General features: G+C 31.8%; 17 protein-coding genes across 33 annotated transcripts; 8 read left to right on the top strand and 9 right to left on the bottom strand.

The window, feature by feature from the left end:
• Positions 1-364: 364 nt before the first annotated feature.
• Dcx-emap (Doublecortin-domain-containing echinoderm-microtubule-associated protein) lies at positions 365-24,666 on the top strand. Of its 2 annotated transcripts, XM_026645802.2 has the most exons (20): positions 365-710; positions 1,757-2,209; positions 14,531-14,716; positions 15,426-15,542; positions 15,812-15,942; positions 16,612-16,736; positions 16,816-16,954; positions 17,639-17,788; positions 18,069-18,240; positions 18,922-19,017; positions 20,196-20,333; positions 20,462-20,593; positions 20,669-20,797; positions 20,950-21,078; positions 21,158-21,286; positions 21,637-21,799; positions 21,882-22,064; positions 22,802-22,897; positions 22,978-23,092; positions 23,583-24,666. In XM_026645802.2, the coding sequence occupies exons 1-20, from the start codon at positions 675-677 to the stop codon at positions 23,734-23,736; spliced, it is 2,973 nt and encodes a 990-aa protein (XP_026501587.2). In that variant the 5' UTR covers positions 365-674; the 3' UTR covers positions 23,737-24,666. The 2 variants fall into 2 exon arrangements, with proteins under 2 accessions (XP_026501587.2, XP_026501586.2); XM_026645801.2 differs by lacking the exon at positions 365-710 and having other exon boundaries at positions 1,702-2,209.
• Positions 24,667-25,201: 535 nt separating this feature from the next.
• LOC113404709 (alpha-ketoglutarate-dependent dioxygenase alkB homolog 4) lies at positions 25,202-26,649 on the top strand. Its single transcript, XM_026645678.2, has 2 exons — positions 25,202-26,118; positions 26,298-26,649. Exons 1-2 carry the CDS (start codon positions 25,367-25,369, stop codon positions 26,539-26,541), a joined length of 996 nt encoding a protein of 331 aa, XP_026501463.1. The 5' UTR covers positions 25,202-25,366; the 3' UTR covers positions 26,542-26,649.
• A 155-nt stretch (positions 26,650-26,804) lies between these two features.
• On the bottom strand, positions 26,805-31,067 carry LOC113404683 (23 kDa integral membrane protein-like). Its single transcript, XM_026645643.2, has 5 exons — positions 30,769-31,067; positions 28,869-29,069; positions 28,460-28,621; positions 27,601-27,858; positions 26,805-27,061 (listed from the first exon to the last, which is right to left on the bottom strand). The coding sequence occupies exons 1-5, from the start codon at positions 30,871-30,873 to the stop codon at positions 26,867-26,869; spliced, it is 921 nt and encodes a 306-aa protein (XP_026501428.1). The 5' UTR covers positions 30,874-31,067; the 3' UTR covers positions 26,805-26,866.
• A 4,282-nt stretch (positions 31,068-35,349) lies between these two features.
• LOC113404684 (CD63 antigen-like) lies at positions 35,350-42,827 on the bottom strand. Its single transcript, XM_026645644.2, has 5 exons — positions 42,517-42,827; positions 38,497-38,685; positions 36,779-36,949; positions 36,345-36,596; positions 35,350-36,245 (listed from the first exon to the last, which is right to left on the bottom strand). The coding sequence occupies exons 1-5, from the start codon at positions 42,589-42,591 to the stop codon at positions 36,063-36,065; spliced, it is 870 nt and encodes a 289-aa protein (XP_026501429.1). The 5' UTR covers positions 42,592-42,827; the 3' UTR covers positions 35,350-36,062.
• A 2,982-nt stretch (positions 42,828-45,809) lies between these two features.
• On the bottom strand, positions 45,810-49,291 carry LOC113404714 (tetraspanin-4-like). The gene is made up of 5 exons (XM_026645687.2): positions 48,997-49,291; positions 48,737-48,925; positions 47,146-47,322; positions 46,393-46,623; positions 45,810-45,939 (listed from the first exon to the last, which is right to left on the bottom strand). Exons 1-5 carry the CDS (start codon positions 49,057-49,059, stop codon positions 45,874-45,876), a joined length of 726 nt encoding a protein of 241 aa, XP_026501472.2. The 5' UTR covers positions 49,060-49,291; the 3' UTR covers positions 45,810-45,873.
• Positions 49,292-50,900: 1,609 nt separating this feature from the next.
• On the bottom strand, positions 50,901-54,047 carry LOC113404682 (leukocyte surface antigen CD53-like). The gene is made up of 5 exons (XM_026645642.2): positions 53,897-54,047; positions 53,623-53,811; positions 52,517-52,687; positions 51,556-51,765; positions 50,901-51,019 (listed from the first exon to the last, which is right to left on the bottom strand). Exons 1-5 carry the CDS (start codon positions 53,960-53,962, stop codon positions 50,948-50,950), a joined length of 708 nt encoding a protein of 235 aa, XP_026501427.1. The 5' UTR covers positions 53,963-54,047; the 3' UTR covers positions 50,901-50,947.
• Positions 54,048-54,402: 355 nt separating this feature from the next.
• On the top strand, positions 54,403-71,379 carry LOC113404700 (CD63 antigen-like). 2 transcript variants are annotated; one of them, XM_026645661.2, is made up of 6 exons: positions 54,403-54,509; positions 54,705-54,812; positions 55,350-55,541; positions 66,013-66,183; positions 69,896-70,120; positions 70,785-71,379. In XM_026645661.2, exons 2-6 carry the CDS (start codon positions 54,747-54,749, stop codon positions 70,848-70,850), a joined length of 720 nt encoding a protein of 239 aa, XP_026501446.1. In that variant the 5' UTR covers positions 54,403-54,509; positions 54,705-54,746; the 3' UTR covers positions 70,851-71,379. The 2 variants fall into 2 exon arrangements, with proteins under 2 accessions (XP_026501446.1, XP_064071634.1); XM_064215564.1 differs by lacking the exon at positions 54,403-54,509 and having other exon boundaries at positions 54,687-54,812.
• Positions 71,380-72,285: 906 nt separating this feature from the next.
• On the bottom strand, positions 72,286-79,742 carry LOC113404678 (ubiquitin-conjugating enzyme E2-24 kDa). Of its 5 annotated transcripts, none has more exons than XM_026645638.2 (6): positions 79,615-79,742; positions 79,413-79,519; positions 79,124-79,316; positions 78,082-78,392; positions 77,455-77,602; positions 72,286-74,734 (listed from the first exon to the last, which is right to left on the bottom strand). In XM_026645638.2, the coding sequence occupies exons 4-6, from the start codon at positions 78,295-78,297 to the stop codon at positions 74,637-74,639; spliced, it is 462 nt and encodes a 153-aa protein (XP_026501423.1). In that variant the 5' UTR covers positions 78,298-78,392; positions 79,124-79,316; positions 79,413-79,519; positions 79,615-79,742; the 3' UTR covers positions 72,286-74,636. The 5 variants fall into 5 exon arrangements, with proteins under 5 accessions (XP_026501423.1, XP_026501420.1, XP_064071561.1 ...); XM_026645635.2 differs by having other exon boundaries at positions 78,082-78,420; XM_064215491.1 differs by having other exon boundaries at positions 78,082-78,420; positions 79,124-79,338.
• A 493-nt stretch (positions 79,743-80,235) lies between these two features.
• On the top strand, positions 80,236-84,702 carry LOC113404792 (RING-type E3 ubiquitin-protein ligase PPIL2). The gene is made up of 9 exons (XM_026645823.2): positions 80,236-80,407; positions 80,486-80,705; positions 81,038-81,347; positions 81,844-81,971; positions 82,413-82,557; positions 83,009-83,157; positions 83,398-83,549; positions 83,809-83,998; positions 84,419-84,702. Exons 1-9 carry the CDS (start codon positions 80,376-80,378, stop codon positions 84,650-84,652), a joined length of 1,560 nt encoding a protein of 519 aa, XP_026501608.2. The 5' UTR covers positions 80,236-80,375; the 3' UTR covers positions 84,653-84,702.
• Positions 84,671-86,206, bottom strand: LOC113404793 (protein lin-7 homolog C). The gene has a single exon (XM_026645824.2). The coding sequence runs from the start codon at positions 86,050-86,052 to the stop codon at positions 85,456-85,458; it is 597 nt and encodes a 198-aa protein (XP_026501609.1). The 5' UTR covers positions 86,053-86,206; the 3' UTR covers positions 84,671-85,455.
• Positions 86,207-86,424: 218 nt separating this feature from the next.
• Positions 86,425-153,187, top strand: LOC113404791 (paxillin). 5 transcript variants are annotated; one of them, XM_026645820.2, is made up of 9 exons: positions 86,425-86,628; positions 127,245-127,489; positions 131,909-132,167; positions 139,186-139,282; positions 145,855-146,080; positions 147,617-147,835; positions 147,924-148,097; positions 148,175-148,405; positions 150,834-153,187. In XM_026645820.2, the coding sequence occupies exons 1-9, from the start codon at positions 86,616-86,618 to the stop codon at positions 151,098-151,100; spliced, it is 1,731 nt and encodes a 576-aa protein (XP_026501605.1). In that variant the 5' UTR covers positions 86,425-86,615; the 3' UTR covers positions 151,101-153,187. The 5 variants fall into 5 exon arrangements, with proteins under 5 accessions (XP_026501605.1, XP_026501604.1, XP_026501601.1 ...); XM_026645819.2 differs by lacking the exon at positions 86,425-86,628 and adding an exon at positions 98,814-99,272; XM_026645816.2 differs by lacking the exon at positions 86,425-86,628 and adding an exon at positions 120,902-121,120.
• A 3,423-nt stretch (positions 153,188-156,610) lies between these two features.
• LOC113404676 (X-box-binding protein 1) lies at positions 156,611-159,444 on the bottom strand. The gene is made up of 4 exons (XM_026645631.2): positions 159,088-159,444; positions 158,444-158,684; positions 158,011-158,180; positions 156,611-157,381 (listed from the first exon to the last, which is right to left on the bottom strand). The coding sequence occupies exons 1-4, from the start codon at positions 159,234-159,236 to the stop codon at positions 157,288-157,290; spliced, it is 654 nt and encodes a 217-aa protein (XP_026501416.2). The 5' UTR covers positions 159,237-159,444; the 3' UTR covers positions 156,611-157,287.
• A 2,143-nt stretch (positions 159,445-161,587) lies between these two features.
• Positions 161,588-163,942, top strand: LOC113404675 (COP9 signalosome complex subunit 5). The gene is made up of 6 exons (XM_026645630.2): positions 161,588-161,834; positions 161,909-162,012; positions 162,096-162,226; positions 162,852-163,046; positions 163,116-163,383; positions 163,602-163,942. Exons 1-6 carry the CDS (start codon positions 161,680-161,682, stop codon positions 163,793-163,795), a joined length of 1,047 nt encoding a protein of 348 aa, XP_026501415.1. The 5' UTR covers positions 161,588-161,679; the 3' UTR covers positions 163,796-163,942.
• A 2,659-nt stretch (positions 163,943-166,601) lies between these two features.
• LOC113404803 (AP-1 complex subunit gamma-1) lies at positions 166,602-194,350 on the bottom strand. 7 transcript variants are annotated; one of them, XM_064215528.1, is made up of 20 exons: positions 194,145-194,350; positions 190,924-190,985; positions 190,246-190,387; positions 189,752-189,940; positions 181,343-181,581; positions 178,634-178,710; positions 176,110-176,127; positions 174,210-174,305; positions 173,459-173,785; positions 172,547-172,765; positions 172,172-172,330; positions 171,419-171,506; positions 170,782-170,929; positions 170,197-170,283; positions 169,784-169,892; positions 169,421-169,519; positions 169,041-169,194; positions 168,537-168,685; positions 167,968-168,060; positions 166,602-167,561 (listed from the first exon to the last, which is right to left on the bottom strand). In XM_064215528.1, exons 1-20 carry the CDS (start codon positions 194,201-194,203, stop codon positions 167,460-167,462), a joined length of 2,616 nt encoding a protein of 871 aa, XP_064071598.1. In that variant the 5' UTR covers positions 194,204-194,350; the 3' UTR covers positions 166,602-167,459. The 7 variants fall into 7 exon arrangements, with proteins under 7 accessions (XP_064071598.1, XP_064071597.1, XP_064071602.1 ...); XM_064215527.1 differs by having other exon boundaries at positions 190,246-190,402; XM_064215532.1 differs by lacking the exon at positions 194,145-194,350 and adding an exon at positions 193,234-193,722.
• Positions 194,351-194,401: 51 nt separating this feature from the next.
• LOC113404805 (ADP-ribosylation factor-related protein 1) lies at positions 194,402-197,458 on the bottom strand. The gene is made up of 5 exons (XM_026645860.2): positions 197,184-197,458; positions 196,931-197,101; positions 196,784-196,865; positions 194,865-195,036; positions 194,402-194,649 (listed from the first exon to the last, which is right to left on the bottom strand). The coding sequence occupies exons 1-5, from the start codon at positions 197,274-197,276 to the stop codon at positions 194,556-194,558; spliced, it is 612 nt and encodes a 203-aa protein (XP_026501645.1). The 5' UTR covers positions 197,277-197,458; the 3' UTR covers positions 194,402-194,555.
• A 328-nt stretch (positions 197,459-197,786) lies between these two features.
• Positions 197,787-200,567, top strand: LOC113404807 (uncharacterized). The gene has a single exon (XM_026645862.2). It carries the CDS (start codon positions 197,795-197,797, stop codon positions 200,546-200,548), a length of 2,754 nt encoding a protein of 917 aa, XP_026501647.2. The 5' UTR covers positions 197,787-197,794; the 3' UTR covers positions 200,549-200,567.
• Positions 200,568-201,369: 802 nt separating this feature from the next.
• On the top strand, positions 201,370-227,046 carry LOC113404715 (23 kDa integral membrane protein-like). Its single transcript, XM_026645688.2, has 5 exons — positions 201,370-201,698; positions 202,120-202,308; positions 202,511-202,690; positions 203,760-203,978; positions 226,478-227,046. Exons 1-5 carry the CDS (start codon positions 201,639-201,641, stop codon positions 226,637-226,639), a joined length of 810 nt encoding a protein of 269 aa, XP_026501473.1. The 5' UTR covers positions 201,370-201,638; the 3' UTR covers positions 226,640-227,046.
• Positions 227,047-229,013: the final 1,967 nt, after the last annotated feature.

Genomic DNA, 229,013 nt, shown 5'->3' on the forward strand with positions numbered 1-229,013 from the left:
ATACATACTCACGACCAATTGACCGAGAATGTTTACAAAAACGGCAAGACCGTATCCTATCGATATTATAAATTAAAGTATTATATATAATAAATAATTATATATTTAAAAAAATGTGTAAACTTCTTTAGACATAATGGTTAAAAAAAAGTATTAATCCATCAACATTGCAGTATTTCATACCTTCTTATTATATTTTTTTATATGTACTTCCATGTTATTAAAGTTAATACATTAATAATAATTAACTAAAATGTGTATGAAATCGTTATATAAAAAGGAGCACAAAACAATTAAATCCATTATTGTAAAGCACACGCGCCGCTAGAACGTACACGGGGGCGGTGGCCGCCACCCCGCCTCGCTACCACCACAGAACAGTCACTCGATCCCTTTCTCAAAACATAACCGGACGACTATGCCGTTCAAACTCCTTTCACACACATTTTATTAAAATAATAATGCCCGTATCATAGTGGGCCAACGATTTACGCCAATAAGTGTTAAATCAGTAATAATTTCAAAGTAGGGCGATCGTGAATAGGGAACGCTTTGTTTTGGCGGCAAATCTCGACTATACGTTCTGATGATTATTTTGATACGTTCGATGTAATATTAAGCTTTGTGATTAACTGTGATTATCAGTACGTTCTCAGTGTTCCAAAAGGTAGTTCATGACTTCTGAAGAACCAATGGCGTCTGCGGCTGTGGTAAGTTAGCATTTAGTTGCCAAAAGCATTAAGTAACTTACTAGGTTACTTTTAAATTCTAATTCTAACTAGTTTTATTTTTTAAAATAAATTAAATACTTGCTTTGTTATGCTGCTAAAATTGTATTTTTTTTAAACTTGAATAATCTATAAATACGCATTTGTTTATGCTATTCAAAGAGTAGGATTTCATTATTTAATTCTTTAACAATTTACGAAATTATAAAAGTTAATGTAACACTAATTTGTAATAATTTTCTTGATAAATATTTTTTTTGTAAATGCGAATGAATCATATTATTTTTATGGTTCATAAATTACTCACAAACTACTTAAGTGTCGAAATTAAATAATTCTAAAGAAAATCGTGACTACGGTTACTTAGTCATGCGGCTAGGGCTGAACTCGTTATGTTTATCTAGTCGATCTTAAATGAATAAACGCCAGCCGAATATATTTTAACTCAAAATAAAATCAATATTAACATGAATAAGTTTTAAAACGACTTTAATTTTTTAATGTTGTGTCGGGTTCCTTTTTTTATCCAATTCATTGTTAATGTTTTATTTTCTTTACGTTTTTTTATTAAAATAATTTAATGTTTCTATAAATCGTTGAATGTAGTTTTGAAAATGATATATTAATATTGTCAAATGTAGAAATTAGTAAAAACATTTATTAGGTATTTAACGATTAAAAAGCTAATTATAACATTAAATGTTTCACATTTAATTCTAAATTGTAACATGACGATTCAGTACTTGTATTCAAGTATTTTTATGACTACTACTTGAATAAAGAATATTTTGATTTTGATATACATACATATATACATTTAAAGCTCCTACACTATGCGTTATAGAGCAAAGTAGCAACGTAGGTATAATTATTATAAATTTTCATGAATGAAATGTATCCATCACATGCGTAGTATCTATCAGTTGATAAACGAAGTAGGCGCAACGCGAGGCGTCCAGTCGACGGCCGAGAGGTCCCGCGTGATGTCGCGTCGAGTAACTAGACCGCGTCAAAACCTCCGTCCTCAGGTTGCCGCAGAACCGGCTCCGGCGCCAGAACCAGTACCTACGACCGAACAGGACCAGCAACCACCTTCCGATGATGAAAAGTCATCTGAATGGCGTCCTTCCCGTCCAGCATCACCACCTCAGAGACAAGATGACATCTCCGAAGGTTCGGAAGCCACGGTTCGTCCGGTGAGACCGGAACCGACGAGCCGCTATGCTAACCTAAACTACTGGAAGGCGAGAAGGGTCACTTTTTACAGAAATGGAGATCCATTCCATCCTGGTGTCGAGTTTCGATTTAAATTGGGAAGGGATTTGGTATCTATGGACGCGTTACTCGATAGATTGTCGGAGAGGTTGGAACTCCCTAGAGGAGCGAGATTCATCTTCGGAATGGATGGCGATAGGAAGTATAGACTTGAAGAACTGGAGGACGGAGCATCATATGTCGTTTCTTCGTATAAGACTTTTAAGGTAACTTTTTAATATATTTTATAATATAATATTAACGCTTAAATATTTCCCGATGCCACAGCTTCTTATATCGCAAACAACAAATTGTTTTAATAACAGACGCATTAAATACATTTTGCTACATAATTAGCTTTATGTGCGTGACCCTTAATATGGGTTACGTTTAATTGTTTAATTCATGCTAAATTATTTACATACATATGTTTAAGTATGTATATACGACACATGAAGTAGAGCTTAAAGTTTCGGTTAAAATAAGTGTGCACGGTTAATTAATAAAAGTGTACAATGTTAACAATTTTGACAGATGGTATTTAGGTAAACGATGGCTATAGCCTGGCGAGGCCGCGTCCTTGTGATGTGGGTCACAGGATAAGAACCACGCACCGTCTCCGACATTTGCATTTTGATTGCGCACCAAACTTTACTCGAGTCGCTAATTGTTAACGAATACCGCCCAACAATAAGTCTATTATTTCCATGGAACAGGAAATTATACAAACAATTATGCCGACTGTTTGGTTATTTAAAGTAGCTTAAGTGAAACTAGTTTCGATGTTGCCGACTTAGAAAATTCTTTGATCGTATTATAGATTATTTTAATAACTAAAAGTCAAGAATTATACTGTTAAGGCAATAAGAATTAAACGTGGGTTTATGAACGCAATATTCTTTACAATTGAACGGTTTACGTGGTACATAGAGCAAACTTGGCAACGACATCGAGCCGAGGGCAATGCACCACCTTGCACTTAATATGCACCAAGGCAGTTCAACGCATAACTTTATACGTAATTTATAAAAAAAACCACTGAAGAAATATTTTCTTGAAGATTTTTTATCAACAAGAAATCCTACTATACTAAGTCTTATTAGTAATGCTTTTGATAACAACGTCCATAATATGAAATTAATATTCATAGTTCGGGTAATAAAATACTATATATAAATATATATTAATAAATGAAACGTTTACCGTTACCGTTTAACGTATTACCTAAGTGAAAAAAATTATCAATATACATAAAACTGATACCGGAAGATGCAGTGCGTTTCGAAGAAGGTTTTGTTTTGTGCACGGCATACAACGTCTGCCGACGGTTTTGACCTAAAATAATTAATTAATTAAATTGGTTATGAACTTGTAAGAACGGTAGATTTATTTTTCCCTCTAGGTAGAAAAAGATTAATGAAAAACTGAGCTTAGTGTTTATATATGACTTTTAAAATTAATGACTAACACAGTACATTTTCCTTCATAACACTAACATCTTCGACGCAACTAATGGCGTTTGCTCAATTATACCTCTGCAGAATTATAATCTGTCATAAGCGTTATCGAAGAAAGCTTGAATATATGAATAAGTAAACAGAGAGGGCGGTCACCGCAGGTCGTTTGTTTTCTAGGTTTTTGTAGTTTTTACATTGAGTGAGTGAAGGCGTATTCACGCAATCGCGAAATCTTTCAAGTCTTACATCATACAATAATTACCAAAATTACTTATATTCTTTCTAAGTTTTTATATATTTACTTGCTTATGCCCATTATATATTTCATTGGCCCTACTACCAAATTAATAGTAACGATGAGCAATATTTATATACTTATAATCTGTTTCATCATAATAAACTTTAAATAAACCTAATCTGATTCTGGTAAAGCGTATTCATAAATAGTTTTCTTTACGTGTAACCCTTTATACGTATTTATCTCACAAATTTTGATAATTATATTATTTAATAGAATGAAAAACTAGGTATTCGTCACTTGTTTTTGTTTCAATGTACCAACGCTTTTTGTAGGATCTATCAATATTAAAAACTATAATAATGATATAACACCAAACATTTCAAATATTTTTTCAGATATTGCAATTAAGTTTCGTTCAAAACTCATTCATCTTTGTTGTAAACAACTCTACATATAATCTGTTATCGTATAAATAAGCATTTTTTTTTTAATATAAAATTATTTACATAAATAAGACATACATATGCACAAATAAATTATCTGTCTATCAACTTTTTTATATCAGAATTATAAAATAAATGAGCATGAGATGACACCTTTAAAAATAATAATACAAAATTAAATTAGCTATATTTTGCTAGCACGTCGTAGCAACGGACGTCGTAGACGTAGAAGTGACGCACTGTGTAGCACCGTAGCACTTTGTAGCACATGATGCTTTGCATCTTGTAACTTGAAGTAATTCCGAGTAGATTTTTAGGTAATTTGTTTATTTTACGTAACGAAGAAGAAAAAATGTGTTGTTTATTTTGTTTTGTTTGTTTAAGAAATAGCAATTTAAACTTTTTTTTGTACTCATCAACGGTCTTTCGATCGTATATCATTCATTGACTTTTATAATAAAAATCCACTAAAAATTCAAACATTTTCGATATTCACGTTTCAATATTAAACTCTTAGTGAAATTACTTTTATCAGTATTCGATGTGAATTTATTAGACCTAATAAGCTATTAAATATCGCTAACACAAAAATGCGGCGTCTTAACGATCACATGAAGTTTTGTAAAGTCATTTCGAAAACATATTGAATTTTTGCCTGCCACGTTAAACATGATTTTTCATACAGTTTACCATATTTTTTATCATTTAAGTTACGAATCCACTTGTTATTAGTATCGTAATGTTATTTTGCGAAGGCATATAATAACTTATAGCCTTCCTCCTAAAATCATCTTTTTTATAAATTAGGAATCGAATCAAAAATCTTTTGCCATCCATCGTCCGTCATAAGCATGTTTCATAACAATAAAAAAAAAATATTTGAAATAGCCTGGAAGTAGTCATTTCCTTCTCAAGGTGTGAAATCGTCTGAACATTTATTAGTTTTGTAATCCTTTGACACACAAACGTTCCTTAAGGATTCTCAGAAGTTTGCAATTCAATATATTAGAATGTTTATAGGTATCCTGTTGTAATAGCGTATTGTCCCACAAAACGATTATTAACTCTGTTTAACAGGGTAATATTAGCTACAAGCATATGACTGTTTCGAGAGTTAACAGTATGAACGTCAGAATAACTGGAAAAAGATTTTATGTTTTTGAGTACATACATACATAAACATTGTCGAATAAAAATATTGAGAAGCGACTTTATATTTATTTCTTTAAATTAATATCATAATACTCTTACACAAAATCTTTTATTTGAAACATTATTTTAAATTCTAACACAACATGTATAGAATTGGAAATACTTATGCAAAGTTCACATTGAAAACTCAGAGACGACTTTACGTGTTTCTAGATTGATTTTGATATTTAATTGGTATAAAACTTAAAAAGTAAACACATAGACTATTAAAGTTTAATTACATGTCGATTAAAGCATATATTGCTAACTAGATCATATCAGACAAACACCATATAGAAAGAAAATGATCCACAAACGCGGTCTTATCGCCTCAAACGATCTCACACACAACCTTGGATAAAATAATTTTGATTACTTAACAGATAATATCATCTTAATCGGATTCTTGTTCATTATTAGACTTTTAATTTTCTAATATCGTATTACGCCTGTAATACGATATTAGAAAATTATGATTGAATGATTGAATGATCATTTTTACAAAATGAGCTATTACATTTGTTGTCTATAATCGAAAAGTTTTGGCTGTCAATTGATATTGTTGGCTGTTGACAATACAATCAATGTCATCCAAACGAATAAAAAAAATGCATCATTCAATATTTCAAATAAACTACAAATACACTATGCTACAACGTTAATAAATAATATTAAATACCTACGATTAGTTATAATAGAAATATATCCAAGTTCAAAAACAAAACAATACTTACGTGTTAGGATCGCATGAAAATGCATAAGTTGCACTTTTCTATAGACCATTCTATCGACGGGTGTCGAAATTAGGGATATAGGTCAAGCATCGGATAGTGTTTAAAGGCTAGTGCATGATATTGCGAAATTACAAGGAAGTTTGTGAACGTTTAAACTATCGACTTTATCGTTTGTATGATCTACGTAAATACATAAGTATATTCGTTGTTTTGACAAAATATTAAAATTACACTTTTGGTAATTTGCTAATCGATTTGAAGTAACAATTATAAATGTTGAAATTTTTAATATATTATCGTTCGATAAATTATCGTTTCGGATCGTTACGGAATAAACGAAACCATTTTTAGTTTTTTTTAATTATTAATGTTACGTTATTTAATCATTTAAATACGAATACAGTAATTTACGTTTTGTTAAATCTAGAAGAGAATAAATGTTCATTTAATTTATAACAATAATTTATTATGCGCTCTGTGTGTCAGGTAAGATAGCATGTAGGGCTCCATCAACCTTAACCAAGTAATGACCCTATTTCAACGACAGGGAGTAGTTCTTCCGATATGTCAATGTCGTTAATGTTGTAAGCGTTGGGTAAGTATCGTGTTAAGCAAGGCGCATCCATCAATACCATATGCATAAACAACAATTATTTAACAATGATGGTATGGTGGCGGAAAGCTAACCTTCAGTAAATGCATTCTCGAGAAGAATTTGACGTTTGATAGAAGGTTTTGAACGTCTACCAAATCATTTTGCTTGCAGTGTTATAAATCACTGCAGTGACACACAATAATAAACTGGATTTGGTCAGGCGAATAATGGTATGGTAAACCAATTACATTCTATACTATAATCAATTAATAAATAGTAATTCAAGAAATGAGATCAAGGTTCTTCGTTCCAACCTTCGCCTAATTTCACTTATAATTTTAAATGCGTAATCCTGAATTAGCTTATCGAGTCGCGTGTCGCTCGAAAGCTTTTCCTTAATATTTTGAACACGTGAGACCCCCATAAAAGTCTTAATTGTGTAGTAGGGTCTCGATATATATCGGCTTTGTACCATAATGTTCGGTTAAGGGTTGCGTGGATAAGCCGAGAGTGACCTTGGTCGCCGTCCAGCCCCTGCCGCGCCAAAGCGGTATTCAAATCTAAATAGTCGTTGAAATCCAACCGTGCTATGCGCATATCATTATCCATTTAATTTGTACTCTATTTCCATCAGCAAAGGCTGCTTCTAAGCTTATACTTGAAACTGTTAGGTCGTTTTGTAATGTGTAAGTAGAGCTTTGTTTTGTTGGTGCGGATTCATCAGCTGTTGTAGTTGGGTCTAGTACCCTATATGGCGGCTTGCAACAACGACGTATCTCTGAAATCGTTTTTACATATATTATACAATTAAACATATCCAGTGAAAGTGCCGATATAGTGACAGTGATACCCATAAAAACATATAAAATTCACGGATTGTGTAGGACTCTAAACAAACAAATATAAAATATTTTTTTACCTTAATCCTTTTATGGTTTCTCAGTGCTAAATTTTAACGTATTATAAATATTACTTTTACTCGTTATATTATCGAGCCCATAGTCAACGTAATTTCATTATATTAATATACAATTAATAAACAATTTACATAATTAAATACACCACGATACACTCACCAAAAAATAAAACTAAAAGTAACTATCGTATAAAATAAAAAACATATTTATTCACAGAGTGAATTATTTAATACCGATAATACTGTAATTTGTATTTTAAAATATATTACAATGTAATTCAATACAACATACCTACTTAGTTTAGAAATAAAATATCTTATATTTATTACACGTATATTTTAAAAATAGTTTTAATTATTCAAACAATATAATAATATATGAAAGCATATCATTCATGGTTATTATATTTTCTTAATATTATATCATAAAAAGTACACGTTGTTACGTGACTTGAGTGAAACATTCGTCGCGTGTGAAATACGATATTTACCGTCGACAGCCCTAGAAGCCCTTATAACGTTAAATATATCGCAAAAATATATTTTCTTTGTTACATATTACGTGTCGCGAGTTGAATGCGTATGAAATTGACGAAAGGCATTAATAAAAAGTTAATACTATTGTTGTCGAGGGTATTCGGTTTTTTTTAATTTCTTACGACTTACTTGGTGATAGGGCTTTGTGTAGGCCCGTCTGTATTGGTCACATCAGACATTATTGCCAAACAGCACACACTTTGTGCTCCGTTCCAGAGTTAAAGGTAAGTGAGCCAGTATAACTACAGGCACAAGGTACCTAACATCTTAGTTTCCATGTTTAGTGGCGCATTTGCGATGTAAGTATTGGTTAATATTTCTTCATGTGGTGACCATATTCTATCAGGCGGTCTTTTGCCCGTCCGCCAATTTAGCAAATATAAAAAAGACCTACCTCGTTGTAATTGGTTATAGACCTTGGTTCTGTAAGATATATGAACTATTATTTCAGGCTAAATATAGTTAGTTGGCTTAGGTCCCTTGTGTATGTACTTATACTGTCTCACTATGCAAACCGAAACATACCAATACAATCTATGTATATTTGGTAATAAAAACAAATGACGACTAGATGAGTACAAAGTCGTACTATCAGTCTAATTTAATTTATTACGAGTACGTGTGTATTATCTATATCATACATATGTATAATCCTTCAAATCTAGTCAAAAAAAACATCAGTTTTCGGGTTCTGCAGCAATAAAAGATAGGGTTATCTAGGGCCTACTTTCGTTTACCAAAGAATCAATCAAAACTGTGTTTTTAATTTCATATAATCGTTAGCCTAACGAGAAAACGTGTCACCTGACGGTGATTGGTTACCACCGCCCCATAGCCATTGCCGCTGTAAGAAATATAGAATACATCGCCAATGCGCCACCAACCATGGAAACTAAGATGTTATATTACTTGTGCCCGTAGCTACACAACCTCACTCACCCTTCGAACTGGAAAACAACAACACAAATAATAATTTATTGGTGCAAAAGTAAATATTACAAAAAGAAGCTTATATATATATATGAGTTTACAAAATAAGTATGACTATTGTTAAATATTACTATTAGCTAAGTACTCTATTTACATGTGGTTTGGCATTTTAAAAAGAGTGAAACTTATTCTTTATGGGTTATTTACATAACCTGCGTTAAGGATACTTAGCCCATCCCCTAATGGTAAATTAAAAGTTATTATATACATTAAATACATGCACAGCAGAGTCATTTGAAGAGGTAAAAACAAATTTAAGAAATAAATAACAAAACAAAAACAGTCTATAATTTTTATACAAACTATTGCTGTTGGGCAAAAATATCTGACATGGTACTCACACAGACGGTCTTGGACACACGCACAAAGCCCTATCCACAAATAGCTTCTCGTAAGAAATTAAAAAAAACTTAGCCATAGTTGCTCTGGCTCCCAAGAATATCTGATGAGTGATACCTGCTCAGGTCTGCTCTACCGCCAAGTTATACAGTACAGTACAGACGGAAGAGCACGTATCCCACTGCTACGAATACTACTCGTAGCTTGGTCTACCTATATCTTTACTGCGGTATGAAAACTACAAAAATAAATATGTGTTTAAAAGACTTTCCTATAAGTTAATTTAATTGTATCGTGGCAGTCAATCTCAATCCAGTAAATTACCTTTTGAAGAAGTTGCATATCTAAGTACCGAAAATTTATACAATGTTTATATAAAAAATGTAGTCACCCGTTTGCATTTTAAAGGTTGGTAAACAGATATATAAAAAGTATCCATGGCAAATTTCATCAAATTCGGTTAAGTGGTAGGGTCATGAAGGCGTAACAGACAGACAGACACAGTTACTTTCGCATATATATTAGTAAAGACATATTTCAATTAATTTTTTTTTTTTTAAATATATGTATTAATACATACATTATGTATTTTATAGTTAAATTAAAGTAGATATATTTTTTACCATTTCACCAACCAAGACAAAAAAAAAGTATCTTATCAGTTGTTGTGTCTCAGTACTACTAATTTTATGTTTGAAATTTCTGTTAATTACTTATTAAGTCTCTCGCTCACGTATTATAAATAAAATATTTTTTATACGGAATAATTTTCTACTTTATATAGTTTACTCATAAAATAGCCATATATTCTATCAAACGAAATTAGAGATTCAACAACATACAAGTTGTTTAAAAAAAAATTGTGACCTATTTATCGGTAGGTCAAATATAATCACACATATGATTATATTTTAAATTTATTAGATAATATAAAATCTACACGGCCGCAGTTAATCTCTCAAGGCGACCCCAAGGTAGAACAAGCGGCGAGCACCCGTAATTTTCTGTTCAAATCAAGTATCGTAAGGTTTACACTTTGTATGCAAATGTCCGCGATGCACCGGATGGCTGGACCGACGTCACTACCGCATATGTATAAGCGTAAACAATCACAGTCGCCTTCATAGCTACTTTATGTTAAAGCAGCTGCTTAATTCTGAAAAACGATAAATGTTATTTATTAACCGGTCGCGATAAGTTTTTGGACACTTTTGTGTGGTTAAATACATTTAACCGGCCGTCTCGACTTTGTCCGGGAAAATATGAATTTTTATAACACTCCGATGTCCATCTACCGAGTCCAATCTACATCATCCTTGGACCCACTTAAGTACACACACAAAAAAATTGTGTGTGTACTTAAGTACGCACACAAAACAATCATCCAAATCGGTTCAGCCGTTTAGGACGAGTTCAGTTATATACACACGTACAGATTAATATATATAAAGATTAAAAAATATATATTAAATAGTTAACTTTATGCTTTTATAAAAAATATATAGGTTAGGTATTATTTATATAAATTATATTTATAATACTTATGTGAAGATCATCATCAGTCTCTTATCAAACCGTATGATGTAAAACTAAACGTAGTACATAGAGATTTGCAAACCATAATAGCAAGCGTAAAATATCACTATCAGTATCTTTAGTATTCTGTGATGTATAAAAAATGTTCAGACTAATTACAGCCACAGGCAGGAGACATTATTGTATTACATACGTGCGATGTATGTGTGCAAACTCAACTACGCTTATTATCTCATTCTCAAAATCCGATGGGACGTCAAATCCACATGACTGGTATGAGTTCGGACGCAGAACTTACGCCTTTTTATCCAATGAGAGATTATAACACTGTCAACTTCGAAAGTTCGAGTGCATTATCAAAATTTCCAGAAAAATCCAATAACACTGTTATTTACCCTTATGTTGGGATTTTATCCCAGACGTTCTTGGTCTGCAGTCTTATACCTACGAGAGAGTCGAGACTAAAACATGAAGACTTTACATGTTAAGAAAAACTTTTCTAAGTAAATCCACTCGTGAACTAAACCTGCACTTGGGTTCTTGAACTTGAATAAAGGTGACGAACGCAACTGACATTTACAGACTAAACAAACGTGTTTATGCCTTCTCATTGATAAATAATATAATAGTATACATTTATTCAATGAACATAATCAAAGAACTTACCGCACTTTCTTAATTCACAGTTTTTTTTTCTAGAAAATATTCATATAATTGTACCGATAAATAAATAACTTAGTAATAAACAGAAATTAAACCTTAAAAAAATTAAAGTGCAATAAAACCTTAGCAGCTTTTGAACTTGCATCTCAAGAGTCTAATAAAAGTGTGAACTGGGCTTTATATTAAACATTTAAATAACACAAATAGAAAAGTAAGACACAAAAGTGTGGCGCCCGCGCCGAAGCCGCTGGTGCTCGCCAGCTAGCTCGATGCTGGACAGCGACGAGGAATTTCCTTTCACTGTCATATCACTGCCAGTTTACACACCAGAGCCTCCTGTGAGTATACTGACTAGTCGATTTTATTAACACAAAAAATAGATCAATCATATTTACGATAGAATTGTCATAATGATATTTTCTTCGCTGAATATAATTCAGCTTATAATATTTCCCTTTCTGCGCGATAGTTTTTTTCTGTTACGAGCAGATGTTATAAAGCCCTTGCGATATTGGATGTCGTAGAATTGCACATCAGAAATATTTAAATTAATGGTTTTATAATAACAGTTTACACGAGATCTTACAGTATTTTATTCATTTGTCAGTAAAACATCTAGTTAAAATCATACTAATTCCCTTTGTTCCGGTATACCGTAGAAAGAAATATTTCGCATGCGAACAGCAATATTTTCATCTAAATAGTGTAATTAAATACGAAACATTGGTTAAAATACGCAACAAAAACGACAACAGTAGGTATTTATTACATACCAACACCTACACACAAAAGCATAGTCGACTATTATGTATTTATCGTTGTTGTGTAAGTGTACGATCAAAGTATGTTTAGTTTACATCAGAATAAAAACTATTTTTTATCTTTTCATCGAATTTTCGAAGTTTGAAATTGGAATTTTAAACACGAGACTTTATACACTGGAGCGATAAACGTATTACAGTTAATATGCATGTCATTTAATTTTGAAATTTTAAAACCTCCTTCGTCAAAAGTTGGTACTGTACTTTTGACGAAGGAGGTTTTATAAATCTATTTCTCACAATGGTGGAAAGAAATACAATATTTAAAAAATATTACCCATAATATATAAAGCCTATATTACTAAAACAATAAATATAAATATTCCACGCTTAATTACCAAAGTAATTAACGAATATTTTACATGCTTGTTTTGTTTTATCATAATCTAATGTTTCTTTACGCATATTTAAATACTTGCGTGTGTTTTGTTGAATCTGAATTGTAATATTTATATGTTTTAATAACGAGGTGTTCTGAGAAATATAAATAAAAACAATTCATTTGATTAAAACGAATTTACCTACGTATAGAAATTTCAAATTAGCATTTTCGATAACGCTCGCTAATACAACTTTTGCCTACGTCACTATAATGCAATACAAAGAAATCATTACAGAAAGACAAATCAAAAACATTTTCATTCGACTTAAACCCACAAAACACCGCAGCGCGCGGTTCACTTGCTATGCAGCAATTTCTGACGTGACCTCGTCCGCGACAAATTTTCTCTTCGTTTACACGTGAATAAGTCGAAAATCAACATTTCACAAGAAATTTTCCTTAGTTACCTAAATCTTAGTAACGCTGAATGCGAAGGGCTCCGAAGGCCGCAGTGATTGTATGTTCTAATTACACGCATACGACGATAAGAGTTGTCCTTGGCGAACGGTCAGTACCATCGGCCAAGGACGTCAGCATAATTTGACCGTTATCGTGGCGGTATTGTTTACCATCGTCAGTGGTTACTCGTCAGTTGCTCAAGTCGGTTGAATTTTGCAAAATATCGCGAATAAGAATTCGGTACTACGCTAAAAGCGCAGTCAATTTGCATATCACAGATAATATGGTAAGTTACATTTGTTTAAAAACTCCATATATAAAAATAAATTGATAACATTTCTTTAAAAATATCAAAGCTCCTTCTTATCGATGTAAATGTGTAGAGAAACAATAAAAAGTTCTTAAGAAATAAATGCAAAACAACATTAATCATACAATGTTTTCTTTATAAATTCTTTCGTTAGCGACGCAGGTAACTTAGCATTTATTTCACGCTAGTAATGTAATACTTCGCATGAAATCGGCCATCATAAGTAAACTAGGTTAAAAGCCGTGGTATTTACAAGAAATAAAAAAAAAATATTCATCGTCTTCGACTAGGTTAGCGAAATTCTTGGTGTAATACCCATAAAATTGTTGAATAGACGGACGGCCCATAGACGGACTTTGAATGCCTAAAAAATTTAAATATTATGCTTATAAATTAAGAAGTTGAACTTAAATATTTGGCTTAAAATTTATTTAAGATAAATAATTAATTTTAATTAAAACTTTTATGATTTTTAAATAATAAAACCCAAAACTATTATAATGATTATCAATAAAGATAATGTCTTGTAACTTTTAAAATTCATAGAAAATGGACGTGAACATTTTTTGTCGTTTATAAATAACTTATATTTGATAGATAATATTTTACGCTTAGCAAATTTCACAATTAAGCCTCGTATTGCTTGCACGGTCAGCATAATATACGAAATTGTGTCAGGGACGCAACTTGGGTCTATTTGGTATGATTAATACAGTTAATTAAATCTCGAAAAGATAATCTGTCAAGTAATTTTGTAATATAAAATTAAAAAAGAATACAAAAATGAAACGTAAAACTTGTAATTTAAAGATTGGCATCTTATCTTATTTCATTTATAAATATTTAAAAAAGAGAAAATTCATTGTTATAAACAATATACTTATGAGTTATGACAACTCTATTTAAAACCTATTACAATTAATGTATTATTTTTATACCATTAATAACCTATATGATTTATATTATAGTTTATACATGCGTGTTATGTATGCAGGCTGCCAGTTACGGGAAAAAAAACGGTATGTGGTACGGCGGGACGGCGACTGGGACGAGCGGTTGGTCCCGCGCTGGTACACGAAAGCAATCCGTCGCTGAATCTGATGCCCCACCCCCTGGTGGTGGCAAGTCTACTAGTGGAAGAGTAATTCGGATCATAAATAACATGGATCATTCTATTCAGGTAAAATTAATTAATAAGTTTTAGAAATATTGTTAATTTTTTTTAATTTAATTATATCATAACTAAATTTTACAGTTAGATACTAATAGTAAAACATAAAGTTCACAACATACGTACAACCTCTATACGTTTACATGTATGAATGTACAACGATCTTTTACAATGAAAACTTGTCACACTAAACATATTTTTGTGGCCGTTTCAAACATGGTATCTACCTTTTATCGTATACTTTTGCTTATAAATTACACCGTGAATGATTTAAAAAGATAAAAATGTTGTATTTTTAAAAATACATGCAGATCATTTGTAAATTTTCATTGTTCGTTATTTAATAAACAGTTCATTTGAATAAACTAGTCGTTTGCTTCGTAAAATTTTATTAGCAATTCAAAGGATACTTTATCGCCTGACACGTTAAATCGTAATGTTGCACGAAACAATTAAATTTGAATTTCACTTTTATTCTTTTAATACACACCGTTATCAGTAGCCCACCGAGTGCCATAATAACTGTGGCTGCAGAATCGTTTTCTTAGAAATCTGTATGTGTTTTAATAAGACATTTTCAATAAACCAGTCCTTGAGTTTGTAAAAATATCGTGGCTTTAGGTCTTTTGGCTATTGAAAGCTATTATTATAACTTCGTTCCGCAATGAAACAATTCCGTACGGATTAATGGTGTGAATTAATTACATATTTTTTTTAGTGTCGTGTTTTGCTCAATCTTCGCACGACACAACCATTTGAAGAAGTTTTAGAAGATTTAGGGCAAGTTTTGAAAATGAGCGGAGCAAAACGAATGTACACAATTACTGGACAAGAGGTAATGAAATGCAGCGTTTGTGCAGTCGTGAAGCTCTTACCATAATAAATTTGAAATTGGCATGTAATTGATCTATTTTATAATAATTTGGATGAATTATTTTCAATTAGCGGTAGGACCTAGCCTAGATTTAGTATAGGGCGTCCCCTCTAGGCTGATAAGTCAACCACATCCGTGGTGCTTATATGGCGCTTGAAGACTGTGCAGAGTTTATTTCAAAAATATTGTTAAGTAAAGTTATTTTATCCGGCGTATTTTTTGTTAACCAGGTTAGGAGTTTTTCTCAGCTACGCAATGAATTCGCCGACGTAGAGACATTTTATTTAGGTACAGCAATAGTACCATCGGCTCTAAGTCCGGGAATAAGTGCTCCACTGCCAATAGAATCTCCGATACGAAGGTATTTATTAAATTATATTAAAATTAAATAGATGCTATTGTTTGTAATTGTGGAATTTCGTGAAATGAAAATTATTTTGATTATAATAACAATTTACAAATCATTTTCGTATGTACTTTTTTTTAAATAAATCTCTTTTATAATTTTTATTTTTTTTTGTAAAAAATTCGAACAATTTAATATATTAAAACCGATATTAAATACATAATTAAGTATTGGTATACGCAATGTATTAATATAATTACTGCACAAATAACGATAGAGTGCAATGACATTATTCGATACAAGATTATATTGATGATAAAAAAGCGTGGAGTTAATGCTTGTGGACTTCCAGGCAGGAGACATGACATACATATATATTTGTATTTAACTAACATGACTGTATTTTTAGATGTTGAAAAAGAGTAACTACTGAGTTTCTTGCCGGTTCTTCTCCGTAGAATCTACATTCCGAACCGGTGGTAGCTTTACTTTAAATAGTTTGTTAAATGACTTGTAAAACTTACCTACTTGAATAAAATATTTTTTGATTTTGATTTTGATTTTTTGAACGGAATAACAAACTAGTCGTTTTGCTACCAGTAAGTTTAACGAGACGATATAAAAATCTTAAAGAGATTACAATATTTAAAATGATTGCCTAAAACATATTTTGGTTTACCCTAGATCACGTTCAAGAGGAAATGTAGCTGCAGTGCCAGTATCTGACGACACAAGAGGACGGCGTGCGAGGAGCAAAAGCCGTCCAAGAGTCCTTTATGCCCCAGAGGGAGAAATTATCCGTAACTCAGGTATTTGTTTTCATATAACACTTAAATATATTGTTACATATATTATGTAAATATCTATGATGTAAAATTACGTCTTCAGATTACACCCTTTTAGAAGTACTGAAAGAGGAACCCATCAGGGTGACGATTCGCGGATTACGAAGGACATTCTATCCGCCTATCCATCATGCGCCGATCGACAATACGCCCCCAGAAAAGAAAATGCAACTCGAATGGGTGTAAGTATAATTAATATGATAATGGTGATTTTTTCCAACGCTGTCTCGCACAAACTCGTCTAGCAAATAACATGAAACAGACAGACATGACACAGAATAACGGTACTAAAATGACTATTAGTATATTCGAATAAAGTAATGTTACGTACATATTACATACATGTTTTCACCTTTAAAAACGTATCACTTTGAATGTTACCGATATCATTTGTTAATTTTAAGTGTTTAGTGATAAGTAACTACAGGCACAAGGGACATAACATCTCAGTTCCCGAGGTTGGTGGAGCATTGGTGATGTAAGGAATGGTTAATATTTCTTACAGCGCCTTTGTCTATGAGCGGTAAGGACCACTTACCATCAGGTGACCTATTTGCTCGTCCACCTACCGATATCATAAAAAAAAAAGTTGATGGTGTAACTATTTAGAAATTTGAGAAAACCCCTGCGCTACATTAAATACATAACAATCTATACCTTAAAAAAATATTAAGTCCGTCCTGAAACTATGACTTTCTTTCTAAATGAAAGAAATTGGTGGTACAATAACCACAAAATCTTAACTCTTCATAATATTAGTATAACTCAAAATAGTATGTCATAAGTTAAGCAACACTGTTATATTATTTTTTTTAATAAGCAATATGAACTAAGTCTATCTAAAAGGAATTAATTATTCATAATAGGTACGGCTACCGCGGGGCAGATTCTCGGCGCAATTTATGGGTTTTACCGACCGGAGAACTGTTGTACTACGTCGCCGCGGTTGCAGTTATGTACGACCGAGACGAAGAATCTCAGCGACACTACATTGGACATACGGAAGATATTCAATGGTAAGGACTTGGGTATAAATAGTTTAAACGGAATTTAAAATATTGTTTAAATATTTTATATAATCGTCATAATACTTAATGTAAATGTATTAACGGCAAACATTGGAATAATATATTATCTTAATTTTTATCTTCCATGTAATCACTATTTAAAATAATATTCATGATTATGATATTAGTTAGATGTATAGATGATATTAGTTTATAGTTTATGGACTGTCCGGATAAATTATTTAATAATATATTTTATGATTTTAAATATTTAAATTTCAATCTGTAGTATGGAACTTCATCCCTCGCGGGAGTTAGTAGCGAGCGGACAGCGTGCAGGTCGCGGTCGGCGTGCTCAAGCCCACGTGCGAATCTGGAGCACGGACACGCTGCAGACACTCCACGTGTTCGGTATGGCGGAGTTCGAGGCTGGCGTGTCAGCTGTGGCGTTCTCGCAATTGGTGAGTTACTATTGTAATCTAGCTGATAAACATCACGATTATTCTACAGTTTAGTTACTTAAATGTGAGTATTTATGAATACTATGAGTGTTTCCGCCAATTTTGATTCATTGATTGACATAAAAATCTATTGGTGCGCCAAAGCATAAAGCCGACTGTCATGACGCGAAACGACATGACACCTCTTTAGCCATCAATCAAGTGCGACGCACTCGCTCTCTACTTCCTCGTACTACTTACTTAGTTCGTTGGTATACTTATATTATTATAATAATAAGAAAATTTGTTTATTGTATAAACGAGATTCTAAGTTTTTATTTTACTCCATATTTTTTAATACTTTTAATTATAAATTCTTTCAATTTGGATGTTTCACGTCTTTCAGGCGTTTTGCGACGACTTTGTTATTTCAAATCTGCAGAGTGATGTTCACATTTTTTTATAAATATGTAAATTCCATAAACTAAAATGATGATAATTAAAAAAATAAAGTATTATGACTTTATTTTCTTATTTGTAGTGAAGTTTTTAATTTAATTGTTCTACTTAAATATTGTTTGTACTTGAATAAAACATAACAGAACGAAAAAAAAAAACCAAAATTGTGGGTTTCTAAAAATGCAACGGGTAATTATTGTTTTTCCTAATCTTTCCGCTAATAATAATACTATTTTTTTTCAGAATGGTGGTAGCTACGTGTTAGCTGTAGACGCTGGCCGTGAAAGTATTTTATCGGTTTGGCAGTGGCAATGGGGACACTTACTTGGCAAAGTTGCGGTAAGTTCGCTTACGTGAAATGCCTGAAATATAAATAATTTTATTGTACTCATAAAACATTTTGTTCAATTGATACTGAAATCTAATAAAACCTACTAGGTTATCCTATATTATGCAAGTGCGCTTCGGATAACATAGTTCTTTTTTTTTAAAATTCAACTTAAATCTTTATACAATATATCTTTATACTTTATATGTTTGATTTTTCCGCGGAATAATTTCGGTACATCAGTGAGGCGAGGCCAGGTGGTCTCTAAAAAATCATTCGGAAAGAGGGGAGATCGTCAAAATACTACTTACATTCGGGAGCTCGTAGTGCTTAAGGCTGATATTATACATATAATATGTATTGCGAAAATTTAAAGCGTCCAAAAGGCTCTTAGGTTATCGGTACATAAGGTTAGGGTAAGGTCAACATAAGGTTTAAAATTCAATAAATGTATTCGTTTTGGTACTGTGCGAAGTAGTTCATGAGATAAGAATATTAAACATAGTATTAGTTGTAGGAAAGTTATGTTAAAAGTCTATTCTTCCAAATTTTTAGAAAAATGCAAATATATGAAAGTTTTAAAATTGACTGCAAAACCCCACTATAATTTACTGCGAAAACAAAAGGACATTTTAGTTTTATAGCCTTTGTCATACATAAGTTCCGGAGCTCAGTATACCTATAAATGACACGCCCACTACGACGTTCGCTACGATGCCGCTACGTGAAGTAGGGGAACTACATGAGCGCTACGAAAACATTTCCTTACAAAATTCAATTTTAGTTTCTATGTTCATGCAAGTATAACTCAAATTCGTTTAACAAATAAAATATCTGAGTTTACATAGAATTATTGCTTAGCAACAAAAGAAAACGGTGGAAGTTGAGATTGACACAAACCTTTGATATGTATTTAAAACACAGTCTGAAGTTATATGTTTCTATTTTATAAATGCTATGATTATCGTCATATTATTTATCATATGAATAAATGATTTACAAAAAATAATAATAAGTCGACCTCTCTTTATACAACATTTATTCTAAATACGTTATTAAGATTTTTATTTCAAATAATATGTCTATGACTGTATGTTAAAATTGTTTTTATTAAGAGAGATATTAAGTATAAGTAAAATTATGATAAGTATCAATCTATGTCCCTTACTTAATTTAATTTATGTTTCAGACCCTACAAGAGGAACTGACTGGAGCCGCATTTCATCCTCTCGATGACAATTTGCTGATTACACATGGTAAAGGACATCTTGCGTTTTGGAACAGGCGAAAAGATGGATTTTTTGAACGAACAGACATTATAAAACCGGTACATATACCTACTCAAATTTAATCACTGCATTCACATTAACATATAAAGTTTAATGTCGTGCATTAATAATAAAGTAATGTGTATTTACTTTGTATCGGTTTTAATTTATCGATTCATTTTCTCAGCCTGCTCGCACACAAGTAACAGCTTTACAATTTGAACAAGACGGTGATGTAGTGACTGCTGACAGCGACGGATTTATAACTATTTATAGCGTTGATAGTGATGGAGCGTATTTCGTTCGGATGGAGTTCGAGGTATTAAACATCTAAAATTTATAAATTTATTATCAATTTTTAGAGAAATTCTTAATATAATACATTTCCTTTAAGGCACATATAAAAGGCATTAGTTCGCTAGTGATGCTATCAGAAGGCACTTTAATATCGGGCGGAGAAAAGGACAGAAAAATTGCAGCTTGGGATTCTTTGCAAAATTATAAAAGGATAACGGAAACAAAGGTAAATTATGTTACTAAAACCATTTTTTTTAATTCATCAGATTTTATACCAAAAATATTTCGAATATATTACAACTTTCTAGAAAAAGTTATTTAATTCTTATTTACTTAAAATTGTTAAGTCAATAACAAAAACTGTTTATATTATTTCAGTTACCTGAATCAGCAGGTGGAATTCGCAGTATTTATCCACAGAGACCTGGCAGAAACGACGGTAATTTATACATTGGTACAACTAAGAATAATATAATGGAAGGTTCCTTACAGCGACGATTCAATCAAGTATGTAATAAAATGTAAAAAGACACCCATTACTTTTGGGGTCAATAGCCAGTGAAAATAAATTATCATAATTTCATAGGTAATATTTGGGCATCATAAGCATCTAATGGGAGTAGCTGTTCATCCCGATGACGAAATGTTTGCCACTGCTGGTCATGATAAAAACATCGCTCTTTGGAAAGGTCATAAATTAATCTTTGCTACGCAGGTAAGTAACATAAAAAAGTACATTAAATTTAGGTACGTTTCTTCTCATATACTGGGTATAAAATAATAGCCCATACATTACTTTGAATAATAATTAGTTTTATCAACTGCATGCATATTTACTCACGGTTTTTTTCTTCTATTTATAATGATAATTTTTTTATTAATTATATTAAATTAATTATATATTATTAACAAAAATTAAGCACGGACAAGTCTTCGTTGTACTCATCCGGAATAGCTTAAAGCAACTACTGGGTTATTTTTTTAACCCAGTAAAGTAAGAGATTTTCATTGTACTACTAATATACTGCTTCTCAATCCTATTTATATTATATAAATTTTGTATAGGTTGGATATGAATGCGTATCCTTAGCGTGGCATCCTGGAGGTGGCGCTCTAGCTGCAGGTAGTACAGAGGGGCATTTAGTAATATTAAATGCCGAAGCTGGTGCTCACGTTGCTACTTTAAGAGTATGCGGCTCACCCTTAAATTGTTTGCAATATAATTCAGGTAAAATTCTAAATGAATTAATGAAATAATGAATTTATAGTAAACTTTTTCCAAAACTGCTATTTTTTTATTTATTTTCTAGCTGGCGATTTACTTGCTATTGGATCACAAAATGGAAGCATCTACTTATTTCGTGTATCACGTGATGGTTTTTCTTATAAGAAATCGAATAAGATTCGGGGTGCACAACCACTGGTCCAACTAGATTGGAGTCTCGATGGAAGCTATTTGCAAACTGTTACTGCTGATTATGATCTGTCATTCTGTGAGTATACAATATTTTTATATAATTATATATATTCCCGTAGTAGCAGTTTTCAAGGCTGCAAATTCGGGAGTCTTGTGTTCAAACCAGATCAAGCCAATAAAATTCTCAGTACCTAAGAGTTTGAAAACACCGCCAGTATTAACACTATCGTGCATTGAAAAAGACGGTAAAACCGTTGATCTTATACTTACTTATTTCCAGGCTGGATGTTTATACATCAACATATAATAATGCAAAGTCATGTTAGTCAAATACAATTATATACATATGTATATAACATGACTTTGTATTTTTATATTCTAAAAAAGAGTACTACTGAGTTTCTTGCCGGTTCTTCTCGGTGGAATCTGAATCTGAATTCCGAACCGATGGTAGCTTCACTTAACATAGCTTGTTAAATGACGATTCATAAGTGCTTGCAAGTAAAAGCTTAATTGAATGAAGTATATTTTGATTTTGATTTTCTTGCACCTCAACTCTCTTTGTCGTCGATCATGTCAGACCGCCTTTTCATCTAAATTGCTTGCCGGATTATAAGAGTAAGAAAATAAAAACCTCATCAGTATTTATACACTCACTTGAGCACTATAATACCTCCTGCACAGTTGGTCATTCCCGTTGTTAATGAAATCGATCATGAGGATGTCACATTATGTACAATAGCTATTCCTGACTGACTGTTCCAATGCCTAAACTATAATGTATTGGATATAACATTAACATTTCATTTTCAGGGGACATAAAAGCATTGTCACCAGAGAAAAGTCCTATAGCAATGAAAGACGTAAAGTGGTTTACTTATAATTCAACAGTTGGATTTTTAGTGTCGGGTAAGTGTTCCAAAAAGCTTTAACAATTTTTATTTTTAAAAAATGTATAAATGTTTTTAATGTGTACTTTATCAAAACAGGAATGTGGAATAACCGCTTTTATCCTATGACATCACTTATAACAACTGCTAGTCGTTCTTCTGCCCATGATCTTCTTATAAGTGGTGATTCTGATGGGTATTTACGCCTATTTAGGTGAGACAACATTTTTATCTATATTTTATAAAATCAAACTCCTTCGTCCATTATTTCTTGGTGGTAGTGCTTTGTGCAAGTTCGTCTAGGTAGGTACAACTCACTCATCATATATTCTACCGCCAAACAGCAGTACTCAGTATTGTTGTGTTCCAGTTTGAAGCGTAAGTGAGCCAGTGTAACTACAGGCACAAGGGACATAACATCTTAGTTACCAAGGTTGGTGGCGCATTGGCGCTGTAAGGAATAGTTAATATTTCTTACAGCACCATTGCTTATGGGGGATGGTGATCACTCATCATCAGGTGGCCCAATTGCACGTCCGCCAACCTATATCATAAAAACAAATAAAAAAAATCAACACTGGCACTAAAAGCCACCAGCTGTGGTATTTAACATATAATACCCATTGACCCTGTCATTACTTGTTTAACAAACTTACACGCTTCAAACAGTAACACGTGAATTGATATTATGTAAATATTTTTAGGTATCCATGTGCAAGTCCAAAGGCAGAGTACAATGAAGCAAAAGTTTACTCGGGATCAGTTTACTCTGCTCGATTTCTATTTAATGATCGTTGCATGGTAACTTCTGGTGGATCTGACGCCTCTCTCATGCTATGGGAATTGGTAGATGATTAGCAACTAGCGGCGCCGGGGCTGCGACCACCGGCCGTCGTTGTGGCGCCCCCTACTCCCTCCCCACCGTCCCCTGCGCTGACTATGTACCCTACGTTCCGAGTTCTGAATTTCGAAGAGCTAAATTAAACGGAATAGTGGATTTTGGAGGATATTTCTATTTGATGATACAATGAGGAGATACTGACGAGAATGTATGAACGACGTATTTTGTCATTTCATATTTAACGAATGAAGGAATAATTACTTTGATTAAATAGAAAAAAAAATACAGAAAAATATTAACTACGACTACAGAGTCGTTACAACTAAAAGAAAAAATATTATGAAATATATTTTGCGTCATATCACACACTGCCATTTTAAAATGCATGAATAAAAAATCAAATCATGCATCGAAATTAACACATAGAATTTATTCAAAATAATTGGCTTTTAGATATTTAAGACATTTTTGTCATGAACAAAACTTCGTAGCTATTAGAGGTTCGAGTATATATTTGAAATAAATAAATAATGTTTTGTCAAAATTTAAGTACCTATGACTTCTAATATTAATCAACGATTGGCTCTAAAATATAGGCTTATTAACAATTTAAAATTAAATAATGTTATATTAAATAATATAAATGAATTTCCAATAAAGTCGATTAGTATGTAATATGATAGAGGCACAATTTCGATTATAAACTTCTCATAAAAGGGATTTGATACTGTTTACACGTTTGCACAATTATTTTATACAGCAAATGTTTGTGGCGGGCCACTTTCATCTGTAAAAAGGTCAAGTTCAATTTGAACCGACTAATATACACATTATATTAAGTGTTTTCTACGGTCACAATAAATCACGAGTTACATTTTTTGTACGTAAAGTCCGAAAGAGATATAAAGGCATTATTTCTTTTCGAAAATATTTGTTAAAATATATTTATCACGTATTGTTTTTTATCTATTATGATGTTATCTATATGAAACTGTTCTTAATCATGAAATAAATTATGTATTTGACGTATTATTATTGTTTTTCATACTGTTGATTCTATTAAAGTAATTACTCTACACATGTTTGTGTTTTATTTATGCAAATCGCTCACAATTAAAGTCTGTAAAGTGAATAAAATATACATAACAATATAAGTTAATAAAATATTAAACAACAGCGAGTAAATCTCTGACTACTAGGCAAAGTATTTATTTATTATTAGGCCTATCAATAACAATGCAATTATCATATAAAGTTGTGACTTCTGTAATGTAAGAATGCTTGTAATCAAGTTTGATTTTTAACAAAATAGTTTAGTTTAGTTTTAGTTATGAATCGACGTAGTTTTTCCTAATATATTCGGAACTCTCTACCAAAATTACTATCTAGCTTACCAGAAAATATTTGAAATATTTCATGTAATATCGGTTTTCGGTTTTATTTTTATAGTCACTAATATATATATGACACATGTATACGAACTTAGCTGTCAATGTCACTTGCTATTTCGTGGTTAGAAATTTACTTTTAGTGTCAGTCGAAAAATAATCAATAATGTTTTTTTGTAGTCATCACTTAGAACGTAAAGACCACGTAGCTGATTAGTACAAGAAATATCAAAATATTGTGAAATAACAAAAGTTCAAAATGAAACTACGACCCTGTGGATGTAAGGGCTGCAGAACGTGCCTTGTTTGTGAAACGTATTACGGCGCAGATGGTCTTAAAAACACAAAACCTCTTGATAAAGGAAAGAGCTATGTATACTGTCCGCTGTGTGATAAAGCGTGGAGCGGCTGGGATATAGACCTGTACAAACAACATCCAAATCATGAAGGTAAATCGATAGAATATCCGGGCGTTTATATAAAGCTGGACTTTATATCAAAAGCCGAAGAAGATCAGCTTATAAAAAACATCGATGAAGTTCCTTGGGATATTTCGCAGAGCGGGCGGCGTAAGCAAAACTTCGGGCCAAAGACTAATTTTAAAAAGCAAAAGATTGTAGCTGGTAATTTTGATGGATTTCCTAAATTTTCCAAATATTTACAAGATAGATTTAATAATGTCGCCTTACTTAAAGGTTATGAAGTGATTGAGCAATGTGCCTTAGAATATGATCCTAATAAAGGTGCGTCCATCGATCCTCATATAGATGACTGTTGGATATGGGGTGAGAGAATTGTCACAGTAAATGTCTTATCTGATTCTGTCCTCACTATGACACCTTTTAAAGGAGATAAAAAGAAATATAATCTGCTTTGTGCGGAAAGCTATCCACCTGTAGTTCAAACCGATGGCAGTATTAATTTAGAATTTATAGATAAAGGAACAAGTATGTTAGAAGTTTGTAAGCCACTAAAAGACAATGATGTGATAATAAGAATACCCATGATACGGTAAGTTAAGTTTAGCAAATTTTTGATTTAGATAATAATTATCTCGTTTATAGGCCCTAGCTTTCATTGCTTAACCAGTTTAATTATACAATTAAGATTATATAAATAAGAAAATTGCTATTGCATAATGTTGATATACCAATTCAGAACTCTTTATAATTTAAATGATATATTTACAGGAGATCACTTCTAATCATTTATGGGGAATCAAGATATCACTGGGAACATGCTGTTTTAAGAGAAGACATTAAAACAAGGAGAGTGTGCTTAGCTTACCGAGAGTTCACTCCACCATACATGAACAATGGAACTCATAATGTTATTGGTCATGTAATCAGAAATAAAGCAAAAAATTTTTGGGATCACCAGGAAAGATATAAAAACTGTTTGCAAGATATAGCTATAAATAAGTTAAGTATTTAATATACATACAGTTTCTCTTAGTAAACTTGCCCCAGATGCAATTATTTAAATCAATTTACATGTATTATACAACTTATCTAAATTAAATTGTATTGTGTCTTGAAACAATCATCTTTTATTTCACATTATATAATCAACACTATAAAAATGTGTTACATACTATGAACACAGTGCAACCTTTGCTATAAAACAAAACTTATATAAAAAAAAAAAGAATAATATATTATTATTTATGTCAAAATGATGAAAAATACATATTTTATTATAAAATCTATGATAAAATACAGCTAAACAATATATTAAAACGAATAAAGTAAGTCTTCATTTAAGCTGTACTACACTCATGATGTGCGATATAAACACTATCTCCTATATTGTCCTCTGTGCGGTGTGTACTTTGTTCGTTCTCTTGCCGCGCCAAAATCATTTGCTCCTTAATTTTCCAAGTTTGTAGTGTCTTTTCACTTTTCATCTTCCGGATGCATCTTGCTAAAAGGATCGCAAATATAACACCCAATAACTGAAATTAAGAATAATATTAATTATTTCATGTAATTTGTTTAGAGTTATATATCAATTTTGTCAGTTTGAGTAAACTACATTTTTGATAAAATTCTATCGATCAGTTTTAAAGTACAAGTATAAAAAAAATTGTAAAATAATACATGTGGAAGAGTGCGAGGAATTGCTACATTTATGTGCTAGTGAATCCAATTCTAATGAAGCTAATACTACTACATAAGAAAGTATTCTCAAAAAGTAAGTTTTAAGTCATGAGATGCGACAACTTCAAAGTTTATCTTTGAAATTGTTTTCAACTTGTATTATTATCACTATAGTCATTGTGTTTTTAACTACTAACTAAACTATATACTGAGTATTACAGAGTCTTCTGGCATTGACCCTACTCTAACAGCCTTCTGGCATGTTGTCAAATATTATAGATACTCAAACTCGAACTAACCAAAGACAAGTAGATTTAGCCATAGACAATTTGAATAACTTTTGCTAATTTTTACATTCCTAATAAAATTAAGAATAATGTATTTATGATTTTACCTGTATAAACATAACAGATACACCCAAAACGCCAATCACACTAGAGTTCTGCACGAACAAATTGACCAGCGCGGCTTTGCAGCTGTTAGCCCTCATAGTTGTACAGAATTCATCTCCTCTTGTGATACAACAGGTCTCAGGTACCTTAACTACCACTTGGTCACCATTGACATGAGTAGACACGACCACTGTTGTTTGGTTAGATGAGAATTCCATTCCGACGTAATCCAAGTAGGAATTGCTTCCGCAGCAGTTGAGCTGATGAGAATTTGAATACATGTAATTGATGAATAGGAGCTTTCTTTGGATATAATTTAATATAGGAATAAGGCAATGTCAAACAATCTGACTAATGAGCTGTAGAATGAACAGAAACTATGAAATGACAATGACCTTTAAGAAGTCAGAAGTTAAATTGTTTTGTATCATCAGTAAGTTGTTTTGTATCTCTTATATCCACCATTTAGATCTGAACAACGTGTACTTAAATTATTGTTGGGATGGTAACCATTTACACCAGTTTGCATTTGACTCACCCTATCGCTCTTGACCCTCGATTAGAATGTAAGTACTTAATAGGTACATTTTTAAGGTTTATGAAATAGATAGGCGGTGAAATAAATTGACCGCCTGATCGTCTTTGCCAAAAGGCGTTGGCCCTCCAACAAACGCAAACCACTATTGAAACCACCAATACGCCACATGCTATGGTATTTAACAACAACAACATATAAACACTGGCTTACTCATCCTTTAAACTGGTACACTGCAATAATTTTGGTAGTTTTTTTTTATTTTGTTTTTGAATATACCAATTAGGTATACTTATAGGAAAACTTTTAGATAATATGTTACTTACGCAAACTTGTAAACGGTCAATCTCCATTGCAATTTCTGGATCGGCGGCATATTTTGTTACTGGTACATAAATGTAATTTCTCAGTGACTGTGTGTCTAACGTAAATGCAAGTATCACAACAACCAATTTTCCTATTAACATCAGTGCCAAAATGAATGCATACTGAAATACAAGAAATAATGAATTATTGATTTTGTTTTAGCCAACAAATGGATTCGTCTCAATCGGCAACCGACTGAATTATTGTTTTATGTTTGTGAAAAATTTCATTTGCAACTGTTATTCCTTCGACGTTTTTATAAGATAATTATTAAAAAACTGAGTAAATGAGCAGTATTTAATAAATCGTAAAATCGTCTAAGTAAGACTCAAAGTACAGTTCATATAAAAAAGTTATAATATAACATACCAGGTTGACCAAACACGTGCTTTGTTTTAAACTACCAAAGAATCCAAATAGAGTGACGATAAGAAGGAACATGCCCATAATAATGCTGAGAATAGAGGGCGTGAAGAACCGGCCCGTTTTGGCGCTCTCGTAGAAGAACGAGAATGTGTGATAGTGGGAATACACGGAGAATCCCAGGACGATCATTAAACCTGCTATTATCTGAAAGTTAAATTATAATTTATACATAATATTTATTCCATGGCCTATATATAACTAAATACTTAAATATTCTTTAGATTCTAAAAATATTCTTACAACATCATTCATAATTTTATGGTATTATTTAATGTATCATAATATTATGGAAATAAATCGAAACCTAACTAACGATTTTCATAACTTTCCATGGCATTATTTGAAATAAATTCGAAGAATCAAGACCTAACCTTATTGTCGTGAGAGAACTCGATTTTTTTACTTTTTTTATACTAAAAGCAGTATACAGAACAATATTGTTAAGAAATGTTTATTACGTTGCGTATGATTGACCAATGTATTGTTCTATATTTTTTTACAATAATAACAATAAAATAATTTTGTAACAATTGTGATATAAGAATAATAACATCACATATAGATATACATTATATAAATAAAGCGGTTTTTTTTTAAATATTGTAATGTTATATCAGACAAAGAAACGAATAAATTAATTTCTAAAACTTGTAACGTATTTACAAGTTACTTATACTTAGTTAGTTACTTCTTACTTATAATTTATGCTCTAAGGAAACTCGCATATATTTCCGAAAAGTCGAAGCCATATTTTGGTAACATAATTAAACTGTATCTAAATAAAATAAACAGTAATAAAAGTATAATGGTATATTTAAAATAAAACGTGACATACAAGTAAAATTAAGGTAAATGACAAGCGAATTATTCATATTCCAATGGCTGATAACATTTATTGATTCATCCTTTGATTATTAATTTGACAAATAAAAAAAATTGGATTCATCATTAAAATACTTACTTATCTATGAATGCTATTTACATTGTCATTTTTTAAAATACTTTATGAAATGGATTACTAGATAAAATCATATTCGATAAATAATAAGATGCTTTTCTATTATTATAAATAAACCAGCCAAAATATTGAATGTAATTTATACATCGTAGAATATTTTTTTATATAGTAATGTGGGAATTATGAGTTTGATGCAGGAAAGTCTGGGAGTAGATTGATTTAATTCTAGGTATATCATTTAATATTCACACTATGGTATTATTGATATATCTAAATTCTTTTCTATATAAAAAAATATGGTTAAACGTGTAATAGAACTCAGTACAAAATAGAAAATCATAAATAACCGGAACAGGTACGGGTAATTGCCCTCTATGTTCTTAGAATCATATGTTATTGATAGGTAAAGTAGGTAAAAACACTTCATAAATACGTATCTCTTGTTCCATAACATATAAATATAGTTTCTATGTTCAGAATAAGTTTAGTAATTAATATGAGTATCTATAAAAGGCATACAAAAGTCCAAAGAAAAAGGAAAAATTATTTATTATTAAAGATTATAAGGTTGTCAATGTAAATAACAATTTTTATTGACGCAACTTAGCACTATTTAAAAATTCGTAGTTTTGTATTTGTTTCCAATTTATTAAGTTTATGTTTATTAAGCTCTTTTTTTCGTTAATTTCATAACATTCTCTGAACGCCCTCGCTTTTTCTAGGATATATTAAATCAACTCGCTCAATATTATAATAGTATGCAGCCTGTAGGTAGTGTATCGTAATTCGTAACTTGCTACTTTACAATGAATACCTCTTATTTAAATATTACACAATGATATGATAACTTTATATAATTATATACCTTATTATTAAAATACTTACAATAAACATAGTAGTAATCGTCAACAACAGAAATCTTATAGACTTCATGTTGTACTCAGTTTCAGTCTTGGTAAACTTCATTTTCTGTGTATTTTGAATTTCCATTATTAACTTTAAATCAGCACACTCCGCCGTACTGTTTGCACTGAAACCACAAATAAGTTATCGAGCCTCGTATCTTGATAGATGCTGATAACGCTTTTATGGATATTCGGCCAAAGATTAAAAATTCAACGAAACGATTATCATACACTTTTATCAAAAATCGTTGACGGGAAATATAAATCAGTTATATATTTAATGATAATACGCTAATTGATATAATTTCACTGGATATTCGACTTATTTTTGTACGTTAAAGAAGTAATAACATTACGAGTACATTGGGACTGAATAGTAGAGTTTAATATTAGCTCGGCATTGTGCAATATGAAACAATGATAATGGAAGAATAATATCGTAGCGCGGAAAATTCTAGAGAAGCATAAACTGTGAAGATAATCATCATAATAAATTACTACAACAAGCATGTCAGTCGCCACTCAATCAAATTCACATATACTTACCAATGTATTTTGTTTTTAAATTTCGATGGGATTTCTTTAAACTCTTTGAAGGGTATTTTCCAGTATCAATGAATTTATGTTACACATTTTGTAACTATGGATACAATTTTTAACCGACTTCATCAAAAGAAGGAGGTTATCGATTCGTTTGTCTTTTTTAAGCGACTTCAAAAAACGAACGAGGTTATCAATTCGTTTATATTGTTTTTGTTTCCTCAGAGCTCTGTCATCTATGTACCAATTTGGTAATTTTTTTTTTTGTTTAGGGTATACGTCCCGTTTGGTGCAAGCGAAATTTGAAGAAAAATTTGAAGTCGATTATTTTTTTGTTTGTTTTGTTCCAGAATACATAGCTTATACATATTTTTATAGTTAAAATACATTTGAATTATTTCTATTGATGACTTAATTTTTTTACTGATAGATAATCGATATAGGCGCTGTTTATTAATTATAATATTTTAAAAAAGTTCTGTGAAAGAGCGAAAGGACAACACCTTTTCAGATATTACCACACCTATCGGGAAGAACAGCAAATTTAAAACAAAATCAAATTTATCTTCATAAATATTCCTGGACCGACTTTTTAAAGGGATTATGACGATAAAATATTTATCAGTTACCTAAACAAAATACTGTACAAAAATTTAGTGCCTTATTAATAGAATCTATTGAAAAAGTCCTAAATAAGCTATATTATTGATAATAATAATATTATTGATATTTGGCAAATTATTTATTGAAAATTCAAAAATTTCTACAATACAATGTGAATTGAACGCTGTTTTACATATAAAAATGAGTTGTAAGTTATTTCTACAACCACTAAATAAACCAGATTGCCTTCTTTAGGAATATCGATTAAAAATGTATTATCATATTATTATTAAGAAAAAATAAATGACTACCAAGCTACATGCACAATATTAAGGTTCAAACTACATCGTTAACCAAATAAGTACCTACATACGCAATTGTAAATAAGTCTTTATTTTGAAATTTTTTTTTTTTTTAATTTAAATTACGATTAATTATTATTAAACGCAACGCCCGCACACGGACGCATCACTCGACGTTGCGTGTCACACACACATATGCATACGCAGTTACACGCAAATAAGCCTAAAAATTACAGAATTTGAGAAGTGACAATTGGAATAAGCGCTGTTTTAACTTCCGGTATATGTGAAGCTTACTATTATAAATGGCACGTTATCTTGCTGAAACAAATCTTTAGAAGATAAGGTTATAAATTTGGCAATAAGTTTTTTAAGACCTCTTTGGTCGATGGCCCACTAATATGAAGGCATTATATTCTTCAAACAGCAGACAAGTTGAATCATAATATAATGGTTCTAACGTCCAAATGATATATAATCTAGTAATTTGTGCACGTAACAGCTTGATTTAAGAGTTAGACTTTGTATCATTGTTTTTCTAATTGCAGTAAGTTGTAAGTTTGTGTTTATTATATAAAACAGAACGAATAATTTGTGTTTCTTTTATCAAAAACACAAAAATTATTATACCGACTTGTTATTGACTTCTAGTAAGTCTAGTGGATAGATAAATATGTTACAAAAAGATTAATAGTTTTACACTATGTCATCGTATCCGTCACACGGATATTGCTTATATTGTTAACAAATTCTGTTCTAATAACCAGATCCATTTTTTATTTTTTTATTTTATAATATAGGTCGGCAGACGATCAATAGGGCCACCTGATAGTAAGTGGACAATGGTTCTGTAAGAAATATTAACCATTCCTTACATCACCAATGCGCCACCAACCTTGGGAACTAAGATGTTACGTCCCTTGTGCCTGTAGTTACACACTGGCTCACTCAACCTTCAAATCGGAACACAACAATACTGAGTACTCCTGTTTGGCGGTAGAATATCTGATGAGTGGGTGGTACCTACCCAGACGGGCTTGCACAAAGCCCTACCACCATGTAATGACTGGCTTGAAAATTACGTTACTTACATACAAACGTCGTAGATATTTTCGAGCTAGAATATTTTTGTTTTTTATTTAATTTGATACAATAATTAGATATGGTACTGAAATAAGACTTATAAACTGGAAATATCTTCGCATCGATCTATATTGTCGTCCGTCTGTGGTGTTCGTTCTGTACAAAGAGTACCTTGTTTTATAAAGAACATACGACCGGTAAAGTTATTTATATCGATAAAACACAAAACAAAAGCAGTGTAGGCATGATAATACTCTGATCCATATTGATATGGCTTGATAGCATTATCTGTTATTCATTTAACACACGAACGTAATACTTATGAATAATAAGACTATGTACTAAGTATGAAAAGTTCGAATAGACACAAAATTAATCAATGAAATCATAAACGTACAGCATTTTGTGATTTTTATTTTTATTATTATAGGTACTTATTTTAAGTACGAGATACGGCTTAGCAATTTCAGGAATAGGTATATTTTCTATAGGCGATTACTGTTTCTAAAATTTAGGTACATATTTGGTAGCATATCTAAATCAAGAAAATATATATTACGTATAAATATTCTCGTGTGGAACCCTTAGTTTTACATTTAGGTATATAGGCTTAGCACGAAAGTTGATGGACCGGTTGCGATAACAACTGTTTCAAAATATAATATTTTAGGTTCCTTTTTTCTTATGACATAACATCTCAGTTCCCAAAGTTGGCAGCACATTGACTATGTAAGAAATGGTAAAAATTCCATACGGTGCAAATGTCTATGGGCAGTGGTGACCACTTACCATCAGGTGGCCATTTGACCACATGCCTAAGGATATCATTAAAATAAATTATATTGATAAAATAAAACATACACGGATGAACCGTTAGATATAAGTTATTGATTTCACTTTCTCAATTATTACATTCAGATCTTTTGTTGAAACATATTAATAATATATATTAGGCTCAGTACAATATTAGGTATATAAATGACCAGCGACCCGACCCGGCTTCGCACGGGTGCAATGCTGATACTAAATATACTACAGAATGTCTTACAACGTTCACAGTTTTTCAGTCATTAGACAATACAAACCGCTATGTCTCTGCGTTTTAAATATGTATCTAATATCTTCGAAAATATTTATTTAAATTACATGCTGTAAAGAGCCATATTGATCTATATTAATCACAATGTATTCACAATGTATTTAAGGTACTTAACTGGATAAAAATTAATGCTGTATTGCTTTAAATCGCTTTAAAAATAAACCATTATTTCCCGTAAATAGTAAAGAATATTAAATAGGATAAAAAAGGTTATTGTGGGTTATTCCTAAGAGATGGACATTTATGGACATATATCACAGACTTTTTTGAAGATCTTTTTAAGGTGTACAATACTGTAGTACAATTTTTTTAATCTATCTCGTAGGGTTCAGTCAGCGTTTGCAATGTAAGCGCAAAAAATGTATTTATTTACGACATCGCTTCAGAAACCTCTAAAATTATCAGGGTTTATATGTATAATACATGCGCAATATCTACTATATTTACTATATTATATTCAATAGATTGATTCAAGAAGAAGGTTTACATGTAAACCTTCTTCTTGAATCAATAATTATATAATAATAATATAATTATAAAAAACCGCATCATAATCTGTTGTGTAATTTTAATGTGATGTGATCTAAGCATACATAGGGATAGACAGCGGTAAGCGACTTTGTTTTATACTATTTATATAATGATAAAAAAAGATCGACGATTCAAAATTTTGTTTTGTAAAAACTCTTGTTGTGTAAAAGCAGCAGTTTGTTTAAATTAAGAGAATTTTATTACAATATGCTCTGAATGAGAATAAAATGAAGAAGCGCATCAAAAAAATCGATTCCTTCAGTCCGTATTGATGTTTTAACATTTAAGCTGTTCATAAATTGAATAAAGTAGCGACTTATATAGCTCTATAGATATGCCTAAATGACACAACTGACAAACATAAAAGAATGCCGAATATAGGAAAATCATAAACAAACAAAACGTGTTTAAATTTTATTTAATAAAAATATTACATACAATTATAATCGCGATAAATAATAACATAGATCATATAGAATAAAATAGGTAGTTATTTCAATATTCATATCACTTTACAATTAAACTTAAAAATTTAAATCGTAATTTCAAATGACATTATACAAAAATCAGTGTTCTATTTTCAAAAATAAAAGTATTACTAGTATTCAAATGTGTTTGTTTAAAAATTTTTACTATTTTATTCATTCTACAATATTCTTAAATTAAAGTGATAATCGGGGCTGGATTATTCATTAGGCAATTAGGCAACTGCCTAGAGGCCCTGAGATGGTTAATCCGAACCTGGTGATAATAATTAACCTTTTTTTTTAAATGTTATTTTCGCTAAGCTATAAATATAAGCCTCGTTTTAAAAATAAAATATGGTCCACAATCACTTTCAATATTACTTAGTCCTGTTAAACGAAATTGATATCTACTTGGAATGTTAATAATCTCTTAAAATATTTACATAATAAGTTGATTTAATTAAACAATCATTTTAATTTAAAAATACATTTTGTACTTTATTTTTCTAACTACTTGTAAAGGTTAAAATGTTAGAGAAACAAAAAACAAATAAAATTGTGTTGATTTTGTGTACAATTCATATTTCCCGTTCAAAAGAAACAACGGACGAAGTATATTCGTTCGTTATTTGGAAAATGTTTGGCCGTATTAAGCATTAGTTTGTCCATGGAATGGGACATAAACAATAGGCGCGATTTTTTCCTTCTCGGGATTAAGAGAAGTGTACGCATTGACCATGCGCTCCTGAATCTCCCATCGTCTGCGCTCGCGCTCAGACTTCGCTTTACGAATGGAACTGGCCAGCGAGAATGAGAATAAAATGCCGATAACCTGAAATAATACAAATAAATATATTTCAGATAAAAAACCCTTAGAAACCAATTTCAATGGAAATGATAGGATTTTTTGTAGATAAAAATCGTTGCATACCTGAATAAATGCAATCGTCATAGCGCCTGCACCAAGCAAGCCTGCGCTCTGGTAGATCAAATAAGTGATCCTGGGAAGGCAGCCATTAGCATACAGTTTAACACACTCGTCAACTTCTATGTCCCCAACAACTTGGTAGTGTGTCTGAGCGCAACAAGAGTAGGGGACAGTGATGTTGGCCACGGAGATACCAGATTTATCAGTGGGTACTTCGCCCCAGTCGAGGTAACTGTCAACGCCACAGCAGTTCAGCTGAAAATGAAATACACAAATAAAATGTCATAAAGCGATTTAATGCTTAAAGCAAAAACGTCACTGAATACACTTACAACCTTTTTCATTTTTGTATCAGTATTACATAATGGATTATTTATACAATATAGTTAGTTCTCAAGTAACCTTTTAGTCAAATTAGCGTATATGTTTTTACATACCCTGCTTTGAATAAAGTCGAAGGCATCGGTCACTTCTGGTTTGTTGTAATACGAAGGTAGTGTCTCTCTCAAATTTTCGTCCAACATATCCGCGACCTGTGAACGCAACGTGTACGCAGCTATGGCAGCTGAGATTTCAAGCACCAACACCAAACTGAGGATAACTGCAAACTGAAATTTACAAGGCATGCTAGGGATTTACTTCTGTAATTAAAATTATAATAATAAATAAAACGTCGTCGTGTAGTGAGTAAAAAATAAGAATTTTTCAACTTAATTAAATACATTTATGTTCAATTTCCCTAAAGGGTTGTACGTAGTGTATTTATGACAACAATTTTTTCAGATTACCTTAAGCAAGTAGGTATATTTTCCCTGGGAACATTTATACCGTTACGAATTCGTTATTCGATGTTGAAATAAATGAACTTAGCAAGCTATATCGGTAACTCTGTATCTAATATATACTATTACCGATTTCATAAATATATGATGTTCATTTAAAGCCCAACAGTACGTTGATTTTATTACCTAATGTTTTTGAACATAGAAAATTAAAAATACTTGTACATGCAGTGGCGGACTAAGCCCGTTAGAGGCCCGGGACGACAAAGCTGAATGAGGCCCCCCATTCATTCATGGATTCCTAGGGAAGTACCCGCTACAAAAACGGGGATTCCCACAGCATATTGGACGCGTTCAGCGAAGTTAAAAGAATATTAGTACTGCGTAAAGTCTAGATGACTGTAGAGTGTGTTTTGATCTTGATGAAATTATGTAGGTACTAAGCACATTTCTAAAGTCTTGTTTAGGTATTGATCAGGGGAACACGGATGGATTTGGGGGCACCCAGGCCCGGGGCGTACCACCCCTTCCCCCCTGACTCCGATTACTAACCACACTTGTGATTCAATTTACTACTATTATAGGAATAATACAAGTATTTTCCTTTGAAAGAGCGAAGTTAAAAGATAAGGCCACTATAAAATTTGCAGTATATATCACAGCTGTTCTACTATCATATAAAAACAATCATCATCATCGTGAATCATTATTATCTATTTCGTTGGTATTTCGTGACAATAAAGTACCTACTTTAATAATATGACAATTTCCCTTTATAATTTATCACTGAGTTGCCTTTAATGTATTTGTTGTGGTCGATGCAGTACCTTTTAAAACACAACTTAAAAAATAATCAATAAATATAAAAGTAGGAACCATCCACTCATCAGATAATCTACCGCCAAACAATAACACTATTGTTGTGTTGTTAGTATTACAGCGCCAATGTCTGAGCAGTGGTGATCAATTACAATCAGGCATCCCATTTGCCTTACCCACCTACTCGTCTATCATAAAAAATAAACCTTCTCCTCGTATCGATTTCCCGTCATGTCTGTGGTTCGTGACCTCATTTCAGGGTTTTCTCCTTGACGATGTTGTGCCATTTGTATCCTTGTGTCTGTGCGGGGCATCTTAGATGGAGGGGTTGAATACGGTACGGATCAGATCCACAATTCTCCTTCTTATCATATCCTTTTTGACAATGCGTAAAGTAGTCCAATAACCCTCTCAATAATTGAATGTGTTAGAGTTATTACTTTGCGATTAAATTTCTATTGTTGCAGAGTAATATAAAATCGAACTGTTATTTGCAAATGTATATATATATTTTTTTATAGTTATAATATAATTTCCATATATCTTTAACTTACAATGTTAACCAAGCAGGTACTCTCCTTCAAGGCACCGATGCAACCAAACAGTGAAACGAAGAGCATGATGACTCCAATGACGATGATAAAGGTCGCTGGTGAGAATAGCTGCGTATCCAGGAAGAATGACACATCATAGTAGATTGCGTAGATCGTTGTACCCACTGAGATTATTAGAGCTGATGTGAGCTAAAATAGAAAATATATATGTAAACAACCATCGGAATATATACGCTCGTTATATATAACAACACTGTAAAAATATGTAACATTAAAAGACAAAAACTTAAAATCAAAAATAAAAGCTAATATACCGAATTTTAGCGGTACTTCTAAACACTCACATTACTATTTGAGTACGAAGGCAAAGTAAATACATGTCCAAGGGATGTAACATATTAAATCTAATAGTGGTCACCGAATATATGATGATAATAGTTTATTATTTATGTAACGGCATGTCTTCGTAGACACTCTTAGTTAACACCTTACCATAGTCTAGCTCATAGCGACATAGAGGTTGTTCCGGTTCTTAATTTATTCGGCCCTATATATGTTGATAATAAATATTCATCTGTTTAGGGATAATCACATCTTCACTTTTGCTATGGGCCCAAAGTTTTACAAAGTCACTCCGCCATATATCGTAATAGTAAATAAACTACCTTTCGTAAACTACTGCCAGGACAATTTAGGCTAAATAGGCAAGAAAAGATAATGTCTATGTGAAGACTGGGGAGAAGCCGTCAGCGCTATGCGCACCTTCTCCCCTTGTTATAAGCCCCGTTCTTAGGGTGATTCTCTGCACCCCGTGAACTTCTCTAGCTTAGAGGATAAGCATTCTGACTCACTAATCGTCGGCTAGTCCTACATACACATACCACCTCTTCACGCGGGGACACGTAAATGCATTTTTCCATCGAGATGAAAAAGCCTTCGGTATGAAATAAAATTATGCGTTCAAACTTAAGCAGTCACCCTAAATTTCATATGATGTCTTGGCTTTTATAATGTAATATCATATAGTTTTTATTTACATAAGAATTATTAACATCCAGGATTAAACTTAATTGTATATAGTTAAGGACTTATTTAAATACCTATTTTTAAATTCATGTTTCATTTAGCTGTGAAGTCAATGCTCTAAATACTTGCTGGGTGGGTGTTTAATGTAACAATTTCTTTAAATCGAATTATTTATATAAATTTTAATTAATTGACGTTAAAATATATAACAAATTAAAAAAAAAATTAACTCTAATAGCATACGAGTACATTTATCCAAATAAATATGAATACAAGACGTAAAAATTTGATTACATACAGCAAAGTATTAGAAGAAAAAAAAATTAGAGGTAATATCGACCTTGCGACACTTACAAGGGCGTTAGTGGTTATGCGGCTATAGTTTGTAGGTACATGGTTATTGATTTTTCACGACCGACATATCACATGCATTGTTTACAAAGCAACATGATAAAATGGAAACCACATGAGAATTATTACTTTGTAAAAATACTTTTCTTTTCCTATAAGAACTGAAATTAATCATCATTTATTTTCGAATTATTCAATATTGCTACTTGAGTATGACTGTTTTGGAGATTCCGTGAATGAAAAATATTTAAAAAATCTTCTTATTGAGATACTCAATGAAAGGCTGAAGAATTTCTTTTAAAACTATAAAATTGTGTTACTGTGACTAACGCTTGTAATGTTACTAACATTATTAAAACTTAGCTTAGAACATATTATGTAGGAAATAGTTCAGTATGGACGGAGTTTAGATTTACGTATTCCTTGCGATTTGAAAATGGCACAGATTTATTGTGCGCTACTAACAGTTCTCGATTAATATATCTTTATTTATAATACAAAACTATTCCGGTTAACTACCTACTTATATATATATATATATATATATCCACTTTAAGTTTATACCCAACGTTCAGATAACAGTTACGTCGACGGTCAAAACGCATTTTTTTTAAATAAAATTAAGTTCAAATTTTAAAACTCTAAAGTGCGGGTAATTATATATATATATATATATGTATAAACTGACACCTCTCTCTCTCTGTTACCTCTTCGCTCTTAAACCGCTGAACACATTTAGATGAAATTTGGTATACAGATAGTTTGAATTCAGGGAAAAGGCACGGGCTACTTTTTTAATTCACCCCTCAAAGAGGTGAAAGGGGTGACGTTTTGTACGCTATATTTAAAGTTTAATAAATTTCGCGCGGTTATAGCCACAGGTCCAGCTAGACGTTTATAAGAACACATTAATTACAATTTTAAAACCAATGGGTGTTATGAGGAATCTGGTATATGTATATATGGATGGTGATGCTGTAATTCTTCATTCGCATGATATTCGATAAACATGTCATAGTAACTTAATTCGAACTGGTTTAAAAGTTATAGGTTTTTAAATAGTAAGAAAATTAACACATCTTCAATGTTGTCGGCAACGTTACCCTTCCAAAACTTTGCAATTGTTTGCGAAATACGTAACCAATATTTTTCCTTGCAATGACGTCATGTGGATATAACGCATACTCACCCTAATAATATGAATTAATACGTCATAGTTATATCTAAAGGTCTCACCTGATTCAGTTTATTTTGTAAGCGCCTCTGTGCTCGCCAGAATCAGTAAGCGACTCGCAGGAAGCCCACGCAAATTTGAATAGATACTTTTTTTAATATCGATACCCATGAAAATTAGCACTGCAAGACATATAAACAACTTCTTCCACTGTTAACGCGCTACTAGATCTTTAAATAATTACCAAATTCATCACATACAACATATACTACTAAAATTTCTGTAGGTTGTATATAAACAATACCTAATATTAATATTCTTTTGACTGTCATAAAATACACTTCACTTCACAAGTGCTTATGTTAAAACAGTTGAATAATTTATGGCGTATCAGTATCATTGAAATGTAAATTGTATTGCGGTTTGTTTATGTTATCTTGCTCTTTATTTTCGTTACTGATACGAATGGTTATAGTCCTTGTATATCACGGTTTCATGTGTGTTATTAGCTTTGCTGTTTATTTAAAACAAAAAAAAATGTAACATTTAAATGAATACTAATTGTTCTTATATTAGCAGTCACTGCCAAACCATCACATATATGCAAAATATACTAAGTACATATTACATAAATCTTTTGGCACATGTTGGCTATTTTTGCCGACTAAAGTCATAACCATTATAAATATATACTACTCTAATACTAATTCTTATCCGAGATGTAACCAACAGTTTTGGCACATTCTTAATAAGAAGCTGGAGTTGCAAGCAGGTCTCCGTCTACGGCCTGTAGTCACGTCTTCCAGTAAATATTGATGTTATAAAAAGTGCATAACAAACTAATTGTAAAGAACTGTAAAACATTTATAAACAGCGGTTTGAGTACCACATATTATAGTAGTATGGTATTATATAGTCAGTAACGTAAAAGATCTTATCAAATCAGTCTGGTAGATTCTGATATAAGCGCGTTCAAAAACAAACATACTCTTCAGCTTTATAATATTACTAAAGATTTTCCTTGTGACCGATTAAATAAACCTTCAAATAGAAAAACACGGAGCATCTATTCAAACAAAAGTTGAAATAGAAATTCTGTGTTTTGTTTCTTTTATTAAACACAAAGTACTCTCTTATCGATGACGTCACGTTTCTAAACATAATAAAAATATTGATATCGCTATTAGTCATTTATTATTAATGTAACTTACACAACATTTGCTGACCGCAATGGGTTTAGCGGGATAAAGTAAAACCGATTAGAATATAGGCTGCTCGGACTATATATTAAAAGAAGACCCTCATATAAAAATATCATTGCAAGAACCTTCGATACCTACGTACTGGGTAATACAATCGAATTTATACTAAATTGCTATAATCTATGCTATACCTGAAACGATGCCACATCACACACTGATAAGCGGAACAAATAAAATTAAATAATGTACCTATGTCGACAAACTCACCACGAAAATAGCTGTAACACACAACAGCATGTACTTTATGCATCTCATGCCGACTTCTAGATTATTTTGCGCCATTTTAGCACAATTACGATAAACTTTAACACCTTCACTGGACGAAGGTTAACAATACATTGAACATTAAGGCGACACTTTTCAGGATCGCTATCAACTGATATGCTATCGCGTGCTCGACTCAATGACAACTAAGTTGTTTTAGTACGACTCAAATTTTCTTCGGCCAATTAGCGTATGTATTTTGTAAGCTATGGTAAATACTAATAATACTTCGCGTTAGTGTTTCCAATGTTGACGGCGGTGGCCTCGAGTTCATTGGTTAAAACAAGTGACGTCAGAGCTACCCACATTGTAACCACAGTAAATATGAAGTCGTTAAAGGAAATTACATTTAAAAAACGTGTAATTTGTTTACTTTGTAGAAAATATGATGCATAGTAGCTCAAAGTATGAGTAAATAAATTATAAGTTAAATGTCATTAAATACGTATGTTTTAATATTAAAATATAATGCGGAATACGATACAAAACATCGGATTTCAAGCGGTCAATAGTACCTCACATAAGACTGGACCACCGTTAGACACCAAACATGATAATTGACGGGATCGCGGCTTCAAATCCGGGCACACATCACTGATTAATTTATGCGATGTAATACTTTTTTAATAACATCTCTCATATCTACGGTGTAACAAAAATCTGCCAAATTTTTATCTACCAAAACATACTGAATCAGCGTAGTAGAATAAACTTCTAACTTTCACCTTAACTAGAGAAGGTTATACAGGCTATTGCTTACTAATAGTGTTACCCACTAAGAATTACAATAAGTGTATGTAATAAAACCGAATAAATGTGCGAATATGTATCTGTGCCAATAATCTTGAAGAGGTCATCGAAACAAAATATATCGCAAAAGTGGATAAGAATTATTTATTAAGTATTAATAGAAATTGATCACTCTTCGGGTTTGATTTCTGCAGACCTCTGTAGCCAGGTACCGCCACCTCTTCATATATTCTGACGCCAACATCAATACCTAATATAGTGATTCCAGCTTAAAGGGTGAGTGAGCCAGTATAAGTACAGGCACAAAAAACATAACATCTAAGATAAGATCTCAAAGTTCGTGGCGCATTGGTGATGTAAGGGATTATCTTCCAGTTTCAATGTCTATGGGCGATGTTGACCACTTGCTAGAAAAGAGTACTAGTACTGCTGAGTAACTCTACTGAGTTTCTGGCTGATTCTTCTCTTTAGAATCTACTTTCCGAACCGATGGCAACTTTAAATTTCATTCAAACTGTAACATGATGATTGAAAAGCTGTTCTTATGAGTCCCGCTCTATTTTCCAGTCCACCTATCTGTTTTCAGTACAAAATAAATTGTTATCAAATTAAATTTAAAAAGCAAAATAGAAAAATGTATCAATAGGTTAGCGACATCTTACAGTGAATTTGACTTATTTATGAAAACTAATCGGCGCGGCTTCTTTCGCCTTTTAAAGGTTGGTCGTCAGGTGTAAAGCGTAATAAAGTAGCTTATGTCTTTCCTTAGAGTCCAATCTTGCTCATGGCAAATTTTATCAAATTCGCTTCAGTTACTTTCGCACTTACAATATTAGTTTAGAAGCATAGATTGAATGTAAAATTGAATTGAATATAAAAAGTTTGTTATAAATAGGTTTTGTTATAAATTAACCATTCCTTATCGCCAATGTGACCCCAGCTTAGGAACTAAGATGTTATATTCCTTGTTTTTGTAGTTACATGGTCCATCCAAAATAAAGTATGACAGTAACGTAATATAATGGCGTTTTTTAATGATGACAATTTAAAAAAAAAGTTATTATAATATTTCACAATATTACAATATTTATTGCAATCAATGGTAATACAACGACAAGAACAAGAAATACCTCCGATGATAGTATTTAAACTCATATTCAGGTTATGGAAAAGCTTAAGGCTTAGCACAAATCTAGCTCGAGTAGTCCTCGCCCTCCCATCCGGTAAATGTCAAGGCTGATAGGACAAAAAGAAAACGAATTAAAAAAAATCCAATAAAATTGATAGAGCTATCTTTCAGCTACGATTATTTACGTTGGATATGACAAATCTTCCTGAAATAATAATTCTGGATTATATTTTATGAACACGTTTATAAATATATTGAACAAAAAAGGATCGAAATGAGATCCTTGAGGAACAACAGACGGAATAGGAATGCACTATGATGTTCTGAACGTTACCACATATTAACTGACTGCATGCTAGTTCATGGAAATATATTTTTAACCGTTATAGTAATTTTGTATTCCTTCTTACTATATTTCATTTTCATAATTATTACAAAGTTAATTAGTTTTAGAGTTAATCTGATCGAGATCATCTTTCTGATTTTATTAGATTCCTACTATACCCTGTACAAGATAGCTAAGATCTTTTTGACAGATGTAAATTTTTCAGATCGACATAACTTTGCAATGACGAATATATTATTTTCTTAATTTAATGATTTTAAAATTTATAAAAATATTTAAAAAAATACATAAGTATAATACAAAAATAAGTTTAAAAAGAATATTATTTCTAATTTGAATTACGCATTCCATCGTTCCATCGACTGTTATATATGTTATATTTTCTGTTTCTCATCACTAGCCCGTCTTTCAAAAGGATCAAGCTAACTTGAACAGGGTATAATCGTACTATAATTTTCCTTTCACCACTAATAACTATGACCACCACTTAAATAATAATCAAATACACACACAAGGCTGCATTAAGTAGTTGTAACCAAATAATGACATTAGGGACATTTAAAGAATATTTCTAATTGAGAACTAGTAATTGCTAGAATGTTCTGTTAATGTATTCATAATATTTCCGAAATTCACTCTTTAACAAAAATATATTTAACTATTATTTCAAATATAAAAATAAAATAATTTAAACGTAATACATAAAGCTGTCATATATGTATAAAATATTCCATATTTTACAGATTGTGTACTTTTTTTTTAAAAGTATGAGGATTTTTAATATAAAGCAATCGTTATTTTGAATATATATTTTCCATTCTTGAATTCATGTCTTGATATTTTTTTTATTCATAATAATTCTAAAAACATCCTACCTGAATAATTATTATTCAACAATTAAAAGACATATATTCCATAACTCTATCTTAATATTATTTTATTATCTCAACAGCACAATAAAAACTATTAAATAAGAAAACAAGATACATGTTACAATCTTATAATTTCTTCAATATTTTTATTTTATTTTAAAATACACCTAACAATTAAAATAATAAGTGTTAATTATATTACTTTATGGAAACTCTCTCTCTCGTCGCGTTATGTTAGCCAGCCATACAGCACCAGCAACAGCTAGAGCCTAAAAAATAAGTAACAGCATGAATCTTAGAATCTGGGCCATGAATAGATGTGACATTTAAAAATAGCATATCATTTGCTTCCCCATCCGGTCCCCTTATTATGGTAATGATTTTTAGTAGATCATTAGCTTAATAAAGGGTCAATGAAATCCAAAACCGGTGTTGTAGGTGAAATAAAATGCGACTTATTTATAATAAATTTTATGCCAAGAGCAAAACTAGTTCAGATGTTTGTAATAATGAATAATATACGACCACGACTTAATATGCTCTGCTAGAAGTTATCTACAATAACAATGACCAAAATAATGCAAAGGGTCATCAATCATTGAAGGAGTATTTGCCATTGCGGAAGGCTAATTTCTATGGATGCCTCTGAGACATGTTTAATCTTCAAATACTTAAGAAAAATATCTATTACATTGATTAATTAACAACTTTTTCGTACCGACCTGCATTAAAACCAGAAAGATTCCCGATATTCCAATAGCCGCAGCATGTGACTGAACCCAGTTACCGAAGGCTTCGGAACATCCAGTGACGTATGCAACGGTTGTGTTGCAAGTGAAAGTATTAATAGCACCATAGACGTGATTGCAACAGCTCACAGGGACACCTCGAGTCATGCTGGTATTCAATGGACTTAGCCAATCGCTTGAGTTGATCACGCCACAACAAGTAAACTGAAAATTCAATACAAATTTAATGTAGAAAGATTAAAAACGTATGTAACTCGCCCATCAACCTCTAATTGCTTGGGAACTTATTTTACCAGGCAGCCCCAATTGGATAAATATGTGATATGTTTGGATTCAACGCTGAGCTTGAGATTAATTTTGATAAAAACAAATTAAGCGAAATAACATTCAAATTCGTAGGATAAGTGCAAGTAAAATTAAAATCTCTTAAAAACTAAATGTCTTCGTATTCTATTCTCGAGGCAATTTTCACTCTTGCCCGAAACTAATTTTTAATTTGCAATTAGCCTTTGACTACATCCAAATCAGAAGAAAAAAAATTATGACGATAATTTGAAAAAAACCTAAAAGTTAGAAAGTATTGGGTATTAACACGTTTCATCCTTTTCCTTTTAAATACGGTGATTTCAAAACTCTCAAATTAAATTCCATATAAAAACCTTATTTCCTATTTTCTAATAAATTTCGTTGAAGAATTTTTATAAGGAAAAATACGAAGAGCCTTACATCGGACTGTATTTCATCCCACAGCTTGGTGACTTCAAAGTTTTTGTTAGGACCATAAAGATCCATGGTGCTGATGAGCTGCTTCTGCACGAGTGCCACTGTGTTACCGCGCAACACATATCCCGAGATACACGCTGACAGTTGAAATATGAACATCAACAACATAGATCCGGCAAACTGAAAAATGTGTAAAATTTTGTAAGTACTCAATAATCACATGATACAGTATACGAGCTGATAGCTATACGAAAATTTCAGATTGCCTTTAATCCTCCATCTACGTACTTTAATTTCATTATAAATAATAAAGATAGAGAGAAGACCTTCACAAAGATGAAGTATCTGTTCAATTACGTCATGCATTGATAATATATTTTACTATTATTTTAGTAATTAAATGAGAAGAAAGTTTAAAATAGTTGGATACATTTGTTTATAATTCACATGAATTTTGAACATGAGAGAGGTTTTCCTTTCATTTATGATATTTACGCTTAGCAATAAAAAAGTAATCTCCTTTCTAAGTAGTCTTCTTTATAAGGAGAAGGTTTGAGCAAACTCAATCTACCAATCAGCTCCTTTGCTTTACTTAGTATTGTTGTTATCCGACTTGAAGGATGAGTGAGCCAGCGTAACTACAGGCACAAGGAACATATCATCTCAGTTCCCAGGGGCGATGGCTTTCGCTATGTAACGAAAGGTTATATACATATATGTAGGTTCATACGGGGTAAAATTCTATGGGCTGTACCAACCACTACTATTAGGTGGACCATTTGCCTGTTCCGTGTTTTCGTTTTTTAACCTATGTTATAAAAAAATATACCTCAATAAAAATCATAACATTTACATATTTCGTATTGTAATCAGATGTCATATTGCAGCGTTTATAATACTTATCATAAAACAATGCGAATTGTTATAACTTAGGCACTTGAACGAAATTAGATAAATGCAATATCGATGTATTTCAAGAGTTTGCGCATAAAGATACTAATTTCAAGTATGTACATATTAAAATCTACTAAACCACGTATATAATTATTTATTTATTTTACATTCGCAAATAGTTAATTAGTTCTAAATATTAATTTCTTCGATCTTTCTGAGAGTAAAAAAAAATGGAACTTGTAAATTTTTTAAATATATAATTATATTCGTTAAAAAAAACTTTAAGCCCAAAAACAGACAGTACGAATGTACCCAATGTTTTTTATTTATTTCATATGAGTACATGTGTATGGAGCTTCCCTTTAAAATAGAACAAGAATAGATACAATTCTATTACGGAAATAGGCCGTTCGTCGCCCAGACAATAAAATGTAAATACCAACTAATTTTAGTCGTGACTTACATATGAGCTAAAATAATTGTATAAAAAAAGAAGTTTTAATTATTAATTTATTTAAAACATCGTAATAACGGCCTAATTAAATCTTAACTTACGGTATACCGTATTATGACGTGTAAAAAAAATGGCTTACGAATATTACCATATATTAATAAATGTTAGATATTTTCTTCTAATAAAGACTACTAAACTGAATTACATTATGTATTGTATAATTTGTTTTTATCCGTGGTTACTTACCGCTAGAATCATGTAATAGTTTTCCATAAATGCTCCGTAAAAACCAGCAAAAGAAATGAGGAAGATGATAATACCAGTCGCGATGCAAAACGCGGGAAGGGAGAAAAATCTTTCAGACAGAAATTCATGGTAACCATTGTACGCGGACTGCACAGAACTACCCACGGATAGTATTATAATTCCAGTCACCTGAAACATACACTGTTAATAGCACTAAACACTTTATATAGATACAACGTTTTTGTAATCACTTCACTTACCAGAAATAAAAAATTAACTGTTATTAAAGTATATTTGACGGTGGTGAATATTTTAGCTAACATTTTGGCGCAGTAAGAGCACAAACGTTGACTTCCACGTGACAAGTAACCGATGTATAGTTTTCTCTTGGATATTTTTATCACTATTATAATCTTGATAAGGAAAACAAGCTGATTTATCTCGCGCCACACTCCCGTTCAGCGGTTTGACTATTCGACATTATTGTGAAATAATAAAGCGACCTTCAATGTAAAGTTTTTTAATTATAATAAATTTACTTAAGTAGATATTGGAATTGTTTTACAATTTACAAAATTACAGATTTGAAACAATAGTTAAAAACGAAAAAGGATTAATTCGAAATTATGATTTTTTTATCTGTAAAAAAAACACTACAGTAAGTTGCACGAAGCAAATGTAAAACATAAAATAACTCAGAGCACTCCACAATTCACTATAAGATATCGTTTTGTTTTCATGCAAGCGTTCAGACGTTACGATAGAAACTGGTACTAATTAACTAAATGTACATACATTTCTGTACATGTATTGTCATTAACATTAACATTTTTATCAAAGTTAGTGTTCACTCGACTTCTTAACTACTAAGTTTATGTATTATGTATGTTTCTACGGTTCATTTAGCGTATAATGTCAACTTTAGACTTAAAATAATGAATATATTTAATGTTTGGCAAATATTTAAAAGCTATATCTGAACTACTATATAAAGCTGAAATGTTTGTTTGTATGAACGTGCTAATCTTAAGACCTATTTAAAAAAAAATGTAAGATAGCCCACTTATTGATAGCTCAGTTATAGACCGACCGACGATACATGGATGTGGAAGAAATAGTTTATTATAAGTCTGTCAATTAAATAATCATAGAAATGTTGAATTTGATATTCTCAAACACATGTTCGCAACATTACGTAAGCGTTTAGATCACGCAAAAACAGAAAATACTTCAAATGTTTACTATTTATTACGTCACACAGCTGGAGCTCTACAAAATCAATAAATAAAAATATGTAGGGTGCAGTGACCAGATTACTTCAACTTAAACAAAGGTTCTTGAATATTTAATAAGCTTTTAAATACTTGTTTTTTGGCGCAAAATTACTGAATTTTATAAAACATAAATAAAAACCGAATTCTTGTACTTCAAATACTCTTTACATTTCATTGAATATTTACTAAAACTATAAATGATTTACCTAATGAAAAACAGTATATAATGAGTAACCATGTTTAAAGAAAATGCACATAGGTATTGAGTACCTACCTGTGTATAGTAAGAAGCTTATGTCAAAAATAAATAATACCAAACAAATATATTTAATTTATCTTTGTAAATTCAAATAGAAAGCGTTACTATCTAGGCAATAGGAATTATTGAATTGTGTTTCATAAACATTCAATAAAAACTATAATATATTTCATCTGTAGTTATTTTCATTCTTTTAACGAATTAGGGGAATTCAAGAGTATCGAGTTAATCTATAGATCATAACGTTATAGTAAACTGTACTGTTATTATAAATGCGAAAGTAACTCGGTCTATTTTTCTTAAACGCGAATAAAATAATCCATAGAAAATATCGATTGGTTTGCGATAGCCTGTGTATTTTTCGATCTTTGCATAAGGAATCGTAATTTAAAAAAAACTGTAGTTTACCTAATGATGTAATGGATTCGTCTGTTCTGTTGTAAGTTATTAGTATATAGTCTCTAACTTCATAAAAACGTAACGTCACGACGCAGAGCGATCCAGCTCTAAATGCTTGTAATCATTAAATAACCTGCACTTTCATTATAATTATAATTTCATAGCAATTAATGCAAAAAATCAATTAACAAGTTTTAAGTCAACTAATTTCGTATATAAATTAATGTTGTTTGTTAATATCTATTTATTTAATTTTGAACTGTTTATATAGTTGAGTATTTAGGATTCAAGTTCGACTTCTTCAAATCTTGACCTGTAAGCCAACCATGCTGCCCCAGCTGTTATTAGTACCTGTAACAGATTGAGATTAGTATTGATTTCTGAAAATTAATTATATTATGTATAGAAGTATTACAGATATGAATTTCATGGGTACACCGTACAGTATTACGTCATAATTTATATAAATTTGGCATTTTAACTTGCATAAATTGACAGATAAGATAGCTATCAATTTCTCAAAGATCTTCGCGCGAAGTTGGTACTGTTTATATAACGACATGTTAAAAAAAATATGTAAAAAAGTTACATGAAAGATTCTTCATTACATTAAACATTTCAATTATTGTCTGAGATCATTAACTGAAAAGTTAAATGCAATTAAGTTAAAGGAGTTTAACTATTAATTCCTTATATACGTAATATAATATAATTATTACTCTCTTAAAATTATCCGGCATAGACCCTTCGGCCTTCCGCCATACTGTAAAATATAATAAAACTAATTAAAGACAATAAGATTTAGACATAGACAATTTTATTCCTTTTTAATTATTGGACATATTCCTAATAATAACGAGCATACCAATATCATCACTAGAACTAACCTGTAAGCTAGTGACAAAAGCCCCAGTGGCGCCGACAGCATAGGCGTTATACCCAAGCCACTCTCCAAGTACGTTGGCACACCCAACAGTGTACGCATTTGCCGCTGTACATTCGAAGGGTGATATAGTACCATAGTCAATGTGACAACAGCTTATGGGTATTCTGTTATTGTTCCAATCATGGCGACCAGCGATGCCACAGCATTTGAACTAGGAAAATATATTTAAATAAACATATAATTAGACCTAAGTCTACCTAACCTTGCTTTTATACCAACTAATAGATTTATTAATATAAATTAAGTATACTCTATATTTACTATCCATTCTAATTTTATAAACCTGAAGAATTTGCCTGCTTGTTTGTATCTGCTATCCGATTCAGATTATAAAATATTTTGGCGCTAAATATAAATTTCTTAAAAAAGTTTAAAAACGACAACTACATAAATGTACATATACCATATTCCTACCCACAGATACGAAGGTTGTCTTACCACGACATAACTAAAAGATTAAACAAATCCACGAACATAAATAAATAAATATTTAATTAGAAAATTGACTTATATCATAAATATTGTATCTATGTTAGATGTTAGATATATCATAAATTCACTTGGTAGGGCTTTGTACAGGCCTGTCTGGGTAGATATTACCCACTCATCTCATACATCTACAGGCACAAGTGACATAATATCATGGTTCCCAAGGTTGGTGGCGCATTTGTGACATCAGGCATAATTCATATTTCTTGCATTACCAATGGCAGTAGTGACCACTTATAACCAGCTGGCCCAATTGCCAATTGAAAACAATATTGGTTATTAATTTTTAAATCTAAATTATAAATAATAATAAAATGGACATAATAATGTTAATAAGGTTATAATATAACAATATAAGGTAAATACTGTAACTGAATTTACAGTGATTTGACAACTGATTCCCTTAAACTTACTCCCATCTGTAAATCATCCCAAACAACAGCATTTTCTCTTCTACTCTCATAAAGCTGTAGACTTTGTGACATCGGAGACCTTATCTCATTGACTGCATCGTTTTGGAGGGCAAATCCCAGAACCGTAATTGTAATCTCGAATATGAGAATAACCAAAAGAAGCACAACATACTGTAAAAATATACGTAATAAATATTATTTAAACCCATCATATTTATCTTAATATATCAGTTTAATAAATACTGTATGAAAATAAGAAAATAATATAGATAGGTATAATTATAACGATAAGTGTTATTTCTCCTTAAAACGCTACTCGACCTAATTATTAACTGTGAGGGTATCCAGCATATTAGCCCTACCAATATATAGCCTTCTGATGTGTGTACTGTATCTGTTTCTAATCATAGACATTATGACGATTCCATAGACAATTTCTACTTTTAATTACTAGTAAAATATATTCCTTACAATAAATATCAATATACTGAAAAGATAAAAAAGTAATGAACCCCTTCAATAGCTGGCCAAAGAATTTCTTTGTTCGTAAGAAGTTTTGGAATTTACTCTCAGACTGCTGAAGTGACCTTGCTGGGCACATGTGTGGCGAAAATACCTGGCGATGTTTTCCTTCACCTCAAGTACGGGATGAATTTTATACTCATGAAACACATAACTCATTGCTCCTTGTCTGGATTTGAACTCGCTATCATTTTTATAAGATCCACATATATAGAAGCAATACACTTATTGATTGTCAATAAAATCTATCACCGGTTCAAAACTGGCTAAATGAACTCAGCCGAACTTAAATTGTCAAGCATTTATAGAGAACTGACATTTTTCTCAAGTTCTTTAAACTTGTAAACACTTTATTAAGTTAAAATGCCTAATAAAATAATATAGCTACAATAAGTGAACCGACAATTTTAGATTATTATTTCGGTATCATATTATGTATCTTTATAATTTTAATACTTAAACATAATATACTTATTGATGAATACATATAAATAAGCCGATGTAGCTACATAATAGTCTACAATAAACAATATCACGTTTAAAATAAATAAATTTCTAATGTCTATATACAATGTATTACTTACCCCAGCAATAAAGTAAAATTGTTCGGAAAAAGCTCCATAAAATCCAAGTAAAGAGACAACGAAGATGATCACAGCAGTTGCGATAATAAAACTAGATAAAGTAAAGAATCTATTTGTCATCAAGGTATCGTACTGATTAAAAGCAACCAGAACCACGACACCGACGATCAGAAGAGTTATTCCAGTTAGCTACAATAAACATTAATATTATGATAAAAAAATGTAAAGGTAATTTATTACATAAATGAAAAGACGTTTAGACAACTGCTCTTACCAAAAATAAACCATTTATGGCTGCTAACAAATACCTTACTGATTTTAAAAATTTTGGTACTTGCATTTTTATGAGACGTAACAAGCACTTCAAACAAAACGTTCCGCGGACTAAGAAAATATATGTGATAAGGTAACTGAAACTGTGATGATAATATTATATCAATCTTATAACTATCCTATATCTAAGTTATCTTGACATATTTCTTCTAATCTTAAGATGATTTTAAATAAACGCTTTTTAGGATTCATTGATTTTTTAAATATAATTTATCAAATAGCGCCGGGCAGCGTAATTTCGTATATCTATATTAAAAATCTTCAACTTTATTATCCCAGTTTATGTTTTATATTATTCTGAATCAAAATTTAACATGGTTACATATTTTTCTACCAATCGTTGCTAAGAAGAAAAACAATATATTTTTTATTTACATAAATAAAAGTAAGCAATATTTAATATGGCAACCTTAATTGCTTAAGGTTGTCATACTAAATATTGCTTACTAACGTAAAACTGTTGTAAGCTGGTAACATTGACAATTCCTGTATTAGTTTCGTGGTTGCTGGCTGTAAAATCTTTGCTTCATCCAAAATAATAATTTAATTTGGCGGTAAGCTTACAATATTATTCGGAATTTGAAACTTATTATTATAGAAATATATACGCTTAAATATGTAACAAAAGAAAGTAGTTGACGAATTTTACTATCCTTGAAAGTTCGTCTGGCTGAGTTAACAACGCAAATCGATGTTTTGGCTTGTAATATGCGCAGCGAAAGGGAGTAAAAGCTATTCTTTTGTTCCAGAAAAACTTTTATAATCAGAAAATAAAATAAAGTGATTTAAAAATGGCTATTGGTGCAGGAATGTCTTGTGTGAAGTACTTGTTATTTTCCTTCAATCTGCTATTCGCCGTAAGTAATATTTTTCCTTAACTTTTTTACTTGAAGGTACACAATATGGAAATTTGTAACTTACTGAATATATTTTAAGACGTGTCCTTTAAATCTTAATGAAGTTAGAAATGCCTATTTGTTTATGTTATTTAAACAAATAATATTATGCTGAATTATTGCACAATATCATATTTCGTATTAAATCCTTTCTACGAGATGTTTACTAAAGCTAATATTTAATTGAGTTTTAAAAACTTTTTTTTGTGACAATAATTTCACTTGTGACATTCGTAAATTACAGTTTTGAATTTTGATGCTAACATATGGTGATGCATCACGTTTTTTAAACTGAAAACGAAGGCCACACAAATTTTATGCATTAAATACAATTTATCAAAGCTGTGTAATTAAAATCAAATCTTTTTAAACATTTAATTAAAAAAAAAGACAAAGGAGCAAAATTATTATTTTTAAAATATGACAAAATCTAATCTTGTAATAATAAAATGACCTGCTTTCAATAAAGTATTGTACTGGTTTTGTTTTTGTTTTTAGATAACAGGATTGATAATCCTGATAGTTGGTGCCAAATCAGAAATCAATGCTCATCCCTATGTTAGCCTAACAGATGAGAGTTTCTACACATCAGCTCCGGTTATTCTGATCATCGTTGGCCTGATTGTGTTTGTTGTTGCCTTCTTCGGATGTTGCGGTGCTGTTAAGGAGAACCATTGCATGATTGTTACTGTAAGTTATTTTTTCTTTTAATATCGACTTGATTGGTTATTTCTCTTCAAATGTGAACACTCTTTTTTAATCAAACTATAATCACTTTCAACTTAGTAAAGAAAACTAGGAATTCTGTCAATGAAATGTGTCATTATTATACTCAATTTTATTAATATATTGGAATAATGATGAAATAAAAAAAGAACTACTATGACAGCTTCAGAAGAACAAAGCCATAGCACAATATCATCGGTATTATCTATACTGGCATTATCTTGTTTTTATTGCATGCAGTACTTGTAAACAATTCCATCTGAAATGTCATTGGGAGTCTTGTTTATTTTACATTGATAACATTATGAATAATACGCTGATTCAGGTTATTGTATAGGTAGAATGATTCAAGCATTGAGACATATTTATAACACATCTTGATTCATTATTACCTTTTGGTATCATTTGTGACAATTTTTATTTTAATTTAAAGTGTAACGGCCAGTCTCTTTTTATATAAAAATAGTGAAGATTTTCATAGGTAGGAGTCGTAAATCATATTAAAATTAACAATACTCGACCACCCTTATGGTCCAAGTTGATTTAACTTTCTAATACACCAACTCACTTATGTACTTGACTCTACTCTATCGAGGTATTCCGTAACATGAAACTCGAAAATCACCGCAGACCACGCGTGAAATCTCAGAATGTAATATGTGACATTGACTATAATAATTGAGGATACACGTATCAAGATGACGTATCTCGCTAAGTCAACTGTCAACATTACATGAGTGAGATACGAAGTGAATTCTTACAGAATCACACTGCTGGTCTGTAGGAACGCAATACCTTTCTCCTATGTCAAAGTAACGAATATAATTTAAAAAACGTCGTAGTCATGTTTCGTGTAACGCGGTAATACAACATGCAATATAATTGATGAAGACCTAGTGGCGCATCGATCTCTTTGGCTTCAGTGGTTACGGTCGTGGGATCGATTATTGTGATACATGTATATGTACATAAGTGCTAGGTCGTAAAAACTATCTAGAGTTTATCTGTACGTAACCCATCATGACTCATATATGTGGGTAGACTGACCGTTTGTTTACCTCGTAGTATTTTAAATAAAAATAATATTATCCACTTAGCGGACAGTACTTAATACTAAAAATAATTTGTTTCAAAGTCATTATAAAAACTGTCATAGTTTACCTGCGCCGTGTCGTAAAATAAAATTGAGATAATCACAGTTTATTAATACCCTCATTATTGTTACTGAAATGAGAATTACTCATTAATTATTAATTAACGCATGAAAATAAATAACTAATTGATCATTCGAAAACTAACGCGTATTTAGATAATGGAGTCCAGCAATATTGCGTAATAATTATAATGTTATTGGTTCTTTTTGAAGTCCAGTCTCTGCTTTTGCTATCTCACTATCATAGCGGAAACCGGAAATGTTTCTACTATTCGAACAAAACACTAATATTTATACTCGTTGAGCTGTTCAAATGGTCAAACAATTGATTAAACACTAAACCACAGTATAATTATTATATATACAGTGGAATCCGTTTATAATAACATCGAAGGGAATTGACAAACACGTCATAGTAACCGGACGTCATACAAAACGTATTATAAAATATATATATATACATATTATACATATGTATTTTGCACGTAATAAGTACATACGAAACGTGTATGTATGTACTATATTTTTCATATTTTAATGTAAGTAATCTGTAACTTTTGTCTGTTTTTGTTTTTTTCAATTTTTTGTAATAACAGTCTCTAATACTATTGTGTATAGAAGACATAGCCATGGTCAAAATATCATTTTCAATATTGCTATGATCAAATCTGCAGACGACCTTTGAGTGACAATTACTTACTCAGATTAAAAACAATGAGCCAGGTGCCGAACGTCGCCGGGAACATTGCCGAAGGTGTAAAGAATCATGTCGGTCACTATAACCGGACACAATTTATTAAAAATGGATCATAATAAGCGAACTGTCACTATAAGGAAAGTCATTATATCCGACTTATTTACAAATAATTTTATATGAGAACCAAACTTCATGGTGTAAGTACGTCACAATAAACGGTTGGTCAATATAGGCGGAGTCATTATAAGCGGATTCTACTGTATATGTAAGGAAAAAAAGCTGAGACACGATCGAAGTACATGAAATAATAAATAACTAGCGAAACTTCTCGTTTATTCAACAGATTTTTACAAATTTCGAAACCTATGACAGGTTTTTTTATTTAATTTCATCGTAAACTGACTAGATCAGCTTTAGTATAGCTTAGCGAAATAAAAAACAATAGTATCAAAACATTTAAAAGCAAATCTCCATCCAGTGATGTGCAATTCATTAAGATACATATTATAATTTTAGGATTAATTAATCCTTCGGTCAAACTTTTTTCGGTATACGAAGCTTTATTCTTGCTCGGCCTAAAAGAACTACTTTCGAATTTCGTTTTATCGGAAAATATAACCAAATATCCTTTCGACGATAGTCCGACAATATTAATTTAAGGTATGATTAATGATATATCAAATCTAAGATCAAAAGTAAGTATCCGCTTTTCGGAAGCTTCCTCCTTTTTTAATTATTATTATCTAATCTATAAGTAGCGTGTAAAATTAATGTCCTAAATGTCTGTCTGTGTACTCAGATTGTAACCAGATAAAAGAGAGGAATTAGGTTAATTACACACTTTTTTTGTCTTGAATGATTATGTGAAAATGTCCGGCATGACTCACTATTTAAGGCAGAGGTTAAACTTGAAGACAGATAATTTAGAGTAAGTCTCCGTCTTATCTCTATGTCTACATATTATAAAACAAAGTCGCTTCCCGTTCCTGTACGCTTTGGATCTTTTAAACTACGCAACGGTTTTTAATGGGGTTTTCATCAATAAAGAGAGTGATTCAAGAGGAAGGTTTATATGAATAATACATTCATATTATAGTTGAGATAAGCCGAGGATTTCAACTTTCCTGGCCGGATAATTTAAGAATGTTTCTTTTTATGTTTGTTCATTTACTTAAAATTTGTATATAGACCCTTTTAATTATTGTACTCGTATAAAGCCGGGCGCGTAGCTAGTTATATAAAGGATTACCGCATTTATATTTTGCATAATATTCATTTTTGGAGACGCTGTATCAAATCAACCTGTTCCAACTGCCTAGTATAATTCCTTGTAACACATCAAGAAAAATAAATTTGGTTTTAAAAAGTTTTTGGAAGAAGACAAAATATGTAGGTATCACTGATAATATACTAATACATATAGATACGTATATATATTTTACATTCCCGCTGGCGATACCGGTGCGATTACATATATATTTATATAGTATTAGATATAATATCGCGTCTCACCATAACGCTCGGGTGTCTGGACATGGATATAATTATGCCACAGCAAGTAATTGACCGTAGTCAATTAGCACAGCACCTTGAGTACAATAACCGAGGGGTGCGAGTGAAGACAATTATTCAACTGATCGGTATGAAATGAATTCTGACCCCACAGGTTTATGCGTACATTAAAATGTCATGCATAGAGACATTTAAGTGGATTATGGAGTTATTGTATAAGGTAGTATTGTCAGTTTAAAACTTCTTAATGAATATAATGAAATGATGGTCCTCTATGCGTTTAAGTATTTATCCAATTAAGATGTAACTTTGATGAACACCTCTTGTTCTGCGTACGCCAGCTAGTCTTTATAGAAGTCAGCTTTGACACAGATGTGTCGAAAATTTATGTTCAATCGGTTGGATGAAGATTGACAAATACTACGTCGGATGATAATTGCGATACGCTGTTTATTCCAATCTAAATATCCTTTTGTTAATTTTATTATGAGATAATATAATGAGATGACTTAAAAATAAAAAATGTTTAGGTATAAGTGTGTTATATTTATACATAATGTAAGATTTAAGCTTGCACATGTATATTATTGTTTCAACGACAGATTTTACGGCGGAAATCCGATTAGTTAAGTTACAAGAGTTCATTATTAGGGCTTCCGTTATTCAACTATTAAACAATACGAAACACGCGACATTTCTCATTGCCCCACTCCTTCTAACTTAAACACGTTATTGTGCTTAAAGATTGAAGTAGGACTTTAATTTTGAAATTAAAATAAGATCTGATCTTGGTTTGTCTTAAAATTAATTTATTTCACAAGAAAATTTAACGTTTGTATAATGTACGTGCTAGCGAATGTCAGGTACGCGTTGTAATGTCTTTTTATATCGCTTAATCAAAGTCTCAGTTCAGAACAGCTATTTGAATGTAAGTGTTGATAAGTACCGCGCCAGAAATCCTTACACTACTATCAGACAACATACGGATGAGTCACATAGCACTCATACGAAAAAAACAAAAAAATTCATTCATTTTTACATATAAATATTTAAATTAACCATTTATTTGGACGATGAGCTTAAAATCACAGACAAAAGGTATTATTTTAATAAATAACATGCAAGCGTTTGGTCTTGACGAAGAATATGAATTGTTTAAGATCTAAAGGACATTTAACTCCCTTGTAGTGAAATATATCGTGTAGCATTACATATAACGATTCATTACAGACCACAACATAGATATTATATATCGGTCTGACTCTTTTGACATTTTATCAGACGTGTCTGGATCGGATCAATATAGAGAAGTTGGGGGTTTTCTGGAAGTTGGCCGTGTTCCATGCTACGTAAAGCCCAGCGTTGAAACTCTCCGATCGTGTCGGATCACAGTACCATCGGATTATGTGAGTGAGGGAGTATAAAGTGCACCTATGTTTGTGTATATGTTTAAAAACGATATAGACTCAATGGCTCCGTTGTAAATGGCTGCTATGAAACGGTCAATTGGAAACGGAGGGAAATCAGTCAATCATTAGTATTTATATCTTTTGTCTGTAGTTTCGATCGCTTGGGTAAACATTTGTACCCTTTTTTTCTTTGAAGTGTAGAAACGTTAATAACCACATGTCGGTGTACACTTGACTTTATTAAATGTGAAAGTACGATTGTATGTATGTCCTTTAATTACATTTTAACATGTCTATGAGTATGTCTTGCAAGGCTATCGCTGTCCGCATGTGTGATGAAAATCAGAACTTAAAATGAAAGTATGGATTTTCGTTAACTTTAGAAAAGAGTTAGCCTATACCCTGACGTGACACAGCCTACCTAAAATCCCCGCCCTTCTTCTAAAGGGTGGAAACTAGTAAATAAAAGGCATAAAAGTTTTAGCGTAAATTCTTAAATATCTAACTAGCCTCAAATCCTATTAAATGTATCAAACGATACATATGTTTCGTAAATATTACGTCACGGTGTCTTCATTATCATAATTGGCCTGCTTTAAAGTGATTTCGATTAAAACCTGTTTGACGACATGGCACATACGACTGGACTGTACGAATATCGTTATTTTATAAATTAAATGTTGCATTATAACCGGTTAAAAAGCTGTTTTAATATGCCCGAATTGCTTTCGCCGATTCTTTTTGAATCAGAATCTTTTTTAGAATCGGATATCATAAATCGTTAGTTGATATATATGCACACTGATTGTTTATAATGCATCTCATGCTGGGCGGTGAAGGAAAACATCGTGAGGAAACCTGCATATATCTAATTATAACGAAATTCTGCCCCATGTGATCCACCAACCCGCATTGGAGCAGCGTGGTGGAATATGATCAAAACTTTCTCCTCAAAGGGAGAGGAGGCCCTAGCCCAGCAGTGGGAAATTTACAAGCTTTTAATGTAACTCGAGACACTGACGCTGTCTGTAGCTATTAATTTTATGTAATACTTCTACAGTGAACAAATGAATTTTAATTTGCAAGCCCAAACATGAAACGAGTATACCATATATTTAGTTGTAGACACAAAAATAATCTGTAATCTGAAAGTTTTTCCATACGAAAGGTAAAAGTAACAATATTACTAGCAGTTAAAAGTAGATCGCGAGCAATTGTAAAGATCAGAATCCGTGACCTCTGACACGTTGCTCGTCTCATCTCCTAAACGGCCGCTTCCTTTTCTTTAATTTGACGTTAATAGGTCCATTTGAAGATGTGCCTCTGTGTGTTTACGAAAGGTGTTGTGTGTCTTTATCGCTTCTCGTATAGGCGATCTTATTAAATACCGAATTACTATATTTATTGAGCGATTGGTTTTGCTTACTGTTCGTACAATCTTTGAGGCGAAATTCGAGATATTTACAGTATAACGACAAAAACGATCGAAATATTTATATACAATGACGATCGCTAAAAATTCAACCCCGGTCATATCACAGCTGACGAGAATTGTGGTAAAACTTGCACAACTTGATTGTTAAAATATTGAAATATAACCTGATTAAAACAGCAAGCTCAGGAGACGAATAATTAATTGTCTAAAGAAATATATGAACATTATCAACGGGTCTATACTAATGAGCACTTCGACACCATTTTTGTGATTACCATAATTGAAAGGTTATGTTAAAATATGTACACACATATGTTATTCAATACAAGGTCACACAGATAAATCAGTCGAGTATTATTCGTTGGTTTCGATATGGGATATATAAATTCAAATGTACATATACTATTTTTAACCAAACATAATAGATGAAAACGATTAGCCGCTGAGTGTCTTACGGGTTATTTTCAGTTGTATGTTCACATTCCGATATTCGATCCCAAAAACTTTACTAGTTGTATATTTAATTTGAACAAGTTCGTTTGTCAAGGTATATTTCGAGAATAACGTTTTAGAAAATAGGTCGGTTTTTATATATAATTCACATGAGTATTAGTGCGGTCGATAAAACGGCTTAGCGTTCGAGAATATTCTTTTTTTAGTAACATATATATTTAATACTAGACAGAGTAAAACTGTATTCATTGATAATGTATCGTGCTCTCGTCTCTCTCTCATCTAAGAAATTAGTTGGGTATAATCGATTAATTACTTGTATAAGGTTAGTACGTATTACGTTTAGTCTATCCGTCAGAGATATCGGACGTATCCAGATACATGTTTTAATAACATCAAAAACCTACATTTGATAGAGGGAGAGAGAGAACTAGTAGTTAAAAACCTGTTATGTTTAAAATACTGTGACGTCATGGAATGACATTAAAACCTCGTTTGTTTGTTGCATTGTTATATTATTATATGAGCAGTGACAATAAAAACACGCTCTTGTCAATGTAATGTATTATAAAACTCGTTAATATATACGAAATTAATCTAAACTCGAAATATTTACTAATGTTTAAATATATTCATTGGGCTGGACAATTTTTAGATTTAATTAACCTTATTTTGTTAGTTACATATAACCGATGCTAATTTATTCGAAAAACACGTATATAATTCTTAATTGAAGCTTTAAACATAAGTGAACTTAAAAATATATTTATAAAAGTTACATATGAAATCGGTAGATATTCAATAACATATTTGATTTATACACAGTATCATGTATGTATGTGTTTTTATAACGAACGGCCACAAGTGCTCCGATAAGAGCTATTTTCAAAGCACTTGTGATACGCGTTTACGATGCTCGCTATCTAGTACTGAAGCTGAAACATAAATAACTACAACGTATACATGTTTATAAATCAATGCACATAACTAATATAATTAATATTTTATGCTCTTTTACCGTCGCTTATGATCCTTCTAACTCGATTTCTCTCAAGCTTTAGATAGTAAAACAGCTAAGTAACGATAAAATATTTATTTACATTTCACTCTAAAAGGTTACCTTTTAATGCTAATGCTTAGTATAAATTGATTGTATTAAAACTAAAATCAAACTTAATATCCGCGAGATTTTAGTGTTATATGTAGGTATATGTTTTTACACAATTATTATAAAGCAAGTAAGATATAAAATAATCGATATGCGCAATGAGACACTCGAGCTATCGATTTAATTGTATAAATATTGTGTACCTATTACGAACAAGAAGGTTTATAATTATGACTAAAGATGTTGTGATTCAGCTACTATCTGTAAAATCCCTAAGTATAATATCGACTTTATTTTCCTTAATCATTCGCATAAACAAACTCTTTGGTTTTAGTTTATTAAATTCATAATTAATCAAAATATTCTATTTGTTCTATAATTGTTCACTAATATATCAACATATAAAGATATATTTATTCGCAATTCTGAAATTAACCGTATTATGCTTCAATGATATATAAAAAACGTATTTGAATAAGAATTATTAACGTTAAGGCCTATAAACTATATACAACTAAAAATTTAAAAATGTTATTGTACAAATCATGACGGCATGGAATGACAAAAATGCTAAAATGCATAATTTCCTCGTTGAATCGAGCATCGGAATCTGGGCAAAATAAACCATACCTCCTGCCACCAGCGGAGGCAATAAGGTGAGGTGTTATACTTCATTAAAAGCTTTTCGATGCCAAGAGATATTCAATATATCATAAGAATACAATTTGTGGTTGTGAAGAAAGTTTTTTTATATGGGTAGGCGGTTGAGCAAATGGGTCACCAGATGGTAAGTGGTCACCACCGCCTTTAAACAATGGGGCTGTAAGAAATACATATTAACCATTTCTTACATCGCTAATGCGCTACCCACCTTGGGTACCAAGATGTGATGTCCCTTGTGCCTGTAGTTACCGTGCTAAATCACCCTTCAAACCGGAACAAAACAATACTGAGTGCTGCTGTTTGCCGGTAGAATATATAATGAGTGGGTAATACCTACCCAGACAGGCTTGCACAAAGCCATACCACCAAGTGAAGTCTCAAGGAAACCTGCTTGTGTCCGGTAAGATGGCGTCTGTCACATGTGTAGTATTTTATTAACCTATATTTTGCAATGTTTACTTTTTTTGCTAAAAACCCAGTAAACTTATATAAAAAAATATCAGTTTATTTATTGAGTTCGATCGTGACATTTATTAAAATCGGTCATAGTGTGTATTTAAAAAATGCAAATGTCTTAACAATGGAGTGATGCGGTTCATTGAAGACTAACCTTGGAAAGGTGACTTTGCAGTTTGCTCCGTTATAACTAGGCTATTACTGTGAGAATTATACGGAACACCTTTTAAAAATAATGTATGCCCATTGAGTGCGCTCTTGGAAATCATTGTATATGCAGAATGTGTAATTAAGATTCGAATGTTTGTTGTAGTTTAATTAAAAAATTGGGTTGAAATGAAAGATAACTTATCACAAAAGTAAATTAATGCCTGACTGCTGGGCAATAAGCTCATCTCCTCTCGAGTCGTAGATTCGGAGTTTATTCCGCTACATGCCAGTTTTTTTACACCAAATTTTCTTTCACCACCGAGTACGTGATGAATTCCAAACAGGCGCAAGACAATTCTATGGCTTGAACGCACATGAACCTACGAGCTTAGGTTACGATATAGGTATTTTAACCAATAAGCTATCTCGTCTTATATAAGACGTAACGTAAAATAGTAATACGCAGCTCCGTGTCCCCTCATAATAGATAACAACCGTGCTGCAATTTATCTATCAAAAACTTGCTTCTTAGATGTACATACATATTTCAATCGACTTTAGACTTAAAATTTAGTTTGTTGTTTTATCACAAATCCATTCATTTTATAATTCAACAAAGATTCACTTTTAGTATAAATCATAGTAGATAAAATCAAAATAGTATATTCTTGATAAAATCAAAATATACTTTATTCAAGTACGCTTTACACGAACTTTTGAATTGTCATTTTACAGAACTGTATGAAACGTAAAATTACCACCGGTTCGGAATGTAGATTCTACAGAGGAGGACCATCTCACTCGTACAATAATATCTATTGTAATTTCAGTAGATCAGGATGACAAAAATACATTCAAACTTGATAATAATTCTCCGACAAATATATTTCTCAATAATTTGGAATCATCTAATTATTTCTCGTCAATCTTTTTAAAAAAATGCAAATGTATTTGTGCCAGTCTGAAATAGTATGCCAAATAAAATAATATTAATTAAAGTTTAACAAATTATTCAACAACTAATTCCAACAATAATTTTATAAGTAAATAATAATTTAAAATATATATTTTCGATAATAATCATTATATGTAATGTGATATAATTAACTATGACATAACACCTTTTTAGAGGCTATAGGGTTACTCGCCAACACTATATAATTGGGATTACTAGAATTAGACCGCTTTGGATTGGTGTTAGATAGCCTATGTCTTTTTCTGACAATACCATCATTTCACACCACATAATTTCATCATGATCGTTTAAGTAGTTAAGACGTCAAAGCGTAATGAGCTAGCTTCCTCGTTTATAATTTTATATAGGATCTCTTTCGTTTCCGTTTTTACCGATAAATGTAACCAATGTAAACGCATAATTTCACAACGTTCTCCTTTTTAGTTTTCAGTGTTCCTGCTGATGATATTCATAGCTGAGCTGGCGGTCGGCATCGCTGGTTATGTGAAACACACGGAGCTTGAAACATCCATAGTCCGGACCCTTAACGCATCGATCCAGCAATACTCGACCGACCCGGATATCAAGAAAAACTACGATATTATTCAAACTGATGTGAGTTAAACTTACTTAAAACAACATACATAATTCGACCTTACATTAGGAAAGTGGACTTAACCTTGTGGACCTTTTACACCGGAGTGAACTCTCTTTATTAGTTTATTTATTATAGTATATTCTGTATAAATATAGTAAATTAACAATTTAAATTATGAAAAAAGCGGATAAATGGACTAACTTCTAAAAACTAAAAATATGAGCAAAACCAATTATTTATCAGTCGAATTTCTTTCATGGCCTTACCGAGTCCGCCCTGGAAAGGCTTGGTTACAATGATACCAAATGTACACAAAATAAAGAGAAATTAATTGATTCACAAATAACTATTGTAATAATATGCGTGTTATAGTTTCCCCTTGACATAGAAATGTTGTGCAATAAAATCATTGTGTGACCGCGTCAAACTTCCTGTAGAATCATTCTCTAGATTTACCAGACCAGTCATTTTGACTGGTCGAGCAATATCAATACAAAATTCCTACTACATATAACATTTGCTTTCCGAAATGATGTTATGACTTTTGTAGCTATAAGTAAAGAATTCATTTTATAAACTTAATGTTACTTTATATATATTAGTAACAAACATATTTTTTGTTACTAACATTTATACCAGTACCAGTCAAAATGACCGGTTCATGTTTCTATGAAGAAATATATGATTTCGGGAGAATCATGAGATCGTTGTAATATATTTAGTGCCCATGCGTCTTTTTTTCGTAGCGTTATAGGCATTTGAGGTGATTACGGCGATTACGGTATCTTTACGAAATCTTTATGAGCAATTACTTCGTATATGCACGAAGTACGAACAGTCTTGTTTGGAACATCGTTCAACACACGAAATAGAGTATTTTTAGTCGAACCGATCTCCAAAAGTTATCATTCATCTTTACCCGAACAGTGACAAATGTAAGAAACATTTATGTGGATATGGAAATATTCAAAAATATATTCTTCAGTAAATAGCCATACGAGGAAAGTGTCTTAGTTTCAACATATTTTTACAACGATCGTCAGCCCCTGAAAATGTCAAAACGAATAAAAGTTTCTACATATTTAGAAAATGCACCTAGCATACCTCTGGAATGTTCAGATGTGGAAAGTGAATTATATGATAGTGACGGTGAATTGTTAGATAGACAAATTGATCCACAAGGCAGTGATGATAACAGTGCTATTATCGAGAGTAGTGATGAGGAAATTCCTGATCAAGACAATATAGATCAGTCAAGTGACACTGATTGCGAAAATATTCCAAACAAACGTACGAGACGATGCATGCGATTTCCTTCCAGTTCTGAAGACGAAGGTGGAAATAACGTACCAAATCAGGAAATTGCAATCGCTTCAGACGGATCTATTTGGACGAGAATTGAAGGAGGTGTTGCTGGTAGATTACCAGTTCATAGTGCTTTCAAAGATGCACACGGACCAACAGCACATGCTAAAAGAAACATTATAAACGGGAATCTAAGTAGTGCGTTCCTATTGCTGATTGACAACCATATTTTGGAACACAAACGAATTTGTACAGAGTTAGAAGCCTCTCGAGTTTTGGGGAAAAACTGGAAAATTACGCAAGAAAAATTGAAAGCATTTCTTGCAATATTGTACGCACGTGGGGTGTATGAAGGAAATACTTTGAGACTTCAATATTTGTGGAACAACAAGTGGGGACCATCATTTAGTAAGTAGACGTGATTTTACTGAGATTCTGCGATAAATTCGTTTCGACAAAAGAAATCAGAGGAGTCAACGTTTGCAAACAGACAAGTTTGCTTTAGTCTCAGCAGTTTGAAATAAATTTATTGAAAACAGTCAAAATTGCTTCAAACCGGGACCTTATATTACCGTCGATGAGCAACTTTTTCCATCAAAGACCAGATGCAGATTTACTCAGTATATGCCAGACAAACCCCACAAATTTGGCATAAAATTTTGGTTGGCATCTGATGTAGAAACGAAATATGTGGTAAATGGCTTTCCGTATTTAGGAAAACACTAGACTCGAAATGCATCAACCCCCCTAAGTGAATTTGTCGTAATGAAACTTGTTGCACCGTATACCATGAAGGGTAGAACAGTAACAACTGATAATTATTTTACAAGTATTCCTTTGGCGTTAAAATTAAGATCTAAAAATACTTCGTTGCTTTGAGGGAATTGCTGAAAACTTGCAAACTGAAAAAAGACAGCATGGCACGTATCCCAACGTTGTTGTACAAATCCAATGGATGCACACTTACTGTTTACAAGAGCAAACCAGATAAAAAAGTACTTATACTAAGTACAAAACATAAACACATCAAAATTGATAAAGCTGCTAAGAAATTACCTGAAACTATCGTTTTATAATAGAACTAACTTTGGCGTCGATGTCACTGATCAAATGGCACGAAAATATACAGTGAAATCATGTTCGAGAAGGTGATCACTTCAAGTGTTTTTCAATATTTTAGATTTAGCCGGAATAAATAGTTGGATATTGTACAAAAACACAACAGGAGAAAATATCTCATGAAAAGACTTTCTGTTCCGATTAGCAGAAGAACTTGCTTCAGAATATCAGACTTCAAGGCAAAAACCATACGAAGCTGATATACCAACTACAAGTGGCACGGTTCCTGTGCGCAAATGGTGTCAAATAGGATATTGCAATAACAATAAGACTACAAATATTTGCAATAAATGCAAAAAAAGTGTATGCGGAAAGTGTACACACAGCAAAATCTACATATGTAGAAATTGTGAGCGACAAACTGTAAACAATTAAGTGTTTAGTTATTTAACAATGTCTATCCATTTATCTATTACAATTAATATTATTCAACTTTTTTTTGTTATTTTTTAAGAGTGAATAAAGACTGGAAATCATAATAAGCATTCTTTCTCATACATCAGTCATTTTGACTGGTTTTATTAGAAATAGGTATATTTAAATAGCTGGTAAATCTAGTGTTAACTATTATAAATCTATTATATAACAAAAAAATATTCCGTTGAAAAAATACTTCATATGATTTATTTTGTAATCAATATTAATTGAAATTATTTATCACTTTGGAAAAATGTAGTGAATCTGAAAATTTAACTAATGTATTATCATGGTAATGAATCATTTAAACATCAATTCTTTAACAGTCAATTGTTTTTATCAAAGTCTTTGGAAGCCTTGAGTGTACTACTCCACTGTCACTGAGATATAGTATAATGCAAATTAACAGTCATATATTTCACTTTGATAGTCAAGATGGTTCTGTCTCTGAGTTTTTACATCAATAATTCGTTAGTAACCTCGTTCTTGGCGATGATGAAAAACTTGGGGACAGTTGCCTGAATCAAATAATAGACGTGTATTTTACAATGCAGTGGTGTACTGTCCACGAATCAGTAGTAGATAAACTCCGTATCCGGAAAGGAGAACTCTGAACACTTAGAGTGGGACTTGTAACTGTACTACTTTAATGAAGCTTAAAAGTTCATTTATGTCCAAATCATATAACGATTTACTTATATGAGAATTAACATCTAAAGGTTACCTTTTAGGGTACATCGCAAATTCACACACAAGACAATTGACTAGTAGAGGGTAAAATTAAGAAAGTATACACTGTGTTAATGCAATAAGCGTAACACAGTAACAGTGTTCCGGATTTAATTTATACTAAATTATACATTGTACACATATTTTTAAACTCAACAGATGCAATGTTGCGGTATCTACGGCGTGTCGGACTGGAAGGCGAGCGGACAACCTATCCCCGCCACCTGCTGCGCGGGACAGGAGATCACAAACAACATAACCATCGAATGCACTCCGGACTCCCCCAGCATCCACAAGAAGGGCTGCCTCGACCTGATCCTCAACTACATGAAAGATCTCGCGCTCGTGCTGGGTGGAGTTGGACTTGGAATTGCATTTGTGCAAGTGAGTATCTTCATGTACAATTAAAATCAGGTCAAATCGAGTAATCTTACACCGATAATTGTTTAATTAGAAATTTAAAAAACAGCTGACTTTCTTTCGCCGGTTCTCAGATATTTATTTTTGGCAATCAAACAAGTAGCGTTAAGATTTTGTCTGACTTATGTACATCTCACGACCTAATGTGACTTTCTCGTTGAATTTGCCAATCTCACAATAATACCTTGTGATTCTTTATCTTTGTTCCAATAATAAACCAAAAGCGACTTATTTTTATAGTAGATTACAACTAATAGAATATCGAATATTCTGCGCGATCCTTTCAACGATAAAAATAAATCCAGTATTCGAAAGGTTTATGTGGTTCTTACATGATAAAAGATTTTATTTAATTAAATACTATAATCATATGATTATTCGATAAATCGCAATATTAAATTAGTAAAAAACGTAAATAATCAATTTTTATGCTCAGCTGTGAAGTATGCATAATTTTACATACGACCGATTAAACACTTAGTTACCAGTAACAAAAACCTATACATTATTTCTGTCAACTAGTCTTTATTTTTGCCAACAATGAATAAAGTTTCATATTCAAAAAAAGTATTATTTCGTAATAAAAATAAATGTATTATCTGTTAATTTACGTGATGGCTTGTTTCAGCTGCTCGGAGTCATATTCGCATGCTGTCTCGCTCGCTCGATCCGCAGCCAGTACGAGACCGTCTAGATAAGTTCGGCGTCATCAGTTTTATAGCGATTCCATAATAATTTATGTATTAATTGATCTGTTCATAACATGTTGTGATTAAGTGAAAGTCTAATATTACAATATTTTGTTATTTTTTTTATTTGTACATTTAATTTTATATTTCAATAGAGAAATATCTCAAGACTTGTATACTTCATTATTATCAGTTTAGAAGGCGTGAGGCACAAATATCACACAAGTGTGCTCAGGATAGAAGACTGATTTTCGAATAGTAACGGTTTCAAATGCCAAATCAATTTCATCACATGCACTTCGTATGATATTTAATGTTTTAAATTTAAATATTTAGAATTTAGTAAATGTATTCTACTGTCTCTTCTACGTAGATTCGTGCACGATGTTTGTATTGGAGGAGGTTTATGAGATGCAACAGTTTTGATTTATTTTGTATCAAATTTTGCATCTTATAAACAAATTTTGGAGCAAAGTATATTAGAAGTTTTTCTTAGTATTTATATTAACATTAATAAATCTGTATATGGTGGTAGTTATTGTTTTAATTATTCTATTATTAAACTTTAAATAAGTGTAGCCATACTGAAACAGTTAAATATGGTCGTGTTGATTCAACCCCACTATGAATACATAGGAAAATAATTAAATATTACCTACAAATTATTCCTCATTGTGGTAAATCCGTGACGATCCATCAACGACTAGTATGTAACTGAAAGTCTGTAAAAAACCGGTAATTAAACTGAATACCTCCAAAAAGGGGTAAACATCATACATGATGCCTGAGCGGAGCTGCAACTTGATGTGGATAAATAAAAATCCCACGAGCTGTGCTAGCCTTGTATACACGGGAACATTTTGTAAATAAATTGTTTTAGTGGAGATTGTAAATTACTGATTAATTTAGTACAAGAGGGAGGCGTAGTAGGACGAAAATGCTGATGGGCTCAGCATTACCACGTAATCAAATCGCCGCTCTGGTGCAGCTCATCTGCGATTTTTATTTGTCTGCACTAACTTGCAGCCCGACTTCGTACTCAGGGAGCCTTAATATGTAGGCACATTTTGAAATAAGAGAAATAGAAAATCATAGGTTTGTTTTGAAGGTCATAATAAGTTGCATGGATTTTCGACTAAATAAACACGTATTTCAAGTTCTCTAAAAATTTAACGCTGACGGTGGTGAGATTTTAAATATAGTCATTATTGAAACAGCCTACATTTTCATGTTATCTTCGAAAGTTCTATTTCGCTCGTTGTTACTGAATCACGCTAGAACTTTTATTCCATCTTAAAGTTGTCAGTCTTCAACATCAAATATATTTACAAACTAATCTCCGATCAAAATAATCCTTTAGTATATTATTTCTGTATGTAGACGAGTTAATATATAGATCAACAACACGAATCGTGGCGTTACGAAAACAATAAAACAACATTTAAGTGTCTAGTTACACACATTTTTATTTTCCTATTTTATACCATGATATAAATTTTAACAAAGGATGATTATAAGGGTTCAGTTTATGAACATCAAGTTACGAGGAACATCAGTCGCGTTGAGTACAGCTGTTGTCTTGCAAGCAACACATTTCGAGTCACAGTATAAAATAATTTCAAAATCACATTGACAAAATATATCCCAGTCACGAATACAGATTCTCATTTTTTTTATTGTATGTCGCAAGCATTTGAATCTCACAGCACCAGTTTCACATCAACGAAATTAAATTCTAATTCTTATCATTTTTTCACAATGGTATCACCAAAACATTCATATACACGCGACATACACTTCGCTAAAAATTACACGGCTAAGTTTTTTTTATACTTTAATTCTAGGGTTAAGACATACATTACCTAAACAATAAAATAACTTACAATCTAATAACTGTTTACACACTAAACGGAATATTTTAGATAGACGAGTCGTTATATAATCGGAAGTGGAAGCAGAGAATGCCTGGTTAAGGTTTGGCACGTCCGGTGCAACTAGTTACACATACAAACATACCAAGTCCATTACAATTGTTAACATATTCAAAATTGTTATTTTCAACTCACTTTGATATGTTGATTTCATAAAAAAGATACTCATCACATATCACTGTTGAATTTAGGAATAATCGGGGTCACTTGTTAGTTAAAAAAATTGCAATGGAAAAATAATTTTCAAGATCTTCATTGAATAAATAAGTTTTATATAATAAAATACTATGCTTCTAATATGAAAGTCTAATATATATATAAAATAACTCACGTACAAAAAAAAAATTGCCACAATAATTATATTAATTAGATACATAATAGAACTGAACAATAATTGCACTCCTAATACATAAACAATTGAAATTCGATAGATTTCGAAATTTTATTAAATTTACTATCTAAACAATGGACCGAATAGGTACGAAGTTAACTAAATCACAATGTTTTTATATAGATTAAATATCGAGCTACAGATATTAAATAAACTCGATACCTTTAGAGACTGTATTCATAAGTACTATTGATTTCAGAAATGACGACTAGATCCAAAGAGCTCATTTAATTTTTACCTGAATGCTATACCAATTATAGACGTACTTATCCTAGGCTATTTCAAAGAATTTGTTCAAAGTATGAAAAAATACATTCTAAATAACCTCACATTTCAGACTAAAATTCACAAATAATGAAGTAATTAGTTGTTAGAAATGTAAAATGTTGAAATTTAAATAGAATCAGCTCTCAGTTTTTGTTTTGTACACATTGCATTCATATATGTTGTTGTTTATCAAATACAATTAGAAAGGAGCGATGGCTATTTTGTTTGGAAACTTATACATATTTTTGTCTTAGACTCCGTTTATAAAATGTCATTTAACATTTGTACACAGTTCCACTAATACAAATTTTAAACCTGCGCGTTTGTTCTCTATACGAATATTTATAATGAAAACAATGACAACTTTAAAAAATACATCATTTTAATTATTTTTTTGTACACTAAAAGTGATTCATTTATTAAAACAAATTAAAGATACATCCATAACTTGAAATTATTGGCAAATATTTGGAAACATCGAATTAACAATGAGAGACATTGCTTCATGTACTTGCACATAAGAGTAGTAACTATTAAATAGTTTAGTTATGTACCGACAAAGTGATTGATTGATACAAACGAGACAATTCATTGGCAGTCGAGTAGTTATTTAATAATCTTATAATTAACCATCCAAATCACATATCTATACCAACCAATTATAAAAGCAATCAGTACACCCTGCAGTAAACGAATGCTACTAATTCCCATGAAATATTTGGGAGAGATACTTAAATAGTACGAGTTACAAGTGTTTGAGATCGACACATAATTGTGGCATAAATTGACCCAATCACTTTTAAGCCTATGTAGATATATGTTTCGTTTAACCTATCGCAGTATTCGTATAACACGGGCGATATAGGTCAAAAAAAAAATTATAACTAAAAAACTCGTCGCCTAAAATAATAGTCATACCGTTTCGAAGCGATAAAAATTCACATTAATTGCAACTAAATATTGACAAGCCATTCTAAAGGTACGCACTTTTTTCAATGTTTTAAATTGTAAATAGTTACTTTTAAATATTATAGACTTTCGTAATATTTAGAAATATCTAAAATAAGAAGTGTTTCGAAAAAACAATTGAAAAACATGCATACCAGTAAATGGGTAATGTTAGCTTATATTAACGTGAACAGGATGGAGTTAAAACAGAGTGGTATTGAGTATGATAGTTTTCCATGTAGCAGGCAAAGCAATCATGTCGCATAGCGCTTGGTCCAGAGGCGCGCGATACGATCGTGTTCTTCTCTGTTTTGAAGATACTGCGTTGCAATACTGCCCACTAATGGATCAGCTGAAATATTAAATGTTATATCAATTAGTTGCAGTAGTTAGAAGACATGAATCTTAACCAAAGTTCACAGGTTCAAACCAGACAAGCATCATCGAATTTTCATTGCATAATCTCTATTTTTAATACATCTTGTGGAAGGTTCTCTCTAGGTTTAATCATAAATCTCATAAAAATGGATAGGATATTAGAATTATTTGTATTGCTTTTGACTGTTATTCGAAAATGATTAAAAAATAAAACTGATTTAATTAAACTTAAAATATTTTTATTTATATTTGGTACTACAAAAAAAAAACATTGAGTGTTAATTTTTTTATTAAAATCTTTTATTTAATTTCACTTGTACGTATGAATGTATGTCCTGGAATCTTGCAATCAATATTACACCCAATTCCACTGAAGCTTTGGAGCTGAAAGTTGGCACACATATTTAGTCTCGATGACAATGCACGATTCATGAATTGCTGCCATATTCAATCCAATATGGCGGTAGTTACAAAAAAATTAAAATTTTTGAATTACGTACAAATGACACTTCTAAATATTCTAGTTCTCTGGTTCACACCAATTACATACATTTTTTGTTACGACTTTACTTTTTTTATTATTAAAATTAGTTCATACATAACTTTAATTCCTATTATAAACAAAATCGATAAAATTAAACTCTTACGCAATAAAAATAGCTTCCGTGTTATTGTTTTCGACTTTCTTTATTCTGTAAAAAATAAATATATGTTAGTAATTAAATTTTTATTAATTATAAAAGTATGTATTTAAAAAATATGTATCTAAATATGCCCCATAGTACTTTTAATGAAAAATATCATATTGCTTCGAGTTCGTGGGGATCGAATGTAGTCACTTTCAATTGATGTTTTCCTTACTTTGACCAATTACTCTATCGTAATATTTAAAGAATAGCTCGAAAAATCTGATTCTACTCTAATAGATGTTTTCAATATTCATAATTTATAAAAAAAAATATGTTTACTAATAAAATACTCTTACCTTTTAATATCGTTCATATGTATGTTCGGCACTTGATTTATATAAACGTTTTTTAGTTTTCCTCACGCGTTTCACTTTATTTCCCATATTTACACAATTAAAATTTATAACAAATAATATAATAAAAAACAAATGCCTAATTACTACTACACTATTTTAACTTAATATATTTATTTAGAAGAAAGAATAATATTTATTATAAGAAAACATGAAACAATTAATTTACAATTAAAATTACAAAAAAATATCTCGTAACGTAATGATGCGGCGAAAAGATCGATACGTCTGTATAGCATCAGGCCTCGGCCGGCAATGTCTGTACTCTGTACACGGCGTTTACGCACACATGCGTACGCATTTTGTTCGAAAATAAGAATATCTGATTTTAAAAATCTATTGATTTTACTAAAAAAGTGACACAGAGATATAGTAGTATATTGCTTGTAGAATAATCTGACAAAAAACCAGAATTATTGAATGTATATATAAGTATAGTTATTATTTGTTAAAAGATTTTTTTAAAGGTAACTTTGGGATTTTATTCTATAATACCAAATTAATTACATCATGTTTTCAAAATAACAAACAACTAACATGTATCCTGAAGATTATCATATATTTTTTTCATTGAGTTTACTGCATTGGATCATATACTTTTTTGCATTATAAAACTTGCATTTAGCTCATGTAGTCCCCTTAATTGGAGAGAGGCCCAGCATTGTCCCATAATATAAAGGCTGGTACTATTTTAATAACAACATGGTCTAAAAATCAACTAACAACATTTATTTTTTATTTCTGTAACAGGCATGACAACCATCAATAATACAAACACAGTCTCACATTGATAATGAGCAATTTAACTATTTTAAATGAAATAAATTACATTTATAAAGTTGTAGCAAATATTAATCTGAACTTAACTTTAATTATATTTTCTGTATCATTTTGAATATTTCAAATTGTCATTGTAAGACAGAAAAATGTAGATCTACTTGATTGATATACTGACATGTGCCAGACTGAGACACTAGCTGGCTACCTCGAAATAATTTTCCATTCAGAACATGACATAAATTCTAAAAACATATTTAGAACATCATAACTCTCACTAATGTGTAAATTTTGGCTTTCTATGGAATCATTTGAGAACTCATACAACTATATGCACATAGTGTATATCCAATACTATAAATAGTATCTACACTATCAAATATAATACTGTCAAAATAAATACAAAGTTTTTAAAATGAGGAGCTACCCCTTGTAAATTGTTCCATTACTAAGCTAAACTAAACTTCAAATTAATATTATTTATGATTGCTCCGACACTACACTCTACTTTGGCATGTTCAGGTTAGTAAGTTCAAAGCAGGCTGTTTGTCTCCTGCAATTTTATAGTAGTTTAATATAATAAAATCTTTATATTATTCTAATACTAATCAGTGGTAGCTGTTTGATCCTTGCAATGACATAATATGTAAGTTAAGTGACAGTAAGCAGATATTTTTTTTAAGAATTCCTCTCATCAACATCAAAAGTGTTTGATATAAAAACTATGTTTATTGTTTTATATTTTTTTGTTAATTTACTATAATATTCTATGAGTTCATATTCCTAGTAGTACAATAGTATATAAGAGGTATATAAGCCTAAGAAAATTATTCAATGTATGGTTAATTAAAAAAATATTATGAAAATAAATTTACCTGGATTACAATCAGTCAACAGTGAGCATATGGACAGAAGAACTTTTGAGATAGTCAAAGCTGGTGACCAGTTGTCTTTAAGAATATCTAGACAGATCACTCCCTGGCTGTTGATGTTACAATGGTATATCCTTGTTCGGAATGTCACCTGAAATTATTATCTATTATTAAAAATTGAGTTGTTTATATGTTTTGTTGACAACAATCAACCATTTTTATAATATAATTAGTTAACAGATTAAGTCTTATTAAAGCCAATACATTGTTAAATTTTATAACAATTCAACTATCTATTATTTATTAATAATACTAATAATAAATGTATCAATATAAACATATATCGAAACTATAAACCAACCAAATATAACCAATAGTTTAAGAATTTCATTAAAGAGATTAGATTAATTATTAGAATTTTCACAATTATTGAAAATATTTTATGTCTTAGCAAAATTATTTCTCTTAAGGAAATATTAGTTCTCTAAAATTTTCTTATGTCTATTTAAAAGTAAACTTTTATAGAAAGGAAATAATTTATAATTGAATCCTAAATATGATAAAACTAAATATATTAATAAAAAGGTTTTTAAATAATAAATATATATCATATTGTTAAATTTAACTTGCCTTAGGAGGTTTGAAAGGGTATTCTGCTGAGAAATGAATGTCGAGAAAGAAGACTCCACCTTCATACACTGAGCCTGGTGGTCCAAGGATTGTAGAAACCCACTCATACAGGTTATCACCTTTTGGTCCCGCACTGCAATTTGGTGGAGGGTCCAGAGTGATTTCAGCCAGTTCCTTTTGAATCCTTTTTGCAGACGTACCAAGTGCTTTCGACATTTTTGGATTTGGTTTATTCTCCTTAGATTCCGGTTTATTCTCCCCAATAGCTCCGCTTGAATTGCCTCCGCCCCTGCCGCGTCCTGTGCCACTTCCTGATGAACCAGATGCACCAGACATTATCTAAAAGCATCAAAAAACTCATTCTGCTAAACCAAAGAGCAACTTGTTAGTAAGCCAATATAAGCTTGTGTTAAGTATATGTGACAACACTGACATTACATAAGTCTACTATTAACTACACCATTAACAAAATCACAAGAACACAATGACTTATTTAATATATAAAAGTGAAATAATGAGAATATTAATAAAAAATAATACAAAAAGCAAAAAATTATATGAACGAATTTACATAACATATTCTGGTAATTGTATTTACTAAATTAAGAAGCCTGGACCTTTATCAACTGATACCAAGACTAAGCATTAATTAATGTGTTTAAGTTATATTGTTATGAAAAGTATTAGATATTACAAATATAAACATTGATGTTTAGACTTTTTTGTTTAAAGCAGAATATCTTCTTTTTTTTAAACGAATGAACAATGATTAATTAGTGAACATAATATAGAGACGATTTATCACTTGTTTCTACATGGAAGTCTTCAACACATTTGATTAAGTATTGAAATAAATAAAAAAAAAGTATTTTCTTGTAAAACATCACGACATCTTTCGAACAAAGAAATTCTTACTTCGTGTGATTAACTCCCTTCTCAACAACGAATAATTAAAAATATATATTATAATTAAACGACAATTAACAAAAGAAAGTAAAATAAATGCCTAAACAAATATTTAATGGAAAAAGATTATTTGTACCTTACGAATAACAGTCGGCCATCTTGTGGGCTTGCGTTATCCGATAATTTACAATTTTTTGGCCAACCACTGTGACAATTCTAATAACTATATGTATCCCAAAATGCAATCAATAGAAGACAAAGGAACCCATCCAGAATATGTACAATTTGTGTTATGATAATAATTCAAACTCCGTGTTAGATGCTCCGAACTGCAAAGCGCAAATAGGCAGCCTGTTACTTTTCCAGAGGATAATATACACACAATTTAAAAGATCTATAGAAGTTATAAGATAACTATGTTATACCTTACTAAAAATAAATGTTGATTTGGCCTGTTTTCGTTAAAGATGTTAGAGCTTCAATCCTCTTCTACCACATTTCGTCCATTTGTACATTACCCTCACCAACACAACTGAAAGTCACAAACGCACACACGTTTGTCACAAAAACAACTCTTCCTCATTCAAAATTATGCAAAAAAATAAGTGTTAATCTCAATTAACTTACGTGTAGATATATTTAACCTAAGATTGTATTTATTTGAAAAATATGTATCGAGTAATAGATTATTTTCACAAGTTCACAATGCACAACCACTTTCCGACATGTTTATTAAAAAACCGGCATGTTGCCATATGAAGATTTTAACATTAACAAAAAACAAACAAAACAGTTTTTTTGGTATACTTTCTTCGTGTTTTATTCCATACAAAAAATATTTTAATTAAAACAATAACAAAATATTACAGCATATGAAAAAATAAATTGAATAACGTTAGATATTACGAACGAGAATAATTATTATGCTAGTTAAATTAATTAAGGTGCCAAATGAAAATTACAAAGATTCATACGTATTTTTTTAAATTAAAATAAAACTTCAATGACTTTAAAAAGTATTATATGTTATCATTGCATATATTTGAATTTTAATATTTGATAGTAAACTTTGAAAAAATTACCTGTTTTTTTTATGTTTTAGGATTTTATTGTAACTTTTTTACGTAAAATAACAATTAATTTTCTTTTTCAGACATTTGTCCCTTTGTCTTTTCATTTCGATTATTTTAGGGAAAATATTTCAGGACCTTGCAACTCTTATTTTGGTCTGACTCTGACAGTTTGAGAGTTTGACATTTAATATAATCAAGAGTGTAGTAATACATATTATAATTTATAATAATATTGTTATCATTTGGAGTTAATAAGACTATTTCTATTTAAGACATATATTTTAATATTTTAGTTGTAAAGTTAAAAAACGCAAGATGGGAAAACGTCAACATCAAAAAGACAAAATGTATTATTTTGTTAAACAACAAAACCTTGTGGAATAAATGTTCATTGGAAAATTTTATTTACGTATTTATTATTATAGGTACATTACACACACTGAATGGACCACTATTTATGGTGGAAAAAGATCAGGAACGCTTATAGAAGAGGACACATCATTTAAACGACTCCCTTTTGATCACTGTTGCTTATGTTTACAACCATTTAATGAACCATTCTGTGATGCAGATGGAAATATATTTGAGTTGCAACCCGTAATACCATTTTTGAAGAAGTTTAAAGTTAATCCTGTGACTGGAAAGGTAAAAGCATGGTGGTAGTGTTACTAGTTTGAACTTGAATTGAATAACTACAAAATAAATTAATCTAGCTTAATTTATATAAAAACATTATATTCTTACTTATCATTTTTGTAATAATATTTTATTATACTTATTACAAATATATGTAGTTTTTATTTTTTGTTTATGTTGAAATTCAAAAGGACCAATAATGGTATTTATTTTCTTTAAGGATCTAGTTAATTTTGTTAGGAATTTGATTTTCAACTAGAGTGAAAAATATAGTATAAAATCATATTTTTAATTGACTATGAACTAAATGTTTGTTAAATATTTTTTATATTTTCTTTCAGAAAATTGACATAAAGAGTTTGATCAAACTTAACTTTTTTAAGAATTCAGCGGGAGAATACCACTGTCCAGTCCTATTTAAACCATTCACAAAGAACTCTCATATTGTTGCTATTAGTACCAGTGGTAATGTCTACTGCTATGAAGCTGTCGAACAACTCAATATCAAAGGGAAGAATTGGAAAGACCTCATTAATGACACACCATTTACAAGAGCCGATATCATCACTATACAGGATCCTAATCACTTGGGAAAATTTAATATATCTAATTTCCATCATATAAAAAACAGTTTGAGGATCGAGACTGAAGGTAATAGTGCTTTTATAAAACTGTAATAAACAATTTGTATAACCTGATTAATATCAACTGTTTTTTAACATCTAATTATACACTTACAATATAATAATACATCAATTATAAATATTTCATATGAATCCATATTGCATCCAAACCTTCTCCTCGATGGGGTAGGAGGCCTTAGCCCAGCATGTTAATTTACAGGCTGTTACTTTTTTATATTGATTTTACATGTTCTATATTTTGTAACTACCATGATACACTATGGTGTAAAAAACCTGAGAGTAGAATATTCTGCTGAATTGCAGTATTACATATGGCTGCAAATAAGTACCTACATTCTGGAGCATCTTTAATATAACTATAATTTATTAAGTATTAATCAATAAGATATTTTCAATAAGCATAAGTGTTATAATTCTTACTAAGTGTATGTTTTATATATGTTATGTTTACATTTGAATGAGGTAATTCAAAAGAGATTAAATCACCTTTAACACTTTCATAGAGGAGATTGCTCTGAAGAAAGATCCCCATGCCAGACTAAAGACTGTATCAGCTGAGACAAGGGATATCCTACAAGAGCTTGATAAAGAATATAAGGCACCTGAAAATAAAGAAGTTAAAAAGGAGGAAGTAAGAGATCTTATGTTTTACATTTCATTTTCATTAATATCTGCCAAGATTAATTTATATATGTGTGAGCTGCCAGTTGGTGAGACATGTAAACTGTATAAGTCAATTAAATTATACATGCTTAGATATCAGCCACCTTGAGGAATGGCATTCCAGAAAATGCTTCAAAATTTCTTCAAGATGCCTTTTTGACATTTGTGTTCAGTTACTACTGAATATCTACCTCAATTAATACTCCTTCTACTCTTATATCACTACAATTCTGCTAATATATTTCGTTAACACAAGACTAAAATGAAATACAGATTGCTTTTTTATTGAATTGTAATTCCTCCATCGCCATATCATTCAGTTTATACACCACTAAATCCTTTATACAAATTATAATTTGTAATATTTTTATTTTGCTTGGTAAATAAAAATGTTTTATAATTTCTATAGTTAGCAGATAAATTCAATGCAGCTCACTATTCAACTGGTATGGTGGCGGCAAGTTTCACATCAACAGCCATGGTACCTGAGACAATGCACCAAGCTGCTATACTGTGTGAGGATGAAGTCAAATATGACAGAGTTAAGAAAAAAGGTAAAATATTTTAGCAAAACAATGTTGTTATAACTTAAAACCCTTAACCAATAGAATGACTGAGTGGGTTGTACCCATCGAAATTGGTATGTACTGAGTGTGAGGTATGGTTAAAGTGAATACATTAGAATGAAAAAAATATTGGTTCGAACTTGTCGCTAAAATTGTATTACATTTACGGAGTCCACACTTTCTTCATTTACTACTTGCCTGGTAATCGATCCAACAATGCATGCGAGACCTTAAAGGCTATGCGTATATATATACATTGCAATGTTTTTTAAAAAAGTTTTTATAAGGCTAAATAAAGCGATATATTGATTATTGATTATTGATATTAGATAATGTCATTGTTTTATGTTAACTATAAAATTATTTAGATTTTAAAATGCATAATTTGTTAACTATTATTTTTTTTAGCTAAATAATTCGTATATTTTATTTGTTCAAGGATATGTACGATTAATAACTAATCTCGGACAATTAAATTTTGAATTATATTGTGACGTGACGCCTAAAGCTTGCGATAACTTCATAAAGCACTGTCTCAATGGATACTACAATGGAACTAAGTTTCATAGATCGATAAGGAACTTTATGGTAAGTGTATAAGTAGAGTTTGCATTACCCATATTTTAATAAAACTTTTAAAATTCTTGTCCTTTTTGTGTTTCATAAAATTAAATTCATATTTAATTTTCATGATTGGAGAAAATTAAATATTAATGAAGTAAATGATGAATTCACTTGACAAAGTTTTTGAGGTAATTTACATGAAGTTTCATTTGGTTATTTAAAAAAGCAGTAAGAAGTTATGTAACTATATTTCTCTATATTTAGATTCAAGGTGGCGATCCTACTGGAACAGGCTTAGGCGGAGAGTCTATATGGAAAAAACCATTTGAGGATGAACTAAAACCGAATCTGCACCATACTGGGCGCGGTGTACTCGCTATGGCCAACTCTGGTCCCAATACTAACGGTTCTCAATTGTAAGTCGATAATATATTGCACTCAAAATATCTTATTGTTATTTAATTCACAAACAATTAAAAACCCCAATATTTTTTTTACCAATCCATAATGAATATATTTTAGATCTTGACCAATGTGTGAATTGAGAATTCACGGTCAAAGTTAACTTAACTACTGCCATTTGGAATAGACTTTACAGCTTAAAAAACAAAACCTTAAACAAACAGAAACTTTTTTTAGTTTCATGCAAATTGTGTTTTTACTATATTGTTCCAGCTTCATCACATTTCGCTCCTGCAAACAATTGGATGGAAAGCATACAATATTTGGCAAATTAGTTGGTGGATTAGACACATTAAGTGCGATGGAACAGATTGAAGTAGATAATAAAGACAGGCCTATACAAGATATTATCATTGAAGTAGCTCAGGTTTTTGTTGATCCATTTGCTGAGGCTGAAGAACAGGTGAGTCTGACTTTACTCTTATATACATATATATTTACTATCCAACTGTTTGCAAATATTTTTTCGTCTTTGTTAATTAACGATAATTTTAAATTTTTGTGAATTGAAGTGACAGGATGTATTTTAATTATTATAAGTGATGTTAATGTAGAAATCCAGATCATAAAAATATACTTTAACATTATGCCATATTTTTATTGCTTAACATTTTCGAGAGTAATTTTAGGTATAAACTGCATGTTAGTCTTAACTTTCTATACCACTATAGCTGTAAGTTCATACTACTCATTATACCAACTACATTTTTAACTATGTGATAAAAATATATTTTGGGGTAGCAATTTAATCATATCAGTAATTACTTATTAGTTATTATCCCTGAAATGATTCTGTATATTCAAAGGTTGTTATATTTCATAGCTTGCTTTGGAAAGGGCTGAAGAAATGAAAAAACGCGCAGCAGAACAGGAACTCGGTGTTAAACCAAAAAAAGGCTCAACACAACCTCTCAAAGTACTTAGAGATGGAGTCGGCAAATACTTGAATTTACAGGAAGAACCCTCAACAAGCAAACCATCAGTAAATCAAGAAGTTCCTGCAAAGAAAGCTAAAAAGGATGGTAAATATAACTTTGGAACCTTCGAATCATGGTAATAAAAATAATGAGTGTAAATATAGTAATAATAAAGTATATTTCAACATTACATACATTTATTTCGTACCCCTAATACCAATATTAAACAAGTAATTCATACTAATCTTATACAACATAGAATGTAAATTAGTACAATTTTGTTAACAATGTTAACTCTTATAATTATGATACATGATTTGATAAATACTGATGACACATCAAAATTATACTAGAAATATTTACAGAATTATCCTTTGGAAGCATAGCCACTAATTATTTATGTTCACAATCCCTCCAACTAGCTTTCATGGTAGCTGTAAGCGTAATTCTTTTGTAGGACAGTGTACATGCCTTCACACACCCCAGGTACACAGGACATTGATAAACCTTAAAGAATGTTTGTGTGCTATAAAGCTATTTTATAGATGATGTCATGCCCTGGTAATAAAATCATCGAGTCCAGGCCATTTAAGAAGATTAATTACAAACACAATTTGTCACAAAAAAATATAAGGACTGATGTATTTATTTCCAAATCAGTTGATTTTTGACAGTCTATAAGCAAGTATAATGCTTCTATTAATAATAATTTTATCTTCAATGAAATATTTAAATAATTACTACAATTACTTCAACTTATTGTTTCAGATACTACAGATTACTACCTTATTCATAATACAATTAATATAATTCTAAAATGCATATCTTTTTCTTTAAATTTCTAAACATTACAATAACATTTGCTACAGGCAGTAAATCTGGTGCAGAAACTTAACTAATTGTCAAGAATGGTAAAATTCAAACCTTTCAGTTAAACTGCTATTTAATTAAAATTCTGACGACGACGAACAGTTCTCTGCTTGTCAAACCTCATTTCCATTTCTTCCAATACTTTTGGTGTGTAACGGACTACAAGTTTTACAGACCCCACGGCCTGTTTTAATAATTCCACAGCCTTTTCATGATTTTCACCTTCTACTGACACACCATTGACAGATAAAAGCTGGTCTCCTCTTTTTAAGCCTCCATGACGATCAGCTACACCTCCGGGTATAATTCTTGAAATATATATGGGGGAATTTTGTTCTTTGCCACCCATGACGTTAAATCCAAGACCCTCTTCCGTTTTAGGAAGTTCAACAACGCGGGGATGAGCATGGCCTTCTGCTGCTGCGAAGGCTGCTACTGTCGCTTTAGCTGTAGCAGAAGCCCGAATATCCGCAGAGCCTTGAATATCTACTGTCTCATATACATGCTCATAAACTTCTCTAACAGCATTTAAGAAATCACTTTGAAGCACTTTTTGCAATGCAGCTAATTTTGTAGCAGGTACTTCGCCACTTTGTTGAAGTTTTTCCAACAGTTCTATTGCTCTTTTAATATCTCGTGCTAGAGTCAATTGCTCCCCTGTAGTACTCATTATTAAATTTGATGTGTTTAGGATTTTTAAATGGGCGTGTTTATTACTGATGTACTACTTCTCAAGTTAATCGATACGGATACAAAATACATTTACATTATCTGATCTGCCATTCTGTCAGACTTAGCTGTCACTTTGACAACAAAATAAAATGTATGTTTCTAAATATCTAATGTTACGTACTACATATCTAACATACGATACTGAAAACAAGAATCATAATATCCATTAATATTTTGGAACATTTCATATAATGTATTAATATTATTTACATTTAAATGATTTACCAAAACGAACGAATATTAGAACGCAACCCAGGACAATAGTCACAAAAAAGGACAATTTGTAAATGTAATAGTGACAGTTTGTCAGGTGTGCCAACAATTAAGAATTTGCCATATTTGGCTAATATTTTCGTGTATAATTTTGGTGAGATAAGTGTATATTTATAGCATCTTCTATACTAAAGAGCTCATTTTTAAATTTCGATGTATGAATTAGTGTAAGAAAAAAAAACTTTATATATTGTATTAGTGCGTCAGGTGTAAGAAGATTTCGTTACCATGGATGACTTAGGTAAGTAAGCTGTTATCACCATATAACCTGTTTGTCTCGCTCTCAAACCGAATGACGTGTTTTATTTAGAAATGTAATCACCGTTTGTTTGCAATTGTGAACAAAGATTTTTCACTATCCTAAATATTAATATCTAAATTACACGTACTTTAAAAATGTAAAACAACAATTATTCCGATCACTAAACGTAATAAACAACAAATAAAATTATAATTTGTTTACCTGATTTCAAAACACCTACGAAATTTTAATAAATTATTAATTTTTTGTTGAACTACTGATATTACATGATAAAAGATAAGACTTATCTTTTTTGTTATGCATAAAATGCTATCACAGTTTGGGTCATTGACCGTTTTCTATTCAAAAATAATGTTATTTTTGGTAAAAATATAAAAGTTAATAGTAACATATATTATATTTAATATCTTATTTAAAATAAATAGTGTCTGGAACTAACGAGAAAAAAAATGATAATAATAATATTTTATTTGAAATTAATTGCATACAAAATTGTGGTAATTAGTATATTAAATTTTTTTGTAATTGTCAATAACTTAAAAAATCATATCTTGATGAAATTTATTTTTCTCATTTTATTATTACATTACATTTAGAATATATGTTAAATTAGATGTTTATTCTCATTACAGTATTATTTCTGAATTTGGAATTTAACAAAATGGGTAAACAAATACTATAAAAATAAACATGTAAAGGCAAAATGCCCATTGCCAACTTTATCATATGATGAAAGTAAATACTTTTGTAATACAGATCCCAATGAAATATGCTAAAATGCTTTTGAAACTAATTATTTTTCAATTTAACTGAAAACACCAGTACTTAATTTTTGTCAAACTCTTGAGGTATTGTATCTCATTTATTTATCAAAGCGAATATAAACTTGTCAAGCATTTCTAGTGATTTCTGGTTTAGACCTGTCTTTAGTTTATTGAGTTTGTTCTACAAATAATATCTACATTTGTGGTAAAGCATGGAAATGATCTCAGTTTTTCCTTTTAAGAAATGCCAGCCCACATTGTGGAAGGACTATTGTCTAAAGAAACCATTTCTTTGAGAAACCTGTAGACTCAGCATCTCCTGTGATTAATATGTAAACACATTTTGTGCTTGTCTTTGTAGAGCACTGACTTCCGATGTTTTAACTTGCGCTTGACTTGATACTGAACCTGAATTCAAAGCCAGTGACAATATGTCAAATTTGGTACAGATATAGGCCCTCTTGAAATATGGTTAGCTTTTTTCAGATATCTCCTAGCTGTCCATGGGTTAACAAACAACCTCAAACTTGCCTCAGCTCCTATCTTGGGCATTCTATTAACGAAAGCTTAAATCCTCTTGCAATATAGCAGTGACTTAAGCAAATTCTACTGAAATAGCGTCCAATTTCGAATAAGAAGATGCATTTAATTTAAATTCAATTGAATATCAAAGTACCTGGTAAAAGAATTGTACCTGTTGGCTACTGTGAGGTGTTTTAAGAAGGATCTAACGGAGTACGTAGTATTACGCACGTATCACGGACAGCGAGAGCTTCGTAGAGGCGTCATAAGGATTAACGTTTTACGAGTTATTCATTCGGTAATTTCATTCGGATGAACTCATTTAAAAAATTACTGTGTCGTTTAATATGATAATGTCGTCGTAATAAAACGAATACATGAATCTTATGCACTTTGTATGCGATAATTTATCTATGTGTTTTAAGCAACATTGATTGCGAATAAAGTCGTCGATTTATTTGCATATATACTTATGGTATTAATTAAAAATAAAATATATAAAAAAAAGTTGAAGTTTAGTCATAAATATTAATGATTTATCGAATATATTTGAAAAGTTACTTAATATGCATTTTTGTAATTTTTATGCGAATAAAATAGTCGTTTTGTTTTGGATTATTTAGATTTGATATTTTAAAATGTACAAAACTTAAAGTTTACCTTAATAAACTTATAGAAATAATTTATTCATAACCTGATCGTAGTGGACAAAGATTTTCGTAGTAGGTACTTTACTTTACCTTGTGACACATGAATAATGGAATGTTATGATGATGAAACAAATCTGATGTTATAGAATATAAATAAATGAATTATCAATCATCCGTACCAAAAAAATAAAAAGCTTATTGTAGCTAGTACTAAAGGATACATTGAACAAATAATGATTTCTTTAATTGTTTTATTTAAAAATGATTAAAATGCTTATTACAAACTAATACTGGGTATCTGAACGAAATACTGACTGACTCACGACGAGATCCGATTGACTTGAAACATAACATGGTTACTCCTTTCGCGACGTAGATGCTCAGTAACAACAGACTTTTGGCAATTTAAACATCAATTAGAGGTAGTGAGAGACCCGTACGAAGTCGAGACGGACAACTAGTACACATATACTCTATTCCAACCATAACAGGAAAAAAGCCAAATAAACAACATTTGACTGCAAATTGACGCGATATCATTGGCCGAGAGCTTGATTAATCTATGATCCTCACCACGGATTTGCGAAAAATGGCGTTTTGAACGTCGACGAAACTGTTATCGGAATTTTGGAAGTAAAATTAAAGTCGAAATAAGTAGTTAAGTGCAATAGGGTTCTATTATAAATAAAGATATTAATCATCAACTCTTAGTAGTGCAGAATATCGCTGTGTTATTAACAAATCGCATGAAGTACGCAACAAAACTAAAGTTTGTTTATCTTTTTTCCTACTCCCATTGGAATAGGCTATACGTATATATCAACATATACATACACAATTACACATACGTACTGTTCGTTGATTACCTCGTTGGTCTTGTGGCTAGCTTATAAGGCCTCGATTCTCGAAGTCATAGTGAGTACCCGGTTCGGAACAATAATATAAAATTTTTGGGAACAGCCTGGCGTCTGAATGCTGTCAGTGCTTTCACTCCGCCTGAACTGTTTTCGATCGTGTCGGATTGCTGTCACATTTCATTATTAGTGCAAGGGAACAGGAACTGCGCCTGTGCTCCCTTTAAAATAGCTGCCGTGTCTGATATCGACCAGGAGGTATACTCAGGATTATGTATGACTAGTTGTCGTGCTCAACTTATCTCGCCTTTTAGGGGTTGATCGTCAATTGTTAAGCATAAAATAGTAGCGTATGTCTTTTGAGTTTAACCAAATTTCATCAAATTCGGTTGTGGTTTGGCCGTGAAAGAGCAACAGACAGACAGCATTATTTTCGCATTTATAATATTAGTAAAGATTATATGTAGTTTCAGGTACGATGATATGTCTTTTCTTTTACACTAAAATCAAAAATGCCAAAAATCTAAGTTAATATAATAAAATATATTCAGAGTATATATATTTACAATTTCAGAGACATACCTATTTTTATTTATATAAACAAAAATCTATTGTACTTGTTTAACTGAAGATTTTTTTGTTGTGCGTATTGAGGGTCGCTGTTCGGTTTAGATTAGACCTGGTAGTTTTCCCTGCGATCGGATAGTTAAGTAAGTGAAATCGGGACGGTCAGCTAGTTTTATATATATTATATATTTAATTTATAGTAATATATATATATATATATAGTATAAAAAGTAAGGTTTATCTCCAAAGCATATTTAAATGGGTTAAATCCATTAAACATATCCTATGTGACAATTGTACCGACAGAAAAAGAAATCCCTATCAATAAAAAGAAAATTTTTCATGGTCACCTTCTATAAAATGTAATATCGCCGTTGCGTAAAACAAATCATTATTGCTTTTCATTATATTGGCATGATTAATGACCACCTTTGATGCTACCCCACCCAGTAATCTAATAAAAAGCTAATGGCCGCAGGACAAGGCCAGGCATCGGTAGACTTCTAAATAATAAATATATTTGTATAGTTTTTTTGCCGTTACTAACAATTCAACTCAAAATATTTTTATGGCAAAGAATATATTTTTTTACGTGACCTATATGAAAATGCGTGTGTGTGTCCTAGGCATAAATATACTTTATTCAAGTAGGCTTTTTTTACAAGCGCTTTTGAATCGTCATTTAACAAACTATATTAAGTGAAGCTACTGCCGGTTCGGAATGTAGATTCTACCGAGAAGAACCGGCAAGAAACTCAGTAGTTACTCTTTTTCAACATTTGAAAATACAGTCATTTTAGTTAAATACAATTATATACATACATATATCATTATCCTATATATATTCTGCCTGGAAGTCAACAAGTATTAACTCTACGCTTTTTTATCATCTGTATAATCTTGTATTGAATAATATGCCTTCTTTACCAATGTATTTTTTACAAATGATTTGAATTTATGAAACGGCAAAGTTAAAAATGTCTGCGGAATTGTATTATAGAAACGGATACTTACCTTGCCCCAAGAATAATTTATTGACTTCGTGGAGTCGGAAACTTGGCGTTCTAAGCTTTTCCTTACTTCTTGTGCACATACAATGATTATCACTGATTTTATCAAAGTGATCAATGCTACTGTGAATATACATATTATTGTTGTAAATACATTGTGACGCAACAGTGAGTATTCCTTCTTTGTTAAAAACATCCCGAAAAGAGTCTAGCTCCAAGATTATAAATAGACCTGATTGCTCTCTTTTGTAAAATAAAAACAGATTCAATATCTGCAGCATTACCCCAAAGTAATATACCATATGACATAATACTGTGAAAATAACCAAAATATACAAGACGAGCGGTATCAATATCAGTTAGTTGTCTAACTTTTCTAACCGTATGCTGTGGAGCTGAGTCTTCCTGTCAGGGACTAATCCAATGCTATTCCTAAAAATACCGTAGTATCTGCTACATCAAGACGTCCGCCGTTTAAAGATATATTATACTTTTGCTTTCTAATTGTGTAGGGTAAAAATTACACACTTTGTTTTTTGAGCATTCAAAACTAAATTATATACTACAAACCAATCATGTTTCTGTGATAATGCACCGTTCACATCGTCATAGTCAGTTTTTTTTCCTGTCGACCTTAAAAATCAGTGAAGTATCGTCAGCAAAGAACACTATATCACAAATACCTTTAGCATAAAAAGGAAGATCATTTATATATACTAGAAATAGAAAGGGATCCAAAATTGATCCTGGTGGAACACTCATTTTTAAAGTAGATCCAGAAGACTATTCCATTAATGAAAACTTACTGGACTCTTTGACTTAAGTATGAAGTCGAAGAGTAAGTTATGTCCGGCTTCTGAGAATATGAGTACCTAAATTTGTTACTAAAGAAGCTTTTCAGACTAACATACATAGCTATATATTAAGCATACTGTCTGTTGGTAATTCATATTTTAGCTTGGAATAGTTTTATACTTTGTGAAGTATGGCGATGATAAGTTTTGATTTAATTTACTTTAATAGGTTTGTTTATATTGGTTTTCGCAGTATATGCGATTCATTTGTGCTTACAACTCATATTGTGATCGATGGTCAAGGAGTTTATAATGAGTTATTTTCATCGACTCGTCGTGGCGCAATGATTAACCTCTAAACGGATCATCTTCATAAAGGCCCTTTAAATAGCATTTAGATATTTATATACTGTTATTATAATGGATTCTGTAAAATTACTACATTGATTTAAAATATTACTGTAACTTTGAACCGTATTTTTTAAGACCCAATATCCAAAGGAATTGATAAATTAATTCATTCGTCACATATCTTAATGTTAACTATAAGATCAAACGAAATGGGCCACTCAGAAACAGACACCATGATCCCAATTCTAAACGAACTGATCTTAACCAATGACTTCAGGTATGATCCAATAAAATACTTTAACAAACGTAATATTTTTAGGAACATTGGTCTAATTGTCATATAGTTAGTTTTTACAACTTTGGACTTTGTCTTGCTGACTTTGGACAATTATTATTGGTGTTTTCTAGAAATTCTTATAAGACGCTCCGAATAAGGATGTATTATACTTGTAGGCCTAGACCAAAACAAAAAGTTTGTGTTTGATTGTGTATGTGAGAGTGAAGGAATAGATGGTGCGTCTGTGTTTTTGGACATATTTGTGCACTATATCTTCAAAATTGGAATAGTAAAACAAATAAAAAACTTTACTGTTTTGTTTGAATGTTATACTAAGCCTCAACATTCAATAAAATAATAAACGTAATCAAAGCATCGTTCGGGTTAAATAGTAAAATGTCCATTACACATCTTTATTAAGCTACGTCAAATTTGTTCAGATCATGTTGAACTCAGTCCTTGTCTTCGTGTTTGTTGTACAAATGTCCGTAATTAACTTTTTAGTACGCTAACTCACTAGAACGTTACCAATAACTACATATCTAATTAAACGTATTGATTAAAAGTACGCTTATAAATCTATAAATTAAATATATGACCACCCGAGTTGTCGTATATCTTTCCCTTCATTACATATACCGTTAATACAACGTAACCCCAACACGACAATGGCTAATTCTATTATTAATGTTAGGGTTGCCAGGAGACGATTGCGGTTTAGTTGTAGTTTGTAAGGCAACTACTATATGTACATATTTATTTCAATAAATGGATTTTATAAGATTTATTTAGTGTCCGACTGAAACTGGTTTTTACGACCGAAACCGAATTTCGGCAACGGTCTCAGTTTCGGCCGAAACCGAAACTTTTTACAGGAATCATGTTTAGAGGGAAAATAGAGATAATCAGTCTTTTTTAAGTTTTTTCTTAAAATCACATAGTTTTAAAAATGCGTTAAATAGTAACTTAAATACTTATTTAAGTTGTTACCTCATATCACAAGAGTTATAGGTAGGTACTTAATATTTAACTAATAAATAAAACAATATAAATCACATTTATCTTTAAAACAAATTAACTCCTAAACTTAATTCGTCATTTTGTATGACACTTCAACAAAAAACTATAGCTAAACTACTAAATTATAAACTAATCGTAATATTTCAAAACGCGTTGACTTGATTCTAATAATTTTAAGCAGCAATCTGTATTTTTTATGCCTTATTAATATTCATAGTTAAACAATCTTATATTATAGGTAAGAAACAATAGTTTATCAAATAGTTTTCTATTTCTCAGGTGGCAATGTCAACTTCATCAGAATTCAGATATGTGCCTTTAAATTTTGGATTCAGTAATGTTGCAGTTATTAGTGCAGGATATCCTTTGACGTATGCAAATCGTCGATTCATTGATTCATGCAACCGTGTTTTCATGTTTCTCATTATTTTCCTTTCATTTTCGTCTCTAGTTTGCAGCTTTCTATTTAATAGTGATATCAAAGGAATTGCAAGGGAAATGCATGCGTTATCATATGACAGATCAAGTGTAGCTTCATAAAAAAACTTTAGTACCTCAGTTAGACTCTTTATAATATCCCAGTCCCAACTCACAAGAAACAAAACGCATTGCGAACACAAGCAAGTCACGACATGATTAGATAATTACCGCTCCGATTATGACCGAGCACAGCGCGGCAACTCCCGAACGCACTTTAGGTTTCGGTCGCAATTTCGGCAAGTTTACTGCCGAAACCGAAACTAAACCGAAACTCAACGGAAACCGAACTTTCGGTCGGACATTAGATTTTTTTCATTTGAATCGTTTGTTTATTTGGATAATATCGGGTTGTTTAAAGTGTGGCAGCCCTAACTATTCCCCCTTAACAATTAGCCTGATTATCTGTTGTTCAAGTTCGTTAGAGACTGTTGAAATACGTGAATGACACTCCTACCTCATAATAAACTTATCACATATTTCAGTGCCCTGTTTAGTTTATTTCACATTTCAAACATTTGACATTTAACTAACGAACTTAACGACAAATTGAAAAGTTCAAATTTCGAATGCTCGCTGATTTCGTTGAGCAATGGGTATCTGGTTCGAATAAATGTATAACTTGACAGTGGTCTTTCCTAACATAAAATTCTAGTCCTGTTATATGGTTTTTCTTGGCGATTACATTCAAATGCCAACAGACCGAGATTAAACTGTATTAATTCTTTAATTCTGGTGTCAATTGTGTAATGTGTAAGTGTGAGCTCATGAATAAACCTGAAAATACAAATTGCGTCATAGCACGTCACGGGCAATTTTCTGATGAGTTGCGTGTTACGTTCCCGATGTCAGTCAGTTCGACGCGTACACCGTACCGTGTTGTTTGATAACTGCGACATATTTCCACATCAGCGGTAACTCTGTTTATAGTTATTCATTAAAGTTTATATTTGATATTCATTGAGAAAGTTCTATGGCAAGCGCATCATTAATCACTTACATATATTTCAATTGAATGTTGCGAAACAAGGTTGGGAGTTAAAGCAAATTTTCTATCATCTAAATCTAGGAGATTAAGCCATAAGGTCAAATACCATGTTATTGTTATGCCTTTTATGTTTTTGATAACGTTGATTGGATCTATCTTGTTACGGTTACCCTTGGTTGCTTTGTTCTTGGCACAGTTTCAAAACTAACCTAAGTCTAGACCGTTTGTATATGGCATCAATGACCTGCACCTCGTTAGCGAGATTGTATTAATTTAAAAGATAAAGTGATCTGGTGACCAATGATCCATTCATCTACGGTAAGTTACAATTTTGCAGAAATCCATTATACTTTGAAAATTTTTTTCTTCCGTGCCTTTAGGAATAATATTAAAATTATATATTATTCTGTTAAATGGTGTCTAAATTAGTGCTCAATTCGTCACAGTTCCGATCATGTGTAATTATCATAGATTTATACTTTATAAATAGACAATCTAAAGTGACCTTTGTTGTTAGTTAAGATGGTTTAAGGACACGTATGATTTAAAACTGCAAAGGTGAAAATTGCGTCTATTACGTGCCATTTTCCTATTTGCTAGGTAAGTGGGTTGTGTTAGTACCGCCGCCGGCTGAGTCCAGAGCAAATATTGACTTCCTTATTAGTGCCCTCGAACAATAGATGCATCGTAAAAACGACTGATCGTTAATTTTCGAATTGTTGGTTTAATTAGCTTTGCGATAGAAATCATAAAAGTTTTCTGGGACGCGTTCGATTTTTTTTTATTGAACGTTTTAAGGAACGTGTTTACGAGTTTCAGTATACTTTATTGTTTGTATAAGTGAATAGCTCAACACTTTTATCTCCATGTGATTATTTTTAAAACGAGCGTTACTACAATGGTTCAGAAAAGGTAATGTCTAAACTAGAAATAAATTTAAACGTCATGTCAAAAAATAACACTGATAAATAAGGCATATTACATAAAAAAAACGTAAAACTATTTTGTTGAGTTCCCAGCATTAAGTTGTTTGTACTTTATTGGTAGACTCGGTATTTAAAATGCTGGTAAAGAGTACCGAGTAACTACTGAGTCTCTAGCCGTTTGTTCTCGGTAGAATCTACGTTCCTAATCGATGGTAAGTTTAAGGTGCTTTTATAAGCCTACTTGAATAAATAATATTTTTATTGTTGATTTTAGAATGTAAAGTGTATTCCGTAACAAATCGCACGTCTTGAAATGTTAAAATTGATATTTTGACGCGTGTATCCTTTAAATATAATAATTAATATAATCAATATTGCGTATCGCTTTCTGACATAACACGACTTTGTTCTTCGTTTAGTTTCGAGTTTGTTCTTACTAAATAGATCTATGTTTTTAAACTGAGTAACACCTAGAGTCCTAGACGAAGAGAGAATATGACTCGAAATTATGGTTAGTGGTGGTAGGGCTTTGTGCAAGCCCGTCTGGGTAGGTACCACCCACTCATCAGATATTCTACCGCCAAATAGCAGTACTCAGTATTGTGGTGTTCCGGTTTGAAGGGTGAGTGAGCCAGTGTAACTACAGGCACAAGGGACGTAACATCTTAGTTTCCAAGGTCGGTGGCGCATTGCTGATGTAAGGAATGGTTAATATTTCTTACAACGCCATTGTCTATGGGTGGTGGTGACCACTTAACCATCAGGTGGCCTATATGCTCGTTAGTATATTCGAATGGTGTTTTGAACAAACTAGTCATTCTCTATAATTATATCAGGATAATAAATACTCCGCTCGTTACGTTAACATAAAATATTCAATATCGTTAGCTCATAGACAACCGATATTTGCATCCGCTTATTTACTTATTTAAATAAGACCGTTACAAGACTTTGAAATGTTTTATATATCATCCACATAGAAATTGTAAATACTACTTGTTCGATCTAAAATCATTTACAAAGTCATAATACTTTAACATCCTATATCTATTAAATATTGGGTAATAGCTTTACAATTAATTTTAAATTTGTTGTTTAATAAAATTGATATGTTAGAATCTGTAGATGTATTCTGTAAGAAGAAATTCGAAACTCACCACAGAACAAAAGCGTGAAATCAGAAATGATAAGTGACATTGACGATAATAACTATGACAGCATACGTATCAAAATGGCGTATCACCGTAAATCGGTTGAGAATGTTTCATCAGTGAGGTACCAAGTGATTTTTTACAGAATCGCACCGCTGATCGAGATATTTACGAGACCAACAAAGAAACATTTAAATAAGAAAAGGAACGTTATTTCAATCTATTATATTTAGCAGAAAACAAAGTAAGTTTAAGTAAATACGATAATAATAAGTGCGCGCGAGTTTGAATCATTTTTTACTGTTATTTATGATATTATTATAGATTTAGTCGTATCGTTCAATTGCGTTTTACTTGGAATAATAGAACTGAGATTAAATTTAACATAAGATAAGAAAAGAAGATGTAAGCGATCGATGACAATATAATTAACATTCGTAGTATTTCTGAAGCTTTGGGAATACATTTAAGACATTTTTTCAATACGTTGAAGTCGTATCAATTATCAAAATGTCCCATCCACGTCGTATATATTTAAACCGATCCGTTGAAGGGAATTCCAAAAATTCATGCAGTCCGTCTTACTCAATAGAAGTCACGGTGAAACTTTCAATCACGAATTCCCGAGCGGTAAATTCTAATTTAGTTCTTTGGTCCCGTCTCGTAAAGATCTTATGAAGTTTAGGCGTTATATTCTTTTTCCTTTGATTATTTTATTTACTTGTCTTTAACTTATTTTTAATTATTACATTATGTCACCCGATTATTGACACATTTGTTTTTTTTTTTTTTACTATACGTAGGTGGACAAGCAAAGCCACTTGATGGTAAGTGTTCTCCAACGCTTATAGTCATTAGCGCTGTAGGAAATATTAACCATTTCTTAGCATCGATGCGACACCAACTTTATGACCTAAGGTGCTATGTCCCTCGTGCCTAGCGTTTCACTGGCTCACTCACCCTTAAACTGGAAAACAACAACCCTAAGTATTGCTGTTTGCCGGTAGAATATCCGATGAATTATTTAATTTATAATTTTCAATGCTTAACGCTCCGTCTTGTATATTACAATTTATTTATGCATGACTATATGATGTATGTGATGTAATAGCTTATTTTTAAAACTTAAAATTATATGTATTAAATGGCGTTATTGAGTAGTGGGAAATCTTTATAAGACGTTGAGGTTAATAATTATATATCTTTTTATCGTTTAAATATTAATTAAAAAAATGATTAAAAAATTAGCTATGACATTAGTTTTATTTTTAATACATTAAAATTACGTATATTCTTTATTAAATTAGATAATCGCTATATGTATGACAAACCCTTAATTTCATGGTTCTCAGCAAATCGCACTGTCAAACACATCCGGCTATACGATGCGCACGAGTCACTCGGGGGGCTTCCGCACGTCACTCTCACTCCGTCACATTTCTCCTTTACGATGCTCGTTAGAATGAAAGCCACAGCACTTTGATCTAACGCTCGACTAAACGACTTCTCATAAGCGACGTTAATTACTCTTTAGTATTTGTGCTGGAACTAAATTAATTATAACCCCTATATTTCAGAGAACATGCCGTTAAAATATTAATAAGTGTTATACGCTTGAACAAACATTAAATGTTGTAACTTTTTACGGCGGGTGTTTATCAATCACTAGAGACAAAATTACGACTCGACTTAGAAAAGGCATTGTATAACGATTATTGTAATAGTTTTTTGGTCATGTTATTATAAATAATCTCCAGCCGGTGTGGCTGGAGTACCCTGAGTCGGCGCCGGCGTCGCTCGCAACTCTACGATACTTTAGTTGTGACTGGGACGCGTTGACGAATACTCTGCTCGCTGCACACCTAGCTTCGTCGCCGCGACCTCGCCCTCCTGACATTGTGTCTCACTTATCACACATCGCTTATCGACTGCCGATACGAAAACATCGATATAAATTTCGTTATCACTAAAATTGCGTCGGTTGTGTACTTGCGACCTCGAGATATTATTTAAATTTCAAACAGGCTTATCAGTCTCATTAAAGGAAAGTTGCTGGTGATTCCTGTCATAAATATTACTGTTTGTTTACTCGGATCAAGTGTAGGCTGTGATTATGGTGCGCTAACCGTAGTGTTGTTCCCGTGGGTGTTTTAATTCATAAATTATCATCGCTATTTGCCCAAGATGGATCGGACAATGTACGGCAAGGTGCTGCCAGGCACTTATTACCCGTTTCGCTGCGCGATGAAGGAGAACGGAATATCGCCGGGCTGTGAGTATTATTTTAATTTAATTTAATATTAAACATCAGTGGTATAATGTAATAAATGAATGTTACTCGTGCGTTTGTTTACTATCACGTGTCAGTGTACAGCGAGCGCGTGTTTTAGTTACAAATGATCGCATTCACTTACGGTTACACTTAACCATCCGGTACGTTTATTTTTATTATAAGTCACGGAGGAGCAGCGTAACCATTAACGAATAGTGCATCATTGTATTTATTTACTTTATGATCGAGTGAACTTGAATAGAATAGTAATAATCTTTTGTGTATATCGTGATAGTTGCCAGGTTTTTATTTATAGATTTTATATATAACTCAAAAACGTCACGTATGTTTGGAACATGTTTTAAGCTAATTGTAGTTTTTTTTACGTACGTAATTTTTTCTCTGATAAAATCGTGATGAAGTCATCACATTGTTGTGATATAGATTAAAATGTTTTCAATGTCAAGTTTTAGATATATATTCTTATATTCCTGGTGGAAGAAAGTGATAACACGTGCTACAGTTCACTCGAAGGATCTAATAGTCGTTTACTTGTTATGATAAAGAAACGTTTACTTATAAGTTTTGATTCAATTATCAAGGACGTAACTGTAACATTGTTTGCTCTTTAAATACCTACTTATGTAACGTCGTGTCCGCAAATTTAACTAAGAGAAGACATCACTTTTGCTTGGAGAAAGTATGTACATAATGTTTCTTGTAATTTATAGTATTTTTATGTTCTGTTACGTACTGTTACATACTTATCGGTAGAAATATCAGTTTTTTTTACTTCAGTGCCTGTTAAATTTTGTTCAAAGTTACTTTGCTTATTCTTATTAAAAAATATTTCCAGTGAATCACGTTTTGACGGATTTTGTTTTTATTTGATATGTCGCCATGGATTAACGAATTAACGACGTTAAGAGCTCTCGACACGGCATGTTTTGATTAGAACTCACGGATTTGATTGTTCGACCACCCGACGATTTATGAATAAAAGGTACAAGAGCAGTCAGATCATGTCTTTTTACTTACAGCAAGTGTCAAGTATTCAAACCCGCCTCTAAAATGTATTCTAGATGTTTCGGGTCAATGAAAAATTTATTAATTTTTCTTCGCATGATATCAATATATAAATTAAAAAAAAATAAAAAACTTATTGTAATTGTTATGTTATCTGTACTAAATTGTCATTACGCGTGCACATAGTTTATCGTATTTAGTGGTTTTATTTAAAATAATTATAAATTATTAAAATCATATATATATATACCTTCAATGTTTTATGTCTTCGAATATGAACCAGTTTATTTTCTTGTTTCTATTAAAATAGTTTAAATAGACTGCTCGGCCGTTTTCCACATCATACTGCCTTTTAATCGGTGTATCTAAATAATTTTATTCTATAGCAGAATACATTTAATGTGTTGCAAATTAAAATGTAAATTTTATAGTTAAACCATTGGTACCAAATCATGACAAAATAACGGAATATATAAATAATAAATGAAGTGTAGAGATAAATAATAAATATGTTTTGTCATAATAAATATATTTTAATAAAAAAAATTACTTTTTTTATGGATAAACGGACCATGAAAACTGCGGGCAACACATCCACTAGCTACCCGTCATGAGTTTTACCGGTATTTTTTTATTATTATAAAAAATGTCCTGGAACCCGATCGTAGCACCTATCAGATCGAATCTAAAGCATACACCAATACATAAACACAATTTTTTTTAATCAATATCGGTACAGTCGTTTACGAATTTTTTTTTAATGATAAGCATGACTCCCGTATATAAAAAATATATTATTTATTTATAAGTTCTTATTGACCACTACAAGGTTTTTCAGATACAATGAATCATTGCGATTTAAGGACGAACACCACATGTTCTCAACGCTCTTTTGTGACCATGATAAATGATAATTCTAGGAAAATGCGTTGTATTCAATAACGCGTTTAATTCATAAACAGCGAACGATTTATATAAAAAAATATATATTAAGTACTATACTGTTATCTGAAGGTTTTGAGGTTTATAATTCACGAGAAAACTTTTATTCGTCATCATTTCAAAGAATTTGCGACCGTTTATTGTCAATAATCATTAAATTGCTTGCAAGTTTTAATAATTGAGAATATATAATAAAAGAGAATAGAGTTAATGTGTTCTATTTTTTAAATATGACTCGTTTGCGTAATAAATGACGTCTATAATTATTATTTTCTAAATTTAACTTACGATAGTCAACATACAGGATATACTTGGAAGTCAACATTATTGATATATTATAAAAGTGTTGTTGTAATAAATATTTAATATTTTAAAGGTTAGTGCATAAGACGCGGAATAATTTTTAACTTGACTTAATAATGACAATGGCTTTAATTTTAAATATAAAATAATTCCTACTCTTAATTTATGTATTAAGTAGGTTGATTCGAAACGCAGTTTTTTTTAACGTGGTATAGTACCCACTCGTAATATTTTACTGTTGCGGTGTTCCGTTTTGAGTTGTTAGCCAGTGTAACAGGCATAAGGGACATAATATCCTAGTTCCCAAGGTTGGTGCGCAGTGGTAACGTGAGGTATGATTAGTATTTCTTAGAGTACCAACGTCTATGGGCAGCGGTGACCACGTGCCATCAGGGGAACCAATTGCCAATCTGCCTATCAAACCATTATAAATCGTAATTTTAATATTTACAAATTAAATTGTAAAACTATCACTAGTTCGAAATTTAGATTCTACTAAGAAAAACCAACTCAGTAGTCACTGTTTTTGAATGCTTTTATTTAACTTCGTACTTTAGTATGTATAAGTAATTTCAACTCGCAATTTTCAAATCTCTTTATTTATTTTAAATATTTTGTTTTGTATTGAAATAATATTGAATATTGTTTTGTACTGACGTAAAACAAAACAACACGATGACGGGTCGAATTATCCTGTCATTTAATATTTGCGTTACGGTTGCGCTAGCAAGTTGATATGCAAAGGTGCTCTAATTCAACCTGTCGTCTGCGCACTGCGACATGGTGTTAATTACATGCGCATATAACTCACCTGGCATCCGTTTGTATCATTATCACAAAGTGTCTCGACCTTGTCATTATGCACGCGTGGTCAACTTGCAAAACTATTAAAATATAAATCCCACGTATGGTTCCCGAGGAAATTTCATATGCAAACTTGGAGATCGGAGATTTTTTCACGTTTCCACTTGCTTTTATGCTCAATCCTTAAGGATCTTGGGACTCTAGATTCAGAAACACAAGGATCGTAATGCGATGATGAAGGAAAACATTTACAATAAAGCCCTTTTAAATCGTCTTTTTTTTTAACTCAACGACACCATAAGTTCGATACATTAAATGACTGTACTTCACATAAAAAATATCACGATAAAATTAAAATAAATTTGTTTTCCGTCATATTGTGTAACGGTAGTTATTTCGAATTGGCTCATAAAGATAATAAAAATAATGTTATGTTTAACTGTTTCAAACTTTCTTTTTACCAAGAATATCACTTATCACTTTACTGACTTGGTTGGAGGGCTTCATGCAAGGTTGTCTGTGTAGGTACTATTCATCATACATTCTACCGCCAAACAGCAATACTTTGTATTGTTTTTTGGTTTGAAGAATAAGTGAGCCGGTGTAGTTACAGGCCCATGGGACACATCTTAGTTCCCAAGGTCACCAACCTTGGTGATGTACTATTTACAGCGCCAATGTCTATGGGCAATGGTTTCTACTTATCTTCAGGTAGCTTACAGGCCAAAAGCCAAAAAAAATTACTATATCGCCTTGACACATTCTGCTATAATAATATAGCAGGAAAGAGTATATAATTCACACGTTTAAAGGGAAACCTGTTTTCATTGGGCCGTGTTATTTTCAAACTCGTGTATAAACGCTGACGGCTGACCTTAGTGAGGTCGGGTGACATAATGCGCGAGCGTCGCAGATGGTTTTGCGTTTTTTATCCTTGTATATTTTTAATTGTTTGTATGTCCATATGACATGATCAGTCTAATTGTTCTAATTATTGTAATCATTCAATTAATTTATGGTAATATCGGTCAATGCCTTTTATAATACTTTATAGTAATAAGGCAGTCGGGTACCTGATGGTAAGTATTAATCACTAACTATAGTTGGAATTATAATACTAACGATACGTCTCATAGCAAAGGCACCACCGTCGACCAACCATAACAGCTAGAGTTAAGAATGCCCCTTGTCCCTGTACTCACACTGGGTCACTCGCCTTTTTAACAGAGAATTACTTCGTATTGCTGTTTGGCCGAGGAATAAGTATTGATCGGATAATAAAGTATTTATTTATTTATTATTTTTAGTAAAATGGTATGTGGTGGTAGTTTGACTTTGTTTTACCAAATCTCAGGCAGACATACTTGTTAATGAAAAATTATATTATTATAATCGAAAATTTAATTTAAATTTAATTTTGAATGTCAATTACATCGTATATATTAAAAGCGTAAGCCGAGTTTTGTCCCAGTGGTGATGGGACGATAGCAGCACATGAAAAAGGTTCATTTTGAAGAGCTCCAGCCTTAGATGTGCAGAAAAATAAAGAGGATTCTTGATGGCAATTTATTAAATTGTTATGATTTAATAAATAAATTATTTTAGAAAGCGGTAAAAAGTTACTGGTCACTTAGAGAGCGGCGCTATGGCTGTATAAAAAAAAACAAATGTAAATCGTGCAAACAGACGTCGTCAGCTTACAATGAAATTAAATAAAAAAAAAATCTGCCATAGGTTTCGAAATTTGTAAAAATATGTTGAATAAACGACCCACTAGTTTGATGTTAATATTACTATTAAATTAAATATTCGATCCGAAAATATTTCTCTCTAAAATTTCCACTACAACTAAATGTTTAATATGCTTTAAGTTATCAGATAGATTTGAATCGTACTTAGGATATACTTAACATACAATAATATATGCTAAACATATGTTTGCCTTATGCGAAGATGTGAGCTTCATTAATATTCCGGTTAATGTGGCAAATTAATTAAGTATTCCTAGATCATAGCGAGTCGTGTGGTCTAGTCCTTTGGGATTATCTTGGAGTTATTTCAATAGGTCTCAGGACCTATGTCTTCATGCCGCTTAGGATATTGTGTGGCACCTATTGTTTGAATCATGTGTTGACTTACAATATTGTAACAGGGAAGCTATGCTGTTTGATTACATACGTGTGTGTGTGTTTCATATGTGTTTGAGATATGTGTTTGTGATTTTATTCGGACGATCATTTTTTTATTATAATTGTTTGTAGGGCTTCGTGCAAACCCGTCTCTGTATGTCAGCACTCGTCACACATTCTACCCCTAAACAGCATAACTTCTTAGTTCTGAGGGTTGGTTGGTTGGACATATTAGCGATGTAAGGAATTGTTAATATTTCTTACTGAGCAAATGTTCATGGGCAGAAGGGACCGCTTACTATAATATGGTCCGTCTGCCAGTCCGCCGAATTGATGTAAAAAAACATTTTTTTTTTTTTTGTGTTAGATGATTGCTATAGGAAACATCATCATCATAATAAAATCTGTAGTTTTATAAGATAATCTATGGTTATATTATAAATTGCGAAAGTTAATCTGTCTATGTTTTACCTCATAACGAAAAAACCAAAGAATAGATCGTTACGTAATTTGACATTGAAGTAGCCTGTGTATTAATCAGTACATAGGGATATAAATGACGAAGTTTTTGAAAAACAAATGACATTCATGGATGAATAATAAACATTATACCGAGGTCAATGTTTGATTTTTAAGGAAGAAAATCCACTGATCTGAAGCATTTATTTCTGAACCGGAGGTAGATTTTTTAACAATCAATAGGTAAGTATGAAGGTTCTATATTGAAAACAGATTATAATTTAGAAATAGGTTTTTTTCTTGTAGACTTCTTTTACCAATTATTTTAATCTCTTATATGCCAGTTATTTATATGGCGTAATAAATTCTTGAATTTGCGAAAGCTAAATAATTTTTAAATGTTCATTTATTGTTTGCGATATGTTGAGTTTGTTGAAATACTACCATAAGTTTAAACTAAACTTCCAAGACCATAAACAATATGAGAATAAACAATTATACATAATCAGAAAAGGCCTGCTGACTCATTCCACTACGGAAGGTCAGCTGAGACGAAAGCCTACCAAATACGGTTAGCTGATATGTTGCCCGGTAACTCGATATACATATAGAACTATTAATATCTACGTGAATTATATACATTCATATATCATTTTTAGTTTCTTAAATTATATTTTATTTAGTTAACATCTTGGAGAAGAATATTGAAGAGGTATCTGTAAGTAACTAATGGGCAACAGAGAGAAAATAATTAAATAAATTAATGCTAAATCTGTTAACAATATATCTATCTATCCATAAATCTTTGATTGTTGTAAATAATCAATTTTGTTATTTAATTATAGTGTTATTTATGTAAAAAATAGAATAATATGCAATTTAAATGTATTAAACCTATTTTAAATGGGTGATTTTTTATTAGGCAAGTACAAGTGATTCCTAAAATACTTAGTTTTATATAAATATTGATTACGATGATATTATTTTCAATGAATTATTCTTATTTTAAAGTATTAAAAAACGAGTTTTAAAGTGGACAAATTCTAAAATCTGATGACTTTTTTAAAGTTATATGTACTAAGACCATTTCACTTTAAAGCTTGCTTTATAAAAAAATTATATGAGGCTACTATCCCAAGGAATATGTACGTACTTATATCATTTGCGGTCTCTAGAGCTGTCGTTTATATTTTATCGGCTTCTTTTATTACAGCTCCACGTGGACTCGATTTATTTTAACATAATTATTATATTTATACGTTCCACTATATTTATTCTACTAGGAAAGCACCACGAATATATACAAATTAAAAAAAAAAATGTGTTAAATATTTGCCTTCAAAAACGTTGATGCCAAATAAAAACAAACATATAAATAAAATCTTTTCCATAAATTTTAAATTGACCAATAAATTCCACTAAATACAGACTCACTTCAGCTTCCAACCAATGGAATAAAAAACGTTTCTTATATTCTGCAATAAAATGTTAAAAATAAACCGCGACGATAATAAAAATTTTATCCAGTTTTAACTGGCAACATAAAGGTTCTAGACAGTGTAGATAATATATTGGCCGAATAATTAACATACACAAGAATTGAATACGAGTGTGTTCTAAAATTAGCCTTTTATTTTAGGCTCTTTGTTTTATTCTAGCGCTAATATAAATTTAACAGATTTTATCTCGCATAAAAACTGAAACCTTTATAACGATACCGCCAATCAACACGAAGAGAACCCAATATCTCAACCAAAGTGCTCATAAAGCTGGATACATTTAAATTGTTTTGGTTTCATTTCGCATAATTTAGTGTATCGTTAATCGTCTTGATAGCCGTTCGTTTGTTACAAAGAACTGAGGATATTTATTGACAAACACGTAACAAATAGGCTATTTGACTGGTTTTTAAAATGCATTTTATATTATTAGATAGAGGTTAAGGAACCCAGTAAAATTTGTTTTTTTTTTTAATTCTAGTACATATTTGCTGAAAAATATCAAAATAAAAATTCCATATTTAAATAGCGCGCGAAAACGCTACTTTGACAATATGGCGCTGCAATGGGGTCGGTGACGTCATTTGCCTGTATTATAATCTGTGGCACATATAATCCACATTCCACATACAGTAGGCAAACGAGGTTAATAAGCAAGTGACGTCATCATAAGCCCGACCAATCAGGAGCGTTTTGTGTCACGTGACAAACGTTTAAAAAATGCATTTTTATTTATGGATTTTTTAATAAAATAATTATTATTTTCAACTTTCGTTGATAAATAACCATTTTTAAACTCATAATATATACTGATTACAATAATTGACACTTTATTTTTCGCATTGTGAATAACATAACATAACATAATCAGCCTGTAAATTTTCCCACTGCTGGGCTAAGGCCTCCTCTCCCGTTGAGGAGAAGGTATGGAGCATATTCCACCACGCTGCTCCAATGCGGGTTGGTGGAATACACATGTGGCAGAATTTCGTTGAAATTAGACACACGCAGGTTTCCTCACGATGTTTTCCTTCACCGCCGAGCACGAGATGAATTATAAACACAAATTAAGCACATGAAAATTCAGTGGTGCCTGCCTGGGTTTAAACCCGAAATCATCGGTTAAGATGCACGCGTTCTAACCACTGGGCCATTTCGGCTCATGTAAATAGCCTATTATAAAATTATCAACTTATTGAATTTTCTTGATATTTTGGTTTTTAGGTCTTGTATTCATGTTATTTTATAGTATAATATACTGTATGTTTTTATTGTTTAGGTATGTTAGATCGAGTGAGCTGGTGTAATTTTTGGTACGAGTGGCTTATCACAGTTGTGCTGTCAATGAAAACTGTCGTTAGTTCTAATTAATAAAAATTATTGATATATATATACTCGATGGAAAAAAATATCTTTATTAATGTGTGAATAAAGAAAATAAAAATTAAACTTTATAGTGTAGTCGTTAAATTTATATTTCACTCAATGTGGACCCATTGTATGTGATAAAATGAGCATGAGCCACATTTTGGATTTATTTATCGAAAATTGATATGTTTCTAATTTTTAAATGGCAAATTTCAAGTTGTGAACGTTTTATCCGTTTATTTTAACATCTAATACGTTTTAATTAAATATGTTGCTATACTAATTAAGCCTAGACTATTTCATTAAATATATATTGCTAGGTATTCAGGCGCCCGGTTTTTACCGAATCCGTAGCATCTGGAGCGACGCACGTGTTTCATTAAAAGTCTTTGACCAAGTGAGGATTGCTTAGGTTAGCGGAAAAAAAATAATTATTTTAATTAGAGATTAGCCTAGAATTAAATTAGGAGCAACTGATTTTTTTCTTAACCAAAAACGGCTAACTATAGCTAAGCTAAGCTTTCTATCCTATCTTTTCATAAAGTTGCTTAAGAGACTTTAACCTAGGTTTGCGTATCAACTTGTGCTCTATTACGCTGTACTATGAGATTGAATGCCGTTTTCAAAATTCAAGCATGAACCATTTACATTATAAACACATAATTAATGAATATCAAAAATTATATAGTTCTATTTTTTTTAAATATTCATATATAAAAACTAGTTGTCGCCCGCGGCTACACTCGCGTCACGTGCTACATATAAAACAGTAGCCTATGCATTGCTTCAAATTTCATCGAATCCGGTTCAGTGGTTTGGCCGAGAAACCGTAACAGACAGACAGAATTACTTTCGCATATATAATATAAATACAGATGGTTTAATGAATGGACTCATAATTTTGTTATTAAGTATAGTTTTATATATGTGTGTATCTGAATAGATAGACTTGCTTGTTATAAAAAGGTCAATAACACTGACTCATTCAGTACAATAATTTTTGTGTATTGAATCCTTGCCAATTAGTTTTTCATTAGCAACATTGGTGCTACGAATGGGATAGGATACGATGTTTTTGTTTCAATCGCCTCTTTTATATTTTGTATCAATAATTTCATTGTTGATTTACTTCTTAGATACAAATTAAATATTAATTTATATCTAATTTTATAAAAACAACACATTGTTGATTGCATGTAAAGCAAATATATTGAATCCAAAAATGTTATTCACTAGTTGTCGCCCGCGGCTTGTGTCCGTTTTAGGAGCTAGTCTTCAGGTGTTATGCATAAAAAAGTAGCCTATGTCCTTCCCTGGAGTTCAAGGCTTCGTTTCGTTTGCTTCATACCAAATTTCATTAAACTCGCTTCAGCTGTTTCGCCGTGAGAGAGCAACAGACAGACATACAGTAAATTCATTAATTATAATATTAGTATAGATTAGTATAGAGTTAGGCTTTAAAAAAAGATTGTATTAAATGCGTATTTAAACAAAAAATTTACATTATATATTTTGAAATATTATTATTGACAAAAATATAATTTACTAAGTTTACGTAATAAGAACATAATTATAATTGAAATACGGATTAAAATATAATATATTCTTGGAATAGTGACATTACACGCGTATAATATATAAAACTTTGACTATAGCACACAAATCATACATTTACCCTTCCCGTCCTTCCCTGGGACGACTCAAACTCTTTACCAAATTCCATCTAAATTGGTTCAGCGGTCTAAGAGTGAAGAAGTAACAGAAGGAGTTACTTTCGCATTTTTAATATTAGTATAGATCAGTAGATAAAATTTCTTGTAATGGTTAATGTTACCTGTTCTCCTACTGCTGGTAATATGATAATTTGGTTGCCTTAAACTATAAACGATAGTCTATTAACGAACTTTTCTTACACCATTCGACATTTTATTATTGCTTATCAAACAATTGAACCAAAAACTATAACGTGTACTTTACCTATAGTGATTAAAGTACTGCAAGATTCTATTCCGTAGATGGTTTTTACTTTGTAGGAAATGGCGTCTGAGAAAATAATCATTGAATAACAACGGAAATTTCTAAATAGAACAATGACAGCTTTCATTCTCATGAAAGTAATTAATCTTTTCGTGCAGTTTTAGAAAGTGTCGTTTCTTGATAGAAACTCTTTTATTTCCTGAAACTAATATACTTTTTTACGTGTATTATATATATATATGTATATACTGCTTTCAAGTATAACTCCTCTAATAATTTCCGTGTGATGGTGATACAATTTTCAAATAGATTTTGAACTTATTATAAAAAAAATGGAGTTACTATAAAAAATAGTATTTTATAAAAGCTATTATTCGGTTGACATTTCTGTTCCTCCATAATGTTTTCGCCACCTTGTGTGTTGTTAGTACTGTGCCAAATATGTCATGTCATGGTAAATGGGCCATCTGATGGTAAGTGGTCACTACTGTTCAATCACATTGTTACTTTGAGAAATATCAACCATTCCTAATATTACCAATACATCTCCAAACTTGGGAACTAAAATGTTATGTCTCTTGTGCCTGTAGATACACGGTAAGAGATCCCACTTACCCTTAAAATCGTAACACAACAACTTAAGTATTGCTGTCGGTTAATAGAAAATACGGTAAATAGTTGGTTACCTACCCAGGCGGGCTTGCTCAAAGTCCTACCACGAAGTCCACCGTCACCTTTATGCAAATTGTATGATTGTCATTCATCCGATTAGCGGCATTAACACATATACGATTATTTGTGTGTCCCGTGCTCTGGCCAAGCTATATGATATACTTTTTTTGTGTTCGAATATTATATGCCAATATGAAACATCCAAAAATGGCAGATTACGTTTTTGCTACTAGTAAGTCTGTTTATGGTACTATTTTGCATCGATTTCTGACATAAGAACAACTGAAATGTCTGCGAAAAGTGAATTCGATAATGCAAAAGAGGACTCTCAATTACTTTCTTAAATGGCTTGTCTATTGCAAACCCGCTGCAAACTCGGATGAATAAATAAATAAGTTGTCCGATACTGGTTTCGTATTTTTCAATTACTTTCTATAACTCGAATAATTCTAGAACATGTTACGTAGCGGGATGAAAATTGGTTTCAATTGCAAAAAAAAATATATAAATCATGGCGGGTAAATTCATGATGGTAAATCTTTTTTTATAGCCTCATAAAGACAGCCCCTGAAAATAAGTTTAGATAATAGACAATTAATTTACAAAAAAAAAAAAGTTTAATTTAGAATGATATATAAAATAATAATAAAGTCGCGCTGCAATGTCGAAATACTGTTCAATAACCGCGCGAAGCCCTCGCGCCGCCCGCCGTCAGATCGGGTTCCCACCAACGACTTAATATCAAAAAAGCTGCAAACTGAACAATAACTTTTTGTTAAATTCGAACGCACACGAAGTCACAGGCACAGCTAGAGTTTAAATATTTCCTTGATGGTAACTATTAGAGCTTTGCGCAAGATCGCTGAGTAGAGGAACCGCTCATCACGTAGTCTACCGTCAAACAGTAATGCATAATATTGTTGTGTTCCGGTTTGAAAGAATCTTAATTCCCTACATTGATGGCGTATTGAAAATTTGAGGTATTGTTTAAATTTCTTTCAGAGCCAATGTCTATGGGCTGCGAACTTACAATGAGGTGGCACATTTACTAGTCTATTTACCTGCTTCAATATTAAGAATATTATGTTCACTCAATTTTAGTCAAACTTTTAGACTCCTAAGCAAAAAAGATTGTATTTTTTTTTTCTTCCATCTCCATTAATGGCAGGAATTTTACAATACAGGAATAAAGCATTTAGAGTCACAATTTAATAATTTAAACGCAACCTTTTTAGTACCCTTGAATTCGATCATTTTTATGTTTTAACCGCCTTTATAAGGTCCTTAGTTAACTGCTTACGGACGTAACTATCGAACCATTTTCCGACATGAATACCTTCAACCTTCACCTTATATCAGGTAATGACTGCAATGCATTCATTGCAGTATAATCATTCAGATATGAAAAACCAGAAATTAGCAATGTCCGCACATTTTTTGGATTAATATTATTTTAGTCGTCCTTAGTCTATTTTCCATCGTCCTCGTGTTTGTAATGTAAACATTGGGAATCATAATGTTTGGTAAAATACTGATATCGGACGTAATTGTTTCTTTGACACAAATATATTTTAATTAATCATTAGTTATCACATGACACGGTCAGTTCGTCGTCTTATGTAAATATTATAAAGCTGGTGCTAGTTTTTTGTTTTGTTTAATCTTTGGAACAACCAGTTGCATTTGTAAAATTACAATCGCATTTGATAACCCAATTTTTAGAAGCGTATAGGTTACTAGCGCAAAGAGTCGCACGGGTGCAATTTATTGATATTATTAGTGATAAAAAGATTTAGAACATTAGTTCCGGAAATTATCCCTAACATACAAACGAACAAATTTTATCTGTATGATATTAGTATATTGTTTTTGAAACGCCGAAAATAATGTTTCGTTTTAAAATAATAGTATATTTTTAGTGAAAAATGATCATTTATTTTCTTACTAAAATCCAGTCGTTCAGCACCTAGCTCGAAACCCAGGAAACGTCGGCTGATGACTTTTCTTCTTAAAATACAGATTTATTTCGTTCACTGAAACCGGCGAGCGGCCTCATTAAGACCCGCTCTCACGCCAAATACTCTCCTACATCGCCCTTTATTTCTGTCACTGTATTCTTATTTTTGTAGCTTTGTAAAAAGTCCACTTTATCATATTTTCAACACGATCTTATCCGCTCTTCCCTAGTCTGACACACAATTTTTTTACTACTTTGCGTGTTTTAAAATATAATAGGAAGTGCTTAAATATCGTAAAATGAACGTCAAGAAAGTGAATATATTTGATTTTACGAGTTCAAAAAAATGTTAGTATCTTATATATTAATAGCGTAAGCCGATTTTTGTCCCAGTGATTATTGGACGACAGCTGCAAATAAAAAATTGGTTATGGTCTCATTTTGAAGAGTTCCCACCGTAGATGTCCAGAAAATTAAAGAGGATTCTTGATTGCAATTGACTAAATTGTTACGATTTAACAAAGATATAATTTTAGAGAGCTGCACTACGGCTGTATAAGAATAAATATGAAAAAAGTAAACAAAATTAATGTAAATTGATATACACAAACTCCAATTCTAACTGACATTAAAGATTTCATTTAAATAAATTTTCATAATTTTGGCGCCGAATTCGAATGAGTAACTTGCAGTTTACAATGAAATGATTAAAAATAGAAACCACCTTCTTCCACCGGTACAATATAACTTTTAACAATATATATGAATTAGTGTCGCACTTTTTCGTCTTTTAGGTTGAAGAAAGAAATTGGAAATATTTAGTTACTCTGTAATTTTGCAATTGTATAATAGCGCCATCTATTGGTTCACGGACTTAACATCTTGTTTTATTCGTGACCTTATTCTTCGATAGCATTATTATTGCTCCTTGAAGTTCAACATCTTTACGCACGATGGCGCTTATCGCAATTAAAAAATAAACTACGCAAATAAACAAATTATTTTTACGGAGTATCAATTGTTATTTAGTATTTCCTTAATTATAACTTTATTAAGAATAGTATGGACGGCATTTGTTTTCCGTTTACGTATAAGCATTATTGATCCATATCACTGACCTAGCGCATTTTGTCCCAGTGTGACGTCACAAGTTCATTAACCCTGTTCACCGCAACCCTCGAAAAGACTATACTACTAAAATTATTTTGAATAGAGTTTGTTCATGCAAGCACTAGATTATACATATAAAAAAAACCCGATACAAATATTAGAAATTCTAAATAATTAAATTATTATTATTATTATTTACGTGGATTTTTACTATTTGTCACTCCGCGAGTTACGATTCGTAGAATTCCAATAGTGCGGTAAAAACTAAATCCAGTCAGAATTTCCAATCGATTCTTGTTATCCCGACATTGAAATACAAAACATATGGCGGGAGAACGCATTCCAGTGCGAATATTCTGGACTATTCATTCAGTACCGCTTTAATCCTTGAACAGAAAATAGTGTTCGAATTTTAAAGTTTGGTGATCGTGCGCTATTTGTTATAATTTTTTTTTTTTCAAAATGGCAGGTGAGTTATTTTATATTCAGCCATCTATTAAATTAATATAACTTTTTTATTTTATCTATATATTATAGTTATACAATATACAATTGTTTTTTTTTTTGCTAAAAAATGGCACCATTAATAAAGTCCAAATGGATTCAAAATAATGTCGATAGTGGTGTGGCAGAATGAGGTGCTACTTATTGCCGACTCTCAAATAATCAATGAAATAAACATTTTTTTAGTGTGGTATTAATAGAATATTTAATAGTAATCTATTTATCTAACACCATTACTTACTTCAAGATGCTGTTAACTCTCTTGTTAGTAAACAGGCGCGGCATACATTCCAATGCAACTCTATAAAGGAAATTACAAGAAAATATATGGCGTTATAAGACAAAAACTCCTGTTTTAGTTTGTATAACGATGTTTATATCAATGAACATATATTTTAATAAAAAAACGATTTGCGACATTTTATTGATTTTTTCAAAACTTTTAGTTTACAATAACAGTTTCACATTTCATTAACAAATGACCTTTAGACACGGACATGGCAAGAATATATACATATATACCAATTGATGGAAAAAAAATCATGTAGAGACAGGTCCCTGTTCCATTTTTTTTTCTTTTTTATCTTACGGCAAGGCAGTATGGAGAAATGGATAACTTGGTGAGTGATAACCACTGCCCATAGACATTGGTTTAGTAAGAAATTGTAACCATTCCTTATATAGCCACAACCCCATGGTTGTATCCAAGAAGTTATGTCCCTTATGCTTATAGTTACACTGACTAACTCACCCTTCAAACCGAAACATTAGTAGGTTGAGCTGTTTGGGGGTAGAATATATAATAAATGGTTGGTACCTTCCCACGCGGGCATTCACTAAGCCCTACCAAACACCAACTACTAAGTTATAATGGCAATAGTAAATATTTAAAACCTTAAAGTAATAAACATCTTGTAATTATTATGATATGCTCGTCTTATATGTGCTATGGCATGCAGAGCACAGCCCATAAGCTTGCTATAGCAGTTCAGTAGACAGAATGCGTGAAAGCGAAGATGTGAAAATTTCTAAGGTCAATTATGTGACGTACATCTTGAAGAAGCTTAGAGTACCTCATAATTTTTTTTGTTCAAATCTATCAAATATAGTTCTAGGCCGTTTATAAAGACAATTATTATTACTTTTAGGATCATGATACAAGATCTTCTATTACGAACAGTTTGTAATTAATGCTAAAATGCTTAAACGGCCTGTGTGTTCTTTCTTTTATGATAAGAACCTTGAAACTTGATTCACACAAAAAATTAAAAAACGATACTACCGCGTCTATTTTTAAAAACGTTAGAAGGTATATTGTTTTTTGTAATAAATACATTTGTCAAGAGACTTTAACGCATTATATATAAATAATAATTAAAATACATTTTGTTTGTACAGTACTTAAACGAAACTTTATTATCTTGGTGTGCGAGACACTTGACGCTCGTACTACTTAGCTTTAGCTTACCTACTTTGGTAGTGTGCGTGTACTTAGTCGCCAACTGTTGGCCACTAATTTTTCTCGACGCGTTCTCGGCTATCTAGTCAGAGTGACAGTCTATCTAGACATAAATAATCAAAGATACATTAATATATAAATAAAGTAAATATATGTGATTCTCATGAAAAATATACACATAATTGTAATTGTACTTAATAATGTAGCGAGTTTTTTGCCGGTTCGTCTATACATTGGTTCGTTATTAATTTAGTAGACTCTAAATTTACCACCATTTGTAAATTGTATCTAGTGGACGATGTATATTTATCGAAGTAATTACGATAGTATTTAAAAAAAGATAATTTAAATAAAATATCTATTTAATTTATTTCTTGTTAAAGTTTTCAAACAGACGGTTTATTCAGATAGTTCAAATTTAGAGTACTCGTTGTAAAAAGTACGTGAAGCCGAGAATGTTTGGTTTAAAAATATATTGTTATGTGATAAATTTAATATTTCTTCATAACTCATAATTTTTAACTCAGTTTTTATTCACGGCATGCTGTTCGAATTTTCGGTCTTGAGTATTGATAGTACGGCCATATTGGATGCCACGGTGTCGAAAACCAAAGAGTAATTGGGCATTAGTCTATTTTCTTTATTAAAATTAGTTAAATTTTTGAGTAATGTTGTATCTTGGAATACAGCGTGTACACGTAATATTATATTAATTAATTATTCAACCTTATAAGAGAATTACCGATTGTGTTAGTATATCTAATAAATCATAAATAAATAGCTTTTAAGTTGTTAATTTTTTTTATTACAAATTTCGATTAAGATATAACATAAAATAAAACCACAAAGCTAAATATATTTAAATAAATTAATGATAAACTTTAACTAATATGGTCAGTTGTAAGACGAGGATTTCAATATGGCAACATTAACTTTTTTTTTTTTAAATAGAAATTAAAGCTTATAAGTATATATTTTCTTTCCACCATCTAAGTTTAACTAATTTGCTGATTATATTTTATCCTTATCTATTACCAGCGTATATAACGTAATGGTATTTTTAATTAATTAAACTAAATTTAGTTTATCACGATTCAATGTAATGATGAGGCTCTTTCTCATACACGCCTCAAAGTCAAGCTTCCTTACATGGTCATCACCCACTGATATGATAAACGTAGTTTTATAAAATTCATAAATTAATTCTCAAATCATAATTATATAACACCGGTTACTATGCCTTAATCCTTTGATTTACAAGAACTCGCGGTTTCTCTGAAATAAAGTATTTAAAATGTTTAAAATGTGCCGGTTAATCTATGTCATCTCTCAGCTCAGCTCACCTCGGATATACCGAAGTTTGTTTATGGTTTGTTGGGCATGGGAGCGGCAATGACCATGATTCTTTACGGTTTGTTCTTCGTCATCGTCATTAAAACGCTTTTGTTTCTGTCGATTTTCAAAGCGAGTATTTTTTTCGTAGCATATTTTACCGCTTCGGGTACAATCAAGCTCGGTCTCACCGAGATAGGAAGCAAACAGGAGAATTCCTTGAAATGCCGATCGCGTCCCGCATTACCTTTCGCGGTTGCTTCCGAGAAAATTAGCTCGAGATCCGCTACGGAGCAGGCTGCGACCTTCCAGCCTGGACACTAGTTACGGACAGATATGTTCGTCGCCCACACGTCCCCATTTAACGCGTAATTCCGTACCACAATGAATCGAAGATCGCTTGAAGCCGTCCCACAGAATGTTACGCCTCGGTACAGCGTCCGAACCTCGTCAGTCGTAGCTTCGACATCAATCCGTTAACGCGTGAGCCTTTCCAATACTGGTTCATTGTCTTGGCGTTTATAAGTTAAAATATTGAATTCTTATCGGATATTGTGAGTGAGACTCTGTTCTGAATCGATTGGTAACAGTTAATGATATGGATGTGTGAGACGAATTAGGTAATTAGTATTGACGGCGCGTGTGTAATACTCCTCGGTGACTGTAACGCCAAGTTTTCTTTCAACAAGAGTAATTACAAGCGAAACAATACACTTATACATTATTCATAGGCGGTTGCTTTTGTCATTTTATTTTTGTTAAATATTATTAAATGTTGAAGTAATTGTTTGGCCGACATTTGAGATTTCAGTACTTTCGAACTGCTGATTGTATGTATTATAAATGTCAACAGTCAATCAAATCATGAAACCGTAGCATTTAGGCGCCCCGAGTCTTTATTGTTTATGGTCTATAAATAATGAGGGCATAGAATTATACAAAGGGACGATTATCTTACAAGGTTTATGTAGCTGTATAACCAGATACAACAATTAAGTATATAGCATATGTATTATTTTTATATTTACTTGTATTAGTTAAATATATTCGAGATGTCTCTGTTGACACTTGTCTGTTTAAATTCTTATCAATACCAGATAATAGACTCCGTTTAGAACAATATGTCCGTGTATCCTCTGCCACAACCTTCTCGATGTGGTGTGAAATTTGACGTAGATCACTGCTGACAGCTTCATGCATTATTCATTATTGTCGTTGTATGATGCTTGCAAACAATATTTCAAAATGATAACGTGTTTTTAAAAATAGAATGTGCGAATTTCGAAAATAGAGTTTCAACATAATAAACTTCAATTATACCGTGTGATGTATTTTTGAAATGTAATTTTGACTACGTCAGGTGTGTATTAGCATAGAAATATTATAATTTATATTTTCTATAAGTAAATATTGTATATGGTAACCCAAACACGCTTAAAAAACCACCGTAGCTATTATATTCATACTTAAATTAGTAAAGCAAAAAGTCCTGTATAATCTTAAAATTTAAGTATTATATCTCCAAGGGTGAATTTCATAATAAAGTAGAACACAAATCAACTTGATCCCATGGATATTTATTTCTTGACAATGTCATAGTTGTCTGAACGGAAACATGAGTTAGATTACCATTTGAAAGAAGTAGTAGCAAAAAATAGGGCATTAGTTTTCCGGACAACATACTGTTTCGACTGTTTTAGAATTTAATATAAATGAAATAAAAAGAATTGATTAATTTATACCATAAATTTAAGCTTCTGTTGGTTTGTTTCGTTTACTATTTTAAGCGGAAATATCCGAAACAAAATTAAATTTCAATTTTCGAACTAAAAACATTTATGACAGTATATGATTACGATAATATGATCTTCAAAGGCTTTTACGATTTATTGCTTTTATTTAACATACAGTAGCCTTGGACCTTACGCCCACTCAGAATCCCACGTGTCGTTTTTGGTATCAATGGAATTGATACGAAGAAAAAATGTAATGTCAAAATAATAACCTAAGCTTCAATAGCGTGTTGATATAGTGGTCGACTGACTAAGTGAAAGTCGCAGGTTCATTCATTCCTTGGGTTCTCGTACCCACTTCAGACCAAGTCAAACACTTATCTGAATGTTGGAATATTAGTAATGTAAAATGTTGTTTTTTTTTCTCAAGATGTATGAAGTATCAATGTCAATATTAATAAATGAGAAAAAGAAGGTTTTAGTATAAATATCTACGCTTCACTCGCTTTGAATTTTCACTACTGACGTGACAAGCGTGAAATTTATGTTCTAGTCTTATAAATAAATAACTTGTATGACCAACATTACAATTTTATTTTATAAATTGTACAAATTGTAAGAACATAAAAATATTTGTTGATTTTTGATTAGATAAATTAAGTGAGCAGTTCTTTTGAAAACTGCTTAAGTCGTTTGTTTGTAAATAATTCACAGTTATTTTTTTATAGTTACTACCTTTGTCTTTGTATATGGAATTTGCAAAAAAAAAGTTTATTCTTTACCACAGTATACATGTATACATACATGTATACATAGCATATTTAAGGTTGCGTCTCCCTAGGGAGCATGATACATACTCCTGTCAGCAATTGCAAGAATAATACAAACTAATTTTAACTCACAATACAGCACAGGATCTAAAAAGTGATATCCCCTGTGGCTACAATTAACTTGTATATAACAAGCGATGTGATATAATATGTATATATTAATAGTTTGACATTTTTTATAAAAAAAGTCAATTTAAAAGGATATAATTTAAAAAAAAACATTTAAATTGAAATTTCAGTTAACGGCCTGAAATTAGGAGATTTTATGATTAAATATTATACAACCAATGATTTTTTTTCCTTTATCTGTTTATCGACTTCGAAACTTAATAAACGTTTTCATACGTTCTTTACGTAACAATTCTGCCATCCGTACTCGAAATTAATCGTTTCTTGAATAAAATACTGGACAATACTATCTATGATACGGTACATTATTAAATAAATGTTTGGCGTAAAAATTGTATCACATGTGAATGAATACATACAATGAAATCCTGTTGTTTGCAATTCGATCAGTGAAGACTTGAAGCATTTCGTCTTAAAACAATGCTGGGGATCAATTTTGTTTCGAGTCGTTCCCACGAACGCAATTTTCCCGGGGATAATCAAAGCTTGACACGCCACGCTGTGTCACTAATTATAGGAAACAGTTTTTCAAAAATGGAATCCTCTATTTTTTAAAATTCATGGAATTTGTTTAACTTGTTTTATAGTTAAGGTGTAAAACAATCTCTCCGTCTGTTTCTCTGGCTTATGGTCAAATTTCGAATTTTTCATTATATTATGATCTAGTTTTCACTTTTCGGACGATAACGAATCCAAAATAATCTACGACATCACTTCATCAGCGAATATTTTAAGATTTGTATCCATAATATTTAACTATGACTGTTTGCTGACTTGCTTGCTTTTATGCTTATACGTGTAGTAATCGACACGAATAGTTCTTGGATAGCTTTATATTATTATTTATTATCTTTCGTAACTATGTATATTTATACTCATATATTTTTAATTTTATTTACGTTAACGTAACGTTCACGTGAGTTTCGCTGGGTTTGTAGGGCGTCGTCCGCCTACCATCTCCGAATAGAGAATGTAATTAGCAACTCTAATGTCAATTACAAATAGGAATAGGCCTTAGCATTGGTCTTTGATTCCTTATTATTTTATATGTGTTTATATTCTTTATTCCCACCTGCCTTGCTTTGCCTCTTCCATCGGTTACACAACCCGCCTAAAATATCAATTGATTTTATTATACCTGTTAGAAACCTATTATACTTTGAAATTATTTAGGTTACAGCCTATTTGATTTTCAGGTAAAAGCAAATAGGTTAATGAAGTCTGTTGACGATATTATGAAATATAACGTCAGTGGCATCAACCTGATGACCGGAATAGAACGTCGCGTAACGTTTTCGCCAGCTCTGTAGTGTGACTGCGCTATCATCCGGTATCGCTCGCGCCTCAGATAACCCTTCGTCTCACACACCAAATTAACCAGTCTACTCCTAGTCGTAGTCGTACCACGACTGCCTGAAAATTTGATCTGCTGCGCCTTTTATACCCCACACGTGAGGGATGGCGTCCGTGCGCACGCGCTCCGCATCCCCTAAATCCGTCTCGTTCTCCCCCGTGCTAGAGAGAAAATACAGTGTACAACGTGGATCAGTGGAAAATTCTGAACTGAACTCAACGGATTGGAGAAAATATTTCAGTGATTTCAGTTCATATCTTGGTAAGTGCATATTATAGCGGATTAGTGAGTGACCTGCAATGAGTCAAGTCGCTTTTATTGTACGACCTTGTTCTATATCGGTTACGTGTTACTGGAGCGTTTGGGAGTCGATGCCGTAAACAGTTTGCGCAATCGCATGTAATAGATCATAAATCTTTTAACCGATTATCTCAATCCACATTTTTTCAGAAAATAAAAAATCAATATTTACAAAAAATATATTCTTAACTGTTCACTGTTATATTCGGTTAAATTTTACCAAAAAGGTTTCCAAAAATCGGCATAATATATGTATATATATATATATACTTGAATAATGAAAAGTTGAAAAGCCTTGAAAATTTCCATAATGCGCTCAAAACACCTAAAATCATCTTTATACCCAACGCGAGCTATATATAAATAATTCGAAGTAAACACCATATTCACACAAAGACAATCATAAAATGCTACGATTTGAACCAGTTTAGAACACACAGTTATTTTTTTTTAATATGTTTATATTATATATTATTTATGTATGTGAATGACGTATTGCCTTAATCACTACTGCTAATTCAAGTATTCTATACGCTCTACATAATTACGACCTCGCTAATAAGCATTGTATAGATGAACAACAATTTATGTTTCTATCAACAGTAAACTGACCTTTGGAAGATTTTAAATATTTAGGATATTTAGTCTGTGGCTTACAAATAAATAAATAAAAGTCAAAGTAATGATAATCATACATTTGGTCAATTTCTAAATTAAACAAAGCGCGATGGTCGATATCAGGGACGTGTCAACTTGCAGATAACCTTGCGGTTTGCTATCGTATAGCGAATTGATCGGTCTTACAGCATTGTATTGACAATATAACTCACATTAAACACTTTCATCGTCTTCCGTCGAAGCTTATTTTTACGACTTCCCTTATCTAACGTCTTATTTAAATAATTTAGTTGTTTTCAATTTACTTGATTTGAATAATTGGTCAAACGAATAGGAACATATAATTGTATTATTGAAGAAATACATTATATATTTAAATATATATTATATATTAGGTTACTAAGCTAATATGTTAAATGGGTTGGTCTTGATCTCGGCCAAACTTGGTCTTAAAAGAGAACGAAATAATTTAAAGTTTGCCAAAGCAAATATAGTTTTTGTAATAAACAAATATTTTAGGAATAATAATCTTTAGAGTTTCATATGTTTATCGTGATTTAGAGAATAAAATCTAAAATCTAAAGTGTCTAAATAGTAGCATAATGTATACTGCGAGAACAATAAAGTAATAGAGAAAATAAAAAATGATTTATATATTCATACACACATAATTTTTCAATAATGTTCATAAAATTAAAGAAATGTGAACTGATTGATGAGGAACAGATAAAGACGTGGAAAGAAATGGGGAAGCGTACGCCGAAGAGGGTTTTATAAACATAAAAGTATTACCATTTTATTGTATAGTAATATTCAATAAATATATACATATAACAGCTTTACGGTGATATGATATATTAGATAAGGTTGTTTTAATTAAATAAATAATCATTTATTACTAATTCATACTATTCATTTTATTTAATGAATGAGAACATGTGATTACCATTGGTTACGACGATTGTCGGTTAAAATCGGGGCAAGCAACACTCATGTTCATGTGGTTAATTTGTGTGTATAATTCATCTTGTGCTCGGCGGTAAAGTAAAACATAGTGTGGTGACCTGCATGTGTCAGGTGAAGTACTGTCACATTTTTCCACCAACCCACATTGGACAGCGGGATGAAATGAGCTCTAAACTTTCTCCGAGTGAAACGAGGCTTCAGCCCAACAGTTGGAAATTTAGTGGCTGTTTCTTTATTTTTACTTTTATTTGAATGATTTCAATTGTATTATAGATAAGCATACAAAGGTTGTTATTTATAATATCAAAACTGTTTCTATAGATTCAATTTACGTATTAGTTTAATGAAAATTTTATCAACGTTATTATTGCTGCTTATGAATCAATTTTGGTGTTATTTTATTATTCAATGGGAAATTGGAATTAAAACAAAACTTTTATTAATTTTATATAAAATTATTAGGCCAGTCAATAAAGCCCGTGAAGGTCAAGTAATTAGTATCATTATGATTTTTTGATATGTGGTTTCTGACGTTAAAATAATAACAAATTGAAATTTTCAACCCTCTGGGGTGAACGCTAGAGGGTTTAACATTCTTTTTTGTTAATAACTAATTTTGCACTAAACAAAAAAGGTTGAAATTTTAATACAAGGTAAGTTATAATTATTTATACCTTCTGTCCAATTTTCAACCATCTAACATTTTTTTTCACAAAGTTATACGAAAAAACGCTTTTCACCCTCTCAACCCCCAAGCGTTCACCCCAGGGGGTTGATAATTTTATTTTGTTATTATTTTAACGTTCGAAACCACATATCAAAAAATCATAATGATACTAATTATTTGACCTTCACGGGCTTTATTGACTGGCCTATATATATAATTTGATATAACATTTCATTACAAATACAAATATTGTCCCAGAGCACATAATAATTTGGACTTACTGAACATATACTTATATATATTGCTTTCTTACAAAAATGTCATCCAAATATAGTGCCTACAAAAATATTATTTCTATTACACATAGTAATATATTGCTTTTAGAAATAAGCAGGCGCTCGAGTGTATTTCTTCGGCTGACGTTTTTAGTAATATTAACATACATTTCAACAGAAACACGCATATTATTTTTTACATTAAATATAAGTAAACAAATTTGTTGATGTTTTTTATGCCAAAATACATAATTACATGACAGTCTTAGTACTTTGACCTAAATCATAGAAATTTATCAGTTGGTTTTAAGATCTTCATTATTTATATTACTCAATTGTTTGATTTTTGATAGGATCCTATCTTAAATTAGGAAAGCCTTGTTATGTATCTTATCTTAGCTATTTAATCACAAAACAGTTGCTTAATAAGTAACTTTTGTAAGCCGTTATCGGTACGGAATGTGAACCTACAATTTTGTTCAATAATATATTTTATCATTACTCCTACTTCATAGATAATTCTTTCTTTGAATGGAAGTATGTTTAAATAAATCTGTTTAAATTTTTATAATGTTGTTTCAATAAAGAATAATTCAATTTCAATTCTTAGTTTAATGGCTTTTAGTTGAGCCGACAGGGCACAGATAATAAATATTAAACAAAAAGTGTAGGCACCACCAGCGTCAATACATTACCTATATACCTCAACCTTAACCTACGACATTGTTACAATCCATTTCTTATAGTAACTTTTTTTCGTGGTTTTTATTTGTGCCGGTAGTGCACAGATTATTTTGCCAATATCCCATGCGAGTCATAGTATCTTAGTATACTGAAACTATTTAAAGTTTATCACAACGTCAATTTTATTCTTGTGATAAAAAATGACCGACGAAGGACCAGCGTAATAATTGACAAGATATACCTACTGATTTAAATGACGAGCTTATCAAAATTTGACAAATTATAAAAAAAATTAACAGCCATAGGCTTCTTCCTGAAATTGTTTTTTTTTATTACATTATAGGACCTTCAATCACTTGCAATTTTCTTTCACCCGAGTAGCACTGTGACTCATAGTTTGAAAAACTATAGATAAACATAATTACGTTCATAATTACAAAATACATATTCGATGTTATGTGTTGACATTTATAAATCAATTAATGAGACAATGATTAAATGATCAAAGTCATTTATGTTATGTTATTATAAACTATATATTTGAAGCGTATCCGTGTCCAAATAATTTTGCTTGAACTAAAAGTTTAAACCAAACTACATGAAGTATTCTCGTAGACATTACATAGTTTTTTGCCTTTTAGGTGTTCAAAAAAAAGTCCATGTCTTTGTCCTATATCTGACCGGTACTCAATAAACATACTAATTCCTTGACTCAAAGCCTATAACAGACAAGCGAGACAAATTCCGCAAAGCAAGCGTCATGCTATGACGCGTCGTCATTATAACAGCGGCGTCAGCACGACCATTGATGAACTTCCACCTTCAAGCGCTTAAAGCGCTTGACCGACAAATATACTGAGTAAATATTTATATTCAATAAAAAAAGATTAATTATTTAATTAAGAGTTTTAGTAATATTATTATGAAAATTATGTTTACGATCGTTAGACAAAACAAACAATTGTTATTATCAAATGTAATGGAGATAGGATAAACATTGGTAAGTAATTGATAAGTACGGGAAATTAGCGCTTTAGTCAATATAAATAGTGAAATCCTCAATATCTGTGAACATAAAAAAAAAACAATGTGTTAGGCCGTGCGTGATTTTTGCGGTCTGCGCTCGAGGTGAATCAGTACTGCATAAGTCCATAAGAGAGTCGCGCGCGCCTTAGCGTTTGAGGGCAAAGGATATTATATTTATATTTAGAATCCTTTTAGCCGCCCTTTCTGTGTAACTTATTTATTAATTGAATAAAAACCCTTACGAATTCTTAGTGACCAGTTTTAAAGTGAGAGATTAGAGTACCGCCTTAAAAATAACAGTTTTGTTTTGAATAATTATCGTGAAAATGTCAAAAGCACATTATTTAGTAAATGACGATGTTTACGGGAAAATATTGAAAAGTCATACTAACTTGCAACCTCAAACGGATTACGAAGATGTATACGAAGCGGTCGAGGGACTGGGTATTTTTTTAAAACTTTTCATATTAAAAAATTTTATTTCAATTAATATCTTGTTAATACAATAACCTAATTTTCATTCCATAAAAGGGTCATTGACTTTGAGTGACAGAAACCATAAAAATTTAAGTGTAACGTTTTTGACTGAGAGCGCTCTGTCGTATCTCATGAACAATGTTCTCCTATATGCAAGTTGACCGATAAGAATTCACGAACACTATGATCATACACCAATTTTGTCGAATGTGAGATTCGTTTGCTAACTGTACATAAGGTTGTCTTAAGAACGTTGAACTCACCCGAAATAAAACTTGTTTTTTATAATAATCAGGACAAGGATGGACGAGAATTTTTGTACGTGTGTAAGTAAAATAACATACGAAATAGAAATATAAAATAAAAAAGCGTTAAAAATTTTAAATTTTGATGACATTTAAGTTAATTGTGAATGCAATGCGAGTTTATTGAAGTCAATTAGAAGACCCTCGATTTATTTTAACTAACATGACATCATGACTAACGAACCATTACACTCGTATCTGAAATAAGCCAAGCTGATATTACTTTATAGTTACTAAACATTACTGATAAGTATATAGTTTCTAGGAAGATGTTATTGGAACAATAATAATACACTTTGTCCTATACATATTACCGTAGGGTTTTATAGATAAATCAGTTGCCTTTCCCGACTTCGTCCGTGTGAAATAAGATATTTTTTACTTCCCATTCGCGGCCTGACTTACCGGGTCCACTGTAAAGCATCTAGGGATCCACTCTTTTTTGAGAAATTTGTCCAACCATTTAGGAAGAATTCAGAGCAAGCAATGCTTGTTTTAATCTTCACTTTAGGTAGAGTTGTGTAACTTCAACCAATTGTATTTACGAGAACTTTTTTACCGCTAATACTCTAGATTAAAATTTACAAAAATATTTCATCATTTTGCAAAATAAAATTTAATGTAAAGCTACGACCGCACCGGTTTGAAATGTAAATTTTAACCTCAAAGAACCGGCAACAAACTCACTTATTCAAAAATATACATATGTAATAAGCGTATGTATGTCGCTACACTGATTTATGGTTAGACAGTGGAATTGAGTGCTCCAGGTGTGTAACATACTAGTTCCTATTATTTCCAGTGCATTGTCAATTTAAGAAATGGTTTAGATTTCTTATAATAAATGTACATGAGCGGAGATCACTTACCATAACACTTTCTCCTCAGGGAGTGGGAGGTTTTAGCCATATACAGGCATTTACTATACTATATGTATATGCAATTAAACAGCATTAAATATGCTTAATGACAATGAATTGCGAATTTTATTAGTCTCTGAAACGAACGAATGAATCAACTAAAATTGATCAAATAGCTTTATTAATTTTTAAATATAACAATTCCAGATGCCCTGCTCGCTGACCTCCAGAACTCGATAAACCCTGGCAGGGTTAGTAGTCCCGGTGGTAGAACAGGATCACCTGGCGGTCGAACAAACTCCCCTGGCCGAACCGGTTCACCCCTCGGTCGTGGTAGCTCTCCGGGTCGGTTGAGTTCACCTGGAGGTAGCCTCAGCTCACCAACTTCAACCGGCTATGGCTCGATCAATGGCTCAAGAAATATTAGTTCGGACTACGCTAAACCTGCTTCTGTAAGTATTTGAAATATTATAAGCCACTCTGGTATTTTTATCTACATACATAAAACTTACACACAATTAATATTATCAGATATAGACACATATACTACATATTTTTATATAAAAATATTGTATACATTCCACAATTAATTCATCTTTAATTTGTGTGGGTAGATGTTACATAGAATCACTTGTATTTTATTCCCCCTGGGACACATACAAAACAACACAGAATAACTGATATACAAGTATTGCTCACCCAAAGCAATCTCCTCCAAGCTTTTATCCGATGTAATATTAATAATATGAGCGAGATCTCTTTACAAAGATTGAATTGATTAAATATTGTGTGACTTATTGGTGCTTATTACATTGTACCAGATCACTGAAGTTAAACAATGTGACACGACTAAAAGATATGCTATCCTTATTAAATCCATCCATATAAAAGAGATAGCAATGCATTCATTAAATTTGGACTAGTTTATTTTTATTGAAATTCGTTGTTTGAAAAAAGTTTGAAAATCGATTGCAAAGAATTTTATCTATGGATAGCCAGGCAGGTCTTTACCCTGATAAGACAGGCTTATTAATGATACCCTAAGAGTCTTCTTAAATATATGAAACCAAACATGAAGGATATATGAGACTCGATAAATATTTACTCACACGCGTCGGTAAATTCGTAAAAATACAGGATCGAAATCCAAAGAAACTAAAACAAAAACAAAAGTAATTTCGATTGCACCGCACCGATCTTCAATTTTAGCTAATCAACCTATTCAATATACTTTACTTAGCACACCAGGACAAATAAAATGGTTTTGCTTTTATAATTGTATGAACCAAACGTATTTATTAAAACAATTTATCGTAGGTTTAACGAGAAAAATATTATACAAATACCTTAAGATTCTTTTCTAAAAACTATCTGAAAGAATTTCACAGGATCGTGTAGATTGTTATCTATTTTTCATGCTTAGACTTTAAAATGGTGTTGCCATTTTCAACATAATAATTTTTGGCCCGACAAACGAGGTTGAGGTTCCATTGCGCAGGAAAAATATTAGTCATAGACAATGTAACGACAATATTATGTCAATTGATTTCCTTCTACAATAAACATTTAATATGCTTGGTAATTACTTATACTACAGCAATATAAGTATATTGATTATATAAACGAGACAGATCAAATCTATTTAAGCGTATCATAGAGTAGAGAGTTACAAATCGAAGTGAGATTTTTTTTTTTGTAAATAATTAATAGCAAATAACGATTATCAATAGAATAAAAAAATATATAGTAAAAGTGTTTAAATTTATTAAAACTCTTAATGTTCATTGTTCGCTTCATATATTACAAGTTCTACTACAAGTCGAATTAAAGTTATTTTATTTCTCTCTAAGGACGTTGTCGAGACGACGATCGAGCAAATTCTTTTGTGAGAGCTCTGTCAATAAAATTTATGTTATCTTAAAAATAACCATACCCCTTAAGATTCGCGGAATTCCGATGCGATGTAGACTCGATCGCGATCGCGGCTTTGATTCTCAGTAATAGGTATAAGCGGTTTATATTTTATCGAAGCTTTTGTTCTATTCGAGTTTCATTTGTGTACATCAGACATTCTAGCAAAGCTTTCATCGTTATGAAATATACTATGCTGATGAAATATATATATTATGCTTTGGTCTACATTTATACATAATTTATTTTAAAATAGATCGTATTTAACTCGGCTTCGTCATCATATACTCTATTGTCTTTCTTTGATATAGGATCTTATAAAGACAATGACAATGAAGAAATTCTAAAAAGTTTAGACTGATTGAGAAATAGACTTCCTGACTATAAATTGAAAGTGGGCGTACTCCGCGACGTATCTATTGCTTCTACTACATACAACGGCTACTTTTGTTTTACATAACATAGAATATTTACATTAAAATAAGTAAAGCAATTAAGTTTATTCAAGCCCCGATAATCGTTAAAAACAACACCAGTTCATGAATTAGTAGAGCTGATTCAAATAAGACTATGCATCTTTTAAAATTTCGAGTTAAATTAATGGATTTCGGGTAAAAATAATAATTATTCGTTCAAATGAAAACTGCAGGAACAAAATCGATCTCTGGATTTATTTACTCTATGTTCAAAACTTATTCGACGAATTGGTTAAAAAAATAATCTCAACAGAAACAACTACGACTAGTTAAAATTCCAATGTCATGTTTTAAATAAAATCAAATTGTATTTTATTCAATTTTACCGCCATGGTAGTTTTTTTTGTTTGTGTTGAAAATATTCAAACGATCTTAGTTCCCCCTTAAATGTTATTACCATTTATTAAAAGTAATAATCGTTTGTTTAATATTTAACTCGTACCAATAATTATTATACAAATTTCGACATTTTTCTTGAAAAACTAACGGATAGAACGTATGTACGATTATATCGAAGATAATATACGACAGATCAAAATTACTACTGTTTACAAACCGTAACATAAGTTGAGTTACAATTGGCTCTATACTTAACTTTTCTTGGAATTTGTGTCACCTAATCTTATTACAAACGTATATGTATTGCTTTCATCCATAAACACATACCATACGCAAGTACAACACTGTTGAATATGCTGTATTTAATATGAAAAAGAAGTAAATATTGATGTGACTAATCAAGTCATCATTGAACAAATAAATAATAGAAGAAAATAGAAGCATGTGTTTTGCTTCTTAAAGAAAATTGATCGCCTTTAAACTGATGCATAAAATCAATCTTTATATCTTAGAGAGTGTTCTGTATTCATTGTGTAGTACATGCTGTACGTGACTGATGCACTATTTCACAACGCAAAAAACCATTTTATAATCATTACAAAAACACACACAAAGAGTCTATTTTTTTTTTAACAAAACGTCTATAATAACAGGACTACATTGCATGTCAATGTCAACAATGGAACTCATTAGTGGCACAGTTGATAAATCCCACTTTCCTGAGCGCTATATTCGTTAAGGTGATATCAGACGCATTCACTCTGAAGAACGTTCACTCGGGTGAATATTCATTTCTATGCCGAAAGTCAATATCCAACATCGTTGGATCGGTTCGCTAATGAATTCATTTGTCACTTTTGTTTTTTTTTTTGTTAAGGCTTGTTACTTTGAGTCAAAGGAAAGAAAAATAAACCTTATCATTCTACCTTTAGATTCTAGCGTTATTTAGGTTTTAATATTCGATTTACGTTAAAAAAAAAAAGTTAATATTATCGACGCATTGTAGAAATAGATATATATAGAAAATATATTGTTAAGTGGTCTAGTGCTTAAAAAAAGGTTAGTTTCAAAATAACACGCACGATGGAAATAGTACGAAATTCGCTTGCCTTTTTGTATACAAATGTATACTATACTTAATATAGTATAAAAATATAAAGCGCCATCTAGTTTATATTAGAGAAATCGTTTAATATACTAAATAGAAACAATATTAAAACGATCTGGAAAGTAGCCAGCGACTGGCACCATTTAATGTAGATGTCGCTAAGCTTTATAAAAACGACATTGTTGACGTCAATTGATGAAGATCTCGTTACTTAGGAGCAGGGATGCTATGTATTTCCGCAACCGTAACGGAAATTATCAGATATCCGAAATCGTCACCTATAAAAATAGTCGTTAATTATAATTTTATTTTTGTATAGTGTTATACTTAAAGGGGTTTTCTGCGATAATACCTCATATCGAATAATAACCTAAAAATAAAGTCGCACTTTGACAGCTTTAAAATAATCTAATATTCGTACCTGAAATCGGATCGTCCGAAATAATTTTGTATCCGTAACCGTATTTCAAACCGGTAAAATATTATTCATATCCTGATCCGACATTACATATCCATAACATCCCTTAGGTGTAACAGTACCTTCGTAAATGTCTTATATCTGGATTAAAACCTTTTCTGTTCTTGAGAAGGTTTCCAGCTTATTCGATCGCGCTAATTCAATGGGGGGGGGGGGCTGGATGATAGAAATTCAAAGATCGAAGCTTAAATTTCAAATACCCTAGACTAAAATCTATTCCAGATTAATGTGGTCATCATGTTCATAATTTATTTTATATGCGGACGCGTGTACGTCAATCACTCTCTTTTAATAAAATTTAAGCTTGAATAAAGTTTGTATAAAAATCACGCTAAACGAGTTTATAATGTATAATAAATTAAATAAATTATTTTTTGATAAAACACTAGAGCGTTGTAAGTAAAATATTTTACGATTGGTAATAAATACATAAGTATTTTAAAAGACGATTCAAAAGTGTTTGTAGTACCGTGATTGCCTCGTTGGTCTTATGAAGATATAAGGGGAAAGTTCTCAAGGTAAAACTACTATAATAAACGAAATATATTTTTGTCTACAGCCTACCTACCAAAACACAACTACAGTTCACGAGAAGATTGCTCCGGCCAAATACAGCACAAACTACATTAATGCCCCCGGTTACGGCAGTCATTCCCCTGGGTACAATAGTCAGTCTCCTGGGTTTACGAGTGTGTCACCTGGCTACGGGAGGACCACCGGCCGTGCCAATTTTTCGGAACTTGACACTCTGTTGGATGACTTGAGCAACGCCAGATACGGAAATTATGCAGAGAAAACCACATTAACCGAAAGAAGTGGTGAGTGTTTCTATCTACTTATTTGTATATTTTAATTTATTTTTCATCTCATGTGCCATGTAATGACATCAATAATATAATAAGGATGTCTCTATGTAAAGGTTCTTCAAGGATTTCTCTTTCAAGTCTGAATAAGATCACTATTTTAGCGATTAGTCCGCTGTTGTACCTACATATTATTTGCATAGATTTAATGCCTAAAAGATTTACGTGTAAAAGAAAAGGTGGAAAGAAAATTATTCTGTTAAATGTTTTCTTAAAAAAAATATTCGTTACTGAATTGTTGAAGTCATTCGATCTTATTGTTCATTTTTTTTAAATAATTTACAGTTTTAGCCAATGTTTAAATTATATACGCTGGATTTGAAGATAGTTCTAAAACACTCCTTAATATCCCTTTGAGTAATTTGTTACTCGTGAACATGTCGATATGTGATCGAACTGAAGCGTTGTCACTTAAGATATAATTATAATGCCTACAATTAAGTTAATTTATATTAAGTTAATCAAAAGAGCTACAACTTAATGTAATGCCTTATTTATTTCTATTCTTTCTATGACATAAGATATTTAAATTAATAGCAGAATACAGCCAAAATATATTCTAAGGTGACATGACAAAATATTTTTTATGAAATCGAGTACACATAATCTAATTTACTGTAATAAATTTTAAAATATTAACGTTCACTAATAATTCTAAATCATCGCTTAATGCCGAGCTATTATAGGTATTTTCCTTATACCTACGAAATGATTGTCAATCATTTCGTAGGTATACTAATCCTAATTTAAATTACGAATTAAATTAAATTTTTAAATTAGGAATTTATTTAACGTTACCCTTTAATTGAAACTGATAAAAGTATTTCAATATTTGACCTTATACGAAATGATTGATGTGTACTGCTGTTCCTCATTATATTAAGAATTTGTTCAACGTATCCCCGTCGTTGAAACTGATGAAAGTATTTAAATGTATTAAGGCAATCGTTACTCATCGGTCAATTATAGCATGGAATCATAATTCAGGTCATAATCAAATTAAATTGATCACATCGCAGCCCACATACATAGTGCACATATTTTTGGCCATATACTGAGCTTATACCTATTATAAATGAATGTTCTCGTCTGCACTACCATTTTACTTTGTGATATGGTGGTTATCACTTACCATCAGATGGCCCATGAGTTCGTTCGCCTAGGTATATCATAAAAAGGCAAAGATTTTCTCGTGACAAAACTCTTGCACTTTATTATTCCGTCTCTGTAACAGATCGTTTTAAAAAACAATCAAATAAGATCGACTTTGGGCAAAAATTATTTTTTTACTACGAAGTGTTCTATTCATCAAACGTACAATCAAAGGTAATAAAATATAGAGAATATTCCTTAATTCGCAATAAAAATAATATTAAAACTTTCACTTTATACTGTTATGTTAGTCGCTATAGACATACGTATGAACCATTTATACAAACTTGTTGTCTTTGGCAAGGCCGGCTTTCCCTCCCAGATACTGAAATAGAGCGCCGATTTAATTGCACGTTGTTTAGCTTTTGGATTTATGCGCGTGCGCCGTTTGTCTTTACTTTGAAGTGTTTTATTTGCTGTTAAATATGTAACAAATGTTAGCTCAACTTTATCTACTCTTGTCTTAAATAAAAAGTGTATTTCATGCACTTTTTTAAATAACAACTCCAGAAAACTTTTATTACGAATTCAATCTTTTTTAATTGAACTTGGACAAAGGATTTCTTAAGCGGTTACAGTATCGGAGATAAAACGATAATTTAAAATGTTCAGATTATTTATATTATATAATTAATAGAAGAGTTTCCGTAAACGTGAATAGAAATTTATTATAAGTAAAAACTTTTAACATTTGTACAGATTATTCGAAAATTCAAATAAAATGAAATATTAACTATTCGATCAAAGATGATATAATAATACGTGACACTCATTCAACTACCAATCTTACAATATGGTCGCCGTAACGACATCTGGCACTGAGCTGACAGCGAAATTTCAACACACGACATTGAATTGCTCTAATGTTCTCAACATAACTATAATTCATGGAAATCCAGACTCTGTAACAATTTAATTGCGTTCAACTTTAAAATTATTGTAACATCTTCGAAAATTTCTTATTTTTATACTAGTTTTAATTTAGAACGCAGTTATTTTTGGAAATCTTGGGTCTAATTTCATGCGTTGAATGAAATACGTAAGAGACATTCTCGTCAAGAGACGTTACTTTATATTTTTAATATTTATATTGTTATTAGTTGGAGACATTTAGTACAAAATAATTTAGTCCTTGAATTTAGACTTTTGAACCTAATATATGTATCTGTAAGATTGCGTTAATTATTTACAAATATGTAAAAGATCAAACACAGACAAAACATGGACCAGTGATTAGAAAACGTGAATCTTGCTTAATTTGTATTTAAAAGTCATATCGTGCTCGGTAAACATTGGTGGTGGAGGAAAACACCGTGAACAAACCTGCATGTGGCCTACGAGATTCACCAACCATCGTAGCAGCGTGGTGGAGAAAGCTCGAAACCTTATCCTCAGAAAGGAGAAGAGGCCCAGTAACAATGTTCCAAACGCGTAATGTTTGAATTAATAATATTAAATTAATTAAAATCCTTTCAGGATAAACCAACGAGTAATATAATTATTTCAAGGTCGATATTATCTGAAATTCGTCCTCTGAAGAATATCCTCTTCTATATTGTGAATGATATATTTTTTTTTTATGGCATTGATTGGCGGACGAGCATATGGGCCACCTGATGGTAAGTGGTCACCACCGCCCATAGACAAAGGCGCTGTAAGAAATATTAACCATTCCTTACATCACCTATGCGCCACCAACATTGGGAACTAAGATGTTATGTCCCTTGTGCCTGTGATTACACTGGCTCACTCACCCTTCTTACCGGAACACAACAATACAGAGTACTGTTATTTGGCGGTAGAATATCTGATGAGTGGGCGGTACCTACCCAGACGGGCTTGCACAAAGCCCTACCACCAAGTAAATATAATATGAGGTCCGACTAATTTAGTATTGATTTTAATAATTAATTAATTATTTATTTATTACCAATTCTCAATTGACCGGCGTTTCTTGTATAGCTTAGATAACTTTTTTAAATAGTTTTCCGTATGGATTTTTAATAAACATAAAAACTGCTCCAAGTGTTATTTTTCTGTCTCATATCTACGCAAATACTTACTTCATTGCATATCCTTTTTATGTAGGAATTGGTGTGTAAAGTATTGATTTAGTTTTTAATTATTAATACTAAAGCCGCAATAATAAAAGAAGTATAAAAACCGTTGAAAGTGTTCAGTAAGATTAAATTTAGCCGGCCTTTTTGGCCTCAGGGTAAAGTCTTTGAACCGCAAGTTAAGAAAGAACAAAGAGGCCGCAAAACCATAAAATAAAAATTAAAGAAATATGTTTCATGTTTTATGATGCTAATTACTCTTATTTTTCATCGTCTCACGATGGTTGTATTTTTCTTTGAGTGAATCTTTCAATACGTATGATGGAGAATATAGAATGTTCAAATTATTTTTGGATAAAATATATCTCTATTTGTGTAAATAGAAGTCTTCATCCGAATGTTGAGTGGAGAGATCAGTTTAATATAGGGAGGTACACAGTTATACATATATTATTATTAAGTTGATATAAGTTAAGACCGACTATTGGTACGTGTGGTTGGTAGAGGAGAGGATCGTTAAGATCTCCGCTTGGTGTCGTATCCTCTGGCGAAAGCGGAAAACGTTCTGCCACAGATGTTGCCATAGATGTCTCAAAGTTATGTTCGTCAACTAATTACTTAAACATAATTACATCTTATAGCTAAATAACAAATTGTTTCCTTTGACGCTACATCACTATCATTAATTATTTTTTTATAAAGTAGACTTAATAAAGGAACAACAATGTATAAGACATAAAATAATGCGTTACAGTCATCATATTCGGTAACAAACACACAACAATAGTGGCCAATAGTTGGCCAGTAAGTACACACACATTAGTAAAGATGTATGCGAGTGTCAAGCGTAGCTGTTATGCACACCAAGATATTAAATTTAGCTCGTTTGTTTTAGTTCCTCTGTAGTGTGACACTATCTTGAAGTATAAATAATATAAGGTACAGAGTGGATAACGACAGGCGGCTGCCTTGCATAATATATTTTTTAGCACAGCAATCAACTGTATTGCTACGCCAATCTATCAGTCCTCTTCATCAGGTCATCTAAAAAAAACATCTAATCTAACCAATATTATGTTAAAATTGTGTTAACGTAACATCGCTCCCCGAGAACTTGGCAATAAGCTTTCTCGTTACCCTTTTAATTATCATTGAAGCGAATTTAAGCGTTTTATTATAGTTTTGGCTTTGGTTTTAGATATTTGTTTTGTTTCAATGAAATGCTTGCGATCTATGTTTTTTTCATTTGTTTGATATAATACTTGGCAATGGCGAAGAGACAAGTTTAAATCTGAACAATTAACTATTACGCTCTATTTAACATTAACAACTTACTGGTAATATTGACAATTAATGGTAAATTGATCGCCAATATACATTGTCACCTATATAAACTTTAGGCATACTTTGACTTTGCGATAAGGCGTCTGCATGCCCGTCTGGTACCAACCACTAATTAGATATTATACCGCCAACCAGCAAGCCAGTGAGCTAGTGTAATTACAGGCATAAGGGACACATCTTAGCTCCTCAGATTGCTGACGCGCCATTGTCTATGGGTGGTGATGACCACTTAACAGCAGGTGGCCCATTTGTTCGTCCGCCTACCAATATCATAAAATACGAAACACGACTGCGTCTCAAAAAGCTCGTAAAGCCGTTGGTCTTTTAACTTTGCGGTTTCGCCGAATTACCGTCTCATCAGAAAACGAATTCGACTAAGTTATAACAGTTACGATACGTTCCCAATTCTAATTTGATCGAACGCAACTGGATAGTTGTTTTGGTAGAATAGGAAAACGGCTAATTTGGCAACGATTACGTTTCGATTCGATTGCGATAAAGTTTGCGACAACTTGTTCGTAGAATTTACCTCTAAATCATGAACATGGTGAATTTACCCCCCAATTATTATATGTCCCGAGCAGTTGGCTAGTCTCTCTTGAGAATGACCGACGTCACCAAAATAGATAGAAGGACGTATTTAAAAAAAAATATATATGTCTAAACAAAACGAAACTGGTTACTATTTTATCACGTGATATAGAAGGCGTTATAAGTAACGCACGATTGCATTGAATAAACAATTTAGCGGTGATGTCAGCTTAATCAACTAACGGCTAATCGCATGCTTGCTATAAATAGATTTTGCTTATAAAACTGCAGCTGCTTGATACCTAATCGATGTTAGTATCTTTTGACTGCGATTTATCCAAGACTAAACAAATAAACGCAGATTTTGGCAGCCGATATTCGTAGTAGACGTATTTGGTGCTTGATAAAGATTTGTATTATTTTGGTATTGAATGAGTAAGACTTAATAAACAGACATAAAATATGTCGCTACTTTTTTTTTTTTAATAATTCATCTCGTGCTCCGTGGTGAAGAAAATCATCGTGAGAAAATTCAATCAATTGTCTCATTAATTTCATGTCTAATTTCAATAAAATTTTACCATCTTTGTTTCTCGCATTGGAGCAGCGTGGAGAAATGAACTCCAAACCTTCTCATCAAAGTGATAGGAGACCTTAATATCATACATATTTACATCTTACTTTTACTACTTTACTTTTTGGGATGTGTGGCTCAAATTATGTAACTGAATTTTAAATCACCTCAGCAACAACGATTAGGTTTTAATTTTGTACACATTATTGGTGTTGATGACTGTTCGATTATCAAATTATTTTTATAAGTAAAACTTAATTTATTGTAAAAAGTATTTTATGTCTTTTACAATAAAAGAGTTGTCTGCTACTGGCCACTACTACTTACTTCAGAGTGTTGCCAATTTAAAATATCTTCTTTAAAAGTCTCTTAAAATATTTATTTATTCGGTTAAATTGAACTGAGCTCTCTCTATTATTTACCCCCAACCTCCTACAATGACAATACATTCTAGTATAATATATTTTTGTTAATAAATCGATTAACTCATAATTCCGTAAGTGTTATTATAAAATAAATACGTCATAACGACGGTAGTACTAAATAACTAGGGGTGATCTAGATCTTATTAATCAGATGTCAATCATCAGTTATCAATAGTCATCAGAAGGATGCTTCTGAACACAATCATAACAGCATTATACATATTACAACAGCAACGATCAGAGTATTAGTATCTATATAATAAAAGTAGGTAAAGACAAAACAAACAGCACATCATTCAACTGTACTTTCAACCGATTTCTCAATTCGATTGTACTTTTTTATTTAATTCAAAACCAACAAATATATCATATATTTGTTGGTTTTGAATTCCGTAATTTTTGTACCTATTTTCGAAGATTCTTTTCCCGTTTGGGCACTTTTAAATTTGAAGCATAAATAACACCCCTGGATGAAAAATACGGGATTAAATTTTTTACGCGCTCGAATTTTATTTATAAATTACTTTTTCAGAGTATTATTTGAGGTTGAGTTTTTTGTTTAAATTTGGTTTGACTATCAATCTTTCCTTTGCTTTTTCGATATGAGATGGCGGATAAACAAGTCTCCACTCTATTCTTATTTCTTGTGTCACTTAAAACAATTGAATTCAGTAGATAAATATTTTAACTGTGAGTGAACTATCATTATCTCTCATTCACTCATTAGACCCGACTGCTCAGTAATGGTTATTTAATGAACAATCTTCTCAATCCACCTGTTTCAGTTCTCAAGAAAAGTCATGCCAGTTGAATGTATGTTACGTATCGTTGTTTAAAATAATTTGTTAAAATAAATAATTGTTATTCAATAACGTTTTTTATTGTTACAGATGGATATTCTCGTACGAATGGAGCTACTAGTCCGGCTTCGACGAGACCCACCGTAGATTCTCTATTGGATCAACTAAGTACCGACGTGCCCAATGGGTAAGTCTATACAGTAAGACTATATATAATATCTAATATAAACGTCAAAAGATCTTGTCTGTTTATTAAGACAACTCGTAAATATCCTACAACTGGGAGTAGATGTTCCTACTTCACTTTGAGTTAGTTAACTAGTATAAAAATGATGTGACTGCAAATCTAAATCCCAGACCTGAAAGATAAACGTTTTTCTTTTTTTGCCGTCAAGAAACGCTCAGTTGCCCAGAAATTGGCAATGTTTATACTCCAGTGCCAGAATATATCTAAGGTCATTGGAACTGTGCCTGAACCCTTTCCGATCGGATCGGACTTCCTGCGCACTTGGCTAGTCACCTTGGAGATTTATTTTATTAATATTAATCAAAAATTGGAAGGCAACCTGACGAACGTAACACCTGATATAAACGGTCCATAGGGCATAGAAATTGGTACTGTAAATTACATATACGCTACCAACATTGGGAACTAACATTCGATGTTCTTTGTTCGTATAATTTATATAACTCTGGCTCATTCGCCCTTTCGACCTGAACACAATACTACTCAGTATTGCTACTTGACTTAATATGTGGGTAGTACCTAACAAGACAGGACTGTTCAAAACCTCAACCACTAAGTAGGCGAAAGAATGGTCGCCGTTGTCGAAATTCAGACTGGTTCGTCGGCTGTGAAAGATTAACAGACAGATAGACAGACGTCGTTACTTTTATATTAGTATAGATTGTGTTTTTTTTATGGCATTGGTTGGCGGACGTGCATATGGGTCACCTGATGGTAAGTGGTCACCACCGCCCATAGACAAAGGCGCTGTAAGAAATATTAACCATTCCTTACATCACCTATGCGCCACCAACCTTGGGAACTAAGATGTTATATCCCTCGTGCCTGTGATTACACTGGCTCACTCACCCTTCTAACCGGAACACAACAATACATAGTACTGTTATTTGGCGGTAGAATATATGATGAGTGGGTGGTACCTACCCAGACGGGCTTGCACAAAGCCCTACCACCAAGTAATTTATGTGTATTAATTTTGTGATCACCTCAATATATTTTATTCGAATAATTGATTGTAGTGGTCTAAGAACTTATTATTTATAAACATGTGTTCCGATGACATGTAGGAATAAATAATAATAAATATATACATGTAAATATACATTGAAATGAACTAAAACATAGCGCTATACATCATCATTACATAGTATAAAACAAAGTCGCTTACCGCTGTTTGTCCCTATGTATGCTTAGATATTTAAACATCACACAACGGATTTTGATGCGGTTGTTTAGATTGATTCAAGAGGAAGGTTTTATACGCATAATACATATTCAATATAGGTAGTAGAGAAACACTGTTGAGTTTTAGAGGTTTCTGAAGTGATGTCTTAAATAAACACATTTTTTGCGCTTACATTGCAAATACTGGCTGAACCCTACGAGATTGATCTAAATAATGTACTACAAAATTATACACTTTAAAAAGGTCGCGATGGTATATGCCTATCTCTTAGGGATATCCTACGACAACCATTTTTTATCCTTTACTTTTTACGAGAAATAATGGCTTATTTTCGAAGCGATTTTAAGCAATACAGCATTCATCCTTATCCAATTAAGCTTAAATACGTTGTGCATTTAATATAGATCAATATGGCCCTTTACATCATATAATTTAAATGAATATTTTCGAACATATTACAGATTAAAAATGCTGGGACATAGCGGTTTGTATTGTTTAATGAAAAAAAAGCTGTAAACGTTGTAAGACATTCTGTAGTACATTTAGTATCAGCATTGCACTCATGCGAAGCCGGGGCGGGTCACTAGTAAAACATAAAGTAAATATAATAGATTTAATAGACCAAATAATTATGACTGACAACGCAAGACGTGCCAAAGGCGTGTAACGAAGTCAACTTTCATAATATTCTGGTTTCGTTGACATGTATTTGAGTTAAAGAACTGCCAACAATAAATATTACAGAAAGCATAATGATTTTGAAATTGACTATAACTGCCAATATTTCTCAATGCAAGGATTTGCGCTATTATTATTTTTTTTAATATTATAGCATAGCATTTACTTGGTTGTAAAGCTTTGTGCAATCCCGTCTAGGTAGGTACCATACACTCATTATATATTCTACCATACAACAATGATTAGTATTGTTGTGTTTTATATTAATGGATGAGTACCTACATGCATAAGGGACATATAATCTTAGTTTCCCGTAGTTTGTGGCTCATTGGCTATGTAAAATCGTTAACATTTCTTACAGTAGCAATATCTTTGGGCAGAGGTGACTACTCACCATCATTTGAACTAAAAATATGTTAAGCAAAATGTAAGCGCGTCAATCACTAATATTAATTAATCCTTCAAAATGTTTACCCGTTATTGATATTAGGCCAAAGGAGGGATCTTCTCGGTTTTGGTAGGGCTTTGTGCAAGCCCGTCTGGGTAGGTACCACCCATTCATCAGATACTCTACCGCCAAACAGCAGTACCCAATATTGTTGTGTTCCGGTTAGAAGGGTGAGTGAGCCAGTGTAATTACAGGCACAAGGGACGTATTATCTTAGTTTCCAGGTTTGGTGGCACATTGGTGATGTAAGCAATGGTTAATATTTCATACAACGCCATTGTCTATGGGCGGTAGTGGCACTCACCATCAGGTGACCCATATGAACGTCCGCCTACAGATATCATAAAAAAAAAATCAACGGAATTCCGAACATATATTTTTTTATTATTATTAAAAAATACTCTTTTAATATTAAATGAAATGGTCCTGAAGCGAGGACACGTCTATTTCTAAGGTGTACTATCATCGAAACAATCAATATGATATATCTCATGGCGAAGAGACCTTCGCTGAGCACTGGGACTTTTACAAGTTGTTATTCATACAAACTTTATTAATAACTATTTTAAGCGTTCAGTTTTGTACTACAAATACATTTATTTATTATTTATTTATTTATTAATAATTTTATGCACCCAAACTAAAAATTACAATATTGCTACACAAAGTTGCATGAGGTGCAACAGGCGGCCTTATCGCTCAGCAGCGATCTCTTCCAGGCAACCTTTGGGCAGAGGATCATTATATTTACATATATGCGAATACATTTATTAACAAGTAACTAAAAATTGCCAAGATTCAGAAAATTAAGTCATTTTTATTTGTTCAATATAGAAGCATTATACTGAATTATATTCGATTTGATTGTCAAGTTAAACGTTCCGAAAAGAAAATACCCTGACTTACTAAATACTCAGCGGGGATATTATTTAGTATTCTCGTAAATTTAAATCTTAATATATTAAAGTAAATACAGTATAAATTAATAAATTAAATTACAGACTATGCAATTGGTCGATATAAATATATGTTATGTAAAAATGTACAAACTCAATGCCTCCAATTCGAAATCAATTTCACGTGTCTTCCAACATGGCTATGGACAAGTGGATATTGGCGCGTGCACGGAGCCGTGTGGAAACGTATTTTCGTGGCGTATCCGCAAATAACGCGCTACGTCACACGCTTGGTGTAATAATCGCTAGGCGATTGGCCAGCTGTCTTGTGGGACAAGAAATATATATTACGGTAGTGTCAGAACGAAACACAATAGTCGTTCTTATAATTCCTTAGATACATTTAAATTTCGTAGCGACACTTAATTAATTATAAGGTTTATGTTTGTTTAAATTGTATTTAAATGTACATATATGATTCGTATTTGGAACTTTCTTTTTATTTTCAATGTATTTTCTTGTCCTCCATAGAGCGTAAACAATTTGTAAAATGTTCCTTTACGACTTTAACCCACCTCAGTGCAAGACCACGTTGCATTGCACTTGAGAAGTAATTTATTAGGAAGACCAAAGCGTGGGTATCACGTGCAATATGAAATAGAATAAATAATAAATAAATAAGTAAATAAATATCGGACAACAACACATACATTACTCTGATCCCAATGTACGTAGCTAAAGCACTTGTGTTATGGAAATATAAATATTATAAATCAGAAGTAACGACGGTAACACAAACATCCAGACCCAAGACAACACAGAAACAACATAGAGACAACATGAAAACCGGTTTACGCACTATTCGACAACGAAGGTCGTCGAATAGGTAGGCGGACGGAAAAATGCCCATAGATATTGGTGCCGTAAAAATATTAACCACTCCAATGCGTCACCAACCTTGGACTAAACTAAGATGTTATACCCCTTTTGCCTGTAGTTACATTGGCTCACTTACCCTTCAAACCGAATTACAACAAACAGAAATACTCAGTATAGTATTGCTGTTTGGCGGTAGAATATCTGATGAGTGGGTGGTACGCACCGGTCTTGCACAAGTCCTAATACCATGTAAAGTAGATAATATTTTAGTTTGAATAATTAGTTTCTAAAGTTTTTCTTCAGAAATAGAGATTAGTTTTCAAGGCGTTAAAAGAATTTAATGTATATTTTGTCGTACATTCAGATTTATATTTAAAGGACCCTGAATATTAGTTCGCGTTCGAGCAGATGTTGATTTACGATTTCCGCCTGCTGTCGAGCTGAAGTCGATATGTAATAAAATAGTTGCCATTCTAAATCTGAGCGACTGTTAGAAAAGTTCATTGACTTGTCCTTATAGTCGAGAGTATGTGTTTGCGAATTTATTTTATTTCAAACTTAACTTAGTCAGCATGAAGATATATCTTTTAGGTTATCCAAGGAAATTATTTAATTCTTTTAGTGTAACTTTAAACTTACTTTCGACAGTAGGTTAGTTTCGTATTTGTGGATTTACGTCCCCTCGAGCATTATTCAGGCCACAATTAATCTTTTAGTTTTAGAAAAAAACTGTTCATTCATGTAAAAAGCTTAAGTTTTATTGATTATTTATTTATAACATTTACTAAAACATAGTTTATAATAAAATTATAACGATAATTACATAACACAATCACATAACGAAATTAACAGGACTGGTTTACACCTTACTACCCCCCAAACCAATCAAGTTACAGTGACAGGCTAGGACATAGGCGACGGGGGAAGTACCGGCGGAACCTAGAATGTAGTGGACAACAGCCTTTAAAATGAAACACCTTTTAATCCTATAATAAAAACATATATTAGATTAATTTAGTAAGATTATTATACTTAAAAGATAAAACCAAATTAACAATAAAAAAATTACGACTAGAGTACCAAAATGTATAAGTTATTTTATAATAACACTTCTAATACTCACTATATGCAGAAATATACATTGATAAAAAATATATTTAATGGTCGTAACCAGATAGCTTGTATACCCCTGGGTACAATCGTAGTCTCCCAGGGAAGCCGGTATCGCAGAAAGACAATATATTTAATTGACATGATACTTAGTCAATGGAAATATTATAGTACTGAACTTACGCGCTTTGTATCTGTAGTCGGATAGCCTATAATTAAAATAATAACAATTCAAATTAAAATAATTTTGCAATTTAAATTTTTTTTTTTTTTGTTTTCGAGTGCAAACATAAAGAACAAAATAATCCTGTCTATGCCTGATGAATTCGTTACAATACATTTCGCCATGCTTACGTTTTAATTTCAAATACTGTTCTATAAATCAACTTCTGGAACAATCCAACCGTAATGATAGTCTATATTTACATTGTAATATTATAATAATTGTTCTTGGCACCATAGACTCCTGCGCACGTCTCTGAATAATTAGTAAATAGAGTTTCTACGTTTAATACACCTGGCTAGGCATTTCCGAATGATATATTAAAGGAATATGTTTTCATGTATTGTTAGGTATATGATTTACTAAATTGTTCATTTGTAAGGATATAAATCAAATCAGGGTGTGTCCGTCTGTCACGCAGATTACCATAGAGACGTAATGCCAAGTACATATTCAGCCAATTGGCCAATACGTCGTTCTGTAAATAAAGCAGAAACAATCTATCTGTCTGGTTATTTTGATTGATGTTTATTTTAATGACAGCTTTCTCCGTTCGGAAATATATCAAAGTAGTGGCATCAGGTGTAAGGCATAAAAAAGCCTATGTCCTTCCTTGGAGTTCAAGCTTGCTTCATACCAAAACAGCTCAGTAGTTTGGCCGTGATACAGCTACAGACAGACAGAGTTATATTGGCATTTATAATATTAGTATAGATTAGCTTAAACTTTCACTACCCATGTTGGCAACGCTTTGTAAACCCCAGGAATGGTATTACGCTTCTAACAATGCCAATGACAATTTATATATAGAGGCGATCACTTAAAATTAGGTGCACCAAGTAAGAAAACGTCTGCCTTCCTGCTATTAATAATAAAATATCATAATTAGTTAATCATTTGTATACTTAAACCTATTTTGGATATTAAGATGAGTCGTACATTGATCATTCAACATTATTGGATCGATATACGTAATCTATGTTATCTATGGTAGGTGGACAAAGTAAAATACCGAGCATAGATATAATTATATCTTGTGTTAAGAAAAGGGGTAAAAATAATTTTGTAATTAGTTATTTTATTTGTTACCAGTCGGGCATCAGTATCCCCAGTTCCACCGTCATCTTCTGGCACCTTACCACGACCAGGAACCAAGCAGGTTACGGTGACCGTCCAGGAAACCGTGGTAGAACCGGCGCAACCTCCGCAACCGCAACCCCAGCCATCAGTGGCCGCAGTAACGACAGTTCGTCACCATCACGCTTCCAGTGCTACTAAAGAGCTTGACGATCTCATGGCGTCTCTCTCTGACTTCAAGGTTGGTAAAGCCTAGTATAAGTTTAGTAAGGCCTAATTCTAGTAGGGCTTGAATTTTAAAGCTAGTGTCCCACTTGCCATGGATTTAAAAAAATAGGGCAAGTCTTTTGAGCCGTATGCGTAAGGTAGGAAACAAAATGACTTGAATTTGTATTTAAAATATTGCATGAATTATTATATTATGCGAACCGAGATAGCCCGATGGCTAGAAAACCTAAATGTAAAACGAATTTTTAGTTCAAATTGACGCAAGCACCACTGAATTTTCATGTGCTTAATTTATGTTTACAATTAATGTCGTTTTTAACAGTGAAGGAATACATCGTAAGGAAACATGCATGTGTATACTTTCTTTGAAACTCTGTCACTGAAATTAGCTTCTGACCTTTTTAAACAGAGAGGAGACCTTACACCGGCAGTGCCTATTACTTCCGTTTTTATATATATATATATTATTGCTATATTATTATCCAAAATATAATCAGTTACTTCGTTATACCTTTTTGAATGTATATTGAAAATAGTGACATAAACAAATATAATAATCTCACCTATGGTTAGAAAATACGTACGGCGAAATCACATCTATGAACCTTAATGTGCAGATGATCAAGGATTATAAATCCTGAGAACACATTTAAACAACACAATTGTTTGGTCGCGTTGGTATTGTGAACTCGATTCGAAACTCACAATTAACATTAATAGTGTTTTTTAACTTAACATTTATTATTACGGCTAAAAATTACAAATGAAACCAAATATATAACGTAATGACATTATATTTATTACATATACGTTTGATTCAATGTCTATTAATAATTCGTTTTAAATTAAACGTATATATGTATAATTATTTATGTTGTTTAGAGTAATAAGAAAATCTCAATTTGAGGACAGCGCCAGCTGCCAGAAAGATACTTGACCTGGTATCAAGAACACGATAAAGTGATTCAGTGAATTGAGGTCTTCGCTATCTAAATCCGAATTTCATTCATAGCACAATGTCAAAAGGTTCAGCGATGTGCCAATTTTATATGAACTTATCTCTGTTTAAATTAATTTTATAATCAGTTATCACATGAATCATCATTGTAAGGCGTTATATAGGGCGGCTGCTGTCATGGCCACCTCGGCACACTGCACTACACTTTTCCGTTTATTATAATATTTACTACTCGCCTTTCTTGGTCCACGGCTATTTCCAGCCTTGCGAGCAGTCGTCACTCCAGCACTCGCGTCGTCTCACTCACACCCGTCGAAACGCTCATATCTAAAGATAGTACGGGTGTTACATCACAGGCGTAGTGGGGCTGTGATCTTATAATATTAGAGTACATAGACAAAGATTTCACTAGCACCGCATTCGCTCCAGACCGCTTCGTTCGACCAGTTCAGTACGTTACCGCGAAATATAAACTTCGAGTTGGACTATACAGCCCAAATCGAAGTTTCATTGACATTGATCAATTTCTCTATTGTTACCAAAATAAATAATAAACTCTGGATTCTGCTATATTCGTTTTCCAATTCTTAGGTAAGCGGTGCAGGTGCAGCTCCAGGGGTAGAAAGCGGTACTCACGTTTACCGAGAGAAGCGTGCTTGGCAGGAACAATACCGCAGCAACCCGCGGCAACCCGAATCCGCATCTTTAGAGCATATGCTCGGATCTCTCCGAGCAGACATGAGCCGTCAAGGAGTACAAACCCCCCAGAAGGGATGCTGCAACGCCTGCGAGAAGCCCATCGTCGGACAGGTGGATATGAAGCTGCAATACGAAAGTGCAATATAAATTGTTAATAGTGATAACGGCCAGTGAACATATTAACGGTTGTCTGTCTCAGGTCATCACAGCGTTGGGCCGCACTTGGCATCCGGAACATTTCACATGCGCTCACTGCAATCAAGAATTAGGCACGAGGAACTTCTTCGAGCGGGACAGCAGACCATACTGCGAGCCCGACTACCATAACCTCTTCTCGCCGCGATGCGCTTATTGCAACGGACCCATTCTCGACGTTAGTGTCAACGACCAAACTATAATCTGACACTAACGTCGACAGATCATTGAGATACCTTTGTGTTTCGTTTACAGAAATGCGTGACAGCTCTCGAGAAGACTTGGCACACAGAACACTTCTTCTGTGCTCAGTGCGGCCAGCAGTTTGGTGAGGAGGGATTCCACGAAAAGGATGGCAAACCATACTGCCGGGCTGACTACTTTGATATGTTTGCGCCCAAGTGTGGTGGTTGCAACAAACCTATCATGGAAAATTACATTTCTGCCCTCAACACTCAATGGCATCCAGACTGCTTCGTATGCAAGGTCAGTATCTCAATACTTGTAACACACTCGCGGAATCGATCGCAGCTGGTAATAAATGACAGGTAGGTACAATATTTACATTACAGGAAAAAATCCCTACGCCAGGTTGAGTATACTACCCAATGTTTTCTAACAAGTTCGTTTAACTCCTGAACTGTTAGAAGAATTAAAATAACTTAATTGATGTTTTGGTCTCCCAGGACTGCCAAAATCCCGTTAAGGGAAAAACATTCTATGCCATGGAAGGAAAACCGGTATGCCCAACTTGCGCCGGAGTAGATGAAGAAGAATAAAGGATGAAAGCCTTTCCCCCCTCAAAATGAATGCCCTCCCCCACTTTTTTTACAGCTATGCTCGTCGGCATGACGGAGAGATGCACTACAAATGAATGAACATAAACACGACAAAAACACAGATGCTATTTAATAACAATCGCAATAATTTCTAGTCTTTAGCATATTTCATAGGGAATCGTAAATTATGTAATATATTTTTGTAATATTATTGTAATGTTAAGGTTTATAAAATAAAGAGAACAAAAAAAATAAAAAAAATAAAAAAAAAATAACAACAAAACAAAATGATAATGAAAATGAATGGAATAGTGGACAGTGTTGTGTCCCTTCACGCATTGACCGCCCGTCAAGGTCACCTGCGTACGCGCATCGTACGGCAATGACCTCTTATCAATATACATACATAGTTATCCACCCGGAAGGTCGATGTCTAAAACTCAAAGAAATGGTAAACGGGGTCAAGTGCTAGGCGTGTAGTGTTTCCCGGCGGAACGTTGCCGAAAATAAGTCGCGTATGACGTCACTGGCATCGCAGCCACACAGGCTAATGTGGATCGGGCAGATTTGTTTATGGGCCAGCCAATGATTCTCTATTTATAATATGGTGCAGTCTTTATATGCACTATCGCTAAGCGCAAAGAAATAAGAATTTAAATAAATTAACTCGAAATAAATGCATGCATAAAAAAAAACATACATATTACAGATTATATAAAGAAAAACAATTTCAGAACGATCTCTTTTAACGTTCGCAAATAAGTTTCATGAAAATAGATTAATGTTAAAAAATAAGTTGATAGATAAACGTAATATCGGTGGATTCGTGCCAATGGCGTGTTACAGGAAACTAAATCAAAAGGAGCAATTTAACAATGTCGTTATATTCCTATAATTATAACACATATATTTGTTTTCAGCCGCGTTAATTGAAATCGCAATGAATTTATTACATAAGACACGTTTTTGTAAATATTTTTACAAACGTTTTCAACGTGCCTATATTTTTTGTTTAATATAGATTACTAGTAAATTTCTTGCTGGGAATTACCTTCCGTTGAACATAGGTATTAATATTATCAATATACTATCTTTAATAAAATTAATATAATAAAATGTCGAATGGCGATTTATAAGTGTTTGTGAAAGACTAATTAACATTTTTATATTCTGACATTATAGATTACTATAATGACACAAGTCAATACCTATTGGTAATGTTCGATCATACGAATAGCTACAAACTACAAACACATTCTAATTAAAATTTCAAATAAACCTTGATTGTAGGCGACTAGGCGGATTATAATATTGTAAAGTTTTAATAACGACGTAAGTCGTAAGTCACAATACTGTATGTAGAGATAGATACATGAGAATTTATTATATATATATAATATATTCGATTATTGAAAGATTTTATAATTTAAGAAATGCAATTAGTTAATTATATTTCTTAAATTAATTAGTCACGGCATACGAGTCACGTGTTATTCCTAAGGCGCGCCCAAAGGCTTAAATCAAAATTATGATATAATAACGTTGATAGTATCATTGAATTGAGAGTTAATCTGAACCGAAAGTTCAAATAGGAGCGATCACCACTGAACCTTTTCATGGTTCGTTCAAATTCAATATTTAGGCAAAAAGTCACGAATACTAAGATATTAATTGATTTGGAACTTGGTTTGTTATTAAATAGACTAACCGTCTGTTATGGAATGATAAGCAAAGTTACCCTAAACTAATCTGACCAAATAATTAACGCTAAAGGATTCCCTATTACGTCATCAGCTGATGTCGACCAAAAGCCAACTTTGACCTTTGAGATTAAAGTGAAATGAAGTGTCTTCGACGAGCAGTTCTGGAACTTGAGGTTATCTTTCTATTAGATCTCCTAAAAGATAAATGACTCGCAATAAAAGCAAAAATGTTGTCAATCTGTTACATTCTATAACGTTTAAAATTACAGTCAATTTTAATTTTCTAAACGAAAATTTTACAAGCGTAAATATTCTCTGCATCTCCAAACTTTCTAAAAAATTACTTAAAATTAAAAAATTATAATACTAGATTATTATATTTAAAAATATACTAAACTATAATAATAATAAAGAACATTTATAATATTTCAGGAGTGCCGTGAACCTTTCCACGGGGGATCTTTCTTTGAGCACGAAGGACAGCCCTACTGCGAGACCCATTACCACGGCAAGCGGGGCTCGCTGTGCGCCGGCTGTCACAAACCCATCGCCGGCCGCTGCATCACCGCCATGTTCCGAAAGTTCCACCCCGAACACTTCGTCTGCGCTTTCTGCCTCCGACAACTCAACAAAGGAACCTTCAAGGAGCAAAATGACAAACCATACTGCCACGCTTGCTTCGATAAGCTTTTCGGATAAACTCGATGCCGCTTTCGTATAATTAATTTTCGTTATCTGTGGACTTTTATGTCAATACGCAGCGGATGTTCATATTTCTTAACTCAGGATTCGAAATGCGTAGATTTAAATAAGCGACTAAATTTACTTTCTGCATATTATTTTTAGAGAAATGTATAGTAATAGTCTATTCAAGCTTTAGTTATAACAAAAATGCTATATAATAAGTGAACCACGGCGCAATAAAGATAGTAAATTATTTTATATTTTTAATAAATGACACAGATTAAAAATATTATTTAAAAAATGTATTCTATTCTATCGTAAAATATGTAACAAACATTTCTTATAAAGAAACAAATTTCGCATAAAAAAATGCCGTAGATAAAGTTCAATTATATCTAAAATTCGATTCTACGTTAGATTTGATCAAAGATTAAAAATTATAAACTTGCTCACTTTAAGAAATTATATTGTGTACATATATAAATCAATTACTAAAACTTTGAAAGTGCTTGGACTGTGTCGTAATTGACGTGTGTCAAATTGAAGGTATTACAAATAAAAAAATAGATTTAGCTATTAACATGTGATTAAATAAAAATGGTGTTCGAAAATTATGGTACTACTTTGAAATTAAATGTCGTTAAATGTTTTGTGATTTCCTAATCTCGGTCTAAATAAGTCACAGACGTTGATCTATAGAAAATGTGACGATCTATAAATTCAAAAAGTCGAAATATAAATAAAAATGCTATCTATATATTATTAAATATTATATATATATGCCAGCATTTCGAAAAATAAAATTTTATGGTTTATTTCATATGGCAATGAAATAAATTAGGATATAAGTTGATCCAAGTATATAAAATGTTGGTTTGTAATATACATTTATTATAATTTTTACTCAATACTTTTTTAAGTTCTTATCTTCCATTAGATTAAAGCTGTACAGTTTATTGCTATTGTTTACAAGTTACATCATTACCGTAATTATTGAATTGATGACATTGCACAGTATCTGCATAACCTTGGAACCAATCACCGATGTTTTTAGATGACAGTTTGATTATGTTAGCCAATCAGCTTTAAGTTACGTTGCCAAAATATCTTTATTGCATTTACCAGTGAATGGGGGAAATAATGTGACACGTGACACGTCTGAATAATATGACTACTATTAAGAGCAAAATGTATATATATCTAACTCATGTGTTATTTGAAGACCAGGTATCTTTAACCTTTCGAATGTAAATTAATAAAAGTGGAGATTTTTTGTAATTATTAAAAAAGTACTAAACATTAAAGTTATACCTGAAAAAGCAGCGTGTTTCGTACAAGGTTGTTAATACACAGTCTGGACGTCTGTCGACTGTGTTGATGGTCTTAATATAAATAAAAATAAATACCCCAATTACAAATATTTCGCTTTTAACAACCTTTTGATAAGGTTTGGGCTACTGTGCTTTGTCTATATATTATACGAGTTTTATTTTTATATAAAACTTGTGCTATTATGTTATCGCTTTTAGATTGATAGGATTGAGTGCCAAACATCGATAGGCAGTTCATACTCACGGTGACCATATTTACTTCGAACGATTTATTTACTTTCTAATAACATTTGAAGAATCATATAGTTTGATTTAATTATAATCATTATAACTATGACAAGATTCTTAAATTTTAAGTTAACCTACAAATATTTATTTTATGAAACAAAGTGTCTTGTCAAATTGAAACTCAAAATTGTAATATTTTATTTCTACTACTTTTCTTGTGTAACGCAAATGTATTGCACCATTCAGACAAGTGAATTACAAAATATTATTATTACTACTGTAGTAAACTTTAATTTACTGAAAGCCATAAAACTAAATTAATAAATTATACAAAGATTAGTTGTGATATTAAAAATGCTGTATATATTGAAATATTAATATTTTGTCTCTATTCGCCGTGAGTAGACTCCATTTTCTGATCGGCTCGATAACTGTGTGTGTGGGTTACATTAACCACGAGAAATGAAGGTTAGATTATATAAGAGACAAGTTTTTATTGAATCTGTAATATTTTAACAAATATATTTAATGTTTTTTTTAATATCTCTGACTTTTATTTTTAATAGTGTCAATTTTACGTGATGATAATAGTTATTTTAAGGTCGAACTTCAGTGCAAAGAGAACCTGCGTAAAGTCTAGTGGCACACCTGTGGTTAATTTTGTAAGTTTATGTCTGAGGTCGCGGAGTTTGTAAGCAGGTATTCCAATATAAACACACTTTACGAAGCATGTATCAATGATATATTATAAAAACCATATTTAAACAATAAATATTAATAAGAGTGTTATAATTCAGTGATTATGATTTATGAGTATGTAGGGATACTGGTCCCCAGCTTACTTGTAGTTCTTCTTGGTAATAAAATAACACTTGCTTGCTTGTTGGATCGGAATTATTGTATTTAAAAATGTGTCAGTATATATACAAAAACTAAAAATAGAAAATAGAATAAGATAATTACACTGCATACTTACAATTAGTTTGCCCAAAGATAACGCGTGCATTTCTACCAATAAAAACGAATACAATTTGAAAAGGATAAATACATATTATAAGCCAATTAAATGTTATACATTAAAATTGAAAATATTTTAGAAATTAAATATTAGGTTTTTCTAATATTACGAAGACAGTATTTTCGTATGATTTTGAAAGAGTGAGTGAGCGCCATATTCGCTTGCCCGTTTTCGCACGATATTTACGAAATGCAGAATTTCGTTTGATTACTTGGAGCGCCTCTCCGGACAATGGTATATCGACGATCGTATGTTATTATTATGTAAATCCTACAAGTGGAAAAACGTTAAAAACAAACCAAGATCAGCAGGTTTTGTTGTATTATGCAATTTTATTCATGTCAATCAAAACCGCATTTATTAGAACGATGACAACAGTTGTTAAAGGCATTCATCATATATGAGGTGGTATACCTACATGTGATGTCAATAAATATAATTATTAAACTTATTATAATATTAAATTGTTTCTTAAGAGCGCTTATGCCGGAATAGCTATTTTCACGAGACTTTTTAAAGGGATTTTAAGCAAATATTTATCAATTACTTAAACAAAAAATACTGTACAAAAGTTGAGTCTGAAAAAACCCTAAATAAATGTTACTGATATTTCACAAATTATTTGTTAAAATGCATGTTTTCAAATATATTCTATATTTTAGTGTAAATTGTACGCTGTTACACCTATGAAAATTAGTTGTAATGTATTACTGTTAATACTACATAAACGAACAGATTGCCTTCACTAGAATGTATTGACAAAAAAAAAATGTATTCCTACATAATTATTGTGAAAAAAAGGAATGTAATCGTCGCTTACTACCCTCACACATACATACACAGCTGTTTTCTACTGCCTCCCTGTACAGATATAGCGCGGGTAAGACGTTTTGACTTGAAGTATTTATTTATTTTAACTTATATTCAACTAAAAATATATACATTTAGCGTACAGAAGTGAAATAGTTTAAAAAAACTCAAGAATATAAATTACTTAAAACGATTTACTAACAAACCAAAACAAATAACGTCGAATTTATCTTATCATAAATATATCACCAAATCATACATATTGAAATAAACTACTTACTCAGTTACAGTTCTTATAAGTCAAAAATAAAACAGCGAACACTTTTAACAAATTACAAGTCGCGCCAATATAGACCTTACTGCCCGCGCCCAAAAAGAAAAAAGTATTGGCGGTTTAATATAAGTATTGGTGCGCTTTTGTTCTCTTTTATTTGTTTTAGCCAGTTGTATGAGGAATCTCCTAAATATATATATTTCTGATAACAACATATTTTAACCGACTTAAAAAAATGGTTTAGAACCAGGTACCACGTATTTACTTTAAATTATTTTATTTAGTATATATCTTCAATTGATTGTATTCATTTATAAACTCATAATTTAATTACCATTTGCAATTAGACTACCATTGTCCTTAACGGTGAGGGTAATCATATTTTTTATAGAATGTGCGTATGATACAAAATTTGGACTACAAGTTGTGACGAAAATCTGAATTTTATCCGAAAATTGCAATTTCAAACCCGTCTCATTTGCTTAATTTACTTTGTACTCAAATATCCACCAAGCCGCATTGAAGCAGCGTGGTGGAATTAGCTTCTTAGAGTATATATGCCCTAGCCTATTAGGTGGTAGTAGTAACTAGCATACATAACATTTACTGGTTCTTAGTTTCCTCTTGGTAATCTAAATTCCGGTGTTAGCTTAACATTAATTATAATATTGTAGAATTACGATTAAAATACAAAATATGCGATAAAATAAGCCTACTTGAATAACACATTTTGGTTTTGTTTATTTTTAATAATCTATCTAAAATATACGAAAAACGTATTTATTAAAGGCTATATACACGATAAAACCACAACAGTTACACACGTTACCTTGAGATTACTAGAATTTTCTGTGCCAATCGATAGTGGTCATCAATTATTCCTTATCGGCGCCATCAACATTTCCAATCGATGTATAATGGTTTTAACGTTGGGTTTTACTTTGTTTTTCAGTAATTTCCCTAAAACCGTTTTATATGACTTTAACTATTTATAAAGTGACTATATGTGACTCGGTAATTATTAAAACTATCTTTTTGTTTTACATGTGACGAATCAATATAAACTAATACGCCTCCAACAACTTTCAATTTGTTTTAAATGTCGCCTAGTTATTCAAATTGCATTTTTTGAAATATTACATAGTTGTTTAAATTAACCTAGAAAATGAGGATATTATAAACGATTTAAGCGAAGAAGCAAAATGCTCAAGTCTATAGTTTAATCCTTCTAGGTAAATAGTCTACTTGTTTGTCTGCACCTCAGTATCTCAGTATTTACGTACTAATGAGTACGGCAATCGATATAGATTAAATACGTACTATCTACTTTGTTACCACCAAGTTGTCTTTTAGTGTAAAATATATATAATAATAGATTAAAATTAGGCCAGTGACGTAATCGTTCATTTAAATACATTCTATTTTTTTATTAAGTAGCTTTATTCGATTCATTTAATTATGTAGGAAAAAATTATGTACAAATATTATATCCTTAATGAAATAACTAATGTTTTACACTTCTCTAACAGATTGGTAATATTAATCTCTCAACTATTGAGTTGCTGTCTTGTCTGGAAACAAATCCAGATTTTTCATTATTTTTTAGCCAATTGCCGTCCACTGCTGGACCAACCCTCCCCCATAGAAAGCCAACCATCCTGATCTTAGTCAGCCATTATTATTCGAGTAACCAGCATAGACCCTACTAACATTGCCTTCTGGCATACTGTCAAATGTTATATAGTATACTATACTACCTAATCAGAGACAAAGAGATTTAGACGGACAATTTCACTATATTCTACTAATATGATAAATTACTAACATCATCATGTTAATAATTATAAAAAATAAAACAACAACATTTTACAGGATAACTTTTATTTACAGCACTTATATACATCCCTACATTGACACTACTCCCGATTTATTTATAAACAGAAGCTTATTTCAATAATAAATATATAATATATTAACTTATTTGTCATTTATTAAGCTTATCTAACATTTATACTTAAACCAATAATTTGTAAATATTCTTACAAACTAATCAGTCTTTGGTGAGAAAATGCAGAATTTTCTCCTATGCTAGGCCTGGAAATAATTCTGAGAAAGATTCACACCAAAAATCTGATAAGTCCATAGTTTCGTGTTCACTGAGCGGCGACGATAATGATTCATAACCTAAATCTGAGCTTAAGCTTGTGTGCGAAGGTGAAACTCCGAGATAGTTCTGTTCCAATGACTTTGGAGACAATGTCATTGGCGATAGTAATTTCATGTCACATTCAATTGAGATTTCCGAACAATTATTCGTTAATGTATTAAAGTCTGTGTCCACATTAAACACGGGCACTTCTTCAACTACTTGATCGTCACATGGAACTTCCACCGTTATGCAGTCGTTAGCTTCGTAACTTGCGTAGAACATGTCACCTTTGTCACCATCTTCTTCTTTAATTTGTACTTCATCTGTGCTGGGGTAGGGATGTGCATAAGAGTGCTGCGCTAATATCCTCTCAACATCATGTTTGAGACTTTCTAGGATTCCACTTTGACTGGATTCCAGTTGCTTTGTTGAGGACCCCACCACTTGATTTCCTTGAGTGCACTCTCTACTGTTCCCAACTTTGATCTGTATTATAAAAAAAAAACAAATATTAATTAAAATAAATTAAATGACTGAATGACTATATATATATTAATTATTTAACAACATTAAGTTTATAATAAAAAAAAACAAAACTGCAAACTTAACAGTAGAACTTGGTACTGTAATGGTCCTCTAATAGAGAAATGAAAGGTTTTTGTTGATGGCAAAACTTTGTATAAAATTGCATCATTCATTTGTGCAATCAAAACAACCAGACTCACTCATGCATAACACTTATTTGCATAACTTGTATTTTCTTCAGTGGTAATGATTTATGTTGCCTTGAATGATCTAAGACTAGCATTATATAAAACCTACTAGTATATTGTCACAACTAAATGTAAATGTCAATTTTTATGATATTTAACTAGTATATGCATTTAAAAAAGTTTTTTTTTTTTGCGAGCTTAGTGCTCGTTATTTTTCATCTTTATTGAGCCAGTATCATTCTAGTCAACATTAAGTGTAAGGTTATGGTGAAAGAAATAATTATATCATAGATATGTCACAATTTTCTTTGGGTCAACCAAACATGTAGAAAAATAAAGTTTACAATTTTTTAGGTGATAATGTTATAGTATGGTGATGTTATACTTAAGCAAATATCTTACATCTTCAATCTCTGCTGCAGGGCTTGTATCAAAATCTTTGAGAAGTGAGTCGGCAAGCTGGTGAAGTGTGTCGAGGTACTCTTCAGAGTCGAGATGGGCGAGGAGGTCTGCGAGAGGAGGCACATCGCCAGCAGCAGGCGCGCCGCGCGGATCGCCGTCGGGTGCCCCTCCTGATATTCAAAATAAATATAAAAATTCTATTACATAATATGATCCTAGTTTCATTTAATTTTTCACTTATTCTTCTCACATCTATGAGGATTGCCAAAAAGTATTTTCACAATTCAAGCTTTATATTTAATAACAAAACCAAGTAGGGTAAAATTTTAATTGTATACATACAGAAAGCTAACACACACATTAGTAGTGTTATTGAACATTTTCTATATCTCTGTAATCTCATGAAGCTGTAATAAAATAAATTAAAACAAACCTTCTGCTGAGGTTGAGACTCTGCTGGTCTCGGGGTACCCGCGACGGTCCGCGCCGCGGCCTCGCTGCGTAGCGTTGCGTTCTCGCTGAGCAGACGTTCGTTCAACGCCTTCAAGTTCTCAACTTCACTGACCAACCGCTCATTCATATCCATGCAATCTTTAATCCGGCTCTCCATTTCATCCATTTTCGCCTTTTTTCGATCTCTCGAAGTTTGAGCCGCTACACGGTTTTTCAGCTTCCTGAGTGATGTAATAAAAGTTTATTGAATGTAATGTAATTTGAAAAAGTTATCATATATATATGTATTCTATAATTCAATACAACAAGTAAATGAAGGGGTTATAAATATTTAGATATAATAGTTTAGATCGACAATAATAGTGTAAAAAATTAACATAACCCGTCTATAGTTTTGTTTGAGATCAACGATATCGTAACTTTTTAATAAAGTATACAAAATACATTTTATTTCTGGCATACTACATCCTTTGAGTTTTGAGATAACTTTATCTTGCATCTATCTGAATATATCTCAATACCTATTTCTAAAACAAACTGACTGACACGCAGGCAATTAGTAATAATCCGTTTATCTAATATCTACCGGTTATTACTAAATTGACGTATATTATAATGACTCACTTTCTTTGCATTTTTTCTTCCCATGTCAGATGGTCCAGCCTTCGTTTTCTGGACGGTGGATTTGGACCCACGTCGATCACAACCTTAGACTCCATATCATCCACCGCCAGATAACTATTAGGAACTGTGATAATAATTGGTGCACTCATTTTGATAGTGTTAGTACCGTAATATATTAACACACCGAACTTGCATCAGCTCTAATTTGTAAAAGACGATCGCATACTCATATAACATCAAATGCCACACATTTGCTAGAAAAAACTTCTATGATATTGTTTCGTTAGAACACAATAAACACTTACGTCGTACATACTCAAGCTCATGTCAAGCAGTAATGCGATTTTACTGTTCTCGAAAACGCGTACGTGCTATTTTGTGATTGGTGTATATTTCATGTGGGCGTATCCGATAAGGAAAAATATCGTACTTTAGAAAGGGATACCAATATGAATACTTGATGAACAATAAGTGCTTGCTAATAACATGACGCAAGTTGCTAAGTAAACTGAGTCATAATATTTAGATAGTTTTTTAGGGAATCCTTACAGTTAGAATACAATGACCTTTCTTTGAAACATTATTATTTAACATTATAATATTGACAGTTGTATTGTATACTTGTGTAAACGTTCATTCTAAATTGTCTCAAGTTTATTTTTATTGCGTAATTATGTGCCTAGCACTAAGCATTTAATAGTCGCTTTGGTTTTTACTATAGCTAGGTATTTTGTAAAAATAATATTCTCTTAACTTCAAAGCTGAACTGTAACTTCATTTTATAAAAAAAAATTATAAGAAATCAATAATTAAATTGAATATTATAAAATAGTATGTAATAAGGAAAATATAAATTATAATTATCGTAAGATTCCGTCATTCACATACTTCATACAATTAATTTTGATTGCATTTATGTATACATGACACACCTGGGCTGTGGCCTGTGACAAAGTATATAAATTTTTCGCAAAAAGTAGAAATTTGTGCAACACATTGCCAATCTTAAAAATAAACGATGATGCGACTTTATTCATTAAGCATGGTTGCCGTATGAGAAATTGAAAGCATTATACTGTCAACTTCCATTCTGAATTTACTCAATAAAGTAAAACTGATGTACTTAAAAGCACGACCTTCAGCAGGTACCGCAAGAAATTTAGTTCATGTTTGGCTAGGTAACTAAAATTATATTTTTGAAAATCTTAACAAGATTAAAAAAAAGGATACTTGTCAAAAATAAAAACACTTCGAAATGGTAATTTTAACAATCGGAATTCATATTACGACAATTGAACAAATTAAAGACAAAAGCAATCATTTCAACATAATAAATAATAATGTACGATACATGTTATATGTGTTTATTATATAATATGTATGTGTTTTACCAAAAACAAGTTATAATATTTTAACTTATCAATACAACACGTTATGTAAACTATTTGTTATTCGTTTCTATAATAAGATTCCACGGTTATTTTTAAATTGCCCTATTAAAATATTTAATACTTATATCAAAAAAACATTAATAAATGAAGTATATTACTCAGTTCAAGATGATATAAATGATAAAAAAGCGTGGACTTAGTTGTAGATTTTTAGAGAAGATATATATATAAATTTAATTTTACTTTGTAGACATATTCTGTAATTGGAATGATGCAAAAGAGTAACAACTGCGTTTATTGTCGATTCTTCTCGGTAGAATCTACCATTCGAACCGATGGTAGCTTTACATTTAATTCATCCATGTAACATGGAAACCAAAAGTGCTTTTATGAGTCTAGTTGAATAAAGAATATTTTGATTTAATTTGAAGTTCGCTATAGATTCGCTATAGATATTAATCCTTAGCCTTCTTATCTAAAGTTTTTCAAATCTAACTAGTTTTGATTTGATTTCTTATTGACAATGGTAAGCGGCTGGCGTAAATCAGTGTCAATCAATCTGCTCAATAAAACGTCCTATTGTGGACGAAGCCGATGACTTGGCCGAATGTTCGGTCGGACACTACTTATGACCGTTGTCTCAATTCAATATAGCCGCTTGTTTCCTTATTAATGATGTAGAATCTTGTCCTCCACAAAGATCTGGTAAAAACGTTGTTTTATTTTCAAAGTAATTATAATGTTGCATGAATCTATCATCGTCTATCTATATCAACGTCTGCCAAAAGAGCACTATAATTTACAAGATTTATGAGAGGGTCAAATCTGAAGCGTTGTTAGCCACGTAGTGACGTTTCAGTATAATATAATAACGGCATAGAGGTAATCTAAATATTACCATCTTAATACTTACTTTAATTTTCTATTGAATATTATATATAAATGATTACTAGTTTTTAAACATTTTTAATGATTTTATATATATAAAATTAAAAAATATATATCCAAAGGATAAAATAAAATAACGAGTTGGCAACTTGATTATATATGTCAAATGTCAATTAATTAACTACTGTCTAGTGTCTACTAATAATGTACCGTCTGTACCTCTAAAAAATACGATTGCATTCTTCGATTTGAGTGAATTGAAATAATTTAATTTTTGAAAAGAAGAGTGCAGATATTTGAATATACATGCAAAATGGCTTCAACAAGTGCAGATTCCCAATCATCGATAGCACAAAAAACTTGGGTTATGGCTAACAATATAGAAGCTGTATCCAGTGTTGACGACATTTATCGTTACGACAAAAAACAACAACAAGATATTTTAGCAGCAAAACCATGGGAAAAAGAGTATGTTAAAATGAAAAAAGAAAATATCTCTAATTTTTTTTTATTTCAACTACTAATTGTTATCATTATTTCAGCCCACATTTCTTTAAAGACATCAAAATATCAGCTCTAGCTTTGCTGAAAATGGTTATGCACGCTCGATCGGGCGGTACTTTAGAAGTAATGGGGCTGCTTTTAGGTAATATACCTGTTATTATTTCTGTATTCTTCTCTAACAATTATAATCCTTAATATTGTTTCGTCTATATTTTTATTATACAGGTAAGGTCGATGCAAATACTATGATAGTGATGGATTCGTTTGCGCTGCCTGTGGAGGGTACAGAAACTCGTGTAAATGCCCAAGCACAGGCTTACGAGTATATGACTGCTTATATAGAAGCTGCAAAGCAGGTTAGTTATCTAATACAATTTATTCACAAGATTTTTTTCTCAAAAAGTAATTTGAAAATTTAGTTTATGCATTATATATACATATTCCATGTGATTAGCTTATAGCTCGGCCAAGATTAATTAATTTCCAACTTGAATTTTACTTACAAAGTTCCATTAAAAACTTTCCTGACATTCAAGATGCAATTTTATGCAAATATTATATACTATATTAAATATCATTGATTATTCAAAATCTCTAATAATCATATGTCAATTCAAAGTCAATGTTGATAAATTTTCTTTTCTCTGTTATCGTTGGAATAGTCTAGAGTTAGCTAAACTAGTAAAAAAATGTTACTACTATTATTCAGCCTATCACTGCTGGACAAAAACTTCTCACAAAGTGCACCACGCCTTTTACTTTTACATTACATTTATTGGAACAAAGTTCTTTTGCTCACTTTAGTGAAATGGTATTGGCAAGTTTTGTCTCTGGCTGAACTTTTTCTCTTTCTTTTATTTTTTATTATTTAATTATTTTCAAATGTTAATTTATTTTATTGGGTTTGAAATTAAATACATAATATAGAGTGAAAGTAACTTTGTTTCAACCGAATGACAATACTTCTAACTTTTTTTCCAGGTTGGTAGACATGAGAATGCAATTGGCTGGTATCACAGTCATCCTGGATATGGTTGCTGGTTGTCCGGCATTGATGTCTCCACACAGATGCTTAATCAAAATTTCCAGGAGCCATTTGTAGCTATTGTCATAGATCCTGTCAGAACTATCTCAGCTGGAAAAGTATGCTTAGGTGCTTTCAGAACTTATCCTAAGGTTAGTTATTTATGGTTTTTGTTATGATATGTCATTTATTTTCTTTAATATGTTTTTGTTCTTTTTAAGGGCTACAAACCAGCTAATGAAGAACCCTCTGAATACCAAACTATACCGCTCAATAAGATAGAAGACTTTGGAGTTCACTGCAAGCAGTATTACTCATTAGAGGTATCATACTTCAAATCATCTCTGGATAGGAGGCTGCTGGACTCCCTGTGGAATAAATACTGGGTTAACACATTGAGTAGTTCTAGTCTGATTACAAATGCTGATTACACAACTGGACAGATATTTGATCTCTCTGACAAGCTAGAACAAAGTGAAGTTTGCTTAGGTAAGATATTTGTATATTGTTTTACTTAGTAATATAATTTTATTTTTCTGAAATCTTATTTTTTCAATAATCAATAAATATAATATACATATTTTGACGAACTAAAAATGCATTAACAGGCTACAATAAGATTTTAAATTTTATTCCTAGAGTGAAGTAGAAGTACAGATAAATTAAAAATGTAATAATAATTATTATTATATTATTAATTATTATAGGCCGTGGTGGCTTCATTGTTGCTGGCGCTGACCCACATGAGAAGAGAACTGAAGACAAATTAGGAAAGGCTACAAAAGATGCATGCAAGACTACAATAGAAGTTATTCATGGACTTATGGCACAAATGATTAAAGACAGACTTTTCAACAGTGTCAGCGGTAGACCAGCGCCCGCGACGCCCATGATTGAGTGAACCTAAACTATTTTTATCTTTTAATTAAGAATTTATATCAAGATGATTACCTGTATATGTATGGACGTCACTTGGCACTTAAAAACTTCGTAAATTGTAAATGTAAGAATTAAAACATTTGGATAATATAATTTGTTTGACTCGGTACTTTTGATCTCTCATTTCCATATAATATTAATTTGGATGAAGTGTGATTAATCTATAGCATATTCCTATGGCGGTAGTAAAAATAAACAACTATGACCTTGAATTGCCTTTGATTCATTGTGGATTAGGGAAATCTGGCCACTTTTAATACAATTGAAGATATTATTGCAACCTTGGAAGTAAAATTAAATTGTATACAAGTTGTTATAAGAGGATCATAATAATATAAACAAGAACTCTTTGTGAATCAAAAGCATGACAATTAGCAAATTGCTTAAAATATGTAAAGATTTACTAAGTTTATATAATAATCCTGCTAATAGATATAATAAATCAAGTTTTACATTACTTGACGCCTATAAGATATTCTTCCTGAAGTGATCCTTCACCGACTCCATGGAATAGAATTGCCCATATAATGTAATATAACCTTCATCATGGCTCCAAAATAAATAGGGATTTGAGGTAGGTATGTACATAAATTAGATAGGTACATACATATAACATTGTTTGTAACAACATTTTACATTATTATAATGCTGAGGATAAAATAAAACAGAGCAATTGATTATATAAACATTCTCAAATATTTATTAACCAATTTACATAAAATCATTATCTTTATGTACATCTTTCATAGCTTTAGTTATACATCAAATAAAATCATAACATCTCACACGTGGAGGGCCTTCTAATCAACCAGATACTAAGGTAAAACAAGCACCAATATGCGATATAATTTGCCAAGCTCTCTTTATTTTATGAAAACCATGATGTATTTGTTGATGGAAGCTAGGTTTACATTTGTTTGTTGCATTTTGTGTTTAAAACACTTGCGGGGTCAAAAGACACTGCCGCGATTCGGTCTCAACAGTTACCAATTCAACAGATTCAAAAACGGTTCATTGTGAAGTTTACTTGAATAAAATTGATTTGATTTATCATGTTTGAATTCTTCGTCTTCTCTTCTCAAACATTTAAACATATAATTGTTAAAAAAAAATCTGGCTTTGCATATAAAGTATAGAATATTATAATTTTATAGCGTGATTGTGTATTCAGAAATACTGAACTGTATTAAAAACGATTCGTTTTATTTAGAATATAACAAGCAAATGTAAACGTTGCGAAGAGTCAATTAATTATTAGATAAACTTTATTAGACTGTTATTTAAAATAAACGATATTTTTTAAATAAAATGTGCTGTTTAATAACATAAATGTAAATAATTAAAACACTAAATCTAAACGTAAATGTCCCAAATAAAGCAATTCGTAATGAAAACCATTACAGGCATTGTCTCATCCAGAAGACACCATCACTTATATACATGTCACTGAAAAAAAATCTCAATAGATTAAAAGGAACGATTCTATATATAATAAAAATCAATGAACATTAAAGCTCTAACAATTAAAACACAATGAAAAATAAATCTCAAAATATCCTTTTTTCTCTAAAATGCAAGAACATGGTTCAATATGACTTAAAAAAAACTAGTTAATTAAAAATCACTTAATAAATAAGAATGAATGACAATTTTCTTTCAAACAGTCCTCCAATCCGGTCCGATCACCCGTTTGACTCTGGCAGGCGTCCCCATTACATATACAAGATCAATGACTATGTTTTATACACAACTCCATAGAATTTAGAATATTCTAACGTATCACACATTACATAATAATGATAGTTTATATTAATAATTTATTAAGTACATTTCCACGCGAACCATTCTCTTGTACATCTCACTATACATCATTTATGTTACATTAACAGATTTTTATGTAGAGCTCAAGACGGGAAGGATGATCACGCATTGCCCAAATCATTTAACAAATAAACGTTTCATATAAACATGTAATAAAAGACTGAGATTAAAGTAATACTGAAACAGTAATGCCGCCAATCCACAGTGACGCGGGTCGCGGACTTTGTACGGACACACTATACACGCAAATCAACGAACTAAATGTAAAAAGACACGTACAAAACGAGTGCGCGAGCGGCTGTGGGTTGGCAGCTTAATGTGACGTTAATAGTTTTAGTTCAATGATGGATAACGCTAAAAAATATAATTTTGCAAGTTCAAACCTCGCAGGCCGGGGCTTGGAAATTATTATTATTAGAATCATATTTATAAAAAAATATTTAATGACTGTTTCAAACTGCCAAGCAGCTGGGCCCTCGTAACTCTGTTAATACTTAAAGAATTCTTTCAAAATCTATCTAAAAGTGGAATGTTAAACGAATCTATACCGTGACAGCTAATCTACGTTTTCACAGACTATTAGAAACTCAGTACTTATGTCGATAGTATTGACAGCTTACTAGTTACGCAAAAATAAACAAAGCTGCCATTAAATTCAAGATTTTTTTACAACCATTTTGCGCCTGTTTTTTTATTTATATTGACACTTTTTCCACCATATTCGACCAACCTTAGGATCCCGTTTTTATTTATTACATTAATATACAAAATTACGTTTTATTGCCATCGGAAAATGAATATTTTAGTTGTAATATTTTATCCCACTATCAGGTTATAAGAATTTTACCATATGTAAGGTATTCCACCCCTCTTATTCTAGTCACGTTAGTGTCAATTTACTATTAACTAGGAATCCGAATCAGAATTTCTGATGTTAAAATAAAAACTGAATATCATAAGAACCTATTTATTGGTTTATGAAAATTGTATTCGTTTATTTATTTATATATAATAAATATGTTTTTATAGTATTATAAAACTTTAGTTCTTAAAACTAAGCTATGTCTGAAAATACCAATTAAATATACATGTACAATTTAAAGAATATAATCTATTCGTCAATAAGCTTTATTACAGAAGTTATAGTTTTAAAAAATCTTTACAAGTAGTATGCTTTTCATTGCATTTACTATTGAATAATCCACTATAAGAAGTAGCAGAATCCATTTGTATTGTTGATACGATCAGATTCCCACTAGGTCATGATGGCCCTTCATCTAGATTCAGCTTATCTGTTTTTACTAAATGAGGACGATATTATTTGTGCAAAGACAGTATAATCATAACTTATAAATGTCATGCAAAAAAAGTAGTGAACAGTCTTTAACATAACAGAATTTGTGTATAGGTTGAATAACAAGGCACGACACAAATTTACTCTCGCAACTTCAGCAAAAGATTTTAATAATCATCTTTCCTTTATAACCGATATATAGTACAGTCTACTTTTTTCATTTGACATTTAAGTATAATTTCATGTCAAGACAAGTGCATAATAATTATATGTCCAGAAATTGTTATGGTATAAGTAGTTTTTCTACGTCGAATTATTCAACTTAGTTCCGAGCGACAAGATATGACCACGACTTAGTGGAAATGCTTCTAATTTGCATCGTTCTAAAACGTTTTACCCAACAGTGGGATAAAATATAAATTATGGTTAATTAATTTAACGTGTCCACCAAAGGTCTGTACAAGCACAGTGTCCGCAGCTCGTCGGGGCCGTGGTGGGGCGGGTGCCCGCGTCAGTTGAACAGGTCCGGGGGGAAGTTGTTCACTTCCGCCTGCTCCAGTATGGGGTTGCCATCTATGTTGTAAGATACTCTTATCCGTAGTCTGAGGGGTGTCTGTGAAGGAATTCAAATGGTTCTTTATTTTTGTATATTCACACATACTTATATAGTTTTCGTATTTATGATAATAATAAGGATAGAGAAAACACCATATTATTTAATATCAATATTGCATATTTTCTTTATTTAATATAATTTCATTTTTGTCTCTATGACGAATGTAACGTAAACTCATAAATATATAAATGACGAAACAGTATACGGGCCGCCAATGAAATATTAATCACAAGTCCGACCCAGACAGAAATAAACAGAAATTTCTTTTAAAACATACAACTTTAAATGAATAACAAATTAAAAAAGTACTATTTTTGTCGGGAAAAAGATTTAAGAGACAAATGTGAAATGGATTTCATTAAATATACTGAAATATAATATAACTTGTCATAATAACAATTACCTTTGAGGGATTGGTAATTTTGAGTAGCTGCGTGATCTCCCCCTGCGGCGTCAGCACTGTCCCCGACGGAGACATCATGTCCAGACGGAAAGTCTATAAAAGAAACAATTATACATTCATTAACAACAATTAATTACATAATTATTACATATATGCATAATATTATATTTTATTTACACAAAATTGTGTTATTGCATGGACACTTGAAATGGGAAGTCAACTTTATTTACTGTAATCTATTCCAACCACGAGAGGACGAAAGCTAAATAAAAATAATTTGACTCTAATTGACGCGATATGATTGGTAGAGAGCTTGAATAAATAATCTATAATATTCATTTTTGATTTGGGATAAAAATGCGTTTTGAACGTCATCGAAGCTGTTATCGAAACTTTGTAAGTAAAATTCAAATGGATATAATTAGTTTAGTAAGCAAGCAAATCGCATGGAATACATAAATCTAAGGTTTTTTGGTGTCAATTTTGAAAAGCGTATAAATATGTCTTGATGGTATTCTCCAAAGTACCATAATAGTATTTGTATGTATATGGCTCATATATGTGCTCACCCGCGGCACGGCGGCCTGGAACAGGAAGTCGGTGATGGTGGTGGAGGCGCTGGAGCGCGCGCGCATGGTGAGCGCGGCCGTGTCGCCGCCGCGCTGCGCCACCAGCTCCACCAGCACGCCGTTGCGCTCCAACGCGCGCACCACTGTCTCTGAAATGTCATTTTACACATCGTATATTTCTTATAATATAAGCGATTCTATTCGATGAATATATCTATTTTATTTTAGTTTAGACGAGCAAGTGATAGGTCCTCTTGTGATAAGCGGTCGCATTCCTTCATAGATCCTGGCACAGCAAGACATGACTCACTCAGCCTCGACTCGATTTGATTGACATTATTGTTTCGGTACACATATATATCAGGCGCTGTTTTATGATTGAACCAAAAATCCGTATAAAAGATTTTGATATATGTTCTACTATAGTTCTATGTATTATAGTGGACCAAGGAAGGTGGATTTGTTTGAAAATAAATATGTGAACTTGTGATAGTAGTTGCTCACCTTGCGGTTGCACGGGAGGCTGCGCGGGCGCGAACAGGCCGTCGAGCAGCAGCGACGGTGTGGCCATATTGTTATTGGTGACGCTGACCGCCGTGGTGGGAGTGGGCACGCTAGGCGTACTGAGGTCCAGTCCGCTCAACAGGTCTAGGATGTCCTATGATTGGAAATTATTCTTAAGATTAATATGTATTAATATGTACGTATATTACATATGAGATGGCCACTTTCTAGAAGGATATATATTTTATAATTTTAATTAAAATTTTTTAGTTAAAACCCACAATTTATGTCAGTAATTTTTTCCAAAAATATGTTGTAAACCTTAACTTATTAAATATTACTATTTATGAAACACTATATCTTTATAAAAATATACTTACATTAGTTGTAGAGTTATTATTAGTAGGAGGGGCAGGGGCATGTTCCATGTCACCGTTCGATAAAGGTTCTGAACCGATTATCAAATCCAGTAGCGCATCCTGAAACATTAAGCACGACACAAATGAGACATAAAAACATATATTAAGTAGAGATATTCCTTGTGCTTAATATGGAGTATATGCTTAATAAGGAATATAAATAGATTCAAAAACCATTTCTCTCGTCAAATAACGCAAGTGAAAAAATCGAGACGAGAGACATCTATCGGGCAAAATTTTTTACCCTCGTTACTGATTTCTAAATAAAGTTTACTTGTTTGTTTTAATTCATCCGATGGTCTCTATCAAAAGACTTCCCCTCACCTGCTCAGGCGGCGGCTTGTCGTGCTCGGGCTCGGCGTCGTGCTCGGGCGCGCCCGCCTCCATGGGCGGCATGCGCTCCAGCAGCGCGGGCCGCAGGTGCGCGTACTGCCTGCGGGCAGACCGGGGTTGTTACACCTTTTTCAATATCAATACTTATGTTCTATCTCCACGGGCAAGTCGTCCGTGCCTTAGGTGTTTCTATCACATCAGCATCACAATTTAAATTTGGTCTCTTGGGATTCTAGATTCCTTGGCCGGTCTGGATGGTATTCGACCTGTTTACTGTCGGATTCATCGCCATTTTCAGGTTGTCCGTTATTACACTTTTACGTTCATTTTTTAATGCTCGCGGCAAATTACTAGGTAGTGAGTTGACCCCACCGACACTAATAAGTATAAAGATAATCTCTCACTTGTACAGTTGCGACAGCTCAACTCCTCTCTGCTGCAGCTCGATGTGGATGTGTGACCCGAATGTGTCGATTATGACACGGATTTTACTGGAAATCAAATTGAAAAATAAATATAATTTACACTACAAGATTATTGATTATTGAATATTTTCTAACAATGTTATGAAAACTTTTTGTATATTTTAATTATTGCGTAGTTTCACTCCCGTGGTCGCACATAAACTGTAAAATATATCGATACATAGGTTCTCTATAGAAAAAAGTTTATTTCATTAGAAAAACTATTAGAGTCTACTATTCCTATTAAGGAGTAGTAGACTCTGTAATTAGTGCGTTAAAACACAAAAGGTAAACTCAACTTTATAATATTAGGGAAGATATAAATAATTATTATTTGATATGGACATAACTTTCCATTGAAATTATTAAGAAATATTAACCTATTCTTGAAGTTAAATTCTTGAACAAAAACAACAAGACAAAGCACAAGAACTTATATATAATATTAGACGGAAAAATTTTTATAGTATTAATGATTACATATTAGCCCTTTAAAAGTGTGTGGTAATTATCATTTTAACTCACTCTTGGCTTGGTTTCGTCGTCAGCCTCGTGGATAACTTAGCCAGCGACAGCAACAAATATTCCTTGGTCGTGATCGAGAGCTGCGTAGACCAGAGCAACTTTTGGTATATGTCTATAACATACTCTTCCGATGGACGGGTGAAATCATCTGAAATTATTTAATTATTAGAATAACTATATCATATGTATCAATAAATTAATATTAAAACATTTAACCCTATTAAAACTCAACAACAAGGAACCGAGATGGCACAGTGGTTAGAAGCGGTGCATCTTAACCGATGATTTTGGGTTCAAACCGAGGCAATCACCACTGAATTTACATGTGCTTAATTTGTGTTTATAATTCATCTCGTGCTCGGCGGTGAAGGAAAGCATCGTGTGGAAACCTGCATGTGTCTAATTTCAACGAAATAGTACCACATGTGTATTCCACCAACCTGCATTGGAGCAGCGTGGTAGAATATGCTCCAAACCTTCTCCTCAAAGGGAGAGAAGGCCTTAGCCCACCAGTGGGAAATTTACAGACTGCTAATGAATGTATGTAACAAGTAGAGTCCACGACATTTATTATAGTAGCCCAGGCGACACTTATAGATAGTTATTTTAAGACTGCTTCGATTAAAAAATATCTCACCTACGCCATCATCGTCGACCATTGATATGGCATTACTGGCCTCTGATACCAACATGTCTCCGTATTCACCGATGGTCCATGCAGCTACCTGTAAATATAAATAAATGTGTCAACGTTGTCTAATCAAGGACTTCAATAATTTAAACTGACCATTACATTATTACTTGGTTTTTATTATTGGTAATTGATTTATTCTACCTTAACGTTTATGTTGATGGCATAATTGAGGATAAAAAATATATAGAATAATCACAATTCAAATTTTAATATACATTATTTAAGCGGATACTTTTTAGATCTTATTTTAATAAAATTCTCTACACATAAAGCTACCTTCGGTTATGTTTACCTTATGTTGAAACTCATACAACATTTAATATTTATTATTATGTTACATAGGAATCGACGCAAGTCTTTTATAAAAATGAATAGGTTTTTAATGTATAATTAAATTATTTTCCTTTGATAAGTTTCAAGTTTGAGTGTAATAGAATAGTTATGATAACAATGTAGATCGATAGCACCAATAAGCTGCTTTTAAATGCTGAAATAATTCGCCTGAAGTTTCGTTTCATTATACTATGATGCATACGTACATATAAGCTACTTTTATATGTTCAAAAAATCTTCCTCAGGCTTCGTTACCTTATCGGGTGATCAATATATTTATATATATCTTTTTTATCTTACTGCTAATAATAATAATTTCGTATTGATTATTAGTGATAAAATCTGTCTCGCGTGGGTATCGACCTGCACGAGCGGCTGCTTCTCGGTGGCGTCGGCGCAGACGGCGGAGCGCTCGAGCGAGCTCCACAGGCGCATGGCGGCGTAGGCCTGGCGCTCGCCCGGCGCCGCCGACACGATCTGCAGCGTGCTGGACACCGTGTCGTCGCGCAGGTAGTTGCCGGCCTGCACACCGAGTTAATAGCTGTCAACCGGTGCTCAACGATTGCATTTATGTTTGTACACGCTCTTGTTAACTATAATATCATCTGCATAGTCGGCTAATTTGTTAAGGTCATTGGACCGGGAAAACAAATTTAAATGAAATTATTGTTCAAATAAAACTTCGGCCACCGTAATACTTTCTATTATTAAAGGTATATATGTATGAGCTGGTCTCACCTTCAACAGCACCTGGAACAGCGTGTCGAGATGCCACTTGCTGGAGGGCGCGTATCTCTCGGCCGCCAACACCATCGCGCTGGAGCAGTGAGCTTTGAACTCCGGGTCGGAACGTTCGAGAAATAGTAGCAGCTCCTTCATCATGGCGCGTATGTTTTGACTGTTGATGAGCGCGAAGGACAACTCCATAGCTCTACGGCGGATCGATACATCTGGATCCTACAAAGATAAAATTATTTTACATAGATTTTTCATGTCATAAGTAGCTCTTTGTTAATTGATTGCCGATTTAAAATCGGGCTCGAAGGACCAATACTTAAAAGCTAGAGATTTTTTTAATAAAGTCGTTTATACGTGTATGATTATATCTTCGTATATTTGTAACTTTGCAAGTGGCCTTTGTGATAATAATTTACTATATAAAATGATTTGTTTTGTCCGGGTAAACATTATAATCAAAAAGATAATTTTCAATATAAAACGGAAGTTTGTTTTCACAAAACTTACAATCAAAGCAGATCCATTATTGATAAACAATTTGAATTTTAATTATTTCATTCGGAAATAAATTTACAAGTACCAAGAATTCTATTACATTCATCGACCGTATGAGTCATGGCTAGATTCGATATAATTGGCAATTATTAAATTGACATCTGATACGACCAATTATAATGGCACAACACACGTTCACATCCAGACCAACATACTATTCATTCTCAAATCAAATAATCAATCATTCAATGTATAAAATTATTACTATGAATTATATAATTAACACTAAATAAAGCATTCTGTATCAATTGTATATTAAAAGTTTTAGAAGATCCGATAAAGACATTATTTCAAATATATGTAATTAAATAAATACTGAGCGATTTACACAATATTATATACGTATATGTATATTACCTTTAAACATTCCAATATGGTCGTCCGATGTCTCTGAACAGCCGACGTATCGACATGAACGGTCCTGAGCAGCGTGTTCAAGGCCACGTATCGAATGTTCTTGTCGTTGTTCAGGAGGAATCTCCCGAGTATGTTGATGGCGAGGACGCGCAAGCTACTCTCGGACTTAATGTCCATAATAGAAAGCACAGTTTCGTATAATATTGTGTTGCCGACGTTCTTGCTGGTCTCGGTGTTGGTCGCGACCTGCGCGAGGATGTCGTTCATGGCTTCCGACGCTTCGGCGTCATTCTTGCCGAGTATTCGGAGGAGACGTAGAATTTTCACCTGGAATTTAAATACAGTATGAATTTATTGATTTAAAAAGTAATAAATTCCTACTGAAATCATTTTTTAGTGTAAAGGTGTTGAATCGTTTTATATTTATTATTTGTCTGCATTTGTACAGGTGTTACGGCTTTGCTACTAACTGACTGTGTAGGTTACATACCACGTTACCCAGTTGATTTATTCTACAGCTAAACAATAACACAAATTTATAATGCTGTATTTGAGGGGTGAAGGAGCCTATATAATTATATATACAAGGGCAATCAAATGTAAGACATCGTGACGAGGCTGTATCTTGGCCTTGCAATACTTTATATTTCTTACAACGCCTATGTTTTTCAACCCCTACAGTCGACTTACTTACAGGTTGTCTGCATAACTGTTCTAAATTAAAAAAAAAATATATGGAGAAATGTTTTACCTGAAGGAATGGATCCGACACTCCACTGACGTCATGTTCCGGCGAATAACCGGCCAAAATTAAATTCTTCAATATTCTCACCAAGTTCGGCACAATCTATAATGATAGCAATTTTGAAAGACACGTAATTTTTCTCACACATTACCCAATTGCACACAAAGACAAGTAAAGCTTTAGATATATTCATATTTACACAATAACGATTCAGGCAGAGATACTAAATACTGAGTAAATGAAAAGTGAAATTATACACTTATATGCCACATAACAAAGGCCATACTTACATCGAACATACAAGAGTTTAAAAATAAAGGATACTATCTATATACTTATACTAACTATATATAAAATATATTAAGTATTATTCGTCCAAAGTCTAACCCCGATACCATTGCAATTTAGTCACATATATTTGTGCAAATTTCAAACGTGATTTTAAAAACTACTTTATTAATAAAAACTAGAATCAATCATACAATTAGTTCGTGTAATTAGTACGGTGAATGATTAATTAAAACCTTTAAATTTTTACTCAAAAATGTATCTAGTGTATACAGTAAATTAAACTTACTATTGCTAAGTTGTCAATAATCAATTTTATTTACTTCGACAATGAGAGGAAACCTACGGTTTATGGGTAAAGATACATAAGACAGATACATAAAGCTTAACAATTAACTTCCACCTGAATTAATACTGCAATAGGGGGGGAGAGCCTATCAGTCCATTATTTAATCAGAATTTTATTTATATGGGTGTCAATTTGTGCACATTTGGTTTGTTACAAATTTCCTTGGGAATTTCTACTTTATTTCCATATAGTATAAGATCTTTAATAATTGAACCTTTATTGACCGAAATCTTTAAAAACATACATATATATATATACAAAGCTTTGATTGCAATAATGATTAGCTATGTCATTTTCATTATGTAATTTTAATCTTTAGAACATTTAATATTTAAATGTTTAAAGTAGCTATTTCGATATTAAGAGTACAATACTTAGTCTAAATCATTATCTACTTCTAAGTTTCAAATATATTAAGTTATACTTTTGCGAATATATGGAACAACGAGAATTTATTATTTAATAAATTTGAATGTCATTTCTATTTCCAATTTTACTATTGAAGTTGAAATATTTAATTTTACGTTGTTATACTTTATGCTCTTGTTACATAAAGGTTGGCATATGTGTTAAAGTATATATCTCCTTCACTTTCCGGGGAGGCAGCATTCCTCTCTTGGCCATTGTTCTGTGCACTGGTTTCGTATAGTTACGTTAAATATTAATTATCATAGTTTAGTGTAACTTTCACTTAACAAATAGTTGAGCTACCTTCGAGCGTCAACATATAATTCTTTATTTTTTTTTTAATAACTATATTTTTATCTGTTTTTATAAAATAATTAAAATCATCGAACTGCATCAATATAATATAATATCATATAACACTATATTTATAATATCACCCTGTTTTAAAGGTCTCTTGGATACTGAAGTCATCCATTTAATTTCTTTAACGATAGAGCGAGACAGATGTACTAGTAAAGGTCACGAATCAAAGTTCAGAATTAATGGACTGTCAGACTTCCGATGGGCCTACATACATATACCTTACATACATAATAACCAACATTAAGTTATACATTCATGCGGTTTCCGAATTTAGCCTGTTGACATTAGAATATTTAAAATAAAAACCTTTTTCGAACAGCTCTAATATAAATTTTTATTACACTTGCAACTTTTCAAATTAATTATATTTTAAAGAAAAATAATCATGTATATCGATTACGCTGTAGTAGTCCTTTTTGTATATGTTTCAAGGATTAATATAGCGTGTTCATAGTCAACAGACTAAATTATAGTGCAAGGATCAGCGGTAGTGATTACCTCGCGCTGTCCGCTCTCCTACGGGACAACACAAACAAAACAATATTAGTATTTTGATAGCTGTACAAAACTCTTTAAATTCAGATATAAATACTGATCAAAAACTCAATAGTTACAGAAAACTTATATACAAATTCAAATAATATAATTATTTAATCAATAATAAAATCGATGTTTGATTAACGTTACGCATAAATCGATTTAAAAATAAAGACAAGGCTGGGAAAAACAAAATTAAAAAAAAAAATTTTTACATGAAACAATGAAAGTACCGATAAGTGATCGTTATCAAGCGTGTTCGAAGCGAGATAACACATGACGTGTTCTATTTACAATAATTTTATCGCACACCTACTGTCTATGAATCGCAATTTATATTAAAATAGTTAAATCAAGTTCGAGGTTGACTTTTGCCGTTATATTTTTATATAAAACTATTTAAACATAGACTTATTTTATGGGAAAAGTTGTATTATAATATTTGGAAATGTTTTTAAATTAATTCAATGGCGAAAAAAAGAATAATAGATTGTTAAAGTTCCTATTTCAAAGTTTACATAATAGTGATGATTTTTGAAAGACCTTCGTTGATCGAGAACATTACTTCAGCAAAAATGTTCATTAAAATCTATCACCAGTACTTTAACACGACAATACCTTGTATTGATGCTTTAAGGTTTTGAAATACGAGTTAGGTACAGTACGTACAGGCACAAGGGACAAAACACAACGTCATCACATCCCATCCCACCACGTTTGGCGACGCATTGACGGTGTAAGGAATTGATTATATTTCTTACAATGCCAATGTCTATAGGCAGAGGAGACCGCTTACCATCATGTGGCCCCCCATTTGCCCGTCTGCCTTCCTGTTCTAAATAAACAAATATATATATAATATTGTAACTGCATGTAGCCGAGATGATTTGGATTTGGTGGTAGGCCTTTGTGCAAGCCCGTCTGGGTAGGTACCACCCGCTCATCAGATCTTCTACCGCCAAAGAGCAGTACTCAGTATTGTTGTGTTCCGGTTTGAAGGGTGAGTGAGCCAGTGTAAATACTGGCACAAGACATAAAATCTTGGTTTCCAAGATTGGTGGCGCATTGGTGATGTAAGGAATGGTTAATATTTCATACAGCGTCATTGTCTATGGGCGCTAGTGACCACTTACTATCAGGTGGCCCATTTGCTCGCCCGCCTACCAATGTCATAAAAAAAATTTAAGTGGAATGCCTGGTGTTACGCAAATGGATAGAGTAAGGAATGAGTACATAAGAGGAAATTTGAAAGTGGCACCGATAACCGAAAAGTTATGTGGAAGCCGGCTGTCATGGTATGGGCATGTTATGCGGAGTAATGAGGACCATGTTGTGAGGATGGCCTCGAGCATGGACGTGGATGGATATATAGGGACGATCAAAGAAACGATGGATGGATTGTGCGATTGTGATATGGCTGGAAAGAATGTTACTTGCGAGATGACGTCAGACAGAGAAGTATGGAAGAAGACATGCTGCGCAGATCCCAAATAAAATTGGGATAAGGGTATGAGGATAAAGATATAATATTGTCACGTCTAATATTTACAACAACAGTAGTCCTGTTAAGATAACTACGAACGAATAATCAACAAGTTGCAATACGCGACTGGTGTACTCTATTGCCCTACTTATAACTTCAAGGGCGTAAAAGTGTAGAACTACTAACTTTCAACATCAGACTGGTATTGAAAATTTCTCGACAGAACTATTTTATTAGCCAGATCCAGATTTTGCACCTAGGACTTAAGAATCTACGGGTTTTCTAGCTATGCATTAGACCTATGAGCAGTTCTACTGTTAATAAAACGGCGCGACTCTTTTTGTAAATTTAATATCTAAATGTTTTTTTCCAATGGCAACATTTATTTGGTAAAGAGTATAATCTCTTATTCACGATTAATGAAAAATGAAATTGAAAAAAAAACGACGCCCGCTTTGATCGTTTTCCGGTTAAGACTGCATCGGAAATTAAATTTCGATCGAATCCCGTTCAATAACATCAATCCAGATTGATTGGATGAGAGATGTACTTAGATGTTATAAACGTTTTACGAAGACGTAACAATCGCAAATGATTTAAGTAAATACATAACTTCAATCGCCGTACGAACAGTTATGATGCTGTATAATGTTTAAGATAATTTGAACTTATTTTTTTTAAACATAGAAGCTATTTTTGACTGTTTTTAGAAAATTGGCATTAGTTGCCTTTCAAATATAAATTATGCGAGTTTTGTAACAAATGGAATTTCCTGATTTTTTTGCAAATATCTCTGGTTATAAACGTAATTATTTCATTCATTAACACTGAAAACTAACCATTAATTTAAGCAAAATTATCCAATTCGATTTTAATATTGAAAAGTCTAAATTAATAATACGTATATTATTATACATACTTCTAATTTATTAATTCTATGTCTACATGTTTCAAACAAAAACAAGTCACAAACTTAAAGCAATAAAGTCTAAATCGGCTTACCTTCTTGAAATGGTTCAGTGTATCCGGACTGTTTTCACACATCTCGGTGATGAGCGTCACGCCGGTAATAAGGACACCTGATGAAATTTCAAAGTTAAAATTTGAATTTGCATGATATATAAAAGGCTATGTCTAGACTGATGAATTGAGACCTTCGTTTTAGTTGTAAAAGAAAGCATTATCAATATTTAACTTCATCTAATTAAACCATTGGACGTGACATTCAGTTAAGCTAAAAATATTTTAGCCTAGCTTGTGAGCTCATTTAAATCAAATATTTTAATCTCCAAACAATCATGATAATCTATAATTTTTATCTCTTTTTCTTGTACACAGATGATCGAACACAACGTAAACTTTACTATATAAAAAAATAAAGAGTAAAAAGAAGGACTTCGACTCAGTCCAGTCCAGTCAACTTTTGAAATATCCAGAAAATAAATAATGGAGTTGAATAATTTAAATGATCTATACAACTTCGAAACGTCTAATCTAAAAAATAAATAAATAAAATAAACACGTAAACGATAATATTTTATATTAATTGGAAAGCGTCGCCTTTATTACGGTGTAACACGATACAAAAGTAACTAGACGTATTTTTAATCCCATATCCACTACAGTTATCAAGCACTTACGTGCCGTTCATTATTAAAGTCGTAATTTTTTTGTATTGTTTTATTAAAGTTGATTATTATTTTTTTCTGTCTCGTTCTATGCTAATTATATAGTATAATATAATTAATTTTATTGAAATACACATTGATTTGATTTTGTTATTAAATTGTAGGTTCGATCAATCGCACTGGTATGGCATAATCGTACGTATTTCTGATTATGCAAATAATTGATATAAAAAATTGTAGGGTACGTCAAATTGATTAACATGATTTAAATGAGTTTATTTTGCGGTGATATCGTGGCTATTTGGAAACGGTGTGAAGTGGTGATTTTTATTGACACATACAGCCATAAAATGACAAAATAATGGTTGCCTTTGTTTTTTATGGCTGCTATTAATTTACACGATTTTTGTGTGGTCACATTTATTGGATTTCACTGAGTTCTTAATAATTAATTAGATTACATGATTAAAATTAATGTTTTCTGATTCGATATAAGCCTAGCGCTGTTTTTAGGTCGGATTGTCTGAATTTTTCCAGCATCAAATGATAATGATGTTTGTAGTTTCGAATGATAGATTGTTTGATATCATCTGGTTAGATACGGACAACTTATCACATAATCTACCTATAAATATTGGTGTGTTCTAATTCAAAGGGTGATCGAACCAGTGTAACTACGGACATAACATCTTAGTTCCCAAGGTTGGTGGCATTTTGGCGATGTAAGGAATGGTTAATATTTGCAGTACCAATAACTATGGGTGGTACTGACTAATTACAATAAGAATCATATAAATAAGATCAAAGACTCTTAACAAGTTGAATATCAAACATTGACTTAATTGTGCTATTTTCTGAATACTATAAAGCCACCAAACCAAATGTGAACTTCAAAACTCAATACGAATAAATATTACCACGCAAAAAAAAGTATAAATGAATAATATGCCTACAATGTTACGTTTTATTTGGCTATGAACTTTTGATGTGTCGGTCGTCCGACCTGGTAGCATTATAAGAATCTCAGAATATAACGGACCGTGTATGTGGTGTTAGCATTATACAAGAACTATATTTTACCAAATCATATGGAATATGTAAGTTATCTGATTAATCGTCCCGTGATTACGCATCGATCACCGATAAGACCTTTACCTATTTTGGTTCACTACTCAAGTCATTCTACCCCCTGAAGGTTCGTATACTTGTTATAAAATATCAGATCAGTCAAAATATTTTTAATCTGTGATCTTGTCACAATTATTTTTTTATTTCATCCAAAGAGAATATATGAAATTTGACAATTAGCGAGAGGTATTAAATATTCATTCAATGATATACTAATCTCAGTTACGTAAACGATGAAATGTTGTTTGTAATGAAACATTGTTTAAGAAATAATGTAACCTTGAAAGTTCGCCGGGGAACTTGAGAATTGCTAAAGATATCAAATATCTATGTTTAGCGAATTGTAATAATTTCTTATTACATTAACATTATTCCGAATATAAGAATATTAATTTAACCGAGTCTAACAATTCATAACTTTGATCAAAGTGTTTTGTATTTTACATAGTATTTTATTAGAATATTTTTACATAATTATATAATAATGTTTATATATTTGATACTAGCTGAACCTGCGGCTTTACCCTTACCCGTTCGAAATTAATAAAACTTTACCTATTACATACAAAACTTCGCCCCCAATTCAACTCCCTCGAGGGGTGAATTTAGAAAAGTAGACTATTTCCTTTCCCGGGACTCACTCCATCCTAAATTTCATCCAAATCGGTTCAGCGGTTTAAGTGTGAAGATGTAACAGATAGATTTACTTTCGATTTTATAATATTAGTATATATTTAAGTCTGCATAAATTTAGCAAATTGTTTCGTCAATGTAACGAAAATAACTATATTCAAGTAAATCCAAAATATATAAAAGCCAGTCCATTAAACAATTAACATACATTTTATTTTAAAAAGTACGTTTACCGTAACATATACGGTGTAATACAAAAAAATTTAAACGTCATATATAGTTTACTCGAATATTTTTGAAAAACTATCGTGTTTTTACTCACCATGATTCTTCTCCGTCAATAAACTCCTCGTTGCCGGTAGGAACATTTCCATCAGATCTGGAACACGTCTGATGATCCTGAATGCGCATAACGCTGCCTTTTTCTTTATGTAGGCGTTTGGTGATTTGATCAATCTTTCCACTTCTGACGCGAGGTCCCTTGCCATCTCTGGTGAAGCGATGGCGCCTAACGTGCATAGCGCTAAGCCGACGACGAACTGTGTGTTGCTATTAAGGTCACTATTAAAAAAAAATTGTTAATTAGTATTTGGAAAATGCGAGTGCTACTTGATTCAATTAAATGAATTTATCCTTTGCATAAAACTCTAATCAATATATTAGTCGGGTATGTGACGCTTTCCTATCAATAGTGAAAACTAAAAGTAGAGTAACAGCCTGCAAATGTTCCTAAAAGTTTTCTGAAGAGATATTCCTACTACCCCACAATACTTTTATATATATGGGTTGCTAGGTACACGTGTGGAAGAATTGCATCCAACACATGCAGGTTTTCGTTCTTTTTGTGTGATTACGCGACCTTTGAACAAATAATTTCTTGAGTTTAAACCTTTCAGCACAAACAGGAGACTCCTGTAAATGGGTAAGATTAGAGATAAAAATATTCCATAAATGGCATATTTAATGCACCCGGAAAGAGTTCAGGCGCAGAACGAATGAATTGACGCGCTTTCTGAGGCATAGAGTTTAAACACTCCTACATTCCTGACCTAACCGAGGTCCTTGGGACCAGCGGACTTATAACCTATCCACGGGACCAACATAGCAGTCAACATATTAATAGGTTACGATCATTAAATACTGAGAAATTAACAAGAAATCAATAGCATGAAAATACTTTTCGACATCGTACCGATAGCGACGCTCGATAAAGACGTAAGGCGGCTAAATTATGCTAATTGAGTACGATGGCTCACACTTAAGGCCACACTCGAAAATAAGTAACAGGAAAAAGATATGCTCGGGTAACTATTGCTATAATGTGCTGAAAGTATTCGTATTTAATAATTTAAAAGAAATTTGCAATACAAATATACTGTTATTTCTTATTATTTTTCTGAAATACACAGTTGACCTAATCGATTTCGATCACGCCAGCTGATCTAGCCAAAGGACACATTATATATATAAACATATATGTAAGTTCATAAGTTTGAGCACAAACACAGGTGTACTCTTTATTCCATCTCATAATCCGATGGGATGGCAAATACGACACGACCGGAAATGGTTCAGGCGCAGGACCAAGTTCTTCGGTATCTTCAGCCTTATATCTAGCCACTAGACCAACGAGGTCGTCAAAATTCAGGTTTCGGGACAGATTTCTTAAATAGTCCAACCTCCGCAGACGTGTTCTTTTCTATGGTTTTGATTTATGTTTTTACCGTATATCCGACCAGGAATATTGGAGCCGTGTGGTGAAGTAAGCTCCAAACCTTCTACTCGAAGGGGAGTAATGTTTACTTTACGTTATTATTGATGTGCTTGCATGTTTTTACAGGTAGTATAGTATTCTCAATATCGAGGATTACTTTTGACACTACTAAAATTTCATATTTCATGTCTTTTTTAGTATCTGACTACCATTATTCAATATCAATTTAAGTTTCGATTAATGGATACTGGTTATGATGGTACATAATCGATTAATCTTTTAGCTAAATCGATTTAACAATACTTATAGTTATCAGATAATTTTATTTAAAAGAAAGAATAATTATTCTTCTTCTCGGAAGTACAATGTACATCCTGCACCGGTGTTAGCTTTTAATTCAATTTTCTCTCGCAAAAGCCTACTCGAAAAAATAATATTTTGATTTATTGAACGCGAACAGGTCTTGCCATCCCTTTTACACTGCGCGTAAGAAAGAGGTTACAATAATTATCTAACGTTGATTTAGTTTAGAGATGATTTACAACAGCTTCGACGATTGTGTTCATCTCAAAATGAGATCAACTCCGCAATTGGAAGCTCATATAACAGTTGTATTAAGAATTTAACTTTTTTCTTCGCAACCGGTTTCGATTTAAGCGGTAATCAGAGCGAGACCGGTTCAAAACATGGCGTTCAGTCAACAAGAACTAACCCCTGCCTTCGTCTAGAGCGTTAATAGGGTGTCACGTTGAGACTCATAAACGACCGCATCAAATTAATTAAATGTTTACTTCAATTACGAAACATTTTTTTTTTCGTTTTTTTTTTTAAACTTATTTATAATTTCTCATAACTGTCCACATCATGTACTAGGAAATATATAATATTTTGTGTACAAAATTTTTTTTTCCCTAAATAGGTAAGTGAAAAGATTTAGATCATATAGTTTCTGAAATACATGAAACTATAAGCAGCAACGAAAACTAATGTGATGTCAAATTGAATGAATTTTGAAAACTGAATAGAAATATATAAAAAAAAAATTCGATTAAAAGTTAAATCTTTGGAAATAAGATAAACAATATTGAAATATAAGAAAAGTATCGATTAAAGAATAAATAAGTTGTACTGTAATAAATACTTTCTTCGTGTAAAACATTGATTTCATTAAACAATTTCTAAGTTCCAAGTAAGTTTTACTTCGAAGCATTGTAACCAAGTTTATGTTGGTCGTCAACCCTTTATAACTTTTAGGAAGGTCACAAGGCGCCATTCCTTACAAGTTCAGACTAATTTCGTATATACGTACGTATTGTTTAATTATAACGATACAAGTTGTAACACAATTATTTTGTAATTCATCAATTACGTTCCCTATATTGAATTTCAGATGAAGATCGGTTTCCAATCAATATCTTTATTTTTATAAAAAGTTTTATTGAAATTGTAATTTTATCAACTATATTTATACAGAGATGGCTCAGTGATTAGATCTCACCCAACGATAAAGTTCAGGCACGCACCGCTGAATTTTTATGCTTAATCATCTCGTCGATATAGAAAAAAATCGTAAATTTGCATGTCTCAGATGAAATTCTACCATGTGTACCTACCCACCCTCATTCATCAAACTCCATACCTGTTCCTCGAGAGAAAACCATAAAGGTACGCTATAAAGGTATCATTTATAAATATAATTTCAAACATATTTTTTTTATGATATCGGTAGGCGGACGAGCAAATGAGCCACCTGATGGTAAGTGGTCACCACCGCTCATAGACAATGGCAAAGAAATATTAACCATTCCTTACATCACCAATGCGCCACCAGCCTCGAGAACTAAGATGTCCCTGTATTTAATCTCACTCACCATTCAAACCGGAACACAACAATACTGAGTACTGCTGTTTGGCGGTAGAATATTAGAATATCCGATGAGCGGGTGGTACCTACCCAGACGGTCTTATATAGATATAGAACATGTTCTGCCGTGAGTTTACAGAATACCTCTGGTGTACTAAGTTTATTTCAAAGGTACACATACTTATATTTGTGATTACTAACATAATTGTAAGTCTGGTCACTTAAAAGAGGAACAACCATACGAGTTTCTTGCCATTTCTTCTCGCTGGAGGCTGCTTTCCAAGTAGTAGAGTTAAAAGATTGACAATTCCAAATTTATTGTAATATTTATTGTAATATTTATTTGATTCAAACCAAATACAGTGTAATTGGTTGAAATTGGCGTGTTTTTAATGGTTAATTAAACACTATAAAAAAGGTTATATCATAACCTAGAAACCTATTTTTGTACGGTTAATCTTACGCATTCATTACTTAATCTCTTCATGGTCGATTGAAGTGTTTTTACTCTCTTAAACTAAATTAATTTATGATTTAAATAGTAATATTTAATTTAATTTTGAATGTCTGTCTGTTTCTGTTCTGGGTAAAAGTATAAATTTCTATAGCGTATTCCAATCGAATAAGGAATGAAGATAAACAAACCCTAGATTAACGTAGTTTCAAACGATTTGTCAATAGCTCAAATACATTATGCACCACTAACAATTCTTGATTGATATATCATTATTTCTAATACAACACTTAACTACTTATATTCGATACATTTGTTTCTCATAACCTTATGGAATATCACAGCTTATTCAAACTCTCGACCATGACATCGCGTTAATTCAACGTAAAATGTTGTTTATGTCTCCTTGTGGTTGGAATAGGATTATAGAATAAAAATATTTTTATAGTGAAAATAAAATTATTTAGTAGGTATAAATATATTTCTATGAGCCGCTCCGCACTGCTTCACCCCCATTAAAGGTTACTGCTCCGCCCCATGGGTCGTATTGCGTGATGTTATATAGGCTCTCTAACGCAAACATTTTTCAAATCGGACTGTAAAATTCTGAGATTAAATACTCTTGCGTTTATCTTAGTTCCGATTAATATTATAAATGCGAAACTTTGGATAGATGGATGTTTGTTACTTAATCATTCAAGAACGACTGAACGAATCTGAATGAAATTCGGAACAGTTCCTTTTATCCCGGCAAAATGTACCCAAACCTGTAAAGTGCAAAAGCGATACTGTTGTATTGAACTAAAGGGTTAACAGAAAACGAAAATTCAAAACAGAATTTAATAATAAATAACGCATCGCTTTCAGAGATATCATTCTGAACACAAAGATTATAAACATTTTTTTTGTTCTTAAATAGTAACTTTTTGTTTTCAAAAGGTTTAATCGATGTTGTGAGATAAGCTTCGAAATGATTTTGGGAAGATTACGTATCGACGAGGATATCACCTATTATGAATCACTTTACTGTACCATATTAATGTGTACAATTTATTAAAGCAGCTCATAATATGTAAATGGACACTTGAAGGGAAACCATATAGTGGTGTAGTGGAAAAGTCATAGACACTAATTTATTATATCATATCATATCGATCATTGTATATCATAAATCTCCAAGTTTAAAAGAAAAGCCACAAATTGGAGAAAATACCTATCTGTTATAATCTTTGTTGTAGAAATTACATTTTGTTGTTTCGGGAACCCCTCGGAAATCCTGCTTTTAATGTTACAGAATTCGTAACATAAAATGTTAAACAAAAATAAATTTAAATAGTTTCACTATAGTTAATTTGGTGGTAGTGCTTTTTGTAAGCCAGCTGGGTAGGTACCGCTAAACAGCGATGTGTTCTGTTTTTAAGGGTGAGTAAGCCAGTATAAATACGGGCTAGGAAGAAAATCTGAACCCTAAGATTGATGACGTATTGACGATGTAAGGAATGGTTAATATATTAAATGACCGTCTAAATTATTAAAAAAAAAAACATCGACCGCCTTGATATCTGAGAGTTCCAAATTATATTTCAATCCTTTTAGCTAGAAGACAATGGATTCATTCTCTTCTAGAACAAATTGTCAAGTTTGTCTCGCAAATTATGCAACAGATGAATATAAACACTTGTTATTTTGTATCGATTTTCTCTCGTCCGCGGGTTGTTTATTATACTACTGGTAACTAGATAAACTATGAGGATATTTAATGTCGAAAAACATCTTTGATTTCTATTATTTATTTATTTATCGTTATATTACTACTGGTTCAAAATAAACGTGCGTTACATTAAATTATTCGATAATTTTATGAAAAAAAAAATAACAGTGGAGCGATGAGAGCACATATTCAGATCATGTTTACGTGCAACGTGTATATATGTAACGTTTGTGTCGCATCGTTTCTGACGCAAAGAGATTTTAACTCTCCACTTCCTACCGTTACATAGTTTATTTCTTAATGTTTACACCTGATCCGTTATTACCAACAAAAACAAACAATTTTAGTTCGATGACGTTTAGACGTTTTAAAACTGTCGTGCGATTAAAATTCCCCAAAGTATACTAACTACATATGTAACTACAGGGGTCGGTGACCGGCTGCCCGTAGAGTTATTTCAAAGTTATTATTCGAATTCGCCAAACATAATATACAACCAACTTAACAGATATCTTAATCTATACTAATACATATTATAAATGCGGAATTAACTCTGTTTGAGTTTCACAGCTATAACAACTATAACAGTGAACCGAATTTTATGAAATTTCGTATGAAGCGAGCTTTAACCCCAAGGCAGGATATAATTATAAGTACTTGTTTGTATAACTCTTAATCAGACCGGAATACAATCTAAATGTTCGGAAGATACATAATTGAGGAGACGTTATTTCTGTAATACCCAAATGAAATAACTAATACTAAACCATTATACATAAAACTTATACCAGATAATAGGACGCGTTTCGGATAAGGTTTAAGTATTTAATGTTATTAAAACCAGCTTTAAATTTAGTTAATTTACGACACGTGGTTGAACGATACCTGTGTTCTCGTATTAAATAAAGTATTTCCGAATATACCGAGAAAGATCGCCCTATATTCGTTAAGTTTCAATTCGTAAGTAGTTACAAAAAGTAAACTCATATACAAACATGCAGCCTCGATTTAATATAATTTCTAAAATTTTAATAACGCCCACACATTGTAATCGCACAAATACTGACTACATTCATATGAAAATAAATATCTACGAACGTCAACCTATAATTACAATATATGACTACAATTATTTTAACAAGCGAGGATGGAATCTAGACCATTAGCGGAGAAACCAGTTGCAAAAATAAACATATAGCTCTCTTTCTCTACCCCTCTACATTATATCTTTCCTCTCTGTTTTGTAACGAAACGTGCCAAAACGTGACGCGTCCTTAAAATTATACACTCATTTCACCTTTATCTGAGGATTCTATCGAATAAAAAAGTTTTATTTCAAATATCGCCAGACACGTTTAATTTTGAAACGTACAATCACACAACCCCTAAACTCTCTTCATTATTCGTCTATGAATTTCATCAAAACAATAAACATTCTCGAAATACTCATATTCATATAGCCCAGAAAAATTACGTATTTTTAATATGAAAACAAACTATTTATTCTTTACACAGAAAAAAAATCTTACTTAGTTGCAATTATATTGACATAATCACAGAAGTCGTAATTTATGTTCATGTGACGTAATATATATATATATATATTATATTTCAATTGCAGGTACATATACAGCATGTACTCCATGTGTGTGGTTAACCGCGCAGATTGATGTGTTCAAACCAATCTTATGTCGCTTGTTTACGTGTATATTAATAAGGTAGAGTTATCACGTGCATTGAATATTCATTATCAAAGTTGTTAATCTGTGTTAGGTATATGTATATTTACACTGTATAACAAAACACTATCTAGAAGTTAAGTTTAGGAAAGAACAGTTTTAGGTGTCCAAAGAACTAAAACGAATTCTATTAACTCAAATACATTTAAATACACACTCACGTACATACGTTGGTGATACATACGAACAAAAAAAATATTGCGAGATTCAACATAGAACATATTCTAAAAGTATTGTTCATTATTATAAATTAAACGAAATAAGGAAATTATTGAGAAATCAATGTATAACGAAGCGAAATAAATAATCCTACTTATAAGTCTTCTTTCCGCATACTCTACAATTTTTTGAAATCTCCCTCTTCTTAATGTCATTTACAAAATATTCTTCAATAAAAATTCTATACATTATACGAGACTTCGAATATTTATGTACCTAATCAAATTTTATATATGATTATAAGTTAAAACGTAATCATTGAATAGTTCTTCATCTATTTTTATCCACAAAATCCTTCACGTGATCCTTGTCTACACTTTTATGGACGACAAATTTGAAACAATAGCTTTTGTCAATCCCCAGAGTTCCAACTTCACAATATACATACTAAATAATATGATTATAGGTTTAATTATGAGTCGATATATCAGCGGACAGAACACGTCGACCATAAACGAAGACGGGTTTCAAATAATGCAAGAACTGTTAAATTTTCTTGTGCATAATTTAGGTTTATAATTCATCTAGTGCTTAGCGTTTCAGAAAAACCACACGATATCACATGTATGAACCCACACTGGAGAAGCGTGGTGGAATTTGTTTTCTAATGCTTCTCCTTAAGAGAGATCCCCTAACTGTGGAACTGTTACTTTTATATGTTTAACTTTTATCAAATAAAATCATACAAATGTTTATATGAGTTAATGTAACTCATTTTACATTAGCACATACGACGACATTTTAACAACGATCCACCAACCCGCACTGGAGCAACTCCTTTCAAAAGTGGAGGAAAACTTTGCCTTAGCTTGGAACATTTACAGGCTGATACTTTACTAACGACACCAATTTCGCATGATTACCGCTATTACTGATATTTGTATCTTTTATTTCAACTTCTAAAGTGTTATATTTCAAATAATCCTTCGACTGTCTTATTCTCCACAGTAAATGTCATCAAAATCCTCTATCACAAAGATATTCTTATTTAAAATATTAGTATTATAACTAGTATGGATTGGATACTTACTTTTTCAGACAATTGGTGATCAGCAAATGTACATCTTGCCGTTCATCCAGTAGCAGCATAGCGCCCAAATAGCCCACGCGCTTGTCCGTGAAGCGGGGGCTCGCTATTAGCTTCAGGCATTCCAGTTGACCGAAGTGTGCTGGATAGCCCAGCATATGAATGTACAGGAGTTTCGCGATGTTTCGACATCTGTTTGAGGTTCGGAAAATGATAAGGTTTGCTGAAATAAGCTAGCCTCTCCGGTCTTTGTGTCATAACTTGTCACCTAATCCTAGATGAGCTGAACCTTGATAATGGTAATATTTACAAATAGAGGGGACTAGTAAAAAATAAAGTAACTTTTCCGGTTCCGGATTGATAAAGATCAAACTAAAGAAGAGAACCACCCCCCACATCATCACTTCCCCGCATTAAATGTTCAACTGCTCGAATGGATAATGGCACTAAGATCAGAAAATATTCTTTTAATTGATACACGAGTCATTTCTCCCTACCTCCAAACACTATCTTCTTCTCTGAAAGTGGATCTAATGTACGCGCATTCCTTGTTAACGACACTTCTTTCTTCAGCAGCTGTTCTAGCTGCACGTATTTGTCGGATCAGATCTCGTAACCGTGTTGGAGTCTGCATCCGCACTGAAACCGGCGCGACTGTTACGGACGACACACACACAAAAAAGCGTTTATCAGTGCATTTGTTAAGAAACTTAGTATAAGCGTGATGGATTGCATAACGAAACTATTAAAAATATGTCACTTTTAAGGTATGTACAGCCAAAAATTACAGAATTAAAAACAAAAACAACTAATTTTATTTTTTAAGTTTCGTTAACATTCCGAAATTGTAATAGAATAAAGAAATTTTAAGCTTAAAAGGCAAGCATAATAAAAATAAAATAAATATATTTTTTCAAATATATTAACAACAACATTAGTTTTACTAAAAAAGCTATGGAAGCATTAAAAACTGTTTCAGGGATTAATAAGGCAAGAAGAATTATAAAAGAAATTGTTAAGATAGTATAAATTATGCATTCTACAAATAAAAGACAGCAATCGATTCTAAAACTACCATTTAAAGAGTATAATGTACACTTTGAGATGCACTAGATGCATTTTAAACTAGTGTTTACCTGTTAATCAGAATCTAATTAAAACGAAGGTGTACTCACCTCTCTCTATTGCCTCATTTACCACTTGTTTTATGGTGGCAATGTTGAAAGCTGGGTTAAACCTGTGAAAGAAACACTCTGTTAACCATAAACAATTAACGTCTTTGTAATTTAATGCTAGATTTTCTTTTTCTGTTTACACGGGCATATGACTCCACTCCACCTGATGGTAAGTGCATGTGGAGTCCAAATGCGAAGATGGCCAGTACAGTCAGGAAGAATGAACTACACTAGTCATCCTCGCCATGCCATGCCAGCCCGCAGGATGCTTTTTCGCGTCTCAGATATATATGTAATATTCTATCATTTAAGACTTAGAATTAAAGATTGTATTGACTTAGAATTAAATACTTTTTAATTAATTAAATGAGGCTATTGTAAGTGCAAAAGGTTTTATGTGAAAGTTATGTACTAATGGCAATCAGTGATATTATTTTATCACTTTGTTTAGTTATTATTGTATGTGTAAAGTTACATAAGTTATACAAAAGTAGCAATTAATTAATGTAATATGTATTATATAAGAAAATCATGTTCATACTCTACTCAATGTAAAGTACATAACTTTTAAAAACAAAGTTTTACACTAACAATACTAATATGTAAATGAACATAGACTATGTCATCAATGTCACACATGGTAGAATATATTATTTTTTTATTTAATGGATTTTTTATGGCTCGAATAAAAATTACACTAAACTGTTATTCCTAGAGCATGCATTATAAACTATTTTTGACAGTTTTACTTAAAAAGAATAAAAATTGGAGTTCAATGCACTTGCTTATGTATCTACTGTCACCTATCTAAAGTCAGAGTCAAAAGCAAAAGTTGTTTTTTGTAGGGACATATATATCAAATAAAAATTAAAAAAAAAAACATATTATGTAACATATATATAACAACTAACACTGACAGACAATGTAATATATAACATATACATTAAATACAAAAATAAACAATAGGGCCTTCTGTTATGAATGCTACATATATTGAATGTCACAACTTTGTCATATGTACAATAGAGCTCTGTTTATATATATAAGTATATGAACTCATGTTTTGACTTCAGTTTCAATTTTAATTAACATTTGTTTTTATCCATTAAATTAGATAATAAGCTATAAAAAATACCTTATTGATATTAAAAAAGTAATATCAGATTGGATGGAAATTCATTGTTAGTCATAAACAAACACACATTTACTTCTAATACTTCAGAAGTCTATTAAGTAAGTAAGATTTTGATGTCTATATGACAATAACAGGACTTAAAACCATTCAAGATGTGAGGTACGGTTTGTGAAGAAGTAACTGGTTAATATCTATAGATAGAATATTAGTAGCAAAGAAAAAGATGACCAAATTGATAAAAATTGATGACACCTAACAACAATTGTAATTTCAAGTTTTTCAAATTGCAATAAATCTTTAAAACCCATATTCAAACTTTATTTATTCATCATAATAGAGTATATTGACCTTATGCCTGTTATATGAAGTGAAGTGAGGAAATACAAATCATTTACAGAGAGAAAATCCAACTGACACAGATCCTAAATAAACAAGACAGGGTAAAGTGACTGAACATAATCATATTATACCAAATTAACAACAATGTAATTGTAAACAACGATCACTAATGTATAAAGTTACATAGTTCTATTGGAGATATGCCATTGATTGTGTTTGCATAAAAATGAATGAATTTAAATGAATAATGGGTAAAATGTCTAAATCAATAGTCAAAACAAGACTTACTTACTGAATAAATATTATTTGCAAAGATTTTTTAAGTATACTTTCACTTATTAAAAAATAAATTGAATATGCTTGGGTTAATAAAATAAAATTTTAAATGAATAAAAACCATATTTCAAGTATAAAATGCTATTTAAGGTTTAGTTTATTTTATGAACTAAATTCTGTATAATTCCAAACAAATGGAATAAAACCAATTAAATTATGCCCGTTTAGACATTATGTTAATACAATCAATTTACAATTAATCTAAATAATCTATGAATATCACATTCATATATTGAACTTGTTTCAAAGTTTTACTACTGTCTATATAATATGAACAAATATCATTAAATCATATAAATTCATACTTTAATCATTTTAAATATAAGTACTAATACTAATAAAAATATAAGTAATTTAATCAATTTCAAGATAAATTATATTTGATAAAATTCTAAAAAGAGAATATTCTTTAAAAAAATATGTGTCTCATTGTATGTTTCTAATGACTGAACGAGACTCAATCAACTACTGCCTTGCTATAATGTAAACAAAAAAATTACCCAGATTCGGAGCCGTTCATCTTGAATTCTTCGAAGACGTAACTTATATTAGGACAAATATTCCTTGGTGATTACGAAGACAGGATAAATATCGGTCTTCAAAATGACAGGTGTGAAATAACTTACGTATCAAAATCAACTTTATGGATATTTTAAAACACTTTCGAGCACATAAATTATAACGTAAGAAAACTAATAATAATTAGGAGGCTTTAGTCAGACTAATAACCATTTTATCTTGTCACAAACCATAAAAATGCAAGTGAAATCGCATGCCACCTCCTATACAATAATATCATATTTTCACTTCAACATTAAATTGGCCCACGATATTTGCCAGATTCCAGTTTTTAAGAACTTATCACTAAAAACTACGAATGAATCTTTTATCACAGATTTTATTCAGAAATATTACGGCAGCCGCCAGCTGACATTTCCTGCGTTGCAAGAAATTCAACATGGCCGATCGACATGACATGACTCGCAGCCTACTCGTTCCCGCACTCACATATGACGTTTCATGTATACTAGTCAAATCATGTATTTTTATTTTATATCTTCTGTTTGTAAATCTGATGAAGATATTTATAAACAAAAATAATTAAAATATAAAATATAATAGTGATTGAAGATATATACAATTGAACGACGTATATTTATAAGAGTTTGTTATGATTATCCAAAGTTGACAACACTTTGATAGATATTTAAAAGAATACGTGGATATCTTTAGTCTTTTTCCGTAATCCTATTATATATACCACAGCAATTTAAAATAATGGACATAGAGTATTTGTAAAAATGTAGTACATCTAAAATTAACTTGTTGATAATATCGAAATAGCCACACTTGATTATTTCTTGAAATCATTCATATGCATTTGTACATTCCAAATAATTTTGCGACCTACCTTCTGTTTTGTTCAGGGGGTAATACACTCCAATCAACTTCGTACATGGGATAAGCCATGATTGCAAAAAGATTTTTCACAAAAACATAAAATTCACAAACACATTTCACAAGTATGTCACGCTAGTTTACAAGTACAAACTGAAGCGTTATCAGAGGTGTTTTATCAGGTGCAGGTGCTCCTCAAATATCCAGTAATTACGTATCTCTTATCAAAAGTACAATTTATCACTAAAAAAGGATAGCAATATACACACGGTTGGTTTAATATTTTATTTTCAAATGTCAATACTGTATGTACAAAACAATGGGCCGAGTCACATCATTATCTAAATATGAAAGCTAATTATTATTCATTGTATTAGTAGCGCGAACATATAATAAATATGGTTGATGTCACAATCGTTCGGATTTATAAATTGTCGTCGTGATTTCGCGCCGGTCTCTCGATACTGTTACGTTTCATACAATCTACTAGCCACCTTATACCTTCATCAACTCCATCTCTGAAAAAATAAATTTAATTTGTACTTTTAATCAATGACATTATTTAACAATTTACATATTTTAATATCGAAGCCTTTTAGCAAATTCTATGAACATGTAGATTTAGAAACAAATACCTTGACCTAAAAACAATTATTAATGTAAGTAAATATTTTCTGTATGTAAGTATTAATGTACTTGAACATATTACTAAGAACTAAATAATTTTAATTACCCAGTCAAGGCAGATGTGGCCATTAGCATAATGTCTCTAGCACCAATTAAGTGGGCATTTTGGTTGAAAATTGGCTTAACTGTATGCACTCCCATACAATCTGGAATGTCTTGCTTGTTAGCTAGCACCAAAAGTGGGACCCCAGAGAGATGTTCCGAAGCTATCATTCTGTCTACAAAATTAAATTTTATGATTAGAAAAAAAAACTGACATTACACATAAAAAAAACTTCTGAGTTATTCAAATTAGTATAAATGAAAGTCTTATTGAATACACTTGTTACATAACAAAATGCATACCTAATTTTCTATAATCTTCTTTATGAATAGTCAATTTGGTTCAAAGAAACAGTAAAAGTAATATTTATGTGCACAATATATTATCGATAGTAATAACATGTATTATACATAAATGATATTATGAAGAAATGTTATTATATTATTGAGTTATCTGGTGTGTGTGTGTCTATTTAAATATTTTACTATAACCTGTTGTCCTTGCTTTAAGAATTAGCATTTTAATGATTATTGTACTTTAGGAAAGTACTTATGTTGTTAAATAAACATTAATGCAATCATTTTAATTGGTGTCTGTACAGTACCAATATTTCGTATTGATTTTCTTGAGTTGAAATGGATTTATCATTGACACATCTTTTTCTTTTAAGATTTTACCTGATTTTATTTATTTTAATTATTGTATTATAGTACCTACTTATGTGGTACATAAATAAAAAGGATTACAAAAAGCTTAAAAATAGTTTTTTTGTTTATGAGTGATTTGTTACAATAAATGATTAATAATTATGATTATTGCACACAATGAAACATTAAAATTATTGGAAAACTGGATCAAACCATAAATATATCACATAACACCAAAATTATTATTGTTTTATTAATTTCGACATTTTTTTCTAATTTTTGAATATATCATGTAGTATTATTTGTTACCTCTTCTTGTTGTCAAAACATTCTTGAGGATGTCAAACTTTCTTCAAAATTCATTTTTGAGGTCTATTATTAACAAAATTTAACTTGTCTTTGGATTATCCCAAAAATTCTATGAAAGTATGTGTTTTAGCAGGTCTGTTACGTTACATCATGGACTCAGACTATATTGTATTTGTTTGCATGCTCTTATGTAAAAGTCTCTCCAAGTCATTATTAACCCTCTACCAAAAGGCTTTGATTCAACATATATTACAAGGTGTACCTTTCCTTAGGTCAGAACCCGAGGAAAGATGCACCTTGAAATTAAACATATATTCTTCTAAATATAATACACTATATTTTCTTTTACTTTTTACAGTTATTATAACTAAAATCTATACTAAAAGCTGTAGGTTACACTAGATTCAAATAAGTGGATATTTTAAGTATGGTCAGGTCAAGATGTTTCTTTTAGAGACTTAGTGATCATAGCATTATAGCCAATCTAGAGATGAGGAATTGTTAGAAAATATTCTCCACATAATAACAGCACATTAGAATCATATAAATGTTGACCAATAAACATATATATAAAAGTATATAAGCTTCCAACATAAACATCATTGATTACAATAGTATCTTACTGGCATTATGATGTTATATTGCATTAATTATTTATAAATGAATAAAAAAATATAGGCAATCCTAATGTAACACTATAAATATGTTATAGTTGGTTAATCATATTTTGTGTAAAAATAGTTACAAATTTTGTTCAAAATGTACATTTTTTTTAGTTAACAATTGGGCTGTTTTGTGGTCTACTTATACAAAAGATATCAGTATAATAAAAGGCATTAGTCTCTGCTCGTAAATAAATTACACATAATGTTCATTTAAAAACAATGATAAGTATTTAATTGTTTACATTTAATAATCATATTGTTGCAGATATTCTATGATGTTGTGTATATATTTTATACTTACCAAATGTTTCTTTGGACTCTGATACTCTTTCTCTATCTGATGAATCCACAATATAAATAACAGCATGACATTCTGCATAATACTAGAAAAATACACGTAATTTAAACATTGATGATTAATTTAATTAATTTCTTACCCAATACTCACTTTGTCCCACAGTGATTGCAACTCCTGCTGGCCACCGAGGTCCCAAAAATTAAGTCTAACTCCATCTACATCTATTTTCCCTATATTTAGTCCTACTGTAGTAGTTATTCGACTTGGGTTCATCGCTTTATACTTTTTGGTAAATTTCGTTTTAGTAGCCTCCAAATATGTCTACATAAAAGTGTAAGCAAAATAAATGATGCGTGAAAAATAATAATATTTTTGTTTATCCAAATATAAGAATTTTGTATACCGTTTTACCCGCATTGTCAAGGCCTAAGATTAACACACAATATTCGTCTTTTTGAATAACATATTTATAAAAGCCATGAAGTAGTGTATACATTTTTAAACATTTTAAATATAAATTCTGAAAACTCTAAAATAATAAGTTATCACAAATATCAACTAAAGTGCAATGTAACAATTAAAGTAAATTTAAAATCAACAAATGCAAATAAAAATATCATTGACAAATTCCAAATTACAGAAATGTGATGACAAATTGACTAATTGACAACACTATTCATTTTTGACATTGACATTTGACAATATTGTTGTTTTAGGTTAAACCACTAATTGCCATTTAAAAAAATCCCAACATGTCTATATGCAAAATACATAGCACATTCACATTAAAAAATCATATTTACTTATTGTATATTTAAAGTTGTATTCATTGTCTTATCGATTTTTATACATTATTTTACATTGATGCAATAAATGCAAAATATGTACCTATGTACTTACCTAGCAATATAGAAACAAAAAAAATTTTTTATATTTAGCACTGTCTGTCAATAATACTAATATATATTTGAATATAAAAATACAAAATAAAATATAAGTATGCCTCCTAAAGAGATGAAAAAAGTATCAAAAACACCGATACTATCTGAAAAATCAAGTATTTATGGGGAATTTGAAGATGATTTTGATTATCCTTGTTCTATCAGTCTTTCCTTAATACTAGAAGGTATCTCGTTCGGTCCAGGCGATTGGATATTTTTAATTATTTTTAATGGCATAATTTTATCTGAAATAAAATGGAAACATAAAATGGAGATCAATTTAGAAACATTGCCTTTAGATCTAAAACTATCTTCTCACCAATCTCTAATTGCGGAGCAGCCTTTAATATTTATTGTTCGTAACACTGGTGGAAAAGGAGCTAAAGATCTGGACCCTTTATTAAATGCGGATAATAGAGTTGGAGCCACTGTCGATTTATTGCCTTTGCTAATAGGTGAAGAGAAAATTATATTAAAGGTACCTTTATTAATGATAAACACAGGACTAAGCTCAGGTTGTGCAGTATATGTTTGTGCTAAATTATCAGGAGAAACGAATAACACTAGAATTCCTCTTATGATTACAATGCTTTCCGCTCATTGCCTTCCCGTGGCTAAAGAAGGAACTGTTTATTTGAGTGCAATCAGCCTTAATGGACTTCACGATCCTATATCTTTCAATTTTGGGATGTCGTTAAGCAGTTTCAATGCATCGAAAATAGTTTGGGCTGCCGCAAGCAATGGTGGACTAGCAGCTAACACAGCATTCAATATTCCATCTGAAGATATTTATATACCAAAGAATGTCAAACCAGAGGATAGTGATACATGTAACTCAGTTTATTGGAATGCCATGAATCGTGTTCTTATAGACCCTCAAAGATTTCGAGAAAGAATAAATTCCGAGTTTTTAATAGAAATTGCTGGTGTGCCCAGATTTGGCAAGATAGATATTAGAGGGCGGTATATGGCATTTATAAATTTAGGAGTATTGTTAGAACCTGGTCAGTTTGGAGTTACAGTTTGTGCTAAATTATTGTTTTATAATGAAGCCGATTTACCTAAGGGCGTAGGTGGTTTATTAGACCTTCCACCAACTAGTGCCAAAATTAGTGCACGTGAAACAGATTTAATCTTAGACGATTATGGACATGAATCATATATTTTATTAAGATTTGATTTATTTGAGCCACTTACTGCTAAGGCAAAAATAGCATCATTATTTGAAATTATAGGGTTTCCGCCGCCTCAAGGTTCTGCGGTTCTTCAAAGTGAATTAGGCATAGAAGCTAGTCATGAAGATCCTATCATTGATGCAAGGCTGATAAGAAATGAAAGCGGGGCATTATCTGTGCACAAAGAGTTAAATAGTTTGACTTGTAAAGGCACATTACTGATGAATCAAAGTATAAAGAGAACAGCGGCTAATCGTCTTCTTTTTCGTATTAGATCTATGCTTAAACAGTTCCCACCAGGGGAATGTTCGAATATTGAATTACAAGACATAATTACAGCTCAGCACGCAGCAAGTCGCCGCGCAGTAACATCATCATTTGCTCCACAATTGCCACAACCTATGCCGTCTTCACGGATTGCTTCAGCAAGAAGTCGGCTAGCAGGAGACAAAAGAATAGCTGAGGCGCATATTGACAAAAATTTAAGAGCTGCTCCACGTCATCCTAGATCACTACTTTCTAAAGCTTTGCGTTGTTTAGAAGAAGATAATGAATCGGCAGCTCGCGATTATCTGTTGGAGGCTATAAGTTCTCAAAGTAGAAATAGATATTTACTATGGATGTTTGGAGGAATAGGATATAATGATAGACAAGGTGAAATATCTGCGGCAGCTTTTCGTATAGCTGTAAAGGGTGATTCCTCAGATGGTACTACAGGAGCTATCGGTTGGGCCGCGTTGCATGCTTTATATCATCATAACAATAATTTTTATGCAGCATTCGTAGCAGCTCGTAAAATGAGAAAATCTTGTGAATTGCCTAGAGAATGGAAAAAGTTTCTTCAACGATGGGTAGACACAAGCGGTGAAGAGGAAATTTTTTGGATGCCTGGTTTACTTAACGCTGATAATCCTATGTTGATAGCTTCAGCTTTTTTTCTTTGCTTGAGATGTTATAACTTTAGTGAAAGACTTCTGCTCTGTATAGAAGAGGGTTGTGTTACACAAGGCTCACGCTTACACTTAAAAACTAAAATTTCCGTTGATATATTTTATTTACGAGCAGCATCATTGATTCTGCGTCGCAAATTGGACAAAGCGTTACAGTTAACAGAATTAGGAATTAAAAAATTTGGTCCTTCGGCCATCATGTCTCAAATGCATGCTACTTGCATTACATGTTTACGAGGCTGGGATGGAGAATGTGAGAAAGCTTTTACCGAAGCAGACAGGACGGGCGTTGAGCCCTGTCCATGGTTACTCCTACAAGCGGCAATAGGTGGATTACAGAGTAATCCGTTATGTGCACTACAACGTGCTGCCCGTGCGCATAAAATTGCTCCATCGGCTCACTCAGCTCTTGTTATCGGTCGTGTATATGTGAAAATAGGAGAAGAAAGTTTTGCTGAACGATGGCTATCCGCTGCTGTTAAATTCGAACCATTGCTAGCAGATGGCTGGGCATATTTAGCCCTTTTAGCGATGTATGATAGGAATATTGACAAAGGACGAACATTGCTCCGTACTGCGAAACAAGCTGGTTCTGTTAGCAATGAAATAGAACAGGAGTTGAAAAAACTTATGAAAATTGTCCGTGCTAATGCACTACCAGACTTATTAGTAAAGGATTTATGTTTTTGTGAATATTATTAGCATCATAGAACATACGAGATAAATGTGAGGAACATTACCGTATTATTGTTAAAAAAGGATGTAAATGTCTATTAAGTGTTAATGGAGGAGTAGGTAATCAGAATGTTAATTGGTTAAACCTCTCCAATTGCCGGATGAACTTAATTAAATGATCTCACTTTGTAATGTTTTGCTTCATTGGTATTTATTTATTTATATGTAATTTTAAATTTGTCGACAGATGTGCCTCTGATATGTATAAGGGATTTATTCTTACAATATAATACATTTTTTGTTATGTAAATATAAGATAAAAATGAAGATCGGAACAGTATACAATTATGCTTAGTAACTAAATCAATAAAAGCAATAGACATCAAAGTGTTTATTAAAATAATAACTAAAACCAGATAAATTGACCGCATTTAATTAGTGTTGAGCAAACTATTTACCAAAATAAAAAAAATAAGTAAGTTTGAACTTCCTAGTAATTTTTTTATATCATGGTGTCTATAGTTCCCATTCTTTTTCGTACATTATGAGCTAAAGCGAAAAATATAACAGACCACTTCACCGCACCTACCTGTATACATATACGCGTTCATACACAAGATAATATAAAATAGATATTTATTGTTATTTTTAAAAATCTGGCGGTATTTCTTACATACATAAAGCTCAGGAAAAAAGACGTTGATAAATATAGAATTGTCACTAACTATTAATACATCTTTAAGCCAGTCGTAACGCTTGTGAACTTATGTCGCCTGCAAAACTGGGTTACGTTGCGCCATGCATAACATACCTATGCGGTATATATAGTTTATCAACACGATAAGCTGATAAGGCTTCCACATATCAATACGGAAAAATTGTATATTTTCTCGGAAACTTCGCCCTACATGACCATATATTGATCAAGAAAATTGGCGAAGATTATCCGAGACACTAGATAAATGTCGAATTAATTCTGTACGCCGGTGTGTCGTTGCACCGTCAGTCGTGAGTTACGCGAGCGGAGCGACATACAAACATTCCCTGAGGTGGAACAGCCGCGACCGCTTTGTTTTGGCTTTCAACCGAGATCTCGGACATGTGAGCACGAAACACAATGGCTCTCTCATCGAATTGCTGGAAATATCTTGTGCTGACCTTCAATGTTTTGTTCGCTGTAAGTCTTTCATTTTTGTTTTATAAATTTAATAAAGTCCGGCTTTTTATCTTTCCCGTTATGCTGATTCAGCGTCGTTGTGTTGTCATAACAACTCGGAGGGGAATTCGTTGAGTTATTCTACGTCATATGCAATTGTTTGTTTTTTTAATAAATACTGAAAGCATGAATCAAAATATAAAATATTTTAATAAAGTTTGAAATAAAGTTTTCTTTTGATTTTCAAATATTAACCAACTAAATTACATCGTGCACTTTTCTTTATAATTTCCATGTCAGAATGTCGCTAGTTGTAATAGTAATTTACGCGTAAAACATTGTATGGAAGTGTCATGAAAAGCGATCTTACGTCGTTCACTTAAATAAGTAGCGTAAATAAATGTCAACAAAATGTCAACAAGCTTCTATTGTTTTTTAACAGATGTCAGCAGTGGTACTTTTCGGCGCTAGTGGATTTTTTCTGTACCGGCTTTTTATCTACCGTCACTTCATTGGAGTAACCGTAGAGTACCCAGCAATCTTATTGCTGATGATGGCCATCATTACCTGTTCCATTGCCTGGATCGGATGGAGAACGGCGAAATCCATGCATCAAATTCATGTTATAATGGTAAATAAATGTATTTCTTTCTAAATACGGATATGTCGAACTTTTGGGAAAATTTTGGATCATTTTCAAAAGCAACGGTTTATTTACTTGTCACATTTATAAGTTACAGATACTAACGCCATCTCTTGTTATATTTATTTGCAATTTTTCTTGTACGAATTTATTATGGTCAAAGTATTTAAAAATATTTACTTGTTTCCAGGCGGGTATCCTCATCATTCTGGTTGTGATAATAGAATTCTCCTGTTTCGTGTGGGCGATGGTGGTGTGGGACAACATCGAGATAGACATCAAGACGACAATGACCTCATACTTTATGTTGTCTAGTGAAAACAAAGAAACAAATGCGGATTCCGTTCGATGGGACAGATTGCATGTTAAGGTATAATTATTTTTAAACATTTGGAATTTTGTATAACATTGTTCTGATACCTGACCTAATTGAATTTCGCACGTGTTAAATATTTATGTATTACTTACTAAAACTTTTCAGAAATATTTTATAGGGAAATACGGTTATTATCATTACAATATACTTTGTTTTTGTATCGAACGTCTATTTCGACGGACAGACATATTGTTTCTACTTTCTATATTAATTGTAATTGTTATAAATTTTATTAGTGAAATTTACAATAGTTTAACGGTTGTTTGTCATGAACTATCAATTAATGTATTTATAAAACGTTGTCATGTAGATAAATACCTAGTAGTTATATACAAAAAATAGTATGAATATTTATATCGAATCGCAGATCTACCTCGAGATGCCTCCATATTTTTAAGTATTATATTAGTAAGTTGTTTTTTATTTGGAAGTCTCCCCCTCTATAATAATGCATCGGTTACTACTTGTGATAGAGAATTATAGAAAATAAATTAGAGACATTTTGAATTGTGATCAGATATATTTACCGAAATTAAATTTTGTCCAAATCTATTATAACAGAATATTAGTAATATAATAAATAATTTTAATGCATAGACTTTTTCTGATAATGCACCTACTTCAATACATTTATTTCGGTATGTAATGATTGCTATCAGCTGTACTTATACGTTCTATTATATCTCTATATTGGAATTCGTTTCGTTTGTGACCATCCTTTGTCGTCATTCTCGTTTATACTTTACTAGCACGGGCATTGTACACGCTCTGTCGTAATAATGCCCAGCTCACATCGTATTATTTGGTCATATTATCTCGTTACAGCAGTGTTATGCACTTTAAGTTTAATTTTAATAGAATAAATTATAAACTAAAACCTTTTTAGCGAGTTAACTCTGCATGAATATTAAGTACGTAACTTTTAATGAATAAACACATCAAAAAGTTAATCTTTGCAGTGTACTGTGATTAAAAACTTTGAAATTTATCTCATCTCTTTAAAGTGAACTCTACAAATGATATATGTATAATTTATTTTTAATTATATTTTTTATCTTTTCAGTTTGAATGCTGTGGAGTGAGTGGTCCTAACGATTACAGCTCGACTGGTCACGTGCCATTTTCGTGCTGCGGCCAAGGACCATTGGACTCTATGCAGAAACCATATACCTCAGACTGCTCAACACTGTACCAAAGAGGTTGCGGGAACTTATTGCACGACTATGCTAAGAACCAGCTGTTGATGGTTGCTATGGCGGCGCTCACAGCTTCAATGTTGCAGGTTGGCGCTAAATTTTCGAATTTATATAATACTAGCTGAACTTGCGCCTATACCCGCGTGAAATTTATAAAACACAAACTTCCAACGCCCGTTTTACCCCCTTAGGGGTGGAGTTTCCTAAAAACCTTCCTGCCAAATTTGAGCCGAGATGGCCCAGTGGTTAGAACGCGTGCATCTTAACCGATGATTTCGGGTTCAAACCCAGGCAGGCACCACTGAATTTTCATGTGCTTAATTTGTGTTTATAATTCATCTCGTGCTCGGCGTTGAAGGAAAACATCGTGAGGAAACCTGCATGTGTCTAATTTCAACGAAATTCTGCCACATGTGTATTCCACCAACCCGCATTGGAGCAGCGTGGTGGAATATGCTCCATACCTTCTCCTCAACGGGAGAGGAGGCCTTAGCTCAGCAGTGGGAAATTTACAGGCTGATTATGTTTATGTTATGTTAAATTTTAGTTTATAGGTGTTATAGTTTCTGAGATTTCGTGATTAATCAGGGAATGGTATTTCGCTTTTATATAGCTTAATTTACCGCTGAACAGTACTACTTAGGGTAAGGTTTTTAAAAGTGACTAAGGAAGAGTAATATAAGCACAAGAGTCATAACTTCTTATTTCCCAAGATCAGTGGTGTATTGGCAATGTAAGGAATGATTAATATTTCTTTCAGCGACCACTGTTTACCAGCCGTTGATCCGCAGTCCGCATAACTGTTTTTTTTTCTAATAAAAATAAATACAAAATCACAACATGTGTAAGTCACACGGTTTTAAATGTACAATGTGATAAAATTAGAGATTTTAATAAATACAGATATCTGAAACAAGTTATATAATATTAAGTCTGTATCTAAACGAACACGCAATCACGCATCACGCGGAATTCATTAGATTTTATCACGCTAAGTTATAGCGTGCTAACATCTTATATCCAGAGGTGTATATAATTAGATACAAGGGTATTATTCTATATTGTATATAAAAACCGTTTTCCCAGACTAATACTTCCATGATCACTCTTTTCCTTTCAAGACACAAATCAAGAGCCATTTATATACTGTAAGATTTCAGATATTTATTGGTAGGGTTGGTGAATATATTTTTAAAGACTTTAATGGCATGGTATCACAATCATAACTTTTTGAGGTTTAATTGCTATGTAATTTTATGCAAGCCTACACCTTTTCTTATACATACCAGTACATAGATGCAATCTGTTTAATTCTATTAACACGAAATAATTTTAATACAACTTAGTGTTATGAAATATTAATAATAATTTTATACATCTAATCTAAATTATGTGTTGCATGCATAAACCGTCCCCAAGGATTGTTTTGTTTTGTCTCGTCACGATTAACAGCCTACTGATAGAAATATCACACCGACATGCATATTAATGACAACTTGTGAAATGTACTTATGACCTACATAAAAGGACTATTGTTAATTATTTGGTACACGGGTATAAATAAATAATATCCTACGTATTTAATGACGCAAGTTATATTTTTTTAAATATGAAAAAAAAATGAATATAATATAATTCTGAGAAAATATAAATTGTAAATAAAATTCGATCCCATCAAAAAATTCACGAGTCACGGCGGAAATTCGCAACGGAGTCTAGCCAATTGTGCAGAAAATATTATTGTTCAAGTGTGTTAGTGTGTGTATGTGTGTGTGATTACAGGTGCATTTCCTTACCTTCACATTTTTTCATGGGACGATAGTAAGACACGACCGAATATAACTCAGGCGCAGAACCAACTATTTGACGTAGCTTCTGAGTTTCAGAGATAAAAACACTGGCAACTACCGAACTTCAGGATAACTTTTTATCGGTTCAAACCGGGCTTGGTCCAGGGACACGCAATTTGCAGTTTTATAAAATTGTGTACTTTTGTCGCAATGAAGATCTTTCATAGGTATCATGCTTGCCAATTATATTGGGCTCTTTACTCAATCCCTGGGATCGTCCTTTGCTCAGATAGAAAATAAAAACATGCAAGCACATGGAATCAAGAACTGTCTGTGGAAATAAAACAAAATAAAAAATAGAAATAGATATTATTTTTATAGTCTATCGTTTGAATATAACGCATCCACGTGATCCTCTGCTCGCATTCGGTAGAGGGAAGATACTCCTCTTAATTCACAATTCCCAGGCTGCTTACCAAGGAGAAAAACTTGTATCAATCCCGACCCTCTCGGTATTGTTGAATACACATTTGGCTGAGTTCAGCTGATAAGGAGTTATTTATCTAGATCCCCGCACACCAGATTGTCTATAAAACGGCAGCGTGACTTTCAAAAATTTCCAAAAATGTATCTGGAGATTCGGATCTGGCAGAAATTAACGTTTTATTAAAACAAACATATGTATAGCTTACACCAATTACAGGTCGAATCGAATAATCAAATAATAAAGATAAATATATCTTAGATTTACTCTGCTATACTGTGCGCTACAAACAGTTGTTGATTAATATTTCTGTATTTATAATTCACCATTCCACTTCGGTTAGAACGCGTGTATCTTAACCGATGATTAAAGGGTTCAAACTTCAGCTCCACTGAATTTCCATGTACTTAAATTATGTTGATGATTTCATCTCGTGCTCGTCGGTGAAAGGAAACATCATTAGGAAAAATTCTGCCACATGTGTATCCACCTATAAGTGGTGCAACAGTGGGGGTGCAAATAGCACCAATAACCTTTTCCTCAAAGGGAGATGAGGTTTTTGTCCAGCAGTGGAACATTTACTTTACTTATTCTTTTACAAAAGAAGGCATGAGGCGTGCAGTAAATTAATATATATGGTGGGTTGTATTATAATATTTACGATACAAACATATTAGTTACTAGCCGTTGCTTGCGACTCCGTTCGCGTGATTTTAAGCCTCAAAAGTAAGGGTATTATATGGTTGGTATATCTGTGTATCTTTGCGTCTGTCGCGACATTGTAGTTCCCAGATGGATGTACAGGTTATGATTTATTTTAAAATTATTTATAATAAAAAAATTTAAAAATCAAATTTATGTGATATATTGCGTTGGTAGATTTACCCTCAATGATATTTTATCTCAAATATCTTTCATGTACAGAACTCGATCAGTTATGATTTTATTATGTATAAATGATAAATATTTTTACATACCTAATTATTTAAAAAATTGTTTTTATTTATTTATTGAAATATGAACACTATCAACTTAGTCACTAAGCACTTAAAATAAAACTGGTAGGTAGGTAACATTCAAAGTGACGTCTTTAAAGGAGTACACAACATTGTGTATAATTGTCTAAAACCGTAATACTACAAAGATAAAAAAAATTACAACCTGTAAATATCCCACAGCTAGGCAAATGGATCTCCTCTCTATACGAGAAGATTAGGAGATTATTACACCACGCTGCACAAGTGTTAGCAAACGACGCACTACGTAACGTAAATAATAAGGGTTAGTGGATAATATCGGTTACCGGAGGATGATGATGGGTTCTTTACGAAATAGAGACGGGATCTAAGTATCACCTTTAAATCTGACATAGTTACCTAAAACATTTTTAAATATACTAGAATTTTTAACCCAAGCTTTCGCATAAGCGTTTGATGAGTAGGAAATGTAGTTTTATTATATATCCGCGTGGGGCGCTGCACGTTTCTCTTGTTAAATTTTTTAACACAAACTGGCGCAGAAAACTGCTTACTCGTAATCATAATAATATGCCAATTTTAAGTTACATAAAACATTCTAGTCGCATGTTCTGTTTTCAGATTAAATTGCGGTCATTCATGCAGACTAACTGCATTCCGACCTTAGCAAGAAAATAAATACTCACTCATAACTTAAACATAAATTAGAATGAACGTGTATTTGATCCTGTGTCTCGTTGGTCTAGTGGCTTATTTAACTGCGGAATCGAGTCTCGTATTTGAATCGTAGAACAAATAAATGTCAATATTTTTTCTGTCAAAGAATTTCGTAAAGGTCCTGAATTGGTCGGTCATATTTTACGTAATATTTATGAAACAGGTTCATTTAATAGCTGCGTGGAAGGCAAACGACTGGTTTATGAGTCTTCTGAGTGTAATTAGAGGCTCAAGGGTCATAGCATCATAGATCTCACGGCTGGCAGCGCTTAAACAATGCACGGTACACCTCATTATAACTTTGTTTATTGTGTTCGGTCTATACACTATATTATGTAAATGTTAACGTAATGTTACCTATTATGTTGTTATGTAACTAATGTTATATACGAATTTATCCCTTTTAGAGAGATTGAAAGTAAATTTCTTGTAAAAAGTAAGACCGCGACGAAAAGACGGTTATTAAACGGTTATATTATTATATTTAAAAAATATATATATTTACTACAATTACATTTATTAAATGTTTTTTTTATTGTAAATATAATAATAAGGTTATGTCTTTGCACAATATAAAAAGTACGATAATTACTATTGTATGTATGAAGTGCCCGTTAGTAATAAACATTAACCGGGTAGCTAGGATATTATCAGTATCTCGACTACATTATGCATGTATCATGCACATAAACCTTCCTCTTGAATCACTATATATAAAAAAAAGCATCAAAACACGTTGCGTAGTGTAAAAGATCTAAGATCACAAACGGCGGGAAGCGACTTTGTTTTATTATATTACCCAGAAAAACAAAAATATATACAAAACAGTATTTTTTCAATTGTTACTTGTTGAAAAGTTAACACTTCAATTCGACCTACGTAGGATTACGTTAATTAAACTTTTTTTAGAAGTTTAATGTATGTAATAGAAATATTAAGGTAAATACATTGAAAGTTATCAATTGACCAAGGACTGATTTCTCTTAAAATGAAATAAATTATCGTTTCTTGTAATTCATTGATTATTGTTCCGTTTGTTAATCAATGAACTGGAAAAATAGGATGTTGCGTTATATTTCCGAACTAAAAATATCGAAAAATTCTTTTCTGTGTCGGAAACGACATTAAAAACTGATAAATTTAAATAACTAATCCGCTCAATTGTTATTTATGTAATTATAATATTTAGTTATATTAATTAAATAAACCTAGTTCATATTTAAATAAAATCTTCACAGCGTTTCTAAAGGCTTTAATAATACTCAATTAATATAGAAAAGTAAAACTTGATTATGTCAATATATGTACATATATAGAAAATTTGTCTATACATTATTTGAAATGCACCAAAAAGGTCTTATATATCTATACGAATCTATATTAATATTATAAATGCGAACTCAACTCTGTTTGTTTCTCTGACTGTTGCTCTGTTACAGTCAGGGCCGGATTTATGGGAGGGCAACAGGGGCAACTCTCCTACTGCTCCTCTCACGTGAATGAGAGCTCCATGAGAGGAGCCCCCACAACAGAGATTCCAACGAGATATCAAATATCTAGATATAGTCAAATTATGTATATTATAATATAGTATAATAATGTTATTAATAACTGTTTTAAAAGTTACCGATACAAGTAAATAAATTATAGCTTACTTATTGAAATTAAAATATTCAAATTAATTTATAATATAATTGTTCGGGTCTCCACGACTCTCTGCCCTGTTGCTCTAGGCCCTAGAGAGAAGACCCTAGACTCTAGGGTTAAATCCGACTCTGATCACAGTCAAACGACTGTACCGAATTTGATGAAATTTGTTATAAGACAAGTTTGAACTCCAAGGAAGGACATAGGTTAAAAATCCCTGCAATGTGAGCCAAACCGCGTGCAACAACTAGTCTTAGATAAAACAATGAACTCGTTATATATGATACAGTAATTCTTGAGTTTTCCTTAATAATGCACCAGATCATTAATAATAATTTTACGCTTGTCGTTACTCGGACAAAATTAGTATTCAGTCTCACACGATTTAGTGGCTAAATTTGTGCAGTGGTAAGGTCAGTCGTGCAGGTTGTGAATTGCGAGATCTCTTCTTTGAATTGGTCTGGCTAATAAAAGTTATGGATTTTTCTATTTCGAAATCCTCAGTTAAGTGTTAGATGGTAGTGTTACAGTGGCGGAAGACACGTGTACAACTATTTGTTTCTAAGTGATCATCAAAATTGGCAATATTTGTAGAGTCAACAGGCGTTTGATACAAAAAAAAAAAATCTTTAATACCTTCAGTTGTCATCAAAAATTGATATATTTTAATGTTGGGGTAAGACTGTGCAAGCCCGTCTCGTGAAACAGCAGAACTTAGTATTGTTGTGATCCAATTTGAAGGATAAGTGTATCAGTGTAAAAAACGGCATAAGGTACATCTTAGTTCCCAAGTTTGTGGCGCGTTGGCGATGTTAGGTTTGGTTAATATTACCTACGGTCTACGCAGCAGTGACTACTGACCATCAGGTGACCTATTTGCCCGTTCTACCTATACGATAAAAAAAGAAATTTCACTTAGTCGTAGAAATAGAAATAGTAACCTATTTCAGTAGAAATGAGCAATTAACGAGCCTCCGAAGTCTCAATTATCCTCATAGCTTACAATTACGCGGCATGTGTACCTAATGCCAATATCATTCCAACAGTCATTCGTTTTCATGACTAATGGAATCGAGTGACTCAGTTATACGTTTCATACAAACATCAGTCATTAAATTAGATGATAGTTTGTCTCTCTCTAAATCTTTTATTAAAAAAATTGATATATGGTCTGTATGCTGCGTTCGCTTCGACACCGTTTTAGCGATGACAGTGCAAGTTGGCTCATTTAGGTGTGTATTTTTAGTGGATATGGATTTTATACTATTTATTTTAATTTTCTCGCCGCTAGATGGCGTTACAGCACATGAACTTCTATACCTGTGCCTGGAAAGCGCGTAAAGACATCTGTCCAAGCCTGAATTCTACCGAGGTCGTATAAATTTTTGCGACCATTCGGATTATACCTACATATAGTGAGAGTGAAGAGAGTTAACTTTTATCTGTATTGAACTTAAAGTAAAACTAATAGAAATAAATATATTTTGTCATGTAAGATATCAAATTGTTACCCTCAACGTTACAAAGTAATAACACTTCTGACTGTTCCTAGAAACAAAAGTTAGTCAAATATTGCTTCAAATCGGATCAGTAGTTCCTGAGATTAATGCGTACAACTGAACAAACAAAAAACTCATCAGTTTTATTTAGGCCTAGTCCTATATTTATGTACCATGTTTAAGAAACGATTCGTTTTGCAGTTTTTACGGATAGTGAATTATCTTCACGTTTCATAAGTTAGTTACTAATAAGTACTTATAGAATAATTACTTGTAATGAAATAAGCTACAATTGCGTCAGTTTTATATCTATTAATTCATTTCAAACATCTCATCAGCCGGAAAATCGTTAATTGTTATCATCATAAGTTCGCTAAACGTAACATTGTCAATCATGACCTCACCGCGCCGTAGTGGGTACTGGCCTCCGCGATTATGACGCTCTCAGCTCGCCACGAAACTCAAGGTAACGCATTGTTTTATTTAATGATCATCACAATCACACGAATAAAGATTGGTTTTATATTTACATATTTATATAAGCAAAATTGATAAAACATTATATATAATACATATAGAATAGATACAATAGAATTTCTCGTCAAATGTTATAACAATGTGGTCTTTGGGTATATACCTATACCCATAATAGCTCTTATCTCACTGTATGTTAAGTTTAACGAAATTTTCGTCTATATTATGCTTATAAAAATTAATAATTTCAATGTAAATAATCTCTCATAAAAGATTCTCTTGCAGGAAAATATATTTTGGTTTAATATTAGGTAGGTTGGAATAAACATTCACATGTAATAAATGTTTCGAATCTTTTCCCTATCATAAAGTTATGGTCGTAAATACGCTTTAGACCAAGGTCATCATAGTATGTTAAGAAAACTGTAATGGCATCTACATAAGTACTACTAATACTCTAATTCAAGGATATATACAAACGGATGCAGTTAAAATGGCGTATAGCAGAAATCAAGGCCGTGTTTACTCTTACTTTCTGAGTCGAAACCTTTTTTGTTTTTGCCAAAGGAAAAAAACAGTAAATAACAAAATTAGTATTTTTTTATTTACTAGAATATTTTGCCTTGAATCGTACCTGGTACTTGATAAGTTGTACACTAAAATTTAAGGTCACTCCCACTGTAAGGAATATAAATTGGTTAGGTAAAGTAATGTAAGTATCTTTATTTAATAAGATATAATGATAAACATATCGATTTAAATAAAATATAATGATAAACAAAAATCTTAATTCAATATAGAACACACACACTTGCCTGTTGATAGTGAAATGTATACCACAGGTTCGGAAAGAAATATGTTAGTTATCAGAGCAGAAAGAAAATCAATGGGACTCTATACTTCTCCAATAATTAGTATTCACTGTTAAAATATATTTTATTTTAATCTAAAGGTCGATTATTATCTGAATATAATTCTTGTCCTATTTTAACTTAGAAGCTGAAGGTGGCGTACTTATCTTATTCTATACATAATATACTGGCTACCCCGGCTTCACGCGGGTACAATAAAGTCTATGTACAACTTTTATATTCCAGTACAATAACATTTTTTTTTTTTCGTTGAAATTTCCAGCTTTTCTCTACTTTAATATGCATGTATTATACATATAAACCATCCTCTTGAATCTCTCTGCTTATTGATGAAAAACCGCATTAAAATCCGTTGCGGAGTTCAAAAGATCTAAGCGAAGGTACAGACGGGAAGTGACTTTGTTTTATATTATACTATGTAGAGATAATACCTATTTTAATAATGTTGCATGGCGTAAAGACCAATGTTAAAAAGTGAATCATTTGTTTATAAAAACTTAACCTTGTTTATTTTACCCGAGACAACAATGATAATATACGACACTCACATACAATAACTCTTTCGTGATAACATGACCCGAGAGTCGAGATAGAATAAATAATTAAAAAAATAAATTAATGTGTACAGATCATATAATAAAATTCCTTTCAGTGTTTGCCTATTAAATCATTTTAATATATATATTTTATTTGAGGTTAAGTAATAGTATACAGAAATAATAAATGGATGCCATAAATAAATAGATCTAGATTTGCTAAAACAATGTTTTTAAAAAGAGTTTTACTTGATAACTACTTGTTAAATTATTATACAAGTATTACCATTATAATTAAAATATTGTTTTTACACTAATATCGTGTTTTTTTTTTATTATTGGCAAATTACCAACACTATTCTAGAAAGGTATGAAAATATAATCGGAGAAATCAGTCAAGTTAATATTAAACAAATAAAAAATAATAGTAATGAGAAATGGTAACACTTAACGACGGGATAGGCTCTTTGCTAGTTTGTCACCGATGATTCTACGAAGCGTAATATTTTATTATTGTAGTAAAAAGTGAGTGAGCAACTACATGCGTATGCGTTACAAATATTTCCTGGGATAATAATAATAACATGATGATTATAATTATCCTGACCAATTGGTTCAATGGTGGCTGTTCCCAATAAACTGTACCCATATAATGCAAAAGTGCGTGCTGGCAATTTTTCTAACTTATAATGGTTATGATACATTCCCGATACAATTTCGATCAACTTCGACCAGGACCGGATTTGGGGGTCTGGAGGCCCTGGGGCCAAAAAGGAGTGAAGGCCTTGGGCAACAGAGGCCCCTAATTATTATTTTACAAATAAATTTGAGCAATTTCATTTATATCAGTTCAATAATTAGCTTACTCTTCGGACCAGTGTCTTTTAAAACAGTAATTATTAAAATATTATAATTTGACTATAGGCACTCTATTCCAATGGGAATAGGAAAGAACCAAAACAAACCGTACTTTTCAATATCACGAGTGTTTTGTTGATAATTCCGCTTTATGATTTATTACAAACAGTTCTTGATTAATATATCTTCACTTTTAATATAACAATATTTCAATTAACTACGTAAATCCACTTAAATTTGACTTTCAAAGTAACGAAAACAGTTTTGCCGACATCCAAAACGCCATTTTTCGATGAACGAACAATTAAAATGGAGGCCTCACTAAGGATGTTCGCTAAACGAATGGAGAATGAATAAATTTATACAAATAAAAAAAAAAATAGTTTTAACATACAGTTGAGATTTTTCTTTAAATATAGGTATATTTATTTAATTGGTTATAATATGGATTATAATATAATATAGAAAGTTACATATTGTTCGATAAAAATGTTATTATTTTATATAGTAAGGTATAGATAAAAAATTTAAAAGAATTAATTCATTTTACAGAAATAAATAATCTTAAAATATAGATCAGTTTTATGCAAAGCAACACTTAATTTATAGTTTTGAAAATAATACAAAAGTAAGATATTATTCGGAATTATCAAAAGTTTTTTTCTTACGACCTGGCTTTGTTTAAGCGAACTGTAATTGTAACCGATTTAGTATTTACGACCTATTTTGCTTTTGCCTACTGACTTTTGATTTGCCATCAACACGGCCTACGCTGATTGGACATTACTTTTTCGGTTTGAAGATTAAGATAAGATGTTATTTTTAATTACATTTTGTTTTTTTTTTTTTCAAAAAATGTAATGCTAAGAAATGTATTTCAAGGTCAAAGTCGTTTTAAATATAAGATAAAATAAGAGTTTCTTTGAAAGATATATAAAATTTTATTTATTCAAAACCTTAGTATTATACAATACGTCATATGTCTTGAAAATGTCACTTCATTATTGAAACATACAATGTTTCTTTTTATTAATGATGGAATAAAAATCTATTCATATAAATGAAATTGTGAGTGTGTTTCTATGACTTATCACTGAAAATAACTACCTCTTTATAAATTAACTAGCTGTGCCCGCGACTTCGTTCGCGTAGTTGTCGGAAACACTATCATGATTATCGTTTGATTGCTTACGTTGGTTTTTGTTATTATAATCGTCAATAAGATTTAATAATATGTTTTACAGTACTTCAGCGTAGATTATATTTTTAGTTTTATTTTCTTGTGGTAGAAGAACATACTGATTTTGCCCGCAACCCGATCTTGACAACGCGACATATAGTTGGCCGTGTGAAAAGCAGTCTTGACGTAAATCGATTCCTACGTGTTTAAATGTTTGGCCCTGTGATTTATTAATGGTTTCGGCAAAAGATAACTTAATGGGAAATTGAATTCTTTTAAAATTAAAAGGTAAATCATTTGGAATCATTGGGATGCGAGGTATAAGCACTGTTTGACCAACTGCCGGACCAGTCAAAACTGTTGCAACGATCACGTTATTGCGAAGGAATTTTACTTGAAGGCGGGTCCCGTTACATAAATTTGGTGGTTTAAGATTTCTGAGTAAAATTATCGCAGCACCTATTTTTAACTTCAGGGAATGTGGTGGAAGGCCGCTCGGGTTTAAAGAATTGAGAAACTCTTGTGGGTAATGAACAGCATCTTCTTGATCCATTACATTATCAATAGATGTGTAGGTAGTTATATCGCCTGGAAGTTTGGTTAAAATTAGGTCGTTAATTTCGTCAACGCTACTATTTCTCGCCGCCAATATTGCCCTTTAACACATCCATTGGTAATCTTTATTTTTTATTTCGACGATATTAGGGTAAACTTTTGATATTAAATCCTCTATGCTAGTCACTTTTTCTCCTAAATCGCGATCAATTTCAATTTTATTTTCAGAATGAGGTACTTTTCCATCTCCTATTAAAAGTAACTTTGAAGGAAAATTTGTACTTCCTCCCCCCAAATGTGCTCTCATATTCGTAGATAGTTTTAAGGTATGGACAAATTTCCATAACGGTGAACTTTTAAGGCAAGACCTTACAATGTCTGCTCTAGTTCCTCTTAAAATTACCGGTAAAGTTTGTCTAAATAAATTACCAACATCTGTGTTTTTATTGCTTATTGTTATACGGTCAATTATGACAACCCTTTTCTTAAACATAAAATAAATATTGTACAATAGTGTACGATTGCGAATATTTTTTTTGTTAACAATTCGATGCAGGTGTATCGACATCTGGATGTAAGACAAAAGAAAAAGTCAATTGTAAATAAATAAATCACAAACAAAATTCATACTCTGCCAAAACAAACAAAACGTTCAACAGGAAATGTAATAGTAAATCTGAATGACTTTTCTTTGTCTTGGATTAGGAGAAAAGTGCATGAATTGTAATACCTGACGGTAGACATGTTTGCTTAAACACTCAATTTTGATTCCAATTTTCTGTCATTATGTAGGACCACTATGTACGTATAGCGTTTAAAAAAACATCAAGAAGAAGTGTATTTATCGATAGACCAGATTTACAAATTTGGAGTATATCATATATTTACAAACCTACCTTGGCTGACACCGCCTCCAAAAATAACAATAATTTTAACTATAATATATTATCGTAATAACTTTGCTGACTTTTAAATAGTCTAAATATTTTTAATTTCATTTTACATAGTATAAATCTAAAAAATATTATGATCATTGTTTGTTATTCATAGGTTTGTGTTAAGTTAGATTTAAAGTGGGTAGGTACATACTTATCTCCTTGCGTGGAAACACAGAACGTACCTACATATTGGTAAGTAGAATAAGTTACTTGATTATTAAGTTGTAGAATAATAAGCAATTATTTTTTACTTTTTAGAGCATATTATTTTTGCTCTCTTTTGAAGTCGGTTTTTTTTTGTCAAAATTTTTGTTTCGAAAAGATTCGGCCGAGTATCGCTAACGTGCTCCTTAGAATTGTTCCGTTCCCTTCCGTACCGTTACTTTGTCATGGATCCTATGCTCAGAACCTTACCAAACTTTCACCATAGTACCCTTGAAGTATATCCTTTATAATAAAAAAAGAATCATTAAAATTGGTTGGTTACACTATTTATCGCGCACATACATAATGCACATTTAAGACTTATATCGTTTTCATAAGGATACCATCATCGTAACAGGATAAAATTAAAATGGGGCCCCACGGGAAGCACTACCTTTCAAACAAAAAAAAAATTATCAAAATCCAGTGAAAAGTTATGAGGTAACAAACATATAAAAAAAAAAAAAAATACAGACGAATTGATAACCTCCTCCTTTTTGAAGTCGGTTGAAAACAAACAATATTAACTGAAACGTAATAAGATAAACAAACCGAACAATAAGAAGTTTAGATTGTTTCTCCTTTGGTGTTATTATTTCATAAGGTGATTATAGTACAACCGTGTTGAATATGCTTGAACGTAATAGAAATTACTTGAAATATTGAACTACTAATTTATTTGTGTAGTCATTTTAAACGATATTCACCTATTTGCTTATTTGCATAATTTATTTTCTCAGTGATGATTAATCTGCATCGGTGAAAGTATCGCTCGCCATTTTGAACTTTTTTACGTGTGTAATGTTATTTTTATACCTTATTTATACCGTGAAACGTTTGAATTGTTTACTTGCAAAGTACGAAGGAATGTTCATTGAAATTTTATCTTATATCGTAAGTTAAAACTACAGCAGATTATGATTTAAATGTAATCGATTTTAAACGATAAAAAATAATGAGCAAATAAGCTGATAACAAAACCTAATTTTGATAAATAATTTAACTATTAAGAATGTTAATTTTTTTAAGTCGTTATGTGCATTGCTACTTCGCAGAACTACACCGCGGGTGAGAGTGGCGAGCGCGGCGGCGGGGCTGACCCGCCTCCCCCTCATCCGCCGCCGCGCCCCGCCTGCTAGCACACTCTTAACAAATAGTGTCACGGACTTTTTTTTATTATTAAAAGAGGAATATATCTTTCATACACATTTTTTGAGTAACTTAAAACGTTTATGCTGCGCACGCATCGAAAGTCCATAAATGTGAATAATTTTCCCCGTTTTTGCAACATTTCTCACTGTCGCTGCGCTCCTATTGGTCGCAGCGTAATGTTATATAGCCTAAAGCCTTCCTCTATAAATGGACTATTCAACAAAAAAAGAATTTTTCAAATCGGACCAGTAGTTCCTGAGATTAGCGCGTTTAAACAAACAAACAAACAAACTCTTCCGCTTTATATATTAGTATAGATAAGGCTATTTGCGAAATACCGCGATCCAAATCAAAACTAACGACCTAATTTTTATTTAAGCCTAAAAATGCTGCTATCTAAAAATTTCAATGTGTACCTTTCTTGCAATTTATATAAAATTTATTTAAAAAATTACGTAAAACCAATAAAATATATCGTTCCATAGTATTCTTTACCCATTCACTCAATAATTTTCTCCTCACTAGTGTAACTAAAATGTCATGTCAATTCAAGGTCTAAGTTGTTTATTTATTTATTTATTTATTTATACTTTATTGCACCCAAACTTAAAACTAAAAATTACAATATTGAAACAATCTTTTCTTTTATTCCCATTGGAATAGAGTATACATCCAGACATCTAAACATATATTACATTAAAATTCTTAAATCGTCTGAACCTCTATCTTTTGAAGGCCCCAGGGCAGTTGTCCCGGTTGCCCTCCCTAAATCAGGCCCTGACTTCTTTTGCAACTGGATCGTTGCGTTACATTAAATTACATTAGCAGCCTGTAAATTTCCCACTGCTGGGCTAAGGCCTCCTCTCCCTTTGAGGAGAAGGTTTAGAGCATATTCCACCACGCTGCTCCAATCCGGGTTGGTCGAATACACATGTGGCCGAATTTCATTGAAATTAAACACCGCCGAGCACGAGATGAATTATAAATACCTGGGTTCGAACCCGAAATCATCGGTTAAGATGCACGCGTTCTAAGCACTGGGCCATCTCGGCTCCTAAAAGCCGTTGCGTTAGAAGAATAGGAAAATGGCTAAACGGCAACGATTACCTTTCGATTCGATTTCAATAAAGCGCCATTTTACTAGAATTTACCTGCATTCACTATTGCCTCAATCTTATTATGGCGGGCGATAATCAAATAGGAGAAAGTGAAACGGCTTCACTTGTTGAGGCACGAGAATGTAAATACTGATTAATTTTAATAATATTTATTGTCCGTAAAACAGAACAACTTTTCGTAAGATCTCCTCGTATTTGAAATACAAGATATTTTATATTTATACCATTACAGGCTAGCTATTAGAGCAACGGTGAAATTAATTAAATATTTACTAATAATAATACTAATGTAAATAAATGTTATTTATAAGACAATTTAGTTCGTAATATAATTTGTTTTTTTTTTTTTTTCGAATATATTGTATTATACATATATTAAACCGACAACATTTGATTAGTTCAATGAGTCTAATTTTTATATGACTAAGTGGCAAAGATACAACCTTGCTCTAAATTGGATCAATGCGCGAGCGCAGTGACGTAATAGCTCTTCGTTATCTTATATTAGACATGACACAATTACAATCTCATAAATTCAGAGGGAAATACACAAATGCTCATAATTATCGGGTATTCATTAAAATCAAAATTAAAATATAATGTACTCATTTAACACTTTTGGAAGGTAACTTTAGAGGTAAGCACGATGCAAGATAGAACCAAATCGGTATATAGATTATATCGAGAAAAACATATATAATTACATAATAAACAACATACATTTCAATACATATTATGTATAAAAAAAACAAATACTATTTATAAGTCTTTTAGTATCTAACTGAATAATTTTATATTTAGTAGTAATTTAAATAATTTAACTTTGTAGTCTCACGCACCAAGACATCTTAAAAGCAAAAGCGTCATTCGCTGATACTAATGCTCGCCGATAATTAATAATAATTAAACATGAAGGGCGTGTCTTCATACATACAGTGAATACATCTATATATAATATATTATGTGGTATTTTATAAATTGTTTTACATGTTGTTTTAGTTACCATTAAGTCTTATTGTCCCGGTACAAGGTATAGAGCCAACCAACCCCACTCTTTACCCCACTCTTTTTGTAACTCGTGAGAGTTCGTTAAGATAGTGTTTGATGTCGTGATAGTATTGATCAATAAATGGTAGCATTATGTTCGTTTGTGGTTTGAACACCAATTCTTCAGCGAAATCATTCCTAATGGCGCACCCAAAAAGTCCCCGTTTTCCCGAAGGCTTTACTGCTAATTTTTATATCGATAGCGGGCTTACGTTGTTTTAGAAATGTAATGATATCAACAGTAAGAGTCTCAATGGCAGGCAGGTAGCAGCTGCAGACTATGGTATCGTTTTAAAATCCCACCAGATGAACCCATGGGTTATTCCATCGAATAGCATCACCTTCGCTATTGCGAAGCTACAATATTTTAGTAAGACATTACTTATTAATTAACTTATACACATGTTCCAAAATGCCAACGATAATTTTAATCTAGAGTCTTCTTATTACATAAGTAATAAAATAGTCAAGTTATTTATGGATCACTTGAAAATCTACTCATGTGCTACGTTTTAAGTTAAGTGATTACAGACTCGTTCTCGAGGATCATGTGGTATTAACATTTACAAAAAAGAATAAATATAGTTAGTAATTATTAATATAATACGAGTAAAAGTTTGAATCCACAAGGGCAATAAACTATAAACGGTGTACGACATGTAGCGATCTAACCAAACACATCTCTAAGTATCGAAGTCTATCACAGCGTTGAAACACTAGCTCATAATACGAAGATTGGTTCAACAGAGGATGTTATCCAACTGCTCTTATTAGATGCTATACCACCTGCTACTGCGTGGGAGCAAATTTACTAACCATTTGAGCGATATACTCATGTCTCTTTTCATCCCAAAGAGTAAAAGAGGGACAACACTATTAGTCTGAGTTGTAGTTAGTGCTCATTTTGATTATAGTAGCAAGGCACTGATGAGCGAGGATGTCAATTTAAAGAGATCACCTCCGTAGGGGATTGGGAGGACAAATGATCGTGTGTTTGATATGAAAGGGTTATATTATACTTTCATTGCAATAAAACGGTTGCTAACGAATCAGAACTCGTTTACATAGTTATAATTCGACTACGATTTATATAAGGAGGATTTGGTTGAAAGTAATAAGGATAACCTAAATGCTAGAAGCGACATTGTACCAATTCGATATTTATCAGGATTGCTTATTTTCGGGTGGTTTCTGTAATTTGTACTAATTTCGCGACCACCTAACATCACGTTAAAATTTCCTTGTTACGTTTTGATATGATATTTCATCAAGAATTGGTTCGATTATTTCCGAAATGTATTAAAAAAACTAAGACTGGGAATAAAAGCCATGAAACCCTCGGGAACAATAAAAAACAAACATTACGAAGAGTTAACTAACACGCGATGTGAATCATGCTAGATAATAATCATTTGATTATAGTCAACGGCATTCTTGCGAGGTCGGGACAATTATTTAATAGACTTTCCTTGCTATACTATGACCTCAGGTGATCTTACCACATAAATGAATACATCAAATGCAAAAGTAATTAATTGTACTACGAGAACTCTTATAGCTAATTAGTCATTTCTCCCTGACAACCCAAGAGGGAGACAACAAGATCAGGGTAGGTGTTGCAATAATAAACTTACATACTTAGAAGTATTTATGCTTTATTCACATATAAAATTAATAATAATCAAATAAAAATATCTATATGTATTTCTACTTTAGACCAAGGAATATTTCAAAAGCACTTTTATAAACTGTAATTAATAATAAATTTAATTTATAGTCGTCTGGGGTAATTTTTAAAGGTTATCTTGAAAGACGATAACGTTTTGTGTTCTTTGATAATGCACGAATAAAATATTCCATGGATTTTATTGTCTAAGTAGCGAATGACTATTTATAAAAAGTTAGGCTGTTATCCATAATCTATATTAATTGTATTATATATTAGTTGTATTATTATTGTTTTTTAGGACAAATTGGACGGGCAATGGTAAGTGGTTATCAACGCTCATAGATTGGATCGGCATTTTTTTTAACCATTCCTTACACGCCAATGCGGCACCAACTTTGGAAACTGAGATGTAATGTCCTTCGTGCATGTAGTTATACTGGCACACCCTTCAAACCTACAACGAAGGACACAGACTACTTTTTTATACCTTAAACCTACATAAAACGCGGTTAGAGCCGCGGCCGTAAACTAATTTGTAATAATTTGGTAAATTAACTTTGACTATGAATCAATTAAAAATATACAATAAAATAACGTAAGTTAAAATTATTTCAACCTAAACTTAAATTTCAATGGTTAATTGAATTAAATTTATGACCGCATAGCTGTTTCTTTTAAAACTGATCGTTAAAATGTAACTCTCAATTGAGTGTTCTTGTGTTTGCTTTCAAAGTAGTCATTGTTTCTGTCTGAATGTTAGTTGTACTTTGCGGTGAGGCTCAAATTACTTCTAGAACCTCTTACAATAGTAATAATCACCTAATACTTATAATGAGTATGGTGACCAAATCAAGAATACAAAGACAAGCAACTTTATACATTGACGGACTCATAAGCTGAATCAAAGTTTAGGATTACTATGGAATTAATATTTTAGATTAAATATATGAAAGTGTCAAGACTGCCCATTACTCATAAAAAATCTGATCTAGAACTAGAACTGCAGTAAAAGATAAAATTATAGCCGGAAATAAAATTTATGTATAGTTTCGAATTGTGTCAAACTCAAACTCAAATTCCTTTATTTAATATAGAAGCATTACACTTACTTATTGATAGTCAAATTAAACACTACCACCGGTTCGGAAAAGGAAACACCCTGACCTGAGAAGAAGAGGCGAAAGAAACTCAGCGGGTCTTTTTTTTGTCAATCTAATTAAATACATGTATGAATATGAATAGAAATAGTCAGTAATAAAAAGAAAAGTATTGATTACTATTAATCTTTTAAAGTCAACAAAAGTTTCGTAACCATAAATATGGATACTTTGTCCGAACAAGCCGCTCAAATTGTGGCATTGGCGCGGGAATGCTTGGATCTACGTAAGATTGCTAAAAAATTAAATTTATACCAGTCTACGGTTTCTAGAGTATACCGAAGGTTTGTAGAGACAGGTTCTTACAAAAGAATATCCGGTACCGGCAGAACTCGAGCAACCACCCGTCGTGACGACCGATTTATTGTTTCCCTATGAAATCGTTTCCTCTCGTCAGTAAACATCAAAACAGAGTAGAATGAAGTGCGTGGAGTAAACGTAAGTGCACGAACAATAAGAAAGAGGCTCACCCTTCTTAGACCAACAAATCATCCAAAGTTGTCTGTAGCTCACAGACGACCTCGCTTCAGATTAAAACCCCGTATTGCTATGTATGTATGTTTGACTAGTGCGCCCATATACACCCGAATACCTACCATCAGAATACCTAGCAGCTAAACAACCAGCGGTACCATCTCCATCTCTTCGGGACACGTCACGGTATTGCTATCGTATAGTACCATGAGGTTCTGTAGTAAATGTAGGAACTTGGAATTAATCTCCCGTTCAAAGTCATTGGTTCTGCATTGCACTAGAATATCAGTAAAATAAGGGAAAAGAGAGAACACCTTTATTTAGAGATATTTCTTTTTGGTAATAACTTTAGAACTGATTAGCTTCCGCCAAGAGGACATTGTATAATTCAATAGATTTAAAGGTTATAATCGAAAATGCATGAACGTCAGTCCATGTGTGTATTCTTGCAGTCACAGCTCGTAGACGTATAAAATTCTTCATGGATTATTGCGCATTAAAACGATGTTGTAAATAAGGAAATCGTTGTCATTGGCCATCACAAGCGCAATAAACGTTGCCTTATACGTACGTATGCTCGTATCATGCCATGTTTACAGAATAATAGATGCATATTTGTTTCATAGCAACTCTTCTAACATTTGTTACATATACATGAATGAAAAAAATATCGTATTTATAACGGAAAAATGTCTGACTAAAAGAAGTACTATGTAACATTCTGTTTGGAAAATATATGCAAAATATTGCTACGTCAACATCACCATATCAGGCCTTACCCAAGGATTTCCACGATGACCGACCTTGGATTATCCGTATCCAACGACTTTTTGCGACCCTTATAAGTTCGTGAAATATCGCTTAAACTAAGTATATTACATTATTTATGTACAAAGTATTTGGCGATTTAATAATATTATATATTCTAGAATTACTTAAAGCTATGAAAACTTTTTCCTCAAAAGAAGCCTCAGCCCAAAAGTGAGAAATCTTATACATTTTTTTATGTAAATAATAAAGAGCTTCGATTTCGATTTGAAAATTACTTACTAATTTAACTCCTTTAAATCTAGTTTAATAAAGTTTTTAATATGAAACAGCCAAAACTAAAAACTGATTAAAGATCCACCTCCATTAAAATAAAGTTTTTATGGAAACTAAAACTGCATCATAAATTTTTACAAGAAAATATTCTTAACCAGACGCCGAATGCTTGAATTGAAGTTAAATTTGCAATAACGTAGGTGCCGTTATTGCACATTCCGTCTTTCACGTCCGTCACATTTACTGAAATTCAAACACTTTCTTTATTCTTTCTACGATCACACGATTTCGATTCATACGTGTAAACATACGTATGAATCGTATGATAGTTATCTTTCAGCTTTTATTTGTTAATTAAAATCTATAAAATTTGTTGTAATTTTAAAAAAGTTGTCACGAAATCTAATCCATGTAAAGTAAAAAAAATAAGAGGGCAATAATCCACTCAAAGTATTAGGCATACTTTGAGTGGATTATTGCCCTCTTTGTTCAAACATTTATGAGACTACAGACACGCAAACACACGTCACCATAACAATAAGCTATAAACAGTGGATTTAAAGCATGGAATTATTTTATATTGCGTGCGTTTATGTATATATAAACATTATATATCTATACATAAATATGCAAATATGCAGATGCAGATTGTAAAATTAAGATAAAAGTTGGTTATTTTTGTTATACGTTTTATCAAAAAGTCGTGAAATTTGATGGGTTCCAGCCAGTGTAACAAGCACATGAGAATAACATCTTATTTTCCATGGTGGGTGGCGTATTGGCAATGTAAGGAATGATTAATATATGTATGTATCTTACGCCTTTAAGTGTCTTACTGTAGTAACCACTTAGCATCACTTATGTCATAATTTTTTTTAATAAAAAGTGTTGAATCTCAATCAAAAATATTAAAGACTCATTCTTCGAGTCTTGGATATATATATTTTATCTTACTTCTTATATCTTCCTACGCGCATTAAAGGATCCTAACATTAGCGCTACCAAGAGAATTCAAAGCGACTTGCTTGTATAGCTACATTACAGTCTGCAGTATTTTGTCGTATATAAATACATTCATAGAAAAATCATAAATATAAAAAAATATATTAGTTTTAAAATGTATTGAACACACTCGTGTTTCGGAACAGATGTTGCATTTTATATAATGTCGTGTCAGGTAACATTTGATTCTTCATCGTATTCTTTACTTTAGATTTATCCTTTGAAAACTTCAGTTCGTTCACATAACAAGTTGGCTTTGTGTACTAATTGTTTGAAGTCATTTCTATTATAAGTTATTGTATCATTAAGTAAATAATGACGCTCTGTGTTGACTAAACCATAATATTTTCCTTTCAGTGACGTATAACGTATTTTAATGAGATGGTATTTCCAAATTACATTGTCGGCCGCGTCATTGGTGCAGTGATTCAGTTTGACCTTGACTTTATGTGTATCATCATAACGTAATATTGCGTAAATGTCTCAGTGCTAGTTACTAAGGTCTTCTTCTCTTGAGGAAAATGAGAATGCTTTGAGCTTCTTCTATCTCGCTTGGGATAAACTTTCTTTTCGACCAGACCTCCGATTGATCTGAATTTTGGTATACATGGTCTGCACACGCACCGATAATGAATATGGTGTTTGCAAAACCAAAATACCGCAAAATTTATTTTTAAAGTCAAACCGAAACGATATATTGCGATTAATATTGCTGTTAAAAATACGAGAATGCACAAATAATGTAATAGACATAGTACTGTCTCTAGAGTGTTTTTATAAAATTGAAAGCGTATGTACATTCCACGCTTCTCCAGTGCTGTTTGGTGGATACACATGTGACAGAACTGCATCCATAAGCAGGTTTCCTCGCGACGTTTTGTTTCACCGCCGAACTCGAGATATTTCCGCCGTATTCTTACGAGAACCTTCCCGAAAAGTCATGACTTAAAATCCGGAAATTATAATGTTTTTCAATTACTTACTAACCTTGTTCTTGACATGCATTGTTGCGCTGGTGATAACGGGTAAAACTACATGTTTTGAAATATTTCCATACACCTTTTCCCCAATGTACGACTGCGTATTGCGTTTACACAAATATATATATATTATATACTTATATATTCATTTAAAACTACACATACCATCTACATAATATATTAAATATTGACATAAATATTCTTGTTCCAGAGCACGGGTATATTCTGCACATTCTTCTTGGCGCATGCGATCAAGGAGAAACGAAGAGCTTCCATTAGGCATTCGACGTCAGTACGAGAATCGACATTCGCAGCGCCCGACGACTCCTTGCTGACACCGACAGCCCCCGCTCCAACCTTGCCAAAGTATTAGAATTATAATATAAATAAGTTATTAATAATATTTTAGATTTTTCGAATTGTATTAGTGTTGGTAGCTTTCAACAATCGTTATACTCGAGCCTTCGAAACAATAATAAACTTACCAATGTACTTATGAAGAGGAAAGGTCATTTTTCAAATTCAATCTTTTGTTACAGAAAATAAATTGTAAATAGATTAAGAATTAAAACGTCATTCAAATTTGTATAAAAAATAATGACATAATATATTCTTCTGTAAGCTGTATTAAACTGAATGAGGGGTTGAGACTAGTAGACCTTAGGTACTTATAAAAAATTTAGAGAAATGGCAGATTAACATTAGTCCCCAATAATATTACTAGAAGGCTATCCTAGATTGAGCGGTCGAACACTTCCTCTTCTGAAACGAAACCTATAAGCGGTAAAAAATAAAACAATCTTATTTTAGAATAAGTAGTTATCTTAAAGTAGAAGACGAATACGAATTTGATAAAAGTTAGAAAAACTTTTTAGTGGGATTCATAGTTTTTAAGATTACCAATAAGCAATTGTGTCGCAAAGATGTTTTTAGACGAGAGAATAAAATATTGTATAAAGAAAAATATTGACATAATAAAATAATAATCGATTTTATTTTCATTTGCAATTGGTGCAAATATGAACGAACTATAAAAAATTAAGACCTTTATTGATTTCATACTTTCGATTTCGTATTTCATGAAATTGAAATGCATTTAACGAAATAAAAATCTTATGGACGGCAGGCTTTAGTCAATTGAGAATTAATTTATGTTTCGAATTGACTCAATATTTGTATGATGGGTAATATGATTTTATGAAAAAAAAATTACGTTCGACGCTATTTTGATGCGTGTGAGCTTTAAGTATTAATTTTTTTACCTATAGTGAATATCACATATCACTTTCTGACATTTCATCATCATACTACGTCGTATTATTTAATCATAATCTTTAGAGATTTTGACATAAATTATGACATTCTAACAAAAACTATGATATTAACTTATAATAATGATACTAAATCCATTGTTTGTCCCAACGGCCAAAGTATAAGCCAATATGGTTGAACTACCTACAAATTTTGTAATACAATTGTGAAATTCTTATATTTTTTAGTAAATCATCGGCTTTTAAATTAGAGTTGTTTGTCTGCAAAGGTTGTCTGTAAGAAACGACATTCGATTCTCGATCGAAAATGTTGATAGCCGACTTACGATCATTCCTTGGGTGTTTATCATAAACATTAAATAACTGTTATAGTCAATTCAATTAAATTCCTAGTTTAATGGCTTTTAGTTGTGCCGACAGGGCACAGATTATTTCGCCAATATTGTTATAGTCAATATCCCTTGTCACTTTTTGACGTTTCACAATCGAGTTTTGCGTAAAGCCATATTCCAATGGACGTAGTAAAAAAGATAAACAAACCTTAGATTGATATTGCATGCGATTTGCTAATAACTCAGCTATATTGTGCACTATGATGAGAATCTATGATTAATATATCTTTATTCACAATAAAAAACTATTACACTTAACAAGTTATTTCCACTTATATTTGCTTCCAAAATTCCGATAACAGTTCCGTTGACGTTCAAAACGCAATTTTTTCGCAAATCCATAGTGAATATTATTTTTATTTAGATTATTTTATTATATTATAGATAAATCAAGCTCTCGACCAATGATATCGTATCAATTTACTGTCAAATGTTGTTTTTTTGGCTTTTTTCCTCTTATGGTTGGAATAGAGTATAGCTAGGTATATTTTTTAAAGAATAGTTCCAATGACTGCCATTTCGGTCGTCACTTTTAAAGTCTTTGAATGATTATATTTAGAATCGACTCATTTTATATCGAAAGAAATATGATTCAAACTTTAATTAAACGTAGTTATATCGTTCATTGTGCATTTGTTTGTCCAAAGACAATAATAAATTTAATTAGTCAGATAAAAATATGTAAGGGACTAATATTTTATTATTATTTGTTCAATGCTTTTAATAAAATTATACATAACGGTTTCATAAGATATTACGGTAATTCTTAATTACATAATCTACTATCATTAAATTTCTGTGGGAAATTTGATACACTTTTTCTTTTTCTACTGCCATGGTTAAGGATCAATAATATTTTTATTAAATTAAATTTTTGGGATTTGATCATGGAGGTATAAATACCATTAGGTCGTCTTGAGGCATTAACCAAAATTTTTTCACGTTTTAAGTAGGCACATATAATAAAAAAGTTTGTAAATAAAAAAAGTATGAAAATTAAGACCCAATTTAAAACCGGTGAAATATTTTTATATTTATAAACTTGTATTATATATATATATATATATATATTTATTTATATTAG

Source organism: Vanessa tameamea, chromosome 8 (genome assembly GCF_037043105.1).
Source record: "Vanessa tameamea isolate UH-Manoa-2023 chromosome 8, ilVanTame1 primary haplotype, whole genome shotgun sequence".
NCBI classification, from domain to species: domain Eukaryota; kingdom Metazoa; phylum Arthropoda; class Insecta; order Lepidoptera; family Nymphalidae; genus Vanessa; species Vanessa tameamea.

Bases quoted from the DNA above. Each gene is read 5' to 3' on its own strand.
- Dcx-emap (XM_026645801.2), top strand. From the start codon at position 1,712: ATGTCGCGTCGAGTAACTAGACCGCGTCAAAACCTCCGTCCTCAGGTT. The intron at 20,594-20,668 runs GTATTAAACATC...ATTTCCTTTAAG, and splicing joins TCGTTCGGATGGAGTTCGAG to GCACATATAAAAGGCATTAG. The intron at 21,079-21,157 runs GTATGTAATAAA...ATAATTTCATAG, and splicing joins TACAGCGACGATTCAATCAA to GTAATATTTGGGCATCATAA.
- LOC113404709 (XM_026645678.2), top strand. From the start codon at position 25,367: ATGAAACTACGACCCTGTGGATGTAAGGGCTGCAGAACGTGCCTTGTT. The intron at 26,119-26,297 runs GTAAGTTAAGTT...ATATATTTACAG, and splicing joins ATAAGAATACCCATGATACG to GAGATCACTTCTAATCATTT.
- LOC113404683 (XM_026645643.2), bottom strand. From the start codon at position 30,873: ATGGAAATTCAAAATACACAGAAAATGAAGTTTACCAAGACTGAAACT. The intron at 29,070-30,768 runs GTAAGTATTTTA...TTTAACTTTCAG, and splicing joins CGATTACTACTATGTTTATT to ATAATAGCAGGTTTAATGAT. The intron at 28,622-28,868 runs GTATGTTATATT...CTTGTATTTCAG, and splicing joins GCACGTGTTTGGTCAACCTG to TATGCATTCATTTTGGCACT.
- LOC113404684 (XM_026645644.2), bottom strand. From the start codon at position 42,591: ATGGCGCAAAATAATCTAGAAGTCGGCATGAGATGCATAAAGTACATG. The intron at 38,686-42,516 runs GTGAGTTTGTCG...TTTCTATTTTAG, and splicing joins GTGTTACAGCTATTTTCGTG to CTCACATCAGCTCTAATAAT. The intron at 36,246-36,344 runs GTATGCAACGAT...GTATTATTTCAG, and splicing joins TGACGATTGCATTTATTCAG to GTTATCGGCATTTTATTCTC.
- LOC113404714 (XM_026645687.2), bottom strand. From the start codon at position 49,059: ATGTTAGCTAAAATATTCACCACCGTCAAATATACTTTAATAACAGTT. The intron at 48,926-48,996 runs GTAAGTGAAGTG...TGTATGTTTCAG, and splicing joins CAGTTAATTTTTTATTTCTG to GTGACTGGAATTATAATACT. The intron at 45,940-46,392 runs GTCGGTACGAAA...CTTATTTTTTAG, and splicing joins TCTTTCTGGTTTTAATGCAG to GCTCTAGCTGTTGCTGGTGC.
- LOC113404682 (XM_026645642.2), bottom strand. From the start codon at position 53,962: ATGCAAGTACCAAAATTTTTAAAATCAGTAAGGTATTTGTTAGCAGCC. The intron at 53,812-53,896 runs GTAAGAGCAGTT...TGTTTATTGTAG, and splicing joins CCATAAATGGTTTATTTTTG to CTAACTGGAATAACTCTTCT. The intron at 52,688-53,622 runs GTAAGTAATACA...ATATTTTTACAG, and splicing joins AATTTTACTTTATTGCTGGG to TATGTTGTGCTTCTTTTGGT.
- LOC113404700 (XM_026645661.2), top strand. From the start codon at position 54,747: ATGGCTATTGGTGCAGGAATGTCTTGTGTGAAGTACTTGTTATTTTCC. The intron at 54,813-55,349 runs GTAAGTAATATT...TTTTGTTTTTAG, and splicing joins CCTTCAATCTGCTATTCGCC to ATAACAGGATTGATAATCCT. The intron at 55,542-66,012 runs GTAAGTTATTTT...TCTCCTTTTTAG, and splicing joins ACCATTGCATGATTGTTACT to TTTTCAGTGTTCCTGCTGAT.
- LOC113404678 (XM_026645634.2), bottom strand. From the start codon at position 78,417: ATGTCTGGTGCATCTGGTTCATCAGGAAGTGGCACAGGACGCGGCAGG. The intron at 77,603-78,081 runs GCAAGTTAAATT...TAATAATTTCAG, and splicing joins ACCCTTTCAAACCTCCTAAG to GTGACATTCCGAACAAGGAT. The intron at 74,735-77,454 runs GTAAATTTATTT...TTAATATTTCAG, and splicing joins GTTGACTGATTGTAATCCAG to CTGATCCATTAGTGGGCAGT.
- LOC113404792 (XM_026645823.2), top strand. From the start codon at position 80,376: ATGGGAAAACGTCAACATCAAAAAGACAAAAT. The intron at 81,348-81,843 runs GTAATAGTGCTT...ACACTTTCATAG, and splicing joins TTTGAGGATCGAGACTGAAG to AGGAGATTGCTCTGAAGAAA. The intron at 83,158-83,397 runs GTAAGTGTATAA...CTCTATATTTAG, and splicing joins GATCGATAAGGAACTTTATG to ATTCAAGGTGGCGATCCTAC.
- LOC113404793 (XM_026645824.2), bottom strand. From the start codon at position 86,052: ATGAGTACTACAGGGGAGCAATTGACTCTAGCACGAGATATTAAAAGA.
- LOC113404791 (XM_026645816.2), top strand. From the start codon at position 120,964: ATGGCGTCCGTGCGCACGCGCTCCGCATCCCCTAAATCCGTCTCGTTC. The intron at 121,121-127,244 runs GTAAGTGCATAT...TAACAATTCCAG, and splicing joins TGATTTCAGTTCATATCTTG to ATGCCCTGCTCGCTGACCTC. The intron at 147,836-147,923 runs GTGGATATGAAG...TGTCTGTCTCAG, and splicing joins AGAAGCCCATCGTCGGACAG to GTCATCACAGCGTTGGGCCG.
- LOC113404676 (XM_026645631.2), bottom strand. From the start codon at position 159,236: ATGAGTGCACCAATTATTATCACAGTTCCTAATAGTTATCTGGCGGTG. The intron at 158,181-158,443 runs GTTTGTTTTAAT...TTTGAATATCAG, and splicing joins AGTCTCAACCTCAGCAGAAG to GAGGGGCACCCGACGGCGAT. The intron at 157,382-158,010 runs GTAAGATATTTG...TTTATAATACAG, and splicing joins CTGCAGCAGAGATTGAAGAT to ATCAAAGTTGGGAACAGTAG.
- LOC113404675 (XM_026645630.2), top strand. From the start codon at position 161,680: ATGGCTTCAACAAGTGCAGATTCCCAATCATCGATAGCACAAAAAACT. The intron at 162,013-162,095 runs GTAATATACCTG...TTTATTATACAG, and splicing joins AGTAATGGGGCTGCTTTTAG to GTAAGGTCGATGCAAATACT. The intron at 163,047-163,115 runs GTTAGTTATTTA...GTTCTTTTTAAG, and splicing joins CTTTCAGAACTTATCCTAAG to GGCTACAAACCAGCTAATGA.
- LOC113404803 (XM_064215527.1), bottom strand. From the start codon at position 194,203: ATGGCTTATCCCATGTACGAAGTTGATTGGAGTGTATTACCCCCTGAA. The intron at 169,520-169,783 runs GTGAGGGGAAGT...TTAATGTTTCAG, and splicing joins ACAAGCCGCCGCCTGAGCAG to GATGCGCTACTGGATTTGAT. The intron at 168,686-169,040 runs GTGAGCAACTAC...ATGACATTTCAG, and splicing joins GCCTCCCGTGCAACCGCAAG to AGACAGTGGTGCGCGCGTTG.
- LOC113404805 (XM_026645860.2), bottom strand. From the start codon at position 197,276: ATGTATACACTACTTCATGGCTTTTATAAATATGTTATTCAAAAAGAC. The intron at 197,102-197,183 runs GTATACAAAATT...ACTTTTATGTAG, and splicing joins TTGACAATGCGGGTAAAACG to ACATATTTGGAGGCTACTAA. The intron at 196,866-196,930 runs GTGAGTATTGGG...GTATTTTTCTAG, and splicing joins TGCAATCACTGTGGGACAAA to TATTATGCAGAATGTCATGC.
- LOC113404807 (XM_026645862.2), top strand. From the start codon at position 197,795: ATGAAAAAAGTATCAAAAACACCGATACTATCTGAAAAATCAAGTATT.
- LOC113404715 (XM_026645688.2), top strand. From the start codon at position 201,639: ATGGCTCTCTCATCGAATTGCTGGAAATATCTTGTGCTGACCTTCAAT. The intron at 202,309-202,510 runs GTAAATAAATGT...ACTTGTTTCCAG, and splicing joins ATCAAATTCATGTTATAATG to GCGGGTATCCTCATCATTCT. The intron at 202,691-203,759 runs GTATAATTATTT...TTATCTTTTCAG, and splicing joins GGGACAGATTGCATGTTAAG to TTTGAATGCTGTGGAGTGAG.